The 288,358-nt window shown below is 39.1% G+C and overlaps 3 protein-coding genes across 4 annotated transcripts; all 3 read left to right on the top strand.

Moving 5' to 3' along the window:
* The first annotated feature begins 80,180 nt into the window (after positions 1-80,180).
* Positions 80,181-92,950, top strand: LOC126354664 (tRNA (guanine(37)-N1)-methyltransferase-like). The gene is made up of 3 exons (XM_050004448.1): positions 80,181-82,182; positions 89,636-89,749; positions 92,663-92,950. Exons 1-2 carry the CDS (start codon positions 80,694-80,696, stop codon positions 89,653-89,655), a joined length of 1,509 nt encoding a protein of 502 aa, XP_049860405.1. The 5' UTR covers positions 80,181-80,693; the 3' UTR covers positions 89,656-89,749; positions 92,663-92,950.
* A 12,383-nt stretch (positions 92,951-105,333) lies between these two features.
* LOC126354662 (FAD synthase-like) lies at positions 105,334-186,544 on the top strand. 2 transcript variants are annotated; one of them, XM_050004442.1, is made up of 6 exons: positions 105,334-106,746; positions 122,357-122,571; positions 145,942-146,083; positions 151,781-151,902; positions 168,921-169,063; positions 184,900-186,544. In XM_050004442.1, the coding sequence occupies exons 1-5, from the start codon at positions 105,868-105,870 to the stop codon at positions 169,054-169,056; spliced, it is 1,494 nt and encodes a 497-aa protein (XP_049860399.1). In that variant the 5' UTR covers positions 105,334-105,867; the 3' UTR covers positions 169,057-169,063; positions 184,900-186,544. The 2 variants fall into 2 exon arrangements, with proteins under 2 accessions (XP_049860399.1, XP_049860400.1); XM_050004443.1 differs by lacking the exons at positions 105,334-106,746; positions 122,357-122,571; positions 145,942-146,083; positions 151,781-151,902; positions 184,900-186,544 and adding an exon at positions 152,456-154,470 and having other exon boundaries at positions 168,921-169,007.
* Positions 186,545-220,465: 33,921 nt separating this feature from the next.
* Positions 220,466-286,596, top strand: LOC126354665 (opsin, ultraviolet-sensitive). Its single transcript, XM_050004449.1, has 8 exons — positions 220,466-220,739; positions 259,452-259,631; positions 264,463-264,678; positions 267,761-267,891; positions 269,208-269,380; positions 280,298-280,458; positions 280,573-280,674; positions 285,938-286,596. The coding sequence occupies exons 1-8, from the start codon at positions 220,684-220,686 to the stop codon at positions 286,050-286,052; spliced, it is 1,134 nt and encodes a 377-aa protein (XP_049860406.1). The 5' UTR covers positions 220,466-220,683; the 3' UTR covers positions 286,053-286,596.
* Positions 286,597-288,358: the final 1,762 nt, after the last annotated feature.

Below are 288,358 nucleotides of genomic sequence, written 5' to 3'. Positions count from 1 at the left end.
GGCAAGCTCGTCCCACGCATCCCCCGTAGTCTCTTTCTGCCGCCGAGCAGTGTGTCAGCAGTGCGCAAGTAGCAGCATTACTGCATTTACTAGGCTATCTTGTACTTTAATAGCCGTTTAAATTTTGTGTCAAATTGTTTGCGCTCTTTGTAGATTAGTTCAGACGATCTTTGCACAACAGTTTTTAGCATGGGTAGGGACTGTGACTGCTGTGTTCAGATGCGGGCTGAGTTGGCATCCCTTCGCTCCCAGCTTCAGGCAGTGTTGGCTTCGGTCACACAGCTTGAGGCTGTTGTCAATGGGCATCACTTTGGGGGTCCGGATGGGGGTTTGTCGGGGACGGCAAGCTCGTCCCACGCATCCCCCGATCGGACTACGGCTGTGGCTGACCGGGATACTGCCCCATTGAGGCCGACCCCTCACCCGTGGTAGAGTGGGAGGTCGTCTCGAGGTGTGGCAGGGGGCGAAAGACATTCCGGAGGGCTGAACGGAAGGCCTCTCCAGTTTGTCTGACGAACCGGTTTCAGGCTCTGTCTCCAGCGGATACTGGGCTGATACATGGCTGCTTGTCCTGTTCTAGAGGTTGCCCCTCAGTCTGCAAGATCTGGGCGGTTGCAGAGGGTGGGCTTACTGGTAGTTGGAGCTCCAACGTCAGGCGCGTAATGGGGCCCCTTAGGGATATGGCAGCAAGAGATGGGAAGAAAACCAATGTGTACTCCGTGTCCATACCGAGGGCAGTCATTCCAGATGTGGAAAGCGTCCTTCCAGATGCCATGAAGGTACAGGGTGCACCCATCTGCAGGTGGTCGCTCATGTCGGCACCAATGATGTGTGTCGCTATAAATTGGAGGAAATCCTCTACGGCTTCCGGCAGCTATCTGATTTGGTGAAGACTGCCAGTCTCGCTAGTGGGATGAAAACAGAGCTCACCATCTGCAGCATCATCGACAGGACTGACTGCTGACCTTTGGTACAGAGCCGAGTGGAGGGTCTGCGGTTCTGCGACCGTGTGGGCTGCAGATTCCTCGATTTGCGCCATAGGGTAGTGGAGATTCGGGTTTCGCTGAATAGGTCAGGAGTCCACTACACACAGCAGGTGGCTACACGGTTAGCAGGGGTTGTGTGGCGTGGACTAGGCGTTGTTTTTTTTAGGTCAGATGGCCTCGGGCAAGTACAGAAAGGGCAACAGCCTCAAAGGGTGCAGGGCAAAGTCAGGACATGTGGGGACCAAGCAGCAATCGGTATTGTAATTGTAAACTGTCAAAGCTGCATTGGTGAAGTACCGGAACTTCAAGCGCTGATAGAAAACACCGAAGCTGAAATCGTTATAGGTACGCAAAGGTAGCTGAAGCCACAGATAAATTCTGCCGAAATTTTTACAAAGGCACAGACGGTGTTTAGAAAGGCTAGATTGTATGCAACCGATGGTGGCGTGTTTGTCGCTGTTAGTAGTAGTTTATCCTGTAGTGAAGTAGAAGTGGATGGTTCCTGTGAATTATTATGGGTGGAAGTTACACTCAACAACCGAGCTAGGTTAACAATTGGCTCCTTTTATCGACCTCCCGACTCAGCAGCATTACTGGCAGAACAACTGAGAGAAAATCTGGAATACATTTCACATAAATTTCCTCATCATAATTTCTGCTCCGACACGGACAGTGTTGAGCGCTTATGGAAAAAGTACAAGGCAATCGTAAAATGCGGTTTAGACAGGTACGTGTGGAGTAAAACTTGCAACGTCCCCTTATAAAATCTATACACTACTGTGCTTAAAACTGACACACAATATTTTTAGCGCAACGCAATCTGACTTTCAATAATCCCTACAAAAGAATGGCCCTGACTAACATTAACCTATACCTTTCACAAATCACTTACCTCACAAAAAATCTTCGTTACTCGAACTACTGCAATACAACGAGCACCACTACTGCCAGCTAAATAAAAGATTCAAACTACTGAAGGCACTAACTACTGATAGGCATAGTTAGCAAATGAAAGATTTTAATAGAGAACAAACAGTGTATTTACCTTAATAGTCAAAATATATATGATAGTTCATGACATCCAGTCTTACAAATTACAAAACTCCGCCATCTCTCTCCCCACGTCCACCACTGCTGGCAGCTCACCTCTAACTGCGCAACGCTATGCGCTGTTAGCATCCATCTGCCGCTGCCCAACACTACAATGGCAGACAACAATGCAAACTAGCCACAGACTGCGCACAGCACAGCCAGTGATTTTTCATACAGAGCGCTACGTGGCGTTACCAATAAGAAAACGTAAACAGCCTACTTGCATAGCCCCCATGCTCCCCACAAAAAAAATTTACAAATTGTTTTGGGCAGTGGCCAATACAGATTTGAAATGTTTTTTTCATAATTATGATTACAATAGCAAAGAAATCAAATGCACACACTTATTGATACTATGTTGGTCAAAAGCTAAAATTTTCTCACAGTCCATATAGACAGTCCTGATCATTCATCACAGTAGAAATGCAGTGTTTTTTTTTTTTTTTTTTTCAAAGTTGTCCTTCCAACGAAAGGCAGTGCTGAGTCTTGACATGCAGACAGGTAATGGGCCACAGCAGAGTCAGTCGAAATTAAAGACTATCGCTAGGTAGGTCATCACAGAGCAGACCCACTGTACTCCTGGTAGAGATTACTATTGGTGGGTCACTAGAGGTGCCGACCCACTGCAGTCCTTGTAGAAATAATGGTATTGGTGGGTCATCAAAGGTGTAGACCCACTGTAGTCCTTATAGAGATGGTCAGCAGCCATCTGTTTGACTGTGCAGGCGCACAATCACCATTGAAGAGTCTTGCGGATAATATAGCAAGTCCATAACCACCACTTATGCACTCACAAAAATTGTTTTTGAAATGTCCTTACAACCAGCAATGCTGTTATCCAGTCCCTTACTGAATTATTAACACACGTGCAAACACTACCAGTCCCTACTTCTCACATATTGTCCATGTACTATGACCAACAGAAACGTGTGCAGTGAAATGTAATTCACAAGTTACTTAATTTGATGAACTGGTGTCAATTACAATTTTATAACATAAGAATACAATAACAAAGGTACAAAATATATCATTAAAGAACATAACAGTACAGATAACTTTTGCAGTAATACAGGCTTTACAAAAGAATCCAAATAACAAATACATCAGTGTTACAAAAATTATGACATAAGTACATACATAAAAGATCAGAATAACTTTTGAAACATCAACTTCACACATGAGCATTAGAACAAAACAGAATAAATAATGTGTAAACATCTTTACAAAGTAAATAACATGTTATTAATGCAAATTATATTTGAGGATAACAGTATTCCTCATCATAGTGAATGTAGCTGAATATTAGAAAATTCTACAATGTAAGTCTTATCAGATGAACATATAAAGACAGGAAGAACATAAATACACATGGGTACACAAACACATAGTGGGATAACACAAGGAAAGGGCAGGCTTTGTTTTACTGCAGTATTTTGCAAACAAAACTTTCTTTACTTCTCGGAGATCTCCCTTGGTTCTTCATTATTTCCAAAAAGTCCTATCTATACCTGCTTTCTGTACTTTTCTCATATAACCTCTCAGTGCATTTCTTCAAATTCATCGCAACTCATTCTCTTATATAGGCTAGCCCCTCTTAAGCTAACTTAAATCTACTGAGCTCAGATGCTTAACTAAGGGACGAGGCAATGCAGCAGCACAAAACAATTAATACAAACAGCAATGAAAAAATGGAAATTGGCAAAAAAGGCAGCAATATTACAACTAATATAAGGCAATGAGCAGCAAACAAGAAAAAGTAAATCAGTAGTAAAACTGGCTTAACAGAGTAGTGCAAAGTGAAATTTAGTAGGACTATGCCTAGCAAACAGCAGCAGAAAATGCAATAACTTACATTTAAACATGACATAGCTCAAGCAGAAAAAATATTACACTAAAGACAACAATGCAGATAAGGGAAATGTATATTCACATCTTAATTTCTATATAATTAAAGTGGTGCACCACAAAAACTAATGCTACAACAAATTACCAAGTACTTGAAAAGAAAATTATGTATGCAGTTCCTGTTACTAGTCCCTTCTTATTGTTCTTTCCAGTTCCTGTTACTAGTCCCTTCTTATTGTTCTTTCCAAGTGCTCCTTTTTTTTTTTTTTTTTTTTTTTTTTTGAAGAATGTGGATCATAAAATTATTATTTAACAGATCTGTTGACAGAAAGTTTTCACATTAGCAAATGCATTTACTTTTATTTTATAAAACCAATGCTGCAACACAGCTGGAAAACAGATATCAAATTAAATAAGCATTTATGTAAAAAGCATAAAAATATCATTCAATAGTGATGTGGCATTTCATAAGTTAGTAGAAATTCTCTCAATTCTCGTAGAAAGACGCTTGTCATTATCAGGTGTGCAGATGTAAGGAAGTATCTTTCCAAGTAATGAGCGTGTCGTATTTGCGATGCTTTCTACAAAGGAATGTCAATAGCGAGGATAACGGCCTCCTTTCTTTTTTTTTCACCTGTGCCTCTGACAGGCACACACTAATGGCTTTCTTTTGTCAGGTGGTTGTCGCGCAGCTGGGTGCCCACGACGCATTACGTGCAGGTGGACACTTAACTGTCTTGTCGAAATATTTACGACACCAGTTTCCGCTACAGTGGCAGTCTCATATAAAAAATATTTCATAGGTCAAGAATTTGCGTTACACATCTGTAGAAACAAAATCCTATTGATATAACAGTGTCCAAAAAATTTTCGTCGGCATTGTAAGACATTCACGCATTTACATACATTTCATAGCTCTTAAAGTACGATTCTAGTTTTCCGACATCCTTTTTCACAAACCAGAGTCCCTAACCACTACTCTTTATTCTTTACCTTATTCGTCGACACTTCTTCAATATTTCATCATGACAGATACATAGCATAATCAAATAACTCATATAGCATCAGCTTATTGATCATAAACATACCGCAACCGCATAATACACATAGTCATCGTAATAACAACATCATAACACCTCAGACAAATTCTCAAAATCGTCGTAGCTTCCTCCACTAATTTCAAAACCTAAAAAAAAAATCTCTGCTCATGTCAAAGGTGTCATCTACCTCAAACGTACTTTAAAAATCGTGATCCCATACCAAATATGTCATTCAAAGCTCTCATAGTATCACAATGGTTCCGAAAAAGTATGAACAGTTCACAAAGTACAGACAAAATACAATTTCGTAAGTATGAAGTTATCCAACTGTGTAATTACGTAACCATCTGTCACTGATGTAGTAAAATAAATGTTTGTCTCACTCAGTTAAATAACCAGATAGCTGTGTAATTTATGTGTTAGAGAAATATGGTACCGATGTGTAAAGTTGTATAAGCAAATACCATATTAGCTAGGGCTCCTTGTGCTTGCCGAACACATGGTACACAAAGTAGGCATGTACCCCCCCTGAGGATTAATGTAATTATACCCTCAGGTGTTACAGATTACAGCAATGGAATGAAATGTATCACAAAAAACTTTCTTTTTAATTCAACAATATTGATAAATAAATGGTTTAAGTACCAAATTAATCACTCAAATGCGTGCCCTGTAGTGCTAAATGTGCGTTTTGCTGTAAGATAATTCTGTGGAATTGTCGTAGTTATCGTCCTCTGCAAGCAAAGTTCTGCTGAAGTCAATGTACTTACCTCATCATAAACGAAGGTGAAATGCTTTCCGTATAGATATCGTAGTTATTACGTACCTTACCGTGATCAAGAAAGTACTATAATGTAACGTATTGTTGTGCTACGATAAAGGCTGTCTCATTGTAGCTATACCACAAAAGTTACTACTAAAACATGTTTTACTTTCCAGAATAATACAGAAAAACTGTGCAGATATAAAACAGCAACAATGTAAATCGTGTCACATATTAGTAGCGTCGTGATATAATCGTGTAGCTATTAGAGAAACCAAATGCTATGTCATCTTTAATCTCACCGAATGAACTTCAAATAAAGAATGTGTGTTCAATTAAACCAAAATGTTGCATTAAAATCTCATTAGCAGTACTGGTAAATGTTCTAAGTATGTAAGCCTTATAGTCGTTGCGTAATCGTGCAACTAACAAGCAAGAATGTACACACACAATAACACTGTGACGTCTGTTCACTATAACAATGCACTCGTAAATACTGTCTAAATAAGTTCTCTAAGTTCTAGACTCGATAGTTAACTTCAAAACATTGTTGCATGTTAACAGATACTTAGTGTGACAAAGTATACTGGTGACGTGATGTGAACAGCTTTATGGCAAAGACAAAGTTAAAAAGCAGATTATCTTTCAATAAATGGTTTTACATGTGAAATGTGGTGTAAACCTTTACACTTCCTAGTACGCAGAGTTTCAACTTCAACGCAATTATCATGTGGTATACGCCGGATTCTGTAAGGTCCATTGTAAACTAGAAAGAATTTGTGACTCAAGTGTTTCTTCTTATGTGACAATGAATGAGCTTTAATGAGAACTTTCTGACCAATATATAATTTCTTTGCATTTGCTTTACCATGTAATTTTCTCCTTTTGTCTGCAGCAGAATTTATATTTTTAATAGCCAAATCAATTATGTCTTTGTGTCGAAGTTTACGTGTATTCGGAAAAGGTACAAGCTCTCTGATTCTGTTCGGTGGTTCTTTATTCTTCAGTACAAGAACAGGTGGTAAAGCAGTGGAGTCATGAGGCATTTCATTCAGCACGGTTTGAAATAAGTGTAAATATCTGTCCCAATGCTGATACTTTCTGTGACAATAAAGTCTGCAAAGCTTATTGATTTCTTTCATAATCCGTTCAGACGGGTTACAATGTGGTGAGTACAATGAAATAAAAACAGGTTTGATTTTATGGTTACGAAGCATGCGTGACCAAACAGCAGATCTGAATTGCCGTCCGTTATCTGAAATGACTTTGCTAACGTGTCCAACTTCACGTAAGAAATTTTTAACAAAGGCGATGGATACAGACCGTCCAGTGGCTTTACGTAACGGAGTCAAAGAAACAAATTTTGAAGTAAGTTCAACAGCGACTAGAACGTACGAAAATCCATTAGATGTTCTAATAAGCGGTCCCAAGAGATCAACAGCAGCAAATTCTTTTAATTTAGTAGGAATGATAGGAAACAATGGAGCACGATGCGAGACAGTAGATGGTTTCGCCTTTTGACAAAGTTTACAAATAGACAAGACTCTTCGAATTCTCTTTTCCATATTGTTAAAATAACAAGTCGTTCGAAGAATATGATAACATTTTCGTGGACCAAAATGTGCATAGCTGAAATGAATGTACCAAATGAGCTTATTAACAAAATCGTCTGGAATGCAAAGTACCCATAGCTTGTCATCAACAGAGCATCGTTTGAACAGTATGTTGTTTCTAACCAGATAATAATGCCGAATCTGTGTGTGTGTCTTTTCATGCCATTTACTTTTGATGTCTTTCCAAATCGGATCTTTATCTTGTTCATGAGTAATGTCCTTTAAAGATGTGGTGATGAAGTTTTCAAAGGCAACTTTCTGAATGTAAAGAATACTGAAATTTTTCTCGAGGTTGCTTTCTGTGTTACTTTTCTCAAGCCCAGCCGGTGCGCGTGACAGTGCGTCCGCAACAATGTTCTCCTTGCCGGGAATGTAGACTATTGTAAAGTGGAATTCTTGCAGAAACCATGCCCAACGTTTTAACCTGTCATGATTTAATTTTGAAGACATAAGAAATTGTAATGCACGGTGATCACTGTATACTTTTACGTGCTTACCATAAAAAAAGAAATGGAATTTGTTAAATGCCCAAACGATAGCTAAAGCTTCTAATTCAGTAACGGAATAATTTTTTTCAGATTTTGTTAGCACTCGGCTAGCAAAAGCAACGGTTTTCCGAACGGTAGTGTCATTTTCAATGGCTTCTTGAAATAAATGGGCACCAAGACCGACTTTAGAAGAATCCGTGCTAAGGCAGAAATCTTGTGACAGATCTGGATGAGCTAGTATTGGCGCGTTAAGTAGCGATTCTTTCAAAGTATTGAATTCCAACTGTGCTTGTTCGTCCCAGTTCCAAATAGTATTTTTCCCAGAGAGAGAACAAAGTTTTGGTGTAACTAGAATTTGCATATTCAGAAAACGACGGTAAAAATTTACGAGACCTAGAAAACTGCGGACTTGTTTTTTTGTGGATGGAACTGGAATGGCTCTGATTGCTTCTAACTTTTCAGGATCCAGCTGAATGCCTTCAGAAGAAATAATATGTCCCAAAAACTTCACTTTTGTCCTACCGAATTCAGACTTTTCCAAGTTAACTGTAATTCCAGATTCTGCAAAAATATGTAACACGCTGTTGAGGATGCGATTATGTTGTTCCCATGAGGCTTCTGCTATCAGAATATCGTCCACATATAAGGTGATGTGACGTTTTAAGAGCTCAGGTAATATGGAATTTAGCCCGCGAATGAATGCTGCCGAGGAAATGTTCAAACCAAAAGGAAGTTTCCGAAACTGATAACAAACGCCGAAACAAAGGAAAGCTGTGTATTTTCTACATTCTGGATGAAGTTCGATCTGATAAAAGCTGGTTCTGAGATCAATGGAAGACAACACTTTTCACCATTAAAATTTTGAAGACGTTCTTCCAACGTTTGCGGACTGTCTGTTTCAGGAATAATGATAGTATTGATTTGTCTCGAATCTAAGACAAAGCCTGATCGCCCCATTTTTCTTCTCAACAACATGTAATGGATTGTTGTATGAGCTTACTGCAGGCTCAATAATGCCCTCGTCAAGCATAGATTGTATTTCTGTTCTAACACGGTCCCTATAATGTGCTGGAATTACGTATGGTCTAACACAAAATTTAGTATGCTCACGAACACGAAATTGGTATTGAAATCCCTTGATTGTTCCTGTTTTGTGAGTAAAAACTGTGGAATGTGCTTGTAAAATCTCAAAAAGGTCCTGCCTATCAGTGTCATTACAATTCTCAATTTTTTGAATTTTATTCTGAATTAACTCATTATTTTCAAATATGCCGTCGATATCATCCCTGTCAGTACTTGCAGAGTGATTGTTAGTGTCTAGTTCCGTAGAAAATTCCGAACTGTTGTCTAACAGAAGGTATAGCCGATTAATTTCCTCGTCATGGTTTGAGAGCCAATCTTCAAATTTCAAAGCTATTGACTTACCTTCTTTCTCTAAACTTATTTGAGCATCGTGAAAGTTTAAGATTGCTTTGTTTTCATTCAAAAAGTCTACTCCCAGTATAATTTCCGTCGACAATAATGGAACAATAAGAAAATTCATAGAGAAGCTGTGGCTTTGACAAAAGAGTTTTAAGTTCGTTTGTTGGCGTACATCTACACTTTTTCCAATGACTGCACCTTGTAATTTAATCTTGCGTAACGGAAGTGTGGAGCAATCTTTCGATTTGCTGCATTTACTAAAAGCTGTTTCACTAATTACTGAAATGGGACTGCCTGAGTCAAGTACTGCCGTAAATTTTACGTCATTTACAGTAATGTGAATCACAGGATACGCAATGTTGTTATGTTTTACGTCGTGTTCCTGGAGTAATATGTCCCTAATGTCTTCCATTTTAACGTAATTACTAGCTACGGCAGCTGCGTCGTCAGTTTCATAAGTACGTTTTGTGGCTGCCAGCGGTATGAGTCATTGCCTATTGTGTCTTTGCTGGCGCGCGTCGTTATTGGGATTTGGAGACCTAACTTCTACAAATTCACCTTGTCGAGAGGGCCCTGGTCTGTTTGAATCCCGCCAGTTCTGATGCAATTCAGGTCTGTCGTTACGATCATATCGTCTGTCGTCATGTCGGTAGATTTCATAGTTTTTTTCTTGTCGTTCACGTGGTGGAGAATTTCTCCCTGAATCGTAACTGCGCGCTGGACCGTTGCGTCTTAAGTTATTCCGTCTCCCTTGATAATAATTATTTTGGTTTCCATATTGTCTGTTTCTCTGATTGTCTCTGTGATAGTCACTACTGCGGAGAGGTGATCTTTCCCTGTAATTATTACTACTCTGCCAACGGTTGTCATACGGGTGGTGTCTGTTTTGGTCACGATTTGTGTTGTGAGAATAGCCTTGTCGTGTCCAGCTATTATTTCTTTCATCGCGGAATTGCGACGGATGTGACCTGTAATTGTTGTGTTCCTGTTTTCGCGTTCCGCGATTGTCAGTGTCAATTTCTAATTCTTCTAAGAGTCCCTGAAAAGCTTCAATGTCATCTTTGCAACGGCCTGCCAAAATAATATGCCGTAAATATTCAGGCAATTTGATTAAGCAAATACGGATGAGTTCTGATGGACTGTATGGGTTTGAAAGATACTGATTCTTATGTGACATGTCTTCAAAATATTTCACAAGACTTGAAAATTCAGATTGTTCGAAATTTTTCATCATTATGATGCCATGTTTTACTCGGTCTTGTGTGGCTTGAGACCAATATGCTGAGAGGAAGGCGTGGTAAAATTCTCCTTCACTGTGGCAATCGTGAATGACCGATCGCATTCTTACAGCTGGTTCATTCTCTAAATAGCCACACATAAATTCTAATCTGTGCTCTAATGACCAGTTAGGAGGAAAACAATGAGAGAATTGATGGAGCCACGCTTGTGGATGAATGTCGTTGCCAGAATTCTTAAATGTTTTGAATTTACGTGCAGTAATGAACAGCTTATAGTAAAAATCATCGTGTCGGCGGGTAGCATGTCGTTCATTGTTACGTCGTGTCGGCAGTTCCATCTCAGAATTCGGTGCACTTTGCCAATTTCTTTCACAATTTCCGAAATGCCCTGTGTTATTATTTTGTGGCTTTTCCGTATTTCTAAGTCCCTCTTCCCGTGTTGGAGCGCGACTTTCCTCTGAAATACGTAATTCTTGTATTACCTGTGTCAGCTGATCTTGCACTTCCCGGATTTCTCTTTGGTGTTGTATATTAATTTGATTCTGATTTTGTTTGAATTTCCTAATTTGTTCGCACTCTTCTGTATCATTCAGATCATCATCTACCTTTGTAGATAAGTTAATGAACTGATCTGAAAGTTCGGCTACTTTCTCCGATAGTGAACACATTTCCTCAGTGTGTTTTCCTGAACCAAGTTTCAGAGTGTCCATTTGCGTTGAAATCGAATCTACTGTGACCTTTAAGTTTTCCTGAGTTCTTGCAAGTTGCGTAACCGAATCGGTAGATGCAACTGAGTCCATTTTAGCTTGCAAGGTGTCGTGATTTTCACGAACAATAGTTTGCAGTTCTTTTATGGCTGCTTCATGATTCTGTAATGCGTTTTCATGCCGCGAAAAAATAGGTTGAAAATGCTCACAAATTTGTGTTTTTACGTCATTACAGATTTTTTGACATTTCGATTCAATGTTATGTAACTCAGTAGTTAAATCTTCACGTGTTTGTTCAAGTGTGGCATCTAACTTCCGAAGATTTTGTTCCATTGTGTCTAACTTTTGAAGCTTTTGCTGTGTTTGTCCTGGTGTTATTCCATTGTGTCTAACTGTTGCTGTGTTTGGTGTTGTTCCATTGTGTCTAACTTTTGAAGATTTTGTTCCATTATGTCTAACTTTTGTAGCCTTTGTCCCATTTGTTGCATTAACTGTAATAACAGTGCACTGGTGTCTGAAAATGTTCCTCAGTGCTTTTCGGCAGTGCATTTGAACCGGCAATATTCGCATTTTGAAAAGCCGAAAATGTGTCTTGATTTATTTGAGAAAACGGTGAGGACACAAAATCTGAATCTACAGTATTTGCAAGATTGTGTCCTGTCATTTCGGAATCCTGAGGCGAGCTGTTTCCGACCGATCGATCGATAATGCTTCCCTGTTCACTAATTGTTTCACTGCCTACATCATTATTTGCAGCCCGCTCCATTTCCCTATGCGCTATTACCAAATTACTACTTTGAACGTTAGTGAATTCATTACATGGTGACGCTAACACACTGCTTTCGTCTTCACTGTCATTTCTCAGTTTACTTTGGAGCCTAGTGTTACGTTTTTCACACGCCATTATTGTCACAATTTTTCACACGACAACACAGAAAAACACAATTTGAAGAACAAAAATAAGAGAACACATTAACATAGCGCTGAAAATAATATCTAGTTAATTGCAAGCGCAGCTGCGAAATACTTCGTGCAAAACTACATGCATGCCACAACTATTTTACTGTACAACAATGAAAGACTGCAACTACAGAGGAAATTCTCTCTACAATTTCGCGCTAGCAATAAACAAAATCTACACTTATTACACAAACTACAAGGAAAAAATCAGAAGATTCCAGTGAGGTATCCTCGGCTAAGGGTCGACATATGAAACGTCCCCTTAGAAAATCTATACACGACTGTGCTTAAACTGACACACAATATTTTTAGCGCAACGCAATCTGACTTTCAATAATCCCTACAAAAGAATAGCCCTGACTAACATTAACCTATACCTTTCACAAATCACTTACCTCACAAAAAATCTTCTTTACTCGAACTACTGCAATACAGCGAGCACCACTACTGCCAGCTAAATAAAAGATTCAAACTACTGAAGGCACTAACTACTGATAGACATAGTTAGCAAATGAAAGATTTTAATAGAGAACAAACAGTGTATTTACCTTAATAGTCAAAATATATATGATAGTTCATGACATCCAGTCTTACAAATTTCAAAACTCCGCCATCTCTCTCCCCACGTCCACCACTGCTGGCGGCTCACCTCCAACTGCGCAACGCTACGCGCTGTTAGCATCCAGCTGCCGCTGCCCAACACTACAATGGCAGACAACAATGCAAACTAGCCACAGACTGCGCACAGCACAGCCAGTGATTTTTCATACAGAGCGCTACGTGGCGTTACCAATAAGAAAACGTAAACAGCCTACTTACAAACTGTGAGGGACGGTAAAAACCCACCTTGGTTCAACAAAAAAGTTAGGAAACTACTGCGAAAGCAAAGAGAGCTTCACTGCAAGTTTAAACGCAACCAAAACCTCTCAGACAAACAGAAGCTAAACGAGTTTGCGTAAGGAGGGTTATGCGTGAAGCATTCTGTGAATTCGAAAGTAGAATTTTATGTACCGACTTGACAGAAAATCCTACGAAGTTCTGGTCTTAGTTAAATCAGTAAGTGGCTCGAAACAGCATATCCCGACACTCCGGGGTGATGATGGCATTGAAACAGAGTATGACACGCGTAAAGCTGAAATACTAAACACCTTTTTCCAAAGCTGTTTCACAGAGGAAGACCGCATTGCGGTTCCTCCTCTAAATCCTCGCACAAACGAAAAAATGGCTGACATCAAAATAAGTGTCCAAGGAATAGAAAAGCAACTGAAATCACTCAACAGAGGAAAGTCCACTGGACCTGACTGGATACCATTTCGATTCTACCCAGAGTACGCGAAAGAACTTGCCCCCCTTCTAACAGCCGTGTACCGCAAGTCTCTAGAGGAACGGAAGGTTCCAAATGATTGGAAAAGAGCACAGGTAGTCCCAGTCTTCAAGAAGGGTCGTCGAGCAGATGCACAAAACTATAGTCCTATATCTCTGACGTCGATCTGTTTTAGAATTTTAGAACATGTTTTTTGCTCTCGTATCATGTTGCTTCTGGAAAGCCAGAATCTACTCTGTAGGAATCAACATGGATTCCGGAAACAGCGATTGTGTGAGACCCAACTCGCTTTATTTGTTCATGAGACCCAGAAAATATTAGATACAGGCTCTCAGGTAGATGCCATTTTCCTTGACTTCCGGAAGGCACTCGATACAGTTCCGCACTGTCGCCTGATAAACAAAGTAAGAGCATACGGAATATCAGACCAGCTATGTGGCTGGATTGAAGAGTTTTTAGCAAACAGAAGACAGCATGTTGTTCTCAATGGAGAGACGTCTACATACGTTAAAGTAACCTTTGGCGTGCCACAGGGGAGTGTTATGGGACCTTTGCTTTTCACAATACATATAAATGACCTAGTAGATAGTGTCGGAAGTTCTATGCGGCTTTTCACGGATGATGCTGTAGTATACAGAGAAGTTGCAGCATTAGAAAATTGTAGCGAAATACAGGAAGATCTGCAGCGGATACGCACGTGGTGCAGGGAGTGGTAACTGACCATTAGCATAGACAAATGTAATGCATTGCGAATACATAGAAAGAAGGATCCTTTATTGTATGATTATATGATCGTGGAACAAACACTGGTAGCAGTTACTTCTGTAAAATATCTGGCGGTGTGCGTGCGGAACGATTTGAAGTGGAATGATCATCTAAAATTAATTGTTGGTAAGGTGGGTACCAGCTTGAGAGTCATTGGGAGAGTCCTTAGAAAATTTAGTACATCACCAAGGAGGTGGCGTACAAAACACTCGTTCGGCCTATACGTGAGTATTGCTCATCAGTGTGGGATCCGTACCAGGCCGGGTTGACGGAGGAGATAGAGAAGATCCAAAGAAGAGCGGTGCGTTTCGTCACAGGGTTATCTGGTAAGCGTGATAGCGTTACGGAGATGTTTAGCAAACTCAAGTGGCAGACTCTGCAAGAGCAGCGCTCTGCATCGCGATGTAGCTTGCTGTCCAGGTTTCGAGAGTGTGCGTTTCTGGATGAGGTATCGAATATACTGCTTCCCCTTACTTATACCTCCCGTGGAGATCACGAATGTAAAATTAGAGAGATTCAAGCGCGAACGGAGACTTTTCGGCAGTCGTTCTTCCCGCGAACCATACGCGACTGGAACAGGAAAGGGAGGTAATGACAGTGACACGTAAAGTTCCCTCCGCCACACACCATTGGGTGGATTGCGGAGTATAAATGTAGATGTAGATGTACTCACAGAGATAACCTGCTCTTTTTTCCATTCTTTTGGAACATTGCGCTGGGCAATAGATTCGCGATAAACGCGAGCTGAGTAAGGGACCAATACCGCAGTGTACTCCCTACAAAACTGAATAGCGATTCCGTCTGGGCCTGGCGACTTATTTATTTTCAACTCTTTCACTTGTCTCTCTACACCAGGGTTGTCTATTTCTATGTTCTCCATGAGAGGGTCTGTGCGATGCTCTAGCTACGGTACGTTTTTACGATTCCTTTGCGTGAGTGATTCCTTAAACGTGAAATTTAAAACAAGCTTTTCTTTTGGTGTCTTCTGTTGCCACCCCAGACTGGTCGATAAGTGACTGGACAGGAGCCTTCGACCCGCTTCGTGATTTTACATATGACCAGAATTTTCTTTTCGCTAGGTTTTCGATAAAGCTTGACGGTGGAAATTATTGTTTGCTTCGCGCACTGGTCTTCTTACGGACGCACTAGTTTCTGCTAACTTTTGCATGTCGACACGTGTGCGGTTTTTTTTTTAAATCTAGTGTGCAACAATCTTTCCTCAGCATTTCTCGACTACGATTACTCAGTTGTTCAAGGCAGTTTTCGTAAAACATGTTCAGAAGTAACGTATCCTTGTGCAATGAATAACTTTATTAACAAAACCAAAACTCACTTATAATGTCCTTGGACGAGTATCCACGCAACAATATGCAACAGAACTACCTCTCCTACAACCGATACATCTCTCCTACGAGGTTGTCTGTGATGTGCCTACACGTCGAAGCCTAGAGTCTTTCCGTACTGACTGACATATTTTTTCTAAAAAAACGCTTTCTCTACTAAAGATACTATTTATTAATTTTCACTCATTAAATAGCACAAGCATTAAATAATAAAATATCGCCATTTAGTGCTTTTTCTGATCTTTCCGAGACGTTTGATTGTGTAGATCATGTCACTCTCGTACAAAAACTGAGATGTTGTGGAATTGACGCTTTCAGGACTAGCTGGTATGTATCACATTCAACAAACAGAATCCAAAAGGTTCTGCTGAATAATTCAAATACTGTTGGAAACTAAAAAATTTTAATGACGGGGGAGAAATGGCAAAGGGAGTCCCACAGAGTTCAATTTTGGGTCCACTCCTATTCCTTATAAATGTGAATGACCTTCCACTTGACATTCAACAAACAAAATTGGTACTCTTTGTAGATGGTACTAGTTCTATGATATGCAACTGAAGAGACGGTAAGTGATATTTTCCAGAGTGGTTCTCAGGAAAAGGACACTCTTAAAATTTGAAAAAAACGCGCTATATAGAGTTCTGTACAACGAGCAGTCATACCTACAATTGATGTAGCACGTGCAGGGGTCAGTAAGTAAGGTACAATGTTCCAAGTTTTTGGGTGTACACATTGATGAAAACTTGAACTGGAAGAAGGATATTACTGAGCTTCTCAGACAATTAAGTTCAGCTACTTTTGCTCTTAGTGTAACAGCCTATTTTTGAAACAAACGATGTATTTTAGACATTTCTACTCTATGATGTCTTATGGGATAATTTTCTGAGGTAACTCGTCGCTTAGAAAGAAAGCAATGATTGTACAAAAGCGAGCAGTAAGAAAAATAAGTGATGTTCTCTCACGGACATCGCGTAGGTATCTCTTCAAGGGGCTAGGCATTCTGACTGCTCCGTCACGCTTCGTACAGGTTGTGAGCCACCTAAGACAGACCATCGCAAATACATCCAGAGTGAACAAATATATCGAGGTGCGGTTCTCGCAGAGCTATGGCCGACAGTATAGCAATTTTCCGGTCCATCGCAAATAATTTTTTTAGTTTATAGTTGCCGAATTATGGCAACAACTATCCGCGGCTCGTGGTCTTGCGGTAGTGTTCTCGCTTCCCGCTCACGGGGTCACGGGTTCGATTCCCGGCGGGGTCAGGGATTTTCTGTGTCTCGAGATGACTGGCTGTTGTGTCTTTCATCCTCGTTCATTCGCAAGTCGCCGTAGTGGCGTTAAAGAACTTGTCGAGCGGCGGCCGAACCGAACCGCGAGGGGTCTCCCGGCCACCAACGCCCATACGCTCATCATGGCAACAACTTTGTTTTTCTGATGGAACTAAATACGTTTTCCTGTGACATATGAAGAAATCTTCTAAAAGAACTTCAACGACATAACACATTGATCAAATAGTATGAAGATAACAGCGCCGCAAACCACTGGCCCACCGTCAGGAAAAGCGGTTCCAAAAAGTTTCCTGTTATACCAAATGTAAGCAAACACGTAACTCAGGTATGGTTCTTACGTTTACCTGTGCGCTTGAAGCCCATCAGCCTGTGTTCTGATTTTGTAGGCATGAAATAAGTTGCTCGTCAGGCTATTGAGACATTCACAATGCATACGGCAGTCGAAAAAATTTCGGCGATTGTCGCGAAACTACTGGAGCAACGGAGCGGTTGTGTGCTGAATAGTATCCAGATCGTGGCAAGTATTCACGATCTGTTTTTGAAAGCTTTATTTAAAAAAGGTTCTAGAAACTCTAAGTGTGGAGAATAAAATATGACAAGGAAACATAAGGGCTACTGACGAAAGCACGCAAACGTTTTAGCAGCAGCAGCACAGAACGCAAATTTCACTGAGAGGCACTTCGGAAGTACGAGAGGAATTAACCAAACGAGTCTTCTGCCAACACCATATCCCATCGCGTTTAATCCTCTTCAATTTTCGCTGCATCTACAGCTTCATGGCAATGATAACCAAAACTGGTTACAGTTCTCCGAATTTTATCTACGAAAAGTGCAAAATGAAAATTTTGTTTACGGAAGAAGCACCGTTTACAAACATGGAGGTTAAAAAAGAAGGGAGTTACCATTACGTCAAAAAATAGACGCCAACGTCTGCCATCTCACGTAACCCAAAAACATTAGGTTCACTTCATTAATATCTCCATGTGATAATTCCCTGTGACGTCACTCTGATGTGTCCATGCCCAGTTTCGACCGTTGGAACAACATCGGGTTTCGTGATCGTATCCCAACTAACATGTGGTGCTGTGATTGTGGGAAGACGTAGTTGTTCATAAAAATCTCTATGGTACATACAGTTCTGCCTCTTTGACATTTCTACAATCCGTGCAGGTATGTGCCGTCTATGTAACTAAATGAAGGCAGTTTGTTTGTTGCCAAAATTAATCGCTGACAGCACGAAGGATGTCACGCGACTACAATCGTTCACTTTGTTGATATGCACAATATACGACAGCATACGTTGCTTCTTTTCTCATTGCACACGTTTGTGGGCCAACAAACAACCCGTACTACATTTTTTTGCAATCGTGAATATTAAAAATGTTGTGCATACGAGCTGAAAGACGAAAATGTAACGAACGAGAAACAGTATCAGCAACCAAACAAGCATTGGTTTCAGAGTTCCAGCTGCGTTTGCTATCGATACAAATACACTAAAAATGGAATTATGTCACAATCTTCTCTTCTTGGTTATTCGAAATATATCAGGAAAAAACAAGTTACATTAACGAGGCCAAATGTATCATATTACTAGATCAAATAAACATTCAAGAACAGAGACACGCTCGAAATTGCCTGCCTGACTCGCAATCGTAAACAGTGGTCTGCTAATGTTTTGAGATATTTAAGATGGCGGCAGTCCCCGCCCACTATGGCTTCAAAACAACGGCAGCGAAAGTCTGTAGTGCCATCTCCTTGCCGGCCGGTGTGGCGGTGCGTTTCTAGGCGCTTCAGTCTAGAACCGCTTGACCGCTACGGTCGCAGGTTCGAATCCTGCCTCGGGGATGGATGTGTGTGATGTCCTTAGGTTAGTTAGGTTAAAGTAGTCCTAAGTTCTAGGGGACTGATGACCATAGATGTTAAGTCACATAGTGCCCAGAGCCATTTTTTTTGCCATCTCCTTTTTTTTTACCTCCATGATTACAAACCATAGACCATACATAACTTAGACCGCACATATATCTCTGGCGTGTTAGCAGTTGAAACTATCATCTAAGTCACGTGACACGGCGCAGAAAGCCGAGTTCTGTCTTTACGCCCTGTGTGAAATGGTGCTGACAGTTACAGGTTTTTCCCATTTATAGCTGAAATCAAGCAATCTGATTTTGACAGTTTAACGAGCTGTAGTACTATTGTTACACATGTAGTAGTGCAATTAACGTAGTTTTATCCAATATTCCTGAGAATAAAGCATGGTTATCGTTTTTACATGTGGTCTAGTTGAAACATATTGACAGATCTTTTCAACAAGCGACAGGATAATTGTTGTTCAGTGAATACTCTTTTTTGGCACTGTGAATTATTGTAGTTTACCACTTCCACAGGAGTGGAAGACAAAACAATAATTCCACACCCAGCATTACTTTTCTAACGATTCTACAAGAATGTGTGTGAAATGTTATATGCTGTTGTAAGGAAGGAAATTCGTTTATGTTCATAAATTCAGGTATTTACATCAAATCAGCGATTATATTTTCTGACTTTTTATCGATCCAGTACAGATACCGAAACGATATCAAGATAGGAAGCGTAATATATTACAAAACGTTGATTATACTTGTCTACTTAGTTAGATATTAACAACATGTCGTCTTAAAATCTTAATCATTCATGAAGTTTCGCATCCAAGGACCAACATCCATCCTAACTTTCAACTCATGGAAATACCTCTGCAATTATTTTGAATATTTCCCTTTCACAATTGAGATTTTCATCCGTTTGTGAAGCGTGTATGGTCAAAACAAGACTGCTTTGGACATATATTCACTGAAACAGAACTGACAGTAAGTTTCAACAGGTCACACTTAAAAACCATACCATCGCATTAATGTTAGGAATTTTGGAGAAATCAGGTTAAGTGTACTACTACATGTGTAATAGCAAAAAGGCAGATTAATGTGTCGTCAAAATCAATGCTTCATCTCAGCTATAAATGAGAAAAGCTGGGTCAACTCCACCCACACAATGCTTAATAACAGAAACTCGGCGTCCTACCCCGACTGACGTGATTTATTTGTTGGTTTCAGTGTAATGACATCACGCGCAGTCTATTTTATCTGTGGTCTATATTACAAACCATGGATAATTCAGGCTTAGCAATATATACTAACTGTCAGTCGGAAATCCTCACTGATCCAAAGAACTGAATAAAAGCAACGCTCTTGGTCTTCAATGTTTGGTGCGTTTTCCAAGATCCGCATCATTGTTCCCCGTTTTACCGATTGTAACCTAAATGAACTCAAATATCTCGAGTTCCTAAGACTTGCTGCGCCGCAGTTATTGGAAGGTATCCCCCTGGAAATGAAGCAGCCAGTGTGGTACCAACATGACGGATATCGCTCCATTCTGCACACGTAACGACAGACCCTCTTAAGAGGACATTTGGTGAGCGTAGGAACGGTCGTTCAGGAAACACGAAATGGTCTGTACATTCATTAAACTTAACACGGCTATAATTTTATGTGTTGCGAAAATTAAAACGTCTATTACGAAATACCGACGACGTCCGAAGGAGCGAAATGCCTTAGAATACGGCCCTGTGCTGCCGTTAACTTCAGATGCAATTTAACGTGCTGTATTGTTCTCCAGAATCACTTTACAGAGTGTAGCAATGTTCAAGGCCACCATTTTGAGCACTTGGTAAAACAGCCATGATGAGAAACACGCGAACCGTACATGTGTTACGTGTTTGCTTGCATTTGGTATACTAGGGCAGATGTTTGTGGAACCTGTTCTCTTGACGGCGGGGCAGTGGTTTGCGGCGATGTTATCTTGATACTATTTGATCAAATCCCATACATGTTATGTCTCGGAAATTTCAAATGCCACATAAAAAAGCATATAGTTTCACAAACAAACAAAAAGTCGGTGCCGTAATTCGGCGACTACAGACGATTAAAGATATTGCGAACGTCAGTTAATTCTCCATATTGACCACTTAAACTTGGCGAAAACCGCACCTCGATATGTTATTCACTCCGGATATATTGGGAGTGGCCTGTCTTAACTGCATCATCCTGTATAAAAAGCTAATGAAATTAGTCACAAATAATCCATCACGATTTGAGGACAGTGATGTACATACTTACAAAACTAAAGAGAAAAATTACTTTCATCGCCCATTACTGAAGCTGTCAGTTGCTCAGAACTACATGCAGTATCAATAATTTTTGATAATTTGCCCAATACCGTAAAAAGTCTGACAGGGAGCAAATCAGGTTCTAAACCTAACTTAAGATCATCTCTACTGGACAATCCTTCTATTCCGCTGATGAATTTCTACTAAAAACTAATAGCCAGAAAAAATCTAGTTTTTAAGTGTGGTTGCATGAATAGGAATAAAATAATACTGTATTCATTAATGTCAATCTAATCATGTGCACATAACCTGCAAACTGAATCATTCCACACCATTTCGATAAAAGAATAGTTCAAATGGTCTATGAAGCATGTAACTAACAAAATATGGCTACTCCGTCTCCTTCACAGTAACCAATCAACGTCAAACATTGCTCACGCCCCCATATATTCTACCAAGTGTGGTAATAACACCAAACATGAACGATAGTAATGCAATCTCGTGGTGATGCCATATAGAATTACAACTTGTGACGGGGCATCCTTCTCTAGCATTACTTTTATTCAGCAGTAATTGTAGATACTAGTATAATTTTTCGAATTTTTGACAGGTCAATAGTATCTCAGTTGCTTTTCTGAAAACTTTCTGTAATTTTATATACAGTAAGTTGCATTTCAAGCTAAAATTTATGAAAAGGGATTACTTTATAAAATATTTTTGTTTCTATGTTATAATCGCTAAGTACTAGTTCTGAATGTACAGTTAAATTATTTTTTAGAAACATTTGAAATTACGAATTATTTGCACACTTAAATTTTCTGTTATTAATCACGCAATCCTGTATTGTCTAGTACATTTACTTCTGGATTCATCTATGAAGTAATAATCGAAATTAATAATGAAACGAATTCTAGTATGAATTCATTTGTTGAGATAAATTGTAAGCCCCTTGGAATATTGTTATTTCCGCAGAGTGTGGGGGTCGTAAGCTTGCCTCTGATGTGATCTGACATATTTATGTATAATAGGTGCGAACTACGTAATTTCGGCTTTGTTAATGTGAAAAATCAAAATACTGTATGATATACTAAAATGTGGAAAAGCAGTTGAAAACATATTTACGTACAAAATCCTGCAAGAACAATTTTCCAATTTTTTTTAGTTCGAACCAACCCTGAGGACCTGATATTAGATTTTCAGTTTCAAGAATCAGATCCCTAGACAAGAAGAACTGGAGCCATCTCTACATGAGAAGCTAAGTAAACTTGCAAGTGTACAGTAATCTTCGCTCCTCTCAAATCTTCATAAAAGACTTAGCTTATTCAAAAAAAATTTCAAATGTGAGTGAAATCTTATGGTACTTAACTGCTAAGGTCATCAGTCCCTAAACTTACACACTACTTAACCTAAATTATCCTAAGGACGAACACACACACCCATGCCCGAGGGAGGACTCGAACCTCCGCCTGGACCAGCCGCACAGTGCATGACCGCAGAGCCTGAGACCGCTCGGCGAAAACCGCACTGCTCTTCAACTGTCAATTGCCAACTGACTCAGTTAGCAGTTGGCCACTGATGAATTGTGTATACAGATGGAGTTATAAAGGACAGTTGTAGATGTTGCATTTCATTGCCTTTGCTTGTTAATTACGTGGACTGGGCGTTGTTTGATGTGGACAATAGAGGGAGCAAGGAAAGAGGGATGAGATTAAAAGCTCTATAATCATTGATACTCGCCCCAAGGGGTTCGTATGTACGAAGTTACATTGACAGCCGACTAAGTCTTCTGGGTGCTTCACTTATTTTGTCAGGTAGTGTACACTCAAAATGAAGCAGAAGTGAGAGTGCAGAGTTATGCATATTTAAGCGGGCTAAGCGGCCGTCCAGTACCGGTATGAGGTAAGAGGAATTTGTTGTACAGCTGAGCGTTGGCGGACAGCCCCAGCGCCGTCAAAGCGCCACGGCCTGTACAGAGGCAGCGACTGTTCCTGATGAGTCCAGGTGCGGGTACAAAGACATGGCCGGAAATTGGGAAAATCCTAGTGGGGCAAATTTTGACCCTTAAAAGGACAGACAACGCTCCAGGAAAGGGCGGAGTGGTGGCTAGCACATTGGACTCGCATTCGGGAGGACGACAGTTCAACCCCGCGTCCGGCTATCCTGATTTAGGTTTTCCGTGATTTCCCTAAATCGCTCCAGGCAAATGTCGGGATGGTTCCTTTGAAAGGGCACGGCCGACTTCCTTCCCCGTCCTTCCTTAATCCGATGAGACCGATGACCTCACTGTCTGGTCCCCTCCCCCCAAAACAATCCACTCCAATCCAAAAGGCGGAGTGTCAAATAAGCTGAAAGATGGCTTCTTGAAGCTCTTTGAGAATCTGTAATAACTTACAGTCAAATATTAATGCAAATCTGAATACATCTGTGATCCTGAAAAAATTATATGCATCCAGTGACACAACAATATTTCAATATTTTTACAACTATAGAAGTTAGTACACTGAAGAGGCCAAGAAACTGGTGCACCTGCCTATAATCGTGTAGGGCCACCGCGAGCACGCAGAAGTGCCGCAACACGACGTGGCATGGACTCGACTAATGTCTGAAGTAATACTGGAGGGAACTGACACCATGAACCCTGCGAGGCTGTCCATAAATCCGTAAGAGTACGAGGGGGTGGAGATCTCTTTTGAAGAGCACGTTGTAAGGCATCCCACATATGCTCAACAATGTTGCTCTTGGGAGGTTGGTGGCCAGCGCAAGTGTTTAAACCCAAAACAGTGTTCCTGGAGCCACTCTGTAGCAATTCTGGACGTATGGGTTATGGCATTGTGCTGCTGGAATTTCCCAAGTCTCTCGGAATGCACATTGGACATGAATGGATGCAGCTGATCAGTAGGGATGCTCACGTATGTGTCACCAGTCACAGTCGTATTTAGAAGTATTACGGGTCCCATATCATTCGAACTGCACACTCCCCACACCCTACACCATTACAGAGCCTCTACCAGCTTAAACAGTCCCCTGCTAAAATGCAGGGTCCATTGATTCATGAAGTTGTCTCCATACCCGTAAACGTCCATGCGCTCGATACAATTTGAAACGAGATTCGTCCGACCAGGCAACATGTTTCCAGTCATCAACAGTCCAATGTCGGTGTTAACGGGCCAGGGCGAGGCGTAAATCTTTGTGTCGTGAAATCAGTAAGGGTAGACGAGTGGGCCTTCAGTTCCGAAAGTCCATATCGATGACATTTCGTTGAAAGATTCGCACACTGACACTTGATGATGACCCAGCACTGATATCTGCAGCAATGTGCGGAAGGGTTGCACTTCTGTCCTCGTTGTTCCCGTTCTGTCAGGATCTTTTTCCGGCGGCAGCTATGTCGAAGATAAGATGTTTTACCGGATTCCTGATATTCACGGTACACTCGTGAAATGGTCGTACGGGAAAAAAACACCACTTCATCGCTACTGATGCTGTGTTCCATCGCTCGTGCGCCGACTATACCACCATGTTCAAACTCACTTAAATCTTGATACCTGCCATTGTAGCGGCAGTAACCGATTTAACAACTGCGCCAGACACTTGTCTCACACAGGCGTTAGCGTTGTCGACCGTAACTCCGTATTCTGCCTGTTTACGTACCTTTGTATTTGAATACTCATGTCAATAACAGTTTCTTTGGTGCTTCACTGTGTTTCACAGCGAATAAGCACTTTCACAATGAACCTCTGAATTAACAACTGTTAAACTCTTCATGCGATTTCAAGATACGATATCTCAGATGATAGCGTTGGACTATAGCTATCATCTCTGAAAGCTACTAATCTGTATCTACACTCCTGGAAATTGAAATAAGAACACCGTGAATTCATTGTCCCAGGAAGGGGAAACTTTATTGACACATTCCTGGGGTCAGATACATCACATGATCACACTGACAGAACCACAGGCACATAGACACAGGCAACAGAGCGTGCACAATGTCGGCACTAGTACAGTGTATATCCACCTTTCGCAGCAATGCAGGCTGCTATTCTCCCATGGAGACGATCGTAGAGATGCTGGATGTAGTCCTGTGGAACGGCTTGCCATGCCATTTCCACCTGGCGCCTCAGTTGGACCAGCGTTCGTGCTGGACGTGCAGACCGCGTGAGACGACGCTTCATCCAGTCCCAAACATGCTCAATGGGGGACAGATCCGGAGATCTTGCTGGCCAGGGTAGTTGACTTACACCTTCTAGAGCACGTTGGGTGGCACGGGATACATGCGGACGTGCATTGTCCTGTTGGAACGGCAAGTTCCCTTGCCGGTCTAGGAATGGTAGAACGATGGGTTCGATGACGGTTTGGATGTACCGTGCACTATTCAGTGTCCCCTCGACGATCACCAGAGGTGTACGGCCCGTGTAGGAGATCGCTCCCCACACCATGATGCCGGGTGTTGGCCTCGGTCGTATGCAGTCCTGATTGTGGCGCTCACCTGCACGGCGCCAAACACGCATACGACCATCATTGGCACCAAGGCGGAAGCGACTCTCATCGCTGAAGACGACACGTCTCCATTCGTCCCTCCATTCACGCCTGTCGCGACACCTCTGGAGGCGGGCTGCACGATGTTGGGGCGTGAGCGGAAGACGGCCTAACGGTGTGCGGGACCGTAGCCCAGCTTCATGGAGACGGTTGCGAATGGTCCTCGAAGATACCCCAGGAGCAACAGTGTCCCTAATTTGCTGGGAAGTGGCGGTGCGGTCCCCTACGGCACTCCGTAGGATCCTACGGTCTTGGCGTGCATCCGTGCGTCGCTGCGGTCCGGTCCCAGGTCGACGGGCACGTGCACCTTCCGCCGACCACTGGTGACAACATCGATGTACTGTGGAGACCTCACGCCCCACGTGTTGAGCAATTCGGCGGTACGTCCACCCGGCCTCCCGCATGCCCACTATACGCCCTCGCTCAAAGTCCGTCAACTGCACATACGGTTCACGTCCATGCTGTCGCGGCATGCTACCAGTGTTAAAGACTGCGATGGAGCTCCGTATGCCACGGCAAACTGGCTGACACTGACGGCGGCGGTGCACAAATGCTGCGCAGCTAGCGCCATTCGACGGCCAACACCGCGGTTCCTGGTGTGTCCGCTGTGCCGTGCGTGTGATCATTGCTTGTACAGCCCTCTCGCAGTGACCGGAGCAAGTATGGTGGGTCTGACACACCGGTGTCAATGTGTTCTTTTTTCCATTTCCAGGAGTGTATTTTTTTTCTTTATTTATTACTTCTTCTAAATCTTTTTTATTACGAAAAACGTTTGTCAGATAATCGTATTCTCAACATTTACACAGCAAATGAACACAGCATCAATACCTCATATTTTGTCATGCTTGCGTTTTTATTTAATGAACAGTTTACTATTTGCCAGTAACTTTATTTGAGCATTGATGGCAAGTGCTATTAGAAAACTTTGCTAATTTAAAAGTGATCAATCGTACATGTTAGTGGGTACCGCAATTTAAAAAGAGAAACAAGAAACGCTTCTGTCAAGAAGGCGCAACTAATCGTGCAACCAATATTTTATGACAGTTTGTCATAATTTATCATGAGCGCACTTGCGCAAGAGAGCTGGCTTACTTATTTATCACCCAACTATTACTGGTATTTATTGTAAATGATCTGAGTGTAACGAAATGTTATGACATTTCTTTATTTAAATATTGTTGTAATGTATTAGTTCACTCCAAGAAGTGGTCATGTTGAGCTAAATCATTTCTGTAGAGCTTAAAAACGATGTATTTTTGGTGGGGAAAGCCCTCAGCCGATTTTGCTACCATTATAGTAAAGCTCCCCCCATGAACCATGGACCTTGCCGTTGGTAGGGAGGCTTGCGTGCCTCAACGATACAGATAGCCGTACCGTAGGTGCAACCACAACGGAGGGGTATCTGTTGAGAGGCCAGACAAACGTGTGGTTCCTGAAGAGGAGCAGCACCCTTTTCAGTAGTTGCAGGGGCAACAGTCTGGATGATTAACTGATCTGGCCTTGTAACACTAACCAAAATGGCCTTGCTGTTCTGGTACTGCGACCGGCTGAAAGCAAGGGGAAACTACAGCCGTAATTTTCCCCGAGGGCATGCAGCTTTACTGTATGATTAAATGATGATGGCATCCTCTTGGGTAAAATATTCCGGAGGTAAAATAGTCCCTCATTCGGATCTCCGGGCGGGGACTATTCAAGAGGACGTCGTTATCAGGAGAAAGATAACTGGCAGTCTACGGATCGGAGCGTGGAATGTCAGATCCCTTAATCGGGCAGGTAGGTTAGAAAATTTAAAAAGGGAAATGGATAGGTTAAAGTTAGATATAGTGGGAATTAGTGAAATTAGGTGACAGCAGGAACAAGACTTTTGCTCAGGTGAATACAGGGTTATAAATACAAAATCAAATAGGGGCAATGCGGAAGTAGGTTTAATAATGAATAATAAATAGGAGTACGGATAAGCTACTACAAACAGCATAGTGAACGCATTATTGTGGCCTACTACAGTAATACAAATTTATATGCCAACTAGCTCTGCCGAGGACGAAGAAATTGATGAAATGTATGATGAGATAAAAGAAATTATTCAGGTAGTGAAGAGAGACGAAAATTTAGTAGTCATGGGTGACTGGAATTCGAGAGTAGGAAAAGGGGAGAAGGAAACATAGTAGGTGAATATGGATTGGGGCTAAGAAATGAAAGAGGAAGCCGCCTGGTAGAATTTTGCACAGAGCATAACTTAATCATAGCTAACACTTGGTTCAAGAATAATGAAAGAAAGTTGTATACATGGAAGAACCCTGGAAATACTAAAAGGTATCAGATAGATTATATAATGGTAAGACAGAGATTTAGGAACCAGATTTTAAATTGTAAGACATTTCATGGGGCAGTTGTGGACTCTGACCACGATATATTGGTTATGAACTGTAGATTAAAACTGAAGAAACTGCAAAAAGGTGGGAATTTAAGGAGATGGGACCTGGATAAACTGACTAAACTAGAGGTTGTACAGAGTTTCAGGGAGAGCATAAGGGAACAATTGACAGGAATGGGGGAAAGCAATACAGTAGAAGAAGAATGGGTAGCTTTGAGGGATGAAGTAGTGAAGGCAGCAGAGGATCAGGTAGGTAAAAAGACAAGGGCTAGTAGAAATCCTTAGGTAACAGAAGAAATAATGAATTTAACTGATGATAGGAGAAAATATAAAAATGCAGTAAATGAAGCAGGCAAAAAGGAATACAAACGTCTCAAATATGAGATCGACAGGAAGTGCAAAATGGCTAAGCAGGGATGGCTAGAGGACAAATGTAAGGATGTAAAGGCTTCTCTCACTAGGGGTAAGATAGATACTGCCCACAGGAAAATTAAAGAGACCTTTGGAGATAAGAGAACCACTTGTACGAATATCAAAAGCTCAGATGGAAACCCAGTTCTAAGCAAACAAGGGAAAGCAGAAAGGTGGAAGGAGCATATAGAGGGTCTATACAAGGGCGATGTACTTGAGGATAATATTATGGAAATGGAAGAGGATGTAGATGAAGATGAAATGGGAGATATGATACTGCGTGAAGAGTTTGACAGAGCACTGAAAGACCTGAGATGAAACAACGCCCCCGGAGTAGACAACATTCCATTAGAACTACTGACAGCCTTGGGAGAGCCAGTCCTGACAAAACTCTACCGTCTGGTGAGCAAGATGTATGAGACCCTCAAACTTCAAAAAGAATGTAATAATTCCAATCCCAAAGAAAGCAGGTGTTGACAGATGTGAAAATTACCGAACTATCAGTTTAATAAGTCACAGCTGTAAAATACTATTGCGAATTCTTTACAAACTAATGGAAAAACTGATAGAAGTCGACCTCGGGGATGATCAGTTTGGACTCTGTAGAAGTGTTGGAACACTACGACTTATCTTAGAAGCTAGATTAAGGAAGGGCAAACCTACGTTTCTAGCATTTGTAGACTTAGAGAAAGCTTTTGACTATGTTGACTGGAATACTCTCTTTCAAATTCTGAAGGTGGCAGCGGTAAAATACAGGGAGCGAAAGGCTATTTACAATTTGTACAGAAAGCAGATGGCAGTTATAAGAGTCGAGGGGTATGAAAGGGAAGCAGTGGTTGGGAAAGGAGTGAGACAGTGTTGTAGCCTATCCCCGATGTTATTCCATCTGTATATTGAGCAAGCAGTAAAGGAAACAAAAGAAAAATTTGGAGTAGGAATTAAAATCCATGGAGGAGAAATAAAAACTTTGAGGTTTGCCGATGACATTCTGTCAGAGACAGCAAAGGACCTGGAAGAGCAGTTGAACGGAATGAACTGTGTCTTGAAAGGAGGATATAAGATGACCATCAGCAAAAGCAAAACGAGGATAATGGAATGTAGTCGAATTAAGTCGGGTGATGCTGAGGGAATTAGATTAGGAAATGAGACACTTAAAGTAGAAAAGGAGTTTTGCTATTTGGGGAGCAAAATAACTGATGATGGTCGAAATAGAGAGGATAAAAAAGTGTAGATTGCCAATGGCAAGGAAAGCGTTTCTGAAGAAGAGAAATTTGTTAACGTCGAGTATAGATTTAAGTGTCAGGAAGTCATTTCTGAAAGTATTTGTATGGAGTGTAGCCATGCATGGAAGTGAAACGTGGACGATAAATAGTTTGGACAAGAAGAGAATAGAAGCTTTCGAAATGTGGTGCTACAGAAGAATGCTGAAGATTAGATGGGTAGATCACATAACTAATGAGGAGGTATTGAAAAGGATTGGGGACAAGAGGAGCTTGTGGCACATGTCCTACCAACCGATCCCTTCTTCTAGTCAAGTTGTGGGGCAGCGTGGAGGGTAAAAATCGTAGAGGGAGACCAAGAGATGAATACACTTCCTGTTTATTTAAGATATCCTTCCTTGAATAAACATTATTCAACATAATTCTCGCCATCTAGATCAATTACAGACGTTAGAATAGATTCCTTGTTATTAAAAAAAACATTTAACTTTTATTTTGTATTTCTTTGTATTTTATTAACTCTCAACTCTAGCCAATGCATAGACTGTTTGACTGAAGGTTCACTGTTACCGGTAATTTTCAGCAAATTAGCTGCAGGGCATGAAAGCAGTGGTGCTCTGCTCAACCCTATGACTATATCGAGCAATTCTTTTTAAACAGATCTGTATATAGACCAAGTACCTGACGTACGAGTAACCGCAGGCAAAGATGCAATCGGTTTGCTCCTATGAAATGCTGATTATAACAGCTGCTCAGCAGCAATAACCGTCAGGTACAGTCACAAGAGGCTCCTGCATTTACCTATTGATCGTCTGTACAGGACTGGAAATTAGTTTGCTCATATATCGCAGGCTGCCAACCGCTGTTTGACAAAAACACTGAACATTACTTGACAAGAATGTGCAAAGCAAGAGTACAGTTTTCGTTGCATTATTAATTTCGATTAGTACTTCATAGATGAATCCAGAAGTAAATGCAGTAGACAATACAGGATTGCGTGATTAATAACAGAAATTTTAGGTGTGCATATAATTCGTAATTTCATATGTTTCTAAAAAATAATTTAACTGTACATTCAGAACTAGTACTTAGCGATTATAACATAGAAACAAAAATATTTTATAAAGTAATCCCTTTTTATAAATTTTAGCTGGAAATGCAACTTACTGTATATAAAATTTCAGGGGCAGCATTTCACGAAGATACACATCGAGGTACTCCGTCAAACAGCTTTCAAAAGTTATTCATGTCGATCCATAAGTACTTGTCATTAGGTTTTGCATCGGACAGAACCTCAAGTCTAAAACGCACAGCGCATTCTCTGTCATGTTATCATCGCAGCGGTATTAGAACAGGTCAGACATACAATAAAGATATTTTTTTGGTTCAACAACAGTCTAGAACTGTACCCCGCGGGTGTTGCTGCAGTGAAGAAAATCGGCATCACTTTCTAGGGCCTTTTGGATGTAGTGGACGGCCCTTGTAGAGCGTGCGGCCCGCAACATTGTACGGCCAAGACAGTGAAGGTGAGAACCTCGGCTAGCTTCCGTCTCGATGTTACTTAGAGGCTTCTTGCACTAACGGTGGTAGCGCGCGAATAAAATGGCCATAAGCGAGCTTGCGCACGTCGCGGCACACTTGACCGTCACGGCAAATAAACCCCGGCTGGTCAGGGGCTCCGCGTGCACAAACATAGCCGCCGGACATGAGCGCGCGGTCTAATGCCTTCATCGCTTCGCGCTTCGTTACCCGATAATCAGACCCAGAACTCCGTTCCTGCACAACCTCGGGCAAACGCCGATACGCATGAGACCTTGAGTATTGCCGCTGATAGAGGAATAGGAATCATACAGCTTCTCCACAGCTGGCTAGGAAGCATTTACGGCGGGCCACTGTGGCCGAGCGGTTCTAGGCGCTTCAGTCCGGAACCGCGCTGCTGACACGGTCGCAGGTTCGAATCCTGCCTCGGGCATGGATGTGTGTGATGTCCTTAGGTTAGTTAGGTTTAACTAGTTCTAAGTCTAGAGGACTGATGACCTCCACTGTTAAGTCCCATAGTGCTTAGAGCCATTTGAACTATTTAGAAACATTTACGAAGGTAGTCAACACAGTTTCTTCACAGCTGGATAGGAAACATTTACGAAGGTAATCAAAAAGTGTTAATTATCACCAGCGCTTTTTTTCTAAAAAAAAAAAAAAAAAAAAAGTGAGGGTACTCCGACATTGGATATAATGCAGCGAAAATTACTTATAACTGAAGCATGGACGATAAATAGCTTGGACAAGAAGAGAATAGAAGCTTTCGAAATGTGGTGCCACAGAAGAATGCTGAAGATTAGATGGGTAGATCACATAACTAATGAGAAGGTATTGAATAGAATTGGGGAGAAGAGGAGTATGTGGCACAACTTGACAAGAAGAAGGGACCGGTTGGTAGGACATGTTCTGAGGCATCAAGGGATCACCAATTTAGCATTGGAGGGCAGTGTGGAGGGTAAAAATCATAGAGGGAGACCAAGAGATGAATACACTGAGCAGATTCAGAAAGACGTAGGTTGCAGTAGGTACTGGGAGATGAAGAAGCCTGCACAAGATAGAGTAGCATGGAGAGCTGCATCAAACCAGTCTCAGGACTGAAGACCACAACAGCAATAATGGGGTACCACCTGTCTGCTTCTAGCCATGACATCATTAACATGTCGAACTAGAAAGAAATGGTATCGGACTCTTCAGTTGACTTTACATCTCAGATGAAGCAGGTGATAATGAGAAACATCCAAACATACAAGAGAATGTGGTATCGAACACTTCAGTTTATATCACCTCAAATGATGCATCCGATTCCCATCAACCCCTGAACAATAAAATAAAATGGCATTGTACGATTCAATTGACCTCTAATGCACCTCAAATGAAACAGGTGAGTCCAAGAACCCTCCGACATCCAAAACAATACAAGGAAATGAAACTTCCTGGCAGATTAAAACTGTGTGCCCGACCGAGACTCGAACTCGGGACCTTTGCCTTTCGCGGGCAATTGCTCTACCATCCTTTATATATATATATATATATATATATATATATATATATATATATATATATATATATAATTCTCGTTTTGTTCGCATGTGTTCGTTGCATCTGGTCGGGGCGGACGTCGTAAGACATCCATTTATGTTCGTTGTTGATCGATTGACTCAGTTTTTTTATTACAGAGGGCGCGTAACCCTCTGACCGAACACGCTGAGCGACCGCGCCGGCTATTCCATCTGAGCTACCGAAGCACGACTCACGCCCGGTACTCACAGCTTTACTTCTGCCAGTATCTATAATAAATGTATTGTCTATAATAAATCATACAGTCACCGTTGATCTTTATTTTACAATTACCATTGCCGACTTTCGCCCATAAAAAGAGGTACTCATCAGCATTTAACTTCTTCTTCCTTCTCGTATTCAAAACAAATGGCATGCTTGGAACAAGAGTACCATAAGGCTGTTTAGCCAACAGTCCTGTAGTCTCGGCAATACTCCATGTCTTTCAATCCAAAATGCTAGCATCTGGAAATGCTTCAAGGCCACCATAATCTGCTTGATTGCCCCATACAACAGCAAGTGTAAGCCAGGTACTACCTCCAAACACTGCTTGTACATCACAGCTAAAGTTCAGATGGAGTCCACGAAACACATTTGGACCTCCAGTCAATTGCTGTTTATTAAACTGCCCAGCCAAGTTAAAATCAATCGCCTTCAAACTGCGATAGACAGGTACACTGCGCCGCCAGCGACGACGCCGTCCACGTCGCAGAGGCATTGTTGTGGCACGTTAACACAAATACAAGGAAATATTACCGAACACATATTTTAACCTTTAAAACACCACTAAAAGGTACTATACAACAAAAACCATCCACACATATCATCAACAACAATAGAAACTACACTACAAAAATCTTTTGTAACCTTGTTTGGCTCCCGAAATGGCATAGATAATGGGTGGTACTGCGTGCTTCAACTGACCCAGTTTTTAATACATCTGAAAAGTTATGTAACTATAAAACTACAGTGTAACTTACATTAATAGCATTACAACAGTTTCCAAACTGACTTTAGTTCATGGCTGCTGTAGTCTTCACGCCTTCTTACTTTACTCTTTCTATCAGTAGCAAGATGTCTGCCTTTCACGAACCACTAGCGTACATAGTCTATGGGCTGGAACAACATTAGTAGAGGACCAACCAACATCGTAAAAAAATTACTTTGTCGACGAAAAAGTTTAGGGATACGCATCCCCCAGCGTTCCTCCAGAACTCCTGAAAACAGACGTTGACTGTGGATATTGAAACACAGACACAGGCCCTTTGACTGTTCAGAGATTTCACTAAACCCGCCTAAAGATGAAAACTACCATGCATGAGCAGCGGCTGTTAGACGGTGGGGGTCCGGCAGGCGTTCAGTTCCAGTCACTCCACCAGGACGGACGTATACGGTTTGTGTTGTCTATAGTTCAACCATGTCTAGATGGTCAATACCGCATTGTTAATTTGTGCCAGGAAGGGCTCTCAGGAAGGGAAGTGTCCAGACGTCTCGGAATGAACCAAAGCGATGTTGTTCGGACATGGAGGAGATACAGAGAGACATGAACTGTCGATGACATTCCTCCCTCAGGCTACTACTTCAGTGGATAATTGCTACCTACGGATTATGGCTCGGAGAAACCCTGACAGCAACGCCACCATGTTGAATAATGCCTTTCGTGTTACGATTCAAACTGTGCGTAATAGGCTGGATGATGCGCAACTTCACTCCCGACGTCCATGGCGAGGACCATCTTTGCAACCGCGACACCATGCAGCGCGGTACAGATGGGCCCAACAACATGCCGAATGGACCGCTCAGGACTGGCATCACGTTCTCTTCAACGATGAGTGTCGCATATGTCATCATCCAGACAATCGTTGGGGACGTGTTTGGAGGCAACGCGGTTGAGCAGAACGCCTTATTGACACTGTCCAGCGAGTGCAGCAATGTGGAGGTTCCCCAATGTTTTGGGGTGGCATTATGTGGGGCCGACGTACGCCGCTGGTGGTCATGGAAGGCGCCGTAACGGGTGTATGCTACGTGAATGCCGTCATCCGACGAATAGTGCAACCATATCGGCAGCATAATGGCGAGGCATTCGTCTTCATGGGCGACAATTCGGGCCCCCATCGTGTACATCTTGTGAGTCTATTCCTTCAAGATAACGACATCGCTCGACTAGAGTGGCCAGTATGTTCTCCAGACGTGAACCCTATCGAACATGCCTAAGATAGATTGAAAAGGGCTTTTATGAACGACGTGACCCATCAACCACTCTGAGGGTTCTACGCCACACCGCTGTTTAGGAGTGGGACAATCTTGACCAGCAGTACCTTGATGAAGTTGTGAATAGTATGCGACGACGAAAAGAAGCATGCATCAGTGCAAGAGGACGTGCTACTGAGTATTAGAGGTACCGGTGTGTACAGCAATCTGGACTTCCACCTCTGAAGGTCTCGCTGTATGGTGTGGCACAACACACAATATCTGGTTTCCATGATCAATAAAAAAGGCGGAAATGATGTTTATGTTGATCTCTATTCCAATTTTCTGTACAGATTCCGGAACTTCTGGAACTGAGGTGATGCAAAACTTTTTTTGATGCCTGTATATGTATTCGGCATGATGGCCATCAGACCATTTCACTGCGGATGCAGTCCCTCTCCTGAACTCTTGCGGCAATCCAACGTGATGCGGCGAGGATTGAGTGTGGTGGACAGGGCGTGGCCGAGCGGGATTAGCCGAGCGGTCTTGGCACTGCAGTCATGGACTGTGTGGCTGGTCCCAGCGGAAGTTCGCGTCCTCCCTCGGTCATTGGTGTGTGTGTGTGTTTGTCCTTGGGATAATTTAGGTTAAGTAGTGTGTAAGCTTAGAGACTGATTACTTTAGCAGTTAAGTCCCATAAGATTTCACACACATTTGACCATTTGACAGGGCGTGTCACGAGAGTAGTGTATGCGAAAAGATGGAAATTTGGGTCGGATGCAATACGTGCACGGATAGCCGTAATGGTTAAGCCGACCGCTACAGTAAAGTCTGAAATTCGGCTTTGAGTACTGGTCTGGCATAAATTTTCACTTCTCGCCATTGAATTCATTTCAGTGCCCAGTTTGGCCGATTTCAGAACTTATTTCATTTAATCATGTATATGCACGGCAGCAAGATCAAGAATGGTGTCTGTTCTTCCAATCATGTCCATAAAAAAGGAACTATTGACACATAACATCAATATTTGTCCTACTGACGTTATTTGGTAATATGATCGTATTCAGACTCGAAAGCTGTAGCTTACATGTAACGTGAGCTACCGTACTTGTTTTTGCTAAGACTTCAGCTGTCGAACTGCAGCTCCCCTACAGAGCAGTTGCCCACAATGGAGACCCATCACCACCCTTCCCACAACTATCGCGCCATCTGCACAGCTACGGTTCAAGTCATTAAGCATGCGCTCTACACTAAACTGAATTTAAAAATAAAATAACATCTATTTTGTAAAGAAGGCAAATCAACGCAGAGAAAAATGTGTGTTCGTTATAGGCTTCATGCCTTTTTTTTAATCTTTTCATTCTCTAAAAAGTACAGCGGATTGTTTGGGATCCGACCCATTAAAGGGTCTCTGTTCTATTCGGACAATTACCAGACGAGCTGATACTGGGGCAAATGGGGAATCTCAATTGGGAATAAATGGGAGAGACTTACCAGTTTCGGCATTCGCCTTACAACTAAGGGAAACCTCCCGAAAACCTTGGTCAGTACCGATGAATTGGAACCTTCTGCGACATCGTCCTTCGTTAAGGACGTTATCCCAGTTAGAAGTTAGAAAGTCGTGTATGTATAAGATGTATACACTGAGGTGTCAAAAGTCACGGGATACTCCTAACATCGTGTCGGACCACCGCTTGCACGGCATAGTGCTGCAGCTCGACGTGACATGGACTCAACAAATCGCTGTAAGTCCTCTGCATAAATACAGGTATTAAATCATGCTACCTCTATAGCTGTCCATAGCTGCGAAAGTGCCGGTGTGTGATGCATGATTATGTGCACTGGTTGACCTCCCGATTATATCCCAAAATGTTCGATGGGATTGAAAGTTGAAATAAGTGGTTCGTGTAATGTTAAAACAACAGCTGATTCCTCAAACTGGGATGCTATCAAGCACGGGGTCCCACAGGGTTCGGTCTTAGATCCTTTACTGTTCTTGATATACATTAATGACTTACCATTCCACATTGATGAAGATGCAAAGTTAGTTCTTTTTGCTGATGATACAAGTATGGTAATAACATCCAAAAACCAAGAACTAAGTGATGTAATTGTAAATGATGTTTTTCACAAAATTATTAAGTGGTTCTCAGCAAACGGACTCTCTTTAAATTTTGATAAAACACAGTATATACAGTTCCGTACAGTAAATGGCACAACTCCAGTAATAAATATAGAATTTGAACAGAAGTCTGTAGCTAAGGTAGAATTTTCAAAATTTTTAGGTGTGTCCATTGATGAGAGGTTAAACTGGAAGCAACACATTGATGGTCTGCTGAAACGTCTGAGTTCAACTACGTATGCTATTAGGGTTATTGCAAATTTTGGTGATAAGAATCTCAGTAAATTAGCTTACTATGCCTACTTTCATTCACTGCTTTCGTATGGCATCATATTCTGGGGTAATTCATCGTTGAGTAGAAAAGTGTTCATTGCACAAAAACGTGTAATCAGAATAATTGCTGGAGCCCACCCACGGTCATCCTGCAGACATCTATTTAAGGATCTAGGGATCCTCACAGTAACCTCACAGTATATATATTCCCTTATGAAATTTGTTGATAATAATCCAACCCAATTCAAAAGTAATAGCAGTGTGCATACCTATAACACCAGGAGAAAGGATGATCTTCACTATGCAGGGTTAAATCTGACTTTGGCACAGAAAGGGGTAAATTATGCTGCCACAAAAGTCTTTGGGCACCTACCAAACAGCATCAAAAGCCTGACAGATAGCCAACTAACATTTAAAAATAAATTAAAAGAATTTCTAGATGACAACTAATTCTACTCATTGGCTGAATTTTTAGATATAAACTAAGTATAAAAAAAACCCTTAATCATTAGTGTCATGCAATATTTTGTGTAATGTAATTTCTTGTACAGACATCTTTTATTAACCTGACACGTTCCACATCATTACGAAGTGTCGTATTCATGATCTATGGAACAAGTATTAATCTAATCTAATCTAATCTAATCTGTCACGCAATCTGGGTCGATCGAATTATCCGGAATGTTCTTCAAACCAGTCGCGAATTATTGTGACAGACGATATGGAACTCGTTGGTTGGGAACTTGAAGTGAGTGGCTGTAAACGGTCTCCAAGTAACCAAACATAACCATTTCCCGTCAATGATCGGTTCAGTTGGACCAGAGGACCCAGTCCATTCCAGGTAAACACAGCCCACACCATTACGGAGCCACCACCAGCTTTCGCAGTGCGTTGTTGACAACTTGTGTCCATGGTTTCGTGGGGTCTGCGCCACTCTCGAACCGTACCAGCTGCAGTCGAGGCTCGTATGACCAGGACACAGTTTTCCAGCAGTCGAGGGTCCAGCCGACGCGGTCGCGAGCCCAGGAGAGCCGCTCCATGCGATGTCGTGCTGTTAGCAAAGACCCTCGCCTTCGTTGTCTGCTGTCATACCTCACTAACGCCATTAATTTCGCCGCATTGTCCTAACGGATTGATGCGTCGTACGTTCCACATTGATTTCTGCGGCTGCTTCACGCAGTGTTGCTTGTCTGTTAGCTTTGACAACTCTTCACAAAAAACGCTGCTCTCGATCGTTAAGCGAAGGCCGTCGGCCAGCTCCAGCTGCCACTCCGTGTTCGAAGTCTATTGATTCCCGTCGTGAGGCCATAATCACGGCGGAAGCCTTTTCGTGCGAATCACCCGAGTACAAATGACAGCTCCACCCTTTTATACTTTGTGTACGCAGTACTACCGCCGTCTGTTAATGTCTATATCGGTGTCCCATGACTCATGTCACCCCAGTGTGTTAGTGAAACTTTTCATACGATTCACCCGAGCAGAAACGATAGCCCCGCCAGCAGACCGCCCTTTCATACTTTGTGTAGGCGATACTACCAATATCTGTTTATGCGCATATCGCTATTCCATGACTCATGTCACACCAGTGTTTTAGTGAATGGAGTGATGTTCCTTTACTATTTGCAGAAGTAACTCAATTTCTCATGGAGAGAAGAAAGAAAAGAATCTGCGAGAGAGTGTGTACAAGCATCGACAGATAAAGGAATGAGACCACACACTTCTTCACTGTGTCTGTTATCAACGTTGAAGCGACTTTATGAAGCGCTGTGATACCGGCAGACCTCTATTGTGGTTTTCAGTTTTGTTTCTGTAGTTCCCTGCCGTCACTCACCTTGCCGAAGTTGAGTGCCCTAAACGCTGTTTTTATATGAAATGTGTAAACCCTTGTTTTCTAGATTACATAATCTAACTTCTTACATACTCTGTGCCTTCTACAACAAAAGATGAATGAATATGGGTGGAGGGTGGGGGGAGGGGATTAATTACAGATCACGGCTCATTTCATACAGGCCTTGTTTATTTCCCCGTCTGCTTGGTTACAGATCGATGCAGATCCCTTTACGAGAGTGTTTGAATACACAAGTGTCAAAGCAGATACACATACAATATCAGACTTGTCAATTTATTACCTAGGGGTCTCACTGTAAACGACTTGGTACATACTGCTGGCGTCAGTTATGATGGATAAAGAGAGCTCGTTATGAAGAAACATCATTCCCAGAAGGAGCTCTCGTGGCGTGATATTCCCGCTTAGATTTTCTATTAGTAAAACAGTGTCTAATGTAGAAGACTAACACTACACCTTGTCTCGTGATTCGAAAGTTCACTTTTTAGGCTGAAAATGGAAAATTGGTATCTGGTATCTTTAGTTTGAAGGTGAAGATTACCGGCACTCTAAATGTCTCGCAACAGCACTGATATCAAAAAACTTTGATGCTCAGGAAAAAGAAGATCCAAGTATTATACTGTATTTATGGATGACTAGAAGACTACCATATCGACTGCACACACAGGCAATCATGGACAAGCAATTAATTTCTCTGAACACTGAATCATGTGGATGTAACATAAAATCCTACTTACACTGATTAATCACAATGTTATGACCACTACCCACCGCTAGAATGAACGCCATGGTGAAGTTGCAGGCTTGTAAGGAAAGTATATACATATATATAAATACACTGAGCAGAGACGAATGGCCGGCCGTTGTGTCCGAGCAGTTCTAGGCACTTTAGTCCGGAACCGCACGACTGCTACGGTCGCAGGTTCGAATCCTGCCTCGGGCATAGATGTGTGTGATGTCCTTAGGTTAGTTAGGTTTAATTAGTTCCAAGTCTAGGGGACTGATGACGTCAGATGTTAAGTCCCATAGTGCTTAGAGCCATTTGAACCATTTTGAGAGGCGAATGGGGATATCATTCGAATGACTATACTGCTCGGAAATGCGGAAATCCACTAAAATTATCGATTTTGTAAATTGCAGGTTGTTACGGCACGGCGTCTGGGAGCGGGCGTCTCGAAAACGGCGAAACTTATCTGCTGTTCGCCTTCTACTGTAGAGAGCATGTATGGGAAGTGGTTGATAGACGATGAAGCCACGAGTGGGCGACACTGTATTAGTTGTCCACGCCTCCTCACAGAACGTTGAGGTCGGAGGTTTGTGTAAACAACGACAGGCGATGATCTGTGGCAAGTCTGTCGCCAGAGTATAATGCTGGCCCAGGCACAAAAGTTTCGGAGCACACCGTTTAGAGCACATAGCTGACCATGATGTTCCACAGCGGAGCCGCGCGGAGTAGCCACGTGGTCTAGGGCGCATTGCCACGATTCGCGCAGCTCCATCCCCGTGGGAGATTCGAGTTCTCCCTCGAGCATGGGTGTGTGTGTGTTGTCCTTAGCAAGTTAATTTAAGTTAGATTAAGTAGTGTGTAAGCCTAGAGACCAATGACATCAGCAGTTTGGTCCCATAGGAACTTACCACAAAATTCCACAGCAGACGACGACTACATGTTCTCATGTTGACGTAGTGACATCGGCAGTTAGGATTGCAGTGGGCACGGGATCATCGGGATTTGACCATGGATAAATGGAAACGTGTCGCATGTTCGGATGAATCAATTTCATGTACCACCTTGTCGGATGGTCATGTCTGGATATGTCGCTGCAAAGGCGACCAGCGGCTCGTGACATGCATCGCATCACGAACGCAGGCCAGTGGCAGCAGTATTGTGCTATGGGAAACATTAACCTGAGATTCTATGGGAACTGTGATAGGAATACGAGACTCGCCTATGAGGACATTGTTTCAAGCATCATGCTTCCCTCACATGTGATGTTTTTGTTTGGTGTGATGCCCTCTTAGAGCAGGAATACTGTCCTTGCTACAAGGCCAGAGTCGTGCTGCGATGATTTGGAGAACTACTGCCTCAACCACCAAATTCCCCTTCTCTGACGCTAATAGCAGAAGCCTGGGACACAGGTGCCACTCCGCTCCCTCAAACTACCGACCAGTAATTTACAGGATTTGCACGAACTGTCCGTACGCATCTGGTACCACATACCTCCAAAAACCTACCAAGGGCTTATCGATTCCATTCTACGCAGAACCGTTGCTGTATTGCCTTCCAAATGTAGACCCGTGCATTACTAAGCAGCTGATCATAGTGTATATCATAATGAGTTCGTATACATTACTGAAAATAATTTCTCATAAAAATAATCGAACGGCATACTAGGAAGTCGTAGTGAAAATCTTGGCTCATTAAAGTGTAAGGCCGTCTGAACACAGAGCGACTCAAAAGGAACGCAACGGCCAGGCGCTCGAGATCAGCAACTGGTTGCTGACTAGCTGGCAACGCAGTTCCGCAGAGAGAGCAACTCGAAAACGACGATCTGCAGTTGCCACATGACAGCGTGGAGGAGAGAGAGTATTGCTTGTCGCACCCGAGCATCTCCTGGTTACACTCGGCATGTCGATCACAGATTCAAGTTCAGAGGAAGGCTTGGTCCTCGGCTACTGTGTGTCCACAGTCTCGCCCACATGTGTTCCGTGGACCTACAGTGGTAAGGTGGGAGTAGCAGTGTTGTGTGTGCGTTGCAGCTGTTAGTTGTGTGAATGTCTAGTTCTTGTGTAAGCTGACTGTAACGAGATTGCTTACTATTGCAGAGAGAGCATTTTTAGTGCAAGAGGTTTTCCGTGCAGGGGGAAACTTTACAGGGCATATGAGGCAGCAACTGAAACTGCATTGTCCTGCTATTAGGTGTCCGCATGGTGACACTGTACATAATATAATTCGCAAATTTTAGATAACAGGTTCAGTTCATGATGCGCCACGAACTGGCACACAGTTTTAACAGAAATGATGCTCAATGACATTTCAGTCACCATTTTGTGGAGTCCAACAAAGTCATTGAGGAGATTATCACAAGAAGCTAAAGTCTGTCGTATGACAGTACGAGGTGCATTCAAGTTCTAAGGCCTCCGATTTTTTTTCTAATTAACTACTCACCCGAAATCGATGAAACTAGTGTTACTTCTCGACGTAATTGCCCTGCAGACGTACACATTTTTCACAACGCTGACGCCATGATTATGTGGCAGCGGCGAAGGCTTCTTTAGTAGTCTGTTTTGACCACTGGAAAATTGCTGAGGCAATAGCAGCACAGCTGGTGAATGTGCGGCCACGGAGAGTGTCTTTCATTGTTGGAAAAAGCCAAAAGTCACTAGGAGCCAGGTCAGGTGAGTAGGGAGCATGAGGAATCACTTCAAAGTTGTTATCACGAAGAAACTGTAGTGTAACATTAGCTCGATGTGCGGGTGCGTTGTCTTGGTGAAACAGCACACGTGCAGCCCTTCCCGGACGTTTTTGTTGCAGTGCAGGAAGGAGTTTGTTGTTTATAACATTTTCGTAGGATGCCCCTGTTACCGTAGTGCCCTTTGGAACGCATTGGGTAAGGATTACGCCCTCGCTGTCCCAGAACATGGACACCATCATTTTTTCAGCACTGGCGGTTACCCGAAATTTTTTTGGTGGCGGTGAATCTGTGTGCTTCCATTGAGCTGACTGGCGCTTTGTTTCTGGATTGAAAAATGGCATCCATGTCTCATCCATTGTCACAACCGACGAAGAGAAAGTCCCATTCATGCTGTCTTGCACGTCAAGATTGCTTGGCAACATGCCACACGGGCAGCCGTGTGGTCGTCCGTCAGCATTCGTGGCACCCACCGGGATACCACTTTTCGCATTTTCAGGTCGTCATGCAGGATTGTGTGCACAGAACCCACAGAAATGCCAACTCTGGAGGCGATCTGTTCAACAGTCATTCGGCGATCCCCCAAAACAATTCTCTCCACTTTCTCGACCATGTCGTCAGACCGGCTTGTGCGAGCCTGAGGTTGTTTCGGTTTGTTGTCATACAATGTTCTGCCTTCATTAAACTGTCGTACCCACGAACGCACTTTCGACACATCCATAACTCCATCCCCACATGTCTCGTTCAACTGTCGATGAATTTCAATTGGTTTCACACCACGCAAATTCAGAAAACGAATGATTGCATGCTGTTCAAGTAAGGAAAAAGTCGCCATTTTAAGTATTTAAAACAGTTCTCATTCTCGCTGCTGGCGGTAAAATTCCATCTGCCGTACGGTGCTGCCATCTCTGGGACGTATTGACAATGAACGCGGCCTCATTTTAAACCAATGGTCATGTTTCTATCTCTTTCCAGTCCGGAGAAAAAAAATCGGAGGCCTTAGAACTTGAGTGCAGGCCATAGCCAAATATCTGGGGATGTATCCATATAAAACTATGGCTGTGCAACAATTATGTTGTATGGATCATGTGAAATGCTTAGCGTATTGTGAATTGTTGTTGGTAATCAACATAGAGTTGGTGTTTTAGATAGAACCTTTTTCATTGATGAGGCTTCGTTTCGCCTATCTGGCTTCATTTGTTCCTAAAGTTCAAGAATTTGGTCATCTGAAAATCCACATGCCTGAAAAACACCATTGCACAAAGAGAAAATCAGAGAGTGGGCTGCCATAAAGCAAGAGAAAATTATAAGGCCGATGTTCTTTGATACTACCATTGAGAGACTGCAGGGCACTCTCACATCTAATATGGTGTTGTGCTCCATAATGTTCTTAGGGAAGTTGATCTTTATTACTTGGTTGCTATACCTGGATACGATCTGTCTTCATACATCATGATAAAATGGCGGGCAGTAGTTAACGCTCTTGCTTGTGTGGTCTAGTGAAGGACACATTGGATGGCACCGATCGGTCAGCGGCCATATCCACGTAGGCTGACTAGTGCCGAGAAGTCGCCGCTGCAATGGACAGAGTATTGAAGACCGGCAATAAAGCAGAGATGGCCCCTTGTTAGGCAGGAAGCCGATGAGACAACTGTGAACTTTTGTGCGAATTTCGGTGGGACAGGTCAGTGGCCCCCAGACGTCCAGACCCTGTTACAAAACATATTTGTGAAGGCACGAGGCTTTTAGCGAGTTTGTGGCTGTTCTTTGGAAAGTTCGAAATGGACATGACAAGGGAGATAACGATCTTTTTAAGGAGGGCTGTGGTTCCATCCAGGTCAAGTTGTTAGCAAAAGACATGGCGTAAAGGCATGCGAAACAGGCCATGAAGCTGAAGCTTTTTTTCCTTTCCCCCCAATTAACTTGAAAGTCTCTGAATGGTCAAATCCGTGTTTGCAGAGCAAGGGGCAGTCTCCCATCTTCGAAAGCGGCGCTCCAGCTCATGATTGGCTTGTGCTAAAGTGGGAGTAGTCTAAGATGTAAATGTGCTTTGCTGCCGAGCTGGTGAGGAAAGCGGAGAGAAAGAGAAGTGGACACTCTTGTACTGGCACTTTGCTATTATAGAACTTCAGGTCTTTAGCTAAATGGTGAGACTTGTGTCATTTGCTAGTGTGCCACTTAGAGCCTAAGCCAGTCACCTTCTGAACCATCAGCGGTACTGATTCTAGCATCATACACACAACGAATGATGCATGAGTGTACTTACTTGAGTTGGCCATCGAAACATTTGACACATTCCATCATGCATAGTCGTGGCACAGAGTCAAACTGGTTTGGCAGACCAGCAAATGGGTCCACCTACTCACTGAAATCCGCCAGGGTTTCAGAGGTTCATGGAGAAGTACCTGCATTTTGAATTAGCCTAACGTGAGACCGTGTACTTGCATTTTTCTGGCACGTGCCTTAATAACAGATAGATGCAGTCCATGCCTCCAGTCGCTGAACGTATCGTGGTGTGCCGCCATGACCAGCAGAAGAGTAAAGTATTCGGTGCTATGGTGTAGGGCTTCAATATATGCTTCTCAGTATTCCGTTCTTTGGAACCATATTTTTCTGTATGGAATAGTAGAGTATCGATCTTTGATAGTACCGTAGCTTTTGAGACAGTTGTATGAAGCCAGATAAAGCAATTAGTGTTCTGGTTAGTGTCGTGTGTCGATCCCCAGGTGATCACTTTGTACACCATAGATCCCATATTAGTGAAAGCGTTTGTCAAATAAAAATGTTTGAGTGACGCTTCTTTAGACAACTTTTTTTTGTCTTTTGATGTTAAGAATGAATATATCTATAGTTATTTAGATCCCAACTCCTCCCTTGTTCTCATTAACATTACCATTTCCATTTTTATTAAAGTCTTGATTACAAAAGAAAGTAGGAAGCTTGTACCGTCACTTCCGATGTTTGTTGTTTCCACATAATTTATGCATTTATTGCCATGCTGAATGAAAATGAGATCAATCACTCATTTTTCCAACAAGGCAACGATACTGCTCATACTGAACACCAGTCCCTACGAGTTTTAGATGACATCTTTGGAGGCAGAGTCATTACGGAAGGTCTCTGGACCCCATATCACCGAATCTGTCTCTGCCCGACTGTTTTCTTCGGTGTGCGGCTAAAATATCAAAATAATGTAAAGACAATAGATGAACGGAAGGCAGCAGTAATTAATTATGTTACATTGATAAACCTGTTGGCAAACAAATGTAAACTTGTTGAGTGATGCCCTCAAGACAGAGAAAAACATTTCCATGACATTGGTGAGTTTAGTGTACTTAATAGTAATGCATGTAATTAATTAATTACATTGTTTTAATTGTAATAATCTTGAAATCCATCTCCCAACATAACTGCAGCCAGTTGCAGTTAATCCCACCCCTACAGCGACATGAATTGATGCCAGCCTTAGACTCCCTACAAGGTGAGACACGCGGAGCTCACAGCTGCGGAGAGACTTTGCCGACGCACTGTGTTGTTACATACCAATAAGAAAAAGGAAAAAATCCTGGAATCATCCATACATGGAAAGAAATATAACCTACAGGCTGTATGTAGTAGCGCAGGAGCTGCGACAGTCATATTCGAAGTCCATAGCTTTTTATAGAACTATTAAACAGAGATACAGTGATTTGGTGCAGTTGATTTTTTTCCGCCATAACACATCGCTACTTGTATTTTGCAAACCGAAATATCGTGAGATTTAGATACACGAAAACGTAATGATTATTGACAATGTAATTTTACAGAACCACAAAGACTGATTCTCACACAACATTATATACCATTTTTTGTACTTGGCTTCCAGTAATGTACTGTTAACTTTATTTTAAGCAATTGCCGTGCAATACACTACACTTGCCATTAGAAGTTCTTTTCCCTGTTCACACCCCACTTTTTCTGTCAAATCTCACGAGCAGTACATATGTATAAAATGGGATGTCATTCGATTTCGCGTGCAGAGTTAGTGTTGACAACCTGACCGTTCATCTTCAAACGAAACTAGCACATGGCTGTGTTCGAGGACAATACCCAACTCAGGTCACTGGGCAACGAGGGGGCCGATTCGCTGGTAGTCAACGCGTTGCAAATGATTGATGACTCACTCGACCATCGCGTCGTCTGTGGAGGCCTATTTGACTATACAGGTAGCGGATCGGTGCCGACCAGTTACCAACTCACGTCGGCAACGAGTTGCTTTTGAGTCTCTCAGTGTGCGGAGGACCTTAGTGTTTCGCCAGAACAAAATGGACGTTTGCAAAACAGCCAGTACGAGCAATGAGCTAGAGGCACTTCCATAGGATACTACGATGTAGAGAAAAAAAAAGAAAGAAAGAAAATAAAATAAAAAAGGCGAAAACTGTCGAATTGACACGTTCCACATCACAACACTTATCTAAATTGTGATTTGAGAAACACGTTATCCACTAGCCTAAACAGCGGTGACTGAAAGAAACTATAACAAAGTAGCGGAAGTCGGGTACTATTAATAGAGGAGACAGACAAGGTCCGAAGAAAGTAGGCAATTTTCGCCGCGATTATTTATGATTAGCGCGAGACGTCAATGTGTTGAAGAATTTTGGATTAGGTTTTATACTCGCGTATTATGACATTTCTTGAGACCGAAAATCTCAGCAGAAATCCACATCTGTTCCGAAAACAATTATCGTGAGAAACCTACCTGTTCGCCCACGAGAACCAGAAAGGAATAGATACCGACGCCCCGGTGATACCGTGTTTCAAGAACCTCCAGAATGTGTTCGATACAGTTCCACACTGCCACCTAATGGATTAAACACGAGCGTACAGAATATCAGTACAGCTGTGTGACTGGACTGAAGAGTTTCTCGCAAGCAGCACACAACATGCCCACTCTCAACGAAGAAAAATCTTGAGACGTAGAAGTAAATTCCGCGTACCCGAAAGGACTCTTGCTGGACATTTGCTTTCCACAATATATATATAAATAACAGTGCTTAACGTCGGGAGTTACCTGATGCTTTTTGCGGATGATTATAATGATGATGCTGATGATGATATTTTATACAGAGAACTCGAAGCACGAGAAAATTGTAGCGAAATGCAAGTAGTCCTGGAGAGCGTCGACGCTTGGGTTCGGTATCGCCAATTAACCTCAACATAAACAACAGTGTGAAAAGTCCCCTTAGAAAAATTATACAAGACTGTGCTTAAACTGACACACAATATTTTTAGCGAAACGCAATATGACTTTCAAAAATCCCTACAAAAGAATGGCCCTGACTAACATTAACCTATACGTTTCACAAATCACTTACCTCACAAAAATCTTCGTTACTCGAACTACTGCAATACAGCGAGCGCCACTACTGCCAGCCCAATAAAAGATTCAAACTACTGAAGGCACTAGCTACTGATAGGCACAGTTAGCAAAAGAAAGATTTTGATAGAGAACAAACAATGTATTTACCTTAATATTGTTCAAAAGTCATATTATGTATATCAGTTCATGACATCCAGTCTTACAAATTTCGAAACTCCGCCATCTCTCTCCCCACATCCACCACTGCTGGCGGCTCACCTCCTACTGCGCAACGCTACGCGCTGTTAACATCCAGCTGCTCAACACTACAATGGCGAGTATTACAACAATGCCATCCAGCCACAGACTGCACACAGCACAGCCAGTGATCTTCATACAGAGCGCTACGTGGCGTTACCAATAAGAAAACCTAAACAGCCTACTTACATAGCCCCCATGCTCCCCACAAAAAAATTTACAAATTGTTTTGGGCAGTGGCCAATACAGATTTGAAAAAAAAAATTATAATTACAATAACAAAGAAATGAAATGCACACACTTATCGATACAATGTTGGTCAAAAGCTAAAATTTTCTCACAGTCCATAAGGACAATCCTGATCATTCATCACAATAAAACTGCAGTGTTTTTTTTTTCTCAACGTCTGAGCAGTAAAAGAAAATGCACATGGAAGTAGTGGATTTCCATGCAGTCTTGAAGAAGTAGTGTTGTCCTTCCAACGGAAAGACAGTGCTGACTCTTGACATACAGACAGGTAATGGGCCACAACAGAGCAAACCCACAGTAGAGTCAGTCGAAGTTGAAGAATATTGGTAGGTAGGTCATCACAGAACAGACCCAGTCTAGTCCTGGTAGAGATTACGGTATTGGTGAGTCATCAAAGGTGCAGAACCAGTGCAGTCCTTCTAGAGACGGCCAGCAGCCAACTGTTGCGACTCTGCAGGTGCACAATCACCATCGAAGAGTCTTGCGGAGAATATAGCAAGCACATAAACCACCACTTGTGTACTCACAAAGTTTTTGGAATTGTCCTTAGAACCAGCAATGCTGTTAACCAGTCCCTTGCTGAATTATTAACACTTGCAAACTACTATCAGTCCCTACTTCTCACATATTGTGCATGTACTATGACCAACAGAAACGTATGCAGTGAAATGTAACTTACAAGTTACTTAATTCGATGAACTGGTGTCAATTACAATTTTATAACATAAGAATACAATTATAAAGATACAGAAAACATCATTAAAACATAATAATTAGATAACATTTGTAGTAATACAGGCTTTACAAAAGAATTGAACTAACATATACATCAGTGTTACAAGAATTATGACATAAGTAAATACATAAAAGATCAGAATAACTTTTGAAACATTAAGTTTACACATGAGCATTAAAACAAATTAGAATAAATAATGTCTAAACATCTCTAAGAAGGAAATAACATATTATTAATGCAAATTATATTTGAGGATAACAGTATTCCTCATCATAGTGAATGTAGCTTAGAATTAGAATAGAAAAAATTCTATGAAACAGAACACAGAGACAAGAAGAAAACAAATACACAAGGGTACACAAACACATAGTGGGATAACACAAAAGGAAAGGACAGGGCTTGTTTTTAGTGTAACATTTGGTACTGCAGTCAAACTCAAAACTTCATTCCATAGATCGTCGCTCTTATTTCAACATTTGTTCCAGCCAAAAAAAAAAATCCTATTCAAGCATGCTTTCTGTATTCTGTTCACATCCTCTTTCAAAAAATAGTTTTTCTCCACTGTACACTACTTTTTTAGCCAAACCATTTTCTTATAGTTTCTCGATGCATTTCTTCCAATTCATCATAGTTAGTTTCTTATATAGTCTACCCCCTCTTAAGCTAGCTTAAATCTACTGAGCTCAGATGCTAAACTAAGGGACGAGGTAATGCAGCAGCACAAAACAATTAACACAAACAGCAATGACAAAAAATGCAAAGTGGCAAAGCAAGCTACAGTAAATCTAAATTTCCAAGCAAATGCAACATTACAACTAATATGAGCCAATGTGCAGCAACAAGAAAAATAAATCCGTAGTATAGCTGGCTTAACAGAGTAATACAAAGTCAAATTCAGTAACACTATGCCTGGCAAACAGCAGCAGCAAATGCAATAACTTATACCTGAACATGACAAAGCTCAAGCAGAAAAAATATTACAGTAAAAATGGCCATGTTTAATATCTATGTCACATCTTAACACTAGAGCGATGCATCATGATAACTTACGTTAGCAGATAAGTTACCAAATCGTAAAAAAATTATTTATGCAGTTCCTGTTAAGGGAAATGTCTATTTATGTTCCCTCGTTTTCTTGGAAGTAGATCATAAATTTATTATTGACTGGATCTGTAGGCATAAAATAACTATATTAGTACATCTATTAAATTTTATTTTAACCAATGCTGCAGTGCAGCTAGAAACTAGATATTAAACAAAATGAGTAAATAAATACAAAAAGCAAGCCATATGGCATTTCTCTCAACTAGCAAGACAATAGCCGTGAAATGTTTCTCATTGTTTCATTAGGCATTTAAGTAAATATCATAAATTAAGAGCTCCACAGTATAATCATATGTTTACAGGTTTGGGCGTGTCGTATTTGCGATGCTTTCTACAAAGGAATGTCAATAGCGAGGATAATGGCCTCTCTTTATTTTTCACCTAATGGCTTTCTTTCGTCAGACGACTACCCCTCAGCTGGGCGCCCAAAACGCATTACGTCAAGATCACTTAGCTTTCTTACTGAAATATTTACAACAGCAGTTTCCGCTACAGTGGCAGTCTCATATAAAAAAATTCACAGGTCAAGAATTTGCGTTACAAATCTGTAGAAACAAAATCCTTTAAATATAATAGTGTCCAAAAAATTTTCGCCAGCGTAGTGATACATTCACGCATATACACACATTTCATAACTCTTAAAGTACGATTCTCGGTTTCCAACATCCTTTTCCACAAACCAGAGTCCCTAACCACTATTCATTATTTCTTGCTTTATTACACATATACATATTCGGCAACATTTCTTCAATATTTCATCATTATAAATATGTAGCATAATCAGATTCCTCATATATCATCAAAGATTCAAACTATTGAAGGCACTAACTACTGATAGGCACAGTTAGCAAAAGAAAGATTTTGATAGAGAACAAACAATGTATTTACCTTAATATTGTTCAAAAGTCATATTATATATATATCAGTTCATGACATCCAGTCTTACAAATTTCGAAACTCCGCCATCTCTCTCCCCACATCCACCACTGCTGGCGGCTCACCTCCAACTGCCCAACGCTACGCGCTGTTCACATCCAGCTGCCCAACACTACAATGGCGAGTATTACAAAAATGCTAGCCAGCCACAGACTGCACACAGCACAGCCAGTGATCTTCATACAGAGCGCTACGTGGCGTTACCAATAAGAAAACCTAAACAGCCTACTTACAAGTGTTGCGCAAAAATAGGCGAAAGATTCACAATTGTATGATTACACGATTGCAAAGCAACCATTTGAAGCAGTCATATCCGTAAATCATCTACGAGTATGCGTACGGAGTGCAGCAGAACGACCACGTAAAACTAATCGCGTGTAAGGAAGTTGCCAGACTGAGATTCAGTGGAAAGACCATCAAGAAATGTAGTCCATCCGCAAAAGGAAGTAGCTTACGCAACACTCGTTCAACCACTACTTGAATATTGTTCTTCAGTCTGGGATTCGCACCAGATGCAATTGATAGAGGAAATAGAGAAGGACCGAAGGACAGCAGAACGTTTCGTTACAGGTTCATTTAGCAAGCGAGAAAGGGTCGCGGAGATGCTCAGGTAACTCCAGTGACAGACAATCCAAGAAATGTGTTTTGCTTCGCAGTGTGGTTCACTGTTAAATTTTGGAGAGCTTACGTTCCTAGAAGATTGAACTACACTGGAGAGCCAAGAAACTGGTACACCTGCCTAGTATCGTGAAGGGGCTCCGTGGGCACGCAGAAGTGGGCAGCATGACGTGGCATGGTCTCGACTAATGTCTAAAATAGTGCTGGAGGGAACTGACACCATGAATCCTGCAGGGCTGGCCATAAATCCGTAAGAGTACGAGAGGTAGAGATCTCGTCTGAACAGCACATTGCAAGCCATTTCAGATATGGTCAATAATGTTCATGTCTGGGGAGTCTGGTGGCCAGCGGAAGTGTTGAAACTCAGAAGAGTGCTCCTGGAGCCACTCTGTAGCAATTCTGGACGTGTGGAGTGTCGCATTGTCCTGCTGAAATTGCCCAAGTCCGTTGGAATGCACAACAGACATGAATGGATGCAGGTGATCAGACAGGATACTTCCAGACGTGTCACCTGTCAGAGTCGTATCTAGACGTATCTGGGGTCCCATATCACTCAACTGCAGGCACCCCTCACCATTACAGAGCCTCCACTAGCTTGAACAGTCCCCTGCTGAAAGCAGGGTCCATGGATTAATGAGCCTGTCTTCATACACATACACATCCATCCGCTCGATACAATTTGAAACGAGACTCGTCCGACCAGGAACATGTTTCCAGTCATCAACAGTCCAACCTCGGTGTTGACGGGTCCAGGCGAGGTGTAATGCTTTGTATCGTGCAGTCATCAAGGGTACACGAGCGGGCCTTCAGCTCCGAAGGTCCATATCTATGATGTTTCGTTGAATGATTCGCACGCTGACACTTGTTGATGGCCCCGCATTGAAATCTACAGCAATGTGTTGCACTACTGTCACCTTGAAATATTCTCTTCAGTGGCTATTGGTCCCATTGTTGCAGTATTTTTTGCGAGCGCAGCAATGTCGGAGATTTGATGTTTTACCGGACTTCTGATATGTACGGTACACTCGTGAATGGTCGCTCCCGCGGTTTGAGGCGCCATGTCACAAATTGCGTGGCCACTCCCACCGGAGATTCGAATACTCCCTCGGGCATGGGTGTCTGTTGTTCCTAACATAAATTAGTTTACGTAGTGTGTAAATCTAGGGACCGATAACCTCAGCAGTTTGATCCCTTAGGAATTCACACACATTTGAACATGTTTTTGAAATGGTTGTACGGGAAAATCTCCACTTCATCGCTGCCTCGGAAATGTTGTGTCCCAACGCTCGTGCGCCGACTATAACACCATGTACACTCACTTAAATCTTGATAACCCACCGCTCTAGCAGAGTAACAACTGCACCAAACACTTGTTGTCTGGTATAGGCGATGCCGACCGCAGCGCCATATTCTGGTTGTTTACATATCTGTGTATTTGATTATGCATGCCGATATCAGTGTTTGTTTCAATATACACAGTGAGGATAGAGAAAGAGCTCTGCTTATACGTTGATGTCAATCATCAGAATCTTCTGTCTCACTCAAAAACAAGATGACTATCGTTAATGCCCGCAGTTGAGAGAATTCTTAATTTTTTGACGCCGAGGACAGGCCACCTAAAATAATTTGAGATTTTTTTCAGCAGTCTGATGAGTGAAATTTACTTCATGTTTCTGCCATCAAACGTAGCTCTGTTTGAAAAAAAATGTAAAAAGCATGGAAAAGAAAAATATTACTCGACACTCAATAATGTCTGAATGAAAGGAAGACTGCCAATTTTATTAGTCTGCATACCAAAGTGAATTGGAACAAGTTGAAGAATTAGAGGCCTAACAAAGGAATAATTAATCTGATTTCGAAATTTGAGGAAGAGACAATGGCTTTCTATACCATTACATTTGAATACTTAGAGAAATGGGCTATTTCTTTTAATAACTATCAAGTATTTGATTGGGAAGCTATATCTGAAACAGCAGACTGAGTGACGCATAAGAACACTATTATACACCTGACTAAAAATAGTGTGAAGATTTCAGGCATCAGTCGTTTCCAGGACTGTGTGTATCTGAAGACCTTTTTAGAAACCAAGCTTGACTCAGAAGAATGGAAGTATAAACACTCTGTGGAAGAAAGGTGGACTGACTTTCTTAAGGAAACCGAAAATACTGAACGCGAATGCCAAACTGTTAAAATTATGCGAGTATTTGTTTTCAACTCCCGCACATAACGCCACTGTGGAAAGAATGTTTTCGCTGATGTTGGCCCAATGCGCTGACGAATGGAATCGACTTCTGCCTGGGACTTTGGACTTACAGTGCCAGTTTAACTGTAAACTGACTTGCTGAAAAAGGAGAAATATTCAGAAAAATATGGTGCACCAGCTACCCTTGCCGCAAGAAATTCCGAATCATTTTGTTCTACATAAAGAGTAATTATATTAAATAATTTTTTTTACGTTTCTATACCCACACCTCAGTGTGTGTCGGCGAGGTCGCAGCTAGATATGGCAACCCTAGTTGTGGAGCATAGATAAAGATGTTTCCTTTAATTTACTTCTATGTACACAAACTTTTTGTTTCGATCTATAATGACCATTATGAGATCTGTTTTATAAAAATTAAGTTTCTTTTAATTTATGTCTATGGTCACAAAGGTTTTTTTAAAAGATTACCGGTTTCGGTCTATAATGACCATCATCAGATTGGCTCAAATGGCTCTGAGCACTTGGGGTCTTAACTTCTGAGGTCATCAGTGCCCTAGAACTTAGAACTACTTAAACCTGACTAACCTAAGGACATCATACACATCCATGCCCGAGGCAGGATTCGAATCTGCGACTGTAGCGGTAGCGCGGTTCCAGACTGTGCCGCCTAGAACCGCTCGGCCACGTCGGCCGGCCATCATCAGATCTGTTTTATAAACACAAACATCTTGTGACTACTGTGCGGCAGCTTGTTTTCAATGGACCACATGATGTAAAGTGACTGGTGACGAGAAATCATTATACCACTATAACCTGAAACGAAGCGACATACCACTGTTCGTTTTTTTCCCCCAACGAAGCGGGGAAAAGCTGAAAAAGACTGTTTCTGAGAAAAAAAAGATCGGTTCATTCATCATGAACACCGTATATCTGACCACTTAACTTATCAGCTGCATATAATGAAACACTGTCTTTTGAATAAAGGGTACCAGAAGTCACAGTAAGGTCGTCCCCTCTCGAAATACGTCAACGTATTAGCTGAAACACCAGCGAAAACTGTGCACATTGTACAAACACGTAAGGTGTAAGTGATGCTACACCGTCCCTTGCACGTGGCTGGCAATTATTTCATGGTCCCTCATACCAAAGAAAAGATTCGAGGTTAGACGATTAGGAGATTCTCCGAAAGTGTGGATTACCAAGTGTTTAAGTTGTCCTAAACAATGAAAAAGGAGATGTAAGTGATCATAGAGAATATATCGAAACAAAAAGAGTTACAGCCCCTAGTTTTTTAACAAATCCATAGGAATTTTGTACTCCAAAAGGTTTGGGCATGGCTCACTTAACTGAAGGAATACAATGATATTCTTTAGAGAATTTACTACGGTCAAGACTGTTGCCCACTACCAGCAAACAGACATTAAATGTTGTAGTTATCACAACTGTAGTATGCTTTATGTTTCTGTCAGTAACATAAAACTGTAGAGAGTAAATTAAGAACTGCAACACAAATTTGAGTAAATTGTTTCACAGTTTAATTTAGATAACCGTCGCTACTGGTTTCCAGAGACTCAGAGTAACAATAGTTTGTCGTCATGAGGGAACAAATGTGAACAGACTATGGAAATAACTGCTGTGACAATGGAATTTGATGTTCTGTTTGAATTAAGAGTAACGTCTGACAGTAGAACTAACCACCACGAACGACTGGGATATTACATAAAGAGAAATATGAAAAGCTGTGAGAAACGGTTCTCTAAAAGGAGGGTTTAGCATAGTTAATCACGCCCATTGATACTCTGGAGGGAGAGTATACATACTTGCATGGTACTATCTTTTTTTTTACAACTTTGACGGCGACAATAATTTGCGATCTGAAAAAAGCTTTTCAAGCTCTACATTCGTATCATCACATCGTACTACAGAGCGCCTAAGGGACAGCAACCTTCAGAATGTGCAGGCCATGCAGGAAGTATAAACCACAGGCAACTGTCTCTCCCTCCTCTACTTCTTCTTCTTCTTCCTTTTCCTCCATTCTTCAACCACCATCATCCCCCTTTCTCCACTTCCTTTTCTATTGTCGTCATCATATGCTTAATGTATATTTTTGTTTTACCCTAAACACTGTGGTTAAAACGAAATTGGAGCAGGTGCGCACATCAAACACCAAATGTGACATGATAAAATGGCTGTTCAACTTCCTGACGAGGATTTTCTTATGCATAATGGCTCATGACCTGTAAGCTAATATATTCGGAAATACTGGAAACAGTCCCACTTGACGAATTAAAAACTGAGTAGAAGATTTTATTTTTTAACATATTTGTATGATTCGAAACATTTAAAAACCAAGTTTTGCCATCAAAACTTATATTTTTCTACCAGAACACAACTTTGAACATTTCGGCCTTATTCACTTTTTCCAAAAATGTCAGTTTCTTCTCATCTTAGTGCTTTGGCGTCTGTTTCTTCTCAAAAAAGCACAGAATTCTCTATAAATTTTCTGCACCCAGTACCAAGGACGTAACAGTTCGTCATAAAGTGATGATTTTTCAAAATTTGGCCAAAATGGCAAAATACCAAGATTTTGAGTACATTTTGTTTTATCTATTTATTTGATGGACTTAATTTTACCTGGAGACACATGAGTGTCAACTTTACCTTTGATAATGGCAGAAATTGAAGTGCATTAAATTTGTAGTTACTACGGCTGTATGGACTGCCTAAGTACAATGGATCTGAACCCAGGTCTCTTGCTTACTCTCCTGCTTACTAGGCATATGTGCTAGCCGTTAACCACCATAGCATTGTGGCTACTACAGCTGCATGGACTGCCTAAGTACAGTAACCTCCCTAACACAAACTTCAGTTCAGACCTTCAGCTCATTTTCCTCTTCTCACATCATCATTATTGCCGAGACTCTCTGACATTGGAGTAGCACCCCAGCTATGTATGTAATAGGGATATCCTGCCTGTTCCTCAGGTGTATGTCATCTGTTGAGCTGATGGAATGACATATGAGTCTCAACTTTATCTTTGATAAAGATGGAACCTGATTTATTTCTTCAGCTTCTATTATAATCGAAGATAAAGTTGACACTCAAATGTCCCAAGGTAAATTTAATTCCATCAGATCAATAGATCACCTATGCCTGAGATACAGGCAGGATTTCCTCATTATGTACAAAACTGGGGTGCTATACCAACGTCGGAGAGCCTTGCCAATAGTGACGATGTGACAAGGGGAAAATGGGCTGAATGTCTGAATTCAAGTCTGTGTTAGGGAGGTCACTGGACTTAAGTAGTCTATGCAGATCAGGTAGCCAAAATGCTATGGTCGTGTAATATCTATTACATCTGTCTAACATGCCCATGGCACAAATTTTAGTTCATTTGTGAAGCTTCTATTATTATCAAAGAACTTTTACTTCAGTTTCAGTTTATGTGTTATGTTATACAGTGAAACTGAACATGTCACTTTGCAGCATGGCCGACATATATATAGTGTCGCTATCATTGCGAGTGCATTCAATGCATTTATTGCATCACCTTGCTTTGGCCAACCTAATGTTGAGTCACCCTGAGCTAACAGAAAATGAACATGCTTCATTGAATGATATGGCTGCTTCTTGTGATGAATCAGAGCTGTTAGCGGGCCAGGACTCAAGTATTTTCATACAGCAACTCATAAAAATTTTTGGAAATACCTAGAATATGACTGAAAGTAAGGGACCCCACAGCAAAATTATGCGTCCAGTACTACAGGATGGTCACTCTACTAAGACACTAACTTTTCTAAGACACTCTATTGAGGCAGATGGAACTGGCAGTTGTAAACATCATCTCGATAGGGTAATGAGATGCAGTGCCTACAGCCATTTTTTGTATGGCTACCTGTTTTGGTGCTTCAGTGCACCATCTTCAGGCCTTTACTGAGGGGGTTAACTCCATGTGTATACACGATTCATCAGTGGCCAATATCTATGAACTGGTTTATGCAGACCAGCTGTAACAACGATGTTGTGTCTCTAACCATCAATTGCCAACTGACTCAGTTAGTAGTTGGTCACTGATGAATTGTATATACAGATGGAGTTATAAAGGACAGTTGTAGATACTGCATTTCATTGCCTAAGTGGTCAACCGAACAGCCTCACATCTCATCACAAGGATAGATGTACAAAAAATCATCTCAGTAATGTTTAATGTTTGGAGAATGCTTCCCTGTCTCCGTTCTGGGCATTTATTGTATGTTAAATGTGCACATCTCTGCATACAGGATATTTTGAGACTCAAGAAAAAATGTACCTATCAGAATATGAAAAGTTCACAGACTATCAGAAAAGTTTTGATCAGTGATTCCTTCTCATATTATAGAACAAACATTGATGAGAGGATTTACTTTATGTCAAAAAACTACAGATAGCACATTAACAAGATGTACTTTGGGAATCATTCACACACAGAGCATTTGTGAAGAAATTGAATCATTGCATCTATGAACATGGTATGGACTTGCAAAAGCTCCATGATTGGTTTTCACTGCATCTTTTCTTTCGTGAAAGTGATTTTGCAATATATATATTTATATGCAGATGGAAGCGATGAATGAAAACTTGTACCAAGGACAGGATTTGAACTGAGGCCTCCTCCTCACCAGGCATATGTGCCAACCACTACACGACCCTGCCATAGTGGCTTTGCACAACGGCACAGACTACTCTAGCACACCTCGCTCCTCAATCCAAATTCTTATTAACACCTCAGCCCACTTGTTGTTGCCCCTAAACACGAACAGCATTGGTGCCAATTGTCATCTGTCATTTCAGTCTGCACATATACATCATAGATGTTTGACACTTCAAAAATTATCTGATTTTATAATGTCTACCAGCAGTGATGTTGTTAAAGTGGGGAATTTAATTGTTATATGTGTCATAAAAAGAGGGAAAAAGCTATGAAAGTAATAGTTGGCAAAAACCCCACTGTAAATTGCCATAGAAAAGATAAGGTTCTGACTCCCTTTTCTGTGACCAGTATTATAAAAGGTGAGAGCATTGAAGTTGCTACTGTTGGTCCTTTGTCTCATGAGACAAAGTGAAGAAAATTAAAAACCTACAAACAGAAAAATATAATTATAATATTCACATTTAGTGTAACCTCCCAGCAGAAAAAATCTCGTTTAAGTTCCCAATAGAAAATTTTTTTCCAATAATAAAATTTCAGGTTTTAGTATGACCTTCCATTAGAGACTGACTGTATATCGAAATTAATAAGTTTTCACGTCATCAGCGCTGCGTAATGGCCCTGTGAAATCATCCTGAATAAACTGAAAAATTCTTCCTCACAATGATGTCGCTGGATAACGCTATCTATATATCTGCTCGTATAAGAAATTTTTGGCACAGCCCAGTGCAATTCTAGCCACTAGATTTTCATTTGTAGGAAAACAACAGAATTTCTTTTGCTTAATCAACATGAGTATGCACAGGAAAAATTCGTAAAATCTTAAAACTCAGATAAATGACTGGCAAAAGTTTTCTTCAGAACAAAAGTTATTATTGAAACATTTGTGCAAGGAATTACATGGGACTTTAACATTACAATTGTGGTTCAATCAATTGTAGCAATTAACATATGTGCGGCAACAGAGAACAATAATATATATATGCCTTATACAACATCGCTCAAGCACGGCCATCGTCCTGCACGACCGGCCCAACAAAAGTCAACCGCTTGTCTGCCCTGTCCGAACTCTATAACTCAAGTGCTCTGTGTGAGCTACAAACCACGACTGCTCTCTGCAAGCCACTAAACTCGACTTGCTGCCAACACTGGTCTGACCTGCGATCCTATTGTAGCATAGATATTCCATATCACAGGCAGCAATCCATCGAAATTACATTTGCTCAATTGCACTAGCGAATAGTAATGAACTCCTAATGAACTCCTTACATAACCCTCCACTGGGGAAGGGGGGTGGCGGGGGTTAAAAATTTGACAGCAATGGTGAGTGCATTGGACTTGCCATGAGTAACAACTTTTTCTATTGCAAATAGATATATAGTTTATATAGTTTACTAAGTCTATCGTTACAGAGCATAAATGACATTATTGATAAATAATATAAGGACAGACCATATTAAGAAATGTCATAAAGTGCACATGCACTTTAAAAGTCTTTAGCATTTCTACAAGAATTGAACACATTAGGAAATGAAATAAAGTGTGTATGGACTGTAAAAGTCTTTATCATGTTTAGGAGAACTGGTCATATTAACAAATGAAATGAAGTGGACATGCACTATGTAAGTCTTTAGCATTTTTACAAGAACTGAACACATTAATAAATGAAATAAAGTGCATATATCCTGTAAAAATCTTTAGCATGTGTAGGAGAACTGATCAGATTAACAAATGAAATGAAATGCACATGTACTGTATAAGTCTTTATCATATTTACAAGTACTAGGAATGGAATTGGAAGGATAGCATCATGGTTATAGCACAGATGGTTGCACATAGCTGCACTAAAAGTCCATATCTTTTTACAGAAGCACAGTACCAAGTCGGCCAATCTGAATATCTCTTCCCTGAATTATTTATCAGTGTAGCCAAGGCACTGAAATGTTGTATTAATATTGTACTTTATCCTTTTGGTAGTACATTAGGTACACCAAACACTAGGTCCATAATAACATCTCCATTGTTCAAGGTAGTGGATAGCTTGATATGTCAACACCACATTCTTGTAGAATCCATACTCTTACATCAATGTGGAATTAGAGCAAAAACCAAATAGAGTTCTCCATGACGATGAGGGTGGGCAGAATAAAGGGATGCCTCAGTAATTGGTGGTAATTAGGTCAGAAGGTGAAGGATACATTGAGTCTTATACTAATCATCATTCAGAAGTACATATTAGTATATCATCTCAGCTGAATAACTGCTGGCACTCAGTGGCCAGTTGTTTCATTATTTATTACAAAGCATTCATTGAGCATTACAAAGCATCATTCAGAAGTACATGTTGGTGTATTTATGTTTATTAAATAAGTGTTGGCACTCAGTGGCCTGTTTTTTCATTATGTATCACAAAACATTCATGAAGCATTACAAAACATCATTCAGAAGTACATATTGTCATATCATCTTTATTAAATAAGTGTTTGCACTCAGTGGCCTGTTTTTTCATTATGTATTACAAATGATACAGAAGTCATTCTTCAAAAACAGGAGTTATTGCATGTAGCAATAAGCTGCCAGTGAGTACATATGATATTATGCAAGTGACATTAGATATATTTATAATGTAAGACATTTGACCTAGTACTCAAGGTGTTTAGCCTAATAATGCATACAGGTAATGGAATCAGACAAAATTGAATGTTGCATTATATTTTAGACTAGCAATATTTTTTAGACTGACAACATTATTTATTTGTGTACTGGTAAAAGTTAGGACTAGTAATAATTTTTGTCTGCTAGCAATTCATAGCGTTGGGATAATTGCTGGAGCATGAAAATATATGCCTTTTTTGTACTGCTGGAAATAAAGTAATGAAAGTCGTTTGTCTTTCATCATGAGTCAGCAACAGCAAGGTTAGCAAACAAGTAGAGTATATGTGATCACATTTAAAAATCACAGAAACAACTGGGTAAAATGCAAGTACTGGAATAGGTTTAATAACTAAGTGCCTGTGGCATATAACATGACATATTTCAGAAATGATCTTAATATCATGAAAAGCTGGATTATTGAGATGAAAGAAGGAATGTATTTATATTATGCTGAAAAATAGTAAACTTCGAATTAACAGGTAATGTAACGCATACATAATATGTATGTACTCTAGCTGTCTTTCCTAAAACATTCAGTCATTATACTATGTGACATATGACATAATGTCAAAAAAACTGCAACAAATACTTAACTATATAGCATCTCTTAACTAATGAAAGATATATAAAATTCATCATTATCATCATCTGCAAAGGAAAACTTCATTATTAATTATTCATATTAGCATTTTCTTCATACAACTATTCATCATCATTCATTATTCCATGTATTATAGAGTTTCTTACTTCTACCATATTTCATCACTAAAATTAACATGTGTAGTTTTGTCCAACAGTCTGCCACAACCACGTCATATTCTGAAAGAAAAATAATTAGTCAAGACTGCTATCATATGGTGTGTATAGTCTATTCTTGTTAATGCTTGGTAGTTCGGACGCATTTACTTTTCATGACAAAGTATTGCATCTTCTTTCTTTCATTCTGATGGTAAAATATCCACTTCATTTTGTAGTAAATACTGTGGTTGTTTAATTTATTTCTTTTACAGGGTATTGCTTTCTGAAAATGATGAATAAGGATTATTATCTTGCATTTATATCATATACTCATTGGAGGAACTCATGTTTCTAATGACATAACTAAGCATACAGCATAACGTGACAGAAAATGTGTTAGGTCAAATCCATAGCACAAGAAGATTTTCAACTGCAGAAGTGTACACAGAATATTGTAATGTAGTAGCATAAAATGCAGAACAGTCAAGATAGTTTGATATCATAAGGAAAATGTCAAGCTCAACTGGTGTTTGTTATATCTTAAAGACTACATAGTGTATACAGAGAATATGCTACTTTCTAGAGGAAAACTATCATATATACATTATAAAGTGGAAAATGTTTCAGGTCTGTGATTATAGTATGCAGATTGACTTACTAAGTTTAACTTACTGGAACTTTCCAAAGAAAATTATGGCATTTAGAAAATGTGCACAGTCTGATATATTACGACAAGAAAAGCGACCTGCTAACCTTACCTTGCCGGGCACATGCCAAGAAAAATACGATCATCATAAGTAAGTGTTCATATAAATGTATCTGGAGAAAATTGGCATTACAGTGTGATAAATGATAAAGCATGTTCATTCAATAAAGGGTTTAATATCTGAAATGTGGTGGTTGCACTTGGATTTTCTGGGTCTTAAAGTTTCAATATGTACTACATTGGGGTGAGGAATGCTGCGAATTCTATATGGACCAGCTCAAATTTCCTGTATCGACTCTTTCCTTCATTGGATAAATAGTGTGTGCGTACTAATATCTTCTGTCCTATGTGAAATTCATGGTGTTTTACAAACCTGTTTTTGCTGTCTTCTGTGGCGCTGTGCGCCAAGCTTGGTATTGTTGAGCTCAATATCAATTATTTCATGGTGGTGTAGTCGACGAGATGTAGGAAACGATACCAATTCTATAATTTTGTTGGGTGGTTCAACGTTTTTCAAGATAACAGTAGGAGATAACATAGTAGATTCATTTGGTATAGAGTTAATTTCATCCTGGAACGAGAATACATGTGTGTCCCAATCAATATGTCTTTTATGGCAGTATATTCTACATAGTTTACCAATTTCTTTCATAAGTCGTTCAGAAGGATCCTGAGTAGTGTGATACTTGGATATACAGATTGGAGAAATGTAACCGTAGGCTTCCGCGGCCGTTGTCAATGTCAATAAAATTCTTCTGGGTTAGAGACCGCATTGTCATTTATAAGATTCCAACGTTTCGGCGTCTGTTGCAAGACGCCTTCCTCAGGGTGTCTTGCAACAGACGCCGAAACGTTGGAATCTTATAAATGACAATGTGGTCTCTAACCCAGAAGAATTTTATTGACAGATTGGAGAAATGTTGCTAGCTTGTAACATATGTGTCCATGTCACAGATCGAAATTGTGGTTCATTGTCCGGAATTACTTTCAATACATAACCTACATGAGGCAGAAAATGTTTTACAAATGCATTTGAAATAGATTTAGCAGTAGCTTTGTGCAGCGGAGTGAAGGTAACAAATTTCGAAGTGAGTTCAACAGCGACAAAGATGTATAAAAAAAACTCTATTAAATCTGGGAATCGGTGCAAAAATGTCTACAGCGGCAATATGTCTTAATGTAATAGATACAATGGGATATAACAGTGGCATATGTAAAGTCTTGTCTGATTTATCTTTCTGGCAGATTTTACATGACGCTAAAACTCGTCGAATACGTTTCTACATGTTCGCAAAATAACAGTTCTGCCATAGGATAAGAAAACATTTTCTGGCTCCATAATATGCGTAGCTTAAATGAGTATACCAAATTAATTTGTTAACCAGTTCGTCAGGAATGCAGAGTAACCAGTTGTTGCTGTTAGGGCGATAGTGGCGAAAGAGAATGTTGTTGCATACAGTATAGTTGTTTCTAATGGTGACATTATTCGTATCTTATCAAAGGTATTTAATTTCTTTCCACACGTTGTCTTTGCTCTGTTCTTTTCGCTATGTCTCGTAATGACGAAGAAATAAAATTTTCAAATGCAATTTGTTGAACATACTTGAGGCTGCAATTTGTTTGGCAGAAGTTGGTTGTGACGTCTTGCTGATTGTTGTTGAGAGAACAGGATAGTGCGTTTGCTGCAATATTTTTTTGTACTGAGAATGTGAACAATTGTAAAATTAAATTCCTGTAAATAAAATTTCCATCTGCTTAACATGTCATGTGTAAATTTACTGGAAAGTAAAAACTGTATAGCTCTATGATCTGTGTAAACGGTAGTATGTCTCCCATAAAGAAAATGCCTAAAACTGGTATATGCACATACAACACATAATGTTTCAGGCTCTGTAACAGAATAATTATGTTCAGCAGGTGACAGAATGTGACTTGCAAAGGCGACGTTTTTAATTACTGTAGTGCCATCTTCCTCGATTACCTGAAAATTATGTACGCTTAGAGTGGTGTTAGAACTGTCAATGGAAAAATTTCTGGTGGGATCTGGGTGTGATAAGTGGTGCATTCAACAAGTCTTGCTTCAGATTAACAAATTTAGACTGTGCTTGGCTATCCCAGGACCAAATAGTGTTTGGCCAGTCAACTGGCATAATCTAGGGGTATCTAAAGCAGAGTAATGAATAAATTTACAAAAGAAGTTAATCAATCCTAGAATGCTGCGTAGTTGTTTCTTGGTCGTTGCAACAGTAATGTCACGCACCACTTGAAGTTTTTCCGGGTCAGGCGCAATGCCTTCTGCTGATATAACATGTCCAAGAAATTTTATGAAGGTTCTACCAAAGTGCGACTTGCTAAGATCAACTGTGAGCCCTTGTGCACGAAAATTTTGTAACAACTGTTCAAGTATCAAATTATGTTGAGACCAGTTAGCTTCTGCGATAAGGATGTCGTCTACATTCGTTGTGATCCTAAGTTCTGTCGGAAGTATTGAATTCAGACTACGAATAAATGCTGCAGAAGAAATTTTTAGACCAAATGGTCATTTGTAAAATTGATAACAATCACCAAAACAGAGAAAAACTGTGTACTTTCTGCAGCTTGGATGGAGCTGCATCTGCCAAAGTCCCAATTTTAAATCTAAGGTGGAATAAATAGCAGTACCATGAAATTTCTGTAGACGTTCCTCTAGTGTCTATGGGCGATCAGTTTCACTAATAATAATGTCATTGACTTGACGGGAATCAAGTATGATAGGAAGTGGGCCTTCCTTTTTCGTAACAATATGGAGCGGATTAACTGCTGGTTCAATAATCCCTTGGTATAGCATAGCTTGTAGTTCTTTTGTAACTTGTTCTCTATGGATATAAGAAATAGGATAATGTTTGGATTTAAACATGTCGTGCTGTTTAACTTGAAATTCATAGATAAAACCAGACATAGTACCAGGAATGTTGTAAAAAACTGGGGCATATTGTAAAAGAATTTTGCGTAGCCCTGTAAGTTCATCATCTGTATTTGCGTTGCTCTGTTTTACTTTGTCAGAAATCATTTGCATAACGTCGCAATTGGCTTTGTCTGGTGTATAGTAATTGTGTACATACGTATCTGTGAACAATGTGGTATGCCAATCTACGTTATGGGATATAGATATGGCCTCTGTTCGATTAATTGTCTGTTCTACTGGTGATAATGCATGCTGAAATTCCTGTGCCAGCTGTACCTTTTCATCCTTTAACGTCAAATACGAACTTTAAAAGGCAATAACTGTGTCATGTTGCACCAAAAAATTCGTACCTAAAATAACTTCTGTTGTCAGTAAAGGAACAATCTAAAAATTTGTGTGAAACATATGACCTGCAATAAAAAATAGTAAGTATGTCTCTAATCTTTCATCTACTCCTTTATGAGATACTGCTCCTCTTACTTCAGTTTTGCCTAGTGCTAATGTAGGATAAGTATTCTCTTTGTTACGTTCGTTGAAAGTCTCTTTATTTACTACTGGCATAAGTGATCGAGAATCGATTACTGCTGAAAATGTGGGCGATCCAATTTTTAATTCAAAAACAAGGAGGGAATTTTTTTGTATAACTGATTTTCCATGTAAAAGCACGTCTCGGATATCGTCAAAAGTAATAACATTTTAGTGAACAAAACCATGTCTGCCAAAAGTATTGTCTATGGTGCTGGAAGATGTAACCTCCACTGTATCTAGTCAATTTTCTACTGACATACTGTTATTTGCAGAAGGATGCTGTGGCATTTCAACTATTTGTACTGTTCTGTTACTTCGTCCTGACGTATTTGCCTGAGAATGATTCCGACTGTCTGGTTCATTCATAATAAACAGTGGTTGTGGATGATTTTGCTGCTGATAAAACGTACTGTCATTAAACGTGCGATGAAAACTGTGCTCATTGCTTTTACGTCTGTCATCATCGTCGCAACTATACGGTGCGTTGCGATGGGAGTTGAAAAAATGTGTTTTCCGTACGCACTGGCTTCCTTGTTGCCGAGCGTTATTATTCGGCGGAGCCGATGCTGTACGTGCAGGCACGAAGTTGTAGTAGAATCAGTCCCTCGGGACAAGTCTTCATACAACAAAAGAAATAAGAATCGCTTGATCATACACCTTAAAAAGCAATTTCGACAGTGTAGCTTTGAGATGGTCCAGGCACAAGAATATGCTGAATTTATGTTTGTAAAAATCTGCGAATTCAAGAATTGACGATTTGGGAACTGTGGTCATAGTGGGAGAAAACGTTGATAATCTTGTGTACCTAATTGATTTAGGACAAGGCATCGAAAACTTATTTTTTCGGACGTCAGGAAGAGGAAGAGCAGAAGATAAGTGGCTTTGCACTTCAGCCTCTATAAATTCTACAGTAAACATTTACTGTTCACTCATGCCATTAGTGGATGTGATACAACTTCCCTTTTTTATGTTCCAGGTTAATGAAATTTTGCAACATTATTAAGCAACATGATGGCGTAAGCTAAGCACTTAGCATGTGCAACAAACCAGACACTGCCTGTGAAGAAACAATAGCAGCTGGAGAACAGTTCATTAATGCATTGTATTAACAGGTGGAGCCAATTTATTGCCACATTGTACTGTGGAGATGTTAGAAGTCCCTAGATGTTAGATAATCTGTATTACCAGCTAGTCTCCAAGTCTGCCACATAAAGCAAATTGAATCTTGCAAGTCTGTCATCCACAAAGATGCTCCAAAACAGCATTCGTTAAGGAGTTACCAGAAAATTCAAAGTTGGCTGGGAAACTGAAAATCTGCTGAGAAATGGGGCAGGTCTCACAGTAACCACAGCCTGTTCTAATGAGCCAAGATACAGAACCTGAATCAGTTTTTCACATTGTTTCTGCTCATGTAAGCTGGACTTTGGTGAAGTGTGCTCCTGCAAAAAACCAGGTTTGAAATGTTATTCCATGTGCCAGACCTATAGAGGAGTCAACTGTGGAAACATTTCAGAATTGTTATGTTAAAAGTGAAGAAAAAGTAGATTTTATGGAAATTGTTGAGGAAACAGACATCGAAATCAGTTAACTGGAAGATGCTGACTGACTCTTTGAAGACAATTTTATGTCCATTCGATTTATTCAATCTGATGCTGCAATTTAAGGTATTTCTGGCGACACTGAGGAACTTGGCCCATAAAAACATCAGAAGTGACATACTTATCTGTCCAAAGTTTCAAATATATCATCACAAGTATTACTCATCCAGAAGTATTAATAATAAGTATTAGTAAATATTAATTCCTTTTTAATTAGAATGAAGCTATCTATATTTCATTTGTACTGCATGGTTTCTTTATAGAAGTATAACTAGGTAGATTTCAGTTTCCCTGTTTCAGCAAATTTCAGCTGCTGATTATTTAATATGTATAACAATATGTGTGAATAATATAGATTCTTAAATGTGCATGAGTCAGGACTGAAATGTCCTAGACATGTCCTTAACATCGACTAGTGATGTATAAATCACAATGGATGGATGCCCAAGAATCATCCGACTGCACAGAGAGTAATTGAATGCTGTAAAATGAAATGTTCAGTGCCAATATATAACATAACACATAAAATATTTCTATGAATTGATATAAAAATGCTAAAAAACTAGGTGTTCTGTCATTTTGCACAAAATTTGAATAACTGTTATTTCTTTGACGAGCTGCAGCGCCCATGGCACTGGGAACAGGAAAAAGTTGAATTAATCAGATCTGTAGAAGATTTTGTGCTCTTATGAATAGCAAATAGATGTCAAAGTGCTAGAAGAACAAGAAGTTGAGATATTTTTGAAAAAAATTAAAAAGTTTGAAGATATTTGACTGCAGAAAGTTTAACCAACATAAATTTTGTTGGAAAAACTTAGTTTTCCAGTCTTTCTAATCATATGAACAAGTTGAAAGAAATAAAATCTTCCACCTCACCTTTGCAAGTTGTATCTACTATCTGACTGAACTACTAACTGGTGTTGAGATTTTGTCAAACACTCTTGGAGCATGTAATTGAAGCATGTTTTTGCAGCTCAAAATCGTTTTTGATAGTTTTCTGGTAATTGATAATTTTCTGCTAATTTCGTCACTTTGTCATGAAATGCAGGCAGAAATTCGTAGGGTGGATTATTCTGGACAGATTTTTCCTTTTTTCAATTGTTATTTTTCTTCCCTTTTCCCTATGTTCATTGTGGCTGAAGCGTAATGTCAAAATATCTCTTGGGCAACAATGTGTGTTTTAGAGGTGACAGGACTCTAATTGTGATAAAAAATGTTTTGCTTGACCTCTGGATCCCAGAACAAGCAGTTTTCCAGTACAAATAACAGTTAACGTCATTGTGACCACCACTTAGTGTTGCAGAACTACTCTAAAATGCCGAAAATTTAATGCTGGAGTAATATAAGAAAACAACAAAAGCAAAAAAAAAAAAAAGATATTCTATAGCTCTCACTTATCCTCAAATTTTAGTTCAACAACCTGTTAGAAACATTTTCACTTATCTGACAATATTGTTACAGTAGCTATTGTTCTCTTATTCTTTGTGACAGTGCTTAATGGTGTCATCTCTAAATCTCTCTTACAGTCTACTCTATCACTTTTACTTATTACATACTAATTTAGTGTATAATGCACTGTGACGAACTCTAATGCAGTACCTACTAACAATCTTTATAACTGGATGGCTTTAGTAATAAATGTACTATTAGTTTGTCTATTTTGAAACTTTAGTGGTGCTTCTTAAAAGATGAGAGCAACCAGTGAGTATAGCAGTTAGTGGATTTTCTACTTTTAGTGATGATACTGAACCTTTCCAGAAGCCCTGGCACTTGCAATGCATCTGAAGGCCGATTCACATTGGGCATTACTTCATCTCATGTCATTTTAAAACATTGCACAATGCAATTCAAATCGCAGCTCTCACACAAGCCGTCAACGGACTGGCACACCAAGGTTACTCGGTAGGGAAGTTTTGATGGTGTTGTTGTCTGCTAGCATCGGAAGATAACCTACTTTCACCGCACTAATTCATGTTATAGTAGTGGATTTTGTGCTTTTGTTTCCTCTTAATATTCGTTTTTATTTTTGTGCTCTTTATTGGAGGCAAATTGCAAATGCTTCATGACGACTTGGTTTTTTTTTTCCACTGAGTTTTCTTCCACAGCGAAGTCAGACATTTGACAGCGAGCAGTTGCTTAATTTTTACAGCAACAGAACAGAGCTGACACCACACTGTATAAAGGATGATTTACGAAGGTATGATAATATTTTAAAATGTTATTACACAAGTAAAACTAAAGAAAAAGTTCATATAAACATAGTTCCGCAAATGTTTAGTTACGAAGTTATGGCTAGTAAAAGATTTTGCCTGAAATTGATCAACTTAATATGAAGCCATAGTGAAATTGTACAAGGTTGAAGTAAAGCACAATTTCCATCCTTGAGTTACATTTCAGCAAGATAACGCCTGCCCATACACGATGAGAGTGTCTACTTACCAGACCCTACCTTGTTCAGCAATGGCGCAGGATCTCTCCCGAAATGAGAACGTTTGGGTCATTATGGGCAGGACCGCCCAACCAACATGATATTCTAACAAACTAACACATCGATTGGACAGAATTTGATATGATATCTCTCAGGGGGACATCCAACAACTCTATCAATCAATGCCAAGCCAAACAACTTCTTGCATATAGGCCATAGGTGGACCAACGAGTTAATAACTTGCTCAGTTTGTGGAGCTGTTACTCTTGAATAAATTATCCAATTTTTATGAAATTGTAACTGTTTGTTTGTGTGTATATATTTGCATCACATCTACTGATTTCCATCCCATTCAGGTAATTCCTTCATGTTAATTGGAGAAAAAGACTTACTCGAAATGGTGTAACTATTCTTCTAGTCCAGTCTGATGATGCTCTATCAGCTTTTACTGCACTAGCCATACTGCATGACCTATGTCATGTTGCTTAGCATCACAGGTGGCAGTTGCAATTAAGAATCAAATGACTGCATCTTCTGCAGAGATTTATTACTACAAAAAGTTCCCTGTCAATCACCAGTCAATGTCAGCTCCTTTGCTTTAGCGGCTTGGTTTTCTGTGAAACAAAAATAGGAAGTTTTTTTAAATTAGGGAAAAACGTAATTGTCATGCAAATACCGTAAATTTGTTATAGCACTTATTCGGCACTGCATCCTAAGCGACAGTCCTATGGGCAGTAACATTCTCTCTACAACACACAATTCACTAATTGATAATTAATTGAGAGTAAAGTGAAACCTGACATGGATATGCAATTTGTTACATACTGTTTTGTGCACTTAGCTTAAGCACTGTAATGAATAACACTATCATGCAGGGATGAATTGTGAGTATCACGTTCGAGAAAAGACCTTTCATATCTGCTACTCAGATGAGTCCTTCAGACTTTGAATAATGGTTCACACATCCCAGTGTTCATTCAGAGATAAGTTTTCCTTAAAATAATGTTATTCATTTTCATTTTGTGAGATTTTAGTGTTTGCATATTATTGTGACTTTGCAAATAAACAAATAGAGTTTCCTTGAGCACCATATATTTAATAGTCATTTAGTTTTCCCATTAGTTAATAATAAATGTTAACATTTTAGCACCTAAGTAATTCACTTCCTGCCATACGAAACTCAATTCTCAATTTCATGCCACTCAGTGTTAGCAGTCTGCCTGTCACTGAATCGATCCATAAGAATCTCACTTATCTAATGTCCTAGATCCTCTCATCAGAAAACAAAAACATTCGCAAACTCCTTCTCTGCTGCTTCTGTCAACCTCTGGAAAAAGCTACTCTCTGTTCTGTGTATAATTCAATGCCCTGTTGCATTTAAGGAAAAGTTGAAGCACTTCAGTCTAGTAACTTCATACCTTCCCCTCACCCAAAAAAATTGACATACATGGCCACTTTTTATCTATCAAACAGCGAAGCAAATACTTTCCTTTGCAACCAGTTATGATTCTTTTTCCTTTCATTTCTTAGTCTGTCATACCACTTTCATTACCCTGTCTTCATTACTTGTGTTTCCTCTCATTTTTGCCTCATGTTCTTCTTTCATATATTTCGGGCGTATTATAGTATTTGAGGGTTGTAGCATCGCGCCTTAGTACCTGAATAGTGCAAATTCGCGTAGTCGTCTGTCTTCTGTTTTTGTTGTGAACGGCCAGTGTCGGTTGGCCAGTCAGTGTGCTCCCTGCCGCCGTTGGATAAGCAGCTGCAGCAGCAAGTCGTATAACCCTAGCTTACTTATTTGTTAGATAGTTTAATTAATTTCTTTGCGTGTTTTTGGGTACTTTCATTGTTTAATTCATATATTTCGGGCGTATTATAGTATTTGACAGTTGTAGCATCGCGCTTTAGTGTTTACTTCGTAGATTCTTATTTAAATTGCGTGTGAGTTTCGTATAGGAGGTGCAATTTCGAGTTTTAGTTACTGTAATCGTAAATTCAGCCGATTGTAGCGCAGTCGTTAGGCATTTGTACAGGTTAGTTGATACATTCTTTGCGTGTTCCGCTTGCGTTATCTAGGCATGGACTCGTGTTTCGGTAACTGTTGTTAAACATCGATTAGAATGGACAGGGACTGCGATTGCTGTGTTCGGTTGAGGGCTGACTTGGCATCCCTTCGCTCACAGCTGCAATCGGCGCTGACTTCGGTCGCGCAGCTTGAGGCTGTTGCCAATGGGCACCATTGTGGGGAGCCGGACTCGGGTATCACGGGGATGTCAACCTCGTCCCGTCTGTCCCCAGATCGGTCTGCCGCTGTGGTTGCCCCGGTTGCTGCCCACAGTGGGGCTGAGCCCTCGCCTGTGGTTGGTTGGGAGGTCGTTCCAAGGCGTGGCAGGCAGCGAAAGGCGTCCCCGGAGGCTGATCAGAAAGCCTCCCCGGTGCGTCTGACAAACCGGTTTCAGGCACTGTTTCTGGCTGAGCCAGATGCAGCTGCCTGCCCTGTTTCAGAGGATCATTCTCAGCCTTCAAGGTCCGGGCAATCGCAGAGGGTGGGCTTACTGGTAGTTGGGAGCTCCAATGTTAGGCGCGTAATGGGGACCCTTAGGGATACGGCGGCTAAGGAGGGGAAGAAATCCAGTGTGCACTCCGTGTGCATTCCGGAAGGAGTCATTCCTGATGTGGAAAGGGTCCTTCCGGATGCCATGAAGAGCACAGGGTGCAGCCAGCTGCAGGTGGTGGCACATGTCGGCACTAATGACGTGTGTCGCTTTGGATCTGAGGAAATTCTCTCTGGATTCCAGCGGCTATCTGATTTGGTGAAGGCTGCCGGTCTTGCTTACAAGATGAAGGCAGAGCTCACCATCTGCAGCATCGTTGACAGAACCGACTGCGGACCTTTGGTGCAGAGCCGGGTGGAGGGTCTGAATCAGAGGCTCAGACGGTTTTGCGACCGTATTGGCTGCAGATTCCTTGACTTGCGCCATAGGGTGGTGGGGTTTCGGGTTCCGCTGAATAGGTCAGCAGTTCACTACACTCAGCTGGCGGCTACACGGGTAGCGGAGGCTGTGTGGCGTGGACTGGGCGGTTTTTTAGGTTAGAAGGCCTCGGGAAAGTGCGGGATGGGCTGCAATGTCAAAGGATGCTTGGCAATTACAGGACGTGCTTGGATCAAGGAACAGTCGGAATTATAGGTGTAAATTGTTGTAGTTGCGCTGGAAAAGTCCCTGAGCTTCAAGCGCTAATAGAAAGCACAGAAGCTGATATCGTTATAGGTACAGAAAGCTGGCTAAAGCCTGAAATAAGTTCTGCAGAAATTTTTACGAAGTCTCAGACGGTGTTCAGGAAAGTTAGATTAGGCAGAATTGGTGGTGGAGTGTTTGTGTCTGTCAGTAGTGGTTTATCTTGTAGTGAAGTCGAAGTAGATACTCCGTGCGAATTGGTGTGGATGTAGGTTATACTTAACAGCCGAATTAAGTTAATAATTGGCTCCTTCTACCGACCCCCAGACTCCGATGATACAGTTGCGGAACAGTTCAGAGAAAGTTTCAGTCTCGTAACAAATAAATACCCCACTCATACGGTTATAGTTGGTGGGGACTTCAACCTACCCTCGGTATGTTGGCAAAAATACTTGTTCAAAACCGGTGGTAGGCAGAAAACGTCTTCCGAGATTGTCCTAAATGCATTCTCCGAAAATTATTTCGAGCAGTTAGTCCACGAACCCACGCGAATTGTAAATGGTTGCGAAAACATACTTGACCTCTTGGCCACAAACAATCCAGAGCTGATAGAGAGCATCATGACTGATACAGGAATTAGTGATCACAAGGTCATTGTAGCTAGGCTCAATACCATTTCTTCCAAATCCATCAGAAACAAACGCAAAATAATTTTATTTAAAAAAGCGGATAAAGTGCCACTAGAAGCCTTCCTAAAAGACAATTTCCATTCCTTCCGAACTGACTATGCGAATGTAGACGAGATGTGGCTCAAATTCAAAGATATAGTAGCAACAGCAATTGAGATATTCATACCTCATAAATTGGTAAGAGATGGAACGGATCCCCTGTGGTACACAAAAAAGGTCCGAACGCTGTTGCAGAGGCAACGGAAAAAGCATGCGAAGTTCAGAAGAACGCGAAATCCTGAAGATGGGCTAAAATTTACAGACGCGCGAAATTTGGCACGTACTTCAATGCGAGATGCCTTTAATAGGTTCCACAACGAAACATTGTCTCGAAATTTTGTAGAAAATCCGAAGAAATTCTGGTCGTATGTAAAGTACACAAGCGGCAAGACGCAGTCAATACCTTCGCTGCGCAGTGCCGATGGTACTGTTATCGACGACTGTGCCGCTAAAGCGGAGTTATTGAACGCAGTTTTCCGAAATTCCTTCACCAGGGAAGACGAATGGAATATTCCAGAATTTGAAACACGAACATCTGCTAGCATGAGTTTGTTACAAGTAGATACCTTAGGGGTTGCGAAGCAACTCAAATCGCATGATACGGGCAAGTCTTCAGGTCCAGATTGTATACCGATTAGGTTCCTTTCAGATTACGCTGATACTATAGCTCCCTACTTAGCACTCATATACAACCGCTCGCTCATCGCTGTACCTACAGATTGGAAAATTGCGCAGGTCGCACCAGTGTTCAAGAAGGGTAGTAGGAGTAATCCATTTAACTACAGACCTATATCATTGACGTCGGTTTGCAGTAGGGTTTTGGAGCATATACTGTATTCAAACATTATGAATCACCTCGAAGGGAACGATCTATTGACACGTAATGAGCATGGCTTCAGAAAACATCGCTCTTGTGCAACGCAGCTAGCTCTTTATTCGCACGAAGTAATGGCCGCTATCGACAGGGGATCTCAAGTTGATTCCATATTTCTAGATTTCCGGAAAGCTTTTGACACTGTTCCTCACAAGCGACTCCTAATCAAGCTGCGGAGCTATGGGGTATCGTCTCAGTTGTGCGACTGGATTCGTGATTTCCTGTCAGGAAGGTCGCAGTTCGTAGTAATAGACGGCAAATCATCGAGTAAAACTGAAGTGATATCAGGTGTTCCCCAGGGAAGCGTCCTGGGACCTCTACTGTTCCTGATCTATATAAATGACCTGGGTGACAATCTGAGCAGTTCTCTTAGGTTGTTCGAAGATGATGCTGTAATTTACCATCTAGTAAGGTCATCCGAAGACCAGTATCAGCTGCAAAGCGATTTAGAAAAGATTGCTGTATGGTGTGTCAGGTGGCAGTTGACGCTAAATAACGAAAAGTGTGAGATGATCCACATGAGTTCCAAAAGAAATCCGTTGGAATTCGATTACTCGATAAATAGTTCAATTCTCAAGGCTGTCAATTCTACTAAGTACCTGGGTGTTAAAATTACGAACAACTTCAGTTGGAAGGACCACATAGATAATATTGTCGGGAAGGCGAGCCAAAGGTTGCGTTTCATTGGCAGGACACTTAGAAGATGCAACAAGTCCACTAAAGAGACAGCTTACACTACACTCGTTCGTCCTCTGTTAGAATATTGCTGCGCGGTGTGGGATCCTTACCAGGTGGGATTGACGGAGGACATTGAAAGGGTGCAAAAAAGGGCAGCTTGTTTTGTATTATCGCGTTATAGGGGAGAGAGTGTGGCAGATATGATACACAAGTTGGGATGGAAGTCATTACAGCATAGACGTTTTTCGTCGCGGCGAGACCTTTTTACGAAATTTCAGTCACCAACTTTCTCTTCCGAATGCGAAAATATTTTGTTGAGCCCAACCTACATAGGTAGGAATGATCATCAAAATAAAATAAGAGAAATCAGAGCTCGAACAGAAAGGTTTAGGTGTTCGTTTTTCCCGTTCGCTGTTCGGGAGTGGAATAGTAGAGAGATAGTATGATTGTGGTTCGATGAACCCTCTGCCAAGCACTTAAATGTGAATTGCAGAGTAGTCATGTAGATGTAGATGTAGATGTAGATGTCCCAAGCTGAACAGCTCACAGACAGGCAGATTGGTTCTTCATTCATGAAAGATTGGCCTCGTCTTCATCTTTTGGTTATCACAGATGTGACTGGCAGGAATGCAACTCACAGAGCAGAAGTTCTCTCCACAGCCATCCAGCTCTGCACTCATAGCAGTAGACTCCAGTTGTCAGTGGCTGATAACACTTTGTCATGTTCACTGTGTCATCCTGTAACTAGTAGAACTGAGCTTCTATCAATTTCAGTGATGCAGATGTAGTGGCCAAACTCTGAGAATGAGTGGAAGGAAGGCGAGGGTTTTGTAGTAGTCAATGATGTTATGCTCCCCGTGCTGGTGACCTCCCAATTTCCAAGCCTGTCAGCGCTCTTCTCTAGCTTGATGTTTAATTTCAGAGCTTCAGGGCGTTTCCTTATGCAAAGTTTTCATCCTAAAAGGCGTTCGTGCGTCGTCCATAGGTGTAGTTACTACATGCAATCCTGTTACAGAAGAGTGTTGTGTCTGCTCTGCACTGTTGCTTAGGTGCTGAATCAGGTATTCCTGACGTTCTCTCTTGCACAATCTGAGACAATAAGCTCCCAGCGTGTTCGGCCCCTCCGAGTATTGCTCGTTATTGATGCAAAATTATCATCTGCTTTCTTATTCCTGTTAGGTGGTCTTAATAATGACTCATTTTGTTTTAAGAGTACTTGAAAGTGGCCCAGTGAATGTCTGTACTGCTTGGAAATGCCTTTTCTGGTAGCACTCATTAACAAATACAGGCTTCCAATTGCAGATACAAGCAGAAATTACTAGTTTCAGTAGATTTGAACTCAAAAGTAAAGGTCTGCACGATTAAAAACTCTCATTCATTACGCCTGTGCATTCAGAATTTTGTTATAAATACACTTATAAATCTGAAAACTGATATTACAAGAGAATGCTTTCATTAGGACGTTGCTGTTACTGGGAATTTAATGACAAACTTAAAATGTAGCCCATTTTAACTTGCATAAAACATGACAGCTTAAATTGTGTTAAGGGATAACTAATGATTTTTTTGTGTTCTTCTGTGTATTTGAAGCACACATGCATTTTTCGCATTCTGAATCAATATTTGTGATTTCTACTCTACTTATTGAGACCTTAGTATAGGTGTAATAATGCACGAACATGGCGTTCCAGTTGACACCTTTTCTGAAAATTTTGCCACTACAACCTGTGGCAACGGTAACTCATTGCGCCACTGTTGTTCACTACGCATTCAGGCATGCAATTAAAGTAACACCCCAGCTCATGGTATATTGCAATGGCACCCAGGTTTCATTGGTGCCACTGCTTTGGTACCACTTTCTTTTGTAATAAGTTTTCTTTAATTTACATCTATGTTCACAGACTTTCTGTTAACAGATAACCGGTTTCGGTCTTTAATGACCATCATCAGGTCTGTTTCATAAAAACAAAGTCCTAATGTGATATTCTTCACGGGTTTGCAGCCGGATCATGTCGTCGTTCAGACACAATATTTGTCAGACCAACTGGCCGCCATCTTCAGGTTAGTTAATGCTAGTTCACTGCCTCGTCGGAACTGAATACCAGCCACAACTACGGAAACCTTTATACACCATGAACAGAGCAAGACGCGTGCGTGACATGATGGGCAGCGCCTCCTGGCAGCAAATTGATACGCAGCGTGCCGCTGGGACAAGAAGGCAGAAACGATAAATCGCAACAGCACTAGTTGGAAGAATCCAATGATCAGAAAGAAGACCATTGTTGTTGTTTAATGTTGGACAAAATCGGATTCCTTATCTTACTTAGAGGAAAACCCTTATCCCTGTTAATAATATTACTAGATAATCTAATTTCAATAGATTCTTTAAGAACACATTCCCAATAGCCAGAAGCAGAAGAGATCAATTGTGTCTTGTCATACATCATCCTGTGTCCTTCGTTAATGGAATGTTCCGCTACTGCCGACTTGTCAGGCTGTAACAATCGAGTGTGCCGATGATGTTCCATGCACCGGTCCTGAGTAGTTTGAATAGTTTGACTAATATACTTCTTTCCACAGTGACACAGAATTTCATAAACCCCAGGACTCCTCAAGCCCAAATGATCTTTAACTGAGCCAAGAAGGGCTCTAGTCTTGGCCACCGGCGTAAAATCACTTTTAGTATTATATTTTCTTAAAATTCTTGAAATTTTGGATGATATACTTCCCTCAAAGGGTAAATAAGCAACAGCTTCAAAAGTATCATCTTTTGGCTCGCGTGAAAGACCAAACTGAAGAGCACAGCATATTTGTTGTTCCGTATATCCATTCTGTTTAAAAACAATCTTCAAATGATCAAGTTCTTCTTTCAAATGTTCGTCGTCAGAAATGGCATAAGCTTTTTTGACCAGAGTCCGCAAAACTCCACTACGTTGGTGTGGTGGATGACAGCTGGTCACATGAAGATAGCGGTCAGTATGAGTGGGTTTCTGATACACACTATGTCCAAAAGCCCCATCATCCTTTCTTTGCACTAAAACATCAAGAAATGAAAGTTTACCATCACTTTCAATTTCACTAGTAAATTTAACACTTGGATGTAGACAATTAAAATGATCTAATAAGCAATTCAAAGCATCAATTCCATGTGGCCAGATCATAAAAATGTCATCAATGTATCTCAAAAAACACTTTGGTTTAAGAAACGAAGTTTTGAGTGCCATGTCCTCAAAGTCTTCCATAAAAAGGTTGGCGACCATGGAGGAGAGTGGACTCCACATAGCCACCCTGTCGGTTTGCTCAAAATATACATAATTAAAAAGAAAATACGTTGAAGTCAACACATGACGACATAACGTGATAGTTTCTTCATCTAATTTCTCACCAATAAGTAGCAGGGTCTCTTCAAGAGGAACCTGAGTAAAGAGAGAAATAACGTCAAAGCTAACGAGCAAGTCGAAAGGACCACAGTACAAACATTTTAATCGTCGAATAAAGTTGGACGAATTTGATATGTGATGTTCACATTTTCCCACATATGGCCTGAGAACTGAAACTAAATATTTGCCCAAATTATAGGTAGGGGAGCTCAAGTTGCTGACAATGGGACGCAGAGGAATACCACTCTTATGAATTTTGGGTAAACCATACAATCTTGGAGGAACCGCCGCACCAGGATGAAGTTTCTTGATGACATCACTAGTAAGGAGCTCTTCTCCCACCAGGGCGCTGTGTGTCTGCTTGCCGCCAGGAGGCGCTGCCCATCATGTCACGCACGCGCGGTGCTCTGTTCATGGTGTACAAAGGTTTCCATCGTTGTGGCTGGAATTCAGTTCCTGCGAGGCAGTGCACTAGAATTCACTCACCTGAAGATGGCGGCCAGCTGGTCCACTGAAATATTGTGTCTGGACGACGATATGATCCGGCTGCAAACCCGTGAACAATATCAGAAGTTATTACGCCAGGAAGGCTACGAAATCAAAGTCCTAATGTACTGCAGCCATTGTGGCATCGACAAATGTTGGATGCGGAATCATCACCAGTATCGTCAAATGCATATAAATAACATCATTTGCATGAGTCATGTTGTTATATGGACCAAAATGACGAGTCGTACAATCATCATGGCTTGAGAGGCTAAAATTCACTATAACTTGTGAATTTTATGTGAGAGACAACCCTCTAGTGGGTTGTGACAGGTACGAAATCAAAAACTAGAAGGTTTAAAAATGCAGACATTAATCAATGCAATATATTTCTAAATCTTTGAAAGAAGATTGCGTCCGAAGATGGCATTTGCAAGACAACTGTGGTTTGCAATGACGGTCAAATTCCTGAAACATGGGGAGAATTTTGCTAGAGCTGGGATTGCATCCGATTTTTGAATTTAGCTCCATTACGACACAGTATCAGGATTTGTTTTAGTCATTTGGAAGTAGTTTATGTGTGTATTTTCGTCTTAGAATGTTATTTCTTTTATAAGTGTGTTTGTTATCCCTCTTTTATTTATGCGCGAAAACCATTTTCAGATCCCGTGTTGTGTTTTCCTTTTATTTAGCTTTTGTATTTAGCTTTTGCCTCAACTCTAATGTCTAAACCTATACATTAACGTTAATACCGACTGACACCACAGTCAAAACTAGGTAATAACACCATACGAAATGGAGAGTTCTGTTTGAACAGTAGCCCACCGGTGCCACTGTAGTATGCAACTAGCTTTGGCGTCACCTTATTGGATTGCGGTGATCTAGCTGCACGAACAGATAGTACCGCGAAAATACGCCGAGATCTTTGAAATTGTACACAAAAATACATGTGGTTGTGAATAGTAGCGTATGTAATTGTAGGAATTTGAGGTTATGTGAAAGTCGATTGCGTGTGTATTGGGAACTGTGCAGACATAATTATTGAGCTTTTGCGGAATAAGGTATTTTGTTCTCAAAAGTGTTTGTTTTGTTGGGAATATGTTTCTCGCTGTGTTCGTTGTACATTAAACTTCTGTTCTTGTTTAAGTAACCCGATGAGAAGTATTCACTTGTACCAAAAATGTTTCCTGAGTGTCTGTTTTGACACTATAGTGCATCCCAAACAGCTGAAGAAATTTGCCTCTACATCTTACACTTCACATAACAAATTTAAAATGGTCGATAGTTTACAGAGTGACAACAGTGAAGCCAGAGAGACAGCTCTCCACCCACCAGCTACTGTTCGTGGGCTAACAAAATTGGACAAAGTAGCTTTTTCGAAAAATGTTGTGGTCCCTTGTATAGAGTTTAATGTCACATCTGTGAAATTACAGGATCTAAGGAAAACCTTGCATAAATATTTATTAAGAATGGAAAACTTGAAACCATTGCAAGTTATTGGAAATACAGAAGCTGTTAATGATGATGCGAAAAGTGTAATGCGGAGATTTCTGTTAAATCCTACGATTATAACATCTTTTAATGACTTCCCAGAAGAAGAAAAAGTACAGTTGTTGAAACAAAATATTACCGAAAATTCTCTTTGTTATACGAATATAATGTTGAATTTTGACAATTGGAAAGCAGAGGTGTTGCTCAAGTCTGTGTTGCCTTCAGACTTGGAGCCACTCACATCATACTCGATTATTGGCCACATTATTCATGTGAATATACGGGAACATCTCTTCCCATTTAAGATTATCATTGGAGAAATATTGTTGGAAAAAATTAAGAATGCTAAAACAGTTGTTAATAAGACTGACATCATTGACAACACCTACAGGAACTTCAAAATGGAAATTCTGTGTGGGGAGAACAACCTGATTACCCAAGTGAGAGAGAATCACTGTACATTTGAGCTTGACTTCGCCACTGTTTATTGGAATCCTCGCTTGTCTACAGAGCATGAGAGAATAATATCTAAGCTAAAGCCTAGTGACGTATTGTACGATGTGTTCGCAGGAATTGGTCCATTCGCAATACCTGCATGCAAACGTAAATGTTTTGTTTTGGCAAATGATTTGAATCCTGAGGCGCACAAGTGGCTTGTACGTAATGGGCAGCTAAACAAGGTTACAGAATATTTGAGAACATTCAATAAGGATGGAACAGATTTCATAATAAATGACGTTAAGAAAGATATGCTTGAACGCTGGAAGAATGGAAAATGTGATGGTAGTACAATGCACATTACAATGAACTTGCCAGCATTGGCAGTAACATTTCTGAAGGTGTTCAGTGGACTATTTGAACTGGGTGACAATGTGCCGCCTGATACGTTCATTGAACCAGTTGTTCATGTGTACTGCTTTTGCAAAGGTGACACTTCAGATAATGCAGCTATCAGTTTGGTGGAAGAGAACTTGGGACATAAAATTTCACAGAATCTTGTAGAAGTCTACAACATTAGAAATGTCGCAGTGAACAAAGATATGATGCGTGTTACATTTAAGCTTACGAAAGAAATTCTAGTTAATAATCAGTCTAGAGACTTGTGTCAAGATGGAGAACCATCCATGAAACGACGACGACCAGACTCTGATGGTGAGACATTCAAATTACTAATTTTATTATCTGACTAGGGAACTAGTTGTCAGAGCAGTAACTTTCTTCATGAATACAGGAACATGCATTCGCTTGCACTCATGGGATAAAAGATGTAAAAACTGGTTTAAATTTTGTCTCCCTGTACATTTGCTAGTTTGATAATGTTCAGTTACAGATTTCGTTAGAATTTTGGAATTGCAACAGTTTTCATACATAAGTTAATAGTATGCAACTGAAAGCAGTACTTTTAGTTTAATTTTGACATTCCTTTTTGTGTACATAATATTTTGCACCTGTCTCTACAAAGTTTTATTTTATTATGCCTGACTATTGATAAACATGCTCTTTATTTCCACAAACTTCCAGCATGTTGTCATGTCGAATGTATCATCAGCCAGTGTTCTTGGTCTATGCCATTTAATTTGTAGGGGACTACTTTTGGACCTACAGTATAAAAATTGATAGGAACTGTTGATCTGCTATTTACACATCTTCATCATATTACATTAAAGTTCACATTTTAGGTAGACTTTCTTTTTTGCATTTGGACATACTGAAAATTCCAATTCCCATCTGCTTTGATCAGTCAAGTCATCATGATGATGAACACACCCATATTTCCAGCATATACAATATGACTTCCATAACATCACTAAATACAGCTGTGAACAAAGATATAAACAATGTGAAATATTTCATTGCAGCAATTAAAAGAAACAAATGGGACAACCACAGAAAGTAGGGGGTTTAGGATGGTGAAGAGCTGAATATACAATCCTCCTGAGACCTTGCGACAATTGTCATGATTTTTTTTTTTATTTTTTAAATAGATATTCTGTACCTGTTAAACAGAAGATAGTGAAATAAGATTCACAAAAGTTTTTCTTTTAAATTCATGATTTTCTGAAGTGTGCATTACAATGGACACTGGGTCTTGGAGACGTGTAAGTAAACATTAGAAAAGAAGTAAAGTGTCCATTACAATGGACACTGGGTCTTGGAGACGTATAAGTAAACATTAGAAAGGAAGTTGAAAATGTAATAAAAATACTTTATTAATAGTTTATTGAACAAAATACAGGCTTATTAGGCAGATATTACTTGAATCATACACTGATTATTAATTTAAAATAATTAATATAAATTTAAAAAGTAAAATAAATGACGAATTTTGACAGTTTTATTTCTGGTGATACCCAGAGAAACAGTTTTTCTGTTATGTTAGGCAGAGGAGAACTGAACAACCTTTGCACCTTATTTTGGTTTTCTTCGTGCAGCCATTGTTCTTACACCTCATGCTATTTTCCAACCCAGTCATTTCTGGCAAATGAGGTACAGAAGGTGAAGCTGATTGTGGCAGCAATAATCTTCGCCTTTCAGGAGTTGACTCCTAATCATCTTCATCAGAATGTTGTTCCTCTTGGCCCCTTAACAAATGTTCAGCAATTCTCATTTTGGAATCAAGGTACTGCAGGATATTCTTCTTTGCCTTATCATTCTTAATTTGGTCACTTTTGTACTGTATCCAGCTATTTGCAATTCTCAGATCTATGAAGTGAAAAATAGTTTTTACGGTCCACTTTTTGGTTCTGGTGCAGATTCTGTTAAAAACTCAACATTCTGTCAATCACACCTATGCCACCCATATTTTTATTGTAGCAGCTGATTACTGCTAGACGGGGAACCTGAATGTATCTCCGAACCATAGGGTTCTTCCCAACCTTCGTCGATGCAGTTATGACTGGCTTTTGGTCATACCATTTTACAATAGAAATGCATTTGTCGTTTCTCACTGCCTGGTCAACAGACCCACGTCCTTGATTTGCAAGAATCTTGTCTGCTGTCAGATGGACACTCTGGGTATTCTTGACTTCATGATTGTTCCAGTGGCAGTCAAGTTTTTTTCAGCCAATGATCCCAGTAAAGTAATAGAGGTAAAGTACGTATCAAAGAACACATGTGTTCCTTCTGGAAGACTCTGGCAAAGCCCGAAGAGTGCTGAGGCTCCTATTCCTTAACCAATAGCTTCTGGGAATGTTCCTTTACCCTGATAAATCTCAAAGTCAAGGACTAGTCCTGAAGGAGCAGTCAACACAATTTTTTAAGCCCTTCAGGATTTGGTTTTCCTCTGACAAATTGTTTTATTGCACATGCTCCTGTAAACGGGATCATTTGTTCGTCCACTGCCACTTCAGGAGTTCGAAGTAAACTGAGGCATACTCTCTCTACATTTTCTAAAAGTGGCCTTCTTTTCCACAACTTATCTTTCCTTCTAAATTTCTCTGTTACAGCATTATCGTCTGTTACCTTCAAATTGCTTCTAATGGTGAAGTATTGGTCTCGAGTCATTATTTTAGTAATGCTAATAACTTGTTATTTTACCCCAGTACATCCTAACTCTAGGGTATCTCAAAAAAGACATTAGTATTGTTGCTCCAATAAATACTTGCAATTCCTTGGCAGACAGCTTTAAAGACCTGGCAGTCTGCTGTAAATATCTCATATTGGTAACTTCAGACGTATCCTTAAAAAAGGCCAAGTCAAAGCCCTGCTGAAAGTAGTCCATGATCTGCTTCTCATTACGTTCTGCAACTTCCATGGGCGAGAAGATAGCCTGGAGTCCCTCAGATCTGAAATTTGGAAACAAAGCATGAAGGAAATATCGAAAATATCAGGAATAATAGAAAATTATTTACAAGAAGGTCTCACACTTACCTTTCGCATTTCTCCCAAAACATCGTGCAATTCTGTGAAGAGCTCTCATCATTAGAATTCTCGTCATCAGAATTATCAGTGCTGCTGCTACTCTGTTCACTTGGGGTAGGAACATGGCATTGCTGCACAGCATCATCTGCCAGATCAAACTCACCATTCTCCTCCTCACTAATCTCAAGATCTGACATTTCTCCCTTCAAAAGAAGTTCTAAAATTTCTTCTGAACTGAGCTTTGATCTGTATCCTTTAAGAAAATGATTGTTTTAACATAGTGCCTACTTTCCATACAGGAAATAATGATAGTAGTGCATCAGATAATGTCATTGAGCAACAGTCAACAACAGGAAATGTATTGGAAATTAGCGAAGGTAATCACCACTAATGCCTATGAAATAGTGCTCAGAATGTGGCTGCAAGTTCCAGCATCCACTACAGTGGACATTACTGTTTTGCAACAATAATTTATGAAAATACACAGTACTACCAAACCTTATTGCACAGAAAGGTCGTATAAGCACCACTTATAGATACTGTCTACAATAGGTCCTTTTTCATAAGATATGTTCTGAAAAATACGCAGTAATGATGGAAAACTCACCTGGCATTGTAATACATCGTAAACAAAGGTGCTACTTGGCGCCAAGTGATCGTAGTGACCGTCTCTCCTGCCAGATGGCTGCAGCATACAGCCCATTCAAATGTGCCACAGGTATTACAACGAAAAATGCAGAATCTTTGGCAGCAGGATAGGAAACTCGATGTCCATTATAATGGAAATCAGGTCTCAAGGGGATATACAACAATAAGACAGTCCCAAAACAAACAAATCTGAAAGCTGAAATGAAAATAGCGATACCAGACGCCACCTACCCCAGTCTCTCTCTCTCTCTCTCTCTCTCTCTCTCTCTCTCTCTCTCTCTCTCTCACACACACACACACACACACACACACACACACACACACACACACACACACACACACACACCAAAATAACCATAGCTGAAACCCCTCTCAAAATACCACCACACATTCATCCTTGGTTTGAGAAGCATGGACTTTGATCAATTTCATAAACTCTTTTCATTGTTGACACCATATTGTCAACCATAGCAGCAATCAACCAATCACTAGTAAAGTTTGTTGCGAGATAAATACATAGTACCGAACAAAACACCAGAAATAGACTCTCAAACCATTAACATCGTGACTAACTAAGTTTCAAAACTGAAAACAAGTTAGTAACCAATAACTAATGACGTCAGAATAACTTGCTGCCAAGGCAACAAAAACCCAACTGCCAAAATATAGAGTAACACCCAGCACTAAGTCCCATGCTGCACTAACATCACTCACACACAATTTAGAAAACATAAATACGCCACACTACGGAGCACCACCGCTTACTCCAAGATGCTGTCTGCAAACACAATATATTTTAAACACATCGCACCTCAATGATACAACACAATAGTTCCGTTGTGGGTCAGAGCAGATGAGCAGAATCATAGTATTCAGTTGACGTTTGTAATTTGCATTGCGTTTTATTGGGTAGAGTTTAAAAATATATCATGCTGTAATTTATATTGGTATATGAGAAATTCAGAAACGGCTTTGACATTTTCATTCTTACAAGCATATTTTGATGAAATGTAGTACAAGTACAAGTGAAATATCAAGCATAGACCAGTTCTACGTGAAACTAAAATGCAGGAAGGAATAGTATCTACATCTTGAAATTAAATAACAATTATCCAATCATACACTAGAAATGACTTTTCAAAGAAAAGTAGCCTATGTGTAATATGGTATGGCTGTTGGCAAGGTGTTGGCCTGTCTGAATACGTAAAATGATGTAGTTGCATCCCAAACATGTCATCGTCAATAATAGTTCTTCAACATATTTTGAATACAACCTAGGCATCTTGGATTTGGTTAAAATTTAGTATACAAATTCTAACAGTTAATAAACACAGTTCCACATTGTTTTAGCTCTTGTTATGCAATACCTGAGATGTTGCGCTCCTTCAAATGAGGTTGGTCTAAACATTCCCTTTCTTAAAGAAAGAAAGAAAGAAATGGGGGGGAGGGGGGGGGGGGGGGGGAAGGTGAGAAGAAGAGATTACATTGCAGTTAGGAAAAGTCTCCCTGTGAAACTTGTGACTTCAATTCGTGGCTAAATAAAGTATACAGTGTACAAAATGTAGGATTCATAGTTGAGTAATTTGGTTACAGCTGCAACTCAGGCTAGAGAAAATTTTTTCAAGTAAAGTATTTTCCAAAGATGACCCTTAATTTAAGTCATTGTGTGGATGAGAAATAATTTGCATTAATTCATAGTGGCTTAATCATGTACGAAGTTTTGAAACATGGCATAACCATCACAGCCAGGCAAGTCTATAGCCAGTGAGATACTTTACTCAGATTCTCCCGTCTGCAATGGGTGTCTAAATGAGGATCCCATGCCTCTGGTGGTTATTGTAGGCTGTTGTTACAGTGACACTAATATTTGTGGATTCTGTCAATGACAGGCATTGGTCGGAGACAGACGATCTTTTCAAATCAGTATCCCACGATGTGCATGGTCACACTGTAGCCGATCTCATCATCCAAGTGTACAGACTTCGGATGACAATTAACAAAATTCAGATTGGTTTGTTTTCTTTGGTCAAATTGAATTATGTTCTCACTTAAAAAATATGGACCGTGAGAAACTGCTAAATTTAGTCAAAGAGAGAGTGAGTGAGTTTGTGGTAACCCGAGGATAAAATTATCAGGGTATAGTTTGCAATCTGTGGACTAAAATTGCAGGTTTTTTGGAAATCACAATTATGCAAAATTCTTATTGGAAATTTTAGGTGTAATTTATAAAGGGCGGTGTGTCTTATGCTTATAGTTAGTTGTTGCAGTGGCTCTCTCTAGGGTTGGGGTAGGTATGTTTCAGATGTCTACTAATTATTTTTAAGTAAATGCTGAGTGATGTGTTTATGCCAGTAGTGTGGTGTTTCTGTTGTATGAAGCAATTTGCAATACTCTAAACTTCATGTTCACCTTCCACATGTACACTCAATCACAGTCATTAAAGAGTAATTGGCATATCTATGCACAACTTCAAATAAATATAGCAAAACAGTGTTTGTAATCTAGCTTTTCAATGTCACCATGAATCATCCTGAGTGTGGAACTGAATGTTTCTCTCTCCATCTCATATATTCATAAGACTTGTTTGTTATTCTAATAATTGAAGACAAAGTGTGCAGTAATCATCACACTCTGTTCGAGGCAGATATAGCTTATTTAAATGCATTTGACATCTTTTTAATTGCAAAGACTGGACTGCAGCACTCTTCTCTAAGCACAGAGTTGCCGTGGTATCCATCCCACCTTCAGGGTTCCAAATCTAACCTACTTTGTACATAGAATAGATTCTAACCTAACCTCTTTCACCCTGCCAAAAACTGATAAAGGCGATCGGACACACTGTGACCAACCTTTCGACAAACGTTATCGGGTGACCTCTGGCGACTGTTGTCAGTGCCACTAGGAATGCAGTCTTATTGGTTCCACAACCTGTTTGACAGCATCACAAAAAAGGAACTGACTATTACAATGGTTTTCTCAATGGCCAGTGGAAATAGTGTGAGGGCTGACAAGGATGCAGAAACTTTATCAGTGCATCATGCTGCTCAGCTGAAATGTAGCATTTCCATCGTGTTATTTGTCGTTTAAAGGCAAGCAATGTACTGCTCTGGCTGTCGCAGCTGCATCGTGTGCTAGTTCAGCAATGGCATCGTAGAGCTTTACTAAAAGTTCACTTGAGTCATCTGAAACGCTACTGACCTTTTTCTTCTGTAAATGATGAAGAGTGGGCCTATTTTTTCCTCTTGTTTCAGCAAAGATGGAAGCAGAGTTGTTTAAGCTTGTTAAACTTATGATTATTCAATAAATTCGAATGTTATATTGTAAATTACCATCACAAAATTTGTGTAAGTCAAATTGTGCAAGAATTTGATTATCTTCTGAACTTTGCAAACCTGCCATCACTTTGCTGCTATCCCAACACCATCACAAAAGGATCATCCATGGCAAAACCAAAACATTACACTCAGCCCAAATAAATTCCAAAATTTGTAAAATGATTACTCAAATCTGAAAAGTTCTTAAAATTATTATACAGGGCAACAGAGCCGTCACTGAACCCCCCCCCCCCTCTCTCTCTCTCTCTCTCTCTCTCTCTCTCTCTCTCTCTCTCTCTCTCTCTCTCTCTCTCTCGTGTTTTTCACTAATTACAGAAACATGCATAGCAATAGTGCATGTTTTTACTCCATTAGTTGTATTGCACAGTGATTGTTCATTTTCGAAAAAGTTTGTCGCAACAGGAAGGCCATTTGTCTGATGGTTAGTTTTCTGCTAAATCCTTGGTGCCACTACTTCTCCAGGTTGTAGATTCTGAACTTCACATTCAGACATTGTATTTAGTGCTTTGATACAAAAGTCTGGAGCAAATGATCTACAGTTCTTTCTGATAGTTCAACAAAATTTTTAGTTGACAGCTGTGTCCTTCACTGTAACTGGATTTATGCTTTTTATTGCACAGTTTTACAACAGTATTTGTGTGTGAACTACTTTGTAATTGGTGTTGGGCATTTTGCTTTATTGTAAGTTGTTTATATTTTAAATCATGTTGTGATATTGACCTTTAAATGAGACAGTTAATGTTCCATGTGTTTTGTTTTAGATGGGGAAGGAAAAACATAACAAAAAGAGTAAAAACAGTGTCTTTAAGGTTGCTGGTGCAAAGAGCTTAAAAGTGAAAAATAAGGCTAAACCAGTGAACACGCAGTTGAAAAAGGTAGGGTTGATTTATCTAATTATGAAACAATGCACACATGTTGCTCAAAAATGATTAAAGTAAGGCAAAGGCAACCATTCCTCCATAAGATATTGGTGTGTGGTGTATAGAAACGGGACAGAAAACAGTATTCACACTAGCTTTTCAAGCACTTGGCTCTTTTTGTAATAAAAGTTTCTCTCTCTCTCTCTCTCTCTCTCTCTCTCTCTCTCTCTCTCTCTCTCTCTCACACACACACACACACGCTGTGCATGTGGGTCTCCATGTGGTTTTGTGGGGGGGGGGGGGGCATGTTTGTGTTTGTGAGAATGCCTGTGCTTTTACAAGAAAAACGGTGAGACCTTGAAATGTAATGTATTTCTATGCTCCATACATCTGTCCACTATAGGTGAATGGTTGCCTTTACCTTATTTTGCATATTGTCTAGTGGAGGAATATCCATTATTGTTGTAGAATAATTAATACAAGGTGTGCCAGAGATGGGACTGACAACACTGCAAGTTATTAGGTAACACTGTGTTGTTCCATTTGTATATACCAGTGTACTTATCTCTTCCAGATGCTCAGTCTTGAGTTCCAGCTACGTACAACTATCATGTGGTTTTTGAGAGTGCTGTCAGTGAAGCTGTGTGGTAAGAAAATGGAACAGCTAAATTTATAGCAAATTTATGCAATCAAGTTTCATGTTAAACATGGGGAATCTGTGCAGATAACCTTCGAGAAATTTAAACAGGCCTGTGGGAACATTCCTTATTAATACCTCAATTTTTTTCTGCCACAAATCATTTTTGGAAGGCTGAGGACATGTTGAAGATGAACCTTCAGCCAGGGAGACCTTCAACTCCAAAAACCGACAATAACATTGAACATGTGGGTGTTGTTGTGTGATCAGAATGATGTTTAACAATAAGGATGATGGGTGACCTGTTAAACTTAAACACTTCCATTGTACATCAAATTTTGACCAAAGATTTGCACATGTGAGAGGGGTTTGTGTCAAAATTGTGCCCAGAAAGCATATGACTGAGCAAAATGACTTTGGAGGAAATGTGACCATTGATCCTCTTGGGAGGATTGCCAAGGGCCATGAGTGAAGGATTGCCAAGGACCATGAGTGGTTCAGTCATGTGATCACTAGTAATGAAGCCTCAGTTTTAGAGTACGATCGTGATACAACGCAGCAAGGTGAGGAGTGGTGCACTGAGCCATCTCGACCAAAAACAGCTCAAATGATCAAATTAAAAATAAGAACAATGCTGATTTGCTTTTCTGACTGTAGGGGTATTGTGCATAAAGAATTTGTTCCTCCAGGACAAACTGTCAACCAAGAGTTTTTAAAATACATCCCTGAAAGGCTAAGGAAAAGGGTAAATCAAGTGAAACTGGACATTGCAGATAAGTGATGCTGCATCATGACAACACCCTGTGTCACACGGCTACTCCTATCTACTGACATAGCCAGTATTTTGTCAAAGCTGGGGTCCGATTTGTAAGAAAACCTGAAAAAGACTCGTTTATTCTCAAAATTTCCATAAAGAACGATAAACCATTTTGTTCAACAATGACCTTGGCATTTTCACCAAGCGGAGATATAAACTCGTTACTTAAGAGTGCTGTATTTTGGCAAACCACTAAGAAACAGTCATGCTCCAATCTCCCTTCACCAACCAGATATTTTTACACTCTTGTTCTTTCAGTCTGAATTTGAGCTGAGGAAGAGACCAGGAATGAACAAGCACTAATTCTTTGGAACACGGTGATTGCTACTGACATGGCTTCTGGAAGAAAGGGATCTCTGTCTGTCAGAGAACCTAGAATAAGTTTTGGTGGTGGAAATGCAGATGATCTGGAACTATTCAACCTTACACTTTCCCAGATTTCCTCATTTATGTATGCATCTCTCACTTCCTGCAATGTAAGAAATATCGTTTTCTCCATTAAAAAATGCTGCAGAAGACAAAGGCGTGAACCTAAAAGAGAAGAATTTTGATTATTATTTATTTTTCATATGGCTTGTAGTGCTGGCAGTATGCTCGGTTCCTTCAATGCAGCTTTTTCATTCATGTAAAGGGACTGTATCTTTAAGGGAGTTGGATTCTTTCATGAAAGAAACGCATTCAGAAAGAATTGATTGTGGCCTGTTGTAAGGGACCAACCCCATAATTTGCTAAACTGAAAATGAGAAACCATAGAAAACCATTTTCCTGGTTGCCGGTGGATGGATTCACACTACCTCGCCTCAAAAATCTGGGGATTGCTAGCTCAGTAGCCCAACATGCAGAGCTACCCCAAGTTCCCCAAGTTGGTGTAGAATTAAGAAAAAACTGGTTTTAGTCATTTGATAGTGCATGAATACATGCATATTTTAAGATTTAATTGTGCATGGAGTTGCTGGCTGCAGTTATTACAGTATAACAAGATCATAAATAGATTCTGAATGAAAGGGTGAGGAAGGGACACACAACACAGTCAGCTCGGATGAATTCGAGGCCAGTCTAGTCCATTTACTGAAACATGTAATACACACAGAAATGGTTGATTTGATGATGGTCCAGATGTTATGTTGTGGGGAGGTATAATGTCGCATAGGCATGTTTGTGTTGATTGCTTTGCCATAAAATTTGCCTGATCAGAACCTGATGAAATATATCTGGGACACTATCAGGTGCCACCTCTGCACCTGTAATGTACAAGAATAGTGTAGCCTGTACATAGACATCTAGTGCCATGTAAGCCTGGAAATCTACCAAAGTGTTGTCAAATCCATGTCACGCATAATCCCTGTTGTATTCCATTCCAGAGGTGGACCAACACACTATTAACACTTGGCAGTAACATCTTCGCTCGTCAGTGTATATTCATTTAGGAGCCATTGTTTCTGAATGTTGTTTTATGCTTGACTTTTTGTTTCAGATAAGTGAAATAAATCGCAAAATGATAAAAGACATTGATAATCAGCTGGTAGAACTACATACACAGCTGACACAGCCCTCAAAAACTGCAGCTCAGAAGACAGAGGAGAAAAGGCCTCTGCCTTCTGTCAGTCTACAGAAGACACCAGTGGAAACTACAGAAGCAACAGAAAAAGTTTGTGCAATGAAGCTGTGAATATTTTGTGTGTTATCTTTTGTGTCTGGTGAATAAATTTTTTATGACTGTTGTTGATCATGCTGATAAATACAAATTTCTATTTTAGAGTGAGCCATTGTTTTTATTTACTTTTTAATTCTCCTTATCACTACTATATTTTATATGTACTTTTGATGTCTCTGTCAATAACTAGGATTAATATGTATCATAAAGCTATGCAACATTGGTCTCCCTTGTTGCCCCTTACTGCTTTCCCATAGCTTTCTTCCTCCCCATGCCCATGTAGCCCTCTTCAGCTCCTCCCGATAGCCCTCTTCAGGCTCCCATCCCCCTTCCTCCCGGGATGTACCCCTCTTCCACCCCTTAGCTCTCCCCCGCCCCTCTCCCCACCCCCTCTCTTTTTCTTATATATTAATTTGTAACAAGCATGTTGGATATGCAGTGGATGCCTCTCCTAAGACTAATCAGCTTTTAATTTCTCATGTATTTCTTAAGATATTTCTATTGTGGTTGCGGGTATGTAGGTAAATTCAGCCCAAACTAAGGTTATTCATGAGATGCCACAGTGGCAGTCGAAAACTTTGTTTTGTTGTCAGAGTGAATGAAGCATTTTTTTAGTTTTATTTCATGAATCTAATTAATAGAATAGCTTCCAATTAGAATAATTTTAAATTTAGTTAAAGTATGTTGCTGAAGTACAGTAAAACAGTTACATTTTTATTGGAACACAATATGTCAACCAACGCATGAATTAACCCTGGAGAAAAGTGTAACTAATTGCCACCAATTACAGATGAGCTGGATGCAGTTACTATGCTTACTTAGCTGTCACCACTCTCTTGCAATCTCAAGAGTATCACAGTAACCATTGCTCCATGTGGAGAGATTAGTACAAATGGCCATTCACCTAAAGACCAGGCATTATCATAACAAATATTAGCATGGAAAGATGATTAGCTGATGAAGTACATTACAGAACTGGGTGTCCGTCTCCTAAGGGTATGACCACTAGTGACTTTGTGCCTCTGGTCATATAACAGGTGGAGATGCAGATGTATACAATCACCCACACATATCTAGTAAGTGGTTGGGTTAATCAGCCACAAAAGCACAGGGCAATCCTTTGATAATGGCTAATGTACGCAGACTTTGTGCATTCTCTTGCGCTAGTCAGCACTGCGTTGAGACAAATGTCATTAGCTGCCAAAAGCAGCACATGTAACAGAAAAGCCGTTGGTTTATTGGGTGCAGTTGCAGCAGTCATAAACAGCATGTTACCAGGGGTGCCGTGATAGCCAAGATCAATAATTGTTATAATTTCCAATTGTAATTAAAATTGTGTTGTCATAATGGGTAGTTTCCTCAGGTAAATCCAGTCATTTTACATCCTCTCAGTATAAGTTTGACCACCAGAGAGGTGATTCATATGGCCTACCATGCAGTTTAAGTACAACTAAGAGGATGATGACCAGTGTCTGTCTGTGACACAGTATTTTATCGTATTTAGAATATTAACTGCATAGTTTGTGAGGCCATCATTGCCTGACATAAAATTCATAGCAAAGCAAAAAATGGTAATTTGAGCAATATTTTCCAGATAATCATAGATCAGAAATCCACCATTGTTTGTTGCCATAAAATAGCAGTTGGTCAATATCTAGCATGTATAAATCTATCCAGTAAATGGATAAGGTTATGTATCCAATATTATGATATTCTAACAAAGCTACTATCTGTTGTGTTGTTATGGAGCATTGCTCTTGTTGTCTCTCATTGTATTGCATCATAGATTTCATCAACACATACACAAACAAGAAGTTGGCCAGCTTTCAAAATTTCAGTAGCATGCAGTGCTGTGGGTAGAACAACATGGTGCACTGAACGTTTCCCGAATGTAATGCCACTACAAGTGATCCCTGTGTGGCTGTTGACTAGAGCGTACAAGGAATGAGAATATTTACATTCGGACCAGCTAATTCAGGATGGAGAAGAAAACTGAAGACTGAAATTTGGAGAAGATATATTCCATTTCAGACTAATGCCTTCAACTGCCATCAGTGCATTAATTCATGAACACAGTTTCATGAGCTTGGCTGGAATGTTCCACCTCTTACACAGAAAACAAGAGGATGAGGGAGGAGTTAAAAACTTTTACTTCTTAGGATAATCACATCCAGAAAAATCTGTGGCAGGAAATAGGGAAACAGATGTATACCACTGCTGTGTTGTGTCTCAGGGTGATGTTATTCAACAGGGGTATCCACTGCTCAGCATCATCTTGCAGCAGATGGAGCTTGTTCAGATGGTTGTCTTGGGGAAGACTGGGGGGATGATGCAAGCCCAGAATCCAAATTCAGGAGTGTGTCTGGACAGAGGTGCTCGTATCTTTGTCTAGAGGGGGTGGGAGCAGTGGATTGGCTTAAGAAAATGGTGCCCAAAGATATCTCTGTGGGAGGAGGTGAAGGTGCTGTTCTAGACAATGGCAGAGCTCTTCAAGCCTGCTAAGGTATCAATTTGGGTACCAAAACGTCTTAAGGAGTCTTCTGCAAAGACTCTGTTAAACAAAATAAGAGCCCAGAGCCAGAAGGTCCCGACAGAGGATTGGAGGATAAGTTTGTACCGGATGGTCAAATCCTTGTGGTGGAACTCTATATAAAAAAATACCTGAGGGCAGTGTGGCAACAGAACTTGAGATTATACTTAGAGTTCTCACAGTTTGCTGTCATGGTAATCAAAGACATCAGAAGCGACCAGGAGAGCAACTGTTGCAGACAAACCTGCAACACAGTAAAGGGGTAACAGCCACCCTGAGTTATCTCCTGGGAAGGCAGGAGGTGGACATGGTTCTGATCCAGGAACCGTATCTATATAAGCAGAGTATTTGGAGTAACTCAAGGTAAGTTGATTTACACTAGAAATCTAAGGAACTCCATACCATGCATTTATATAAACAGAGGGAACTTCATTCATGCCAACTTCAGGTTTTTGTTCCAGGGACCTTACCTTCCTAACGAGAACAGTACCCCTTCTTCCCCAGAAGTGAAGAGACTGATAGACACCTGCTCACAGTAGAATGTACAACTGTTGCTTGGTTGTGATGCCAATGACCACAACTTGTTGTGGGGAGGCAGAAATGAATACCTTCTTGAATTTTTACTCAAAAGCAACCTGGAGATCCTGATTAGATGTAAGGAACCTACTTCAGGAACATAAGAAGGGAAGAAATAACTGACAGAACTATCTGATGGGCAGCAGTGTCAAAAAAATGGTATGTGGCGTTGGAGTCATCGTTATCTGACCACATGTATATTATGTTTCTGACCAAATGTATATTATGTTTGAGGTTGAAATGAGCATTAAGCAGACCGGCGTAGAGGAATCATAGGAAAACAGACTGGGACTCATATAGGAAAGACCTCAGCTCATGCTTATCTGAAGTTACAACTTTGGTAATGAATTAAGTCGATTTCGAGGAAACATTAGATGCAGTGACATCTGCCATTATGACCTCGTATTTAGGAAACTGCAAAATTGTGAAGAAAGGCACAAGCAGGAATGTACGTTGATGGAACAATAACCTGGAACTCCAAAGGAGACAGGTAAGAAGACTGTTGAACCTTGCAAGAAGGAAAGGACAATGGGCAAAATATCGAGCATCCCTTGCCAAGTACAGCTTTGTGATTAAGCAAGCAAAACTATCATCTTGGAAGGTATTCTGCAAAGAAGTGGAATGTACTGCTACTTCTACCAGACTTCACAAAATACTCACCAGAATACCAACTAAACCAGGAAGTACTCAAAAGCAAGAAGAATTGTAAGTATGCAAGGACAGTGAATGAGACGCTGGATATGGTCCTCAAGACTTACTTCCCTCATTGCTGCCTGTAAGACAAGATAGACCAAGATACAGTCCATGAGGAGCACTGATCTACAGGTAATCAAAGAGAGAACTTGGAATGTGCGAAAGAATGTATTGATTTCAAAAAAATCCAGTAGGCTATGGGGAAATCTTTCAACTTTTCAAGTCGCCAGGCCCTGATGGAATCTTTGTAGCTCTACTGCAACAGCTGGCCGGAGTGGCCGAGCGGTTCTAGGCGCTGCAGTCTGGAACCGCACGACCCCTACGGTCGCAGGTTCGGATCCTGCCTCGGGCATGGATGTGTATGATGTCCTTAGGTTAGTTAGGTTTAAGTAGTTCTAAGTTCAGGGGTACTGATGATCTCCGCTGTTAAGTCCCATAGTGCTCAGAGCCATTTGAACCAATCTACTGCAAAAAGCAGCAGGAATCGTTCCTAATGCTTGGAGGAAAGTGAGGGTTGTTTTGATTCCAAAGCCAGGGAGAATTGATCATACAAAGGCCAAAGGTACGAGTTTAATCTGTTTGTCGTGCTTTCTTTGAGGCGCATTAGAAAAACTGGTTAATGCAAACATACATTCCTGGAAATTGAAATAAGAACACCGTGAATTCATTGTCCCAGGAAGGGGAAACTTTATTGACACATTCCTGGGGTCAGATACATCACATGATCACACTGACAGAACCACAGGCACATAGACACAGGCAACAGAGCATGCACAATGTCAGCACTAGTACAGTGTATATCCACCTTTCGCAGCAATGCAGGCTGCTATTCTCCCAAGGAGACGATCGTAGAGATGCTGGATGTAGTCCTGTGGAATGGCTTGCCATGCCATTTCCACCTGGCGCCTCAGTTGGACCAGTGTTCGTGCTGGACGTGCAGACCGCGCGAGACGATGCTTCATCTAGTCCCAAACATGCTCAATGGGGGACAGATCCGGAGATCTTGCTGGCCAGGGTAGTTGACTTACGCCTTCTAGAGCACGTTGGGTGGCACAGGATACATGCGGACGTGCATTGTCCTGTTAGAACAGCAAGTTCCCTTGCCGGTCTAGGAATGTTAGAACGATGGGTTCGATGACGGTTTGGATGTACCGTGCACTATTCAGTGTCCCCTCGACGATCACCAGAGGTGTACGGCCAGTGTAGGAGATCGCTCCCCACACCATGATGCCGGGTGTTGGCCCTGTGTGCCTCGGTTGTATGCAGTACTGATTGTGGCGCTCACCTGCACGGCGCCAAACACGCATATGACCATCATTGGCACCAAGGCAGAAGCGACTCTCATCGCTGAAGACGACACGTCTCCATTCGTCCCTCCATTCACACCTGTCGCGACACCACTGGAGGCGGGCTGCACGATGTTGGGGCGTGAGCGGAAGACGGCCTAACGGTGTGCGGGAACGTAGCCCAGCTTGATGGAGACAGTTGCGAATGGTCCTCGCCGATACCCCAGGAGCAACAGTGTCCCTAATTTGCTGGGAAGTGGCGTTGCGTTCCCCTACGGCACTGCGTAGGATCCTAAGGTCTTGGCGTGCATCCGTGCGTCGCTGCGGTCCGGTCCCAGGTCAACGGGCATGTGCACCTTCCGCCGACCACGTGCGACAACATTGATGTACTGTGGAGACCTCACGCCCCACGTGTTGAGCAATTTGGCGGTACGTCCACCCGGCCTCCCGCATGCCCACTATACGCCCTCGCTCAAAGTCCGTCAACTGCACATACAGTTCTCGTCCACGCTGTCGCGGCATGCTACCAGTGTTAAAGACTGCGATGGAGCTCCGTATGCCACGGCAAACTGGCTGACACTGACGGCGGGGGTGCACAAATGCTGCGCAGCTAGCGTCATTCGACGGCCAACACCACAGTTCCTGGTGTGCCCGCTGTGCCGTGCGTGTGATCATTGCTTGTACAGCCCTCTCGCAGTGTCCGGAGCAAGTATGGTGGGTCTGACACACCGGTGTCAATGTGTTCTTTTTTCCATTTCCAGGAGTGTAGTATAGAGGCTACTCAGGTAAATCAATACACATATCAGTTAGGTAAATCATGTGAAACAGAATACCACCAACTTGTTGGGAAGTTGGAAAAAGCAGTACACTTTCAGGAAATTGTTCTCAGCAGCTTCCTGGGTAGCGAAGGGGGCTTGTACCGATGTTATCTTAGACTCAGTGGTTAGAGCTCCTGAAGAGCGTGGCATTGAGACCACGAAATTTATTTGGATGAAAATCATGTTGACGAAGGTACAAGCCAACATGATGAATGATAAACACCACCAATGGGTGCCCACAAGGAGGGATTTTTGTCCTCAGTACAGTGGAAGCTAGTGATTAGTGAACTGGTTGATGAGCTAAATACAAGAGGCTACTTTTGCCAATGGAACACAGGCAACTTAGTCATAGTTATACACTGATGTCCAAAATCAAAGCAACAAACGAAAATGTTGTAAGGTTGCATTTATTTTGCCACAAAACAGTATAAACTGATGATCATAAAGTAGAAACAATTTAAACAATATGCAACATAAACAAGTGAAACATGTATAATAATAGACAAAAACATTCTTAATTTTCCCCCCACCTTAACAGTTTACCACACACATTCCAACAACTGGTTAATGTACCCAGTTTGGGTACAGTTTCAGTTCCTATATCATTCGCTACAGGCTGACTCTTAACTTCGGTGCCACAAACAGCTGTTACATAAAACCAGAATTTCTTTAGATTTGTGAAATATTCTTTGACAATATTCTGCTATGGTAGTCATTGAAGGCATCACCCATTGCTCTCTTGACAGCCAAACATGTTTCATTCAGCATCTCTCTATCTATAGACCAACACTTTATTTTACGTCTGTTATGCCATTATCTAGGTTTCTTTAGAAGTTTCTTTACAGTGAATGTATACCATGGAGGTTCCCTGCCATTATGAACTGTTCTGCTGGGCACATATTGATTCAGTGCATGGTCAACTATTCTTTTAAACTTAAGCCATAGTTCCTCTACACACTCCCGCTCTCTACTGAAAGGTGCAAGTTCCTCATTGAGTTCTAGGATATGGATTCCACCTTTTTGCAAACACACTATTTTTTTCTTTTTAACTAGACATGTTTAAGCACCTCTGTGGCGTCATCAGTGGGTTTTTGTTTATTGAGAACTATAAAAAGTGAACCATTTTACATTACAACTGAATTAACAAAGTGAGGCCTGAAGGAAGTAAGTTTTTGTTTGCTTTACTTCTTACTGTGATTTTACATTGTGTTGTTTTGTCGGACCAACTGTGTATGGTGTCCTGCACTGACAGCTTGACATGTGCAAACCAAAGGATGTAAATGTAAATTAAATGTGAGTAGTAAGAATGTTATATGCAAAACATTTTGACACTCCAAAATTACTTTTTTTTTAGATCAAGAGATGTGTTAACTCGCTGATGAAATCTACATCTACATCATTTGATTTGCAGATGACAAGCTGTCAGTACAGGACACCATACAGTTGGTCCTGTAAAACCATATAATGTAAAATCATGGTAAGAAGCAAAACAAACAAAAACTTTCTTTAGGCCTCACATTGTTAAATCTGTTATAACCTAAAACATTTTCACTTTGTAATGTTTTCAATAAATAAAAATGCACTGATGATGGCACAGAGGTACTGAAGCATGATTGGGTAAAAAGAAAAAAAAAGTATGTTTGCAAAAAGGCACAACCCATATCCTATTATTTTTACTGCAAATGCGGCAAGAAACGACAAGAGCTGCAGATCCAAAAGATGAATATTTCTCATTGAGATATGACAGTAAGTGACACTACTGTCTTTTTATCTAGTTTACTGAACATATATATCTTTAGCCGGCCAGTATGACCGAGCAGTTCTAGGCGCTTCAGTCTGGAACCGCGTGACCGCTATGGTTGCAGGTTCGAGTCCTGCCTCTGGCCTGGATGTGTGTGATGTCCTTGGGTTATTTAGGTTTAAGTAGTTCTAAGTTCTGGGAGACTAATGACCTCAGATGTTAAGTCCCACAGTACTCATAGTATATCTTTCTCCTTGTTTTAGTTGTACTTTGGTAATCATTGTCACAGTTTCGATGTGGGTATCCTTAAAGAGGTCAGGTCTATTTGTTGGCATAAGGTTCAATACATTTCCATCATGAGTGGATTGATTGATATGATTGATTTATTTCATTGATTCCATAGGTCCAACTGTGTTGGGTTCACAAAAATGTGGAATGAGTCAGTTTTTTACAAATACAATATGATAATCCTATAGCATATACAGAAATTTGAGTAAATAATTACATAAAAATTTATACTGTAAATTCTTTGAGCAGCAAAACAGAAAAAAGACGATACATATTTCCTTTGAATCATTAAAGCGCTACGGAAAAACAGATACAGAGCACAAACGGATACAGAGCTCAATTTAAATAACGTTCTTAGTGGCATTGTGTCAACTTGCGTTATATAATATTAAAATTTTACAATTTATTTATTTAAAAATTCATCTAGACAGTAAAAATCTTTTTCTAGCAAAAATATTTTAATGATTTCTTAAACTTATTCTCCCCCCCCCCCCAGCCCCTCATTAACCATAGATCTTGCTGTTGGTTGGGAGGCTTGCGTGCCTCAGTGACACAGATAGGTGCAACATGAACGGAGGGGTATCTGTTGAGAGGTCAGACAAACATATGGTTCCTGAAGAGGGGCAGCAGCCTTTTCAGTAGTTGCAGGGGCAACAGTCTGGATGATTGACTGATCTGGCCTTGTAACATTAACCAAAATGGCCTTGCTGTGCTGGTACTGCGAACGGCTGAAAGCAATGGGAAACTATGGCCGTAATTTTTCCTGAGGGCATGCAGCTGTACTGTATGGATAAATGATGATGGCATCCTCTTGTGTAAAATATTCCGGAGGTAAAATAGTCCCCCATTCGGATCTCTGGGCGGGGACTACTCAGGAGGATGTCGTTATCAGGAAAAAGAAAACTGGCGTTCTACGGATCAGAGCATGGAATGTCAGATCCCTTAATCGGGCAGGTAGATTAGAAAATTTAAAAAGGGAAATGGATAGGTTAAAGTTAGATATAGTGGCAGTTAGCGAAGTTCGGTGGCAGGAGGAAGAAGACGTCTGGTCAGGTGAATAGAGGGTTATAAATACAAAATCAAATAGGGGTAATGCAGGAGTAGGTTTCATAATGAATAAAAAAATGGAAGTTCGGGTAAGCTACTACAAACAACATAGTGAACGCATTATTGTGGCCAAGATAGACACGAAGCCCATGCCTACAACAGTAGTACAAGTTTATATGCCAACTAGCTCTGCAGATGACGAAAATTGATGAAATTTATGATGAGATAAAAGAAATTATTCAGATAGTGAAGGGAGACGAAAATTTAATTGTCATGGGTGATTGGAATTCGAGAGTAGGAAAACGGAGAGAAGGAAACATAGTAGGTGAATATGGATTGGGGCTAAGAAATCAAAGAGGAAGCCACCCGGTAGAATTTTGTGCAGAGCATAAATTAATCATAGCTAACACTTGGTTCAAGAATCATGAAAGAAGGTTGTATACATGGAAGAACCCTGGAGATACTAGAAGATATCAGATAGATTATATAATGGTAAGACAGAGATTTAGGAACCAGGTTTTAAATTGTAAAACATTTCCAGGGGCAGATGTGGACTCTGACCACAATCTATTGGTTATGACCTGTAGATTAAAACTGAAGAAACTGCAAAAAGTTGGAAAATTAAGGAGATGGGACCTGGATAAACTGAAAGAACCAGAGGTTGTACAGAGTTTCAGGGAGAGCGTAAGGGAGCAATTGACAGAAATGGGGGAAAGAAATACAGTAGAAGAAGAATGGGAAGTAGAGTGGATATAAAATGTTGACTGGCAATGGCAAAGAAAGCGTTTCTGAAGAAAGGAAATTTGTTAACATTGAGTATAGATTTAAATGTCAGGAAGTCGTTTCTGAAAGTATTTGTATGGAGTGTAGCCATATATGGAAGTGAAACTTGGACGATAAATAGTTTGGACAAGAAGAGAATAGAAGCTTTCGAAAAGTAGTGCTACAGAAGAATGCTGGAGATTAGATGGGTAGATCATGTAACTAATGAGGAAGTATTAAATAGGATTGGGGAGAAGAGGAGTTTGTGGCACAACTTGACAAGAAGAAGGGATTGGTTGGTAGGACATGAGGCATCCAGGTATCACCAATTTAGTACTGGAGGGTAAAAACTGTAGAGGGAGACCAAGAGATGAATACACTAAACAGATTCAGAAGGATGTAGGCTGCAGTACGTATTGGGAGATGAAGAAGCTTGCACAGGATAGAGTAGCATGGAGTGCTGCTTCAAACCAGTCTCAGGACTGAAGACCACAACAGCAACAACAACAACATCAATATCAACAACAAACTTACTCTTGTTATAATCTCTGTCTTTAGTTCAGGAGGGAGAGCATTGAAGAGTTTTGTTCCAATGTAGTCGACATCTTTTTGCGCCCAGCTCAAATTTCTATGCTCGCTGTGTATGTAGTTCTTCCTCCGCATGCGATGCTCATGATAATTAGTGTTTGGATGAAATATTTCTCTATTTTCACAGACAAAAAACATGAAAAAAAATATATTGGCATGTAGTTGTGTATATTTTAGGTTTTCAAAAGGTATGCCTACACAAGTCCCTTTGTCGCAATCCACATATATAACTCTTAAAGCTTGCTTCTGATCTATAAATACTTTCCTTGCTAATGGCTGGTTGCCCCAAAGAATAATGTCGTATTCAATAAGTGAGTGAAAATATCTGTAGCATGCCACTTTTGCAGTGTTAGGTTCACCACGTGTAGTGACAGCCCATAAAGCTGTAGCAGAGCTAAGCCTCTTACAGAGATCTATAATATGTGAAGATCAGTTCATTCTCTTGTCAATGTGCACTCCTAGAAATTTTGTTGTTTCCATTCTTTCTATTGGCTGATTACCACATATCACAGTTATCTCTTTTTTGTTTTTGTACAGAACTGAGTAAAGCTGGTCTTACTGGAATTTAATGAGAGACCATTTACCTTGAACCAATTAACCACATCTGAGAGAGTGTGATCAATGGATTCCTCAAGATTACTATCTGTTGTACTGCTCATAAAAATTGTGGTATCATCAGCAAAAAATGTAAATTTGCACGGCAGGCTTGTACATGATGGTAGATCATTTATAAAAATCAGGAATAATAGTGGCCCAACAATTGAGCCCGGAGGCACTTCACATGTACTGGAACTCCATTCAGAATGTGAGGAAACATCTCATATTCCACCTGAGCTATTCAAGACAACTCCACTTATTCCTACTAATTTTGCTTTTTGCAAGAGAATCTGGTGATCTACACAGTCAAACGCTTTAGACAAATCACAGAAGACACCAAGTGCTAGCATTTTCTCATTAAGGGGTTCTAGGACTTCATTTGCAAGGGCATAGATTGCATCTTTTGTTGAACAGCCCTTTTGAAAACCAAACTGGCTCTTCCTGAGAACTCCATTCTTCATTAGATGATCAGTAATTATGACATGTATTAGCATTTCTGGGATTTTAGAGAAAGCTGTCAGAAAAGAGATAGGTCAGTAGTTAATTAATTCAATTTTATCGCCCTTTTTGTATAGAGGCTTAACAATGGCACACTTAAGTCTACTGAGAACACCACAGGGAAGTATTGAAAATATGGCATAGAATGTCCCTTATCCACACACAAGAATATTTCTGTAAATTACTAAAAATTTTATCAACCCCTGCAGAGTTCTTACTTTTTAGAGACATGGTGATTTTTTTGAATTTCTTATACATTGACAGGATTAAGGTGCATTTCTGCAATTGTGTTTGAATATACAGCTAGACATGGCGTAACGGCCCTAACTATCTGTTCTTGGTAGTTTCCAGAGATTTGCTGAAAGTTCTTTTAGCAGTCCTTGGTTACTAATGGATTAGATTCGATTTAAGCCAATAAAAAGAAGCTTGTATGGTAGTTACACGAATACCGCAGCTTACTTCAATGCGATAAAGGCTGAGCCATGCCCAACGACTTGTCTGTGCTGCATTTGTGCAGTGGATTTCGTAAACCGATTTCCCAATACCGCTTCTAGGTGTTCGTGTAAACACTTCAAAATCGGTTCTGGAAATCCGATCCTGGAATTTCGAAACCGATTTTGAAACGTGCTTGGATAGTCAAGTTAAGCCCTTTTTTCAGAATTTTCGGTTAATAATGACTTATTGTGTAGTGAAGGGAAGAAGCAGAAATATTAGACTGAGCATGAAGCTGTCTACTGTAATATTTAGGCGAAGAACGATAACGATAGTGTTTACTGAATCAGAAACTGGATCCTCTGTTTTCAGGCGTTTTTTTTTTTTTTTTTTTTTTTTTTTTTTTTTTTTTTTTTTTTTAAATTGGGCAAGCAAATCAACTTTTGACCCTTAACATGTAAACGCTACAGTGGCAAACGGTTTCCGACATTAGGTTTTCGCCTTTTGGAACACACGTAAATGTAGTAAATGTGCTTGCGTACATCACATTAGTTTCAATCTACCGCTGGCCCACCATCCGTTGGTCTAGGAAAGAAATTTCAACGATAAGCGGCTACGTTCTGGTAAGGATATTTCAGTTCAGCATATTAACTCGTAATGTAGAAATTACTTCCGTGTTATATATTCGTAACAAGTCTTCTTTCCTCTAGTTTCTTGAGTATCTTTGACGACACGTTTTAATATCTTAGGTAAACAGTTCAGTGGCGGCGAAACAGTGTGTTAAATATATGTGATAACACATTTTTGTACAAAATTCCGAATGGTCAACTAGTTAGATGCTTGGAAAACGGGAATAATCAGCTGCAGTTGCGTAGAATTTATGTAGTTGTGGTTTTAAGTTCGTAATTTTCGTCTGGTTGTGAGTTTTGAACTTAACCATCATTTCCAGCTACATCGTCTGCTAGAAGTAGCTAGCAGACAACTAAAAATTTCGGAACTGTGCGAGAAGGAGTAAAATTCTGTATAGCTCAGGAAAAGTGTAGTACTGTAGTTGCATTTGGACACATACATAAAACCGAATGACTTTTAGAGTTGTATATTACACGTGCCACATGGTCATGCTCGTTTAATATTACAGTCTGTTTCGTTAGTGACACTGTATAAACGTGATGGAGCCCACAGCAGCGGTCATTATTATAGGAGACGAAATACTGAAAGGTCAAACAGTGGATACGAATTCACATTTTCTTAGTAGACAGCTGTATAAATTAGGCGTAAGACTGTGTTGTATATCTGTAATTCAAGATGATGTGGATCAAATTACTGAAGAAGTTAGGAGGCTAGCTAGCAAATATACGTGGATTTTTACCACTGGAGGAATAGGACCAACTCATGACGATATTACGTATCGCGGAGTTGCAAAGGCCTTTGGAGAGCGGTTGGTACTAAATACTGAAATAGTGGAGGTACTGAAGAAAGTATATCCAACCGCCCACAACCAAATGGACCCAGAAGTCAATCCTGTATTGAGAATGGCACAGATACCAGAATCTGGAGTGCTTAATTACCTCAAGAGCGAGGGAGAAGGGGCACTTGATGGATTCATCGACAATTTTCCAGTTGTCTCAGTTTTCAACGTTTATATTTTCCCAGGTATACCGGCATACTTCCAGTTCGCCTTCAAGAAATTGAAGCATATATTTGCAAACCGTGGCACAAGATTTTACTCCGTTCAGCTTTATTTACAATTGTCGGAGGTCGAAGTTGCTCCAGTTCTTAATGAAGCTGTTCGGTTGTTTAATGGTAAAGTTTTGTTTGGTTCATACCCTTGCACGGAAAGTGGCTTCTATTTTACTAAAATAACAATGGAGTCGAAAGTTTATGTAGAGGTATTAGAAGCCAAAGCTTTTCTTCAGAGGAATTTCGCACCGGAATCGATTATTAGATTTTTACCAAGCTCTGTAAGTAATGCTGTAACTAACGTGTATCAGATGGTTGAGTCATCACTCGTGGATCGACTGTCGCTGGTTGTGAAGAAGGCAGTTAAGGTCAGTAGTAAATTGAAATAAATAAGTCAGCTATGAAAACAATGGAAGTGGGCCACAAATATAAGATAGTCAAATAATACAAACAAGTCTATGCTGCCTGTTCACTTCTGCTGTACAGATTTCATTGCTTGAACACTTTTTTTAAGTGAATTACTGAAAAAAATATTATACTAAATTTATGGTGATGTTGGACTGTAATCACTGTTAGATCTTTAGCGGTAGCATACACACTATTTACATGTTGCATTTCTTACTCACAAGCATGAATATCCAGTATGCACTATCATGAACAAAATCAATACAGGAAGGAAAAAAAATCAGATGAGGCAACATAGATGAATAGATATATGATGTAACAAAAACTTTTAGGAAATATTCATCACACATAGAGAGAGAGAAAATATATTGTATGGACTTGGTCCTGGAAATGCTTTATTTCCATGTTAGAGCTCAGTTTCTACAACTGTTAAACACATTAATCATATACTTTCAAATAAGACCTAATCCATGAACAGCTTACTTGCACTAAAGTGAGGGCTGACACACTGTCGAACACACCATTTGCAGAAGTGTACAAATGCTGGAACATCAGCTACTCATAGTGACTGCACACACTGTACATAGTGCAGATACAGCACTCTTCAGGCAGTTGTGATCAACATTTCTTGTTCTAGCTGATTATTTTCCACAGACATTCGGCTTGTCATCGACAGCACAAAGTAGTTATTCTCTAGTTGATGTGTTGTTGTCTTTAAAGACCTCTCCCAATCATGAGTAGTAAAAGTTCCATAGTCCCTAAGACAAGTATCAGTTGCTTCAGATGTCCTTTTACATTAGATTAAATTTACTTTCATTCCAATTGATCCATAGTGAGGAGGTCCTCCAGGATGTAAAAGCTTTGCCTAATAGAAAGAAACTTCCACATGGGAAAAATATATTAAAAACAAAGATTCCAAGACTTACCAAGCGGGAAAGCGCCGGCAGACAGGCACATGAACAAAACACACACACAGAATTACGAGCTTTCGCAACTGGCAGTTGCTTTGTCAGGAAAGAGGGAAGGAGAGGGAAAAATGAAAGGATGTGGGTTTTAAGGGAGAGGGTAAGGAGTCATTCCAATCCCGGGAGCGGAAAGACTTCCCTTAGGGGAAAAAAAGGACAGGTGTACACTCGCACACACACACCCACACACATATCCATCCGCACAGACACAAGCAGACATATATGTCTGCTTGTGTCTGTGTATGTGCGGACACATATATGTCTGCTTGTGTCTGTGTATGTGCGGATGGATATGTGTGTGGGTGTGTGTGCGCGAGTGTACACCTGTCCTTTTTTTCCCCTAAGGGAAGTCTTTCCGCTCCCGGGATTGGAATGACTCCTTACCCTCTCCCTTAAAACCCACATCCTTTCATTTTTCCCTCTCCTTCCCTCTTTCCTGACGAAGCAACTGCCAGTTGCGAAAGCTCGTAATTCTGTGTGTGTGTTTGTGTGTTTTGTTCTTGTGCCTGTCTGCCGGCGCTTTCCCGCTTGGTAAGTCTTGGAATCTTTTTTTTTAATATATATATATATATATATATAATTTTGTGTGTGTGTGTGTGTGTGTGTGTGTGTGTGTGTGTCCTTTTGTCCCCCTAAGGTAAGTCTTTCCGCTCCCGGGATTGGAATGACTCCTTACCCTCTCCCTTAAAACCCACATCCTTTCGTCTTTTCCTCTCCTTCTCTCTTTCCTGAAGAAGCAACCGTTGCGAAAGCTAGAAATTTTGTGTGTGTGTTTGTGTGTTATTTTATTGTGCCTGTCTATTGGCACTCTCCCGCTTGGTAAGTCTTGGAATCTCTGTTATATATACCAGTTGGTTCTACTGAGAAATTCATCAATGGAGTAGGAGGAGTTGGCCACCAATAAATCCTTTAGGCTTCTCTTAAACTCAATTTTTATGGCTGCTGCCAAGGTTATTGAAAATGTGTGTTCCTGAATAATGCACACCCTTTTGTACAAGAGTAAGTGACTTTAAATCATTGTGAAGATTATTCTTATTTCTAGTATTGATTCCATGAATTGAGCTGTTGATTTGAAGAAGTGATACATTTTTAATGACAAATTTCATTAAGGAATAAATATATTGGGAAGCAATAGTTAGTATCCCTAGTTCCCTAAACAGGCTCCTGCAGGATGTTCTTGAGTTCACACCACATATAACTCTTACTGCACGTTTTTGTGCACGGAAAACTTTAGCTTGGCTCGATGAATTACCCCAAAAAATAATCCCATATCACATTATGAAATGAAAGTAAGCATAGTATTCCATCTTTTTCATTTGTATATCCCCTATGTCTGGCGAGCAACGTGAATGGTGCTCCCCGCAGTTAACACAGATGGGAGGCGGGGCACATGGAGTATTGGGATGTGATGGGCGTCCGCAATTTCGACATGTGAGGCTGGAAGTGCAGCGGGAAGACATATGGCCAAATTTCCAGCACTTAAAGCACCGCATCGGGGGACGGATATAGGGCTTAATGTCACATCGGTAGACCATCACCTTGACTTTTTCCGGTAATGTATCCCCTTCGAAGGCCAAGATGAAGGCACCGGTAGCAATCTGATTTTCCTTCGGACCCCAATGAACGCGCCGGAGGAAATGTACACCTCGGCGCTCTAAATTGGCGTGCAGCTCTTCATCAGACTGCAAAAGAAGATCCCTATGGTAAATAACTCCCTGGACCATATTTAAACTCGTATGGGGTGTGATCATAATGGCAACATCCCCCAACTTGTCACAAGCGAGTAACCGTCGTGACTGGGCAGAGGATGCCGTTTGTATCAGGACTGACCCAGAGCGCATTTTTGACAAGCCCTCCACCTCCCTAAACTTGTCCTCTAAATGCTCGACGAAGAACTGAGGCTTTGTGGAGAGAAAAGACTCCCCATCAACCCTCGTACAAACTAAGAAGCGGGGCGAGTAACTACTACTGCCATCCTGAGACTTACGTTCCTCCCACGGTGTGGCCAGGGAGGGGAACGTTTTCGGATCGTACTTCTGAGCATTAAACTGAGCCCGAGAACGCTTAGAGACTGCGGGCGGCTGGCCACCAGCGAGAGACGATGTACCACGCTTCATTGCGAGTCATCCGCCCTGATGCCACCTACTCCGACCAAGGGCCCTCCCCACGGGCGCCACCCAGCCACGGCAAGAGCCACCTGGCAGGATGGCCGTTGCCGGGAGTCCCGATACCCCAGGAGGATAGGCATCTACTCCTTGGCATACGTGGGGAGTTAACGGCGCAGGCATCAGTAGAGCGATCCCTGTGTTGTCAGGGGGCTACAACCAACAGGGTACATGGCGGCCCCACCACAATGGACTGGCTACCGTGCTGGATGTTAGGTAACATGTGGTCCATGGTCGCCGTCGGTGCAGAAAGAGGCACTGCACAGTGCAAGGTGTTATCTGCATGCAGAAAAAGTCATGCCCAACAGATGGAGAGCGGACAGGACTGCAGTTCAACGGTGTATAAGCTGGCGAAAGGTCTGATCGCAAGATGGACACAATGCACCAAGTAAGGCGCCCTTCCCCAGTCGGCTCGCTCGCGGAAAATTTTGACAGATGGAGGTCAAACCCAACAGGGGACCATCATATAAGGCCAAAAAGTTTGAGACTCCTTTTAGTCGCCTCTTACGACAGGCAGGAATACCGCGGGCATATTCTAACCCCCGTACCTGCAGGGGCGGTCTATCTTCTATTAACTCTACCTAGTACGTCTCCAAGTCCAATGAACAATAAACCAGAATTCACTGAACTATGGTTTTGAAAACTATCCTGTTTGTGAATGGGTTCTTCAAACGGTTGCAGCCAACCACCTGTATTCTCCTATCCTCTTCTCAGTAAACACATGCTCATATCTTTGTATATGATTTGTTATTTTTTTCACATTAAGCTGACTGATTCTGTATCATTGTCAAATGAGCCTGAAAAAATAAATTACTGATATGGATGAATTATGCTGACTTTAGGTTCTACAGTGAATCTTAGTGTGGCATTTATCTTTCCCACAACTAGTTTTATGTTGTCAATGTTAGCCTAGTGATTGTATTAATACCAAATGTCTAATCAAACAGAGATCTTCCAAAGACCTTACAAATAATATGTCAACATTTTCTCACTTTGGAAGTCAGCTTGTACTGCATGCATAGAGCATTAATCCACTACATGTCTTCTGAATTACAGTGCATTTTTTCTGTTTGCTACATCTCTCCACACAATGACATTGTCCATAAACTGACTCTGAAGCATAGTGTCCTTCAATGGCTGGAAAACTGCCTTCTCTCAACTTGAAACAGTCTTATTTAATTGATTATTTGTTTGCCCAAGGACCATTTGGTACAACAGATACCAGAAACATACAGGAATAATACGTATGCATAAAACATTTACAAAATAGGAAAGGATAAGGTGAGGATAGGAAAGGAAACCATCCATCACCTTAGGCACAAGCAAAATCCATGGAAAAACCAAGTCAGGATGGCCAAATGGAGATGTAAATAGTATGTATGCTATAGCTAAATGTCTGTAACGCTTGTGACAAGTTGGGGGATGTTGCCGTTATGATCACACCTCATAAGAGTTTAAATATGGTCCAGGGAGTTATTTACCATAGGGATCTTCTTTTGCAGTCTGATGAAGAGCTGCGCGCCAATTTAGAGCGCTGAGGTGTACATTTCCTCCGGCGCGTTCATTGGGGTCCGAAGGAAAATCAGATTGCTACCGGTGCCTTCATCTTGGCCTTCGAAGGGGATACATTACCGGAAAAAGTCAAGGTGATGGTCTACCGATGTGACGTTAAGCCCTATATCCCTCCCCCGATGCGGTGCTTTAAGTGCTGGAAGTTCAGCCATATGTCTTCCCGCTGCACATCCAGCCTCACATGTCGAGATTGCGGACGCCCATCACATCCCAATACTCCATGTGCCCTGCCTCCCATCTGTGTCAACTGCGGGGAGCACCATTCACCTTGCTCGCCAGACTGCCAAATTTTCCAGAAAGAGTGCAAAATCATGGAATACAAGACCCTGGACCGACTAACCTATACTGAGGCCAAGAGGAAATACGACCGACTCCATCCTGTGAGAATGACATCTTCCTACGCTGCTGCTACAACACCTGTGCTAGCCCTGTCTGTTTCTCCAATTGTGGCCGGATCGAAGAGTAGTAAAACTCCTCCTGCCCCCTCGCCAGTGGGGGGCTCTACCCACCGTGTTGCTCCTGCGCCACCTACCTCAGGAGCAACACCATCCCACCCATCGGGGACGTCCGTCCCCACTTCTAAGCCGGAGAAGTGTCCAACTTCTTCGGCTTCTGACGCTCGCAAGGGGTCCCTTGGGTCCCTCCCCAGGTTTCCCCCAGCGAGAAGCCTGACGACCGACAATGGCGTAAGTGCCCGCAATCAGCTGGTCGTAGGGCTTCACGATCCTCCTCCGTCCCGGAGACTGAATCGGTGAAGCCTTCCCAGCCGGTACGACCCAAGGAACGGCGTGAGAAACCCAAGAAGAGCTCTCAGCCCAAGGAACTCGCGGTGGCAGCCATCCCACCGCAACCTTCCAGCTCTGCGTCTGAGGATGCGGTGGAGATTCTGGTGTCCGCTGAGGACCTCGATCTCGCCGGTCCCTCAGATGCCATGGAAAGCACTATCACAGGTGCTAAATCGGAGGCAGCAGGTGACCCAGCGGCGTAATCTCCCTTCCCAGTCCCATCAAGCCTTTCTCAGCCATGGACAACACCATCCTCCAGTGCAGGAAACTTGGTTTCCGGCAATGTGAACCCCCACCCTCCGTGGCTATCGGGGTTATTATAAGAACCGGGCAGCTTATGAAAGGGTGTCTGGTGGCATCTGTATCTATGTCCTGAACTCTCTTCACAGCGAGTCTGTACCTCTCCACACACCTTTAGAGGCTGTCGCTGTTCGGGTGTGGACGCCACAGGCTGTGACCGTCTGCAGTCTTTACCTTCCACCGGATGGTGATGTCGCGCAGCATGTCCTGGCTGCTCTGATAGCTCAATTGCCTCCACCTTTCCTGTTACTGGGCGACTTTAACGCCCATAACCATCTGTGGGGTGGGTCAGTGGCAACAGGTCGAGGCGCCATCGTTGAACATTTATTGGCGCAGCTCGATCTCTCGATCTTAAATGATGGTGCCTTCACACACTTCAGTGTGGTGCATGGCACATACTCCGCCATTGACCTTTCCATCTGCAGCCCTAGCCTCTTACCGTCTGTCCAATGGAGAGTGCATGACGACCTGTGTGGTAGTGACCACTTTCCGATCTTTCTGTCACTGCCACAGCGTCAGTCTTCTGGGCACCCTAGCAGATGGGCTATGAATCAGGCTGACTGGGACTTGTTCTCCTCCACTGCCGCTATTGAGCCTCTCTCTAACGATGCCATTGATGCAGTGGTTCAATCGGTCACCACCGGCATCGTTACTGCCACCGAATCTGCCATTCCCTGTTCTTCTGGGTTCCGTCGGCGGCGGAATGTGCCTTGGTGGTCGCCTGAGATCGCTGAAGCGATTAAAGCTCGCCTGCGGGCGTTCCAGCGTCACAAGCAACATCCCTCAATCGACCACCTTATCACCTTCTAACGGCTGTGTGCGCGAGCCCGCTGCATTATCCGCCAACGCAAGCAGGAGTGCTGGGAGCGGTATGTGTCCACCATTGGCCTCCATGGTAGCACATTGGCAGAGCACTTTGCTATGAATTCCGCTTCTGCCAACTACCCCTTGGGCTTCCGCTCCATTAAGGAGCGGATAGAACGTCAGAGTCTTTCTTTTTGCACTCACCATCCTGAATTGTACAATGTTCCATTCAGTGAGTGGGAATTTCGAAGTGCCCTCGCCGCTTGTCCTGATACCGCTCCTGGGCCAGATAGCATCCACTCTCAGATGCTGAAACACCTTTCAGTGGACTGCCAGCGACGCCTCCTCGATCTTTACAACCGCATTTGGGTCGAGGGTGAGTTTCCGTCGCAGTGGCGGGAAAATCTTGTTGTCCCCATTCTGAAACCAGGGAAAAACCCTTTGGAGGTGGACAGCTACCGTCCCATTAGCCTCACCAACATTCTTTGCAAGTTGCTTGAACAGATGGTGAGCCGGCGCTTGAATTGGGTACTGGAGTCTCGAGGCCTTCTGACTCCGTCTCAGGGTGGGTTCCGTAAAGGCCGCTCCGCCGCCGACAATCTGGTGAGCCTGGAGTCAGCCATCCGTACTGCCTTTGCCCTCCGTCAGCATCTGGTTGCTGTCTTTTTCGACATGTGGAAGGCGTATGATACGACATGGCGTCATCACATCCTTTCTACGTTTCATGGATGGGGTCTTCGGGGCCCTCTGCCGATCTATATCCGCAATTTTCTGTTGTATCGTACCTTCCGCGTGCACGTCACGGCCTCATATAGTTCCTCCCAAGTCCAGGAGAACAGTGTGCCACAGGGTTCTGTTCTCAGTGCGTGTCTGTTTTTAATAGCTATTAACGGGCTCGCTGCGGCCATGGGAAATACTGTCTCCGTTTCCCTGTATTCTGACGACTTCTGCCTTTACTACAGCTCTATTGGCATTGCAGCTGCTGAACGTCAGCTACAGGACGCAATCCGCAAGGCGCAGTCTTGGGCTGTAGCGCATGGTTTTCAGTTTTCGGCAGCCAAGACCTGCGTTATGCATTTCTGCCGGCGACGCACTGTTCACCCGGAGCCACGGCTTTATCTTGACGGCGAGCGTCTTAAAGTGGTGGAGTCACATAGGTTTTTGGGAATGGTTTTTGATGCCCGGTTGACTTGGCTGCCTCATATTCGGCAGCTTAAACAGGCGTATTGGCGGCATCTAAATGCTATGTGATGCCTGAGCCACACCAGGTGGGGCGCCGACCGATCTACTCTCCTAAAGCTTTACCAGGCGTTAATCCAGTCCCATCTGGACTACAGGAGTCTGGCTTATGGCTCAGCATCCCCATCTGCGTTGCGGGTGCTGGACCCAATCCTCCACAGTGGGATACGCCTTGCCACTGGTGCCTTCCGAACCAGCCCTGTGGACAGCGTACTTGTGGAGGCAGGTGTCCCTCCACTGTGGTTACGACACCAGCAATTACTGGCTGCTTATGCTGCCCATGTTTTAAGCTTGCCCGGGCATCCAAATTATCGTGTCCTCTTCCCGCAGTCAGTCGTTCATCTGCCAGAACGTTGGCCCCAGTTGGGTTGTCCGATCGCCGTACGTGTCAAACAGCTTCTTTCCTGGCTTGGGTGTTTCCCTGTTCCACCTCCTTTCGGGGCCCCTCTGCGTACACCCCCGTGGTGTGTGCCTCGCCCTTGCCTTCGACTCGACTTGACTTGGCACATGGCCCGAAGGACTCAGTCCCTCCGGAGGCCTTCCGACGCCACTTTTATTCCATCCTGGGCACGTATCAGGGCTCTGGCGTTGTCTACATCGACGGTTCGATGGTTGCTGGTCTAGTCGGTTATGCACTAACTCTAGGGGACCATTCTGAACAACGTTCGTTGCCGGCTGGTTGCAGTGTTTACACTGCTGAGCTGGTCGCCATCTTTCGTGCCCTAGAGTATATCCGCTCCTGCTCAGGTGAGTCCTTCGTTATCTGTAGCGATTCCCTGAGCGGTTTACGAGCTTTTGACCAGTGTTTCCCTCGTTCTCATCTGGTGATGGCTATCCAGGAGTCCCTGCATACTCTCGCCCGTAGCGGCAGGTCTGTGGTCTTTGTTTGGACCCCAGGCCATGTTGGTATACCCGGCAATGAAACTGTTGACCGCCTGGCGAAAGAGGCCACCAGTGCGCCATCTCTGGAGATTGGCCTCCTGGCGGCTGATTTGCGGCCAGTCTTACGCCGCAAAGTTCTCTCGATTTGGGATGCTGAATGGCGCGGTCTGACCACCCCTAACAAACTCCGTGCTGTCAAGGACACGACGACTGTTTGGCGGTCATCCATGCGAGCCAACCTCAGGGACTCAGTCGTACTTTGTCGACTCCGCATTGGCCACACTCACAGTTATTTACTGTGTCGTGAGGATCCCCCTGTTTGTTGTTGTGGGGCGTCCTTGACGGTGGTCCATATTCTGTCGGAGTGCACCCTTTTAACCGTGCTCAGGCAGACTTTTGCAATGCCTGACAAGCTCTCTGCTCTTTTATCAGATGACTGCCATGGTGGACTTGGTTTTGTGTTTTATTCGAGCAGGGGGTTTTTATCCTTTAATCTAAGTTTTTTAGTGTTGATTCTGGCTTTTAGCCTCTGATTTTAAACTGAGTTTTTAAAGTGTTCTTGGTGGTAGGCTTTTCCTCTTTTTCTCTACGGTCGGCCAACCACCGTCACACTGTGTGTTTTAATTTGTTTTGTCTGGTCTCTGTCAGAGTATTTCATGTCCTGTTTCGTCTGCTGTCTTCCCTGTTCATTTTTTATTCTCTTCGGGTGGTTTTAGTTTTTATGGAACAAGGGACCGATGACCATAGTAGTCTGGTCCCTTTAATCCCACAAACCAACCAACCAATAGAAGATAGAGAGAATATTCAAATGATAGCTAAAGTGTATGTTCAGTCACCAGTTTCTTTGGTCACCACAAGACTAATAGAGAAATAGCCAATCAGATGTTACAAGACAGTTATATGTGACGGGAATTCCAAGAAGGTTCTTCACAACATGAGTCAATTACAATTTCTTCAATGTACATCTCACAAAAGGATTAGAATTACAATTTCTTCAACATCCATCTCACAAAAGACCCTTGATGGTGAAACAGAATAATTTGAATTTATACAGAAATTTACAGAAACCCATTTTTCCTATGGAATATTTGAGTGTGGAATGACTGGAGGAAGGGGGAATGATAGTGTACATGTTGTACCTGCTGCACAAGGAGTGTACATGTAAGAATGGAGATATCAGCAAGTACCTTTGTTATGATATCTTACAATTTAAACTGCATTTCTGTGTGTTAATATGCCAGCATCTAATATATGTAAGCAGTAAACTCTGGTAAAATTGGTGAAAGAGGATACTGGTTACACATGAAAAGTTGGACATGACCAACCGAAGGTGTCAGAAAATTCACTTTTATCTAAGAAGTAATTGCTATGCATTTGTACAGATGGGCTGAATTCATAAGGCTCACAATATAAATGTTTCTGTCATTGTAGTAGCTATGGACAAATGGAGTGAGAATGTGTTGGATCTATAATACGAAAATGATATATGTATGTAGGAAGATAATGTGGTGGTCGGAGGAGGGGGCGGGGCAGCATCACAAAGAAGGTGCAAAATATGCTCAATGATTTATCATCTTGCTCTAATGTATGAACTTATCTTACTTACCCTACAGTACTTAAAAATGCACATCCGCTTCCCATGGAAAGGTAACAATTAAAAATCATCTGTAGTAACATACATTTATTTTCAGCTGTCACACCATGTCATTAGACGCTGTGGTTAAGACAGCGGAGTTGTGTTTGAGAGGATCAAGCTACAAATCTCCACTGAGATATCCTAATGTTCGCTTTCAGTGGTTTCCCTGATTTGAGCAAGTTGAATGCCACTTGAAAAATGCATGACTGATTTACTTTCCTAATTGGAGCATATGTGCCATCTCTTAATGAACATATTTTTGATTGGATATTAAACCCTAATCATCCAGCCTTTCAGCAGACCTCTTGATGCTGTCTCAGTGTTGGGCAGTGCAAACGTATCACACTCAATATTGCTTGAATTTTCTATTATAACTGGTGTTTTCAAGTTGGGCTAATGTTTTATTATGTTTTTATTTCATGTAGTCTATTAGAGAGCTGCTGTTATAATCATAAAAGTTATCAATGACAAACGCCACACCCAATAATTTAATAACAAGAGGTTCAAACTTTATGTACCTTTAACAAGCAGTGGCTGCATCAGAACAAAGTCAGATACAATGAGATTAGTAAGTAACATCGCACCATGCTGGCAGATGGATTAAATTGTTAACATTATGTTATGAGACTTATGAACCAATCAGTAGGTGATGTCACTAACAACATGGAAACAGTAGAAAAACAAAAACCCTCAAAGTAAAGGAATAAGGATTTTAATACCCTGAAATGTACCAAAATCTTGGAAAAATCAGATCCCAACAGAGAACAGACATTTTCACCAGGAATGTATTTGTAATGAAGCACTACACTATATATAAGAGTGGCTGTCTTCACAACTTAATCTGACCTGCAGCATAGAGAATGATACTTTGACTATCACCTTAACCATCATAAAAAATGTGCAAAACAGAACAACAACAGTATTGTAGTCTTCAGTATAAGTGTCATCACTGCTAGACATTTGTAGATCTATAGATGTACAACACAATCTAAGATACCAACCCACAATAATTAAATGACATATTGTTAAAGAATACAATGCCTTCATACTCAATAAATAAAAATAAAACCATTGCAGACACCAATTATATAACATATGATATACCAGTTAAAAGAATACATTGGTGGTTCTTATTTTTCTCTAGATCCAACAAGACAATGGCTGTTGCATCAGTAATTTGCAGGGGCTTATTTTTAGTGCTTTATTTCACAGTAGATGGAGAGGGATTTTCCTCTGGACCATCAGGAAACAAGAGCCAAAATTTATTTTTCTCTGTTCACTAATATCTGTTGCCTGTATTTAGCATCTTGAACAGCCTATTACTCTACATACTTTTAACCAAGCTGATTGCATGCCCATACAGAATGATATACTGTTAGGCTAGACACACAAGATGTTGTTATTGAAATACCAGATACATACACAATATTATTCGTAACTTCTCAGTATTTCTCTTTGCTGGAACATTTGATGAATTGTTGAAACCATTGAATTACTATGAATTATTGGGAGATTAAAGAAATAATAAAACATTAGTGGAACTTCAGAATCACACACTTACTTTACTAGTGCAGGAAGATAGATGACTTTAGCAATAACCATACAAAGTTGAAAAGTGCCTTAGATACGATTTTTGAAACAGCCTCATGTTTAAGACTTGTGGACTAAAAATTACATTTATTCATTCTTTGATCATTGTGTGCAATTATATATATAAGTCGGTTTGAAGAGACATTTATAATACACAGAATATAAGTAATATCACCAAAGCACGTGGCACACACACACACACACACAAGCCAAAAGATTACAACTAATTTCCACCGTGAGATTAAATGCCACCTGGTGGTGCTAAGAATATGTGGCACAAGTGTTGACAAAGGACATATTGTGTTATTGCCCAAACAGCAAATCTGGTTGGCAGGTCATATGTTACTGTCATGAGCATCTATGGAATGTGGTTGTAGGACATTGAAACCACAAGTAGGGGACAAGGTGTTAAATGTCCACCACTGATCATAGGATGAGTAGGCTGAGGGCTTATCCACTCTGTAAAACAGGCAGGTGGCAATCTACAGTGTATCAGATAGCAGAGTACCTTCCTGTGCATCTTGTTGAACTTGGGGCTTTGCATCAGACAACCCCTAAGTGTTCCCACATTGAACCAACAACATCGCCAATTACAACTGCAGGTGGCATTGGATCATCTATATAGGGCCGTGGATCAACGGAAATATTTTGCCTGGTTTGATGAATCCCATGTCTTGTTACACCAGGCCAACCATCATATCTGGATACACTGTTATCCAGGCGAATGGCTTCTCGAAACATACACCTTGCCACGGACACAGGCTGTAGTTAGTTCATTAATATACTGTGGGGGGAGGGAGGCATTCACCTGGGCTTCCATGTTATCTGTGGTAGTAATAAAAGGCACCCTTACAACTGAGGACTACATAAACGTTTAGTGGGCCATCTGCATCCCTTCATACCTGATACCTTTCTTGACAGAAATTGCATCTTTCAGCAGAATAGCTGTGCATGTCACAAGGCCTGATTTGTGCTAGGTTTGAGGAGCACGACAGTGAACTTAAGTTCATTTCTTGGTCACTAAATTCACCTGATGTGCACCCAATAAACACATCTTTGATGCTGTGGGTACAAGCTCCATGCCCACAAACCTGCGACCTGTTATTTAAGGAATTACTTGAGTTGTGCGTAGAGATTGGTGGCACATACCTCTGGAAAACTACAGCACCCATAAGACATAACAATACAGCATCTACTCAACATTTTGTTCAGTAAGTCAATGTTTTCCTCCATCTTAAATTATGATCTAACCAAATTGCCTGAAACATTGTGTAAAATGTTTGTTTATTACTAAAGCTCCTTTAATTCTAGCATTATATTGTATCAGGCTATAGTTCTTACATCTCTAAAGCTCATCTATATCATTCTCTTGTCATTAACCACTCTGCTATTGTTGTAGACCATTTCCTGTATCTCTTGTTGTTAGAGAGACCTCCTGCTGTGAATCATCTTCATTGCATTCTTTTTAATTATAAGGCTAATATCATATGCAAACAACACTGGCTCTGCTGTCAATAAATTATATAGGAAATAATTTATAAAAACTAGAATAACAGAGGGCCTAAAATAGATTGGCAGAAATATTCAACTTAAACCAGTTGTAGGCAACCCGTTTGGATACCGTGTGTGTATAATTTTCTTAGCAGCAGTGTATCATTGATCAGATCAAATCTTTTAGTTAGTTATAGAAACAGTGCAGTATTTAATTCATCTTGGACTGTAGCTTTCAGGGTAAGTTAGGTAACATTTCATGCATGTAAATTCAGTTATTTTAGAAAAGCAAAATAATTGTGAAACTGGTCTATCATTTTGTGTGTGTTGTCTCTCATCCTAGTTACAAGCATGTAAACCAATAAAAATAAATATATCTAAAAACAAAGTTGATGTGGCTTACCAAACAAAAGCGCTGGCACGTCGATATATACACAAACACAAACATACACACAAAATTCAAGGTTTCGCAACCAACGGTTTCTTCTTCAAAAAAGAGGGAAGGAGAGGGAAAGACGAAAGGATGTGGGTTTTAAGGGAGAGGGTAAGGAGTCATTCCAATCCCGGGAGTGGAAAGACTTACCTTAAGGGGAATAAAGGACAGGTATACACTCGTGTGCACACACACACACACACACATCCATCCGCACATACACAGAGAAAATGTCCGCTTGTGTCTGTGTATGTACGGATGGATATGTGTGTGTGTGCGAGTGTATACCTGTCCTTTTTTCCCCTTAAGGTAAGTCTTTCCGCTCCCGGGATTGGAATGACTCCTTACTCTCTCCCTTAAAACCCACATCCTTTCGTCTTTCCCTCTCCTTCCCTCTTTCCTGAAGAAACAACCGTTGGTTGCGAAAGCTTGAATTTTGTGTGTAAGTTTGTGTTTGTTTGTGTATCTATCGACCTGCCAGCGCTTTTGTTTGGTAAGTCACATCAACTTTGTTTTTAGATATATTTTTCTCATGTGGAATGTTTCCCTCTATTATATTCACCAATAAAAAAAGAGCCACACATGAGAATAAGAGTGGTGTAGCAACAGTTACTCCTCTCTTTGCAAGTCAATTTCTTTCAAAAGGCATACTTGTAAGGTGCAGCTTTGAGGGAGGTTGCAGCAGGGCTTGCAGATTGGTCTTGATTTTTTTTGATAAAAAGATTATTAACAGTACAAAATTCTGTAGTCCATTTAATTTTCATGATTGAGATATTGCTGAAGTAATGTGCCAGTTATATAGCAAAAAGTTTTTCAGATTATTTGCTGCTTCACTGTGGAGAAAAGCAGTTAGCAAATATCTATTGTAGCATTCATTTTGATGAATTTTTGCCAGTGTACAGAACACCACAAATTGCCAACTATTTTTATTTATTTTTCAATTCAATAAACTTTACCAACAACTGTTCACTTTAAGATATTTTATTTTATTTCTATTGGTCCATTACGGCCAGGGGACATCGACTGGTAAATGCTTTTCAATTCAATGAACTTTACCAACAGCTGTTTGGCTGTAGTTGGCATAGAGTCACCAAGCCATACGACGGTTGGTAAAGTTTATTGAATTGAAAAGTACAAACCAGCCCATGTCCTTGGCAGTAATGGACCAACAGTGATTTTTATTTATTTTTTAATTTTTACTTGTGTTCTCGAAATGCTCTACATCTTTTCAAGGATACCAAAATAAACCCTTTCTTATTGTTGAAACTCTTAGATTGGTACTCACGCATAGAGGAGGTGTTTTGTGGCTGACAAGCATACTGAAAGAACACTGTTCTATATTATCACCTATCAGATCTTAACCTCCAGAGATGACAGGTGTGTGTGTGTGTGTGTGTGTGTGTGTGTGTGTGTGTGTGTGTGTGTGAGAGAGAGAGAGAGAGATGAAGGACTTAGTTTGATAGCTGATAATATCTAGCAGTCTTCTTTCCATTTGCCTGTGTGCCATTCAGTGCCTCCTCTGTGCGATGAGTAGCAATTTAACCATTTCAGTTGTTCTTGTTCCATCACAATTTTCCATTGTTGACCAAAATTTTGTAACGTACTTACTTTTACCATAGTTCAAATGATAGTTATTGTGATTTTAGCCATGTTTACATATGTTTTGATCTGTCAGTTCCCAGTACAATCAGTACATCATGTCTGTTAACAGGTACTCGAAACATGTTTCCAGAAGTATACTCTATCACAGCTCTTTCTGAATTTCAATGGAGGAAAAGACTGCACTGTTCTTTTGCATTTGGTGCATGCAGTAATGCAAAAGCATTTTCCAAATAAAAACTCTGATGTCAAATTATTGACTTTGTACATAAGACCAGATGACCCTTTTCCTGAAGTGGAGGCCTTCATTGAAGAAAGTGTTCAGAGGTAATATATTAGAAATATTCATTGGTGCTTCTAAAATGGTGGAAAAACCTTTGCTTGATATGATGTAATTGTTCTACCCAGTGAACTAGTATAAAATTCTTGCATTTCTACCTGGGTGAGCTAATTGAAAACGTGTGATGTGTAGGTTAGTATACAGTAGTTGAATAGCAGCTCCAAATTCAGATTCAGCATAACTCACTATCACGTTCATACTTCAGAAACAACTGTTCTAGGACATGATTATGCAGACACTCTTTAAAGGTGTAACTTAACACTTGTTGAAACATTTGGTAATAAAATTGTATGGAGCTGGAGCTGCTACTTAAATATTGTAAACCTTTAGAGATGCTGTACATGCTTGTGTCTTAAACTAACCATAGTCAAAACAATTCATACTGTGAAGAGTGTCACTCTGCTTGTCTGGCACCTGTGTGATCTAAATGTAGGCAATGCTGCCTCCTTTCAGTGTTGTGGGGCAGGTGGATGGAGTGGAGAGACTGTATTCAGTCCTGGCACAGAGTCAATCAGGCTCTACCTGACATACCATCTGTATGTTCTTTGCACGGTTGACTTAAATGTATTATGGCCAATAACAGTCCCCACCAGAGCTCAGTTAGTATTCTTTATATGCCTATCAACGGCTCTGCTCAGGACCTGATACCATCCATTAAGCATTGTGAATACACTTAGTTGAGAAACATGCAGATGGGACATGAGGTGCAGGCTGACACTGGTCTTGTTTGAAGTTGAGTGTGGCCATCTGCCCTGTTCCCATCCCTACCCTCGCCTATAAGACACAGATGTCACCCTGAAACTTTGGTAGATGTTTGAGAGAGTGACTTTCATTGCAAATTTGTGCCTTCTTAATGAGCTTATATATTGAGATATCTGAGAAATTTATACTGAACTGTTTCTCATTTTTAAGTTATGTATTTTTCCCCACATTTTTATTACGTTTTAGGTCATATTCTGGTAGTCACTTATGCTATGTGTATCTTTTAAGACCATATTAATTCATGCATATTGCAGCCTGGGACATGTTAATTTGCACTCTTTTGATAGTTATGCTGCAGACTGTCATGTTTCTGTGTTACATATTCCTCCACACTGTGTGTGTTTTTCATCAAAGAGCCTCAGCAACACAATTATGGAATTAAAGCTTGAGATCTGTGGAGCACACACAGATACATGAAAGCATAAGATAAAGCCAGTAAGTTATGCAAAGTGCCAATATAAAAAGTTGGAAAGAAAACTCAGTCTCTTGAAAGTGAAAGTTTCCTTTTTAAAAACAAAATATAAAGCGCAAATGAGAGAAATTTGTAGGTAGATAGCAAAGATAAAAGGGAGAAAGGGAAATCATTTGGACCACATAAATGATGGAGAGGCGAATGATACACAGGACAGAATGTAAATTGTAGCAAGCAGTAATTAAAGTTTAGCATGAATGTTAACTGTCGTATTACAGTTTTCTGCTTTATCTGAATGACCTGAATGTTACTTGATGTGGAATTCCAGTAATTTGTTTATGTCTTATGTTTCTGACAACTTCCTAAAATTTTTACTTTCCATTTTTATTTATTTATTTTTTTAATTTCCACAATACTTTTCACTGTTGGAATCCTTACCGCCAAAGCTGAAAGAAGAATCTCATTTGCTGCACCCTTCTAATCTTTCTGCTATGTTATATTCTGCACTTTTACTATTTCTGAAATAAATTCACATTCATAATTTGTTATTTTTATTATATAGTCATATAATTCAAGTGTACAGGGTGTCCTCAGTACATTTATTTTGTTTCCAGTATGAACTGTTTTATTGGTTTCTCTCGCCATTTTGTCATTGCACTTGTGGATAAACTGTTCAGTTTGTAACACTGATTGCAGAATTATTTCCAGATATTGTTAATCTTCACCGTTATCGTTTCCATACTTATTACTGTGCCACAAATGCCAAATTTTGAGAAATAGTCTGTGGTATCTGAACAGGCAGGCAGCATCTGACTAATTTAATTATTTCAGCCATGTAAAGATAGGAGTACTTCTACTTATCAGGCAGCTGCAGACATAAGCCCAAACCAATGGTGTCACACATGCTAGTTTTTGAGATACTTTTTCTGAGCTGTATTACAGCTGTTTGTCGTTTTATTTTTCTTATTTAATATTTTATGGTTCTTGTGTTTAGTTCATCAGTATGCAATTTTTGTTGGCTCCTTGTAGGATGATTTATGTTCAGTTTTATTTCTGTCTGACCTGTCATTCCATTCATCATCAGTAGCAGCATCCATTTGACAATATGAAATCCACAGGCAGATAAAGACCTTCAAACTTTTCCATGTATTATCAGTTTCAGATAATACACGTACACGTTACTTTTCCATGTTTAACAATGTTGTCTACACTCCTTACATTAGGTTGTTATCTTGGTGTTTTTTTACCTCCTAGAATAAAGCAAAGATCTTCCTTGATGCATGTACCATCTACATCCCTAGTTATTTGTCTCACCCATCTCCATATCATTTTCATTACTGTCATTATTATATCTTCCATTCCAGTCTGTCCAGTGTTTCATTTATTTTCCTGGCTCTTGTAGTAGTTCCCAACAGGTATCTGTTCATTGCTTGTTGATCAGTGCACATTTTTTGAAAGATTTGTGCATTGAAAATCCATATCATTCCCGTAAGCCGAAACTGGCAGCACACAGATCAAACTTTCTGTTTCGGGCACAAAGTAAGTCTTGAAAACTCTATATAGTTTACCAATAACACTTTATGGCATTATCTGATGGAAGCTTATTAGGGTGAACTGGATACTAAACAACCAGCTAATTAGCTGTGCAAGAACACCACGATAGCATCCAGTATCTGATACATCACAATTTTTCTGTGTTTTACTGTATAATGCAATATTTTTCTGACCCTGCACATCATGTGCATTATTATTCATACTTTCTGTGTATTGAATACAGTCACATACACAACTGTAAAATATGGATAAAATTAAAAAGCATCAATACCAGGATTGTCTGAGCTGCTTAGAAGACATCTTGCCCTTTGGTGGACTGAGGACTGTCTCTCTACAATAAGTGGCAGCTATCGGCAGAAAATCTTGTAGTCTTTCATGAAGCAAGGGTAAAAGCCTCTACTGCAATTAAATGTGACAGTAGCAGATGCGGCAGAAGTTCCTGAATTCACTCAACCATTCTACTTCAACAACCATAGTAAGAAAGTTAATCAGAAGGCTCTCTAGCAAAGGAAGACCATGGTCAGAGCTATGCTGAAAGGAGGGGAGGCCTCTGTCCTCTTCCAGTGACATGTTCTGAGAAACGGCAGATTATTTTTGCCAGATAACATCTAATAATACCCACGATTCCACTTTTTGAGTTCATAAAGAGGTTGTGGAAAGGGAGCATTTGGACTTCAGCACCATCAACCAGGAATTTTACAAATTTCACTTCCTAATTTACAGCTATAATGACCTTATCAATGGGGCATTAAACCCTAATCATTCTTCTTGTCCTGCCTTCTCCATATGGGTATTGAGATCCTGTGCATCAATGTCTAATGACACAGCTTCAAGGTCGAATACTATTCTGTATAGCATGTTGCAACATTTAAATATAAGTTACAAGATCTCTACATTGTCATCCACCTATCACAGTGTTGCTGTGATGACACAGATGGTGAACCACCGTTTGGTGTTGCTTCTTGGTACCAGACTTTCCCCATCCTCTTTTAGAGGTAGTTAAGGAGCCACTGTTCAACTTTTGACAGCCTAACTCACATTGAGGCTGTTATATAAGAGCCGCCTCTATTCAGGTAACACTTCATTTGCATCTTTTTCAACATTGAAAAAGCTTATGATACCTCTTGGTAATATGACCTCTTAATTTTTGATGGAAAACTCCATGGTTGTCACACTTGAAAGTGGAAGAGCACTACCCATGGTTCAACATTCATGCAAAGTGCAGTCAGCATTACAGATGACATTGTCTAGCATAATTACTGTAATGACTATAGAGCACATGTTTATGGTTCAGAGAAGAGCAGCCAAGCCATTTGCAATTTGAACTAATGGGGAGCTTAGAAGTTTAGCTTTGGCAAATATAAAAAAAAATTGATTGACAGGTTGGAGTAAGTTCCCACCCTGGTTAGTATTGAAGCCCGAGGCGATTTTAAAATTGACTGAGTGCAAGAAAACTTGTACTGCTGTGCAACACGTGCTTATACACTGGCGCACTCAGTGATTAATTTTGTGGATGATAAGTAATGAAAGTGGATCCTGCCAGGTGGATATTAACAGCATTACCACCTTTACTGTTGCAAGCCATTGTATATCATCATGCTACAAATCTAAATACATTTGTGCATGTTCCATCTGAAGATGAGTCTGAAAAGAATCAAAAATTAGTTTATGGAAATAAATAAATATTTCACGAGTGACTGGCCAGATTTATTTGTATTCAATTAATATGGAGTCCCAGTGTTCTAAAATATCTGTTATGGTAAGATTAATCTGAACCATAGGATGTGATGTGAATTATTAATGCCACAGCAGTGATTTTATGATTTGTGTAGCCATTCACATTTACATAGTGTGAGGATTGATATTTGCAAAGTGTTTCTTTTTCCAGGACAGGTACCAGCCTGTTGAATAAAAAAGGGGAGAGCAGGGTGGGGGTGTTCTGCTAGTACATATGATAGATAGTATAGTATCATTTTCTCATGGATTCTACAAATGTGGTATATGAAAGAATGAAAGATACAGGGTGGATGCATCCAGGATTGTTAGATGTGTTTGCTGATTTGAGCATAGCAATGCACCAGACATTAGGGAGCTGTCCACTTTTGTTGAAGAGTTCTAGTAGTTGTTGTTTGATTTTAGTTCCTAAACGTTTTTCTAGGATATTGTTTAAGCCTTTTGGAATTTAGTTTGGAGGGTTTTCAAATGATTTTCTGTTTTCCAAAAGCTGGTTGGCAATTGGTTTTGTTCATAGAAGCTTACAGCCTCATTTAGATAGTATACTTTCCAACTAGAGTTCTAGAAAACTTCAGCACAATCATAGACAGTATCTGTGTAGCTTCTTCTCTACTTGATGGGTGCAATGTGAGAATAATTAATAATGGCTTGTCAGACAATGATTCACAAATGGTAATATTGACAGGAATAAAGGCAAGATCATATCCCAAGGTAGTAAAAGAAAGACTTAGAGATAAGAATCCATTTGCAGAGCTGACATTTAAGGCCAGTCTCGGAGTTCTAATGTGGCAAGAAGTCTAGAATACAGATGATCTGTATGACAGAAAAAACCATTTCTTGAAACCTTTATCACTTTCTTTAATAACACTTTCCTGTTAATATTAATAGGTGTTAATATTAATATATGTAGCACTAATAAACATCCAATTCGGATGACTAATGGCATAGAATATAAGTATGAGAAAACGCTACCTGTATCATAATATGGAGCACTGTTACAGAATTTTACTACAGGCATACTGCAAAGTGCTGAGGGATATCACACAAGCTGAAACATTGCATTACATCAAGAGACTAGAAAGCATGCAGAACAAAATTAAAATTATTTGGTGAATTGTATCAGAGTGGAATGTGGGTGCTCAACATATTTAACCTCTCTTGTCTCAATATGAAACTGTTAGTGATCCACCAGAGTTGTGCAAAATATTTAATAATCACTTGTTGTCAGTAACCAGCAAGTTAAATCATAATTTTGTTAGTACAGTTGAATATGTAGAACTCTTGAAAACTGGTGTTCCAAGGCAACAGTATCAATGCAGCTACAGTAAATCAGCAAAAATGAAAGTTCATCAGTTGTTACATCATTAAAGAATAGAGACTTCCATGAGTATGATGAAATTTCAAGTAGTATCATGAACATGAGTGTACCATATATTTTTTCTGTACTTAGTCACCTGTGCTATGTTTTTCAGGTGTGATCATTTTCCAGATTGATTAAAATACCCATCAGTGAAACTACTTTATACCAGGATGCAAAAGATATTGTAGCCAGTTACGGGGCAATTTCTTTGCTACTGGTGTCGCAAAAGTTTTTGAGAAAAAATGTACAGGGAGTTGTGGCAAATTTTGGTACACATAATTTGCTGTTAGACAATGCTTGGTTTCACAAAGGGACAATCCACAGAAAATTCTATGTTTTATTTTTGTGCGACACACTAGCAGGGCTATACAATAGGTTGAGGACAGTAGGCATTTTCTGTTATTTTAATAAAGCATTTGATTGTACGGACCATATAATAATACCGGGTGGTTTATAATTAAACTTTCCTTATTTAACAGAATATGACATGGAAACTAATTACTGTAAGAGTACCAAACTTGGTAGCATTAATGTCTTGAGTATGAGATGCATGATTTCCATGTGTCACAGTGCCACCGTCCAGTTCCAACTATGGCCATCAGGTGCCATGATCAGTTACCGTGATTCATAGTCTCACACATCTGACCAGTCACAGTGCACTTGTTGACATGTCAACATGAGCTTGGGCAAAAGTACCAGGGCATTATTAGTGAAGCTCTATGATCAAAACAACAGTAATGCTGCAGCTGCACTTTGTGAATGTTGTTAGATGAAAGGATTATGGGAGGGTTCCTCTTTCTCCACCTGCTGTGTGGAGCATCATGAAGAAGTTAAAATCAATTGGAGAACTGGACGTCACTCCAGGATAGGGCAATGACTGGTTGCACCACAGGTGGTTGATGAAATTGCTGTTGCTATGGCCGACAATGCTGTGTGAAATTCCCAATCGTCAGGCTATACGTCTGCTGTGTCATGACAGGTGAACATCCCTTGGTCCACTGTACGGAAGGTGCTCCTAACCATTCTCAAATGGTATTCGGACAAGATCCATATTGTACAGCAACTTGCACCACAGGGTGCTCAATGACATGTTAACTTCATTCTCCACTTTCTCGCAAGGATGATGAGGGCCGACACCAGACCACCCTATGGACAGACAAAGCTCATTTTTCTCTGACGGGTGAGGTGAACACACATGATTGCCATGTGTGGGGATCATCACCTCCAGTCACTGTGCATGGAGTTCCTCTGAGTGGTGAACGTGTCTCTGCTTCACAACTATGTTCATCAGTGGTCCTTTCGTTTTTTGAACGGATTGGAGCTCAAGGACCAAAGACGTGTAATGTGACTGGCCAGCATTACTGCAATATGTTTCACCAGCATGTCATACCAGCCCTAATGCAGAGAGAGGCATTGAACTCAACAGTTTTCATGCAAGATGGGGCCCCACCGCACATCACTCATGAATTCACCTACTTCTCCAAAACACATTTGGATATGATCAAATTATCAGCCAATCAATTCCAAATGCTTATTCAGCATTATCACCTGATCTCGCTCTGTGATTTCTGGTTGTGGGGCCACCTGAAGGGCAGGATTTACCAGGGAACATACACAAATAAATTACTCCAAGTAAAATAACTGTTATTTATTGTAACTCACGAAATACCTTAACATGAACTCTATTGCAAAAATATCCACACAACAGAAATGTAGCCCTTGACAAATTATCACCAGCAGCACTGTTCTCCAGAGACTAAGTCCTTTGCAGAAATGCAGTACTTGGGCTGTGGTTGTTCCAGTAACAAGTATGTTTACTGACAGGACACATTCTAGTATGGCATTTCTCAATAGTCCATGGCACTTGTGGCATCTTTGTAACAATGATTGTTGACAAATACAACTGTTGACTGTAGAATGTGACTGGCTCTACAGCTCTCAGGCCGTAGCTTATAACATCACACGGATGGCTAGATTGTATCCATGATTGATTGTCATTGCCAGAAGAAATGAGCTGCTCATCCATTGGCTCTCCAGGCTGGATGATGTCATCACCGTCCCTTGTTGGTGTCTGTGGGAGGTGTGGCAAAGTAGTTCCTTCACTGGAGGCAAGTTTCATTGAACAACCAACCAGACTTGGGTGTCTCACTATCTTGCCCAACAACTGTAAACACACTGATGCGAGAAGGGATGTATCTGGCTGGGGTAGTATGAGGATTCAACACTCCTCCATGTTTAACAGTGGAATTCCTTTTTCACTTCTCAATATTGACACCTTTGCTTCTTCAGTGGAGATTTTCTGTCTCAGATAGTCCATAATACGTAAGTATTTGAAACAAAACTGTGATGAAATGCACTGCACACCTTTTTGTCTTTTCTGACTCTAGTGTGTTGAACCATGGTATTAGCCCAGTCAACAAACACCAAAAGAGGTCATCTCGGGGGAGAGGGGGGGGGGGGGGGGGGCAAAAACTTTGTGTATTCACTTTTTTTTTTTTAAGTGACTGATGACCTCAGTGGTTTAGTCCCATAGGATCTTACCACAAATATCCAGTTTTCACAAATTTTTGTGCTGTGATAGGGTGGAGTGTCGTGAGCAACATACTAGAAATCATGACTGGTCTGGCATTTATGTCAACTGTTTATGTTCAAAAATATTTCCCAGTACAAAATTATACTGCAGTAAATTCATACAAAAAGAGTCAATCATTTTTTTTCAACTAGATATTTTACAACTGTTACTTGCCATAGTCATTGCAATCGTGCAATCAAATATTAAGTTTGTCCCCCCTCCTTCTGCATATGGAAAAGATGTCATATTTCTTTGTGTTAACCATAAACTGCTAGTTCCTGCACTAGGTGCTAATTGTCATTATGTCCTCTTGCATTTCACTACAATGGTCCAGCATTGCATTTTTAGTGTAAACAATATTAAATGCCACTTTATGGTAGTTTATGTGTGTGTGGGTGTGTGTGTGTGTGTGTGTGTGTGTGTGTGTGTGTGTGTGTGAGAGAGAGAGAGAGAGAGAGAGAGAGAGATTGATTGATTCTGATTGGTGAACTTTAATTTCTATTTTAGAATAAAGTCTTTTGTTTTGCACATTCTGTAACATCAGAAATTCATCCAAGACAGGTGAAGGTTTTTCTTCATTTCCAACAGTGAAGGTATGAATAGATGAATTCAGATGTGCTCTTATTTCTCTTGAAAGTCTGTGAGAAGGATGTCTCAAAACAACAGTCACCAATAAGACCCCTGACAAAGTCCATATTGGTGTCAGTTAATGAAAACTGCTGTCTGATGGAAATTTTGAAATAACCACTGGCAAAAATGTTGCATATAACACTTGTTAAAATGTTTTATTACAGCACTGTTACCTAGCTCAAAACATGAGAGCTTTCCATCATAAGTATACACCAGAAAGCCAACATTTACATATGGTATCGGGTGAACAGTAGTTACAGGTGTACGAAATGCTTTGCCCATAAAGGTTATTTGGCAGGGTGGATTTTCTGCAAGGAGCTGTAAATTAATTCGACATATCAGGTGCCTAATTTCTTCCATCCTCTACAGGAGAATATTCCACTGGGTACATTGCCTCAAATGGTTTCTGCCATAATCATATCATGACTTTGGCATGTGACAATCATTCTGGGACTACTTTTTCATTGTCTACAGCATCTAATAGCACCTGTAGCTGTGGCAATTTTGGTGCCTTGTAACATGCTAAGACCAGAGCCTACTCATGTGGGACAGTGGCTTTGTAGCCCGTAGTACAGAAATGGTTACTTGGTGTTTCCCTAGTCCACTGGTAGTTTTAGTCCATCACTACTGTCTATTGTATCTGTTTGTTGTGACACTCATTAGTAGCCAACAGTGCTCCTTGCTAGTGGTGTGTTGTTGCCTATAGCAGTAGACTCTCATGGCATTGACTTTGCCTAAATTGATATACTCACTCTTGACATGGTGGCAGGTCAAAAGTCTAGTGCTGTCATGACCCCAGAGCTAGTCAGATGACTCAAAATTGCCATGATATGCACTAATTACATGTTTTGTCCATTGTGTCTCAGATGTGTCACTTACAGCCAGTGCAAGGTGTTACAGTATCCCAACCATGTGACTTTCTAAACTAGTTCATTAGTCACAGTGACAAAACATACAGGGTGTGGTAGATAAGTAATGAGACTGGCCGCCGCGCGGCGCCCCAGTCGCTCGCAGGGCGGTCTCCATCTGTACGTCACGTGGTGGGGGATCTGTGCTAACAATAGAACCGGTTCGCAGTCGCGTCGGAGCTCTGGTGCAGTGAGGGTCAAGCTTCGCGTATTACATTGTTTGTGTGCCCGTCACACTTGTGAAAATGCTGAAGATGGATTGCTCGATAGAACAGCGGTATGCAATCAAATTTTGCTTTCGCTTGGGCAAAATTGCTTCGGAAACTTTTGCTATGATTACGGAGGCCTACAAAGAAGACTCCCTATCAAGAGCTCAAGTGTTCCGGTGGTTTAATGAATTTAAAAATGGGAGGGAATCCGTTGAAGACATGGAACGATCTGGACACCCTTCAACGAGTCGTGTGGATGAAACGGTGGCCAAAGTGAAAGAACTCCTGGACTCCGACCATCGTTTAAGTCTCAAAATGATCGCCGATGAGGTCTCCGTGAATAAATTTATGGTTCACCAAATTGTTACGCAAGTTTTGATGATGAGGAAAGTTTGCGCAAAATTCGTTCCCTGAGTGCTCACCGCCGAACAAAACCAACAACGAGTGGACGTTTGCCGTGAGATGTTGAATTATTTGGAAAATAATCCAGACTTTTTAGACAACGTAGTAACAGGCGACGAATCGTGGACATTCCAGTACGACCAGGAGACGAAAGCCCAGAGCTCGGAGTGGCACACACTGGCATCCCTGTGGCCGAAGAAAGCAAGAATGTCAAAGTCCCGCATCAAGACAATGCTGATTGTGTTTTTCGACAAGCGGAGGTTAATTCACAAAGAGTTTGTCCCTCAGGGAAAGAATGTCAATGCCGAATTCTACAAAGAAGTCCTTCATCGATTGCACAGAGCCGTCAAACGGAAGCGACAGGACCTTGCTCAACGCTGGCGTCTCCACCACGACAATGCTCCGGCGCACACGGCGTTCCTCGTGAGCTCCTACTTGACCCGAATTGGAGTTGAAATTTTGCCACAGCCACCATACAGCCCTGACTTGAGTCGTCCTGATTTCTTCCTATTTCCAAAGGTCAAAAGATGCCTGAAGGGTCATCGTTTCGATGATATTCCGAACATCCAACATGCTGTCACGAAGGCACTAACTGGGATAACTCAAACGGACTACAGTCTGGCCTATGAAGCTTGGAAAACGCGCTGGCAATGTTGTGTCAACACCCAAGGCGAGTACTTTGAAGAATATTAACGTTTTGTACAAATTGGATCAATAAATTTGTTTTTCTAGACTGAGTCTCATTACTTATCTACCACACCCTGTAGTAGCTATCCCTTCCCAGTTGCCTGTAAGTGTAAGTGCTTCATTGATTGTAAATACATGACAGTATATTTATATATTACAAGCACATACTGTCATATGATGGTTGAACACATTTTTTAAGCAATATGTATGAACTGAGGTGCCAGTAACCATTGCAGATAGTGCGGTTTCCAGGTGTACAGAGTTGAGAGCTGCAACGACTGGGCATGGGTGTCCTTTGTTGAGAGAACACGGAAAGTGAATTGTGAGTCTGACAAGTGCTTAGTTATAGTGTCAAAAATAGGTACTAGTATTAGTTGTATTGCACAGTGGCTAAATGAGATAATTTCAAAGTCCAATTTTTCTGTAACTGTCGTCGGACAGTGCCTTGTGATTTGGAAATAATAAATATGAATGTGATGCAAACTCTACTCTTGAAAATGTTTTAGAATTTATTATTTTCAAGCATAATTTTGGGGAATATCGTGAATGAACTGGAAAAGATAACAGGCCTTAAGAACATGAATGAACTTTATTGGTAATAGGTTTCAAGATCAATTGTTCTGCTAACAGTGTATTAGCTGCTCTATATTTTACTTTTTTTACAGTTATTAGTTTACAATGATCCATAAAGCATAAAGCAGAGCTAATTTCTAATACTGTTCTGAAATGCTCAATAAACAGTACTAAAAGTCCGCGCAGAAAATAAAACAGAAAATTCTGTGAAAGCGAAATCCTGATTTGGGTTTGTTTTATTTTGTTTTCAAACAGAAGTGAAACTTAATGGAACTCATTTATACTTCTTCTGCTAACACTACCTCCACATGCGAAGGATGTTGACGCCTTTAATTACAGTTGTGTTGCACAAAGCCACAACCACATTATTTCAAAGTTTTGGCTATGGGCTGTGAACTGTACAGGGATTGAAAAAGTTAACCATAAATACTTGCTGAGCAGACATTCTTTTTACAGGTGCTTTTCAACAAAGGAGAACCAATAAAATGGTTTCATAAACAGCTGATGAATACCATTCTCGGTTTTAAGGAACTAGATCTGAGACCACAGTCACTGAGGAAGATTTGAAAAGTTGTTCTCCCAAAGGAGCACCCACTAAGACCTCTAGCATAAAGCACAGGAGACACAAGAACCTTGTGGAGTATTTCATCCCAGAAAAAGTACCATTCATTTTACATAAATCTGCCTCACAAAGAGTAGACTCAAAGCAGTCATCAATATAAAAACAGCTTTAGAAAGAAGAATGCTTTGAATATCTGGGCAAGGTTTCTGAGACAGACTCTAAATGAGAAGAATAGACATAAAATTTTGGATTTTTGCACTAATTTATGTTTGAACATGAAATAATTCTGTACTAAGTTTGTGTCATTCTTTTGTGTCTGAGAAAGCCGAAGGAGGTACATGCATTGTCTTATTAAGAATTCCTTGAACTTTATCCAAGTAGTACATATTCAGCATATTTCAGTCTTTAGCATAAGTAATCATTGTACAGATGAAGTCAAAAATTACATTGCAAGTAAGATTAAATTCAGCCAGAAGGAATGCTATGTAATTGCTGAAGTGTGCAATTCATTTTGTCAAAATGCAGTAAAATCCAATTACATCCTTTTGCATCGAGGTGCCTCAGTTATTTTAATCTCTCATTTGTGATGGTCCATGTCACAAAAGTGAGTGTACTTAATTCATGAATTGTTATTATTTTCATTTTTACTTATTCATGAACTGCGACTATTTTCATTTCTACTTCATTAATTCTTTTTTATAGTGTCATTAGCTGTCTGATTTCTGCACCATTTCCTGTAGTCTGTTTCTTTTTATTTCTCATTTCCAAAAAACAGAAAACTATGTGTAGATGACTGGGAGAGAAACTACAACGCTAGATGAGCTCTTTGTATAGCAACACTGTCCTTCACATAGAGGAAGATACAGTGAGGCAACAGTTATGGGGAAACGACACAACAATCATTTTTCTGATGTGACTCTCCTGTAGAATATGTGGATATCAAAACGTGCTTGAGGGAAATTTGTTGCACTTCAACAATTTACTCATCCTTCACAGGCTGGTGACTCTAAAGTTCCATATGTAGAATGGCTGCCATACTCCAGTGAAATAAAAATGAGATCAAAATGCATGGGTAGAACTGCAATTCCTTACATGCTGGAAACATGTGGCATGTTTCACAAAACATATTTTAAATGATTTACATCCTTGTGTTAAGTTGTTATAGCTTTCAGGGAGCTCTAAACGTAGTGTGTACAGGTCCAAAAAACTGAGGACAACATTCCTCAGCTATTCCTCTCTCTGCTTCTTCACATACAGTTTGTGTATCAATGTATAGCCATCAAAGGGTATTCATATACTTCATATTCCTGCCTTCTCTTAAAATTGTAGTCCAGGAGTCTCACATTGACTTCGTTACACAGCTCCCTTGTCCACTTCACCTCATTGATGATACACAATGGATTACGGGACTCATGTTGCCACCAGCTCCAGGGAATGAGCTGTTTAGAACCTCATCTGTATGAGATAAATATTATTGTATGGTCTTCCTGAAGACTGATTTGATGCAGACCTCAGTGTTACACTATCCTGGGCAATCCTCTTCATCTCTTCATAACTTCCGTAGCCTGCATCCATTTTAATACTGTAGTCATCGCCTGGGCGTTGGCAGAATCTTTTCAAACTATTACGGTCGATTCTAGCCAGGACCCAGAATTTCTTCGCTATCAGGGTACACAGGAGAGGGCTGGTTTTGATTTTTGTTCAAAGAACACTGAGGAATACAACCAGCCTTTCTCTTTGTGGCAGTTGGACCCTGCACTGTCAGTATCTCGGGATACTGCACCTGGTCCAGACCTGATATCGTATAGCATGCTGCAGCAGTTGGATCTGCGGTCAAAGGAAGTCCTCCTTCAACTTTTTAATGAAATTTGGAAGACAGGTGACTTTCCTAGTTCGTGGAAAGAATCGATTTTAATTCCACTTTTAAAACCAGGGAAGGATTGGACCGAACCCAGTAGCTATCGTAGCATTAGTCTCACGAGCTGCGTAGGAAAGACATTTGAGCATATGGTCAATAGGCACCTGGTGTGGGTTCTCGAATCCAGATCCTTACTTACCCGCTGCCAGTGTGGGTTCAGGAGGTATCATTCCACCCTAGATAACCTGATCCTACTCGAAACAGTGATACAAGATGCTTTCCTGTGTAAGCAACACCTTATCGGGGTTTTCTTCGACCTGGGGAAGGCATACGATACTACCTGGAGGCATAACATTTGCGGCAGCTTTATGAGTGGGGTTTCCGTGGGCGTTTACCCACAATCATCAGATCCTTTCTGTCGGACAGGTATTTTAAGTATAAGGTCGGGAATGTCCTGTCTGACCATTTTAAGTAGGAGAACGGTGTCCCTCAAGGAAGTGTCCTCAGTGTGAAAGCTTTCGCAATTGCCAGCAATAGTATTGTGTCCACAATACGACGGCCCGTGCAGTGCTCCTTGTTTTGGACGATTTCTCCATTTTCTGTGCGTCTTCCTCCCTCACAGCTGCCACACGCCAATTACAGCTGACACTCGTGCGATTGGAGGAATGGTCTAAGGCCACAGGCTTTAAATTCTCTTTGGAGAAGACTGTTTGTGTAGATTTTAACCGTTCCCGTTCTCTTTTTAATCTCCCCGTTTTAAAACTAGCAGACACTGTTCTCCCCTTTATGAAAAAAGTGAAATATCTCAGTCTTATTTTTGATGAGAAGCTTATATGGTTGCCACACTTAAAGGATCTAAAAGTCTGCTGTTTCAAGGCTTTAAACGTCCTTAAATGTGTCAGTCATAGATCCTGGGCCGCTGACAGGGCACGTCTGCTCCAACTTTGTAAGGCCTATGTGCGACCTCTACTGGAATACGGATGTCAAGCTTATGGCTCTGCAAGACCTTCCTACCTCAAAATGTTTGATGTGATTCGCCATGAGGGTATTAGGCTTTCAACGGGGGCTTATCGTATGAGTCCAGTTGCTAGTCTATGTGTCGAGGCGGGAGAGCCTCCCCTGTCCATTCGGCGTCTTCTCCTCATGGTACGGCACGCGTGCAGGGCCAAGTCCACTCCTCTTTCATTGGTGTCCAACACTTTTTCCCAGCCGGCACTGGAACGTCTCTTCTGCCACCGTCCGAAGGCAACAAAGCTGTTTGGGATCCGTGCAAAGGAGAGTCTCAAGTCAGTACACCTGGAGGGCATTAAGGTCCTCCACCAGGGATGGATTAGGGGATCTCTCTGGCTACTACAAAGGCTAAGATTACTTCTTGATCTGGCTGCTTACAAGAAGTATTGTACCCTGGACCACCTTTTTAAAATGAAACTTTAAACTTACAGAGATTTTAGAATGCCATTCAGATTTTATTACTGTTTACATGTATGGGTCTAAACAGGGGTATTTTATGGGCTGCTCTGCTGTGTTTCCCGATACTGTCCATAGGATAGGGCTCCCAGAGCAGTTCTCACTTTACTATGCAGAACTGTTTGCCATTCTGCAAGCATTAGAGCATATGCTCCGACATCATGGCACGAAATTCATCATCTGCTCCGATTCCCAAAGTGCTCTACACGCTCTTGAACAGATGTACCCAGCAGATCGGATGGTGCAAGAAGTGCAGGACGCACTCCTTCTCTTGCAACAGCGTGGTAAGGAAGTAATTTTCTGCTGGGTTCCAGGGCACATAGGGATTCCTGGAAATGAACTTGCAGATGCGGCTGCCAAGGAGGCTTACTCCATCCCACCTCCTGCTCGCTGTTCCGTCCCCCTGCAGTCAATAACATCTTTCGTGACTCGAAAGGTCATGCGTTGGTGGGAGGCTCAATGGCTGGACGTGTGGGATAATAAGTTGCGAGCGGTGAAGGATTCTGTCCGACCGTGGCTCACCTCCTTCCGTCGACGACGAGCTGAGGAAGTAACCCTTACACTGCTTAGAATAGGACATTGTTCTTTGCCACATGGTTTTCTGTTACGTTGTGAGGAGTCACCAACGTGTCAGACATGTGGGACGCAGCTGTCGATACGACATATTTTAACTGAGTGTGTTTTATATATGGGTTTGAGGGAAGATTTCAGTTTCCCACCAGACCTGCCCTCTCTTTTAACTAATAATGAGGCGAGTGCCGCTAGAGTTTTACGCTTTTGTGTGATGTCTGGACTTCTTCCCAAAATATTGGGATTGAGGTCTTAATGTGCTGTACAGTGGTTTGGTCACCCATTATTTGTAAGTGGTCACTTAGCCGCCGTCACTTATTTTTACCTGTTTTGTACTTCTATTTTATTTTTAGTTTTATCTACCTGTTTTGATGTGCTGTGTCCAATCTTGCAATTTGATCATTACCAATTCTCGCAAAGATCAGCGCTGAATTGATCTTTTGGGAAAGGGCGCTGATAACCTTGTTGTTGTGCACCCTAAAACACTAATCATCATCATCATCTGGATGTCACAAAAGACAGGTACACAGTTCTTAATTGTATGTGGGATTGCCATGGATGGCAGTGCATGGTCTGCAATGTGTTCTCATGCTGGCCAGATGTTTGGTTAGGAGTTGTAGTGGTAGGGCATTCCATCCCTCCACCAGTGTTGTTGTTAACTGCTGGATGGTCATTGATGCTTATGGACATGCTACAGTACATCTTCTCAGTGCAAGCCCCACGTGCTTGATGGGATTCAACTCAGGAGAATGGGTAGGCCAATCCATTTTCCAAATATCCTCTCATTGCAAAAGCTCCTCCACCAGTACAGTTCGATGTGGTAATGCATTGTCGTGCTTAAAATTGAGGTCAGGGCACCCCTGAAAGAGACATTTGTGGAAGGACTACAGTTTCACAATAACATCGACTGGTGAGTCTACGATGTTCAAAGATTTGGAGGTCATTGCACCCATGCAACATAATGCCTCCCTAGTCCATAACACTTGGACTGCCAAAATGGTCATGTTTGTCAGCATTTCTGAGTGCGTAACTGTTCCATCCTCCTTCCCATTGAAATACATAATGCACCCAGGAACATTGCTGAAATTGATCGTGTCAAGAGGCATAATGTTGTATGGGTGTACTGGCCACTAAATTTTTGAAGAGGTACATTCATAGGTTAATGTTATTGTGACACTGGACTCCTTCCCCATGTTCATCTTTTCAGAGGTGCATTTGGCTCTGACTTCATTTTTAAGGATGTCAGTGTGCAATCACATGGAACTGCACAAGTGGTGGAGTTCTTTTGATGAGAGGCTATTTGGCAAATTAAGAACCATAATAAACAGTGGTGACTTCAGTGTAATTATTGCCTTTGAATAATAGTATCATTTCTGTTTGTCGCATTGTGTACGTCTCTCTTACTTTCTGTACTATAGTGTAGCAGTTCTTTCTGTGTATGGCCCAAGTTCCATCAAGCTATGTTACTTGGCAGTGACAGATCATGTGGAAGTTACTTTTATCCTTAAGTTTTGCACACCAATGTATTACCAAAATGATCCACTGGGATACTGAAGTGTCAGTTCCACAGTCTTCAGACCTGGTGAAAAGATAGCGAGGAATGCTGGCCTGCAATCAGGACCCGTTATGTGGCTTCACTTGGGTTAAAGTGCCAGCTGTCTTCAGAGAACCTTGTGGTCTTTTGGCTAGTGAAGGCAAAATGCCGCCAAATTATTAGAGGAAACAAAAAGAGACTGTGGCAACAGCTCCTGAAAGCCATAAGCTGTCCCACTTAAAGTATAGTTGTAGGGGAGACCATCAGGATGATTTCTGGAAGAGGAGGTAGGTGTCCAGTAGCTGCTGTAATAGGGAATTGAAGTCTCCAGACTAATCCATGAGACTTTGCCCAGACACGGTTGCCTGTTATGCCACAGTTACCACCACTGTTAGTCAAGGTTCAGCTTTCCAATGCTACAGGGCTGCTGAGAGGGACAGTTGAGACTTCAATTGTAGCACTTATGTAGAATATAACTGCCCCTTTCACATATGGGAGATGGATTCTGCATTATCTGCAGCTTGTGGCATGTTACCTGGTCACAATAAGATTCATTATAGTATGTTATGGAATCTCATAGTGTGGAGCAAAGAATCTTCCTCACCCTTTTTAACCTCATTTGGGCATCAAGACACTTTCCTGACTAGCGGTGAGAGGCAATTTCAGTTCCACTTTTAAAATCTGGGGAGAAATGCATGTATCCGTGTTGTTATCATAGTGTTGCTCTCACCAGCTGTGTGAGAAAGACTTTGGGAGTGGAAGGTCAACTGCCACATTGTGTAGGTTTTAGAATCCTTGCAGCTCCTTAGTCACCTGTGGTGTGGGCTAAGGAGACATCACTCAACCTTTGATAACCTGTCATTCCAGGAAGGGTCTATATAACTAGGTTTCCTACACTATTATCTCTTGACGGGCATATTTTTTGGCAGCAAGAAGACTAACACTACTACTTGGAGGCATATTATCTTCAGGCGGCTCCATGAATGGGGTTTTTCATGATGGCTTCTCATCTTTATACAGTTTTTCCTCTCAATATGCTATTTTAAAAATCAAGTTGGTGAGATCCTCTCTAATCAGTGTCAGCAGGAGAACAGTCTCCCCCAAGATAGTGTTTTAAAAGTGGTTGTCTTTGCCATATCACATCAGTTGTTAAAAGTCCAGTCTGGTGTTCCTTGTTTGTTGATGACTTCTGTCTTTTGTTCCTCCTTGAGCCTTGCAACAGCAACTCATCACTTACAGCTAACTGTTTGATGGCCGGAGGAATGAACAGAGTAGAGGGGGTTTAATTTTTCCATTGAGAAGTCTGTATGTGTTCTTTTACACATTTGACATTCTGTTTTAAACTTTCCTTAGTTGAGAATGAGTGGCACTGTTCTTAATTTTAAAGACACAGTGAAGTTTCTGGGTGTAATATTTGACTTTAAGTGTACATGGTTGTGACATCTTAGGGACTTGGAAAGACAGCCCCAGAAAGCACTCGGTATTTTAAAAAGTCCTAGCCATATTTCATGGGGAGCAGATGAATTTGGCTGCCCTAGTTTTGTGATGTTGGCTTAATTATGGGGTCATGGTGACCCTCTTATTTAAAAATGTTGGATGTTATGTACCGTGGATGAACTTTGATGACCATTAGGCCTTTATAACCAGCTCCAAACTGAGCGCTTGCGCTGACATTACTGAACAGTCACTTCACATCAAACAATGACTCCTCATGGTTCGACAGGCCTATAACACACTATATATGCCACACACAACTGCATACTATGTCGCTGCTTGACCACCAATGGAAAGGCGTTTTCATAATTGACAGTGAGTGATGAGGCCCTAAGAGGTTCCTCAAAGCATTGTGTTTTAGAGTTGGGTGTGGCCTGTTTTAAAGTTTTATACGGAGGTTGATCAGATCTCCGTCTGGGGCTACTGCAGAGGCTCAGAATTATTTTAGATTTGATGCATTATAAGAAAGATTGAGTTCCATATTTTATGTTCCAGTCTCTGTTTTTTAACATTATACATGGGCATCACACTTTTACAGTTGCTTACACTGATGGATCCAAAAAAGGGAACACCCATGGCCATTCCATAGTGTTAAGGGTTCATCTTCCCTGTGAATGTACTGTTTTCACTGCATAGTTTCATGTGATACTGAAGCTTCGGGAGCATGTGAGATGTTTTCTGGCCAAACAGTTTCTCGTCTGTTCCAATTTCCTTAGTGCTGTACACACATTGAAGCATATGTACCTAGAAGAGAGAACTGTCCAGCTAACACAGGATCAACTGTATTTCCGTCAATGGTGGGAGAAGCCAGTACCATTTTGCTGGGTACCAAGGCATTTGGAAATTTGGAGAAATGAATGAGCAGACCAAGCTACCAAGAGGGTCTGCAGGGAACATGACATGACACAATGTGCCTTTCTCCTGCAGGTCGTTATTTCTCTGGTGTATCAGACACACATGCAGTTGTGGGTGAGGAGTGATTGGCATTGACAAACAATAAGTTGTGGATGGCGAAACCATCTTGATTTTGGTGTTGCTCCTGTTGGTCACTCCAGAGGTATGAAGTGGTCTTGATCCACCTCTGAATTGCACATTGACACCTGACATGTGGCTTCCTCCTCCACTGAGAAGATCTTTGCTTTTCCTCGCTCCATGTTCTTACATTAAGTTTATTTCTCTTCCTTTTCAAACTCAAACTCCAGTCCTCCATCACAATTAAATTTTTGTTTCCCTTATTGAACTCAATAATTTCTTTCATCCCACCAAATATTTCTTTTAACCTTTTATTCATCTGTGGAGTTAGTACGCATGTATATTTGTGCTGGTGTGGTAGGTCTTGGTTTTGTGTCTATGTTGGTTGAAACCACATGTTTGCTATGCTGTTCTTATTACTTCATACACATTCCTATTTTCTTACTTATTGTTAGACCTACTCCTGCTTATCCCACTTTGATTTTGTGCTGATAAATTTGTTCTCACCTGACTGAAAATCCTATTCTTCCTGCCACCAAACTTCACTAATTCCTATTAAATCTAACTTCACAATATCTACCTTTTTTCAGTCATCCGTTCTGGGTGTATCATTTAGGGTTGGGAGCCACCCCACTGTGACAATGTCCATGTTGGAGGTGGGAGGGGGTGGGTTTTGAATTTTATTGAGCACAAAAGCTTGCGTAGTTGTTTACCTAAGTGTCACACACAACAAATGTTTTCGCACAGCCTCTCAAAGTCCATTTAAAAATCTACTAGCAACAGTCAGGTTAAGTAGACTGCTCCAGTTTTATGGGAACTGTTTGGTACTGATTAAATCATGGATACAAAGTTTAAAAGTCTGTCAGACCATCACTTTTAAGAGTCACAGATTCTGTCCAGTGTGAGGGATGGGGGCTGACCACAGTATTCTTCTTTTTCCATGCCTTATCCCATATCTTCACGGGGTCAGCATGTTAGTCTGTATTTGATGGTGTTAGTGTCAGTGGGTGGCCGGATGCACTTCCTGTCATTACCAAAGATATATTTAACACTAACCCTGTTACTAGCCTCTGTGCATCTGTTTATCAACCAAAGATTTGGAAGGGAAAACAAGACCGTGCAGTTACCATTGACAAGAGTTAGCATAAAATATTATTGTAATTTATATCAATTGCAAAACAATGAAAATTATTAACAAAAGGGAGGAACAGTATTTTATTTAGGAGTATAGGAGACCTTGGCATGTAGAAATGGGAAAATATGATCAGTAGGCATCGTGTTGAATGAGCAGATATGTAACTGATGACTAACTTATAACCTCAGCTGCCGACAGGTGTTGTTGATATATCTCGATGTGGACAGCTGAAAATGTGTGCCCCGACCAGGACTCAAACCCGAGATCTCGTGCTTACATGGCAGATGCTCTATCCATTTGAGCCACCAAGGACACAGATGAATAGCGCGACTGCAGGGACTTATCCCTTGCACGCTTCCCATGAGACTCACAATCTCAACTGTCCACAATTCTAATATGTATTGTACCTTATAGACATTTTCCCACCCACTCATTACTCGCGCACGCTTTGGCGATTCCCGTAAGGTGCCTTGTCAATCCAAAGGGCTTTGAGACTGAACTGATAAAACAGAGAGAAACATTAAGGTGGTGGCTTTAATGTTTCAAGTGTTCCGCAAACACCCCCTGCCCCCCTCCCTTCCACATTCACGGGAGTACAACACACAAAACAGTCATACAGCCTTGTGAAACTGTCAGAAAAGCCCTTCTTTGGTATGATGATCAGCTTGTGCATTAAATTGGTTGTGTTGCCACAATGTTGACCCTTCATGTGAATTGTTGCACTGTGTTGTTGTAGGTTCATATTGATAACACCAAGTATCATTATGCATAATTGTTTTGCCAGAAAAGAATTTTTTTTTTTTTTTAGTCAAAGTATGTGGGATGAAATTTGCACATGCTTCTGTTCTTCAAAACATTCTGAAGAATGTGTTGAACACTTGACTTAGAGATATTGTCCTGTTGTGATTTCTGATGCAAGAGCATTGAAACACTACATTTACACATCCACTGTTTAAAACTGCCTGCTCATTACTAACTGGTTGAATTTCCACCTGTATTCATGTTCTAAACAGCAGCTTGACTGGAGTGTGTAGTCATCTCAGATGGATACACAAATTGAATGAGGGAAGACAAATGACATGGAGAGACAGCAGGAGGTTACAACATGTACAAACAGAAGTACTGGCTTGTGTTACACAGGAGGGTAGAGAGGGGAAGGGGGCACTAGAAGGATAATCAGTCGAGTAAACTTTGTTGCAAAATTACAGGACATTAAACTCTGTTTTATTCTCTGAAAAATGTAATTAATGTGTAGTGGCACTGAGAAGCATTAAGCTGCTTGCAGATGGAAAAAGATGTGGGCACAGGGTAGGGAACTGGGATGGAAACCAAGACATTTAAAGGACAAGGATGAACAGAAAATGAGGGTAGTTGACATAATTGGCCTTAGAATGTGTTTGTTTCCAGTTTTTTTATAGTATACACCAGTTTCCCATTTCCCATCATCCTCATGACAGATTGTTGCATTTTAGATGTAACCTGTTGTTAGTACTATGTATGTGAGCAGTAGTTTTATTGTTTTGTATTGTGATGCACTGCTGAGTAGTGTCAGCTACCTACATACTGTTCAGATTATACTGTTTCAATGCTGCCCCATAGGGTGCGGGCACTGCCAGATGCCCTTAGCCCAGAGTGAAGTTTGTAACACTCGTAGAATATTTTTATATATTAATCTCCTTTACCCATACTCCCTTTAAAATTTTCTGGTTTGGACAAGGATGAACTGGCTATTAAATGACCCAAAACAAGCAAACAGGTCCAACCTTGATAAGAAATTTGTCAGTGAACAATTTGTCATTTGTATGCATATCATAGATTATTCTGTATTGTTGGCATAATTTAATATTTCTAGCAATTTTTGGGAAAAAACTCAGGGTGATGATAGCAACAAACATTACTTAAGTTTTGCAGCTTCTATTTGCTTGATAATTCGTGCTTTTATAAATGTCTCATTGATTACAGATATAACCTGGAACTGAAAATTATACCAGGTTCAATCAAAACTGCACTGGAAAAACTATTAGCTGAAAAACCGGCCTTAAGAGCAGGACTTATGGGAACTCGACGAACTGATCCTTATTCAGAAAAATTGAATACATTTCAGGTGTTTATATCTTTAATAATTTATCTTCTTCTTATCACAAATGTTTACTTAACTAACAAAACATAGGTTGTAGTGCTTTCCTAACAGAAAAATATTATTGCAGCTATGATGCCTTTTTTTTGTGGAATAACGGATCACTTATATGAACCGTGTAGAACATCCAAGTTGGGCAAAACACTGACATCAACTGCAGGGGGTGGTTTCTTACATAGTGCTATTGTTTTTTCTCATGGGCCTCATGTTCACAGATAAAGTGCTACTTTGAAAAGAAATATTATCAAAGGAAAAGCTCACTAAAAAAGTAAAGTTTCATTCACAAACATTGAGCAAACTTTTTTCGCATTTGTTTTGACATATCAAGATGCACCAGCCTTTGTTATTTTTGTGGAGAAAAAAGATCTTCATATCAGCTGCTACTCTGATTTGGGTGTTATTTAGTTTTAACTTACTTGACTCCTCCTACCAAGGGAGGTGGTGTAGTGCTTAAGGCACTGGAGTCACATACAGTGGGGTAGGAATCACATTTTTTAAATGAGTTATGTTATCATAGGATGCATTTGTTGCATTGTTGCAACATACATTAAGAGGTAAACTTAGAAAAAGTCTTCAGACTTTTTCTACATGCCACTGAATTTTGGTAGTCAGCTTATCATGCATATTATACAATGCTGATTTGTCTGATCACTTTTTATAAAATTGTAAAACATGGCACAGCAGATAAGATATTGGACTTGCAGTCTGTGGGAGGGAGGTTTGAAATTCTCATTCAGCTAGCTAGATTTGTATTTTCCATAGCTTCCTTAAATCAGTTAAGTGAATACCAGAATGGTTCCTTTCAACACTGCTTTTTCCTTACACTCTTCTCTTGACTGAGTGTCTCCTCCATCTCTGTGGACACCATCATCAGTGGGACAGTAGGCCCTAATCTTCCACAATGAACTGTACAGACTCTTAATTTTGGAAAAAGCTGAACTTATTCCCATAGATGAGGAGCCTTCAGTCAGGAATCAATCAGTTAAACAGGAAAAAGTCAGTCATATGTGAAATGGGTGTCATCCACAGTACTGCATGGAAAATAATGAGAGAACAGCAGCTATACCCAACTACTTGCAGAAATTGCAAATTTTAAGTGCTGCTCACTTTGCGTTGTGTTGTGGAAATGGTTGCTACAGTATTTTTTAGCCAATCCTCACTTTCTTGAATATATGCTTTCGTTGAATGAATAAACCCAAGTGCTTAGTTGTGCAGGAGCCAACAGTGCAGATTTACCTTAATTTCACCACCACATGCTGTGATTTCGAGAAACATTCTTCCATTGTTGTTGAAAGTTATCCTACTTTTTCTCCAAGGAAAGATGTGTTTCCAGAAGATGGAGATCTGGATTGCTGTGCATATCTTGCTTGTGAACACCTGAGTTAGCTGTTCCATGCAAAGAGGGTAGAAAGAAAAATATTCTGTCCATGCTTGATTTCTTCAGGAGTCACATAAAAAATCTTGTTGATGAGGAGACACATTTATAAACTAAAAAATACATGAGTTCTTGTTGCATGTGACATTCAAATCTGAGTTTTTAGAAATTATGACAAAACTGTGTGTTTTTCATGCTTGAATAGGAGCTGGGAAGTGCCACTTTGAGCAGTTTCTGTCTATACAGCACTCTGTGCAAGTTGTTCAGATAAATAAATTTATTAAGGGGACTTGCACGTGAATAACTGTCAAAAAATATTTTTTTTTAATTTTTGCCTTAAATAATTCTCTGTGGTTTTCTGAATAAGAAAAAGTTTACTTCCAGGAAAATGGACTACAGAAAGTACCAAAATGAGAGGAATTTAAAATCGGCTGCATGCACCACAACATTCCCATGGCACACAGTCAGCTCTGTTGAAAATAAAGTTTTGCACTCATTTGTTTCATTTTTACAATTTTTTGTCTCTTAAGTTAGCTAACCTGTGAAAACTTTACAGTTGCTTATCTTTTGTTTATACAGAGTTTAGTCATTGTTTGCTATTGTTTTGGCATGAATATTTTGTTTACAGTGAAGTGACTGTGTGCATGAGTTTCTTATTGTATTGTTATCAACAAGCCATAAGACAAAATAAAAAATGACTTTGAGGGAATGAAAAAAGCATTATGGACTACCTTCTTTCATAAATCCACCACAGATGACAACCCATGTCATTCACTCTGACCACCTGGCAGTGATTCATGGTGTGACTACCAGAGGGTTGTTACTCAACCATAAATACTCTTTGCCATTTGCTATAATGGAAGTTACAAGTGAGCTTAGTGACACAAGATTATTAGAGAAATGTTTACATGGTAGAACTCAAAATTCAAATGAAAGTTTCAACAATTGTAGATGGGAATGGATACCAAAAACTGGTCTAGTAAGACTAAATACTTTGAAAATAAGTTTATTGTTACATTCCATCCTGGATTTTCCATTGTTTGAAAATAGGTGTGCTAGATGTTGTTCTATGTTTCAATCATGGTGCAGTGTCAAGGCGTAATGTTATGGAACTGATGGGAGCACCTGGTGGTCTAAGTATGCATAGACCTCTAATAGCCATTGACCTAAGGAGACTATTCGAAGTTGAAAATACCAAAGAAGTAAGAATAAAATGTAGTAGTGTTATAAAGAAAAGGGAGGAAGAACAACTCAGGTACAAGATGAATATGGACGTGGGATGCATTAGTGCCATGCAAGTTTAACAGAAAAAGCAGGTTTAATAGAAAAAGCAAGTTTCAACTTTAAATTGAATTTCCCAAAAGCTAAAATTTCATGTTCTGGTACATTTTGGCCAAGAACTATTTAACATGGAGATCTGAAATTTTGTATACTGTCTTAAAACATGGTTAAATAAAAAGTAGACTACTCTTGTGACTTAACTTTGAAAATAAAATGCTTTTTTGAAGAAAAACTCTGAATTCATTTCCAAAATTTTTGGTAATCACACTTAAAATTTTTTTCTACTACAGTTTATGACAGCACCTTCTTGTCAGTAGTCTGCTTTAAAGATAATAGAATAAAGAACTGACAGGAAAAAAATAAACCTTCTACTTTGTTTGTATTTTGAGTGATGTGTACCTGTGGTGTACATAAATAATTAGCGTGGGTTATTTCACTTGCAACAAAAAAATACAATTAAAAAAAGTGGTTCATTCATAAAAATGTTCCCAAAATATGTCTTAAAAGGTAGTAAGCATTATATGGGCTTACAAATCTTATTATTTGAGTTACACTGTTTAGAAAACAGAAATTTTTTTTCGAGGTTTCCCCGGGTATTCACGGACCAGTCCCATGAAAAGAGTACGTAGCTGGATTTTTATCATTGTCATCAAACCAACAATAAAAGTGAATTTTTCTTATTTCTGCTTATAACTTAGTCATTTGCAGACATGTTCTCCCTATTTCAGATCGATACATTTGCCCTTCTTCACCAACCCTGAAAATTTATATTATCATCACTTAAACATTCTGTATAATTCATTGGGTTTTCCACTCGCAAGGGGCCCAAGGAAAAGTGTTATAAGAATCTTAGTAAAAGAGAATATTAAACCAAATTTGTACATGATATACCTTTATGGTCGAGATATGAAGGTACATTATAATAGAGTCTGGAAGTGACTTCCCCTCACCTGTACACACAATTCAACACAGTGCTCCATATTTGTGAATGTTGCTGCCAGAGTACTAGGCGTGACTGCCTGGATTTTGCAGCGGAAGTTCTCAGGTGACTCATCGATGCATGTGGTTTGTTCTTGTGCGTGTTACCTTTAAGGTGAACACCCCCACCCACCCATCCACCCATCCTTGCCAGAAGAAAGACAGCATGTTTCAAGTCAGATTACTTTGAGGGCCATAATTCCTTGGAAATCACTCTGTGAGGGAAAAATGATTACACAAACAACCATTCACACTTTAGACATAAGACATCCCACTTGCTGGTATCAGCCAAGTGTCAATTATTCATCATACAGCAGGTTCAAAAATTCCTGATACAATACCTGGTACACTTCACTGGCAACAGTAGTGGGGGGAAAAATAAAAAATGAATTAAAAAAATGAAAAAAATGTGCCACTGTCATAGTGTACAGAACATGCCCACTTATTGCGAATGGAGGCGTTCCTCAATGACTGCTTGCTGGTTGTCACTACTCCATAAACATGTGTTTTGTGAGTTCACGTATCCTGACAAGTGAAGCCACACTTCATCACTGTACCATGTGCACTGTACCAGCTTTCAGTAATAAATCACTGATGCCAATGGAACTATGTTAGGCATTTATCGGTTTTGGTCTGTATTGGTTCATGAACAACAGTAAACTTGTATGCCTGCTTGCTTAGCAGATCTTTGACACATGCTACATGGTAGTCCAGATTCGTGCAATGATCGGTGAAGAGAGATTGTAAGTGATGCCGAAAGTTGTGTCTGTAACTCAGCCACACTTTCTTTTGATAACTGCTGGTGCTCCCCACTGTGCAATGTTCCCTTTGGTTCCAGCAGCATCATCAAGCTTTGATGTTCTAAAAACAGCTGCTGACATGTTTGAAGGGAACCCCTTACCCAGTACTGTTTCACAGGAAAAACATGTTCTTTCACAGAATTTCGACACATCGTCAGAATCAAACACCACCTGAAGAAGCAAGTCACTCAGAACACCACAAAAAGTAAATCACTTTACACTGCTACACAAGACCCACACATAAACACAAGTGTTGCCACATTTCACAGATGCTGCCACATTTATATGAGAACATCTGCCATGAAATCCAATACTTCAGCAGCAAGATTTGCAAACATGCAGTGCCATGTTTAACTGCATATTCAGGTGGGTGAAGTCACTTCTGGCTTGTATTGCAATGTACTCTCATCTCTCAACCATAAAGATATGTCATGCACCAATTTGGTGTCATATCCTCTTTTATTAAGATTTTTATTAAATTTTTCACTGGGCCCCTTACAAGTGGGACATCTTGTACAGTGACAATAGGTGATCCCATATCTACAGTTAGAATTTAGAAGTGGCAATGCCATTGTTGAATTCTCTCATCATTTCCTGTTGTGTCCCCCTTGGCCTGAGGTCCTAGGTAACTAGCCTGTCTAAGCTGTGAAACATCCTGCGACCTCTAATTTCTTTTGGTGGATGAAGGATAACTTGCTTTCAGGAGCTATGAGTAATAGTTCCACCAATCACTCTGTATTGGCATAACTGGGCTGCCATGTGATAAGTAGCACATTATTTCCAATCTTTTCGTGTAGAATAAAGACGGTGTGTGTGACCAATGTGGGTGTGAACATTTAATTGGCTAAAGGAAGAAAATAACTAGATGTGGAGGTCATGAGGCACATATGAAAATATATAGAATTCTTTGATTATAATAAGAAAGTTTCCTTCCGTTGATTAATGAAACAAGTAACAAGATAAATTGATTCCATATTTTAATAGATAAAAGATTTCATATTTTTAATAAGCCAAGGAACATGTAGCACAAATTCTGATAATGAATTAGTATTTCAGACAGTAGTCATAATTTAAGGACTCTGGGATTCAAAACTCCTTTTGTGCAAACCAGTATATGAATATCACCCTCATTAATATCTATGTCACCTTATTTTCCTTCTTTATTTCCTTGTCTTCCCCACCTGTAAATAAAGACATATCATGCCTTTGTGTAACAAGAGTACTTTACAGATGACAGATAATGACTGGCCTCAAGTAATGCGTGTGTCTCCTCTGCTGGACTGGGATTATCAAGATGTTTGGCTATTTCTCCAAGAAATGTCTGTGTCTTACTGCAGTCTGTATGATGTCGGGTAAGTTTGTAGCATCATACTCGGGTAGTTTGGCCAACATATAGTTCTAATTTCCCATCTGCAAAAATATATACCATCTTTTTCTTGAGAGAAGAATGAATGTAGCCTGTTTTGCTAAGCATATCCATGTGTTTTACATTATCATATGCTTTATGATATTTGGTATGCACAATGTTTCATTATAGTAACGATGTTCAACATATGAATGTACTTGTACGTCACTTGGTGAGAAAGGAAGTTATCGTTGATAGAGTCTTTATTTTTCTGGATAGAAAAAAAGGGAGATAGCACGATGCAACTTAATCACACATCTGCAATGTATGTGATACATGGTTAACTGAAGGATATGTTCAACTTTTATACAGAATTTGTTTTACTCAGTAATCTTTTTAAAAATACAAGACATAAGTAATTTGACATTTGATGTGTCCTTGGTCCTTGTATGTGGAACATGAGTATAAGATTTCTTCATCAGCCTTGCACTTTGCATGTCAGATATGAATCAGCTCCCTGACGCTGTTGCCATGGCACCCTTCATGAAATAAACAGTGTTATTGATCCCACATAAGAAGTGTACTTTGCTCTGCTGTGAGGTCCTCACTTAAGCTGGATGTCACTTACCATTCTGACCTGTCTGAAGAGAATCAAACTTTTATCTAGCTTTAGTATTTGGAAGTGTATTGCAGCTGACTTTAATACAAGGAGAAAGTGCTGTGATACTTATATCTAAGCAAACCAGAATAGTGCAGCGATGCCGTCAGCAGTAAAAATATTATCTTCCTAATTGAGTGATATTTGAGTTACTCTTTGTAGATTTTATTAGCCATCTTTTACTTTTTTTAGACCAGTCAACGGGAATAAATGACTTGGTTCCGTGTTTAAGATTTTATGTTCTTGTAGGTGTATGCTAACTGAGAAGCAGCTTTTAATTGTGCAGTTATGTTTGCATTGTGTTGTGTTCTTGTAAGTACATACTGATTTTGTTACCTGTGACAGTTTCCATAGATTTGTGCCCTAGAAAGTGAAATATTGTTGAGAAGAAAATGTGAACTTTTCCTTGCAAAAGGTCAGTGTGCATTAACTTTTGGACTAAACTGATCATCTGTTTCATACAATATCCACAAATATAAAAGTTAATGATAAGAGCATAAATATCACGAGTACTTTTTACAAATAATATGTTGAGAGTAGTGCTCTTTTTTCATGCATAGATATTGTTGCATGGTATGCAGATGATACTTAAAAGTTGAGTTATAAAACTCAACAACAAATGACGCAAGGAGAGAAGGATTGGCAGGCAATTGCAAGCCGGCATAAAGTGCATTACAGTAGAAAAAGTTGCTGATGGTTCGTGGGTTCTTGCACTGTTGCTGCCGCTGCTTCTGCCGCTGTTGCCCAGGCTGGCTGCGGGAGTGTGAAGCACGTTGTTGTGCTATTCTAGCTATTGTGACTTTCTCCCTTGCAGTCACATCATTTGCAGTTTTCACTGATTCTGCTTTCCTGGCAATGTCTGCCCATCCACATTCAGCAGTTTGCATACTGCATTCATATCGTCGCCTCAGCGGTTCATCACTTTGCCAGTGGACATCTTGTCGAGCCAGCTGTACGGCTGCATTTTATAACTGTACTCAGATCACTGTAGAATACGCTCTAAGTCATCCACAAACTGGGGAGAATGAGACAAATGAATACCTCAACAACACGTTGCTACCCCTTACAAAAGTATCATCAAATCTTTCTAATGGAATTCCTGTAGAACGCTGGAATGTTAGCATGCCCAGTACCAAGAAGAATTTGACATTCATCAATATGACTGCTGCTGCAGAAAACTTTACACTTTCTGGTGCAAGTGATATTATGAATAATTTGACACGTGAGAGAAAGAGCATAAATTATGCAGTCACTGCTTCCGACTACCATGTTGGCACATGGAGAAATTATTCACAAGATGAAATGGTTAAAAATGAATCTGAATATAACAGTAGCCATGTTCTTCCACTGTTTGTGAATCTTTTTGGGTGTGGGTATGAACCTGAAGATCTTTGTAGACATTTTTACCATGTCTATTCGGAGGTAGGACTTGTATTTCCTTGCTTGATTTTTGTTGATATGGGCCCACCATTTGCAGTTCCGGATCCACAAGCAGACAAATATGTGTCTGTTGGAGATCCTCTTCGTGATTTCTTCCTGTCACTGCTGCCAGCATTTACATGTCTGTGCTGTGCAGTTTACATTCATATGAGGCGCTTATTCCAATTGAAGCCTCAAAACAAAAATGACCAGAACTCTGTTAATATCAAAAAGCTCAAGCGAAACTCAATTGCTCCAAAAAATTTTTATGAAAGACGGATGATGGAAATGGACATAAAATGGCAGCATAAACCCAAAGTGAGCACTCCACTTGAATGTAGGAGTATTTGCTCTTCAGTAGAACCTGATAAATTAAAAAAATCTGCTAGTCGGGATGATACTCGGCACCCAGCTTTTATTAAGGTGCCACCTGCAGATACTGTCCCAAGAGCTCAGGCTGGACCAGTAGACCACGAGCAGTTTTTATAGGCGGTTAAAGTAAGTATTTTGATTCAGACTGTTATTACTTGTTATTTATTGTTACTAGTTGTTCGTTAAATTTGCAGCACTGCTAATATGAGTAAGACACTGATTCTTGCCACAGGTACTATTGCAAAATCATTTCAGCAGAATAGCCATACACAGTATGTTTCAAATGTTTCAGTGGCCTTGGAATGAAAAAAAGTTAGAGTAGAATACTACTATAGTTTCTCCAATATATGTACTTCACATGAAGTCATGTTGTTTTTTAATTGTATTATGGAAATCTTCTTTTGCTATAATGTTTATTTTACTTCTCATGGTTCTTTCAGCTTTCCGGACTGATCTAGAAATTATATGCTTAAGGATGTACTGTCGACTTTGTTACTCTGTTCTTGTGACGTCCTTTTGTTATTTGAATTATTATTGAGCCTTCAAACAGACACAAGTTAAACATTGTTCAGTTTCTAGATCCAAAACAGTAGTTTTAAAAATTACTGTAAATTGGAGAAATAAAATATCTACTCACCAAACAGTGGGATTAGAACACACATATAAAGATCTTGAAATGCGCAAGATTTTGGAGCCAATGGCTCCTTCTTCTGGCAGAAGGGTTGAAGGAGAAAGAAGAAGGGTAAAGGGAAAGGATTGGTGAGGTTAAGGAAATAGGAAGAGCTTGGAATTTCATGCAGAAGTCCAGCTCAGGAGTGACTTACTGCATGGAATAATAGGGAAAGAGTGATTGTTGAACTTGAAAATATAAGTAATTGGATAGATAAAAAAATCTACTCACCAAGTGGTGAGCACACACCTGTAAAGCTATTGAAATCTGCTACCTTTCAGAGCCAGTGGCTTCTTCTGGCAGAAGGGTTGAAGATTAAGGAAGAGGGGTGAAAAGGACGAGTGAGGTTTAGGAAATGGGGAGAATTCAGAAAAGTCACAAAATATAATGTAACTGGATGGATGAAAAAAATCTACTCTCCAAGCCCTAGTGGGAGGACACACATATAAAGGTATTGAAATTTGTAATCTTTCTGAGCCATTGGTGGCTCCTTCTGGGACGAGGACTGAAGGGGAAGGAAGAGAGGTGAATAGGATGGACTGGTGAGGTTCAGAGTCATTTTTATTCATCCCTCTTCTTTCCCCTTCAATCCTACTGCCAGAGAAACAAAAGCTTGCAAATTTCAGTACTTTTAGATGTGTGCTGTTCTATCATGGCTTGGCGAGTAGATTTTTGTATCCATCCAATTACATTATATTTTCAAAAATTGATTAATTTCTTGATACATTACTGTAATGAGCATGGTTTAACTCATGTAAATGTAGCTTGTGAAATATCAAACATGTAACTTTTGTTACATAAATTTAGGATAGTGATATTAGTTAATCAGTTAAACATATGTCACATGCTTTGTATAAGAGCACTCCAGTAGAAGAATATCTTACCAGAGGAAAAATGCTCTTGCTGGAACACAAAAAAGGTGGATACATTCCTCTTTCAAAGACTCTGACAGAAAAGTGGGGAACCAGTTACCTAAATCCTCATTCTACCTTCTTCACCAAAAATTTTGGCATGTTAACATATTTACACTCTTTTAACACAGAACATTCTAAATCCTTTAAGTCAGTCCCTCTTCATAGTTAAGTCTTCATACTTGGCATCTCACTCTTGTTGCCACTGTCTGTATATGTCTCTTTCACCCGGTCTCCCTTTTTCCCCATTGATTTACCATATATCCCATTGCCATTGTCTTCTGTCTTACTTGTAATGTCTCCTTTTGACTTTCTCTCCCACTGCCCCTATCTCCACCATACCTCAGCAGTTCAAAAATTTGGGTAGGGGTGAGGTGGGCAGGTCCAACTTGTTTTTTCCTTTACATCCACATGTTTAAGATTTTGGCCCAAAATGCATCCTTTCCTATAAAATACAAAGTAAAATTTGCTGGTCTGTGAGGGTCCAAACCCCCCAAGCCTGTCTATTATCTCTGCTCATCAATGTTTTACATTTCCATTGTCTCTTCTCTCTTTTGCTCCCACTACTTCTGCCTCTGTCCATCTCTTTCTCTCTTTTAGTGCTGCTGTCTCTTAGTGCCCATCAGTATCTTCTCCCTCTTTCGCTATTATTGTCTTCATTCATCTCTCTCTTTCACTGTCACTTTTGCTCTTCCACCATCACTGTTTTCTCTCTCTTTCTCTCCCACTGGCACTGTCTCCTGTCTCTTTTTCTCCGACTGCTTCTGTCTCCCCAGTCTTCCACCACCGGTGTCTCCCTGTTACTCTCTTTCAGCACATAAAAGTTTGAAAATGTTTGCATACCAAAAGTTTTGGTGAAGAAGGTGGAATGAAGAGTGAGGCAGCTGCTTTCCCACTTTTCTGTCATAATGTTTTAAATAGGAACATACCCACCTTTTTTTGTGCTCCAACTAGAGCATTTTTCTGCTGTATCCTTTCTTTTCCCAGCTATGAGAGTGTGTGTTGCTTATAGAAAATTAATCCTATAGATTAGGATAAAGCTTTGAGAGTTTATTTATATCCTTCGACACATTTGTATCCTTTGACACATACAAACAACAAATAAGTATGCATAATATAAGGCTAACTCAAAATTGTTTACTTTACATTTATTTGGGTACTTTGCTCACTGATTGCAACTCATCGAAAATGTGTGGATCGTGATTTGTATCTAAAAAGAGGAAAAAGTATCTTACTGAATTTGCAATCTTTCCAGTCTTACATAATTTTTGACAGTGAGTCCTAGTTACTCTCAGGTATGTTAAGATGCTCTTTAACCCATTTTTGTCACTACAATGCCACTTTGCGCATATTTGTATAGGCATGAAATGCCCAGTATATATAGAGAGAGCATGTCATTAAGTTTTAATGCTGAAAAAATGCTGACTAAAAACATAGTTTGGTGGCCTCACAACCCTTGAGATAACGCTTGCCATATGGTCATCGTGTTTGTTAAAAGCACATTTACATCACAGATGGGATATTATGTGCATCTTTTACATGCATAATTACGATAACTTTGAACCTCTGCATCTCAGTAATGGATAATGATATCAAAAATAGTTTTAAAGTACCACAAGAATATCATTTTAAGAGCATACATTAAAAATTTTGACAATCTGTCTTGAACAGAAATTATAGAAGTGGTCAACCCCACAACTGGTACTTTTTATACTCAAAAAGCATGGTTTTTCAGGTTTTCTTGAAGAACCACGCATGAACAAGTGATGCTTTTATAGGCAGCCTAAAGTTCACCCTAGACCGCACCTAATGCAAAAGAACTAACTGATTTGCGTAATTCACCTGGGCTGGGGTAAGCACGTAATACATAAATTTTGGCCTTGTACTGTAAGGTAGCTACAGTTTGCTTGTTCTTCCAATAAGTATACAAATGGTTGTTAGGCCAAGAGCTGGTACTATTTTTATTTCTACATTTGTATCATCTGCAGAAAGAACAAAATTTTCATCTTGTGACAGTGCAAAGAAAATTTCATTGCTGAATATTTGAGTAAAGAGACCACATAAAATTCAATATTGTAGTATACCACATCCAATTTCTTCAAATGCAGTGTGTCTGTTGCCATAAACGAGGTATGGAACTGATACATACTATGTTCTATCATGCAGATAAGATGCAGACCATAAAATCTACTGTGTTTATTATTGTTGGAGTAGAATGAAAACATCATATGTTTATTGACAAAACACTGCATACACCACCAAGGCAGAGAAAACAGGACTTCTTTTTCACGGAACAAATTGTGGTTGTCTTTTTAAACAACATGGAAGATGGTGCACTCATTTCACAGAAACGTAATTGAGAAAGGAGCTATTGTGTACTTGTTTAACACTGCCCCCCTTCAGCAACTTTCTCATCCAAACTACCTTTCTTGCAAATGCTGCCACTGACACATATTGTGCTTTTGTTGTGCTCAGTGCAATTGCAGTTTGTTCCACCTCGTTCCAAGACTCCAGATTAGTGAATGCTTCAGGTATTTCACAGTCGGACGACATGGGGGTCTTTAAAGTGCTGTTTCCTTTACACACCTTATTACGTTCCATAGTTGTATAGTAAGTAAGTTTGTAATGTGCTCTTTCCTTCACATACATTAGTACACAAAAAAAAGGAACCATGTCTGGTCGAATTCTTTGTGGAAAGTAAATGAGCCCACCAATAAGCTCATGATATGGAAGATTTTAAACTTCATCATCACAGTTTTCATCAAGGATATTTTGATTCATTTCCATTTCTTGGCACCCTTAGTAATTTGAAATCTGTATTTGTCAAGTAGTTGGTTAATATATTCCCTCTGAAAGAGACTAACTGTTCCATCTTCACTGCTTTCAAGTTTCAATCTTAACATGTATGACATCATGCCCATATGTTTCATTTCAGAGAAACTTTCTAGAAGAGTTTTCATCTTTTGCCTTGCCCTGTAATTCTGTGCCAATGTAAGTATGTCATCCATACATACTAACAGTCACTTTCCCTTCCTTTGCACTCAGTTTGTATACACATGAATCTGTATCATTTCCAACAAATCCCAGTTTTTATAGTGAGTTATTTAAATGATCATACCTAGCAGCTACCACTTTGTTCCAGTCCATATATTGACTTATTTAACTTGGAAAACAAACTTTTGTAGCCCTTATTGATGAACCCTTCAGGCTGGAGCAAATATACATTTTCCTTTGATTTGCTAAACTGGTATGCACTCTTCACATCATACTGACCAATATGACAGTTTTTCTTGCACTGTCTGCTATCAGTAGATGAATTGTTTCAAAATTCGAAAGAGAGGCATAATTTGTGTTATAGTCTACCCTTCTACTTGACTAAAAACATTGCAACTAAATCAGCTTTAAAAATTGACTTCGTACCAGATTTTCTTTTTAAATACCATATATTCTTTACTGGAATAACATAAGATGGTAGCTCAACCAGTTTCCAACCACCATTATTCTTCAAGAAGTTGGTTTTTTCATTCATTGCAACTATCCATACCTCTGTCTGCAGCTCATGGCCTAGTGGTTAGCATTGCTGCCTCTGGATCATGGGGTCCTGGGTTCCTTAACATTCTAACGACTTAAAGTGTGTGTGTGTGTGTGTGTGTGTGTGTGTGTGTGTGTGTGTGTGTGTGTTTCTGGGTTATTTTGGTTTATTCTCCCAAACCACCTTACACTTGGAATTTGCCGCAACTCTTCTTTACTGGGTAGCCGGATGCTGGAAACCCTCTTGGCTTCTTCTCCATTGAACAACACTAGGTACAGGAATATTTAGACTGTCTACTTTGAAATAAACAGACATATAAACTTTGCTTTTCATCAGTTGATGATGTATTTGACTTTCATGCTAACACGTGGTTCAAGAATCATGAAAGAAGGTTGTATACATGGAAGAACCCGGGAAATACTAGAAGGTTTCAGATAGATTATATAATGGTAAGACAGAGATTTAGGAACCAGATTTGAAATTGTAAGACATTTCCAGGGGCAGATGTGTACTCTGACCACAATGTATTGGTTATGAACTGTAGATTAAAACTGAAGAAACTGCACAGAAGGTGTGAATTTAAGGAGATGGGACCTGGATAAACTGAAAGAACCAGAGGTTGTACAGAGTACAGAGCTTCAGGGAGAGCGTAAGGCAACAATTGACAGAAATGGGGGAAAGAAATACAGTAGAAGAAAAATGGGTAGCTTTGAGAGATGAAATAGTGAAGGCAGCAGAGGACCAAGTATGTAGAAAGATGAGGGCTAGTAGAAATCCTTGGGTATCGGAAGAGATACTGAATTGATGAAAGGAGAAAATTCAAAAATGCAGTAAGTGAAACAGGCAAAAAGGAATACAAACGTCTCAGAAATGAGATCGACAGGAAGTGCAAAATGGCTAAGCAGGGATGGCTAGAGGACAAATGTAATGATGTAGAGGCTTATCTCACTAGGGGTAAGATAGGTGCTGCCTACAGGAAAATTAAAGAGACCTTTGGAGATAAGAGAACCACTTGTATGAATATCAAGAGCTCAGATGGAAACCTAGTTCTAAGCAATGAAGGGAAAGCAGAAAGGTGGAAGGAGTATACAGAGGGTCTATACAGGTGCGATGTACTTGAGGACAATATTGTGGAAATGAAAGAGGAGGTAGATGAAGATGAAATGGGAGATATGATGCTGCGTGAAGAGTTTGACAGAGCACTGAAAGACCTGAGTCGAAACAAGGCCCCGGGAGTAGACAACATTTCATTAGAACTACTGACAGCCTTGAGAGAGCCAGTCCTGACAAAACTCTACCATCTGGTGAACAAGATGTATGAGACAGGCGAAATACCCTCAGACTTCAAGAAGAATATAATAATTCCAATCCCAAAGAAAGCAGTTGTTGACAGATGTGAAAATTACCGAACTATCAGTTTAATAAGTCACAGCTGTAAAATACTATTGCGAATTCTTTACAAACTAATGGAAAAACTGATAGAAGCCTACCTCGGGGATGATCAGTTTGGACTCCGTAGAAATGTTGGAACACGTGAGGCAATACTGAACCCAACGACTTATCTTAGAAGAAAGATTAAGGAAAGGCAAACCTACATTTCTAGCATTTGTAGATTTAGAGAAAGTTTTTGACAATATTGACTGGAATACTCTCTTTCAAATTCTGAATGTGGCAGGGGTAAAATATAGGGAGCGAAAGGCTATTTACAATTTGTACAGAAACCACATGGCAGTTATAAGAGTCAAGGGACACTCTCCCCGATGCTATTCAATCTGTATATTGAGGAAGCAGTAAAGGAAACAAAAGAAAAGTTTGGGGCAGGTATTAAAATCCTTGGAGAAGAAATAAAAACTTTGAGGTTCATCGATGACATTGTAATTCTGTCAGAGACAGCAAAGGAGTTGGAAGAGCAGTTGAACGGAATGGACAGTGTCTTGAAAGGAGGGTATAAGATGTACATCAACAAAAGCAAAACAAGGATAATGGAATGTAGTTGAATTAAGTCGGGTGATGCTGAGGGAATTAGATTAGGAAATGAGACAATTAAAGTAGTAAAGGAGTTTTGCTATTTAGGGAGCAAAATAACTGATGATGGTCGAAGTAGAGAGTATATAAAATCCAGACTGACAATGGCAAGGAAAGCGTTTCTGAAGAAGAGAAATTTGTTAACATCGAGTATTGATTTAAGTGTCAGAAAGTCGTTTCTGAAAGTATTTGTATGGAGTGTAGCCTTGTATGGAAGTGAAACATGGATGATTAATAATTTATTCAAGAAGAGAATAGAAGCTTTTGAAATGTGGTGCTACAGGAGAATGCTGAAGATTAGGTGGGTAGATCACATAACTAATGAGGAGGTGTTTAATAGAACTGGGGAGAACAGGAGTTTGTGGCACAACTTGACTAGAAGAAGGGATCGGTTGGTAGGACATGTTCTGAGGTATCAGGGGATCACTGGAGAGCAGCGTGGAGGGTAAAAATCATAGAGTGAGACCAAGAGATGAATACACTAAGCAGATTCAGAAGGATGTAGGCAGCAGTAGGTACTGGGAGATGAAGAAGCTTGTACAGGATAGAGTAGCATAGAGAGCTGCATCAAACCAGTCTCAGGACTGAAGACCACAACAACAACAACAACAACAACAACAACAACAACAACAACAGCAGCAGCAGCAGCAACAACAACAACAACTACTACTTTCAACGACGACTTTCATACACAATAAAACTCTCACTTTCAACATAAATATATAACTTCCAGTAAGTCTCTCGTACAGTTGAACGTCAGAAACAATTTGAGTTACAGTTAAAAAAAAGTTGGCTTAGATACCATAACATTTCTTAACATGAATCAGAAAATAAATCTTGCCTATAGCAAGCTTACATCAAGAGTTTTCAAGAGGTCTTTTTCAGCTGTCTTTGTTTTAATAACAATAGTCAATGACATAATAAGCACAGAGCTGCAAATAAACTCCATGGTTCTTCTTTACACACTCACTAAAACATCTATGGATTGCCCAACAGGTACTCGTCAGTGCCATTCATCCGCCCCATCTACGTTCTTTCCACGACTGATTTTAAACCTGCACACACAAACATGTGGTGTGCAGCAGGTAGGATTCTACCATCCCACACTCATATCCAGAATATCGTGTGTTCAAGACAGTAGAAGGCTGAGTGGTTCTATAATTTACACATAAATTCTCGAATCACTACAGTTCGATGCCTGGCTGGGTTGGGGGTTTTCTCCACCCGGGGACTGGGTGTTTGTGTTGTACTCAACATTTCATCATCATCATCCATGAAAGTGGCAGACTGACTGAGTAAAGATTCAAAATTTGTAAGGACGTTGATAACAGTATAATTGAGTGCCCCACAGACCAATCATCATTATCACTGCTTCAAGATACAATAACGTTTCATCATTGTTTCTTCCTTGCACAATGTTTATTTGTGCTTCTTCTGTATAACCTTTCCCTTTGGAATGAAATGTCATTGTGTAATGTTTGACATTTATTGAAACCCATTTCTTTCTTATGCAATATCCTTTGTTGGCCTACATCTATTTTGTGGAATTTCCTGATGTTCCACAAGTTCCTGATTACTTTGATTTTCCTCCTGGTTTGAGAGACCTTGAAGTTCCTCTTCAGTGTTAGAATCTTCTCTTTCACTTTGCATTTCATCTTCCCTGCTTGGAAATGGTAATAGTACAAAAACTCTTCCGTTTATTTTCAAATGAAGCTATATGATTCCAGAACCATGTATATTCATTTCATTAAAGCACCTATGCCTGGGTTTCAGATGGAACCCCCTTTTTGTTCAATGTTGTGGTGCTACTCCAGTATAGTTGGAGAGACTCCTGTAATGCTGTTAGAGTTTTGGGGGAATACCAAGTGGACTGTGGTATGAATGGGAATCTGGATTTAGGAGAAAGGCATGCTGGGGTACTCTGTGCAGTCGTGCAAAAGTGCTGTGGCACGGTGCCATAATGGTTAGCACATCTGCCTAGTGAGCAGATATGTCCATTTGGGGATGTGAGAAAAAACTTTGCATCCAATTACATGTAAATGATGCACACTGGGGTTAAACTCTTCAGTAAATTGATTCATAGCAAGTGCAACCTTACTGTATCCATTAATGTTCTATTGAGGCATTCAGCTATATCATTTTGTTGCGGTGCATAAGTAACAGTTACTTCATGCTATATTCCTTCAGATTCACAGAACTTTGATCATTTACACAAACAGAATTCTAAGCCATTGTCAGTGCAGATTCTTTTCAAGTATTTACCATTTTTCACCATTTGAATCTTTCATGTCTTGAATTGTTCACATACTTCATACTTGCTTTTTTAAGAAATGCACAAATGTGTATATGCTTGCATATCCATGATACTCATTAAATATGTGTAGTCTTTCAAACTTTGATTGTCAGTACATCCCATAAGATCACTATGAACAAGTTCTGTAGTGGGTGTTTATTCATTCGAATTTTGTGTTACAATTTTCATAAATGTTCTAATCACAGGTCTGCTCCTTTTTTCTTTTTTAATTGTACTCTTACTGACATGCATCATTCGACAATGCCATAAGAGCAGTAACTTTGTGTAAAATTCATTATTTCTCATTATGTTTATAGCTCTGTCATCTGTACATGGATTTGTATTTATGTAATACAAAAGACCTTTCTGTTAAGTTTCAATAAGCAGTTTTCCAAATTCATTTAGATACGAGACCCTGCTTTATTGAATATAACCTTTCTGTCGTTTTTCAGTACGCTGCTTCAGAGAGAAGATTGCTTGGTTGGTGTCAGGCACATGTAATGTGTTTTTACCACAAATTCTTCAGGCAAACCTTCATTTTTAATTGTCTTCACACTTACTATACCTTTCACCATGGATTCTCTTTTTCTGCCATCAGCAGAGTTTATAAAAATAATTTTTATTTGGAACCATGTGTTGAGTTGTTCCAGAATCCGTTACAGTTGTCACTGTCAATATAAGTGTGCCACAAGAATCACTTATTCTTAGACCACCTCATTTCGTTTGATGTTTTCTTAAATTTCACCTTTTCGTTGGTTTCTGGATGTGAAAACAACTGTGTGACAGGTGTAACAAATAATAACATCTTTTTAAGAAAAGGAAAGTTGCTATTCACCATATAGAGGAGGTGCTTCAGTTGCAGATAGGCACAACAAAAAGATTATCACAAATGTCTGTACCTTTCCCCATGGATTCTGTTTTTCTGCCATCAGCAAAGGTTATCGTTTCAACTAAAATAATTTTATCAGTGTCTGAAAAATAATTTTTATTTGGAACCACTTGTGACAAGCTTTTTGCTGTGCCTATCTGCGACTGAGCATCTCCACTATATGGTAACAGCTTTCCTTTTATAATATTGTTACATTCCATCCAGGGTTTTCCATTATTTGAAAAGCATCTTTTTGTGTTTCTTGGTTTATTCCTGTCCTTTGTCACATTGTTCCGTAGATGGCAATTTTTGGTTCCTTTGATTACTTGTAGTAACTTTCAAGGACATTGCAGAATTTTTATCTTCATTATATTCATGACGTCTGGCATCTTCAGCAAGCAAACACGTATTTATTGTAGCACTCTTAAAATTATTGTCTGGCAAATTGCACAAAGCTGAAACTACTGTGCCCCATTCATCTGGAAGTCCACATAAAATAGTCATTGCTAAACTTGCATTTTCAGTTTAGCTAGATGCAGTTTATATGTACCAGATGACTTCCCATATATTCACAGTTCTTCATTTTTAGCAAATATAATTTCTGTCTCAGTTGCACAGTGTAAAATTTGCTGTCTTTTGGGGCGTATGATTTTTGAAGTTCTTCCCATTTTGTTTTTGGATTTGTCAAATTTTGTGAATGGAGAAAATGGGAGAGGTAAAAAGACTGGGTGCGTTGGTGAAATAGAGGACTGTGTAGCACTGGAATGGCTAGAGGGTAAGGACAAAGACTAACAAAGGTAGAGGTCAGGAGGGCTATGGGAACATAGAATATATTGCAGGGAGAGTTCTCACTTGTGCTGTGTAGAAAAGCTGGTGTTAGTAGGAAGGACTCAGATGGGACAGGCGCATGACTGGTTTAATAGGTAGCCCTGCCTTTGATGGGATAGGTGATGCTTTTGACCAGACTGGATTAGGTGGTGGTGGTGGTGGTGGTGGTGGTGGTGGTGGTGGTGGTGGGAGTATGTATGGGACAGGTCTTGCAACTAGGTATATTATAGGGATATGAGCCAAGAGACACAAGGTTGGGAGCAGGAGTTGTTAGGGATGAATCAGAATATTGTGTAGGTTCGGTTGGCAGTGGAATATCACTGTGGGATGGGTGAGAAGTATAGTGGGCAGGGCATTCCACATCTCAAGGCACAACAAAAGGAGTCGAAACCCTGGTGGAGAACATGATGCAGTTGCTCTAGTCTTGGGTGATGCTATGTCATGAGGACAATGCTCCTCTGTGGCCAGATGGCAGGAGTTTGGGAGGGGTGGGTGACTGGAGAGATAAGGCAAGGGAGATATGTTTTTTACAAGGTTGGGAGTGTAATTACGGTCTGTGAAGGCCTCAGTGAGATGCTTGGTGCATTTCAACGAGGACAGCACATCACTAAAGATGTAACGGCCACATGTGGCTAGCCTGTATGAAGGGACTTCTTGGTATGGAATGGGTGGCAGCCGTTGAAGTGGAGATATTGTGATGGTTTGTAGGTTTAGTGTGGGTGGAGGTACTGATGTAGCCATCTACATCTACATCTACATTTATACTCCGCAAGCCACCTCCCTTTTCTGTTCCAGTCGTGTATGGTTCGTGGGAAGAACGGCTGTCGGAAAGCCTCCGTGCACGCTCGAATCTCTCTAATTTCACATTTGTGATCTCCTCGGGAGCTTTAAGTAGGGGGAAGCAATATATTCAATACCTCATCCAGAAATGCACCCTCTCGAAACCTGGCGAGCAAGCTACACCGCGATGCAGAGTGCCTCTCTTGCAGAATGTGCCACTTGAGTTTGCTAAACATCTCAGTAACGCTATCACGCTTACCAAATAACCTTGTGACAAAACGCGCCGCTCTTCTTTGGATCTTCTCTATCTCCTACATCAATCTGATCTGGTACAGATGTCACACTGATGAACAGTACTCAAGTATAGGTAGAATGAGTGTTTTGTAAGCCACCTCCTTTGTTGATGGACCACATTCTCTAAGGGCTCTCCCAATGAATCTCAACCTGGTACCCGCCTTACCAACAATTAATTTTATATGATCATTCCACTTCAAATCGTTCTGCATGCATACTCCAAGATATTTTACAGAAGTAACTGCTACCAGTGTTTGTTCCGCTATCATGTAATCATACAATAAAGGGTCCTTCTTTCTATGTATTCGTAATACATTACATTTTTCTATGTTAAGGGTCAGTTGCCACTCCCTGCACCAAGTGCCTATCCGCTGCAGATCTTCCTGAATTTCGCTACAATTTTCTAATGCTGCAACTTCTCTGTATACTACAGCATCATCCGTGAAAAGCCACATGGAACTTCCGACACTATCTACTAGGTCTTTTATATATATTGTGAGAAGCAATGGTCCCATAACACTCTCCTGTGGCATGCCAGAGGTTACTTTAACGTCTGTAGATGTCTCTCCATTGATAACAACATGCTGTGTTCTGTTTGCTAAAAACTCTTCAATCTAGCCACACACTGGTCTGATATTCCATAGGCTCTTACTTTGTTTATCAGACGACAGTGCGGAACTGTATCGAACGCCTTCCGGAAGTCAAGGAAAATAGCATCCACCCGGGAGCCTGTATCTAATATTTTCTGGGTCTCATGAACAAATAAAACGAGTTGGGTCTCACATGATCACTGTTTCCGGAATCCATGTTGATTTCTACAGAGTAGATTCTGGGTTTCGAGAAATGACATGATACGGGAGCAAAAAACATGTTATAAAATTCTACAACAGATCGACGTCAGAGATATAGGTCTATAGTTTTGCACATCTGCTTGACGACCCTTCTTGAAGACTGGGGCTACCTGTGCTCTTTTCCAATCATTTGGAACCTTCCGTTCCTCTAGAGACTTCCGGTACATGGCTGTTAGAAGGGGGGCAAGTTCTTTCGTGTACTCTGTGTAGAATTGAATTGGTATCCCGTCAGGTCCAGTGGACTGTCATCTGTTGAGTGATTCCAGTTGCTTTTCTATTCCTTGGACACTTATTTCCATTCAGCCACTTTATCATTTGTGCGAGGATTTAAAGAAGGAACTGTAGTGTGGTCTTCCTCTGTGAAACAGCTTTGGAAAAAGGTGTTTAGTATTTCAGCTTTACGCGTGTCATCCTCTGTTTCAGTGCCATCATAATCCGGGAGTGTCTTTGAGGTGGAGGTCGACATTGAAGAAGGTGGCTTGTTGGGTTGAGTAAATCCAGGTGAAGTGAATGAGGAAGAAGGTGTTGAGGTTCTGGAGGAATGTGGATAGGGTGTCCTCACCCTCTCACTGCAGTATAGCCTACCTTCCCGTCTAACTTTGTTAGACTGCTCCACACCGCATCCACAAGTTTCGACAACCAGAATTTTACCATCCCCCACCCATACCCTGCCCCCCCCCCCCCCCCTCGCTTCCTCCTTACACCCTTAACCTGGTTGCATCTGCCATCATGTGCGGTTGCTCACAATGTGACCTCAGCAGCCAGAGACTGCACCCTTGTGTGTGTGAGAGTTGTGTTTGCGTGAGTGTGTGTGTATGTTCTGTCTCCTTGTTGGCCGAAAGCTCATTTTCCGACAGTCTTTTTGTTGTACCTATCTGTGAAACAGCTTCTCCGCTGTGTGGTGAGTACCATTTATCTTTTTCATAATATTGTTACCCTAACTACTTCTCTTGTATTCACTTGCTAGACACTCTAGATTTTCCTGTATGTTTTTTAATATGATGCCCTCAACTCTTGAGTGCAACCAAAACAGCGCATGTGAAAAATTCTAATTTTTAAAAACAGATAATGCTTTAATTATGAAAAAATCAAGAATTTTCAAGAAGATCCACAAATATCCATAATAACTGTACATAGTAATACAGATTCAGAGTGATTTCTAAATTATGTATTTATTTTATTTTATTCAGACTCATAAAAATTGAGCAAGCTGTGATGTGGACTACTGTTGTTGTTATTGTTTCTATATTTAAGATGGTGAATGAATGTTTTTCACTTTGCTCATGAAAGACAAGAGAATCTTTAAAAACAAATTTAGCATAACATTACAGGTATCTTGTGTCACATAAGACATGTGCAGTGTTTAAAAAAATAAGCAACATTATTAACATGCTAGATTCTCCCATTCTTTCTTTTGCAGTTATGTTCCTGCCTGCTAGATAAATTAGTATACATTGATTTCACAAGGAAAGTATTATTTTCAAATATTTCCTTTCTTTAATTTTCTATGTCTTTCTTGTCTAGCTACACATCTCTAGGAGGTCGCAGCAATACTGCTCCCAATCCAGCACTGCTTTTCCAAACAAATGATGGAAAGGAAGCCTACAAACCTGCATATTTGTTGGGAGATGGAGCTTCTGAAAGGAGTGGCAGATGCTAATGATTGTGTGAGTAAAAGCAGAATGCCTATACACACACACACTGTCCTTAGTTATTTTCTAGTTACATATTCCAATCTCTGTTCTTAATTGCAAGCCACCCTTCCTGTAGGTACACATTGTGTGTGTTTTAATGCAGCAGTTTCTGTTGCCTTCTGCATCCTCATATCATTGATCATTGGTGATTCTTCTGCTTTTAGGAGTAGTTAACTACTTGAAGGCCAACAGATGACACAAAATATATGTGCACAGGCATTGCCCTGCTGGTACAGCTCATCTTCCGGACAGTGTAGAAATGTCAAAAGAATGGACTTGGATAATGTTATGGGTGTATCTTGCACAGCTCAGTGTTCCCTCTAAAAACAGCAGAGATGCACAATCGTTATTGGCTATGGCTCCCTGTATCATGATTCATGGAATTGTCCAGTTTGAGACAATTTAGGTTGTGGACAGTCAGTTTGACAAAAAAGTTATCCATCCAAAAGTTCTGTTCAACTGTAGTATCTATTGAAAAGAAGTTGCTAGTAACCCTCTTTGTCACTGCCTCACAGATTTTGTTAGTAACTACTCTCCTGGATGACTATTGCTGATGCCAAATCAGAACTTGGATCTGCCCTTGTCATTAAACAAGACTTTTTCACTGCTAATCTCTACAGCTGTTTCTGTCATTTAACAGTCAAAAGTGAGTTGCATGGTGATGATTTATGATGAGAAGCCTGGCAAGTGACACACTTCTTCATGGCCCAACTTTCTGCATATGGTTTCTGTTGGCCTCCGCTTACACTCTGGACGCAACTTGGCTACAGTTACAAGTGATGGGGAACATTTCTCCAGGTTACAGTATGTATACTGATGGTATCTGAACCCGTGGCAGTAGTATGTGTATTTTCCTTAGATGACTGGTGCAAATACAGACACCTTGCATCTTATATTTGGGGAAATACTTCAGAAGAACTACACAGCCTCTTCTGGGTCATAAGGACATTATTGAAATTCAGTCTTTCATATTGTCATGGCACATCTATAATGCCTAGTAAAGTTGGAGGAAGCTCAAAACAACAAACAACTGTTTCAGCAAATCAGATACAATTTTTATGAGGTCCATGTTTTCATGTTCAGTTGGTAGTTTGTTTTCCAATAGTAGTGTGGTACCTTGAACCATTGCCTCTAGTGTCTACTGTTGTCCCATTCAAGTATTGTTTCCATTGTGTTTTCAAGGGTGTTCGTTTTTCATTTTCCAGTAGTGTATTGTTTGAAGTTGAAGTCCAGCATTGGGTTCATACTTATTTTTCCAATTATATTACCTGCTACACGAAGTGACAGTACTCGTCTCAGTTTTATAGTAAGTGGATTGTTGAAATGTACAGTGTGTTTCACGATTCATGTTACACACTTATGTGTGTTGTAGAGGGGACTTAGTAGATCAAGTTTTACATAGGAACCCATGTCCAGAAACAGTTCATTTCCATGTTACAAGAAAAACAAGAGCTGCTTAGTTGCATGCTAGATGTTTTTTACATAGTTCACCTGTTATGGTAGGCTGCCCATATTTACGAATGATAGAATGATGTGATGTCACGCGATATCCTCTGTTTCCATCTGCCTTGTTTCCATGCTTCATGGTGATGTGTCAGTAACAGGATGCCTGAGTACACATTTGTAGTGTACAATAATATGTTGTTGATTTATGGTGAAGCTTCTCATGATGAAAGAGAAACTCACTGTCTGTATCACAAGTACTTTCCAAATCGTGTGACTCCATCTCATCTCATGTCATGTTTGCCAGAGCAGAGCAACAGCTGCAGGAAAGTGGGAAATTCACAAGCGATAGAGCAAACTGTTGTGCTTCAGGAAGGCAGCATGCTGCCATATTGTAAGAGGAAGTGCTCCTGAAGTTGAAGAGAACCCATCGACAAGTCCTTGATCTGTTGGATGTGACTTGCATGTATCTCTCTGGTCCATCTGCCATTTTCTGCATGAACAGCAATTTCACCCATATCACCCTCAGAAGGTACACGCCATGCTCCTGTCAGATTTTGTGCTACATGTCATTTCTGTACTTAGCTTTTCAATGTAGTGTGGATTTTCTGCAAATTCCATGGTGAATTTTGTTTACTAATGAAGTGCATTGAATGTTTGAAATAGTGACATTTGGGATCGAGAAAACCACAAAGCCATGTGTACACAAAGATTTCAGCACACCTTCAGCATTGGTGTATTGCCAGGTTTTTGCAGTGTGATTGGGCCATACATCCTCCCTATCCACGTAATGGGTGCCAGGTACTTGATATTCCTGCGACGAATGCTGGTGAAGTTTTTGGAAAATGTGCCATTGGACATTTGGCATGGATTGTGGTTCCAGCATTATGGCATGGCAGTACATTTTCACATCTGGAACCATCTGAATTAAGTCTACAGGTACATGTGGATCGACCACTTCAGTTATAATAAAAATGGTGTCAGGGCAACAGAAAGCGTTTTGTGTTCAGCATTTTGCACAGTGCAGATTAGTAACAACTGTTCAGTGGCTTACATACTAGGTATGGTGTAGATACTTCTACAGCACAGAGCATTAGACAATGGCATGAACAATTCCAAGAAACAGGTTGTTTGTGTAAAGGCAAATCCCTGAATGTCTGACAGAGACATCGAATGCATCTGCCACAGTTTCACAAGAAGTCTGCAGAAATCCGTTCGCTGTGCAGTTTGACCGCTCAGCATGGCCTCAATGTCCATCTGGCATGTGTTGCATTGACATGTACGCGTGAAACCATACAAAATTCAGCTACAGCAACCTCTTTGTGAAGTTAACAAACAACAGTGTGTGTGGTTCAGTAATTTCGTTCTTGGCAAGATGGAGGATGACAGTTTTCTTCCACACTTAGTGTTTAGTGATGAGGCAACATTCCATTTAAATAGAGTGGCCTCCATTACCAACAACAATGAATGAACTGAGACATTTCATAACAGCAACTGTGGAACCTGTAATTCATTACACACTTGCAGCAGGGTGGGAACAATTTGAATACTGCTCTGTCATATGCCACGCATCTCAACGGGGGGCATATTGAAAACCTATGAAAAGGTATGAAAAAACTTTTTGAGTTTCCCACTCATCAGAAAACAAAATTAATTGTATATGTTTACTAGTTTCAGAAATACAGACGTGCCAGATTGGATGATTCTTTTTGATACACCCTGTGTATTACATAAACATATATGAGAATATTTGAAGCATAAGAAAATGTCTCAGAACACTGTAGGAAAAGTACAATGATTATATGGTGACATCAAGTGCTGAATATATGTCTAGAATAGAATATCAGATTTGTTCAGAACAAAGAGTGGTCTTCATCCAAGAAGTTCTCTCAGCACTCCTAATTATTATCATAATGGATAAAGTTTTTAAAATAATGAAAATAAGAGTCAACACCTAATTTTGATGTCTTTTTTTCCCCAATGATGTAATGCTATGCAGTGAAACAAAAGTCAAATACAAGCTAAACTTGTTCTCTTAACATGAAGAATTTCAGAGACTGAGGCTTGAAGTTGGCAAACCCCAGACAGTGGGGTATACTGTTGAAAATTGTCCAAGAGTTCTTCTAAAAATTGAAGACAAAAGACTGAGATTAGGACAACTTACTGCATATAAGTACTGCTGTCTCTCCAAGTAATATTATGCCCCAGAAGATTTGTAACAGAATGTAGACAGCTCAAAATCGTACCATACTAAATACTCTGGAATGGTACTGGCGTGTTCGTTTTTATTTATTGGCATCTGGAGTACATACCGTTAGTCAACGAAGAATTACATGGATAGTACATCTGATGATAAAAAAATATGTGGGGGACATACAAAACACACAATAGGTGATAAACACTATGTGGTAACTGGCAGCAAATACAGAGTTTATTTCATTTTGTTGGTGTAATAGCAGGAAAACGATAAAACATAAAATAATGTAAAGACAATCACTCACACATAGCTGACTCATGCGGTGTGTAGAAACACTGAAAAGCATACAGTATTTACACTGGCTTTCAGAGTTCTTGCTCTTTGTGTAGCAAAAGTACACACATTCACATCTACACTTGCAACACAGGCATCAAAATGCTCATATCAGTAGCTGCAGAGAGACTGACTGTTGATTACTGATTATTGAGGGTAGTTTCCTGGGTTGATGGATGTGGGGAGGGAGCAGGGAAGAATGCACGAGGCAAAGAGGGGATAGCAGGGTGATGTGAGGCACGTCTTTTGACAGACAAAGGGGGAGACGATTGTTTATTTCTTCCTTGGATACAACTGTTACCATCGAATTGTAATATGTAATATTCACAATTATAAGTTCCCTTCGTCTTGATCATAGCAAGAACAAAATTGGAGTCATGAAAATTTAACAATAGAGATAGTAAAAAAAAAAAACAGAGATAATACAATGATAATGTTCACTTTTCTTATGCAAGGGGTAACATCTTTGGTTCCCACACACAGCATAGTATCCAACATAATTATTTCAGTAATAAAGTGTGATATTACACTCCTTTCCAGCACTATGAGTGCCATGTTACTCACAGCTTAAAATCAGTATTTTTCTTTGAAATTGCATGTAACATGTTGTGCAAGCATAAAGTATGAGGGATTTTAGAGCAGCAGTTCTAACATTGCCGTGGCAGAGTGGCCTAGTGCACTGACTGGCAAGTCATTGGCTCGGGTTTGATTCCTCAGCTACCAACATTTATTTATTATTTTTTCCATTTTATTTTTTTCCTTGCAGTGTTAACATTAATAGTGAAATCAGGCTTTTTGCAGATGATACAGTTATCTGTAATGAATTGCTGTCTAAAATAAGCTGCATAAATATTCAGTCAGATCTTGATAAGACTTCAATGTGTTGCAGAGATTGGCAACTTGCTCTAAATGTTCAGAAATGTAAAATTTTGCACTTCACAAAATGAAAATAATATCAATGAGTTACTGTTGGAGTTGGCAAACTGTAAAAATACCTGGTGCAACTGATATGAAATGGAATGATCACATAGGTTCAGTCGTTGGTAAAGCAGGTGGTGGACTTCAGCTTATTGGGAGAATGCTGGGAAAGTGCAATTAATCTACAAAAGAGGTTGCTTACATATCACTCATGCAACTGGTTCTGGAATATTGCTCAAGTGTGTGGGACCTGTACCAGATACATAGGACTTACAGGGGTTATTGAATGTATACAGATGAGGGCATCATGAATGGTCACAGGTTTGCTTAATGCAGAGTGTTACAGAGATACTAAAAGAAAAGAACTGGCAGGTTCTTGAACAAAGACATAAAATACCCTGAGAAGGTCTGTAAACAAAGTTTCAAGAATTAGCTTTAAATGAGTATTCTAGGGATATACAATAACCCCATATGTATTGCTCACATAGGGAGCGTTAGCATAAGATTAGAATAATTACTGCATGCACAGAGGCATTCAGTCAATCATTCTTCCTGCAATCCATATGTGAATGGAACAAGAAGAAACCCTAATAATTAGTACAATGGAATACCCTCTGCCATGCACCTCCCAGTGGTTTCCAGAGTATGGATGTAGATCTAGAGGTATGTTCCCAATATTGCCACAGTCTCTGTATTTCCATTGCTTGTGGTAACTATTATAGTCACCCAGATATGTAGCAGTATTGAGAAAGTGTGTGGATAACTTGGACTGGCCAGGAATGGCTGCTTGAGTAAATGAACCAATTTCTACAACAACATTATGAATTTCACCATCAGTAGGTGTGTAAATGAGAGGCATTTGCTGTATCTTCTTAAATGTACATTGCTACACCATATGATGGATGGTATATAGCACCTAGCAATCGTTACCTGGTATTTTTCCCACTTTTAGTCTCCAGTACCTCAGTTGGTAAAAATAGAAGCTTTGTAGGATCACTTTGTTGCCAGTCTGTCTGTTTGACTCTTGAGAATATTTTTTGTCAGGAGTGGATAGAAATATCAAGTTGAAATTTACATCACATAATAAGGCTTTGGCGACATCAAAAATTTATGCTTCTATACCAGTACCATCCAAAGATATGGCCATGTACGTCACATATTTTGAGTCTCACAAACTCCCTCATCAAATCCTATAGGGTACTTCCCGATGGTATAGAATCACGAAGTTTCCAGAAAGCAAGGTTCCACATGACAAGTGAAGGGGAAAAAAATATGAAAATTGCTAATTTGTAATTATATCACACGAAAAAAAAAAAAATGGCTTGTTATCTGACTGTCTGTCCACCTGTTAAGACCTCTTTTTCTCAGGAACAGGGAGACTAAAAAAGTGAGAATTTATGTTACATAGTAAAATCTATAGCCTTTTGGTGGTGTAAACAATTTCAAGTTTTGTGTCAATGGAGTCAAAAGTTACAGCCATTTATATCATATTTTGATTTCTTGCCAGTGTCAGTATCGATAACAAGCAAAAATCGTCAAAATGACTTCCAGATTACTGGGATGGATAAACTATGTGTATACTTAATTAAGTTCGTGTGGAACCTTCATTGTGTCACTCCTAGTTGCATGTATCCAGATATTTTATAGTTGGTCTTCCATTTCACTATGAGTTTCCAGCATGACGACTAGGTCAATGTTATTTTTTTAAAGTTTTGATAGGCATTGGCGTATGTTTTCTATATTAATGTGACAAATTTGGGCTAAGTATCTGAGTTTTCTGGTCAGTAGGTCCTAAGAAGAACCATTTGTTTGGTCTGGCAACATGTTTGCTTTTTGAGATACATGGAATGTGTATTATGGTCATGAGATCGCAAGGTCATCTGTCCGCCAGCATTTTCTAGTTCATTTAGTGTCACTCAGGCTGCTTGTGTATCCTGTCATGGAGGCAAACTAGCTTTACACCCTTGCATATGTGTAAGGGACCTGAAGACTAATAAATGGTAGGACAGAGATTTCGAATCCAGGTTTTAAACTGTAAAATATTTCCATGTGCACTCTGACCATAATTTATTGGCTGTGAACTGCAATTAAACCTGACAACATTGCAGAAAGATAGGAAATTAAGGAGATGGGACCCAAACAAGTTCAAAGAACCAAAGGTTGCTAAGAGTTAAAAGTTTGTCATTAGGTAACAGCAGGAGAAAGGAATATGGTAGAAGAGAAATGGATAGCTTTGAGAGACGAAACAGGGAAGGTAGCATAGGATCACATAGGTAGAGAAAGACAAGGCGTAGTAGAAATCCCTGGATAACATATGAGATATTGAATTTGACTAAAGGAGAAATACAAAAATTTCACTGTCAAAAGAGAATACTGGCATCTAAAAAATAAGACTGGCAGAAAGGCAGAGTGGCTAAGTGGGACTGACCACAGGACAAATGCAAGGTTGTAGGAACATGCATAAGCAGAGGAGAGATGGATGCTGCTTATAGAACAATTAAAGAAACCTTTAGAGAAAATCTGTATGAATATCAAGACATTAGATCGCAAGCCATTACTAAGCAAATAAGGGAAAGCTGACAGGAACATATAGAGGATCTATACAAATCTCTGGATGCATGTGAAGGTGAGAGGGGAGATATGATAATGCGAGAAGAATTTGACAGAGTGCTGACTGACCTAAGTCAAACAAGACCACTGGAGTAAACAACATTTCCTCAGAATCAATGAGTGAGAAACTTGAAAGTGCTAGCCATGATAAAATTATTCTGCCTGGTGTGCAAGATAGATGAGACAGGCAATATGCCCACAGAATTCAGGAAGAGTGTAATAATTCCAGTTTCAAAGAAGGCAGGTGCTGAAAGGTGTGAGTAATACAAGACCACAGTGTCATAAATCACTGTTGCAAAATATTGACACAAATTACATGCAGCAGAAAGGAAAAATTGATAAAAGCCGACCTCGGGGAAAATGAGTTTGGGTTCTGGAGAAATTTAGATACACGCAAGGCAATACTGACACAACAACTTATGTTAGAAGAAATACTGAGGGAAATAGAGACAAAAAACTGGGAGCAAACCATTATTTGCAACTTGCACAGAAACCAGACTGCAGTTGAAAGGGAAGCAGTGGTTGAGAAGGCAGTAAGACAGGGTTGTAGCCTGTCCCCAATGTGTTATTCAATCTGTACATTTTGAGCAAGATGTGAAGGAAACCAAGGAGAAAATATAAAAAACTCTGAGATTTGACGGTCACATTGTAATTTTGTCAGGATATGAAAATTCAGTTGAACAGAATGGGTAGTGTCTCGAAAGGAGGATATAAGATGAACATCAATTAAAGTGAACCAAAGGTTATGGAAAGGAGCTGAATTAAATCAGGCAATGCTGAGGGAATTAGATTAGGAAATGAGACACTACAACTAATAGAAGAGTTTTGCTAGTTGGGCAGCTAAATAACTGATGATGGCCAAAGTAGAGAGGATATGAAATGAAGGCTCACAGTGTCAAGAAAAGCTTTTCTGAAGAAGAGAAATTTGTTAATATCTAATATCAATTTAAATGTTAGAAAGACTTTTCTGTAGGGATTTGTCTGTGATTCAACCTTGTGTGGAAGTGAAAAATGGGCAATAAACAGTTCAGACAAGAAGAGAATAGAAGCTTTTGAAATGTAGTGCTACTGAGGAATGCTGAAGATCAGATGGACAGATTGAATAACAAATGAGGAAGTACTGACTCAGTTTGGTGAAAAATAAATTTGTGGCACAACTTGACTAAAAGAAGGGTTTGATTGATAGGACAAATCGTGAAGCATAAGGGATTCATGTATTTTGCAGTGGATGGATGTGTAGAATGTAAACATTGTAGAGGATGACCAAGGACAGTAAGCAGGTTTAAACAGATGTATGGTGTGGTAGTTATGCAGAAAATAAAGGGACATGTACAGAGTGTACTAACTTGGAGAGGTGCAGCAAACCAGACCTCTAACTAAAGACCACAGGAGATGAAAAATAATTTATTTAGCTTGTGAACTGCATCCAAGATTTTGTGATAAAAGTACAAGGTGTAGATATAACATTCTTTGATTAGAGAAGTCAATTAGATATTAATATAAATGATAACATTGACTCCTAAACAGCATGAAGTATCCTGTAACTATGATGCTAAAAGAAGCATTTGGAAACTATTTTCAACTGTGTTGTTTTATGAATACCACATAGTCTATGGGCACATCCTCTGAAAAGATGAACTGATTCTAGTCCATCATGCAGATGGTAGATGGCAGTTGTGAACACTGTGTCCACTATATTCACTGGATCCTGCTCCAGCTGATTACACTTTATTTGATAATATGAAGGACACACAATGGAGTAAAATGTCAACTACAATGAAGAATTGCAGGCAGCTGTCAATGAGTGGATGTGTAGTACCCCAAAACAGTGGTTCCATAATGCAAAAATAAAGTTGCCAGCAATGTGACAGCTGTGTATTGGCATCACTGGGGAGTACATTGAGCTATCTCATGTTAATTAACAAATGATGTACAAAATTCTACTATTGTGAATCACTTCCAAATACCCCTCATACTGCATAAGGATCAACAAAAGCTCATCTTGTCAAATGGCAGCACATTGACTCACATTTGTGCACAGTGTAAAACCAAATACTGTCAACAAACTTTGGTTGACCTTTGGTTCCCTGTGGCTTATTGCTGAGTAATTCTTTAGTGTCGTACCATAATTACCCTTGTACCTGTATCACATAGCAAAAAGAAAGCTGTTTTCTGTAAAGAAAAATGTCCAGTGAAGCTAAGTACCAATCCCCCTAGCATTTCTGAGAGAGCAGCTATTCATCATGGTACATCACTGTACAGTCTGTTGTGATCATGGTGGTGAACATTTTGAATTGCTCATGTAAATAAACGGTTATATATATGAACAGCAACCACTATAAGGCAGTCTAAACAGTTTCTATACAAATGTGACACTATACATTATATACAATTTGCAGCTGCGTCTAAATACTGTCAGTGCAATACAGTCACATAAATAATTGAGATGAAAAAAAAAAGGCCAGAACAAGCCAGTTGAGACCAAGGACTCCTGTACTGAAACAAGCAGCCCTAAATTTACTCTGAAAGATACTCAGTAAAGTTCACATAAACCCTTTATTAACCCTGTGACATTTTATTTAAGTACCCTAATAGTTACTGTGAAATCGGATATAATTATCTACTAGCAAGATTGTTTTACATATCAGCTAATGTGATTGTTGGGTATGGTAGATTTCAAAACAGTCTTCTAAATGAGGAGCAACATCACACATTTTATATTGGTGTGCACTTTTGCTTCTTTTTCTTCTTGAGTAGCACTTAACACACCTTTTAATTATAATCTTTTTCTTATCAGTTGGAGATAAGTGCAGGGGGAAATGAGCTCATGGTTTTGCATGAAGTCTCATAGTGACAGTACTCATTGACAGTCATCTGTAAACAGAGTACTCGGGTAACTGCATTCTCTAGCAGTTGTTGTAAACCCTCCTTAGCACCACCATGAACTAATCTCTTCATGATGTTGCTTGTGTACTAAGATCAACTAACATGTGGTACACATGGCCTGTGCTTAATCTTATGATTTAAATGTATAGCAACTTCTTGTGAGTACAGTTTGTCACTTTATGAGATTGGGTGAATGGTGAAAACCTCATAATCTTTAAAAAATTACAGTTTCTGCATCTTTAAAAAGAGATGAAATGTTATGAGAGTAGCTCTTATAAAGAATTGGAGAAAATAATCTGTGATCTACTCATTCACAGTGAAACAGTGAATCGGAACAGTCTCCAAAATCTTATTACATGGGTGATTGCTTGCAGTGATACATTACATATGAGAAGTTTGGAAATTAATGAGGTTTATAAAAACAGACCACTGATTGAAGTAAAAATATATTCCACTGTGAGTTGTAAAGATCTGCAGTTATCACTCTTCTGATAATTCACCACACTGACCGAATTAAAAATATATTCAACCATGAGTTCTAAAGCTCTGCAGTTATCACTCTTTTGATAACTCACCTGTAGTGCCTGAGCACATCAAGACTAGTTTTATACACATTGAGACCAAACACTACATCTCAAATTAATGTCTAGCTGTACACATCATAAATCTGATTATATCACTTGAAGGGGGAGAAAAAGTACACAAAAATAAAGAGTCATAAGCAAAAGTTAGCATTATACCTGTACAACTGACCCTCTGTTATGCTTTAAAATTTTATGAGTATAACCTGCAGGTTCTTCTATCTCATGAGCCTCTCTCGTTGTTGTTGTTGTTGGTGGTGTAGCATTAATTCCAAAGACTGGTTTGATGCAGCTCTCCACTCTGCTCTCTCTTGTGCAAGCCTCATCATCTCAGAATGACTACTACAACTTACATCCTTTTGAACCTACACCCCATATTCATCTCTTGGTTCGCCATCTACAATGTTTACTTCCTTCTAATATAAATTAGTGATCCCATGATGTCTCAAGAATGAGATTGTTTACTGTCTATGTTTCACTTCCATACAAGGTTAAACCCCAGACAGAGACCTTCAAAAAAAACTTCCTAACTCTCAAATCTGTATTCGATGTTATCAAATTTCTCTTCTTTTAGAAACACTTTTCTTAACATTGCCATTCTACATTTCACATCTCTTCTATTTTGGCATTCATCAGTTATTTAACTGCCCCACTAGCAAAACTCATCTACTACTTATAGTGTTTCATTTCCAGATCTAATTCCCTTAGCATTGCCTAAGTTAATTTGAGTACATTCCATTACCATTGTTTTGCTTTTGTTAATGTTCATTTCACATTCTCCTTTCAAGATGTTGCCCATTGTGTGTTCAACTGCTCTTCCAAGTCCTTTTCTGAGAATTAAATGTCATGGGCAAACTTTGAAGTTTTTATTTCTTCTTCATGAACTTTAATACCTCCTCCAAATTCTTCTTTTGATTCCTATACAACTTTCTCAGTTTATAGATTGAATAACGTTGGGTATAGGCTACAACCCTGTCTCATTTCCTTATCAACCACTGCTTTCTTTTCATGCCCCTCAACTCTGCAATTGCCACCTGGTTTCTGTACAAGTTGTAAATAGCCTTTTGCTCCCTGTATTTTATCTCTTCTATCTTCAGAATTTCAAAGAGTGTATTCCAGTCAACATTATTCTGACTTTTTCTATAATATTGGCTTCTCCAAGTCTATAAATGTCGTAAATATAGGTTTGCATTTCCTTAACCTATCTTCTAAGAGAAGTCATAGGATCAGTATTTCCTCACATGTCCACACATTTCTCAGCAGTTCAAAGTGATCTTACTTGATGTTGGTTTCTACTAGTTTCATTTCCGTAACTAGTTTTTATTACTGTTTTGCAACCATGGCTTATTGAACCATAGTTCAATAATATTCACACCTGTCAGCATCTGCTTTCTATGTAATTCAAATTATTACATTCTTCTCGAAGTCTGCGAGTGTTTTGCCTGTCTTATATATCTTGCAGGGCAGGTGGAATAGTTTTTCTTTGGCTGGCTCTCCCAAGTATAGTGGTACTTCTGACAGAATGTCCTCTACTAGGAGGACCTTGTTTCAATTCTTGCCAAGTTCTTTGTAACATTTCCTCTGTGATAGTTGCAGTCGCATTAGTGATACGATGTCGCAGTGTAGGAATATTGTCCACTTTGGTCGCATACACCCTGTCCTTCATGAATCCCCACATGAAGAAAGCAAGCGGCATATGTCGGATGAACGTGGTGGCCAGGCAATGGGTCTGCCGTGTCCGAACCAAAGATTGGGAAATTTCCTAACCAGGAACTTGTGAACAGCTGTTGGCCAATGTGGTGGTGCTCCATCTTGAAAAATGATGTTGGGTTGCAAGTCTTGTATCTGAGGGTACACAAACTGCTCCAACATGTCCAGATACACTGGCCCATTCACTGTTTGTTCCACAAAGAAGAATGGTCCAACAATCCTGTTGTGCATTAGTCTGCACCAGACGTTTAGTTTAGGGCTGTCACGAATGTGTTCAGTGACAACATGCGAATTTTGATAACCCCAAATCTGAACATTATGCCTATTAATCCTTCCTGATAGATAAAAGGTTGCCTTATCTGAGAATAATCATCTTTCCAGGAAGTTGGCATCCATATCAACACACTACAGCACATCTGAAGCAAATTGTTGTTGGCGCGGATTGTCATTGGCCTTCAGATATTGCAGAATTTGCACTTTGTAAGCACACATACAAAGACATTGGTGAACTTCAGGATGCAATGTTGATCGAGGTCTGTCAAGTTGCCTAGATGCTTGATGAATGACTTACGTGGGCTTCTGAGAAATGTTTGTCTGATGTACTCCACTCTCTCTTCTGAAACTCCATAACTTGCACTGCCAGAATGTTTCAGAACACTTCCTGTTGCCAGAAACTTCCTATACCATTCCTTAATTATTTCTACTTGCGTGTGCTGCTGTGGAGCCTTCATTTTCACTTCATGTGACCATGCTGTTCTCTGGTAACGATACTTGGTGCTTCTGATATGGGAATATAAATTCTTTGAAATGCTCTACAATGTGGTGCATTTTTCATTGTCATTTCAGGGAGGTTTGAGTGGTACACCCTCTATATATCTACAAGATATTTATTCTTGACCCTTTCTTACTCGCCCCCTCCAACCCACTCCCCTTGTCGTCCTAATTATTTCCTCCTTGCGCTGTTCAGTTTCCCGTGCCCATCCTTGTCATTTTTCCTCCATCTAATCACCCAACTACTCCTCATCAGCACTCTCTACATCTCACCCTCTTACTTGTCACCCTGTCCCACATGATCGTCCCCTTCATCACCTCGTCTTTCCTCCTCCACATAATCATCCCCTTCCTCACCCAGCCTACCCCTCACCTTGTCACCCACCCTTTTTCCCACCTCATCACCCTCCCCCTGTTTGTCACCCCTCTTCTTGGTCACCCTCTTGCTCCTCACCACCCTCCCCCATGTAATCATCCTCTCCTTCACCTTGTCACCCTCCCATTTTCCAACTTCATCACTCTCACCCTCTTTGCTCCTCTCTCTCTCTCTCTCTCTCTCTCTCTCTCTCTCTCTCTCTCTCTCTCTCTCTCTCTCTCTGTCACATCCCACTCTTCACCACCCTCTCCTGCTTTGTCACCCTCCCCCCTCTTCTTCACCCCCCACCCCCCAATTCTTCAGTGTACCCCCTGCGTCGCCCTCACCAGCTCTTGCATATATTGATTTCTAAATTTTAAGTAAATTTATATGAGTGCTCCGATTTTTTACAATTCTGATCAAGGCAAATGGTGACAGAAAATTTGACTCAGTATCATACAAAATTATGCAGCTGCAGATGGTCTCTCATCCCCTTTCATGTACAAAACTATGCTCATATAATTTTTAGAATGCTCTGTGCGCATTCCAACATTACCCATTATCTACTTAATGAAATTTAGTTTTCCATCACTGATCACTCTCCAGCATACTATAACCTGCCTTTTCATATTCAAATGTGGATAAGTAGTGTATTATGTGGTGTCTCCTGCAGTACTGTGGTGTCTTATGAAGTCCTCACTTTAAAGATGCACAGAGGGGTGCATTCTTGCATTCCCCTGAACACTTGTTCTAAACTAGCATTTTTGCAATGTTTATACACACAGTTTATATCCTGATTAATAAGCAATTTGAATGACTCTGCTTTACACATGATTGTTATTTCTTGTCATATTTTAAAGTTTACTATTACATATTCTGAGAAGTTTCAAGAGGAGCTAAATATGGCCCTACTATTACTGCAACAATAAGTTCGTGTTAAGTTACTGTCAAACACGTATCTCTATGGGGTACTGTTATGTCACAGTAGAACAGGAGTTAAATTTTGTGTAATTTCCAGCCTCTTCCCTATATTAGGCCAGTTTTAACATTTTCAGTGTGCTGTTTCTGTGCTAGTCAGGTACATTTAGCCAGCCAAACTGCTGGTTCAAATGCTTTATTTTTTATCAAGGCTTTAACTAAGACACATTTTCCCTGATAGCTGTCACTATTGTTTTAATGTATTGAAAGGAAAGGCTTGAAAGGTTTTAAGCCCACTCGTTCAATAAGGTATTTTTTTTTTTTTTTTTTTTTTTTTTTTTTTTTTTTTTTTTTTTTTGTCTTACTAATAACTTCAATGTAGAGGGACCTAAACCAAAATCTAAAACCATCCTTCAGTGGGGTGGCTCCTCCACTATCTTATGATAAATCTTGTGTGCCATTCTCAGCCTAACATTTTGTAGTGAATTGAAAGGTTGCTGATATTTACCTTCAGACAGCATAATTCCTAGTATTGCCAGTACTAAGTGTTAAACTGGAAAACAGTTATTTTAGTGTATGAACTGTGTAGTTCTTGTTCATGACTGAAAAATGGGTCAGTTGGAGAAGTTTGGAAAGTTGGTACATCACTAATAATGTACATTGAGAGGCAATGCTAGGAATTCACCACATGAAGGTAAATATTGACCACTTTTTTTCTCGCTTTCTTTGAAATTTTAACAATTTTGTCAACTGAATTTTCCATTTGCTACATTGAAATAAACTCTCTCCACTTAGTTTAACAAAAGAGTGATATCCAAGCTGAATATGAATTTTCTCATTGTATATTTGTGAAGTATGGCGCAGTCCTCAAAATTAGGAGAATTGGCAGATATTCCATAGATAGTGTAATATATTGAAAAGTGTCTAGTTAATTTATTGCATTATCAACAAACATTTAAACATGTTTCAGGTAATCTTTATGTGCAAAACTGTGTATCTCTGCAGTTGTGAGTAATTTTGATAAATTAATATGATTTAGCTTTTCACTTGCTTTGTGGTGTAAACACTCTTTCTCTTCCGCTTGTAGGGAGCTGAGTAAACATCGGGTCCTAACAACTTCTGAATGTGAGACAATACTGGTGTTTCTTCAAAATGCTGCATCTATTATTTATTGTTAAAATCTGTGTAATAATTCTGTTAATCACGCACATTGTGAGAAAAGTAAAGCTTTAATGTTAGAGTTAAGGAAAAACAATATCAGTTAAAGAAATCTCTTGTAACTGTGTTATCTCTAAAATGGCTTTTATGAACACAATGATAATATGATACTCTATCATAAAATAGCCTTCTGCACTGATATGCCTACTTATGATGAATCTCTGGGACAAAAATGAGGAATATATGTACTTAATGAACTTACCTTAATTTTAAGGATGCACAGTTGTTAGTCATAAGAGAGCCTGTAGGTATGCTATTATTTGACACATTCATTTCTGAAATTATATCATTATTATTCATTTACCATTTTATAGAAGTTCATAGATTATCAAAAGTATGAAAGGGTTTTTCTATTTTTTTCTACTATTACTATGGTAAAGCCCCAGAAGTAGTGCTTAGTACATAATAGTGCTTAAGCAAAGCACTGTCTCATTAGTTAATATCTGTGTCAAACATTCTGTAAATAATTGTCTAAATTTTGTTTTAAAGCAAAAATGTACCTGATACATTCATTTTCTTAAGGGTTCCAAATTAATAAGCATTTTCTGCTTTCATTACAAAACATTGTTGCATAAGATGCTCACTTTGTCTTCCTTGTGCTCCAGTTTCAAACAATCGCAAATTAATGTATCTAGTTTTGTAAAATGTTCTGTGTTGAGTGATTTTAATTTCAGGTTCCTAGTTTCATTCTGTAGGTGCAGTATTGCAATGATCATTTTGATGAAATGAACTCTCATTTATTATGTAGCATGCTTATGTGAACATTGATTTCCAATATTGCAGTAAAATTTCTGTGCACTATTAAAATAAACTGTGTTATGAGACTGGAGAAATCATTGTTTATATATGAAAAATATATAAATATTTAGTGAGAAAAGAATATATATATATATATATATATATATATATATATATATGTTATGGTGCATAGATATGATTCTGAAACCAGTGGCCATTTCATTCTGTGTCTTTACTTTTTTACCAGAGGTTCTGCACTCAGGACAAATTTTAAAGAAAAGAAACTGTTTATATATACTTGTGCTGATAAAATAAATTGTTGATATTGTATTTTAAAAAGTTCTTTTATCTTTTTTACAATGACCTTAATAACAACACAGACCGAAAACACCTGTTTAAATTTTAACACAAGGATGTAACTGTCATGTCCTTTCAGTTGTTATATGTGAGCATAATAAAACAGGCAAAAATGCCATTATTCTGAAAGAAGTTGTTACTTCATCAGTTATGCTAAGCAGCTGCTGATTATCTAAAAGGAAACAAGGAAGATAAGTGTTTAATGTTCCACTGAATGAATTTTCTGCTGTTGCTTGGTTGTATAAAGACACAGTGGTAATAATTAGTATACTGAAGGGTGAAGAGGGAAGCAGGTGACTATTTCAAAGTGAATTGTTTGTTGTGAAAAGAGAATCAGCATGACATGATTAATTGATTATGTAGCAGATGTTAGTTTTTAATTACATATTTCAGCCTTGAGTCACACAAGTGGTATCATTACTAACTTTAACTTATTACCAAATTACATAGTTGTGCATCAACTGAAGAGCCCCTGAGTGATTGTGTAACATTTCAAATCATCCTATGATGACTTGATAATAAGCTGAAACTTGCATGACCTGAAACTGAAATAAATAAATAAATAAATTACAATAAGAAAACTAGAAGGTCCTTGTATTTCCCTAAGGTCAGTCTGTGGCCATAGTGGTGGCTGCTGAAAGTGAATAATGTTGAGGTGGGTGCTCAATAGAATGGAATGTGTTCTTGGTGATGGCTGTAACTAAGTACTGGCATGCACCACTGGTTATATGGCTGTTAATAGCATCTGTCTTTGTGCAGTTTCCAGAGTTTCACATCAGTGTGGAATTCAGTTAATGTTTTCAACCTAGCAAAGATGAAATATGAAGAACATCGTATGTAGCTGATATCACATCCTTCTCCTGAAGGCCTCAATAAGTGTTATTTATAAGGTAATTTCTTGGACATTCATTCCCATGATGTCAACATTTTGGTAGAAATAATGAAAACATTAGGAAAAAAAACAGAAAATAACTTAGGCAATTCCATGAATTGTAGTGCAAACAATGATTGTTATGCTAATTAAAGGCCAGAACAAATATAGAGTACCTTAAGCAAAAAGAAAACATATACAGTATAAGTTTTCAGTGAGACAGAAAAGGTGATAAATTTTTAAGTTAAATGAAGGAGGACAAAAATGCTTAAAATTAAGCAGTGTGCAAGGCTGGTTTCATTTTGTAAAATCAGGACATGAACTGTATAAATAGAAGAAAGATTTGCACAAGGAATGAAATACAGATTTAAAACTGCTCTTGAGAGTCAGTGTACATAATGGAGATCTGTGAGTCTGGGCACTCTGAATTACTTGTGAGATGAACATTACTTATTTCCAGGCTTCTTTGACTTGGTTAAACAGATTCAGGAAATTATAAAGAAACCAAGTCACAAAATTATGAAGTTTACCACAAGTAAACTTGTATAGGAGTTGTCATTAATAAGCAATACTATAGAGAAATTTGTAGCTGACATGAAGAAGGAACTCCTTGTTATCCCCTAAAAGTTGTGTATAAAGACAATGAGTCAGGTTTTGTGCAAACCACCCTTCATCATTTCAGGCAAAAAGAAAGACAGAGTCCCTTGTGCAATTGATGAATGCTGTAATACATTCATATACAAAAATGCCAGTGATAAGTATCTGTGAATTATTGTTTTCACAGCTTCATCTCTGTCTTCAGGAACATCAAGGCAAATTAGGACCAAACATTTAAAACAAAAAGGACTCTCTACTTGGAAATACCTTGTAATTGACATAGCAAAATATGGAAAAATGGGAGAGAGTAATTTTCAGTGCTACATCTGAAACATCTTCTTACCATTAATAGAAAATGATTCATTGTTTTTGTTGGACTCTTGACCGGCACATAACAACCATCCCTGTCTTTATGAGGACTGAAAAACTTTTAATATAACTCAGTAATTAACTTTCCATGTGTGGACAGACAGTAGGACACTAATTGATAATGTTTTCTTTGATGAAGCTTAAAGTAAGAAAATAACTGTTTACCCAATAACAAATGGTCCCTCTGATAATGATGCACGGTTAGCTAGGATAAACAACACAGCACCTTACACTATGGATAATCCGCAATGGAAATCAGTTAGAATAATTAATGACTCCATGACAAATGTTTTTAAGAATACTTTACAGAAGATGTAGTTTATAGTGAAGCAAATGCTAACATGGGATTGAATCTATTCCATGATATCCTCATATTATTATTTGAAAATAGCTTTCGGCATAAGCTAAACTGAAAGGACACTACACGGCGATGTGAAAAACCATGGATCTGTAGAGGGATTAACGTATCTTGTTAAAGGAAAGGGGGAATGTATCTTTTGGAAAGATGGCAAGTACAAGTAGGGATTCTGCAGTAGTTGCACACTGCAAAAACTACTCAAAATTACTAATAAAAGATATTACAAAATCAAAGAACATGCACATAATGTCAGAAATAAGTACTTGCAACAGCAGACTTAAGGCTATGCAAAATTTAGTGAAATGAGAGACAGGACAGCCAGCCACACAAAAACATATCATCACTATTGAACAAAATGGAAGGTCTGTAAACGATGAGTAGCAAATGCATTTAATAAGCATCTCTTTAAATATAGTAGAAGACATAGGGACAACAACTGTTCAAGAGCAAAATCACAGCAGTATGTTGCAAATGTAATGTTATGTCTAACCAAAAGAATGCAGGAAGTTGTACTAAGTAATTCAAGCAAAATCATCCATGGACTTAATCCTGACTGGGGTGAAACCACATAGGGGGTTCCCCAAGGTTCAATCTTAGGTCCACTACTGTTCCTCATGTATGTAAACAATCTTCCATCTAGTATACAAGAAGCAGAATTAACTCTTTTAGCAGATAACATTAGTATTGTAATCAATCCAAGCATACGTACAGAAACAGAAGAAATGGTAAACAAAGTTTTTAAAAGTATCATTTAATGGTTTTCTGTGAATGGTCTCACCCTCAATTTTAAAAAGACACAACATATTCTGTTCTGCACATTTAGAGGTACTACATTGATGGTAAGCATAACCCATGGTGAGGAAATAATAAATATGGTGGAAACTTAAAAATTTTTTGGTATCCCTAGTGATGAGAATTTAAATTGAAAAAACACATTTTGGTACTCTTAAAACAACTTACTTCCGCCACATTTGTGCTTACAATCATTGAAACTCTTGGGCAGAAACAAATCAGTAAGTTGATTTATTTTGCATATTTTCATTCAATAATGTCATATGGAATAATGTTCTGGGAAAAATCATCTCTAAAAAAGAACATCCTCATTGTGCATAAACGTGTTGTAAGAATAATATGTGGTGCTTGCCCATGATCACCTTATAGACATCTGTTTAAGGAGTTGGGCATTCTGAGTACTGCTTCAAAGTATATTTATTCCCTCGTGAAGTTCGTTGTAAGTAATCCATTACTGTTCAGAAGGAACAATGAGGTACATAATTACAACACCAGAAGGAAGAAAATGACATTCATTAGTCCATGTTAAGGTTGTCTGTAGCACAAAGAGGAGTCATAATGCTGTAACAAAAATTTTTGATCACTTACCCAGTGATATAAACTAAGAAACTTTCTCCTTGACAACTCCTATTCCTTAGAAGTATTTCCATTACTGTAATGCGAAAAGGTGATGGGTAGGAATTACTAACTCACATCTGTATATCTTTTTTTCTAACCTCAGAATAGAACTGTAGGTACAAATTAATTTGCTCTGTGAAATTAAGTGCATTTTACGTGACTCGTTGGTCATCATTGTAATCTATCTTGCAAAATGATCCATGGAACATGTGACTGACTGACTGACAGACTATCTCAGATTCCACCCGGGACCACTAATGTGACTCTGCATCTCTATAAAAGATTTTTTCCATTGTGTAAAGTGTTTTTCAGAAAATTTCTGGCCAATATAATGTCCAGTAGCTCTTTGTCATTTCAGCTTTATTAGCAGAACAGGATTGTTGAACTCCAGTTCAGTTTCTGCACTGTCAGTTTGCATCAGCACATTTTATGTACTTGATCAAGTATGCCTGGTATACTGAACAGTGGTGTTTCCCTTCCTGTCCTTCTGCATCTACCTAAACAGCCACACCATCAGCCACCACTCCTCCCATACAAACCAAGCTTGGCCAACCTCCTTAACACCCCACAGCTTTCACCACTGCTTCCCAGACCAAGAATAACCCATAATCCCAAGAACCAGTCACAACAGTACAGTGTCCTTCACCTCCCATCTAAAGCACTCTCCCCTCTTGAATCATCTGTATTATCTAAGGGTCTCATTTTTAGCCCTAGACCTGCATTTCATCATGCTGCTTTGGTCAAGGAACTACTTTCCTTCATGTGTAATGTCAACTGGAAATATCACTTTGCAACCCAAGTCCAAAACCTTCCCAACAGCAAACCTGGTATTGAACCCTGCCTTGAAGAATTCTGATCGTGATCCCAACTTGATCTACCACCAATACCTAGAAATCATCTCTTACAAGCCTTTCAAAAATTCCTCACATTCAGCATAGCTTCATAACCTATCCTCAGGTCCCTACAGCATGCCCCTAACCATCCTCTGCAGAACTCCGAACTCTACATTCCCTAAAAACTGATGACTCCATCATTATCCTCCCAGCAGACAAAGAATCTATGTGGTGCGTGGCCAACAGGACTGTATTAGTGGAGGTCTACACCAACTGTCCAACACCTCTACATACAGCATCTGCCATTAAGATCCCATCCTGATTCAAATTTACCTGCTGTCCTTCCTTAAAACGTCAGGCCCCTCACAAGGACTAACACTTCAAACCCACAGAATTTCTTACCCGTACCTAAACTAGTCATCCACAAATTTTATCTTCTTCCTAAGATTCACAAACCCAATCATCCTGGCCGCACTATAGTTGCTGGTTTCATAGCATCCACCAGACATACATCTGCCTTAGTTGATCAACAACTGCAACCCATAGTACAAGGACTCCCCTCTTACATCAAAGATACCAACCATTTCCTAGATCATCTGATATCCATGCCCGTCCCACTCCCGCCACACATCTTGCTTGTCACCATTGATGCCACCTCCCTCTATACCAACATCCCCCATGTACATGGTCTGTCTGCTGCTGAATATTTCCTGTCAGTGCCCACCTAATTCCAAACCTATGACATCCTTCCTACTAACCTTAATCAACTTTATGCTTACCAACAATTACTTCACCTTTGAGGGGCAGACATACAAACAGATCAGGAGAACAGCCATGGGAACCAGGATGGCTCCTTCCTATGTCAACCTTTTCATGGGCCACTTGGAGGGGGCTTTTCTGGGCTCCTTAAGTCTTCACCCCCTGGTTTGGTTTAGATATAAGAGGAATTCAAAAAGAAACGAGCCGGAGGCATAATTACAGAAACCAGTACCTGTATATTAGAAATATTGACCCTGGCTGTTGAGCCACTTGTCCCACCATTACACAAGGTAGTGAATGGCTGTCTTATAAAATTCCCAGGGCTGCAATGTTAACCAGTTCTGCACATACAGCTGGATGTTGTCATCCGAGGAAGTTCAGGACAGGTTATGCTGATGTTCTTCTTTGACCAAGATGGCTCCCTTTTGATTCACTTCCTGCAGCATGGGACAACAGTGAATGCCCAGAGTTACTCACAAACCTTGACCAAACTTGACTCGCAAACCTTTGCCAAGTGCAGCTCCGGGCATTTTATGAGACAGCCATTCATCACATTGTGTCACAGTGGGACAAGTGTCTCAACAGCCAACGTCAATACTTCTTACATACAGCTGGTTCTGTAATTATGCCTCCAGCTCCTTTCTTTTTGAACATCCCTTGTACATTAATAACATCTTCACTATATGGACTCATGGTGAGGCTGACCTGCTAAAATGCTTGAAATCTCTGAATACCTTCTCCCAATTAAACTTCACATGGTCCTATTCAGAGTCCTGTGCCACTTTCCTTGATGTTGATCTCGTCCTTGCCAAAGGCCAGCTACACACTTCTGTCCACAGTAAACCTACCAACAAACAATAGTACTTATATTTTTAATGTTGCCATCCTCTATATGTCAAATTTCACTCACTGTGAATTGGACCTTGTGTAATCTTGCAAAGTGTTCTGCTGAGAGAAAATATTTAAATTCTGATATGCAGTTCATCACCATCTTCAGTTATTATGGAAACGTGCTGAAAATGTAAGCTGTACAGGACGCACAATTTTTTGTATGAAAGATGATGACATGCTCCATACACACAGATTATTTTTCCTAGTTATTTGTCTGTTTCAGGCAAATGCATCTTATCTCCCAAAAATCTCATGTATTGAATATCAGTGCATGAATCTCTAGTTTACGGAATAGTTGCATACATGATTTCAATGAATCAACAACATATACCATCTGGGCATCCTGTGGCCTAAAATTATTATTTCTGTATGACTGAAGTCTCCCAAAAATATTAACCTCACATGACAGGAATAAAGGTAAGCAATGAAAATCAGCGTAAATTTACAACTGTTGCTGACATTGGTAACATTATCAGCAAAGTGTAGTTGCATTTCACTTCTACAACAGGTCATAAAACTGTGCTTTCCACAATAGCTCTTTATCTGCAAAATTTTATGTCTTTCTTTTCATTTTTCTTACTGCCACAGCAACAAAGTACAATGTCACTCATAAAATTACATGCATGTAGTATTTGTTGTACTACTCAGCCTGTCAGCCGTTAACCAGGAATTGAGTCCCTTCAGTACATTACTTAGTTTATTGCTCAGTCCACAACATGAATCAGATGCAAGTTTATTTCCTGTCAAGTAACTGTATAAAGCCACTTTTTGCTTCCTTCCACATTATTAAGATGAAATAAACTGTGTGGTTTCCACTAATTTCACACTGATTTGTCTATGAGTGTGGTATGAGGCAGAAATTGAGTGAGGTGGCGCAGTAGTTAGCACACTGTACTCGTATTAGGAAGGATGTCTGTTCAAACCCATGTCCAGCTATCTGATTTATGTTTTCCATGATTTCCCTGTATTGCTCCATGCAAATGCTGGGATGGCTCCTTTGAAAGGGCACGGCCAGTTCTCTTCCCTATCCTTGACACAGTCTTAGCCTGTGCTCCATCCCTGATGAACTCAATGTCAACGGGATGTTAGACCAACTCTTCCATCCTTTGTTATACAGCCAGAAGACTTTGTTAAGGCATTAAGAGATCCTTCTTAATGCAAGAAAAGGAACAAATTTCTTTGATCACTGATAAGTCATTCATGTGTGTCTTTTGTTAAGTTATGATTAATTAAATAATCATTAATTCTACATTCTCTCTCCCCTCTACATCTGCCCCATCCCCATTCTTTCTCTCTGTCTTTTTACTAACTTTAAGAGGGTAAGGGGTGAAGATAATAATGATCTTGGGTTATAGTTGTCAACTTCACTTGCTTCTTTTTTTCTGTGAGGACACTGAAACAGGGTTTATGGCATACAAAACTTGACCATCCTACTTGATGTGTAATCATGGCCATATGAGTCAAAACATTGCTGTGATTCAATAATTGCTTCAGAACTTCCTGTTTGTCTCAAGAAGACAAATTCATTCTTTTCTTTAAATTATATCTATTTTGTAAGAAATCTGCTAATGAACCTGACAGAGAGAGGAGTAGTGATTCAGTATACAAAGATCTGACAATAAAATAATCACTGAAGAGTGTGAATATTTCTGTTACTTCACTGTCGTTTTTATTTTCTCTTTTCAGTGACTTGATATCTGTCTGTCTTTCACTTCCCTGGTGCTGATCTCAGTATGCCGCCTTGATTTTATATCCTATGACTACAGATCATACTTTTTGCCCTTGTTTGTACCTCAGCAGTACTATCTACAATGTTTCAGACAGGTTTTGTTGCCTTGTAATATTTCGTGCAAATCCCACTTTCCTCTGCATGTGGTCTTATGTCTTTTGAGATTTTGGCTGGATGGTTTACTGTTAACACTTTCATAAACTGCATCAGTGACTCCGCTGCAAGTGGTTTAACAGCTAAATTTAATTTGTATCAATTTACTCTTGCTCTGTGTACTTACACTATCTTTCAGTGACAAGATTAGGGTCTCATGAATTAATAACACATATTTTACTATGCATTTTTCTGCTAATAAAACATCTATTATATGGAGTCCATTCAACAAAAGTAATGTTTGCATGAATTGATAGTTGACACGGAGCCAAAGATTAAGTTAAATCACAATTACTACAAAGGTACAAAAATAATTTCTCAATTAGGTTCCAGACTGTTAACAATTTTACAGGAACAGAAATTAAATAATTGCAGCAATTTGTGTAGAAATCTAACTACAGTTATAAACTAATAACATTGTTGGATGGATGGAATTCACATGCTGTTTCACTAAGAAAAATTACTCACTTTAAATAAAACTCTGTGCCCTACTGCTGGAATATGCCAGTTGACATTAAGTCAAAATTAGTATTTTATTATTTCATTACACATACATACAAACATAAACCATTCTTTTAATGTGCAGGAGGCTCATCACTGTAAGTAATATAATTAAAAAACACACACACAGTGTCAAAAAACCTGTGTTAATCTTAATTTGCAACCCCCGATACAGGTTTATCATATTACTCTACAAAGATAGCTCTATCAACATCCTGCAACTGAACACTGTTGCATAAGGATTATATATAATTTTCTTTCCAGCAAATCTATTTCCACACTGTGCAACTTATTACAAATTTTTGCAACCATGTACTGTGGAGTGTGGGGATAGAGTTATAATGTAAGAGAAAGAAAATGAAAGTTTCAAAGTTATAGTGGCATACACATGTTCAAAGTGGTTTCCTGTAAATAATACTGAACTTTTTTAAATATATGATTGCAGTGGTCTACTCTGGTTATGACATTGAGTGGTGATGTAAAGTTTGCACAGGAGCTACAATTTCCTATTATTCATTTGCTCACCTTTCGTGTTTCCTCACACTCATCAATATCTCTTGGTTGGACATTGTCTCTCAAAATGCTGCAGTTATTACTGGAAGTTAAGAGTACAATCTAATATTCAGATTCTCGAAATCAATGCAATGCTTCTCAGAAACAATGTGTCATATATTGTACTCTCATTTAAAATGCCTTTGTATAAAAAAATTTGCTCATTATTTGGTATATCGTAAATACATTAATATGGATTATGCCCAAAACTGCGTATTCAAGCTAACACAGATTCCAGAGAATATTACAGATAACGTTTTCGCCGTTATTCCTGTGATGTCGTTGTGAGTGTCATGGCCATTCTTCCTCCATGGCTTCCATCATATCTCCAAGCCAGGACGTGACAACACAGAATGAACCATCGAACCAGCTGCTACTGCAAATGTAGTAAGATTGCTTTTGTCATCTCAGCTTGCATATATATTGCATCCATCCACTCTAGAATACATGCATGTAAAGAAAACAAACTTCTGAACAGCAGGCAGGCTATACCAGTTCAATACTAAAATAAAGTTTTTGTGGTTGTGATCAGCATTCATCAGTTCAGTAGATGCTTGTGAAATACATCACTCTGCCAAAGTGGACTGTTACACTACAGATTTCTCCCCTTAGGCAAATAATGCTGTCACTATTGTAAAAAAATATGAAAAATATGTCACTTTGATAAGCCTCTTTACAACTTTACTGGGTAGTCATTCTCTTACTATGATTATGAATCATTGGATGGCAAAAATTTATTACCAGTATGTATCATTAAACAGTTTTAAATATCTCTTTATTTTATATGCATTACTGCAACCGTTCAGTCTAATTGTTCATATTTCATTTAACCACTTATACGTTTTGCAGAACTCAGGCTTAGCTGGCTGTACTCATCACACTTTTGGAAATCACTGGGTATGTGCTACACCTCTGGTAAACCTGTGAATACAAGTATTGATAAACAGATATGAGAAAGGTTCAGTGATGGAAGCTATTGATTATGGAAAAGAGGAAGTATAACCGTGGTACACCAGATGGAGAAAAAGGAAAGACAACTGCCCCCACCCTCAACAAAAAAAATATAAAATAAAATAAAATAAAAAAATAAAAATAAAAAAAAAAAAAATTAGAAAACCTCCCCCTCCCACTCTGAGAGATTTTTCACCAATGGGCCAGCGGATGGAGATCTTCGCCAGTTCTACAGAATGAACGCCATCAGCTACTCCTCACCAGAAACTAAAAAGTGATTCTAACACCTTGCTATTGACATCTATTAGAGACAGCGTGTTCACCTTTCCATCACAAAACCCAACACTCAAACTAATTCCATGGACAATTAACCAAACCTCTTATAAAAATTCCTATAAACCCATCCATGTCACAAATAATCTCTAATAATAAAAAAGATATAAATTACTCTGATACAGACCTTAGGCAAAATAATTTCCCACTTCCCCTAGGAGGAATATATGAAACACCACAAAGCCTACAAGGCTATAATGGCATATTGTCCTTAGTAAGTTGTTATAGGAAGCACAATCTCCATTGTTATGAGATTTATGATGGTTTCCTCATTAGAGCTTTATGAGCTGCATTAGAGCATATATAGCTAAGGAATACTTTTAGTATTTATGAGACTGCCACCAAACCACAGGAGTCACCTGCTTTGGACAATTAATCACTCTTTGTTGTCATGCATTTCGGTTATCAATTATCTATTGTTCCAATGCTTAAGAATAGTAAAAAACTCAGATACTTGCATGTTCATTAGGCCATCTTCGAGATAGGATATAAAACAGATGAACAAACTCAGGTAAGTTCATCTACTTTGCTATTTTGGAGGAACCTCGAAACTAATGGCACATACTTCCTTAGTAACGTCACGATACACCTCTTTCCACAGAAATACTACCTCTACACAATCATTTAAGTCTCCACAGCAGTAGTGTCCCCATTTATGTATCCTCCTTTCTCTCCATCAGGTACACACCATCCTCTTCCTCTAGGTTCACCTACCCTTTCCAACACACCATACATACATACACACATACATACAGACTATGGTACAATGTCCTGTTAATATCACCTACAACTCTTTCTTCTCCTTCTATATGTACACCGAGGTAACATACTCCGATACTGGCCTAGGATAGGGTCTATTAAGAAAACAGCCTTTGAATGTGGAATGACTATAATTTTTTATGAATGATGGAGAAACTTGCTCATGTCTTTCTTTAATTGTGAACTGGATGAAAAGCTTTTACTCATACCATGTCATTCAGTTTTAATTTGGGTTACTTGCTTTAAAATCATGTTTTTCCACTTGACATTGTGCCTGTTGTTTTAAATGCCTCCAATCTTTTCTTGTAAATCACTATTAATTATCTGCTTTATATTTTACAAAACCAGTAAAAATTTTACAGTAAAATAAATCCCTTCCCCCTTATAAACTATTTAACAGTAATTGACTTACAAGTAGCTGAAATTAAATTTAGAACTTGATGATATCACCATATCTGTTTAGGTTGTCAGTTTTAAGGGCAGGAGATACTAGTTCTGCTGTTAACTTACTCAAAGTCAGGATTGGATATTTTCTAATGTACATCTGGATAAAAGTCCTATCTCAAGATCACAAATTTGCAATGGACACTGTAGCAACATTCGATTAGTGATTTACATAGCCAACAAAGATTTTTACTTTAGGATTTTTTATTTAACTAGGCTGACTGAGCTCTAGAAAGTGTGATGATGTGCAATGAGTGACACACACTAAACAATTTATGATCTGAAGGTGGCTAAATAATGAGCTGAAACGAGTAATCATAAAAGAAAATTTGTGATTTTGATATAGGATTTTTATCCATACATGTTTTAAATCAACAGATTGCATATTCTCTCCCTTGCCCTCCCCCCCCCCCCCCCCCCTCCCAATTGACAATATCAAAGAATAATATTTCCTTATGCCATCTCCAGTATCTAATCCTTTGGCTTCACCAGTCACATCCTTGTTTACTGTGAGGTACACTCCACAGGAACGTACTAAATCCGCACATATCAGGGGTATGGACAAACTTTTAAGTCTCTGTCCACAACAATTCTGTTAAACACTCCATTACTTTTTAATGTGTACAATACATCTACATCACTTAGAATGCCTTACTCCTCACTTGCCTTTCTGCCAAGAACTGGCTCTCTAATGCTAATAACAATAGACTTACTAGCTTATGTAATATATATTCATAACTGTTTGGCTGAACACTTGTTCAGGCACAACTATCTGCCATAAGCATGCTTAAAACTAACATGCATCTCAGTATATCCACTATGAACTATGACTGACCTTATCCATGATGTGTGCAAAACTTAAATATTCATGCAAGTATTGATTCGAGTTGAAATTTTTCTCATACTCCGGCTTATGATCATCATACATATTGATACCCCACTGGAACACAGAAATTCATTTCTAGCTATGTTGATATTATCACAAACTCTTTCTTTACATCCCCATTAACTTTACCCATATCTTGTACAACTTTAAGTAATTTAACCCCTTAGTTATTTTATTTATACTTAGTTTCAGTAATTTCTTCTCCAATCTGTTTCTGCATTAGAAAGAAGTGTACTAACAGATGAGTCAATCTTTTCTTGTACTTAATGATCAATTAAATCAACTACATACTTCTCCAAGCTAACATATGTAGAGCCTGAAATAGCAGCCACAACTGCGTTTGCTTTGCTCCAATGGTCCTAACCCTACTTTTGTGCTGAGCTTTGATCATGCTCTACATTAAACTTCTGCTCAGTGAATGCTTTTAATTGTTTTAAATCCTTGTCCATATCTCTAATTGTTTATTCCCTTCATTACAAACTAACACACACTATAACTACCCCAAAATTCTCTGTTTAGGTGCAAAGTGTCATTTGCAGCTGTGATATTTTACTGTGAAACTCTTGTCTTACCTGACAAGATTCATTGATGTGTTGCTTGAGTGTGGTATTTGTTTGCTTGAATGTGGTCTTACTTGACTGTGGTATCTGTTGTTTTGCATTTTTTAATTATAATCTACTATTCTCTATTATAGCAGTTAACTTCTCGATATCAGTACTTTATTTCACACTCAAAGGTTCAAACCACTGTGGCACCTCCACCTCCATACCTCTTGTCACCACTGGCTTACAGTATTTTCAATAAAACAAGTATAATTAAACTTAGCTTAGTACTGTAACAATGCCGGCCATGACACCGTAGCACATCCACAAACTGGTTGTGAAACCACTTGCAGTTTACCACACAACACAAACACATCACCAAAAAGAATTCGAAAGTAATTAACATGGATTTTAAAAAGCTCACAAAATTATCTTACATAGCCCCCCATGCCAACATCCCAATGAGAATTTTGATTGTTATGATGGTCTGAGTGTATTGTCAAAAGTGAGTGCACAGCTGCTGCTGCTACTGCTGTAGGTTGATGAACCACAGCGTCAATTCATAAATGCAGCTGTAAACTCATCATGGGACTAATGATACAATTGGGCAGTGATGTAAAATTTGCTTGGGCACTACAATTTTCTATTATCCATGTGCTGACATTGTTGTTTTTCCACATTTGCCAATATCTCTTGGTCAGACTTCATTTCTCAAAGTGCTGCAGTTATTGCTGGAAGTTAAGAGTAAGGTCCAATATCCAAACTCTCAAAATCAATAGGATGCTTCTCCAAAATAGTGTGCCATATAATGTACTCTCATTTACAGTGACTGTGCACAACAAAATGTACTCATTATTTACATCACATATACATTAATATAAGCTATGGCTGAAATTGCTTGTTCGATCTAACAGATTCCAATTGAATGCAAAAGGAAAATTTTCTCTTTTGTTCCGATGACATCATTGTGATTGTCATGGCCATTCTTCCTCCATAGCTATCGTCATATCTTCAAGGCAGGACCTGACAACATGGAATAAACCACCTAACCAGCAGGTGTCACGAGTGCAGTCAGACTGCTATCCTCATCCCAGCTTGAAGACATGCTTGTTCATCCACTCCAGAATACATTCACATACAGAAAATTAACTTTTGAACAGCAGGTCATACCAATTCATTATGTACACTAAACTTTTTATGGTGGTAATCATCATTTGTTGGTTCAGTAGATGCTTGTGCAGCATGCCACTTCACCAAAGTGATATGGTACTCTAGAAGATAAACAGTTCATAAATATAAATTTAAATACAGAGAATAATTCAAATATATAGATCCCTAAATAAATCCCCAGGTCTAATATTACACATATTAATTGCATTCTTCCAAATGATAATCCTACATCTTACAGCAGACTTAAAATAGCTCTGATATGCATTTTTTATTTTATTTTATTTTTTTTTGTCACTTTCAAAGCTCAGTATTGCCTTTGTGCATGTGTGGTTGTTTAACTTGTTGCCAAGTTTCTTGTGAGTTAAGACCATGATATGTAGTAGTAACACCCATTATAAAAGTGTAGAAATGCTGTAGACACATAATTGTAGACCCATCTTCTTCATTCCAGTGTTCTCAAAATTTTTTGGGAAGGTCCCTTAAAACACGGTATTGAAGTCCCTTTCAGAGAATAAACTTTTAAAAACAGCTCAGTTTGGATTTCATAAAAGCTTCTCTACTAAGAAAGCAATACATGATCTCATGAACACAGTTCCAATAGAACTAAACAAGAAAATGTACTGTGTTGACATTTTCTGTGATTGTCCCAAGGCATCTGACTTTGTGGATTATGAAATTCTGCTACAGACACTATGATGACATAGCATTAATTACCTGTCCCTTGCTTGGATGGAGACTTATTTTAATTGTAGAAAATACAGAGTCATATTAGTGAATGATATGACAGGAATAAGGCTAATTTCAGTGTGGGGAAACATTAACTATGGTTCCTGCAAGGTTCAGTGCTTCGTCTGCTCCTGTCCTTGGTTTAAACAAGTTATTTATTGAAGACAGCTGAAAACTCTTCAAAAACTGTAATGTTTGCTGCTAATAAGTATACTAGTAACAGGTCCATACATACAGCCAGGAGCATAATGGAAAAGTATTATAAGTGGCTCATAGTCAACAGCTCAACACTTAATGTTACAAAACTCACACTATGCCAATATAAAAAAAATCAAAATGATTTGCAGGTACCAGAACTAGAGATCAGTGAGCATATAATGGAGACTATATGTGAAGTTCTCATGGATCCAAATGAATAATAAACTAATATGGCACCAGAACATAGATAATTTAACCAAAAACATCAGTTCTGTACTCTTTGCAGTAAGGAATCTCTCATTATGTTGATCTACAAACAGGATTTCTAGTATACTTTCTTATGGAACAGTTTTCAGGGGAAATTCAGCATATGTGATAAAGTAATTACTCTATGAAGCATATAATATGAATATTGCCAGTTTCTTCAGGGACCTGGGCATTTTTACATATACTCCCTAATATGAAACGATATTAACAATAATATTAAAGGAAAGGAAGAGGAAGTAAATGAAGATGAATTGGGAGATACAATACTGTGAGACTAATTTAACAATGAAAATAATCAATTTTTGATTGTACTGTATAGATTAAAAAAATCTATACACCAAGCAGTGGCAGGAGAACACATATATAAAGGTTTTATGTATGCAAGCTTTCGGAGCCAGTGGAAGACAGGGTAGTATGCAAGACAGAAATTACTGCTAAAACATCATATATGAGTTAATAAAAGTGAAAATTGCAGTGTATGTAACAGAGGTGGGAGGGGTATGGCGAAAAATAGACAGATCAGAAAATGAAAGATGTAGAAGACTGAAACGGAGTGAAGACGAGTAGTTACTGTGAAGAAATGCTGAGACAGAGGAAATTAACATAAATTAAGACCAGGTGGGTGGTGAGAGCCAAGGACATGATGGAGCATCAGTTCCACCTGTGGAGTTCTGAGAAACTGATGTGTGGGGGAGAATCCAGGTGGCACCCATGGTCATGACTGGCACGTCATAGAGCCTGCTCTGCAACAGGATATTGTGTATTGCCAGTATACATCCTCTGCGTATGTCCATTCATCCTGTCTGATGACTAGGTGGTAATGATGATGATGCAAAAGGACGAACAGTGTTTACATAACAGCCAGTATAGAACATGTGTCTTTTGACAGCTCCCTAAACACCCACACCATCAACTACCACTCCTCTCCTACAAACTGAGATTAGCCAACCTCGTTAACATCCCACAGCCTTCACCACTGCCGCCCAGACAAATAATAACTCATTATCACAAGAACCAGTCACAAAAATACAGTGGTCTCAACCTCTCATCTAAAGCACTCTGCCCTCCTGAATTATCTGTATTATTCAATGGTGTCACTTTCAGCCCTAAACCTGCATTTCATCATGCTGCTTTGGTGAAGGACCTACTTTCCTTCACATGTAATGTCAACTGGAAATATCACTTTGCAACCCAATCCAAAAACCTTCCCTACAGCAAACCTGATATTGAACCCTGCCTTGAAGAGTTCCAATCATGATCCCAATTTGATCTACAAGTACCACCACTACCTAGAAATCATCTCTTACAAGCCTGTCAGGAATTCCTCACATTTAGCATTGCTTCACAACCCATACTCATATCCCTACAGCATGACCCTAACCTGTCCTCTGCAGAACTCCAAGCTCTACATTCCCTAAAAGCTGATGACTACATCACTAACCTCCCAGCAGGCAAAGGATCTATGTGGTACATGGCCAACAGAAATATATTAGTGGAGGTCCACAGCAACTGTCTGACACCTGTACATACAGCATTTGCCATCAAGGTCCCATCCTGACTCAAATTTACCTGCAGTTCCTCTTTAAAACTTCAGACCCCTCACAAGGACTAACACTTCAATCCAGAGAATTTTACCTTCTTCCTAAGATCCACAAATCCTATCATCCTGGCTGCACTATAGTTGCTGCCTTCAAAGCACCCACTGGACATACATCTGCCTTAGTTGACCCATACTGCACCCCATAGCACAAAGACTTCGCTCCTGTATTAAAGATACCAATTATTTCCCAGATCATCTGAAATCTGCACCTGTCTCACTTCCATCACACATCTTGCTTGTCATCACTGATGCCACCTCCCTCTATACCAACGAGCCCCATATACATGGTCTGTCTGCTGCTGAACCTTTCTTCAGTCGGCAACCATCTGATTCCAAACCTATGACATCCCTACCTGGTCACTTTAATCAACTTTATACTTAACAAAATTACTTCACCTTAGAGGAGGAGATATGCTAACAGATCAGGGGTATGGCCATGGGAACCAGGATGTCCCTTCCTATGCCTACTTTCTCAGGGTCACTTGGTGGGGGCTTTCCCAGGATCCATAAGCCTTCAGCCACTGGTATGATTTAGATACATTGATCACATCTTTGTCATATGTACTTATGGTGAGGCTGACCTCTTAAAATTCCTGGAATCTCTAAATACCTTCTCCCAATTAAATTTCACATGGTTCTATTTCGAATCCCATGCCACTTTCCTTAATGTTTATCTCCACATTAAACCTACTAACAAATAATGGTAATTATGTGATTCTTGAAGTTTTGCCAGTGTACTGAATGTTTGATGATGATGTGGGATTTCAGACAGACCATGTTGACATCTTGCCACAATATTCCAACTGGCAATCGTCCAGCCATCTTCAGGTGAGTGTTCATCACTGGAGACAGCAAGTTTCCAGCATCAGATTTATAACAAAAATTGGTGCGAAAACGCATGTGCATTGGCAGCTGTCACAGGGGCATCCTCTATCGAAATCCATGCCCTCTGGAAATACTATTCTATCTGTGGCACGCAGGGTAAAAACTACATGTCCGCCCTCTGTCAGAATACACACTCGTGTCACTAAAAACCAGATGTCACCAGACATGTAATTATGAATAAGCTGTCTTCTCTCAGAAGAAACTGGAGAGATCACTGGGGCCCAAGCCTTGTCCAGTTGAAAACCGTCGTCATGATTTATAATATTTTGTGCTGGGCGTATTTCCACAGATTCTTTAATTACTGAATCCCAAAAAGTTCTCACTGGGCCAAGGTTTTCATGGCATAAAAATGCATAGCATGTCCTGTGGTAATAAAATGCTCAGCTATGGCTGACTTCTAACGTTTTTGACGACTAAGAGTGTGTGAAGTGTACATGCAAATTCCCCACTTCTCTTACACGAGTTCACTTTCTTGGAAATGCGTAGCGAATCCTCTTCTCTTGATAGCCAGCTTCAGGAATCTCTAGAAAATACTTCTCCAAAGAATGATGCTAGACACAGGAACCTTTAAGACTCTCTCTCTCTCTCTCTCTCTCTCTCTCTCTCTCTCTCTCTCTCTCTCTCTCTCTGTCTTTGTGAAATAATGAGATACTCAAAGAATACTTTTCAACAACTATCAGTATATTTGAACTTCCACAAAGAACAAATTCACACTTCTCACATAAACAATTAACTTCTTGTATGTCACCCATGTCATCTCACATTAGAAACAATTAAGTTACATTTACAACAGAGTTGGCTTGATAACCACAACTCTATTATACAGGAATAATACACATGTCTTGCCTCTAGCAAGTTCAAGTTAAAAGTTACTAAAAAATCTTTTTTCATTCTACTGTTCTTTCATCACTAACAATAGTCACAGTTACAAAACAGCACAGTATAACACAGAAGTTCCTTGGTGCTGCCGTGTGCTTTCATTGTGACTTCCGTGGACTGACCGACAAGTACTTGTCAGTGTCGTCCGACTGCCGTGTCTACAGTCTTCTCACGATAAACTTCGTACCTGCACACACAGACAGGTGATGTGCAATAGAAAGGGTTAATTTCTCCCCACTCTCATCTAAAATGTCTTGTATTCAAGACGGTAGAAGGCTGAGAGATTCAAGAACTATGCCGAAATTCTCGAAGCACTACAGACTTACTGGGCTGCGAAAGGCAAGTATGGTGCTCAGATACCTCTTCGGGGAGGTGATGGCATTACAAATTCAGAGGCTGGACAAGCTATGCAATAAGCAAGTGAGATTGTTAAGTTCTCTGTGTATTTACTGAAGTGTCGGGACAATGGCCTTTTTCCGAAGTTTGCCAGAGTGAGTAATTTTATTCGGAGCGCCGCAGAAAAATTCATTACACGAAAGGCAAACTTAGCACTAGTGAAGGAGAGGATTCAGTTTACTAGCTGTGAACTGGACATCATATCGAAACAGCTGTTTCATCTACATATGGAGAGTGCATCCAGCCTGCCATCACTTTGCTGTGCATGGGATGACGGTGTGTCTGGACAAAATCAGACTAGGTCCATAAAGAGTCTACAGCAAGACAGTTTTCAAAGTTCATCAGGCTGTGAGTAACATTACTGCAAGAAAATACTTTTCAATGCTCCTTGGTCAATTTAGCGGACAAGGTTTTGAACAATGTAACACTAACTGTGCTTGGGAAAGGCTTGAACTTCGCCCCTATGCCGAGAACTCTGCCTCTGACTGATTTTTTTAAAGTGCTGTTGAGGAAGCTGTTAGACATCTTCCTAGTGATGCTGCTGAAGAAATAACATGTGAAACATGTCTTGCAATCATGAAAGCTCCAGCTTAGAAGAGCAACATTTCTGCCATAGAAAGGGCCGCACTGCATAGACTATGAGAAGATCCTCATATGGTGGTCTTACCATTGGGTAAGGGAAATGCCACAGTGCTGTTGCCATGTGACCTTTACAAACAGAAGATTTATAACTTGCTGAATGAACCAATGTATCAGAAGACTGACAAAGACCCCACAGCGAAATTGGAAAGGAAAACATCAGCACTGCTGAATTCTTCTTCTATTCCGCAAGAAGTGGCCAAAAGACTAAGACCTCATACTTCTGTGCCACCCAGGTTATATGGTCTTCCAAAGATCCATAAAAAGAGGTTCCATTATGACAAAATGTTAGTAATATCAATTCTCCCAAGTAAGATTTGGCAGTGCATCTCACCTCTATACTGAGACCTTTTGTGGGGAAGTGCGCGCATCATGTTCGCAACTCAGCTGATTTTATCAATAGCTGAGGTCACTTCAACTCAGTGAGCTTCGATGTCATCTCACTTTTCACTAAGGTTCTTCTTATTGATTCTTCATCGCTTATCAGCAAAAAGTTCACGGCCGACATAACAGCACTTTTCTGTCATGTCCTTTCCTCAACCTACTTTTTATTTAACAACGAATATTTTGAGGAGACTAACAGTGTTGCCATGGACAGTCCTCTCTCACATTTGGTTGCAAACTTTTTTATGGAAGACTTTGAGGAAAGGACACTTTATTCAGCAGAACTTAAACTGAGAATCTTCTGGCAAAAAGTAGATGACACTTTTATAATGTGTCCCCATGGTCAAGAAGAACATCTGAATGCAATCCACAAGAACATCCAGTTTATGATGGAAACAGAGAAGGATGGTTGCTTGCCATTTTTGGACATCTTGGTTACTAGGAGAGTGGATGGATCATTAGGGCATTCTGTCTACCTTTACCTGCAAGCATCAAGTTGCCATCATGCTTCACGAACTACCGGCATCCTTAGAAATTTGGGGTACCAGTCTCATGTTGTTTCTGATGGAGACAGCCTTACAATGAGCTAGAACATCTACAGTCGGTGTTCAGAGGTTATGTTGACTCTCCACATCAGATTAGCATAGCACTAAGAAGGAAGAAATGCGACCACCCAAAACATCAAGAAGATAAGCAGCTATTCAATTCCAGGGCATTCCTTCCATATGTCAGCAACCTTTCATCTAAAGTGAGCAGGATCCTAAGGAAACATCACGTTAAAGTAATCTTCTGGCCACCAGCGAAGATTAGTGCCCTTCTCGGTTTGGTAAAAGGTGATCTGCATCTGCAGAAGGCCAGGATCTACAAAATATCTTGCCAGTGTGGAAACGCTTACATTGATCAGATGACATGCACAGTATATGAAAGATGCACTGAACATGAGCGCCACACTTGCCTTTTGCAGCCCAGTAAGTTGGCAGTAGCTGATCATTATATTACCACTGAACATACTATGGGTTTTTCTGCTACAAAAATCTTGGCCCCAGCGAGAACTTCTTGGGATTCAGTAATTCAAGAATCTGTGGAAATATGCTTAGCACAAAATCTTATAAATCATAACAGGGGTTTTCAATTGGACAAGGTTTCTGAGAAAAGGCAGTTTATTCATAACGACACACCTGGTGACATCTGGCATCTGGTTTTTAGCAACATGAGCACACATTCTGACAGAGGGCAGACATGTAGTTTTCATCTTTATGCATGTGCCTGCGTGCCACAGATAGAACAGTATTTCTAGAGCGCATGGATTTCAATAGAGGATGCCCCTGTGACAGCTGCCAATGCACAGGCGTTTTCGCACCAGTTTTTGTTATAAAGCTGACGCTGAAAACTTGCAGTCTCCAGTGATGGACACTCACCTGAAGATGGCTGGATGATTGCCAGCTGAAATATAATGACTAGAAGTTATCATAATCTGGCTGCAATCCCAAAACCTCATCAAACAATGGTAGTTATATTTTGACAGTTTCCATCCTTTCCATGTCAAATGTTACCTCCCATACCTTAGCATTTGAAACATACCTATTTTTTTGGATTGAGAGAATTTACACTGAATGTAATTACCCCACCAGCCTAGTTCAAAAGCAGATTTCCTTGGCTATTACCTGCAATCCTGGTACTGCTGGTTTTCCAAAACTCCTTCACCAAAGAAGATGAAGTAAATATTCTTGAATTCGAATAAAGAACAACAGCCAATATGAGAAACATATAAGTAGATAACCTTGGTGTAGCAAAGCAGCTTAAATCACTTAGTAAAGGCAAGGCCTCTGGTCCACATTATATACCAGTCAGGTTCCTTTCAGAGTATACTGATATAATAGCTCCATATTTATCAATTATATACAACCACTTGCTCACAGAAAGTTCCATACCTAAAGACTGGAAAATTGCTCAAGTCACACCAATACCCAAAAAGGGAAATAGGAGTAATCCACTGAATTACAGACCCATATCACTAACACGATTTGAAGTAGGGCTTTGGAACATATTCTGTGTTCGAACATTATGAATTACCTAGAAGAAACTGATTTATTGACATAGTCAGCATGGGTTCAGAAAACATCATTCTTGTGAAACACAACTAGATCTTTATACTCATGAAGTAATGAGTGCTATTGACAGGGGATGTCAAATTGATTACATATTTTTAGGTTTCTAGAAGGCTTTCGACACAGTTCCTCACAAGTGTCTTCTAACCAAACTGCGTGCCTGTGGAATAAAACCTCAGTTGTGCAACTGGATTCATGATTTCCTGTCAGAAAGGTCGCCGTTCATAGTAACAGGCAGAAAGTCATCAAGTAAAACAGAAGTAATATCCGGCATTCCCCAAAGAAGTGTTATAAACCCTCTATTGTTCCTGATCTATATTAACAACATAGGAGTCTAGCTGAGTAGCCCTATTAGATTGTTTGCAGATGATGCTGTCATTTACCATCTTGTAAAGTCATGAGATGATCAAAATGACTTGCAAAATGATTTAGATAAGATATCTGTATGGTGCGAAAAGTGGCAGTTGACCCTGAATAAAGAAATGTGTGAAGTTATTCACATAAGTACTAAAAGAAATCCACTAAATTTCGATTATGTGATAAGTCACACAAATCGTAAGGCTGTAAATTCAACTAAATACTTAGGGATTACAATTACAAATAATCTAAATTGGAACGATCACAAAGATAATGTTGTAGGTAGAGAAAACCAAAGACTGTGATTCATTGGCAGAACACTTAGAAGGTGCAACAGGTATACTAAAGAGATTGCTTGCACCAAGTTTGTCCACCCTATTCTGGAGTATTGCTGTGCAGTGTGGGATCTGCATCAGGTGAGACTGATGGATGACATCAGAAAAGTTCAAGGAAGGGTGGCTTATTTTGTACTATCGCGAAATAGGGGAGATGGTGCCACAGACATGATACGTGAATTGGAGTGGCAATCATTAAAACAAAGGTATTTTTCACTACGATGGGATCTTCTCATGAAATTTCAATCACCAGTTTTCTCATCCAATTGCGAAAAAATTGATTTTCCCACACGCCGTTCAAGAGTGGAATGGTGTTTCATTGAGCCCTGTGTCAGGCACTTTATTGTGAATTGTAGAGAAATCATGTAGATGTAGATGTACTGCTGATTCCTTCAAAAACAGCTTCAGAGCACACCACTTTACACTCAGTATCACCAGGGTCTTGAATGTGCTAATCAGCTACTTCAGAAGGCCATGACTTCAGAAAATCATGCTCTGAAATGAGGTCTATTCTGTATGAGAATTTGCCTACCACACCTACAATAGCTTTTCGTCACCCTCTGAATCTCCACAACATCCTTGTCAGCCCCTATGCTCCTTCTGCACCCATTTCCATATCCTATGGCTCCCACACCTCGGACTGTCGTTGCTGCAAGATTTGTCCTATGCACCTGCCTACCGCCTACTTATACCACCACATATACCTGGCAAAACATATACTATCAAAGGGAGAGCCACCTGTAAGCTGCTATGTAAGCACTGTTCAGCCATTTACATCAGCATGACTACCACCAAGATATCAGTTGTAATGAATGTGCATAGGTAGAGGATGTATACTGACAACATACAATACACTTTTGCAGAGCATGCTCTACAACATGACATCTGGATTCTTCCCCCAGACACCAGTTTATCAGAACTCCACAGGTGGGAACTGGTACCACAAGCAAAATGGAACACAGATGGCTAAGAAATGAGATGGGCAGGAAGTGCAAAATAGGAAAACTGGAATGGCTAGAGAAGAAATACAAAGCTGTAGAGCCATGCATAACTACTGAAAAGGTAGACACTGCATATAGGAAAATTAAAAAAAAAATCTTCACAGAAAAGAAAAGAAGCTGTATGAATACCATAAGTTCAGATGACAAGCCAAGTCAATATTAACCAAAGGAGGGAAGGATCAAAAATGGAAGGTATATATAGAAGAGCTACACAAGGGAAACAAATGTGAAGACAATGTCATAGAAAGGGAAGAGGAAGAATATAAAGATTAGATGGGAGATGTGATACTGTGGGAAGAAAATGATGATGCACTGAAAGATCTTAGATGAAACAAGGCAACTAGGTAGATGACATTTCCGCAGTTTTATTATGATTTTAAAAAGAATCAACAATGACAAAACTATTCTATCTGGTACGCAAGGTACACTGCTTGACCAAAAAAATGTAGCATCCAGAAGACGAAGTTGGTTGTCTTCCTACACATATACAACATTGGCAGGTATGTAAATGATCATCAAATTGCATTAGCCTTGTTAGCATTTACCTGCTAGGTATGGTATATAAGGAGTAGGAACACTGTCAGATTTTGAGTGGTCACTGTGAAGGACAAAGAGATGTCACATACTCATGTAAGACAGTGTTTGTAGGGGGCATCATGTGGGTGGCTGGTCAGATCATATAGTATCTAGATTTATGGCGCATTCAGAAGTGACAGAGGCCCAGTCTTGGACTGCATGGTATCAGGAGGGCAGGCATACCTGTCATTGAGGTTCCAGTCTACCACATCCGACCAACACAAACAAAAATTCCCTAATTGTGCACCAAGCACATAACAAACCTTTCTGGTCTGCACCTCCCATCTGAGGACAACTTATGGACTCCCAGAAACATTCTGTGTCTTGCCAGTCTGCTATTAACAGTCAGCACAAAAGGCTGCATTTGGAGTGGTTCCATGGCCAGGAAGCATGGACTGTTGATGAATGGCATAACATCGCATTCAACAAGCTTTCTGGAGAAATGTAGGAACACTTGAAGCAATACCAGCCCCACAACATATATCAAACCTACATTGTTTTATAGCATTTATAGCATTTTTAGATCTGGAGAAAGCTCTTGATAATTTTCACTGGAATACATTCTGTTAAATTCTGAAGGTAGCAATGGTGGACTAAAGGAGTGAAGGGTTATCTACAACTTGTACAGAAACCAGGCTACAATTGAGGGGCATGAAAGGGAAGCAGTGGTTGAGAAAGGAGTGAGACAAAGTTGCAAACTATCCCCCATGTTATACCATCTTCACCTTATGTAGGCAGTAAAGGAAATCAAGGACTATGGAAATTGATCGAAATCCAGGGAGAGTAACTAAAAATTTTAAGGTTCCTTCATAAATTTGTTAGAGATCCAATGAAAGAGATATGTCTTGAAACAAGATTGTATGATAGTCATCAACAAACATCGAACAAAGATAATGGAATGTACTCAAACTAAATTACATTATGTTGAGAGAATTATTTGAAGAATGAGTTGCTGAGCAGTAGACAAACAACTGACAATAGCACAAGTGAAGATGATATTGTCAGTTGTGATTTATTTGTCTCATAACATACAATGCTAATTGTTTGAATCAAGCCCTGGAGATGTGGTGTTGGAAATATGGATAATCCAGTTTTGTTAATATAAAACCCTAGTAAATATTGATGTAACTTTTTTGTGAAAAAAATTAAATTTACACAAGACAATTGATAAACAACATCCTTCCCAAATATTCAGTTCATACTTAATGAAATCTTCAACTGAGTAGTATAATTGCTAAAGTAGAGGATCATATATCCTTTTTTCAGTGAATCTAGGTTTTCATTAACAGTGTTCTTGCAGACTTGTAATATCAAGACAAGCTTTTCTGAGAAAGAGAAATATGTTATAAACATATAAATTTAAGCATAAGAAGTATTTTCTGAAAGCATTTGTCTGAAGTGTAGCACTATACAGAAGTGAAACGTGTGCAGTAAATAGTACAAACAAGAAGAAAATAAAAGCTTTTGAAAAGTGGTGTTGCAGAAGAATGCTCAAGATTAGATGGGCAGATCAGATTACACAGGATGGACTATCAAGGAAAGATGCATCAAACTGAAGACCACAACAACAACAACAACAAGAACTCATACAATTCCCTGCAAGCTACGTGCCATCATGATTCATGATGGAATACTCCAAATTATTCCCTATAGGTCAAACACAACAATAATGTAAAATATGGAAGATGGTCACTGTGTCTATGAGATTTTCCCAAATAGTGATAGCTGGTCTCTTTATGACTAGGGATCATTGGTACTCTAGCAGCCTACTAATGTCGCAATATGCCAGCTACATCTCATTTTTGTGGCCTAAATTGGCTGTAACATAATGTGACAGAAAATTTAATTTTGTTAGAGGTTTATTAAACACTGGACACGATATTTTTCAAGTATCTCTAAATTTACCCATGGCAGTTATGTGGCATGGCTTTTTCTTACTGGTTTCTTCTGCAGGTGCTGTTGGACTGTGATGCAACAAGTACATGAGTAATCTGCTGTTCTGAATACCTATGAAACACACACCTTTCTCTCTCTCTCTCTCTCTCTCTCTCTCTCTCTCTCTCTATCTATCTATCTCTCTCTCTATCTGAGGTGTCACAGTTCTTCCTCAAGGCTTTGTTTATGAGACAATGTATATATGCTCTGTGGAGTATTGTCTGCAGAATCCTCTGTGAAGGGGGTAATGGCTTGTGTTATGAAGATGGGAGTTACTACAAATGGACTCACTGTTGTCACAGTGGCTGATCCATTTGCTCTTCTCTTAACCAGAGTCTCAAAACAAGGTAGCTTATCCTCAAACTACAAATATATCATCAACATACCAAAAGGAACGTGTTAGCTCCAAGTAAGTTGGAAATTACTGGAACTAACAGGCTGTCTCACCAAAAAGTGATGAAGCTGACAGAAGAACATGCCAAAAGAGATCTGTTAAATCCTCAAATTTCTCAGCAATTAGTTTCAAAGATTCATTGAGTGAGACTCTCATGAATATGAAACTGCATAGAAACTGACCATGAAATTTCTCTTCTGAACTGCAACTCACCACGACAGTGAACAAAAATGGCAGAGTTGCTGATGAAGTGTTCACATTTTCCCACATTATAATTAACTAGGTTCTTCATATATTTGGCAAGCAATTATATAGGTGCACCAGTGCAGTTTTGGTTTCTCATACAACCACAGTGTACTAATTGCACATGCTGTTATTTTTGTACTGAAACATGTTGTGCTCAACAGTGTGTTCTCCACAGAACAAGCAGAATCCACTGCTGTGCCCAATTTCAGTTGCTGCTTCACAACCCATGCCATTTGGATCCTCCCTGTCAAAACAAGTTTCTCTTACCTACATAGATTGACTACATCCTTGAAGCCCGTAATTCTGCTGACCTCATCGCCAGTAGCCCTTGCTCCTTGCCCACCTCCATCCCTGCTCCATGGCCGTAAATTCACACTTACTGCACTCACATCCTCTTCTCAACAGTCTCCCTTCTCCTCTATTCCATCTCTCCCTCCCAAACAACTCTACCATATCGCTGTGCACCGTGACAACTACTGATGTCTGTGGTCGAAACGAGGTCACTGGTGCCATATTCTTATCCTGTGCATTTACTGCTTCCCACTCCTGTCCATCAATCCAGCCTTCCATAATCCTCTCTCTCCCATTCTCCAGCTGCTGCCTCTCCCCCATTCCCCCATGCCTGATACTACCCCTAACCCCAGTCATGCTGCAGTGCTGCAGCTGGGACAATGTAGCCATACAATTGTATGAGTTTGTAGTTATATGTATTTACTCTACCACTCTGATGAAGGATTTGTTCAAAAGTTAGCAACATTCCCAATCTTGTTTATATGACTACTGATGACTCAACTCATCAACTGTTTGGTAAATTATTATCTTTACTCTTTAAATTATAAATATTTTTATTACTCTAGTGTCAGAAACACTTAGGACAAAGTTAAAAACTACCATCACTGAAAAAAAAGTGTGTAATACCACTTCTGACCTATACATTGCAACATGAAACACATACTTCATTGTCTTAAACATTCAGTCACCAGTACAATGAAAAGGTCATGCTACACACTCGAGCTTATGTTTTCATGGTCGATTTTTGTCAAACTCGCATTTAATGTTATTGGGACTGACGTAGATGCATCTCACAAGAAGTTAAATCCATTAATACAGAAAATGAATCTGCAAGCAAGATCATTTAGGCAAGACTTAGTATCAACGATGGGCGTAAACCTGTAACTGCAACCTTTTGTTGGCTGACAGAGTAACGTCCAAATGTAATGAAAAACTTCAGAGATAATCTCAGCTGGCTAATACATATGTTCTCCAAACATACCATTATCTTTGGAGGAGACCTGAATCATTCAACGACCAACTGACAAACTTGTTGTTGTTGTGGTCTTCAGTCCTGAGACTGGTTTGATGCAGCTCTCCATACTACTCTATCCTGTGCAAGCTTCTTCATCTCCCAGTACCTACTGCAACCTACATCCTTCTGAATCTGTTTAGTGTATTCATCTCTTGGACTCCCTCTACGATTTTTACCCTCCACGCTGCCTTCCAATACTAAATTGGTGATCCCTTGATGCCTCAGGACATGTCCTACCAACCGATCCCTTCTTCTGGTCAAGTTGTGCCACAAACGTCTCTTCTCCCCAATCCTATTCAACACTTCCTCATTAGTTATGTGATCTACCCATCTAATCTTCAGCATTCTTCTGTAGCACCACATTTCAAAAGCTTCTATTCTCTTCTTGTCCAAACTATTTATCGTCCATGTTTCACTTCCATACATGGCTACAGTCCATACAAATACTTCCGGAAATGACTTCCTGACACTTAAATCTATACTCGATGTTAACAAATTTCTCTTCTTCAGAAACACTTTCCTTGCCGTTGCCAGTCTACATTTTATATCCTCTCTACTTCGACCATCATCAGTTATTTTGCTCCCCAAATAGCAAAACTCCTTTACTACTTTAAGTGTCTCATTTCCTAAACTAATACCCTCAACATCACCCGACTTAATTCAACTACATTCCATTATCCTCGTTTTGGTTTTGTTGATGTTCATCTTATATTCTCCTTTCATGACCCTATCCATTCCATTCAACTGCTGTTCCAAGTCCTTTACTGTCTCTGACAGAATTACAATGTCATCCGCGAACCTCAAAGTTTTTATTTTTTCTCCATGGATTTTAAAACCTACTTCTAATTTTTCTTTTATTTCCTTCACTGCTTGCTCAATATACAGATTGAATAACATCGGGGAGAGACTACAACCCTGTCTCACTCCCTTCCCAAGCACTGCTTCCCTTTCATGTCCCTCGACTCTTATAACTGCCATTTGGTTTCTGTACAAATTGTAAATAGCCTTTCGCTTCCTGTATTTTACCCCTGCCACATTCAGAATTTGAAAGAGAGTATTCCAGTCAACAATGTCAAAAGCTTTCTCTAAGTCTACAAATGCTAGAAACATAGGTTTGCCCTTCCTTAATCTAGCTTCTAAGAGAAGTCGTAGGGTCAGTATTGCCTCACGTGTTCCAACACTTCTACAGAGTCCAAACTGATCATCCCCGAGGTTGGCTTCTATCAGTTTTTCCATTAGTTTGTAAAGAATTCGCAATAGTATTTTACAGCTGTGACTTATTAAACTGATAGTTCGGTAATTTTCACATCTGTCAACATCTGCTTTCTTTGGGATTGGAAATATTATATTGTTCTTGAAGTTTGATGGAATTTCATCTGTCTCAAACATCTTGCTCACCAGATGGTAGAGTTTTGTCAGGACTGGCTCTCACAAGGCCGTCAGTAGTTTCAATGGAATGTTGTCTACTCCGGAGGCCTTGTTTCGACTCAGGTCGCCAGAAAAATTTAGTCCTTTCCAGAGTCCCAGAGCAGGCGGCTTATTATTCCAGACACTTATATAATTTCAAGGTTTGCCAAGGTTCTTCTTCAAGTGGGCAGATGAAAGACAATGTGACCTTGTATGTTTGGCTGGAAAATGAAATTGCAAAGTGGTCGAATCAGATTGCGTCACCTTTTCATCATCAACTGCTTAACGCCAATTTGCATGGTATCACCAAACTACATCTCTTTTCAGATGGATGCAGTGGACAAAACAAGAATACAACAATGATTGCGATGTTGATGTATGCTGCTCCAGTACATGTAGAGAGCATTGAAGTGTGGTTCTCAATTGTCAGTCATTCTTTGATACCTCTGATAAAGTTTTTGGAAACATGGAGAGAAAATTTTCAAAACTGAGCATAATCAAAAACCCTGCAGTATACGTCAGCATAATGGAAAAATTCGCCACAGTGATGCATTTGGGGTCAGATGATTGCAAAGTGAGAGACTGGAAGATTATCACCACTGACATCATCAAAGCTCCTGGATCATGGCACTTCCAGTTTCAAAAGTCGAACAGAATTATCATCATAAAGACAACAGGCAGAATATTATGTCTTCCGCAAGGAGAAGCATTATTCAATTTTGAAAGTAGAGAGCTGAAATCTATTCTTAAAAGAGGCAGACATATCATGAAAGAAACTCTCCCTGAGAGGATTCCAAAAGGCCTCCCACTGAAAAAAGCTAAAATTATGGACATCGAGCTGTTCGTAGAACTACAGTGGGGAGAGACATGACCCAAGGAGGAAAAGTTAAAATTCTACACTGATGTTTTTGAGCAGCAGAAGATCATGGAAACAGATGAATGTCAAAACAGTGAGGATGAAGGACTTGACTTTGAGCTCTTAAATGATGACAATTCCCCAAACATAGCTTACACATTGTATACCTCATTTTACCTTGTGATTGTTGCTTTGTAATATTTCATGACAGTGTTAAGATTGGATTCAGTGATTAAATCTGAGTAATATTAAAATTGTACCTTGTAGTAGTTCATGTTTAGTTTTTTTTATGTAAAGGTTTCAATATTCTTAAATATTTAAAATGAAACAGTATTTCAGCACTTTGTTCATTTAATTTTCTTCCTTTCACATTATTTTAGTATACTACTGTAGTTTATCATTCTTACCGACATAGCCAGATAAACACCAGACTTAATTTTTCGGCCAGTTTTGCAACCAACTGCAGCCCATTATGGTCGCCGACACAGTTGCAGAAGTGCTTAACTGGCCAATTAGATTGCAAAACTGACTAAGTGCAAATTTTTACATTAAAATACTAATAAATGGTTAATGTAGGATTATAGAGACATTTATTATTTGGTTTCTACAGGTTTTTTTTTTCCTTTATTTCAGACATTAATCACCATTGTAAAGTTGCTGTGAGAGCAAGGCAACGTTTTTCGACTTTTCCCAAAGATCTTTTAAAACTGACTTAGTCGCTTTTCCAGCTGGGCTACTCATATGAACAATATAGAATATGAATTAAACAGAATGCATGACAAAACATACCAACTAATGACCAAGCAGCAGCAGCAGCAGAACACACACATAAAAAATGGTTATAATTATGCCAAAATAAATGCTGAAAGCATGAAGGATGTCATGTGAAACCAGAAGGATTGACAGATTGATAGCTCGTTCTCAATTGGTGGGTGGTGGTACATGACCATTCTTAGTTGATGGAGCACTTTTTCTGGTTAATTCCAATAACAAATGAGACTCTAGCCTATTAACTAGTTGTGTGACATCCTTCGTGCTGTCAGGGATTAGTTTTGCATAATTATAGCCTTTTTTATGTACATGTTCTGCCACAACTTGATGGGTAGATTCTTTTTTACCATCCAATTACATTATAGTGTCAAAAATTGATTGTTTTTGTTGTTATATAAACTAATGAAGCACTTTAAGAAGACTCAAAGAGCACAATCACATTATGTATAATTATGGACCAATTCAAATTAAAGTGGTGATGAACTCAGGGTCCACAGTGAAAATGATTGTCTTTTATACTATACATATCATAATTTTAATTAAAATTTTGACTACAGAGTATATTATCTTCTGGAGAATGGAATTCAGTGTGTACTTAAAATCTGCTTTCCCATCTCTCATACATGTATATACTTGGTAATTTGTGACTACATACAGCACATTGTTCTTCACTACTTTACTACTGAAGGTCATCTTTTCGTCTACTGTCATAGCCATGGACGTTTAAAAAAATGTGGTGGATTATTTACATTGAATTTCATTAGTGTATACAAACCTGAACCTTGTGATTTTAATGCCTACTTCTTTGAAGATATGATTACAAGATGACTGTAAGTAAACACCACATACATGGTGACAATTGCTGAACTATAAGAAATAAAATCGGCATAACTTCTGAATCGTTTGCATTAGGATGTTCAAACAGCACCGTTGATCGCAGGGCATGATAAACATTAGCATGCACATGCATTGTTTGATTTAGCAATGAAGCCCTGTTTCATTTGGATGGGTTCATAAATAAGCAAAATTGGAACATTTGGGGGATTAAGAATCTGCATTTTGTAATTGAGAAGTCTTTTCATCCTCAATGAGGAACTGTGTGGTGCGCAATGCTCAGTCACAGAATAATTGGCACAATATTTCTTGATGGCATGGTGACTACCGAACAGTACGTGAAGCTTTTGGGAGATGATTTCATCCCCATTATCCAAAATGACCCTGATCTTGATAAGATGTGGTTCATGTAAGATGAAGGTCAACCCCATTGAAGCAGGAGAGAGTTTTATGTCCTGGAGGAGCACTTTTGGGACAGCATTCTGGTTCTGGGGTACCCAGAGGCCAATGACATGGGCCTCAATTGACCGCCATATTCTCCATATCTGAACACGTGCGACTCCTTTTTGTGGAGCTACATTAAAGACAATGTGTACAGCAATAACCCCAAAACCATTGCTGAGCTGAAAACAGCCATTCAGGAATTCATCGACAGCATCAATGTTCCGACACCTCAGCAGGTCATACGGAATTTCACTATTCATTTGCATCACATCATTTCCAGTGATCGCAGGCAGTTCATAATTGACATCCTGTATTATTCTGTGTGTTCACTTTTGTGCGAATGAGTACAATGTGCTAATATATTTAAGAAGTCGACTTATTCAGTTCTAAAAAGCTTGTGCATATTTTCATCACTACGCACATCAGAAAGTTTGGAGCTTTCCACCCTATTCGAGGACTTCTGTTCACGTGCTTCTTTAAAACATTATTAACAATTTCTTCTGTTGTTTCTCTAAGAGGATTAATTCTAAAAATTGTGTCAGCATAGAAAAATATTAACTCTGGTTGATTTATGCCAAGTGAGATGTCATTCACATATATGAATGATTGGACTGAATTCCGTGGGGCACCATTCATGATTTCTCCTTAGTCACTGAATTTTCTTCTGATTTCTATAAATTTTTCAGTTGTTTACTAACATTTTTTTGCATTTCCTCCCTTGCATCTATTTCAAACCAATTGTTTGTAATACTATAAATTCCATAAAATTTAAGCTTTTCTGAAAGATGAACATGGACTGCACAATTAAATTCCATTGAAAGATCACAAAAAATCAGCAGGTGATATTTTACTGATTAAGACTTGTAATATTTTGCAAGTAAATGTATAAATGGAAACAAAAACACTAGAAATGTTCAGCAAGTAATCATAATTGCAAATTTATTTTTGGTGTAAATGTAAAATGACTCATTCTGCATCATTACGATTTATCGTGCAAAATGACCCATGGAACATGAAACTAACTAACTAACTTCCCAGTTGACAACCCTTTCTAGAACTCATAGTGCACATACTAAATTGTTTCTGCTCTTGAGTAGACAATTTTTTTAAAATGCTTTGAGAAAAAAATTCAGTAATCAATTTGGATAACAGTTACTTACATATTTAATGTTGTCTTTCTTATAAGAGTTTTAATAATGGTCTATTTTCATATCTCTAAAATAATTATCTATGTTAGTGGTGCTTATAATGTGGTGTAGTATGTTAGAGCTACTCTTCTGAATTCTAGCTGTATTTCCAACATCCTAAAAACTTTTATTTTGGAGAACCAGTATAATCCTGTTAATAACAGCAAGTGACATGCTACTACTACTTCAAATTACTCAGATTTTACCGAACATTATACTAATTAAGGAAGAAATGTTATTTTGTATATTTTCACATTTTGTGTATCACTTTCGTCCACTGAATACCTTTCTTGCATTTTATGTTTGCAAACTCTACAGTACATATATATTAATACAACAAAGATGTCAGATTGCTCTAACATTGCGAAGAGGATTTAACACTGCTATTGTGAATTGTATAATTCTATCATCCAAAGGATTATTCTCACAGCTGACATGGCACAAGCACTTCACAAGCTTCAGGCTTAATGTTCTGCTGTATCAGTAATCTGCTTCTACCTCAACCACTACACTGATAGGAGTACACTGGCCTATATAAGTGCCTGGCTTTCAGTAATAGATCCAGTTGCTTATCCAGCTGGGTAATTGGATAGTCCTCTACAGCTGCTGATCTTGGCTCTGTTTACCTACAGAGGTCTAATCTCCTATTAATCGGATACATCCAAGTCACCACACATATAAAAGGAGACCTGGATTACAGTCAACTGTAGTAGCCCAGGATGCAGCTCCAAAGCAGTGATTATTCAAACTCCACCGTGGTGGGACCCGAAGCAAGGTACACACAAAAAAAAATCAAGATTTTTCACTTTTAAAAGTAACTACCTATTTTTTAACCATATTAGGGAAAATTTAGCTATTTTCAGAGAGTAAACACAACCTGGAGCTACATTTTTGTTTATAAATTTTATATAGATGTGAAATCATAGAAAATTAGTAATCCATGGACAAAGTTTGCATATTTAATAGTGATGACCAATAATATGATCATGGTTATGTGCGATATAAGTTTTTACTTGAACATTACATGAAAATGTCAGTGTTCTTATAGAAATAGTATAGATGTGTAGTTCCAAAACTGTGAACTAAATTGTCTTTTAAGGTCCTAAATTGGAATTTTTCTCCAATGGACATAATCCTTTGTCTTGTCTTAATTTACCTAACAAGGTGTGAATGGGTTTACCACAAACAACCTGCTAACTTGATCTTAGCAACAAACTTGTTGGAGGCACTTATTGTACTCACCTTTCAACAATTTTTTATACTTAATTCTGATAGCTTCATTTATCATTGCATTCTTTAAATTTTCAGGATGAAGGAACACCATTAAATTAAAAGAGAAAACACACACATACACACATCTAAACTATGATTAACAGATGAAAATACGTGTGTATGTTTTATAGAAAACAGACTGTGAAGTACCTGGGCAGCTAGTACCTCATTTTGTGAATGGTTGCAAGCATGTTCATCAACACTCAAATCAGTCCTGTGTGGTTCTCACAGTGCAGACCAATAATGATGAATGTATAGTACAGAGTATGTTGACAGAGCAAGATCTTGTGAAGCTGCTGCCAGGCAGCTAAAAGCAGCCAGGATTTCAACTAGGGGGACACAACTTACGTCAGTTTTGTGTTGAATGATGCAATAATTTTGAGATTTCACAATGAATGGCTCCACTACATTTTCTAGTAGTCTATATCCATTACATTTTCTGGCTTTCCTCAAACTGATTCTGCTTCTCACTGGGAAACTGTCACTTTAATTATAACACATTGATTAATCCTTCATTTTTTTCTATTATTTGATATGAAAATTAGTTGGCATTGTGATGTGATGGCATCATCATTAAAATGAATCAACACATTATTGCATCAGTTAATGTCATGTTAAGGCTAATGAGCTCATTATTAGCATGCAATCAATTTTCTTGTAAACAGTACAATATTAAAAATTGACTAGCCTAAACATTCTTGTAAGAGTAAGAGTGGTGTAAGCAGTACATTCTGGATTGCTTTCAACTATAAATGAATGCATTCAGAATGTTGTACTTCCTGCTAAGTACAAAAGACCAGAATTCAGGCAATAAAATTTCTGATAAATAATTATTACCAATCACATCTGAGATAAAGAACAGCTATGTTTTTTTTATTCTTATAATTAGTATGTTTAGCATACAAAAGTAAAACCTTTGGCTGTGACCCACCCAACACAAGCCTCTTCTGAGATGTCAGATCAACAGACAGTTGTTGCCATTTATTTGATCAGTCAGTGGTGCTTTGTATTAACTCATTTTCATAACATCAGCTTCTTTTCACATTTACATGCTACTGCCTTATTAGATTGGGGAGAAAGTCCTCTGAAGGTTACTGAAACAGTTTCAGGAATAAGGTACACAATATTGAAGCTCTGATACCACAGCAGATCATGCCTTCATGATGTTGTCTCTCTCTTCTGCCTACAATCCTTATGTGTTCTATATTTAACAGTGTATCTTTCTCTTAAACCTCACCACTATGAACAATCTGTTATAGCCCTGATTTGAATAGCTAAAGGCACCTTGAAAAAGTTTGTGCATAGTCTCAGTTCTTCAAGACTCTTTCAAAACATTGTGTTATAAAAGTATAAACAGATTTTATCTTTAGTGCCTTGTTGCCATACTTATATCAGTTTTTTCCACACATCAAAGCCTCACCAGTATTATCTAAAAATATTGCCCTCTTAAACAATTTTCTGGGATGACATTAACTTATTTTTCCATCACTTCTTGGTACAAGAACATCATAATTATACATGGAAAGGATGCTATTATGGATGTTCTACAGTACTAATTCATTAAGTTAACCAGTTTTTGGATTACAAGGCCATAATCAGACTTTTAGTAACTATTGTTGTCAAAGATGATATAATATTGAAAAAGATGTTAACATCAAGAGGGAGCTCCAATCTCAGAGTAAATGTCATCTTTGATATCACTGTGCTAATGTGATCAAAAATCTTAAAATAAAAAAGCAGGTAAATTTAAAGGTAAAAAGACTAGAAAACATTAACATTTAACACACAAAAAAATTCCACATCATCTGTTCAGTTACATTCCTGCACACTGCTTTATCAACACTGTCAAACACAGTGCTCAAGTGAATCACCTAAGGAATGAATATCAGTGGGAAAGGTGCCAACTTGGATGATAAAACTCATATGCAATGTAAGAAAGCAAATCTCTCATTAACCCAAAAGATGATATCAACACAACTGTGCTTAATTAAGCATGGGCCTGTGTTAATATCCCTTGCCTTCTTCTACCTTTGGAAATAGCTTATACTGCCAGTTGTACAGGGACCTATGGTATAACATGGACTCTGAATCATGGTGCAACAAGGCATTTTTTACAATAACAAACATTGCTATAGGTGAAATAAGTGATATACGACAGATAAAAATCCTAGGGATGACCAGGAATTAAACATGAAAGCTTCGGCTCTATGGTCTGGCACTGTGCCATTGGCAGACCTATGATGTAAGGGTGTCTATTATTGTAAACATATTTATTTTTCTGTACAAGATTAATTTTCTATAATATTTATTAATATATATTCATTTTTCTGTAATATTCATTTTTCTGTAATAGTAGCAACACTTTTAGCGGTGTCAAGTTCATTCAAGATTTTGTGTGTAACAGCAGATATGGAGTACATGAAATGATTACATTTACAGATTAATAGCACAAGCAGTTCTGAGATACCAGGTATCAACCCATGCTGAAACACCCATATTAGTAAGTGGTGTAGACTCCACGGGCAGCGGTGTAGGTGCTGACTCTGGAATCCAGTCAATTGTACAGATGGTTAATACTGTTCTGGGATACACTGTGCCATGCCTGCTTGACTTGTTCATGTAGTTCTGTAAGAGTTGTTTGTTGACGAGTCACCCACGTCATTTCTTGTTCCATTGTATCCCACATGAGCTCAATTGGGAAAAAGTCCGGGATTGTGCTGGCGATGGACATTGCTGCATGTCTTGTTGAGCACGTTAAGTTTCACAGACAGTGTTTGATTGAGCATTATACTGTTGATACAACACATCACCTTCCTGTTGCAAGAATGGCAAAAGAACTGATCTAACAACATTCTGCAGTATCGAGCACTGACCAGTCTTTCCTCCAGAAACACGAAATGAGAATGAGAGTTGTAGCTTACCACACCCCAGACAGTAAGCTGTGAGGTGGGGCCAGTGTATCTTGGATGAATGCACTCTACAACTCAGCACTCACCATTTCTATGTTGTACGCACAAACAACCATCATTTGCATGCAGACAGAATCTGCTTTCATTGCAGAAGACCATGGCACATGACAGATCTTCCAAGTGATTCTCTGGTGGCACCAGTCGAGCCATGCACATTGATGCTGTGGCATGAGTGGAAGATGGGCTAGAGGTATGTGTGCCCATAGTCCCATTGCTAATAACCAGTTTGCAACAGTTGGTGTTGTCACATCTGGGCTCACAAGCTCTTTTATCGGTGCTGTGGCAGCTGTATGATCTGCCACTGCTGCCCTTAGAATACCAGGATCCTGGTGAGCATCTAGGATGTGTGAACGTCCAGAACTTCATCTACAGGTGTAAGAATGTTCATGTGATCACTGATACCAGCATCATTGCAACCTGACATAGCACATCCAACTGTGTTGTAATTCTACAAAAGAACCATTTCCTGTCACTCAGAAGACCACGATTTTACCTCTTTCAAAGTCACTCAGTTGGGCTGTTGGAAGCATGAGTGTGTCTCCATGGCCTGCTTGTTTCATACATTTGCACCACATTGAGCCTTCTGACTGTGAGCATTTATTATTAAAGGGTACACACTGATGGCATTCCGGTAGCCATGCCGCTATGCTATCTGTTGGCAAATGATGTTGAAACCATTACCTAGATCACCAGAATGTGAAATAAATAAATAACAAAACAAACAGGCAATGTCGAAATGCAAACGAATGCTGCAAGGAAACAAGAGATGATAATCTTATAAGAAAAACTCAGACTGATCCATTTCAAGTTAGGGATTTGAGATTTGCTGCAGTAAAGAACTTGAGATACCTGCTCAAACGAACTCATCATAAATCTGTATGTAGAACAATGGATTATAAATGCACCCAGGGCTTAACTTAAGTACAAGAAAGAAACAATAACATCAAGGTTTCTACAATGAAAAATTAATTTGTTGAAATCGGTAAAGTGAAATAAACTCTGTGCAATTGATGACTGAATTTTATTCTGAACTATATACTACAGTTCCTGAAAAATAGCAGCTGTGAATAAAATAATAATATAGTTCGCTAATAGTAACTGTGGAGTTATATGTAACTTAGGCCTTGAGTACAGCATTTGCAAATGACAAGAAAATATGCTTTAGCTCAAAATGACAAAGAAAATATTTGGTCCAGCACAGGACACTGACAGCTGGAGAAGAAGATAGAAACAAACAATTTTGGAAATTATCTAGCAGCCTAATATTGTCCAAAAAATTGAAGCAAGAACACACTGGCAGGCAGGACATGGGGCTCATATACATGAACACATTCCTGCCAGAGCTGTGATGGTAGCCAGGTACTAAGCAACAAATGCATTTCATAGACCTTGAAAGTGCTGGATGAGTGATGTCATAAAAGATCTTTGGGAGTCAAAGATAACTGAATGTGAAGTACCCAATAACACAGTTACTTGGGGCAAACTGTGAGGTTAGCATGTCATCTCAAAGGTCAATATTAGATGCAGTATAGAATTCAAAGAGACATGCTCTTATATGGATCATAGTCTTGGATACAAAAAGAGTTCAAAAGGTGGCCTTCAAATGGACAATGGTATTATCCACCTATGTTCTTGAAACTGATATAACACAGTGGAAACTATTGTAACAGAATGAAGATGAATGCAGAATTATTGTGATGAGAGTGAGCCTCTTAGAATAGGTAAAGATGGAAAGGTGGAGAAGTGACTTCTAACAGTAAATATGAATTGTTTAAGCAGTAGTCTACAGTGTGCAGTGGAGATTGCATGGCTACATTTAGAGACACTAGACCAATGATTCAGCTTCAAAGGCCACTGTCTTGGCTGAAAACTTCTTGGGTCACTAATATCCATGCTTTCAATCACTATAGCAAGTAGTAAATGGATAGATAAAAAAATCTCCTCACCAAGTGGTGGCAGGGGGACACACACACAAAAGGATTTAACATTTACAATCTTTCAGAGCCAGTGACTCTTCTTCTGGCAGAAGAGTTGGAGGGCAAGGAAGAGGGGTGTAGGAAAAGAACTAGAGAGGTTTAGGGAAAGGGGTACAGTTCAGAAAAGTCACCCAGAACCCCCGGTCAGGGGAGACTTACCAGATGGGATGAGAAGGAAAGACAGATTGTTGGGGACTGCACCATATGAGATTTGAAAACCTGAGAGCCTTCAAGTTTTCAAATCTCCTATGGTGCAGTCCCCAACAATGAGTCCCTTCTCATCCCATCTGGTAAGTCTCCCCTAACCTGGGGTTCTGGGTGACTTGTATGAATGTACCTCTTTCCTTAAACCTCTCCAGTCCTTTTCTTTCACCCCTCTTCCTTCCCCTTCAACGCTTCTGCCAGAAGAAGGAGCCACTGGCCATGAAAGCTTGTAAACATTATATCCTTTTGTGTGTGTGTTCCCTGCTGCCACTTGCTGAGTGGATCTTTTATCTGTCCATTTACATTATATTAACTATAGCACATAAGTAACACTTTTGTCTACCACAATACTTTCGTTTCCTCAAAGTGAAAATACGCTCTCTGTGATGCTGTGTCACCAGTCTCATCGGATTAGGGAAGGATGGAGAAGGAAGTCAGTCGTACCCTTTCAAAGGAACCATCCTGGAATTTGCCTGAAGCGATTTAAGGAAATCATGGAAAAACTAAATCAGGGTGGCCAGGTGTGGGATTGAACTGTCGTCCTCCTGAATGCGAGTCCACTGCACCACCTCGCTCAGTAACAACAAAAAATTAATTGACATAAAATCTGGGTATTTTGTTATCACATTGGTGCAGCACAAAAGTAATAAATGCCAACTAGGGGTGATGCAAGTTATTTGCATTGTTAGTATATGGTAGATATCTGCATGCTTTTGGTTAGGGCAACACTTATTACTCAAGGATTGAGGGAGAAGGATTGAGATGATTAAAAAAGCTAATCACGCCTTGAGTACCACATGATGACTGGCTGCTGTGTCATTCTGTCATCTCACATCATGTGGATGTGGTATGGATGAGCATGAGGTCAGCACTTTTTTTCAACTTTTCAGACCTTGGATCCTCTACTTTTCATTCAAGTAGCTACTAAATTGGTATCATGAGGCTGAGTGCACCCAGTCGGACACATTGATCATTTGGCTATGGAGGCTAGCATTGAGATGGCTAACTATATCAAATGCCCTTTGCCATGAACATTTTAGGGATCTACAAATTATGGATATTGATAAATATAATGACTTGAAGACCAATGCATCAATGACAAAACCACAATGGATGATTATTGTCACATTAGAGGCAGGTCAAACTAAGATGGATGCTAGCAAGAAGTTAAATGCACTCTTGTTTATTATTCCTAAACAGGGGTTACTGTTTGTAACTGCTTGTTAGGATACAGAAACATCAGCCAAGAACAACCATGTTCCACGTATGATACACGCAAATGATCAATATTTTTGATTTTGTGCATTCAAATCAATAGAGCCACAACCTAATCCTAGTTATGGTACACCTAATTGTGGTGCTATCACCAGCACTGTGTGCAGGAGACTTCACAAAGGCAATTCAATGGGACAAATAACTTACATGATAGACACAGTTTATCACTCAAAGAAGTGCTTGCAAAGGTCATATTAACAAATGTAATAGACTACATATCAATGAATGAATGTTCTCTTAACTGAAAAAGCCCAGTTTAGTGTGAATGATGGTAGCCACATTTTGCTTTGCAGATGATCTAGAAGTCATTGTTATATACCAAATATCAAATTTTGACAGTGATCTAAGCTACTATCCTCAACAGTATCGAACACACTCCATATGCTGCACCATTTCCTGAAGTCAGTGCCAGCATTTTGTGTCATATGCCAAATGGCAGTCCTTGTCTGTTCATTGTAAACCTGTTCCAAATTTCATAATAAATTATTTGCCACACATTTGTGAATTTATTGGTCCTTTAAATTGCATTTTGTACATCTATGTCCCCATAAAATCTGCATTTACATTCATGTTTTGTTAAGCACATGGTAGCTGGCACTTCCCATTGTACCAGTTATTAATGCTTATTCCCACACCATTTACATATGGATAGTGGGAAGAATGATTGTACATACACCTCTTTGCATGCTGTACTCAGTTACATCTTGACTTTGCCATGCTTGTTGGATTACTATGTAGGTGGTTGTAGTACATTCCTAGATTAATCATTTAATGTTAGTTCCTGAAACTTACTAAGTAGGCTTTCATGGTATAATTTGTGTCTAGTGTTTGCCAGATCAGTTCTTCCAGAATCTGGATGCGTTCTCCCTTGTGTCAAACAAATCTGTGACCGGATGTGCTGTATTCATTTTTGTAGATTCAATATCCCCTGCTAGTTCTCTGAGGTATGGGTCACACACACTTGAACAATATTCTAGGATGGGTTGCATGAGTGTTTTGTAAGCAATCTGCTTTGTAGACTGATTGTATTTCCCTAGTAAACTGAATTCTGTCACCTGCTTTACTTACGACTGAGCTATTTGATTATTCCACTTCCTATCCATAATATTCCCACAAATTGTGATGTACCTTGGTTTTGTGCAAGTTGATTGGTTGCAACTGTGACTCATTGATTTTATTGTCATACAATATTATCTCTCTCTCTCTCTCTCTCCCTCTCTCTCTTATTATTTTTTTCTTCACTGTCCAAAGTGCACAATCTTACATTTCAAGCATGTTCCCAATATTTGTATCACGTTGAAATCTTATCAAGATCTGACTGAATAATTGTCCAACATTTTTTAGATGGCACTTTACTAAAGATAACTGCATCATCTACAAGAAGCCTGAGTTACTATTAATATGGTTTGCAAGCTCATCAAATTACAACATGAACAGTGAAGGGTCCTAACACACTTGTCTAGGGCATACCTGAAGTAACTACTATTTTGTTGGTTCAAGATAACATGCTGAGTCTCTCTTCCAACAAATCCTCAATCCAGTCACAAATTTTACTTGATACCCCGTACAGTCAGATTCTTGATAATAAGAAGTATTTCTTATGCTAAATCAAATGCTTTTTGGAAGTCAAGATACAATGCACCTACTCCATTGCCCTTGATTCATGGCTTTCAATATGTCACATGAGAAAAGTGCATGTTGGGCTTCTCATGGCCAATATTTTCAGAAGTCATGCTGGTCGGCATGGGGCAGGGGGTGGGCTGGGGGGGGATTCTGTTCAAGACAGCCATTACATCTGAAATATCAGCATATATTTAAGATTCTACAACAAGTGGATGTCAAGGATATTCAATTTTTGTAGATGGGTATGATTTCTGCTTTTTTCTGACCACTCAGCACGGTTTTTTATTGGAATCTACAGTATATTATGATTAAAAGAACTGCAAATTCAGTGTAGATTATAAGTATTCCATCAGTCTCTCTCAACCTATGTCCACTTTTAACAATTTCAGCTTTTTCTCTAAGTCTCTGACGCTAATGTGTGTTTCACTCACCTATGTGATGGCATGAGAATTAAATTGGGGCAATATTCATGGACTTGTAAAGATACAGTTGAAAGCAGACTTCAGCACTTTTGCTTTGCTGCTGTCATTTTCAGTTCCTGTGTCGAGGCAGCAGTGTTGTAGCTCAGTAAGGAACTATAGCTAAAATTTAAATGAATAACTGACCACAGCTTGTGATGGGAAGGACCTTCCATGGCATACACTCACTGTAGAGGAATTTGTAATGAAAGAGACCACTGCATAATAGGTGTAAAATAAAGCATAGGGCTATAGATATGAATACAACACATTTACTTGTCAGGAAATAAATGTGTGTAGTCTTACTGTCATAGCAGAATATCATCAAAAGATCTCTCACAAAACACAAAGAAATTGTGGTCGTATGTAAAAGCTGTTGGTGGCACCACACTAAGTGTCCATATACTTACAGACCCATGGTTGCTGATACCAGTTTCAAGAAGGAAATCATCAGAGAGTTTAGGTATAGTGCGTGGACAAGTTTGCACCCCTTTTACTGGGAAATGGAGAAGGCACCACAATACACAATTCAGAACTAGATGAGTGATACAAAGAGCTTAACATAGTTGGAGTGGCAAAAACCAAAAGACTCCAACGATAAGGACCATAGTGAAAATGAGATAAATTATATGGCCCAATGGACTGGCTCCAATCAGGCAGCAGATCAGTGGGAAGACTGAGGAAGAGAGGGATGGATGAGGTAAAACAAGGCTTGCTGCTGCCAACTGTGCTGGAGAACATGATACAAGTAACAGAAGCAAATGGAGACCCTCAAGTATGTCGTTGCATGGTCTTCTGGGCCTGATTGTGTCAAGTAAAGTAAGTAAATCTATTTGCTGGAATATTTAGTGACAGTAAAGATGATAACCTCTCACAAAAATAATAAGGGAATGTCATTCATGTAGAATTTCCTCCAGTTGTGGTATCTTATGAGTCTTTTCCACCATTGATCCATTCTTATGAAAGTTATAAAATCAAAGTAGACCCTAATGGTACTTTACTTACTAGTAAGTGCTACAGAATATTCCATATTCTGTTAAGCATTATGCCCAATCAAATCCCATTCTGTCGTAGAAAATCTGCCCGCTCTTTGTTTTTGGAAACAGTTAATTGGTTTCGAAACTATAAATTACTAAATCGTATTTCATAAAAACACGGAAGAAATGATTTCAACAGTCGTCACCACAACATTTCTGGAGGCAAATGTAAAGAATTAAAGACGCTCTGCTATGCAAAGAATTCATTTCTAAATGAAAAATTAACAGCTTCGTTAACTGAAGATACGAAACTGACACAAAAATATATTCAAACATCTTTTTCGTATCGACTACAACAGTCAGAATAGAGTGATGATTCATTGTTGATGGAGAAAATAGTTCCAATATTAAACATTTTATACAAAAAGTACTCAACATAATACGGTACCATTATTTGCCCCTATATTGGGTGTAAGAATGACCTCTCGCTTTAAGAACTGTCTATCATAAAACGTAAGGAATACAAAATATTTGCAAAAGAAAATAGTCAAATTTTTAGTGAAATGATTTCTAAAACTAAGACATAAAATATGTTACAGCAACATTCGACGCGCCTTTTGAATGCTGCTCGAAATTATCCACAGAAAATAGAATGTAGATTGAGAACGCCCATTTCATTTCCTGATATTCGAAGGAATCTCTATGAAATTTTTTTTGAGTCGTCTTAGGGCGAAAATAACAGATAAGCACGTCAAACGCATTCAACAGCAAACAGCATGTGGCCTATATAATACACCTGACAAGTATCTTCTAGTAGTGCTTACTACTCTTTAAAATTCTAAGTTTAACACTGAACTTTAAGTACTCAATCTTTCGAGCTTTCGACAGGCACGCCAAATGGCTATCTAATTTGTTTTATTTCTTACTTTTAGACAAATCGTTTCACAAAAGTTTGACAGATGGTTCAAATGGCTCTGAGCACTATGGGACTTAACTTCTGAGATCATCAGATCAGTCCCCTAGAACTTTGAACTACTTAAACCTAACTAACCTATGAACATCAAACACATCCATGCCCGAGGTAGGATTCGAACTTGTGACCGTAGCAGTCGCGCGGTACCAGACTTTAGCACCTAGAACCGCACGGTCATCCAGGCCGGCCAAAAGTTTGACACTGCTTTTCCCATTTTTACATTTTCGTGTTTTCTTCTGAAATCGTGATCTTTTTGACACCCTGTTTGATTAAAAGGAATCCATTTTGACAGTTAGATAACACACCAATGCAATTTTTTATCCTGAAACGGCTAGGTCTTGAAGAGCTGAACTTCACGGTATTTCATTTACAGAGTTAGCAGCAGCTACTAATGAAATATTCCATTTTCTCTCAAATCACTAATTATCTTTTCTTAATTACAGTGAACTGGTTACTTTAAAGCAACATTTTTTTCCATTTCCTACTCTTCGTTTGGCCTTGAAAATCCGAACAAAAACGAATCATGTAATTTAGAGGAAGTCTTGTTTTCGTTCCGCTCAAACATTTGAACATAAAGAGCCATAATGGCCGGCCGGTGTGGCCGAGCAGCTCTAGGCGCTTCAGTCTGGAACCGAGCGACCGCTACGGTCGCAGGTACGAATCCTGCCTCGGCCATGATGTGTGTGATGTCCTTAGGTTACCAGAATGAGATTTTCACTCTGCAGCGGGGTGTGCGCTGATATGAAACTTCCTGGAAGATTAAAACTGTGTGCCCGACCGAGACTCGAACTCAGGACCTTTGCCTTTCGTGGGCAAGTGCTCTAGTGGTAGAGCACTTACCCGCAAAAGGCAAAGGTTCCGAGTTCGAGTCTCGGTCGGGCACACAGTTTTAATCTGCCAGGGAGGTCCTTAGGTTAGTTAGGTTTAAGTAGTTCTGAGCTCTAGGGGACTGATGACCAAAGATGTTCAGTCCCATAGTGCTCAGAGCCATTTGAACCATAGTGATCGCAAGTTAAGCAACTGCCGGTACCCGAGTTCGTTTGAAAAATAACATGTGAACACAAAGACAGTGTAAACTGCTGGGCCCTTTTCGCCATTGCACTTCTCTAAAGCCCACTTTACACCTAAGCTAACTTGCATCAGCGAACGTGAATTCCCCTTAGAGTAGTGCAGACCAGCCCACCAAGCCAGCCTCCGAGACCAATGGTGTCTGGCCCAGCCGGCCGCAGCCGACACTGCTGTGTGCCAGCTGCTTCAGCCCAGAGGAAAGGGTGAGCCGCTTCACAGTGCGGCCAACGGTAGGTGGCAATCCACAGAAATACTTTTCGCATGTCACCAAATAGGAGTAATGCAGGAGTAGGTTTAATAATGAATAGGAAAATAGGAGTGTAAGCTACTACAAACAGCATAGTGAACGCATTATTGTGGTCAAGATAGACACAAAGCCCATGCCTACTACAGTAGTACAAGTTTATATGCCAACTAGCTCTGCAGATGATGAAGAAATTGATGAAATGTATGATGAGATAAAAGAAATTATTCAAGTAGTGAAGGGAGATGAAAATTTAATAGTCATGGGAGACTGGAATTCGTCAGTAGGAAAATGGAGAGAAGGAAACATAATAGGTGAATATGGATTGGGGCTAAGAAATGAAAGAGGAAGCCGCCTGGTAGAATTTTGCACAGAGCACAACTTAATCATAGCTAACACTTGGTTTAAGAATCATGAAAGAAGGTTGTATACATGGAAGAACCCTGGAGACACTAAAAGCTATCAGATAGATTATATAATGGTAAGACAGAGATTTAGGAACCAGGTTCTAAATTGTAAGACATTTCCAGGGGCAGATGTGGACTCTGACCACAATCTATTGGTTATGAACTGTAGATTAAAACTGAAGAAACTGCAAAAAGGTGGAAATTTAAGGAGATGGGACCTGGATAAACTAAAAGAACCAGAGAGTGTACAGAGCTTCAGGGAGAGCATAAGGGAGCAATTGACAGGAATGGGGGAAAGAAAGACAGTAGAAGAAGAATGGGTAGCTTTGAGGGATGAAATAGTGAAGGCAGCAGAGGATCAAGTAGGTAAAAAGACGAGGGCTAATAGAAACCCTTGGGTAACAGAAGAAATATTGAATTTGATTGATGAAAGGAGAAAATATAAATATGGAGTAAATGAAGCAGGCCAACAGGAATACAAACGTCTCAAAAATGAGATTGACAGGAAGTGCAAAATGGCTAAGCAGGGATGGCTAGAGGACAAATGTAACAATGTAGAGGCTCATCTCACTAGGGGTAAGGTATATACTGCCTACATGAAAATTAAAGAGACATTTGGAGACAAGAGAACCACTTGCATGAATATCAAGAGCTTTGATGGAATCCCAGTTCTAAGCAAAGAAGGGAAAGCAGGAAGGTGGTAGGAGTATATAGAGGGCCTATACAAGGGCGATGTACTTGAGGACAATATTATGGAAATGAAAGTGGATGTAGATGAAGATAAAATGAGAGATATGATATTGCGTGACAGAGCACTGAAAGATCTGAGTCGAAACAAGGCCCCGGTAGTAGACAATATTCCATATTCCAGTAAGTAGTAACAATGATTTGAAGACAGCTAATGGAAGAGAATGTACATGAAGATGAAATAGGAGATATGATACTGCGTGAAGAGTTTGAGAGAGCACTGAAAGACCTAAGTCAAAACAACATTCCATTAGAACTACTGACAGCCTTTGGTGAACCAGGCCTAACAAAACTCTACCATCTAGTGAGGAAGATGTATGAGACAGGCGAAATACCCACAGACTTAAAGAAGAATACAATAATTCCAATCCCAAAGAAAGCAGGTGTTGACAGATGTGAAAATTACCGAACTATCAGTTTAATAAGCCACGGCTGCAAATATTAACATGAATTCTTTACAGACGAATGAGAAAACTGATAGAAGCCGACCTCGAGGAAGATCAGTTCGGATTCCGTAGAAATGTTGGAACACGTGAGGCAATAGTGACCCTATGACTTATCTTAGAAAATAGATTAAGGAAAGGCAAACCTATGTTTGTAGCATTTGTAGACTTAGAGAAAGCTTTTGACAGTGTTGGCTGGAATACACTCTTTCAAATTCTGAAGATGGCATGGGGAAAATACAGACAGCGAAAGGCTATTTACAATTTGTACAGAAACCAGATGGCAGTTATAAGAGTCGAGGGACATGAAAGGGAAGCAGTGGTTGGGAAGGGAGTGAGACAGGGTTGTAGTCTCTCCCTGATGTTATTCAATCTGTATATTGAGCAAGCAGTAAAGGAAACAAAAGAAAAATTCAGAGTAGGTATTAAAATCCATCAAAAAGAAATAAAAACTTTGAGGTTTGCCGATGACATTGTAATTCTGTCAGAGACAGTAAAGGACTTGGAAGAGCAGTTGAATGGAATGGATAGGGTCTTGAAAGGAGGATATAAGATGAACATCAACAAAAGCAAAACGAGGATAATGGAATGTAGTTGAATTAAGTCGGGTGATGTTGAGGGTATTAGATTAGGAAATGAGACACTTAAAGTAGTAAAGGAGTTTTGCTATTTGGGGAGCAAAATAACTGATGATGGTCGAAGTAGAGCGAATATAAAATGTAGACTGGCAACGGCAAGGAAAGCGTTTCTGAAGAAGAAAAATTTGTTAACATCGAGTATAGATTTAAGTGTCAGGGAGACTTTTCTGAAAGTATTTGTATGGAGTGTAGCCATGTATGTAAGTGAAACATGGACAATAAATACTTTGGACAAGAAGAGAATTGAAGCTTTTGAAATGTGGTGCTACAGAAGAATGCTGAAGATTAGATGGGTAGATGACATAACTAATGAGGAAGTGTTGAATAGGATTGGGGAGAAGAGAAGTTTGTGGCACAACTTGACTACAAGAAGGGATCGGTTGGTAGGGCATATTGTGAGGCATCAAGGAATCATCAATTTAGTGTTGGAGGGCAGCGTGGAGGGTAAAAATCATAGAGGGAGACCAAGAGATGAATACAGTAAACAGATCCAGAAAGATGTAGGTTGCAGTAGGTACTGGGAGATGAAGAAGGTTGCACAGGATAGAGTAGCATGGAGAGCTGCATCAAACCAGTCTCTGGACTAAAGACCACAACAACAACTAATGTCCATATACTGCAACCTAAAAAGATCCACTAATGTAACTTTAGTTGTAAGATACACCATTCTTATGACCTGAACAAATTATTTTTCATGGTTGTAATCAATACCTAAATTCACCAATAAAGATTTTGCCTACTTGTGGTTTACAATAAACCTGCGATTTCAGTCCATAAATTCCGAGTTATATCCCGGTTAAAATATATTTCATCGTCAGGAAGCCACAAATTACTCCTTCTACTAAACGTATCAGTTACCCACAGTCCATGTTTCGTGTCGCCTCTCCCAGCGAAATCCACCAATATCTGTGCCACTATGACAGCAACCTCCGTACAATGACGTCACAGGCTATGTGATTCTCTCTCAAGGCGTTCTTGAGTAGGCTGCATTCGGTTGTCTTCGACTCGCATTCGTATGCGCTCGCTCGTCGAAGGAAGTTCGCGTCTTCCACTTTGGCCTTAGCAATATAGAAAGCTTTCAATTTCGTCTGCTTTACTGTCTACTTTTGTTGCTGATGTTAACTGCGTGAGCGATTGAATGGTCTTAAGAGAATGTATCGTTGATTATAGAAGAATACTGAAGAGACCTGCATCACAAATGAAATATGGCTCGTAGAAAATTGGAAAAGCTCTCAGTGTTCTGACTGGAGACGTGAAAAGACAATAAATTCATGAATGCTTGTTTCGGGCGGGAAAGGACTGAAAAAGCACGATAAATTTCTTAAGTGTAAACAACGGTAAATATGTATCTATCCTGCTGATTTGTTGATTAAAATTAATTAAAAATATACGAAAGACCAGACATTTCGTTGCTTACGTTCATTGTAACTGTAAATACAGGCAAATATATCATGTTGTGTTAAAAGATTTTTGTATCATGAATAAAAATAATTTTTCGGGGTTATTGTATGTTATCTGCCCTCCAGCAAACCATACTGCAATCTTTCTTGTATACAGTATTTCACATTTAATCAATTATATTTTACGGATATTATCTTCCTAACGCGTACTTTTCTGAAATCCTTGAAATGATTCGCATAAGGCACTGCACACATCTGAAACTATCTGATGTAGAGCAGCTATTGAAATGCAAAACAGTCAGTACGGTAACGTAAATATCTTCAGTTGCTAACCACTAGATTGTAAATGCTAGCCTTTCTTCAGCTTACAGTACGTTGCTCGTCAGTAATGAGTATTCTGCTTTTATATTTCCTCCTCACTTGTAATGAGAAGCCAGCGAAAAACGTCAACGGTGTGCAAACTTTGGACGTATACCAAGACAAGTTGGAGCTGCGATTCAATGTTACGTGCATTACCGTCATGCATTTCACGTTTACTTACAAACTGAGACACAAACATTCTCCCTTTCCTACGCCGTTCGCTTACTTCATCAAAAATAATGCTCTCGCCGCGAAAAACAATACTCTCTCAATATTGCATCATGGCTCTAAATGTAGTCTACAGCGCTGAACATCGTATGTCATTTACTGGTGCCAAATAATAATAACACGCCTTAAATAGGCTGTGTTTCTTATCTCGTTTTCTCTTCCTATACCCCTCGTGTAAACGTTTGTTCGCAGATACAAGTGAATGCTAATGAACACCGAATGTGAATTCGCAACTGTCTAAAGGGGCTTCTGAGTGACAGATAAGCTCTGGCTGACCACTGCCCAAATCCGGCCCTGGGCAATATTGGCTTAGAAGAAACCATACACGCGCGCTCGATTTAACTCTACTACTTGTGTTATCCTACGACCGGCCTGTGCCTCTTTTTAAGCCTACTTCTGAAACAACCGCTCGACTTCGTCAGCGTCGTTAATTTACGAGAACACGCTAATGAGATTACCGTACATATCGTAGTAGGTATTAAATTAATTAAGCGACAAGAGAACATACACTGTAGGATAATTTTTGTGTGGCAATGTAAATAACTTAAATTTTTAAGAATTACTGTCCTTGGAGGTCGCTGGTCATCATCGCCGCAATTTTCATTTTGTTTTCTTTATTACCACTAAAGTCGAAATATGAATCATCCCCTAACAAAAAAAGAAAAAAAAAGGTAGTACAGTATTAATTTATATCACAATCTTCACTTATTGACACGCAGCATTTATGACGTCAAACTTGTTTTATTGATCATTTGACTTTTGTTTTTCTCATTTCACAACACTCAAAACAATGTTTTACAGGGATTTTTTTTTTTTAATGGCCTTCACACATTTACTAGCTACCCTTTATGGCAGCTCTGTTCAGGACCTGGAGAGTGTGGGCTCATGGTAAAATGGGACGGTCAGACGTTCTTGCGTTGCGCAGAGGCAGGGTCAATGCTAGATTTTTTGCCGCCTTAGCCGAGAATTGAAAAATGACGCCCCCTCCTTTTTGTTAGCATGTAGCTCCCCGATATGGGGAAATCTCCTATTATACTTCTCATTATTAAACTAAGGCAACCAGACGTCCTCCTTCCCGGGGGACAGAACTTAGTTTTCACGCTTTGCCCTCCTTTAAAACTGATTGAGAACAACAAATGCCCTCAATTTCTTATTTTTTGTCCTCAATGTTCGGAATTTTCAAAAAAGTTGAAATAGGTAGAATGTACTGAACATTTTAAACTAGATCTCAACTGAATATACGAGAGCAACCAAAAAAGTGTACAACTATTTTCTGGTGCGAATGAATTTTTCTTTGAATTCAGAAATCATGCTATACTGATGAGAGATATGCTGAAGCATCAAACTAAATTATCTGGATAATTATGGTATTATTTCACTCATGTTTCAAAGGAAATATTTTTGGAATGACGAATAATATCTTTTTCAGCATCCACTTCCGTCAAAATAAGTGAAGAATTATTAAGTAACTGTCCTGTATGCTTTTGAAAACAATTTGGCGTTTTAAATTTTCTCCTTGTTTGCTTTACTTTTTCGTTATTCAATTTGAAATTAATTTTTCCCGCTATTTGCTGCGCCGAAAAGTTTGCCCTATGTGCTTCAAAGCCCTGAACATTTAAATCAGCAGTACAAAACCTTCCATGCAAGAAAGCCCCTCATAAGTGGGGGCAAATGGGGCATGGGGGCGCCGCCCAACTCTCGGGTAAAGAGAAAAATTTTAAAGTTGGTATCATGTAGGTTTTTAGCAGGTCCAGAACTGGAACTTTTTTATGGCTACTCACAAGTCGCCATTTGTCTCCCAAAATATTAAAAGCACTTCATACCCCCAGGTCTAGCTGCCCCCCCCCCCTCCTCCAGCACCCCACAACAAATTACAAATTATTGTGTGGGGCACCCTTGGTTTCATATAAAAGACTATGGACAACAGGAAGGTGAACAGCGACAAGCAGATGTGGAAACATTAAAGAGAGCATTGTTAAGCCACGTAATTGAAGAAAATAATGACGCTATACGAGCAGAGAAGCAAAATCCGGAATAATTTTCCTCTCTCTCTCTCTCTCTCTCTCTCTCTCTCTCTCTCACTCACACACACACACACACACACACACACACACACACAGATACATACACATCATAAAAAGTTTTCCATCACCTCGGTTCAGGGAGTTCCGCAACCTGGAATAGAGATCTTCATAAACATCATTTCCACCCTTTTTTTGCTCATGAAAACCACACATTGCGTTTTGTACCACCACACAACAAGACCTTCAGAGGTGGTAGTCCAGATTGCTGGACACATTGGTACCTCTAATACCCAGTAGCATGTCCTCTTGAATTTATGCATGCCTGTATTTGTCGTGAAATACTACCCACAAGTTCATCAAGGCACTGTTGGTTCAGATTGTCCCACTCCTCAATGGAAATTCAGCACAGGTTCCTCAGAGTGGTTGGTGGGTCATGTCATCCATAAACAGCCCTTTTCAATTATCCCAGTTATGTCTGATAGGGTTCATGCCTGCTACATGACACGTTACTCCACTCTCGACATCCATGACGATGTCCATCTTTAAAACCACAACACCATGCAGCGTGGTACAGATGGGCCCAGCAACATACCAAATGGACCACTCAGGATTGACATCATGTTCTCTTCGGTTATGAGTGTCACATATGCCTTCAACCAGACAATCATCGGAGACGTGTTTGGAGGCAGCCCAGTCAGGATGAATTCCTTAGACACACTGTCCAGTGAGTGCAGCAAGGTGGAGGTTCCCTGCTGTTTTGGGGTGGCATTATGTGTGGCCGACTTATGCCACTAGTGGTCATGGAAGGCGCCGTAACACTGTACGATACGTTAATGCCATTCTCCGACCTATAGTGAAACCATGTCGGCAGCATACTGGCGAAGCATTCATCTTCATGGATGACAATTCGTGCCCTCATTGTGCACATCTTGTGAATGACTTCCTTCAAGATAATGACATCACTCGACTAGAGTGGCCAGTGTGTTCTCCAGACATGAACGCTATCAAACATGCCTGGGATTATTGAAAAGGGCTATTTATGGACGACATGACCCACCACCCACTCTGAGGAATCAGTGCCAAATTGCTGTTGAGGAGTGGGACAATCTGGACCAATGGTGCCTTGATAAACTTCTGGGTAGTATTTCACGATGAATACAGGCATGCATCAATTCAAGAGGATGTGCTGCTGGCTATCAGAGGTACCGGTGTGTCCAGCAATCTGGACAACCACCTCTCAACGTCTCTCTGTATGGTGGAACAACACAAAATGTGTGGCTTTCATGAGCAATAAAAAGGGCGAAAATGATGTTTATGTTAACCTCTATTCCAATTTTCTGTACAGGTTCCGGAACTCTCGGAACCGAGCTGATGGGAAAACTTTTTTTTTATGCGTGTATATACTTGAGCAGGCCACTTTATTCCACAGTGAAGAGAATGAAATCTACCTACAGAAGCTCACTGACAGACCTCAGCTTCAGCACTTGTCTTCATATTAGTAGTGATCAAAAGCTGGCACCAGAATTGATGCTTCACTGGAAAGCAAAATACATAATATTCATTGAAATCCTGTGTTTCTTTTAACTAAAATGATAATTAAATTTAAATTTGTCAATTTAAATTTTTCCTTACAATGGCATCCACCACAAGGTTGCGTCAGTTAACTACCCCACATTCTCTGCTTCACAAAAATATTAAGAGAATCAAAGTTTCATTTCATTATCATTTCTTATTAATAAAACAGTCTCAGGAAACAAATTTGCAATTAAACCCATTTATGTGCCATTGTGAAGTGATACACCTCCGTATAACCTGACATTATCAGCCATAGCATAGAATCAATGTCAAGCTATCTTGTTCTGATACCTGCCTCCCATAACATTCCCTCACCCCTCCTTTCATCAACATATATCACTCCCATATATCGCCGTCCACCAGTCAGTTGCTCACTGCTGCTTAATGAGTGTGAGACAGCTCACACAAGCAGTTTGGCGAACAAGCCTGCTTTAGGAGATCTAGAAAAGTCAAACAAGATCCCACACATGCTCAATGGGGATTTAAGTCAGGACTCACTACAGGCCATTCCATTACTTCAATATCCAGGTTTCATAAGACATCCCTGGTGATGCACGTCACATGGACTCTGGCATTATCATGCATGAGAAGGAATTCAGAGCCACAGCAGTCACCACATTGACCAACATGATCTGTTCAGTGTACTGTGTGGCAGTGTGGTGGCCATGGACAATGACAAGACCCATATGGCTGTCAATACTGATGCCTCCCCATACCATCCCAGAAAGTTACTGATTTGGTTGATTTTTTGGAGAACATTTGGCAGGTACAGTTCACCATGGTGTCTTCATACACAAACATGGCCATCTTACATTAGAGGAGATCTGGACTCTACTGCAAATAACATGTTTTACCTATGATGAAGTTTCCATTTGACATGGGAACAGGAGATTGAAAGTGAGAGCTGCAAGATGTTGTTGTATCAAGCAAGGTACGGGAACAGAAGGTGTGGGTCATAAGGTCCTTCTCATAACCTGTTCCTTACAGTCTCATTGGACTCAGTGGCTCCACGGGCCCTTCTGTCATCACCTTGCAGTGCCCTGGCAGTAGCTGTATGATGCTGAAGCACAGAGATACCCTGATATCAGTCTCCACATGAGATTTTAATGCATTGTTTTGTCCAACTCACCTTGTGTACTGACCTGTATCCCTGTAGCACACCCACATCCTATGGATAACAGATAGAGATACATTGGCATCTGCAGCAACACAATGGAAAGTCCATCCTTCTTGGATCAAAAAGACTGCCCTTGCAACTTACACTGCATTGTGATGTCATATTGCATGTGGTTGGTAGAATACAATGTTCACAATTGGCAACTACCATCTGTGTACCTCACTAGAACACACTGGGATGTCAGGACTCACATCCTGCTGAGGGTCACCAGATACAGTAAGGAATAACAGAGCTGATAGATGCCAAATGAATTTAGTTGTTGCATACATTAAAAGCAAAGATCTCAGGGCTATCCAATAAGACCACAGGTACTGCCTGCATCAAAATAGATTTAGTATACCGGTACCAGACAATGATACGTGTGTTCCCTAATTCATTTGAGCAGCATATTTTCTACAAAGCAGATAAAAAGGCAGTAGTATCATACTTCCATAAGGAAATCGAAACATTCAGCTCTGGGGAGAAGAACTATGGCTCAAGTTTGAAAGACTAGTTGATCATGTATTTGATAGACATGTACCAAGTAGAGCATTTCCTGATGGGAGCGACCCTTAATTGGTATACAGTCACTGTAAATGAGCATTCTTGGATGAGACAGGAACTGAAGTTGAGGATAGCAAAGCAAAGTGATAGAGAAATGATGAACATGATTTCCAAATGGTACTTTGCAAATGAAAATCCAGGGGTACTGTCCCAGTTTAATTCCTGCACCACTGAAAGGATGACTGATGTCAGTGATGTTGAAAATAGCTGAAATTGGTAAAATTTAACTAACAAAGCTTCAGGGCCTGATGGAATCCCATTCAGAATCTATATCGAATTTGTGGATGAATTAGCCCCTATTTTAACTATATCTACCATAGATCCCCGAAAAAAATGTTTGCAGTAATTGGTAGGAACCACAGGTCACACCACTCTGCCAGAAGGGTAACAAAAATGATCCAAAAAACTGTCATCTGATGTCCTTGACATCCATTTGTTGTGTAATCAAGGAACACGTTCTGAACTCAAATGTAATTAGGTGTATCTAACAGAATGACCTATTCCATGTGTAGCAGCATGGATTCAGTAACCATTGCTCATGTGAAACCTAACTTGCACTTTTCTCACATGACATCCTGTAGGCCATGGATGAAAGCAGTCAACTAGTGCAGTACTTCTCAATTTCTGAAAAAACATTTGACTCAGTACCACTGAGGTAGAAGAATGCACCTGCATAGTTACAAACTAACATCCTTAACATCAGTTTGCTACAAAATTCTTCAGCACATTCTGAGTTCAAATACAATAAATTTCATTGAGATAGAAAATCTTCTGTCTATAAATCAGCATGTATTTAAAAAGCATCGCTCATGAAAAACTCAGATTGCTCTTTTCTTACATTATAGCCTTTAGACCATGGATGGAGGGCAACAGGTAGATTCCATATTCACAGATTTCTGGAGAATGTTTGACACAGTGCTTCACTGCAGGCTGTTGACAAAGATCTGAGCATATGGTTTAGTTTCCCAGGTAGGTGAGCAGCATGAAGACTTCTTAATGCAATGTAACCTAGTCTGTTGTCCTCAATTATGAGTGTTCATCAAGGAGAAGGGTATCATTAGGAGTGCCCCAGAGAAGTGTGATAGGACCACTCTTTCTCAGACAGGGTGAGCAGCAATTTATGATGCTGGAATGTATGGGAAGGTGTCAGTGTTGAGTGACTGTAGGAGTATACAAGATGACTTAGGAAAAATTTCTAGTTGGTGTGATAAGTTGTAGCTTGCTCTAAGTGTATAAAAATGTAATATAATGTGGATGAGGAGGAAAATCAGTCCTTTAATGCATTTAATACATTAGTAGTGTGCTGGTTGACAAAGTCACAGTGATTAAATATCTAGATGTAACATTGCAAAGTGATGAGAAATGGAATGAGCACATTATGTTGGTATTAGGGAAGACAAATGCTAGACTTTATTTTGTTTGGAGAATTTTGAGGAAGTGTAGTTCATACATAAAGAGGATGGTATATAGAAAGGTGGTGCAACCTATTCTTGAGTACTGTTTGAGTTTTTAGGATCCCTACCAGGTCAGATATAAAAAGAAGACATTGAAGCAATACAGAGGTGCACTGCTAGATTTGTTACCAAAACGCACGATCAGCACACATACTTCGTGAATTCAAATGGGTGACCTAGGAGGGAAGATCATGCTCTTTTTGCAAGGCTGTATTCCAGAAATTTAGAGAACTAGCATTTGATACTGACTGCACAATGATTCTACTGCTGCCAAGGTACATTTTGTGTAGTACCATGAAGATGACATGAGAAATTAGGGCTAATACTGAGGCTTCCAGACAGTCATTTTTTTCCTTGTTCTATTTGTGAGTGGAACAGGAAAGGAAATGACTAGTAGTAGAACGTGGTACCCTCCACCAAGCACCATGTTGCAGCTTGCAGATTATATATACAGACGTAAAGGTAGATGTCTGAGGTTAGTTTAATTTTCCTGGTAATGTCATTAAAATACAACAGGAACAGCAAGGGTCCCAACACACTTCCCTGTGGTACAGTTTAAGTTACTACCACCTTGACAAAACTCTCTATTCAAGATAATATTCTGCATTTTACCTACCACAAAAATCCTCAATCCAGTTACAGTTTCAGTATTACCCAATATGGCAAGCCATATGCTCAGATCTTCATCAACAGTCTCCAGTCAGGCAGTGTGTCAAACATTCTCCAGAAATCTATGAATATGGAGTCTGTCTGTTGCCCTCCATCCACACTTTGTAGGATATCATGTGAGAAAAGAGTGATCTGAGTTTTGCATGAGTGGTGCTTTTTAAATACTTGCTGATTTGTGGGCAGAAGCTGTTCTGTCTCAAGGAAAATTATTATATTCAAACTCAGAATGTGCTGAAAAATTCTGCAGCAAACTGATGTTAAGGATGTTGGTTTGTAACTATACAGGTGCATTCTTTTACCTTTCTTTTGTACAGGAGGTACTTATGTTTGTTTCCTGTAGGTTGAGACTTCTAGCTGGGCAAGAGATTCATGTTAAATGCAATCTAGGTAAGGGAGCAAAGCCACGGAGTACTCTCTACAAAACTGAATGGGGATTCCATCTGGACCTGGAAACTTACTTGTTTTCAACTCATTCAATTGCTTCTCTACTCCAAGAATGCCTATTTCTTTGTCCTCTATGCAGGAATCTGTATGGCAGTCAAACACAGTATGTTTGTATAATTCTCCTGTGTGAATGATTTCTTAAACATGAAATTTAAAACTTCAGCTTTCCTTTTTCTGTCCTCTATTGCCACCCCAGACAGGTTGATGACTGACTAGAAACCTCTTATCTGCATGGTGATTTTATGTATGACCAGAATGTTCTCAGTTTCTCAACAAGATCTTTTGATAAGGGATGACAGTGGAAGTTGTATGCTTCATGCTCTGATATTCTTACAGACACATGAATTTCTACTAATGTTCACACATCAACATTTGAGCATTCTTTTTTGAAGTTAGAGTGTGACAGTCATTGCTTTCTCAGCATTTTCCAAATCTGATTATTATCCCTTAACTCATGAAGTGCAGTCTCTCATACCACATGAGAATTTTCAGTCACTCTTCAAGGTCAGTTCTGGTGGATTACTTTTATACCACCACTCAACATTGCTTATATTACCAGACCTACAATGTTTTATTGTTAGTTGCATTATTGCCTTGTTTGTTTATTGCTGATATATGTTGGAATCTCCTACACTGCACCTTATGAACTATGTACCTGCTTTCATCAGTAGAATACAAAATGTGTTCGCAGGAATGTGTCAGTTTTATCATCCTAAGTTTGATGAAATTATTAGTCACAGATCTGCTGCAGAAATCATTCTAGGGAAGAACTTTAGGACAATTATGATGGAGACCTTCCTTTTTCTCGAATAAAATAATTAAGTGTAAGTTACAATCAAATGTGTTCTGAATAGTACTAAAGAGAAATGTAGATCCTATCAATTGAGGGCAACTTTATGTGCAAGTTTCCTGTGAAAATTTTCTTGCTACAGAGATACTATAATATTTTTTGCTGTAAAATTTAGTTCTGTAGCAGTGTATTTATGTGTACTATTTAAAAAATTGCAAAAAAAGTATGTGATTCTGTGTGATAAAAAGTTAAATACTGCAGGCTTATTTTAGTGAAATAATGTCAACAACAAATATTTAAATAAAAAAATTTCAAATGATTTACACCTTAAACTTCAGTTTAAACATACAGTCAGGGATACTCCTCCTCATAGTATATGTTACAGAAATTCTCTCATGAGATAAGGGTTAAACCATGGAGGGTCCTACTTACTTGGTACACACTTTTCCAGAGAACAATTTACAGTTGGTTTAAACTTTGCCCATAATTCTTCTGCATCTGGCGTACTGGAGTTATATGATGTCTGTTCATTGCCTAAGTGGGATTCTAACAGTTACTTATCTGCTTTTTCAACCATAAATATTCCCATAGCCTTCTTGACAGATGTAATAATGTTAATAGCTATCTTTGCTATTATGACATCATGGTGACTAATTCCTGTTTCTATACTGACACTGTCAATAGGTTCAGTCCTGTTTCTAGCTATGAGGTCTAATATACACTCTAAGACAAAAATATGACGCATCATGAAGGAATTATCCAAATGAGTTGGAAATCGGTAGACATGATGTATGTGTACTGACAAACAAATGCTTACAATTTCAGAAAAATTGAATAAATTAGCTAATTTTTCTAAAATTGTAAGCATTTGTTTGTCAGTACACAGTTCCACAAACTGAGTAAGTCAATAATGTTTTGGTTCACCTTTGGCCCTTATGCAAGCAGTTATTCTGCTTGGAATTGATTGATAGAGTTCTTGGATGTCCTCTTGAGGGATACCATGCAAAATTCTGTCCAGTTAGCATGTTAGATTGTCAAAACATGTGCTATCCAAATGTTCTCAATTGGGGTGCGATCCGGTGAACTTGCTGGTCAAGGCAAGCACAAAGAAAAGCAGAAGAAATTATTGCTGTGTGTGGATGGCCATTATCTAGCTGAAATATAAACCCAGGATGTCTTTCCATGAAGAGCAACAGAAGAGGGCATACAATATTATTGATGTACTGCTGTGCTGCAAGGGTGCTACAGATGACAACCACAGGAGTCCTGCATTGAAAAGAAATGGCTCCACCAAAACATCACTCCTGGTTGTCGGGCCTTATGGTGGTGACAGTCAGACTAGTATTCCACTTCTGTCCAGGGTGTCTCCAGACAAGTCTTCAGTCTGGAATCTCATTGACTGAAGTAGGAGTGTCTTCAGTGCCGAGTCCCACTTTGAACCTAACCTCGATGATCAGTGAAGATGTATCTGTAGATGCCCCAGCAGCAGCAGCATACCAACATGACTGTCACCTGTCATGTGACCTGAAAACCAGGAGAGATGCTATTTCTTTTCATAGCAGGACCCCTTTGGTTGTCATCCATGGCATGCTCACAGCACAGTGGTACATGAACAATATTCTATGCCCCATTCTGTTTCCATTCACAGCAAGCGATCCTGGAATTACATGCTTACATTTCAGCAAAATAATGCCTGCCCACACATGTTGAGAGTTTCTACTGCTTATCTTTGTGCTTGCCAAACCCTACCTTGGTCAGCAAGATTGCCGGGTCTCTCGCCAAGTGAGAATGTTTGAACCATTATGGAGAGAGCCCTCTAATCAGCTCAGTATTTTGATGGTCTAATGATACACCAGTTGGACATAATTTGGCACAATAACCCTCAGTAGGACATCCAACAACTCTTCCAATTAATGCCATTGCTGAATATGTGCTTGCATAAGGGCCAGATGTGGGTCAACATGTTATTGTCTTGCTCAATTTGTAAAGCTCCTTCTCTTGAATATATTATCAAATTTTTCTGGAACTGTAAACATTTGTTTGTCTCTACATGTACATCACATCTACTGATTTCATCCCATATAGATAATTGTTTCGTGTGGAGATTTTTTTTCGTTAGTTCATTTCCATCATAAGTGGGTTGCCTAACTAGTTGTTAAGTCAGTTTTTGGAAAAGTGTTCAAAAGATTGTCTGTATCACTTGCATTGTATCTAAATACTTCCAGTCTATACATGCTAAAGTCACCACCAATTAATACTGCATGATCTTGGTATCTCCATACTACTGAGCATAGGCTTTCCTTGATTGATTCTACACTTCCATAATGGATGACTTTTTGTAGATGACGCAGTTATCTGACCAAATATTCGGTGACATCTTTATAAGATCTCAAAGTGATGCAAAGATTGACAACTTTATTTAAATGTTCAGAAATGTAAAATTATGCACTTTGGAAAGTGGGAAAAAACATAATATCCTATGACCACAATACCAGTGAGTCACAGTTGCAATCAGTCAATTCATATAAATACCTACTGATTATAGTTTGCAGATATATGAAAAGGAGTGACTGAAATGTTTCAATTGTAAGTAAGGCAGGTGGCAGACTTCAGTTTATTGCTAGAATATAAGGAAAATTCAGTCTAAAGAGAAGACTGCTAACAAATCACTTATGTGACCCATTCTGGAATATTGCTCAGGTATTGGGCATATACAGAGAGGGACAGCATGCAGTCAACATATTTTTGAAGATAAATTATGAGGGATAGTCATCAAATTTTAAGAATGCCCAAGAAACCAACATACGTCCATGACATTTGGCGTTGGTGTTTAGCCCTTCTCTACAAAGTCACCCTTCAATGTTATACATTTTTCCCTACTACCAGAGAAGTATGTTTTTCATCTTTTCAGGAAACATTCCACCTGGAAAGTAACCTTGTTGTGATTCCAGAAATATCTGTCATGAAATGATTTCTTTATAAGTTCTCAATTGTGGTTAGGTCTTCATCTTTTTTGGCATTGTTGAACATACATGTTTCCAGTGCTTGCTTCACTTCTTTGTCTAAGGGTCATAATGATACATCAGGAAAATGTGGAGGTGAGACAAAACTGATAACCCAAAGAAGAAGTATATATACTCTCATCATGAGAGTCTGGAAGTATGTTCCTAAGACTGGTTGTCTCTTATGAGCATTCTGTTAGCATCACACCACAGCATCAATAACAAGCACTTAGCATCACCGTTCTCGATTGTGGCTAGGTCTTAATCTTTTTTGGCATTGTTGAATCAACATGTTTCCAGTGCTTGCTTCAGTTCTTTATCTAAGGGTCATAATGATACATCCAGCACTCATCCATGATTATTAGGGGGCTAAAGAAGTCCTCTGGATTGGCCTGATGCAGCTGCAATCTGTTCACTGCTGTCTCAGTTCAGCAGGCTTTTTCAATGGGTGTGGACAGATACACAATCCAGCAGGTGGTGATCTTCATCATGTTCAAAATGTTGTCCAAAATGTGGAAAACTGAGCCATGACTGATTATCACTTTTTACAGTAATGCCTCAATTGTGATATTCCGGTCTTCAACCACTTCTCTTGTGATTATTCATTATTCTCCACTGAGACTAGTTTGACCATACTGGAAGCTACTGTAGTATGATGATGCATTGTCACTTTACAGTTCTACCATCTCAGCATGGATTGTTGGAGCATTGTTCCACTTCAAATGCAGAAAATGAATTATTGTTCGATACTCTACTGTATTACTGTGTTGCACCATTTTGTCTTGTCTTCCCTAGCGGTGTGCTACCAAGAACAGAGATACACATTTTACATTAGATTAGTAATATTGCATGGAACCAACAGATTTATCTGTGGAATATGGAGAGAACTCAAAGATGTACATTTAATTTAACTTAACTGCAATACAGTGAAATGATTTTACATTACTGTGTGTTAATTCTAACTATAAACTAAGCTAAAACATTAATTTTACATTGAGCAAGAAAAAAATATTACATAGCTTTATTTTTTGAGGTGAGAATTAAAACTTTATGACTGTTTCTCAAACTTTTATACCTAAAAGATAAGCATATTTCAATAATATCTACAAAGTATGCCTTTCACAATATTGACATGATTGTGGCTGGCATCCTTTGTGAGTTAACAGTCTTAAATTACGGCTATCACTAAATCAAGTGTATTTGAAGAGTTAGGAAACAAAGCTAGTTAACATTTTACAAAATATATTTCAAAGTATGTCAATAATGTCAAGTAGACAATGAAAATTAAAAGTCATAAATTGAAAAAGAGTCAGAACAACAGAGGAAATTGACTGATACTATTACATGTGAAGAAACAGGAAGTAAACTTTAAAAAGTGCTCATACAACTCTGATGCCACCTACAATATCACGTTCAGTTACTAAATTGTGCATTGGATTTATTGAACTAATTTCATGTTCTCTATTTCATAATGTTGACTTACGTTGTTAAAACTGAACAAAATTTATTATGAAAGTTTCTTTGTGTAAAGTGTAACCAAAAGCAAGCATTAAACTAGATGAATGAGTGAAACCTTTGAAACCCACCATCAAATTGGTCAATAGCCTAGGATTGAAAAAGGATGGTCATTTTCTCCCCTGTTTGATATGTCACGGTGCAGTCATGCCAAATGGGTTACACATTTCATTGCTGTGTGTCTGCATGTTTCACTGTTCTGCACTCCACAGAAGTTGAGAAGAGGCCAAGTCTTGGAAAGGACATATTTTTTTAGCTCAAAATTTTACACTTTTCTTCTAGATTATATCAAATTGGGATGTTCTTCTGTGTCTACTAAAATTGCTCTACCATTTGAAACTGAATATAGTTCACCAAGCCATAATGGTCTGTTTTGCATATGGAGGAAAGAAACTATTGTTGTGATGAAATTGTGCAACAGGGAAACTGGGAGAGTAACTGTGGAAACTGAGGACAGCTGTTGCCCATGTATACTACAGTGTTGCTTATTTTATGCAATTGTAAACAGTTCAGATAGATAGTGAGTAATGGTACCCATTAGGGAAATGGCAGCAAGGGTTGGGAAGGAACATAAGGTGCACTCAGTGTGTATGCCTGAGAGCCTCATTCAGCAGTGTCAATGACTGGCAGAGAAGGTTGAGAAGACCAACTTTGCTCACACAGTTTCAGTGAAGTTCATAGTCTACAGCATTGTTCCCAGAACTGTTTGTAACCCTTTGGTTCTGAGTCAAGTGGAAATATTGAACCAAAGACTTCAAAGATTTTGTGAGAAGCTCGGGTGTGACTTTCTGGACTTGTGCCATGGAATTGGGAATTGTAGTGTCCGGCTGCATCAGGTGTGCACTACATCAGAGACTGTTGCTTAGTGGGGTGCAAACAAGGATACTTTTTTTAGATTAAATGACTCTCCATCTAGTCCAGATAATTATAGCTGTGAGGCACAGTGTCAGTATAAGGCATGAAGAAATGCCCCCAACAGAGAAGAGTTATGAAATTCCAGAGCATTCACATCAAAGTGCTAGAGTTTGTAGCACTCCTCAAAAACAGTGGAGCTCACAAAATACTAACTGCAGAAAGGTGGTTAAAACTCAACATTAACAGCACCAAAACCTTTGAGGAAAGTTGAAGCATATATCAAAAAGATAGGGTAATGGTAAAGACAAGAAATTCAGAGCCACCAATACAGAAATGGAAACAGATCATGGCATTGTCTGAATAAGACTCAGTATCAAGAATGGGAATAAACTTAACATCAGAGCCTTCTGTTGACCACTAGATTCATTTCCAGATTAAAATGGAAACTTTAGAGAAAGCCTAAGTTCACGACTCCTTAAGTTTCTCATGTTGTTATCAGTATAGGAGACTTTAATTGTTCAATTATCAATCAACAAAACTCCTGTTTTGTAAGAGATGGGCAAATAAGACATCCTGGGAAACGTTACTAAATGTGTTCTGCTAGAATTACCTAGAACAGATTGTTCAGAAGCTCGTAGGGAAACTGATATCAGCCACCATGAGACAGTTGCAGCAACAATGATTACCATAGCAAAAAAGGGCAAATAAAACAAGTAGAACTGCATAAAGTTTCAGCAGTATCACATCTCAATAAGGAAATCAAAACATTTAGTTCTGGAAAGGAGCATTTAGGAGAACTGTGCCCTAGATTTAGAGGAATAGTTGACCCTGCCCTTGATAGATATAGACCTACTAGATCAGTTGCTTATGGGAGAGGCCATCTGTGGTATACAGTCACTGAAAAAAAAAAAAAAAAACACTTCTAAAGAAACAGACTACATAATATGCATAAAATGAAGCATAGGGCTATACAAAGGGAGATGATGAATGAAATACATTTGGCTGTCAAGAGTGCATTACATGAAGCTTTTAATGGCTATTGTAACATATTATTTTTGAAGGATCTCTCATGAAACCCAAACGAATTCTGGTCATATATAAAGTTGTCAGTCATGCCAAAAGTTAGCGTCCGGATGCTCATGGATGAGACAGGCACAGATTTTGAAGCTAGGAAAAGAAAAGCAAAAACAATGAACTCAATTTTTAAGAGACACTTTACAAATGAAATTACTGGCATGTTGCCTCAATTTAATTTTATCTCAGAGATGTTGAGAAACTGCTGAAATCATTAAAACTGAACAAAGCTCTGGAGCATGATTATATCCCTATCAGATTCAATACCAAATTTGTGACTGAGTTAACCCCTGTTTTTACCATAATCTATCATAGAGCCCATGAACAAAGAATTATGCCCATTAGTTGGAAGAAAGTACTAATCACCCATATCTACAAGAAGAGTAGCAGAATTGATCTATAAAACTACCACATGATATCCTTGACATCTATTTGTTGTAGAATATTATAACATATTCTGAGCTCAAAGGTATTGGGGTGTCTCAAACAGAATTACCTCCTCCATGTTCACCAATTTGCATTCCAAAACACAATGATAATGTGAAACCAATACACATTTTTCCTGAATTTCTTGACTTCTGAAAAGCATTTGACTCAGTACCACACCTAAGCTTATTGTCAAAAGTAAAATTACTTGGGTTACCAAGTGAAACTTTGGACTGAGTAAGGATTTTTAGTAGGGTAGGTGCAACATGTTATTTTTAATGGAGAGTCATTAACAGATGTAGAAATAACTTCTGGTGTGCTTGCAGGAACTGTGTCATGAGCCTTGCTGTTAACATTGCATATTAATGACCTTGCAGACAATATTAATCATGTCAGACTTTTTGTAAATGATGCAGTTATCTATAAGGAAGAACTGCCAGAAAAACATTACACAAATTTTCAGTCAGATACTGATAAGATTTAAAAGTGGTGCAAAGACTGGGAGGTTAGTTAGTTAGTTAGTTAGTTATATTACTTGTTCCATGGATCATGAACACGATTCTTTCGTAATGATGTGGAACGTGTCAAAGTACAAAAGATATGTATATGTATTGTGAAGCTACTGGCAATATCCCTAATTCTTTAAATAATTGTCTATAAGATGATCTTGGATGAGCCCCAGACATTATTCTGATAACACGTTTTTGTGCAATAAATACCTTCTTTCTTAGTGATGAATTGCCCCAAAAGATGATTCCATAAAAAAGCAACGAATGAAAATATGCATGGTAAGCTAACTTACTGATGTGCTTGTCTCCAAAATTTGCAATGACACTAATAGCCCTGCCAGGCCCGCTTTGCTTTAAATGTTCACTAAAGTAGTATTGTGTACTTTGGAAAGGGATAAAAACATAGAATCTTATGACTACAGTATCAGTGAGTGACAGTAGGAACTGATCAACTTATAGAAATGCCTGAGTGTAAAACTTTGTGGGGATGTGAAACAAAGCAATCATTTAGGCTCATTCATAGTTAACCCTCAAGGGGGGCACACTTTGTATGAAGTGCACCAACCAAACATAACATTGTCTTGTACCAATCCATTGTTGTTTTACAATTGCAAGCTCATACCTATTCCTTCATTATTGCTTCAGCTAATACAGTGATAAGTTGTGTTATCATATATCCATGTGAGTAGCAGTAATATAAAACAAACAGAGAGTTTGGTGATAAAAAATTTACGATCCATGCAAGAAAATGCCGCATATTCTGAGCTGGCATATTTTGAGCTGGCAGCACATTCCCACAATGAGGCAGTTGTCCACAAGATAATTAGTAATTGAATTTGTGTTTGACTGGGATCTGATACAACTGTGTTTCCTGAGAATTTAATGAAATAGTTGTAGAAATAAAAAGCATAGTCCAAATACTAATAGAGGCTTAAAAAACAAAATTGCAATTTTTGACCTACATAACATTTACACTCACCTTAAGTAGGATACAGCAGAACACTGAAATTACTTAATAATAGATTATTGTTGGGGTAATAAAAACCAGCACTTGGTCTGTGATGGTATGCTATACCAGTACCTCTGATGGAAAAAGTCAGAACTGCTAATATTCAGATGTGATATGATAGAACTTTTGCTCTGTTGAAGTAATGCAAAACAAATGTTGTATTCACACTTTTAAATCAGTCATAAAAGCATTAAAATAATGTTTTAAGAAGTCTAGATTTAAAAAACACCCTCTGGATGGTCACAGTACCCTGAACCTTCCACTTTACAAATCAAGCACTGACAAGAACTATATTGTAAACAAATACACATAGGTGTGTCATCAGAAGGAAATACAGCACAACTTTGATGGTATTACCACATGTCCTGGATGGCAGTGCTCTTTAAATGTGAATACCTGTGCAAAAATGTCTAATCAAAATAGAAAAAAAACCTAATGCATCATGTTATATGATAAGGGGTAAACCTTTGTAGCATGAAATTTCATTCTAGTTTCTAAGGGTAATATTACAAAGCAGTTTGAAAATGGATCAATAAATGAAATCGGTACTACACAAAAGTGTATCCTGAACTTGAGATGTGTTGGGGATGGAAGAAGACAAACCTAGAAGCTATTGAAAAATATTGCCCATTAATCACTAAAATTATTAATATTACCCGCAATGTCATTCTAAACTGAGAGCATATAGTTTGTGTGAGATTTGCATATGTTTTGCAGTTTAGCATGTAACATATAGATAGATAGAAATTCCTTCTTTAGTTATTTTTTGGTAGTTTTGAACTCTGGCTGGTAATACACAAAAAAACATCATAAACTGAAGGTACAACATTACTGGAGCCTTTTAGAAAGGGACAATTAACTTGTAATAAATATGTTTTATCATTAAAATATTTTATTTAGTGTAAAAACAAAACAAAACATGTAATGTTATTTGTCAATAAATTCCGTCAAGTGTTCCCACATGATCCCTCTGTACACCACATCTTGGAAGTATGCTATGTGTATACAAAATGTTATTTAATTTATTCCTTGCACTAGTCAGCATAGATAGAGTAGTAGCCTAGACTGTATCAGGAAGACTGGAAGAAAATTTTTATTATTGGTCCAGTAGATAATACAATTTGTCCAAAAAAAGCACATCATGATATAGAACAAGTCAATTTGAGAAATTATGTTAAGATAGTATATGACGAAAGATGACAGTAGTGACACATAACTCACATAGCAGAATGCTTTGGGCTTGTTGAAGGAATTATACCTGGAAGTAATTTAGAGAAATCAGGATAGCAAGACAGGTATTTGTCACACTGCTGAAAAATACTAGTCAAATGTCTTAACTATTGCACAGAATCACTTGGTAACCAATTTGAAGGTGTAATAAAACACCTGATTGTTAATTTAAGATATTGGCTGATTGATCTCATCTAAATACGTTCACAGCTGAAATCAATTCCAACTTTCCAAGGACTGACAATTTTGCTTGCTGCAATAAATGCTCCACTTACTATAAAATCTAGCTTACCTTACAGATGATCCACATGCCATTAAATATTTCAATACTTGCTTTGTGAGTGAATTTCAGTGAGCATTCATCTCAGGATCTTATAATTTCATCTCTCCTAAAATCTTTTTCACACAATTCATGCATTCTCTGTGGTCAGGAGAGCCATATCTAGCGTGTAGAGGACAACCAAATATTTGTGACACCTGTGCAGTTAGGTCTCACTATTAGGTGTAAAAATTGCAGTCAGTAACATGATCATCACTGAAGTCTTTCACTGAGAGCTGTGTTGACATTCCATGGATTGATCATAGTTGTCTTTCATTATATGATTTTTTTGTATTCCACTTACTATTTTTACTATCACACTAACAATAGTTTCGTGGTTTAGCCCATCACATATTTTAAAGCCACCCCCTTTGCATGTAAGAGACATATTTAACTGCATCACTCGTCTTTTAAAATTATACAGACTTTCTGAAACCAAGGTGTGTCATTGATAAATTGTGTTAAACACAGATTCCTTGCTTTATTTCTCCCTCCCATTAATTTTTCTTTTTTTTTTACCACTGAATAACCCTCTCAGCAATTCCATGCTTTATCAGATCCAAAGATATGTAAACCACAGTAGAAAGGCAGTAAAGTCACCCTGTATATGCATAGATACATTATGAAACGCAAGCTCCAGTGGAGACAAGTTTCAGTTTCAGCAATTCTGTGCTGATACTGTACAATGCATTACTCATTAAAAACACTATGTTAATTAAGATAATAGATAATGCTTCATAAGGTTTTGAAGGAGTGAAAGTTTAAATGAGCCTTTACCTCATATTAAAACTTATACACTCTTGTTCAGAGAAAACAGAATACCTTGAGTGACTAGAGACATTCATATTCACAGGACATGTACAGGATGTTTAAAAAAGGACTTTACAAATTTAAAAATTCAAATAAATTTATTGAAAGAGGGTGTAGAACTGGGTTTAGTGTTATTTCATAGGGAAATACATCAAGCATTTTCACCTTAAGCTAAAGATGTTGTATGTGGCTTCTGTCGATTATCCTGCACACATCCCATCGGAAGTCAGTTTCTTCCCATACTCACTGTATCATTGCAGGTGTAACTTGCTCAGTGGTAGTGTAAATTCTTGCTCTAAGTTCAGGTAAAGAAGCTGGCTCAGGAGGTAGAAACATGATATCCTTGATGAATCCTTATTAAAAAAAAAAAAAAAAAAAATGAGTGGCATCAGATCTAAGGATCGTGAGAGCCATGCAACTGGTGTGTCACCGCCAATCCATTGACGTGGAAAGCAGTCACTGAGAAAATGCCACACATCAGCCAGGTAGTGGGGTGATGCACCATCTTGCATGAAGTAAATATTTCGTTCTTGATCATCCTCATTGATCTCTGATATAAAAATTGTTGTAACATATCCAAGGACACTATCCTGTTGATGGGCCATAGACTTTGTTCTTGCTCAATGCACAAAAAACATTCAGTTTAGGGTTATCAAGAACATGTTTCAATGTTTGAGTGGACTTTTGCCGCCCCAAATCCTACAGTTACATGTGCTAAACTTGCCACTTAAGTGAAAAGTCAACTAATCACAAAAGATGATTTTGTCTAAGAAATGTTCATCCTCATGTAATTGATTTGATATACCCACACAGAAGTTCTTGTGAGCAATTTTATCAGTGTATTTTATTGCTTGTATGATCATCAATCTATACAGTTTCAATTGCAAATGGTTTCTCAACACATGCCAAACAGCTGTATGTAGGATCTGCAGTTCGCGAGATGCACGCTCGGTCTGTTTTGTAGGACTGTTAACAAAAAATTTTTGCACTTGTTCAATGACGTTGTCAGATGTTCTTGGATGACCTGATGATTTCCCATGTCTTATGACCACCCTGTATCTACAAAACATTTATGCCACTCATAAACTGTAGGCCTACTAGAAGGACTTTAGCGTACTCGGTGTGGAAATTATGCTGAACTGGTGTTGCCGACTTCGATTCTTCAAACCAAAAGACACACACCTAGCACCTTTGGTCCTGCGAAGGCAGCTATCTTTAATGCAACTCTGCTAGCGCTCCTTATGGTGCAATTTGGCACTAGTGAACTATGCGAGACCAGGCTTAATGTATTTCCCTACAAACTGACACTACAATCACCCTGTATATTAGCAAGTTCTGCAGAAACGATTAGCATTTCAGTCACTTCAGTTCATCATGTGTCCTGTTGCCTAGTAGGCACAGGGTCCACCAGGGGCCCTGATTACTTGTTCCATGCATGATGGCATTGATGTGCATAAGGCATAAACATGGTCCTGTTGTATAGCCATACACGCTACATTCACCTGCATGCTAGTTCATCTGCGGTGGTCAGTACTGAGTCACAGTGCTGCACCCATCGTTTCACCATATCCCACACATTTTTGATTGGCGTCAAGTCTGGTGATCTGGCAGGCCAGGGAAAAAGGCTGACATCCTGTGACATCATGAAGGCATGTGTTTGTGTAGCATCATGTGGTCATACATTAACTTGCTGAAGAATGGCATCTGGGGTCTGTGCAGAAGGATATGGCTACAGGTTACAGGATGTCATTCACATAGGTCACAATGGTCACAGTACCATAGACACACACCAGCTGTGATTTTTGGTTGCACCCAGCAGTATCCCTCACTGTAAGGCCTCTAGTTGGTGCTGCATGTCTTGTGCAAATGCAGTCACTGTGGCACTGCTCCCCCTGTTTGGGGCAAAATAAAATGCAGCCACCATTGCCACAATAAATGGCGATGGACTGTCACCCTTGATAGTGTATGATGTTCCACTGTTGTGCCAGAGCTGAGGACAACACAGATCTGTCCTGCAGTGCCATTAGAATGAGGTGTCAATCTTCTCAGGGGGTCGTCTGGTGGTCCAAACTCATACATCTTGTCATGTTCTATGGCCTTCTGTGAACCATTCTGTGCACAACCATCACATGCAAACACTTGGTCCTACAGGAGCAGCAATTTCCTGGATGGGTACATGCATCACATTCTCTCATGCCAATAATGCATCCTCTTTCAATCTCACTGATTAGATGGTACAGTTGATGCATACATCTGGGAGGTATACTGCACACCTGAGCAAGTCACACTGATCCATTACCTTCAGCTTATAGTGAGAATGTGAGCTGCAGGCACATTTTACCAGTGGATGGCGTTGCACTGCTATATCGATGTTGACCCTGAACCCATGGGCCTACTTGGTTCAAATGCTAATCATTTCTGCACAACATACTAATGTACATGCCTGTGAATGTGAATGTCATATCTCTAGTTAAAGCCATCCTGCACTTTTCTGTACATGAGTATATAATCTATAAATGACTATGGAGCCTCTCTCAGTATTCTTGACTGTACCTTATCTTGTCCTATTAATGAATGGGTTAGGAATTGGTTGAAATTAAGTTGTTTTGATTTTCAGTGTTAGGCATTAAAGTTCTGTTATTTAAAATACTGAAACAGTAGAATTAGTGGATACTCATTTTTTGTAATTATTTGTGCCTTCAAGTAAAGTATCCCTCTGATAAAAATTTCAGGACACAGTTCATTTACTAAAAGGAATAATCTATATATAAAGTTTAAAAAAGTGCATTTTCTGTTTTAGGGTTGCACCACGGCTACTGGGGTGGAATGTGCCTGCTGAGGAGCTAATCCACATCCCCGACCATTGGCTATCCTACCCTGAACCTAGCCCATTGCTTAACTATGTGCTTGGCCTACTGTATATTATGTTCATGCTGGTTGCTCTCCTTGGCAATGGCCTTGTCATTTGGATCTTCAGCAGGTAAGGTCTAACAACAAACTTCAAAGTTCATATCTATTTAACTAAAACTTCAACAATATGGAAAGGATACATTATTACTCACTGCACAGAGGAGGTATTGAGTTGCATACAGTCACAGTGAAAAAGAACATTAGAAATATTTTCAGCTTTTGGACAAAGTTCTTCTTCAGAAGTAGAACTCTCATCCTAGCACACAGTAATGACTCATACACACATGGCCACTAGTGTTCTATTTCATTGTGCCTGTCTGTTACTCAACACATACTCTATGTGGTGAGTACCAATCTATCCATTCCATATCGATGTTATTCCGTACTGCTCTTTCCCTCGTTTAAGTAAAACTTCAATTTACTTTTTGAGTGCAGGGCGCAGTTAAATTTTCTGCAAAATTGTTATTACCATTTCAAAGAATTCAACAATAAATTTGTTCTCAATGATACTTAAAATTATGTCATGTTTAGAGAAATCAAATTGCATGATCAACTCTGTGTTAATAGGATGCTCTGCAAGTTTGTGCGTTAAAGCACCAGTATTTATGTAATAAAAATTATAATGCTTAATTTCTGAGTATGAAAAACTAATTACAATTAATTGTCTAATAGTAAATATGGAAATCTGAAATTTGATTTTGTTTACTTACAAATTTTAACACTTTGGAATCTAAAAAAAATTCAAAATATTAATTAATACATACAATGCACTTAGAACATATGTAAACTGTTATGAAAACTATGAACGGTAGCAAATTATCTGTACTCAAAATGACAGTTTGATTACTCATATGCCAAGCAGCAATTTTATGGTGTAAATTAGACATGGGCGAACTACTGCTGAATATGAGTAATTTCATCTCTGTTTAATTTTTCCATTCTATGGATTTATATTATTTTAGAGGGTTTACAGTACCACATAGATAATGTCAAATCTTGTACTTGCAACTTATGGTGAAACATGTGACTTATTATCTTTTCATACACTTACGAGTTAAATAAATCATAAAAAAGCATTCATTCTTCTTTAAGATTGTGTGGAATGTTAATAGAAATAAATAGCCAGTAAACATGTTATGCTACTGTAGTGACAATCAGAACACTAACTACCCCAAAGTTTTTATTACAAATTTTATTTTCATTATTTTATTCGATAAATTGTGTCTAAAAAATCTGAAATGCATTTCTGTTGTAAGAATTATTGTAAATCCTTGTTGTCCCACAATGTGGGAACAAAGGACCAAAAATGCTAAAGAATAATAAACTCTGAGCAGCTAAAAGGAATTAACTATTCTTCAGGAAATGTTGGTAAGTTTTGAGAAATTAAATTCTTATCTGAAAACGCACTACATACAAATGGTCCCAGTCATCTCCAAACTACCTGTAATTTTTTATCATATTTTTATCTTTCTTGTGGTTTTTGCCCTCTACAAATTCCTGTAGTACATGATTTTGATGTTTTACTACAAGTCCAATCATCCTGTTTCTTCTTGCAGTTAGTCTTTTATATAGTTTATTTATTCATCAATTTTGTTAAAAATCTTCTCATTGCTGATCCTCCCAGTCCATTTAATTGTCGACGTCCATCTGTAATACCACTTATCAGATGCCTTGAGTCTCTTCTTTTCTCAGTTTCCGACACTCTCTGATTCACTTCTGTAGAATGCACTGATGAATATGTACATTCTTTGAAATATCTTTCTCATATGTTTTGTGGGAGCACGCAGATGAATAGTTGGGTGTGCACAGTACAGTGGCAGCGGCACAGACTCTAATGTGCACATAATCATTTACTCTTTGCTATGTGTTTGTTTTTGTCTTAGATGTTCTCTGTTAATGTCTGGCTCATTGCTTCACAATAAAGTTGAACATTAAGAGTACGAACGAGTCTATCATTAATGGAATGGAGCTACACAGTGGCTACAGTTTGTTACTGGTAGACTTCTTTTGGTGAATTCTCCTTTTTCCTGTGTTAGTTTGCTTCTAATTTGCTTGTTGTTTTGTTCCTCATGGTAGAAATTTTTCTTTACTTTGTTATATACCTAGTCCCCAATTTTCACATTAGGTTTATTGCTAGTCTCATTTCTGCTGGTCCTTGATACATTCATTTGTCTTTGGTTTAGTCTCAGTTCATAATATATACTCATGAGGAGAATATGTCAAGTGTCATAACCTGATTTCCCAGAAACTTTGCTCAGTGCCAAAGGAACGAAAATAAGTGAACACATTACTCAGCTTATCCAGTGATACTCAATCATTTCTGATAAAATGACTGTCAAAGTTTTCAATGTAATTTTGATGCATTTTAGCATGCAGTAAGCTTAGCTCAACTGGTGGCACAGTAGCTAGCATTGCACCCTCTTACATTTGTGTCTTGTGTTCGAAACCTTATTATTGTTTTTATTTATTTTATTTTTTCCTTTATCTACTCATGTCCATAGAAGGCTACTATATGAAAGTTTCTTGTCAAGTTAGGGGATACAAGGGTGTTATATTAATTTTAAAATTACAACTGACTTGTTATGTTAATAGTAAAATTACAATTGGGTTTCACAATAAGCATCAAACATTTATTACATGATATGTGTGTATGGCATTTTCAGGCTATACAATGTTTTTAAATCGTTATATTCTTATATTTCATTCTTATATCAAATTTTAATTAATATATTTTATTTTCATGTTTATTCTTCTGGAAGATCTGGTACATTCTCTTGGCTGGTGAATCAAGATACACTACATGAATTTCAACAAAAACAATTTCAAATTATTTTTCCTTCCATTTATTGTTTTTTCTATCAACTCACTCAATAGACGAATAAGAACAATATTATTTCAATGTGCATTGGAATACATTTGTGTAGTCATTCTCTATGGACATTGGTAAATAAATGGCAAACAAAAATAAAAATGATAACCATGCTTTGAACATGGGGTGCAAAAGTGTGAAGACATGATGCTAACTAATGCACAACAGCTCTGGGTGCACTATTTACTTGATAAAAAGCACATAGAGTACTTCAAAAACTTTGACCATACATTTCTCAGGAATGGCTGAATATATACAGATAAGCTGTGATACATGTCCACTTATTTTGATCCCTCTTCCACTGAAGGAAGTTTCTGGAAAATTTGCTTATGGCACTTGCCATGTTTTTCTCATCAGTAAATTGTTTGCTCCATTCAACAGCTTCTATAATCCTGCCTCTCTTTCAGAGAGCATAACAATACCATATGTGAACCTTATCATTGATATCCTATCATTATGAATTATAATCACACTTGCGAAACTTTTATTTTATTTCCTACATTGATTTTTTGATATAAGTCTTAGTACTTCACTCTTTGTCTTCCATACTTATTGTTCCCTCTTGATTTTTGTATATTGTCCATCTTTGCCTGTAGTGTGTACCTACTTTGTGAGGATTTCAAACATCATGCACTGTTTTTACATTGTTGGGCATTGTTTTAGGTCAACAAATCCTATGAAGGCATCTTGATTATCAAGTGTAATGTCAAAACTACCTTTTTAAGTACATTTGCCTATCCTAAAGTCAGATTGAGCATCATCTACAGATTCTTTATTTTCTTTTCCATTGTTTTGTATATTATTCTGGTCAGCAACATGAATTCATTAGCTGTCCAGCTAATTATGTGATAGTTCTTGCATTTATCTTCTGTTTCTATAATTTGGATTGTGTTGATGACACTCACTTACTGGTATAATAATTCAGCTGCCACTTCCCTCACCGATTCTAGAACTATGAATTATGTATTCCCTCTGCCTTATTTGACCACAAGTATTCCAAAGCTGTGTTAAACTTTGACCCTACGCCTTCCATAGAGACATCCATTTCATCCTCACTCAAGGCAATAAGCAGTTCCTCTTCCTTTTGCTTTCTAATGCTGTTGATATTACTCTATATTTATCTGTCCATATATCTTTATCCGATTTCCATTTCACTTAACTGGTCCCTACTATATCTAGATTCAGTCTTTGCATTCCCCATTTTAGATTTTCTAGCTTTCATACTACATTCAGACTTTTGATGCTCCACATTTTCTCACAAATACTGTTACCAGTTCATTGATGTTTGAATCTTTTTGTCTTGGTCTTTTCTGCCTTGGCAGACCTGCTCAGAATTCAAATGGTGGACTAAGCTGGAATCTTTTGCCATTGGAGATATGAAGGGCTTATTTCAATAGTGGTACAAGTCCATTACCTCCACTTTTCTGTCTATAATGTTTCTGAAATTAATGAGCCAAACAAACAGAAAGAAAGTTCATCTCTAGCAAGAAGCCACATGCTTGAATATTTCTGGTATCTCAACTTCAGATTTTTCAGTGCTCATTTAACTTTAGGACTCTGTATCTCAATATGAACAAAAATAGACTTGTACCACTATTGAAATAAGCCCTTCATATTTTCATGTCACTTTTACGATTACTGGTCACATTGCATCTGAATATGTATTGTGTGTCTTTAGTGTAGTAGTTTCCATTTCCTTCTGCATCCTACTGCTTTTGATCATTGCAATTGCACAGGCAAGATGGTGCCCCAAATCTCTGCTATTTCCTCCATCTTCTTTTTTAACAAGGATGCTGGCAGAAAGAGGGTGGCTCTGAAAGGCAATAGAGTCACTATTCATTAAGGAAGAAATCAAAATGATACTATTTTAGATATCATAAAAAGCCCATGTAATTATTGGTAAACAGTAGCTTAATAGCTATTTAATATTATTTTACTAAATTAAGTACAATCAGACTGTTTTTCCAGTAATTATGTTAGTATTCTTTATAAAGACTTGTTTTATAGACTTGCAAACATATTTCTCTTTCAGTGCAAAATCATTACGCACACCATCAAACATGTTTGTAGTCAATTTGGCAATCTGTGATTTTCTAATGATGCTGAAAACACCTATCTTCATCTACAATTCATTCAACACTGGATATGCTTTAGGACACCTTGGATGTCAAGTGTTTGCATTTATAGGATCAATATCTGGGATTGGAGCTGCTACAACTAATGCAGCTATAGCATATGACAGATACAGGTAAGAAATATTTTTAAAATGTATTAATTAGAGTTGTGATATACAGAAAACAAAAAGCTTTGATAATTATGTTTCAAAAATATTTGTCTGATATAAAGCATTAAAATAAGTTTAAATAATTATGATTGCAAACTTAGGTAATGTGATATGGGGCTGCACCAAAAACAGCTAAAACCTTGTTTTAGATTAAAGCTTATCAATTCTGAAATTCAGTAACATATATTTTATGCCATTCCTTGCAAAGAAAGTATTTTGGTTTTTTATACATTATAAACTGTTTCAATAATACAAATTGTAAAAATGGGATAAAATGTAAAGAAAATTAGCGGTGAACGCTCATCAACAAAACAGTCTTTAAGATATGGAGCATGACTTCAGACTGGACAAGACCGTATCGTGATATAGGTCATGGGCTTTTCACAGGAATCATGCTGGTGTTGAAATTAAGTAATTTAGAGAAGTTATAGAAAATCTAAATCTTCGTCTGAAAATGAGTCATCTGTCTTAACCACTGCACCACCTATGTGACTGCAGTCTGGTGGTATTCTTGTGCACATACCAGAAAAAGCCTAAGTGTGATTGTCTGATGAGCCATTGGATCCAACATTAAATTTTGACTTATAAATATTGAGAGCAATATGAATGACACCAAACTTTTAGAGCCTAATCTATTACCCCTAAGTAGGTGACTCCACCTGCATGTTTCAGCAGAATGATGTCTGGCCACATGTGGTGAGATTTATGCAAATCTTCAAAACTTGTCAGGGACAGCTGTTTCCATGGACCTGCATGTTCACCTGACATGATATCATATACTGTTTTTAATTCCTAATAATTTGTGTCTTATATCATAGGTGGTTTACAATATTCATAAGTAGAATTAATGTCACAATAATAAATTTTATGACCAGACCAATATTAAGCTAACCCATATCATCAGGGACCATCTCACTTTATGTATTTGCTAAACATGATATACACCATGTGAAACACTGTCAGAGATACACCAAATTTACATTATTAATGTGAGTCATCTAAACATCAAAAAGATTATATACTTCAAAATTAATAATTTTAGAAATAATTTACTCAGCAAGGTGAGTTTTGGAGCATCAATGAGTAGAAAGAAATGTTAGAGGTAATTCTGAAATATTTATCTTACATATCAAGACATGTTGTTCCACTGCCTCACTGAATAACAAGACACTATTCTTTTATATCATTTGTGCTGTAAAGAAGGATGTTCAAAATCACAATAGGCACTAAAGACAAGACCCAGCAACAAGACCTCATGACCTCTGCCACTCATATATTTACTTTTTCTTAATATGCAGTTCATAATCTTTCATTGTTAGAAATTCATCATAATTAGTTTCATTGTTTTAAATAATTTTTGCATAATTCCTCTTATTACATTTTCTTAGCCTGGTTCTTTCACCTTAGAACATGTTTTCTCTCACAAAATAGTCTTGATATACCAAAATTCAAATTTATACATTTTTTTCAATTACTAATTTCATAATGAATTAAAAACATTCTCTGGATTGGTGTTTACAGTTATTATTATTATTATTATTATTATTATTATTATTCGTGGTGTTCAATATACTGACAAGGTACTATAGATAATATTAAAACACCACAAACTTATTCATCCATAGTACTGTAAGGTGCTGTTAATCAATAGTTGTAAGAATGGATCACAAAAATTTGACAAAAGGTACAGAGGATGCAACGGGAAAGGTTACATAAGGAATCATGCGACATACATAAGTCACTGCAACTACACTGATAAAGTGTAAAGAAGAGTCTCCCATTATAAAATACAAAGAATTATTAAAATAAAAAAATAGTAAACCTAATACATTTCAATATGTCTGGTGTATGACAAAATAAAAGATAAAACTTAGACATGGAGATGATCTGACAGTCAGATCAAAACTAATCATCATTAAAAAAAATAGAAAAGACAGTGATCAAGACTGTACTTCTTATGCATTATACAAATGGATATCATGGCTTCCTGAAAGATTCCATCAATTGTGAAATACAAATATCGTTTTTGAGTTTATATGACTTATAGTGAGCTTCTCCACTTACCCACATGAATATTGTGGTTTTATGTAAAAGCCACAGTTTGAAATTTTAGTTAAATGTAAACAATGAAGAGCTCCACACAGGTCAACTGAAACCAGCTGTCAAGTTTGTTCTGTGGATAATGATGTTGTGGGATGTCATGTCTTACATGCACAAACAGAAAGAGAACAGAAAACTGACAATATTCTTTTGCATCTGTACATATATTTTTAATGCAGGTTGTAGTGACAGATCTGTAGGGTAGCCTGAGGGCAGGGGAGATCAACTGAGTATAGAGATATGGGATATCACCTTCATCCTTTGACCTAATGATGATGTCATGTGTGACATCATATGAACACAGAAAAAAAGAGAACAGAACACTTACAATTTTTTTCTGTCTATATCATTTTTGGAGTGTAGGTTGTAATGACAATGATCTGTAGCCATACTTGTGTATTTTTACCAGTCTTTTTAATACTGCCAATTATAAAATAAAGTAAAAAATAATAAAAAATTTCGCTAATCTACAAAAATTATATTAAAATTTCAAAAAAGTGAGAAGATAAGCTATAGAAATACATTGTTACAACCTAACTGAAGTAGTTATATTTCAAAATGTGGTTACAAGTTTGGGTCCTGTTTTGGTGAATGGTAATTCAAATCTATTATGTTTCTAGTTTCTGAAGTGTTCCACTGGATGATTTCTCAAAGTATTGTGTTCTTAGTCCATTTCCATATTTCTTGGATTTAGCAGAGTTTTCATGATCCAAGCAATTGTTCTAGAGAAATCTGTGTTGTTAACAACTTATAGTAGCCTCTGACAAGAAAAAAAAAAAACTGTTCATGTTTTGCTTTATATTAGCAGTCATAAGCCAGATAAAAGATTGAAGATAATATCTAGAAACTGTTCAATAATAATTATTAACTTTCTAAACATTCACACAGTTCTTTTGTAAAGGTATGATATTTAAATAATAAGAGAGGTGTAATTTTTTTACTGTAGGGTAATAGCAAGGCCATTTGATGGTAAACTAACAACTGGGACGGCTGTTCTGTTTGTATTACTCATCTGGGCTTACACCCTACCTTGGGCGATAGTGCCACTTCTTGAAATATGGAGCAGATTTGCACCAGGTAAATCATTCATTGCTTCCTGTGGTATAAATTACAGAGATGCATTTGGTACACTTGCCTCTTGTAACGTATCACATTATACTTGTTTATATGTTGTTAAATATATACTTGTTTGTTTTCACATTTAAAATTGATCATTTTAATGAATTTGAACATAAGATGTTTCTGTCCTTGTAAGGTTGTATTAAGAAGGATGATGTGCCAGCAAAAAATAGGAAACATATGTTTGGCCTTACCATCAACTAGTATTCCACAGTAGAGAAGTGTATGTGTGTCCATTTATTCACTGTGAATATAGTTCATATTGCTTGCAGATGACCATTGTTAACAAATGTTATGAGTATTCCTCCTAAAGGAAAACTTTAATATAAATATATGCTCTATTCACAATGGTTTCTCAGTTACATCAATTGGAAATGACCTGTGATGCAGTAATGATGCTTACAACATATCACAAATTATTGTGTTTTCCTTCCAATTACCCATCAAAACTTGTGGTCATACTGTCACCATCACCCTGAATTAAATGATGTTAGCAGCTGTCTTACCAAGTATTTGTTTAGTATTCTCCCTTGACACATGCCTAAGCACATTTTAATGAAAGTAAGCAATTACTCCCTTGTTTAAATTACTTGTATTTAGACTTCCAGCATCAAATAATTCTGTGAACACCACCATGACTAACTAAACACAGAAATACATTTCATGAAGGTATAGTATAATAGGCTGAGAAAAATGCAGAGTACTGGTAGTGCATTCCTGTCCTTGTTGTCAGAAAGATTTTCTCCAAATACTTCAGCAACAGACTAATTCAGCTGTCCAGTATGGCACACAGAGGTTTGAAATAGCTGTATCTCAGAAACCATGGAGACTATATTATATTGTATCAAAAGGAGAACACGCTTGAGAAAATTGAAAACTACCACGAACAAAATGGTTATTTGTACTTACCCACAGGAGACAAATTCCAGTTTTTTTTTTTTTTTTTTTTTTTTTTTTTTTTTTTTTTTTTTTTTTTTTTTTTAGAAAACTACTACTAGTTTTTAGAAATGTTAGTTTCTTTGTCAGAGCAGAGGGGAAAGAAAAGAGAGGTAGCCACAAAAAAGAAAATTGTTACTATCACTTACACAGTTATTACAATGAAATAAAATATTTTAATGGCACTTGCTTGCTGCAGTTATGATATTATTATTATATTATTATTATTATTATTATTATTATTATTATTATAAGATGTGATGTTACTTTTCTTTTTGTTTATTAACTTCTTCATCACTACAGACAGGAAATCTATATCATATGTTCTTTATTTACAGAGGGCTACCTTACTAGCTGCACATTTGATTACCTAACCAGCTCACCAAGCAATCAAATGTTTGTTCTAACAATCTTCGTGTTTTCATATGTAATTCCCATGAGCCTGATCATGTTTTTCTACTCTCAAATTGTTAGCCATGTTGTAAGCCATGAGAAATCTCTTCGAGAACAGGTATGTTCATTGATAAGATAGCTTAGTGAACAAAAGTATTTGTTTAATATTAAATGATGATTAGATTGTTGTCCACAGCTCTCTAAGAGCACAGGAAGGAAAATTTAATTTCTGATTCCTTTCATTAAAATTTATTTATCTTCTTTATCTCAATTTTTATTATTTTACTATTTGTAGTTAGTTGTTGATGCTACTTTCTTAATTTCCTAATAATTTTCTAGCATACTGTTACAATACAAAGTTATTTTCATAATTGTGAAATCTGATATTTCATGAGTAATTGATCACGATTTTCATGGCTAACAGTGTTCATTTCTATAAAAAGTGGAGTGCTTCTCTATTTTAGTGCCCATTTTCTATGAGTCATACTGATTCATAACATAGTGTTCACAGTTGCAGCAAACACCATCTAGGTTCATTCCATAAAATTTTGGGAGTATATCTGCATAAACTTTATTTCTGGGTTCAAATTAATGATGATTTAATTAAAATAGAAAGAAACTTCCACATGGGAAAAATATATTAAAAACAAAGATTCCAAGACTTACCAAGCGGGAAAGCGCCGGCAGACAGGCACATGAACAAAACACACAAACACATACACAGAATTACGAGCTTTCGCAACTGGCAGTTGCTTCGTCAGGAAAGAGGGAAGGAGAGGGAAAAATGAAAGGATGTGGGTTTTAAGAGAGAGGGTAAGGGGTCATTCCAATCCCGGGATATCTTCTGGTCTTCAGAGTGAGCTGATGTAATCTACAGTATGATATAGTACTTGTTAAGTTGTTTTAAACAACAGGAAACTTAAGCACCAATGCAGCTAAAAATGACACATTGATATTCCAGCATGAATTAACCACATAACCACAGATTCAATTTATACATACTCTTTGCCGCTGATTGTAGTCTCTGGTGCTTACATTTTTAGTGGTTTAAAATGATGGAACAAGCACTGTAGTGTCCTGTAGCTTCAGTTGGCTCACTGTGAAGATGGCTGAAAGTTATACCATTGAAATATTAGGAAAAAATAAAGTCTATACAGTGTCACTCCAGAAATTTTATGGATGGTTGCTGTGAAGAGGTTCAGCACAGAGGTTCATCACAGTAGTGGACATAACATTAGGAGGCAGTCTGTTTCACGGACAAACGTCATCAACTACAAGAACTTATTCTGCCATATTTCTCAATATAAAATTGTAACCTATTCCATAAACTGAACACATCAGGAAAACATTTGAAAAAGATGTGAATCAAAAGACATAGTGATCAACTGTTGATTTGGTCATCAATTGTAAGTTTGTTTTCATGTTTTTCTCTGTTCCTGTCACTTGGTAGCTATCCACTTCATATCAGCACAACTGCTGCAGCCTGTCATGATAATAATCTGCCTTCTACAGATTTTATCATGATTACTATTGTAAACTGACATACTATGTTCAGTTTTGAGTTGAGCTGGTGGCTCTTCACTCACAGCCCCAGGTGATGCTGTCTTCAGTCACACAGCTTGCGACAGTTGCTAGTGGGCATCGCTGTGAAGGGCCCACATTGAGGCTGATCCCTCACCTTTGTTTGAGGAAGATTGTTTCAAGGTGTGACAGGCAGAAAAAGTGTTACCAGGATACAGATTGTGAAACCTCCCTGGTTTGTCCGACAAACAGTTTTCAAATGTCATATGTGGCTGATAAAGATCCGAGCCAGCTTTTATTATTCTCCCTTTTAAGTGAAAGCCTCTCAGCATGCAAGGTCTGGGTATTCACAGAGGGTTGTATTATTGGCATCTGGGAGCTCCGGTATCAGCCATGTGATGGAGCCCCTTGGGGGAAAGCTGTCAAGGAGAGAACAAATGCAGTATGCACTCTGTGTGAATACCTGGATAGGGTGGGTGGGGGTGGGGGAGTCATCCTAGATGGTGAACAGGGCCTTCTGGATGCCATAAGAGCACAGGGTACAACCAACTGCCACATGTGGCTCATATTGATACTAATGATGTGTGTCCCTTTGGATAAGAAGAGATTCTCTCTGGTTCCAGCTGGATATTTGAAGTGATAAAAACAGCCTGTCTTGCTTGCAAGATGAAGGCAGAGTTCACCATTTGTAGCACTGTTGATAAGATCTGTAGCAGACTTTTGATACAGAGACAAGTGGAGGGTCTAAATAAAAGGCTCAGACAGTTCTGAGAGTCTGCAGTCATGGGGGGTGTTTGGTGGGAACTGGGGAGCTATTTTTAGGTTAGATGGTCTTGGGAAAGTACAAGCATGAGTTCAGTCCCAAAGGATGCAGGTCAATCAGAGAACAAGTATAGTCTTAAGAAACATCAGGATTATAATTATAAACTGTATTGAGAAAGAACTAAAGCTCCAGGTGCTAATAGAAAGCACTGACTTTGAAGTTATAGGTACCAAAAGCTGGCTAAAGTTGGAGATATGTTCAGCTGCTGTTACTACTGAGGATCTAATGACATTCAAAGAGGCTATATTAAATTCAGTTGGTGGTGACCTGTTTGGTGATATTAGAAGTAGTTTATCTTGTAGTGAAATTAACACAAATTGTTGCTGTGAGTTAGTATGGGCACAGGTTAGACTTGACAACCAGAATAAATAAAAATTTGTTTCCTCCCCCCCCCCCCCACCCCTTTGTCCCCCCCTCTCACACAACTTAGATATTATGGTTGCTACAGGATTTAAAAAAAACCTTGAGTCTCATTTCAAATAAGTACTCAATTCATACAATTTCAGCTGGTGGTGACTTCAGTCTATCCACAATATGTTGGCAAAAATATATGTTCAAAGCTAGTTGCAGCCATAAAACAACAATTGAAATTGACTTAATTGCTTTCTCTGAAAATTAGTTTGAGCAATTAGCTTAGGAACCTAACAGAAATGAAAATGATTGTGAATACTTGAGCTCTTAGTAACAAATAATCCAGAGCAAATACGGAGCATCATGATGGACACAGGGATTACTGACCAAAAAGTCACTGTAGAGAGACTGAATGCCATAACATCCGAAACCACCAAAAATAAATGCAAAATGTGTCTGCTTATAAAAACAAATACAATTTGCTTGATGCCTTCCTAAGAGTTAGCATCCATTCTGTCTGAATTAACTGCGTAAGTGTAGACTGCATGTGGCTGAAATTCAAAGAAATAGTATCAACAGCAATAGAGAGATTTACACAAAATAAATTAATAAGACGCAGAAATGATTCCACATGGTCCACAAAACTGGTCAGAACCATGTTGTAGAAGCAATGAAAGAAGCATACCAAATTTACAAGACTGTAAAATCACAGTTTCCACAGCAAAACTCTACCTCCGAATCTGGGAGAAAATCCAAGATTCTAGTCATACCACGTATGTAAAGTATACCAGCAGCTAAACACAATCGGAACCTTTATTGTGGTAAGGAGTTTCATGAAGGTTTGAAATTATTTGTAAAGTTTGTTGAAGTTCACTAAGTGCTCTCCTTATGAAAAACTAGATGAATATAATCTGGGTAATTTGCATGTCATGAATTATGCAGCTGAATTTCATAGTTAACTTATTGTATTAAATCTTTTAACATAAGGTTACACCTCTTAATGTGTAGATTGTGACACCATTTTTAATTCTTAAATTCGCTCATTAATTGCCTGAAATACTGGCAATCAAAGTTTTGTTGCCTCTGGAAGCTGTGAAAAGGGCAACCTGCAACTGGGACTGGATGATTGTTTCAGCCATTAAGTAATGTAGGTATATTTGAAATGTAAACTTGTCGATTAAGTTCCCATGTGATTGGGCTCAAATTTATCCATGGTTCATCTTAACAAGAAATGCAATACTGCTTCAGCATGTTTCATCTTACAATTTACTGTAGCATCATATCCATTAGAGGAAGTTTTCCACATGATGCCCATACATTTGGATGTATGCACTTCATTACAAATTATTACATACCTCAATAAAACAGTCAGTAATGAAAATAAGTAAGTTCATCTACTACACAGCACTTGCATCTATGGAAATAAATTTCAATTTGAGAACAAGTTTACACATTATTCCTATACAATACAAATGTAGTAATGAAAAAACTGAATTTACCAACAATATGTTTGTCACGTACTTTGCACATGCTACCAATGCATTTTAAAAGTCGTGTGTCATGAAGAAGTTGTTACAAAGGGAAAAATCAATTTAGTTTTACAATTTGCACCTATCATACATTGTACTTAACTGGGTAAGTACATCAAGATTTTTGTGAAGTGTGATTCATGTGTTTGTGAGACACAGACATGTATGAACCATTTATGATTTGCTGGGTTATTATTTATAGCAACAAAAATAATTAATTATTGACAATATAATGTAATTGGATAGATACGAAAATCTACTCACCAAGCGGTGGCAGGAGAACACACACGCAAAAAGGTTTAATTTATGCAAGCTTGGAGCCAGTGGCTCCTTCTTCCAGCAGAAGAGTTGAAGGGGAAGGAATAGGGGTGAAGGAAAACAACTGTAAGTGTGAAACTGTGGGTGCTTAGGAAAAGGCCATCCTGTTCGGTAATCTTCCCCTGATCCAAGGTTATGGGTGACTTTCTTGTACTGTACCCATTTCCCTAAACCTCTCCTGTCCTTTTCCTTCTCCTTCAACTCTTCTGCCAGATGAAGGAGCCACTGCCTCTGAAAGCTTATGTAAGTTAATACTTTTTGTGTGTGTGTTCTCCTGTCACCATTTGGTGAGTTATTATTTCATGGTAAATGGTGACTGTTTTGACTGTCATCATTTACCATGAAGAATTTCAACAGTTGCTGTTTCAGCCATGTTTAAAATCTTGAGTTATTATTTATCTCTACATGCAACAATTATGATACCAATAGAGAAAAAGAGAAACACTAAAAAATGTGAAGAGCATCGGACCATCAGTCTAATTTCTCATGCAGCTAAAGTCTTGCTGAGAGTGTTGAATAGAAGGCTATATGGCAAGCTGGATTGCAAGGGATTGCAGAGGAGCAGTTCAGATTTAGAAGAGGAAAAGGAACAAGAGATGCTATTGGCCTGTTAAGAACTATAGGGGAAAGATATATGGAAAAGGGTAGAGAAATCTTTGCTGTTTTTATAGATTTAGAAAAAGTTTTTGACAGAATTGAGTGGAACAAGCCGATAGATATTTTGAAGAGGAAAGGAGTAGATTGGAAGGAGAGATGACTGATACAGAATCTATATTTACACCAGAAAGTAAGGATAAGGATTGGAAATGAAATGTCAGAAGAAAGCAGCATTGGATGAGGTGTTAGACAAGGTTGTTGCCTTTCTCCACTGTTCTTTAATGCATACCTTGAAGAGATTATTGCAAAAGGCTTAGATGGGAAAAGAGGAATATGTATTGGTGGAAAGAGAATAGAATGTATAAGATTTGCTGATGACATGGTATTAGTGGCAGAAAAGTGAGTGGACAGTGAATAACATGCTGAAAGATCTGAATGAAGCTTGTGTGGAATATGGGATACAAATAAACACAGCAAAAACAAATGGTCATCAGTACAAGACACCAACTGTCCACTCTTAAAATAGGAAAATCTACCATTAGCCAAGTAAGTGCATTTAAATATCTTGGAAGCACAATAACTGAAGACTTGAGATGTCACCAGGAGATGAAAACTCGAATTTCCATAGTGAAGGAGGCATTCAACAGAAAGAGCATACTCTTAAGTAGCAAATTAGATAAAGGTCTAAGGAAAAGGCTTGGCAAATGTTTTGCCTAGAGTGTGGCACTATATGGGGCAGAAACATGGATGCTGAGACGAGAGGATGAAAAGCATTTGAGATGTGGATGTGGAGGAGAATGGAGAGAATAAGCTGGATGGAAAGAGTGAGTAATGAAAGAGTATTGGAAAGGGTTGGTGAGAGAAGATAACTTCTGAATGTTGTAAGAGAAAGGAAAAAGAACTGGTTGGGGTATTGAGAAGGGAGTGTTTGCTAGCAGATGCTTTGGAAGGATTGGTTTGTGGAAGAAGTCTGAGAGGAAGAAGGAGATACAAGATGATAGATGACATAAAGGGAAGATGAAATTATGCAGACCTGAAGAGGATGGCAGAAGACCAGACAGCCTGGAGAACTACCATGTGAAAACCTGCCTTTTGGCAGAACACTGATACTGATGATGATGATGATGATGATGATGATGATGATCAGTTGATGGTGTTGAATCAGAATTATTAACAAGAGGTCATTATGTGTGAGCCAAATTATTAAATAAATTATTGATACTATTGTTGTTGTTTTTTTATTCTCATCATTGTAGCCTTCAACCCAAAGGCTAGCTTGATGCAGCTCTTCACACTAGTCTGTGCTGAGCAAGTCACATCATCTGTGAATGAGTACCAAATACCAACATCCACTTGAACCTGCTTACTGCAGTCAAGTCTTGGTCTCCCATTACAATCTCACTTTCCTACATCACCATGTTAATTGTTCTCTGATGCAACAGATTGTGTCCTACACCATGAGGTCCTTTTCTCTCCAGTTTCATTTATCATCTTTTCATTAGGTATTCAATTCACCTTGATTTATCTAATCTTCAGCATTTTTCTGTAACATTACATTTCAAGAGCTATTCTACTGTCTACTGTTTGTCATACATATCTCATGCAAGGCTGTACTCCAGGAAAGCTTTTAGTAAGGACTTCGGGTAACACTTAAATCTGTATTATATCCTGATATAATTCTCTTTCTTGGAACAAAACAAACAATGGAAAGTCCAGGATAGAATAAAATTGATATGGAAAGGGTAGATTGCTACTCACTACATGGAGGAGGCACTGACTTGCAGACAGGCATAATGCAAAGACTGCTAAACATTTAAGCTTTTGGGCAAAAAAGTCTTTCTTCAAAAACAGAAAAAACACACACACACACAAGCACAAGTCTCTCTCTCTCTCTCTCTCTCTCTCTCTCTCTCTCTCTCTCTCTCTCTCAATCTCTCTCTGTCTCTCTCGCATGTGCGCGCGTGCACACACACACACACACACACACACACACACACACACACACACACACACACACCTGGTTACTATTTCTGGCTGCTGCCCCCTCCCCCTCCCCAGTTGTCTTTCTTAGAATTGCTTCATTTGCTATTGGCAGTCTGCACTTAATATCGCCTTTATTTCTGCCATCATCAGCTACTTTTCTACCTAAATAGCAAAATTCATCCACTTCTTTTAGTATTTCATTTCTTAATCAAATTCACTAAGCATTATCTGTTTTAATTTGACTACACTCCATTACCTGGTTTTCATGTGTGTTAATGTTCACTTTACTACCTCTTCTCAAGATGCTATCCATTCTGTTCAACTGATCTTCCAAATCTTTTGCTGTCATTAGTGATCCATAAAGCACTTATTTCTTCTTCTTGAACTTTAAAGTTTTTCAAAATTCTTGGTTCTTCTCTCTGAGTTTTAAGTCCTTTAATGATAGTGTTAGATGGTAATGCTCTAGTTCTGAGAGACTCTTCATCGGGTCTGTCCATTGTTAATCAGTCAAAATATTCCCGTTATACGCTGCATACACTGGGAAGAAATTTCTGTCATTTTTTATGGGTAAACAGTTTGTCAAACAAACAGCTTGTTTTGCATACTACTGATACATTTTGCATATGCACACTGTGGCACCAACATTGTTCCTTCAACAAGGCAATGGTTGGTTTCTTCCCCATATTGTCCTCTTGTTGTTAGTGACCCATCTCTAATGACCACGATTCCAGCAGGAAAGCTGGCCAATTGGTAATGCTGTTCTCTTGCTTGGCATATGTTAGCTGCTGTTCATACACAGTTGAAAATCAGTTTGACAACTGTCTAGTGATTTTAAGCAGCTGCAAATGGATTTTTCAGGCAGGATTCCAAGAGCAAGTATCAAATATATCTAAGGTATGTCCTTTCAGTGTTATTGTCTCCTCTCCAGGATATATGGAATCTATTACCACTCTACTTGACTGTGAATGTTGTGTCAGTGGTAGACCTATGGTCCTGCACAGGACATGCAGATACCAGGGAGAATTCACAAGTTTGCAATACTGTCTCCCACTGAATCTGAACCAGTGCAACACATGTCACCCGTTGAGAAGCCTGTTGTGTTCCATGTAATAATGAAGTAAGAGCAAAAGTGTGAGTGAGGGTCTGTTCATCACCAGTGGTTCAAACATATGAAAAACAACAGAATCCCTCAGTGAAAAGGCAGCAAAAGGTAATAAGAATCACGTTGTGCATTCAGTGTGTATGCCCGTAGGTCTCATTTCAAATGTTCAAGAAGCTATGCTGGCAGCCATTGAGGGAACAGGGTAGTGAATTCCAGATGGATGATGCCTCTCATCTGGGCTCTGATGTCATACTTCAATCATTCCAGAACTGGCAGAGACACCTGTCTTTTTCATGCAATGTTAGCATTGTTCCCAGAACTGATCACACCCTCCTGGCTCTGAGTTGAGCAGAAGATTTAAATTAAAGACTTCTACAGGTCTGTAACAGACTAGGCTGCCACTTCCATGACTTGTGCCATTGGTTGGAAACTGTAGGGCCCCACAAAACAGCTCAGGCATACACAGCACAGCAAAGGCTACTGCCCAGGTACTGCACATAAGTTTTTTTTCTAGATTTGACAACTCTCCAAATGAAACATGAAAATAGTAATTTAAAATCTGAAGAAATGTCCCTCCACAGATAAGACTATTTAAATCCTAGTATTTGACTGCCAAAACATTCCCAACAAGGTAACAGCTTTAGAGCTGCTCCTAAAAAGAAGCAGACTACACAATTATGTTGGTTAAAGTCCTAAACTAATTCCTAGGTACAGCTAAGTATATATTGAAAATATAGGCTCATGGAAAACAGAAATTGTGTACACGTTACAGTAGACAAGAAACTCAAATCTACCAAGAGAGAAATTTAAGGTGTATGCGGAATTGCTTGGGCAACACTCAGTAGCAATGGTATCCTCCTACCAAACACCAGACCTTCCCTCCCTGCCTTCTCATATAGACACTTATGCAACTGTAAACTGTAACCAAAAACTTTGAGAAAACCTAACCTCACAAGTACATACAGGGGCTGGACAAAAAAAATGGAAACACTGCAAGAAGTGCATGCTTGAACATAAATGCAGATGCTAGCCAAGCCTGCAAGCTTCACTGTTGAATTTGACTACAAATGTGCCTGTGCAATGTCCTCAATACTTCACAAGTGTTAGTCATGGTCATAACAGTTTTCTCTGTAGTCGTGAGTGCATTATGTTGGAGCTGTATGAATCTGAATATGGGAAAACTGTATGTGCTCGTATGGTGGGTGCTACCATGACCAAGGCAGCCGAAGTGTTTAGTGTTTTGAGAGGAACCATATGAAAGATTTATACCACATACAGTGAAAACAGAAAAACTTCATCTACACTATCACAATGTTGATGAAAGAATGTGTTGAATGACTGTGATATGTGGTCACTGAAGTGGTTTGTGGCAAATAATAAGAGGAAGTCAGCTGCAAAAGACACTGCAGTACTAAATGTCACACTCATAAACCCTGACAGCACCATAAAAATACAAATGGAGCTCCAGAAGCAGGGAACTGCAGTGCAAGCTGATATCTGATAAAAAGCTATTCAGATATCAAAGAGGTTTCAAATTGGTGCAAAGTCTGGGAACTTGTTTTAAATGTTCACAAATGTAATATTGTGCACTTCACAAAATGCAGAAATGAAAAACCCTATGACAAGAAAATCAATGAGTCTCAATTGGAATCAATAAACTCAAACAAATTGTATATTGAGCAAGCAGTGAAGGAAACAAAAGAAAAATTCAGAGTAGGTATTAAAATCCATGGAGAAGAAATAAAAACTTTGAGGTTCACCGATGACATTGTAATTCTGTCAGAGACAGCAAAGGACTTGGAAGAGAAGTTGAACAGAATGGATAGTGTCTTGAAAGGAGGATATAAGATGAATATCAACAAAATCAAAACAAGGATAATGGAATGTAGCCGAATTAAGTTGGCTGATGCTGAGGGAATTAGATTAGGAAATGAGACACTTAAAGTAGTAAAGGAGTTTTGCTATTTGGGGAGCAAAATAATTGATGATGGTCAAATCAGAGAGGATATAAAATGTAGACTTGCAATGCCAAGGAAAGCGTTTCTGAAGAAGGGAAATTTGTTAAAATCGAGTATAGATTTAAGTGTCAGGAAGTCATTTCTGAAAGTATTTGTATGGAGTGTAGCCATGTATGAAAGTGAAACATTGACAATAAATAGTTTGGACAAGAAGAGAATAGAAGCTTTCAAAATTGTGGTGTTACAGAAGAATGCTGAACATTAGATGGGTAGATCATATAACTAATGAGGAAGTATTGAATAGGATTGGGGAGAAGAGAGGTTTGTGGCACAACTTGACTAGAAAAAGGGATCGATTGGTAGGACATGTTCTGAGGCATCAAGGGATCACCAATTTAGTATTGGAGGACAGTGTGGAGGGTGAAAATCATAGAGGGAGACCAAGAGATGAATACACTAAGCAGATTCAGAAGGATGTAGGTTGCAATAGGTACTGGGAGATGAAGTGGCTTGTACAGGATAGAGTAGCATGGAGAGCTGCATCAAACCAGTCTCTGGACTGAAGACCACAACAAAAACAACAACAACAATTAAATTAAATGATCATGGGGGCTTAATTGTGGATAAAGCAGGTGGGAAACTTTGTTTTATTGGCAGGATACTAGGAAATTTGCTTTCCAAACACTCATGTGATTAATCCTAGAATCTTCCTGCAATGTCCTTTATAGGTACAGTGCAAACTTGAGAACATAGTAGTAGAAGTAGTGGTAGTATATTTACAAAAGCAAAGTAACAAGAGATTCACAAATAACACAACTTCCAAATATTTAATGCACTTGAAATAATTTCACAGGCTAAGAAGATGAATGTAGAATCTCTACGCAGCAACACAGCACAGAATCAGACATCTGCTGAAATAAGGATAGCCAAAGCTGCTATTGGAATATGCTTCCTCTTTGTTGCTTCGTGGACTCCATATGCTGTAATGGCCCTTATTGGTGCATTTGGAAATAAGTAAGTACATTTAATTTACAAACAACAATGATGCGTACTACTATTTTGATTAAAAGCTTGATCTAAGGCAAACCTGAATTGCAGAAGGTAAACACATACTATCCATTTTTACAGAGCACTGCTGACTCCAGGTGTTACAATGATTCCAGCTTGTACATGTAAAGCAGTAGCCTGTCTGGATCCTTACGTGTATGCCATCAGCCATCCACGATACAGGTAAATACAGTTTGAAACTGATCTCAATGTATTTTATTCATAATTCAGTGATCCTAAAAATCACATGAAGATATGAATCATAATTGTTGTTATGCCAGTAGAGAGAGAGAGAAGCAATATCTCTTTTGAGACAGCACATGTTTACAATTATCTTTGTTTGGCAACAGAAGATGGTAGGTGGGTAAATCCTTTGAGTTATGGTGCCAACCAACTTATTTTATGTAAGTATTATTTACACTTCCAGTTTACTGGTGATGTATCAAAAATTCTTCTGTCAAGTAGGAGTTGTGAACCAAGAAGAGATTAGATTCACTGGCAATATCACTGTAGATAGTGTGGTCCCATTGCTGGTATTTCTCTGAGCTTATCCCCCTTGTTTGCACTACTCAAAGAATAGCCACAGTTCATGATGTAATGATTATGACAATGAAAATTTTGGCAGATTATTTGACATTGGAATCCTAATTTAAAAAAATTTCAACAAATTTAGCTTTCTTTAACTGATTGCATCATCTGTTGGTTGGACTGTTATCTGCAGTTTAATATTTTAAGAGTATTCAACATAGCAGCTCATAAACATGTGACCTGTCTGGTCCACAATTGTTGGTCTGGGTTCTTAAGGTATACTGTAAACATCTAATGTACAGAGGTGTCAACAATCCCTAAAAAGAAATACAGGCTGAAACATTGGCATTTTTTTTGGTATGAGTTCAATCTTGTTAGATATTTTTCTTCAAGAAAATCACTATTTCCTACAAATTTCATATGTCTGCAAAATGTTTGCCAGCCACATCAGTGCAAAGCTACTTAAACTGTATTGTTAATCCTTAATGCAGTTTACAGGCATATCAGTCCTTTCCAAGGATGTTCTTTGCCGAAGCAACCTCGGCCTTGGTCTTATGTACTATCGTATTCAGTGCATTTAACTTGTGGACTACAAGATGCACTTACTACACTTTAGATAATCATTGCATGTGACAGTTTTTGGTAAATTGAGTGATTTTTTTTTTTTAATCATGCCAACAGAGTCTGTTTACGCACTCCTCAGGTGTACTCCTGGACATAACAGTGAAAATTTGACTCTTGACTGTGCAGAATTTACTAATCTGAACAGATTCAACTGGGGCAATGCAGCTGCACAGATGTCTGTGTGTAGGAGTGGGGGGAGGGGGGGGGCTGAGGTGGAGGGGGGGGTGAGGTGGAGCAGGGGGGGGGGGGGGGGGGGAAACATTGTGCGGCATGCACAGATGCATGTAAGTTTCACACTCTAGTTTGTCATTCATCCAAATGCTAACAAAGTTTTTATTCCTTTTGATGTACCTATTGATGACTCAGTGTAACAATTATTTGGTGAACTGTATCCTTTACTCCTAAATTATTTACAGTCTACCAGAACTTTCCTTACGACTTTAATTTTCATATATAAATATAAGATAAATGAGAAGTCTTTGGGAAACTTGCACATTTTAATAACAATGAAGCACATTATCATGTCTATGTATAGTCAAGTCAATAGAGAAAGTAAACACAAAGAGGCAAGAAATATCAGATTATGTGCAAGTCTCAAATAATCAAATTTTTTTATGTGCAGTTTCAAGAGAGGTCTATGTATATGTGCAGTTTCAAGAGATGTCTATGAACCACTTGAAAGGTTAAGAAAAATTTCTAACTCCAATGAATGTGAATGTGTAAAAAAATTTGTAACTCCATAATTCAAGAAAGACAACTGTAATTATTCTTTCTAGACAAGATAGTTGTCCACCTTCATACCAAAAAGGCACATTATGGTACCTTAATTTAAAATTGCTACAAAGGCACTTGTGGTGCATAAAGCAAGAAGGCATCTCATTAATCCTTTCAAACCCACATTAAATTTTACTTTCTCTTAGTTGCAGCAAAAATATTTTTCACAGTGGAAATCTCATGTACACATATGGGAATGTTCAATCTTTTTATCATGTTCAAGTGTTGCCAGCTGTTGGGTTTCACCATAAAAATATCAACAAATGAATGTAGCAGTGCACTGCAGCTTTTCACTGCCAACATACACATAAGTGGTTGGTTAGGTGCATTCCACTGTATAAATAAACATTATTATTGTTATTTTGCATGGTAATTGAATGATCAGTTTATTTATTACAAAAGCTAATATTTCAGCATTAGCAATTTTAGTCAATAAAAAGAAAACAAAGTATATTTTGAAAATGAGTACATATTTTTGTATAAATCTTCTATCTAAAATCATTATAAAATCATCAAAGAGCATTACGGCATAAAGAAAAATTTTCCTTCCTCCAGAAAAAATTAATGACTGAAAGGGTTTACATATTGTTCATCAAAATTTATAAACTGAAACCTGTTGTTTTAATGTAGTTTCAACTAAAATGATTATGGTTTGAAGCAATTCATATAACAATCATTAAAAAAAGAGCATGCATAACAAGCTTGCATAGATATGTTGGCAAATACACATACAAAACAGTGGAGGCATAGTTTCTCTTTTACAACTCCTCCACTAAAATAAATGTCTGTATAATCCTCATACTTTCAGTCAAACATCCTAAATCCTTCTATGATGTTGTATACTTAATAGCTATGTATGCCACTTGATACATTCTTCTTAACAGTTCTAATAACAGAACCATTTTCTGGTTTTCTAGTGTAAATTTCCTTTTTTAAAAAAATGCCTTGTAGGACTGCAATAACAACATGAAAGTGATCTGTGTCTAAATCATATTATTTAACAGTTAAACTAAATAGATATCAGTATAAATATTGTGGATTACTGGGGAATGTCTCTCAATTTCGAAACCTTTGTGAGCAACCTGTAAGTAATATATATGCTTTGTATCTAGTAATGTGTACTTGTATGTTCTTTTTAATTTTGAAAATCCTCTTCTTGCCAGTTCGCTTTTTATCTGAGAGCAAAACTGCTGTTTCCATTGTGTAACTATAGTTCTTTTTGAATTATGTGAAAGCATTCATGTGAATCTTTGCTTTCTAAGGCTTCTTCTGATGATTATGGATGTCTGCCCTATGCATTTGTAGAGTAATAGGAGGCACAATCATCCATGGGTTTGGAAATCTTTATGAAGAAAGTGTTTGAATTTGCAGTGAAGATGCAGTATTTTAGTCTTGGATGAATTTTATTCTTCTGAGTTGTTTTGATCAAATTACATATTTCTTGAGTCAGTCTAGTCTCAGAATTTATAGGTTCAGATTCAACTGTTTCTGAGCTATCTTCCTTCATTTCACAACTTTCTCTACCTGTCTCTCTTAACAAGATGCAATGTCATAGAGACTGCTTCACCCTAATATTTGTTGGGTAATCCTGTATCAAGTAAAAATAGTCTGGATTTTCTACTGTAGTTCTGTTGAGCCTTACTGCCTCTCCATTTTGTTCTAATGTGTAAGTTAACATCATTTGACTTTTTTATGCCTTCATTGTTTAAGAAGTGTACTAGATCCCAGTTCATATATTTTTTTCACTATCAGGGTGCAAAATGCAAACTTTTCTACTAGTTTGTTTTCCATGTATCTCGTTAACCCTCTGATAATTTCCGGTACTTTGTTTTTAACAGTGAGTGTGAAAAGAGTCACTTTATTCAAACAGTCATCGGCTAACATCAGACAATATTTAGCATGTTCATTTAAGAATGTATTAATTCAAGTATACCTTTCATTCTCAACCTGGAATGTAACCTGTCATGTAACACACGGAGAATCAACAGTTCTCATATATTTGATGTTAGTGGCCATATTTTTCTGTAAAGCTACTACTTTGGCATGGTTTAAGCTCTGTAATTTTCTAAACTACCAGTTAGCATCATTTGAAACTGATACCAGTTTGTCCTCACAACAGGTGAGTCACTCTTAACATGGAGTGACCTGCTGCTCCTACCCAGCCTTCATTAACCAATCCCTCTTTCCCCCCCTATTAATAAAACACAAAAGTTAGAGAGGTTTGAAATATTTAGGATAAATTACTACTCACCACATAGAAGGGGAGTTGAACAGTGGATAGGCACATTTAAATGTAGTCTGTTAGATTTTTTTACATTCATGGGCAATGTCATCTCTAGGTGCATTTCCCTTTGCAGAACTTGAAATTTTGTCCCCAGAAGGTAAGTATTGGCCAGCCATTCTGTCTCCTTGTAATTTAACTTTTAACTGATTATCTAGTTTGCCTGATTTGGAAGCAATGATGAACATCTCATACAAACATCCCTTGCTGGTGACTTGCCACTTAACCTTTCTTTTGCTAAGATTTTTTTCCCACTGTGATTATAATTATAGTAAGACCTCAGTGCCTTGAGTATATTACATGTGTTATTTCTATTATCTTTCCTGTGAACTTGAAGAGCTGACTGTTATTCAATGGCTGATAAGCACATTTCATTCATCATTTTCCATAGTAGCTTAACATTCATAGAGTCTCTGGTTGTTGGTATACTGGAATCCTCTAGGCTCACTATCATTGATTTGTATCCATCAGATAGTGCTTTCATCAAAATAAATTCTACCTATTAACTTTTCACTTTAAAATTCAGTGTTTAACTAAATATTGTATTTGCTTCAGCACTACATACTTTCAACTAACCCATTTTTTGTCTAATATGTATTTCCATAACTTTTTGTGCTGATGATATGTTTTCAGGGCAAACTTCCATATATTTCAGTTCTCTGGCTCTTTTAATTTTTCTGTCAGAGGTTTTTAGTTTGTGCTGAAATATATTCTGATGTTGTCTCTTGTAATACAGATACAAATATTTTTATTGCTCCAAAATGGAATATTTATAGTTTTTTCAAAATTTTTTTACTAGCTGCATCTTCTGGGCCCATAGTCTTTTGATTTAATGGTGATTTCACCTTAAGTGTTCAATGTTTGAAGTAACTATGCAACATCTATTAAACACTGAATATATATATAACAAGCAACAATGGATACATTGACAGAGATTCATACAAATTAGTGGAAGCATAAATTCTCATTCACAAGATTTTTATTCCTGCTGATTTGCAAAGGACACTATGTTCATCCACTTTTAACTAATTTTACAGATTTTTGTAACTTGATCATCAATGTTCTTATCCTAATATACTTTCCTTATGTGTCTATGCAACAGTTTGGCAGAGTTTTTTTTATCTGTTCTATAATTAATTTGTTATGTTTTAAAAATGTTCATGGATTTCCTTCTCACTTGTTTCATAAACAAAACCATGAACAACTGTCAAATGTAGCTGTATTTTTCCATCATTCCAGGGTTGAATTGCAAAAGCGATTACCTTGGCTCTGTATTAAAGAAAATCAACAATCCAGTGACACAACTTCAACTGTCACAGCAACATCTACTGGTGCAACTACCACACCAAGTTAAGAATACTCTGGCATGTTACCTCGGATGATGACTTCTGCAATGTCTACGGTACTGGCAGTTCTTGAATGGAATGTGTGAGACCTGTAGATATATCCATTTTTGTTCTTGGATGTTGTGAGATATTGCAATTTTTGGTACACTATAGTGTCATGTGATCAATAAAAACTGTGTGAGAGAAATGCACTTAATGCTGAGTTCTACAAAACTGAAAATCACCATTTGTCTGTGCATGCTTTTCTTTTATAAATGGTTAATTTTAAGAATTGTCTCTCTGTTAATATCTCTCAATGTGCTCTGAATAATGATTTTTTTTTCTTTTCTTTTTTTTTTTTTTTAAAGTGTGTCAGACAGTTTCTCAGTCTTTAATTCTGTGAAGTTAAAATGAATCAGAGAAGCACTGTCAAAATTTATCTAATAAAGGTTCTGAGTTGTATAGAAATTTTTTGTGAAATAGTGTGTGAAATGCTCAGTGGTCTATTTTTTTCAATCAGTTCGTGATACCATTTTCTTTTATTTGCAGCAGCAATAAATCACAATTACTGTATGTTTTTGTTTTTATTGATTTCAAATATGATTTTCCTTTCATAAACATTTGGCCAAATTGTGTACCTTTGGCCCTTCTTGGGAAAGTGAAAAAAAAATCCACTTTCATTGATTGTATTCAAAGATACTATTTAACAGAAAAATTAATGCTAGATATCAGTTTTAAGGGCTGTAGACACTGCACAAAATAGAAATTTAATTTTGGGCTGAAATTAACCAGGATATAAAATAAATAACTGTTATTCACTTTCCACATCATTTCCAAGAATTTTGAAGGCCATCAAAAGCCAACATTGGTCTGAATTTTTCTGTGTATCAGAGACAGAACAAACATAAGTGATATATTGGTTTCTTCAGTAAAGGACACCACTCACACAAAAACTTACATTTTCTTGTGTCTGACAGTTTCACAATGTGATCTATATGCTAATAGATTGGCAGTTCATGGATGTTGTTTCACACGACAATTTAAAGACAAGACTGTAACACTCTCAACAGTGGCTTATTTCAAGCATTCATGGAAAGAAGTAGCAAATGAAAACCACAAGAATAATTTGATAAGAAATATTACTAACAGAACTCCCAGAATATATAACATTGCTACATTATTATATTGCCCATTGTGTAAGTGCAAACTGCTACAGAGATTTTCTAATGATTCCAGCACTATGGTCTGGTATAAATGTGCTGTAATATGAAAGACAAACAATAATCATTAATCTACTTTCTCAAGGCAATATTTCTATACTTGAACATTGGCTATCACACACACACACACACACACACACACACACACACACACACACACACACACACACACACACACACACAGGTGGGAGGGGGGGGGGGGCAGGAAAGATGATGTAATATTTCTGTAATAGGTTGTTTCAAAAGTAAGTCCACTTTATACTAGTTCCACAATAATCCACGTAAGATTTCAGGCTTAGATCACACAACAGTTTTTATTTTGCCTACCGATAAAGATATCTGCATTTAGCAATACACAATATTTTCAGGAAATGGAGAAAGCAGTCTGAAGTACTTCCAGAAATTTTTTTTTAAAAAATTTAAATCTTTTAACTGTCTGAATCACAAACAATATGCAACATAAAATTTTATAAATAGTTGTTTATATAAACAAGATCTGAAAGAACAAGCTGAAGTAGTAAACTGCTTTAGGTAAAATTGAGTTAAATAGTCTTCGGGAATACGTAAGGGGCAGTCAAATGAAAATAAGACAGATGGAAAAAAGGAGGTTAACTGTTTATTATTTCAAAAGTAATTACCATAACTGTTAATACATTAATCCCACTGTGAGACAAGACAGTCATGACTTCATGGAAAAAGGTTTGCAGTTGCCTAGGGAACAATGGCTGTACCCAGATGTGCACCTCTTTGTCCAGAGCAAATCAATGACCATGAATGTCATTCTCTGGGGCTCCAAAAATAGGGAAATCACATGGAGAGAGATTGGGTCTATAGGGAGGATGTGCATAGGCTTTCCAGAAAAACTTCCGCAGCACAGTGGAAACAATCTTGGCAACATGTGGGCTTCCCCATGTTGCCAAGCTTATTTTGAGTAAACACACACTATACAGTCCTGATTTCTCCCCATGTGACTTCCATATGGAGGTGATGCACAGTACACTCAAAGGAAAAATGATTGATTTACTGGAGGAATTAGACACTCATACTTGTATGGAGAAAAGTGCTGATCTTATACTAAACATACACCGAGAATCTAATCAGGACAATTTCTTCAA

This window comes from Schistocerca gregaria, chromosome 3, assembly GCF_023897955.1.
Source record: "Schistocerca gregaria isolate iqSchGreg1 chromosome 3, iqSchGreg1.2, whole genome shotgun sequence".
NCBI classification, from domain to species: Eukaryota; Metazoa; Arthropoda; class Insecta; order Orthoptera; family Acrididae; genus Schistocerca; species Schistocerca gregaria.
The sequence above is the reverse complement of the archived record's forward strand: the minus strand, read 5'-3'. Positions and strand labels throughout refer to the sequence as shown.

What these genes read in the sequence shown, in the direction of transcription:
- LOC126354664 (XM_050004448.1), top strand. Translation starts at nt 80,694, where the DNA reads ATGAGAAGTATTCACTTGTACCAAAAATGTTTCCTGAGTGTCTGTTTT. An exon ending in ACGACGACCAGACTCTGATG is followed by an intron (nt 82,183 to 89,635) that starts GTGAGACATTCA and finishes GTTTTGTTTTAG; the next exon opens with ATGGGGAAGGAAAAACATAA.
- LOC126354662 (XM_050004442.1), top strand. Translation starts at nt 105,868, where the DNA reads ATGGAGCCCACAGCAGCGGTCATTATTATAGGAGACGAAATACTGAAA. An exon ending in AAAAATTGAATACATTTCAG is followed by an intron (nt 146,084 to 151,780) that starts GTGTTTATATCT and finishes AGTACTTTACAG; the next exon opens with ATGACAGATAATGACTGGCC. An exon ending in TGCAGTCTGTATGATGTCGG is followed by an intron (nt 151,903 to 168,920) that starts GTAAGTTTGTAG and finishes TTTCTTGTCTAG; the next exon opens with CTACACATCTCTAGGAGGTC.
- LOC126354665 (XM_050004449.1), top strand. Translation starts at nt 220,684, where the DNA reads ATGCAGCTCCAAAGCAGTGATTATTCAAACTCCACCGTGGTGGGACCC. An exon ending in ATAGCATATGACAGATACAG is followed by an intron (nt 264,679 to 267,760) that starts GTAAGAAATATT and finishes TTTTTACTGTAG; the next exon opens with GGTAATAGCAAGGCCATTTG. An exon ending in AGAAATCTCTTCGAGAACAG is followed by an intron (nt 269,381 to 280,297) that starts GTATGTTCATTG and finishes ATAATTTCACAG; the next exon opens with GCTAAGAAGATGAATGTAGA.